This window comes from Epinephelus lanceolatus, chromosome 13, assembly GCF_041903045.1.
Source record: "Epinephelus lanceolatus isolate andai-2023 chromosome 13, ASM4190304v1, whole genome shotgun sequence".
NCBI classification, from domain to species: Eukaryota; Metazoa; Chordata; class Actinopteri; order Perciformes; family Serranidae; genus Epinephelus; species Epinephelus lanceolatus.
The window spans coordinates 15073305-15331137 of NC_135746.1; the positions used below are offsets into that span (position 1 = coordinate 15073305).

The window sequence follows — 257833 nt, forward strand, 5'->3', positions numbered from 1 at the left end:
TACAATTACATAACTGAATTAAAATTTGTTGAATAATTCGGTTAAAAGACTTTGTATAAAAAAATAGTGGAAGCTCCTTGAGGCCTCTTTCACCCAAAATGGTTTAGTCTGCCCTGCACTGCTCTGTACACTGTCATGTGTTTCCCCAAGAATGGGACAGGAAATGAAATGAAATTAGGGACAGGGCAGGACAGGAAAAAGAAAGGAAAGGAAAGGAAAGGAAAGGGAGGGACATGACAGGACAGGAAAAGGAAAGTTAAGGGAGGTACAGGAAAAGGAAAGGACAGGACAAGACAAGACAAGACAAGGAGGGGCAGGACAGGAAAGGAAAGGAAAGGAGGGATATGAAAAGGAAAGGAAAGGAAAGAAAAGGAAAGGAAGGGAAAGGGGGGCAGGAAAGGAAAGGAAAGGAAAGGAAGGGAAAGGGGTCGCAGGACAGGAAAGGAAAGGAGAGGAGGGGCAGAACAGGAAAGGAAAGGAGAAGAGGGGCAGGAAAGGAAAGGGAAGGAGGGATAGGAAAGGAGAGGAAGGGAAAGGAAAGGAGAGGAAGGGAAAGGAGGGACAGGAAGGAAAAGGAAAGGACAGGGCAGGACAGGAAGGAAAAGGAAAGGACAGGGCAGGAAAGGAAAGGAAAGGAAAGGAAAGGAAAGGAAAGGAAAGGAAAGGAGGGGCAGGACAGAAATGGAAAGGAAAGAAAAGAAAAGAAAAGGACGGGATACATGGACCCAAACAGGAAAGACAGGGGGCCCACAGAGACTTCTTCTGCATAGAGCCCAGAATTTGCTGCTACACCCCTGCATCTACTGCTGTCTCACCTAGCACCACCGAGCTAGCTAACATTACAGCTCAGCTGAGGAGGACGCCATTAATGTCTACATCTCATGTTGTCACGAGCACTTGCCTCTTGTCCATGAGTAGATGCACACTTCCTTCTGCACAGTGATATGGTCGGCAGGTGTAGTTTGGTAGAAAGAAAATAGTTCCTACATGAAACTGCTCACAACAAGGTCTGTAGATTATCTTGAGTAGCTGGGTCATGATTTCTGGAAAGAGACATTGCTTTTTTGGCGCTTTGAGCACCACAACCTGAGTGCCATCTAGTTCCATTATGTTCAAGAGAGGACAGACATCTCTACAGCTGATATCTCCAACACTTGGCAACTCACACCAAAACAATCTAGACTGATAAATAGCACTACAGATAAGAGGAAGAATATGTGTTTTTGAGTTTGGGACGGACTGATCCTTTAAATAAACACTGTTTAACATGAAGTCTGGGAAAACAAAGTGTGTAACCGCAGGAACTTTGTTCTTCTCTCCATCCTCCGCACTCAAAGTAAATGTTTTTCATTAAGCAAAGCAGGAGTTTCTAGAAAAACAAGTCTGACAGTGGAGCTGTAAACATTTTGTTGTCCATTGCCTGAGTAATGCAAAGTTCTGCACCACTCAGGAGGTCATTAGCATACTGTCAGGAACACTGTACGTCGTTTTCAGGTGTGAAATGTGCCTCAGTCAATGCGAAGACACTTAGGTCTGTTTGTCATGGCCCATTGAGGGGTTTATGAGCAATGTATAACTTTTTAAAAATTCATTAGCCACTGAGGCACTCAACACTAAGAAAAACACTGCAGGGCTATTTAAAGAGACTTTCTGCTCACAAAGGTCAGCAGAGTGACTCACCGTCTTTTGTTACTTAGAATTTAGACGTATGAGTGGACTTCTTGTTATGGACATTATGCCAGATTAATGAGAAAAAGAGCAGCTTTGTGACGAAACCACAACTGAACTCCCACACTAATATATTCAGTCACAAAGGTTACATTTTCTTCAAGTGAAAATTTAGGTTCATAAAATAGTTGCAGTGAGGTTGTTTATTTAATTTAGCAGTGCAGAGTTTGAGGGTAAGTTAGGATGCATGACTTCAGTTTGACACACTGTATTTGTGTTGCCACACAGTCTTAAGAAATCCTTAACAAAGTGCATTCATGTACTTGAACGCAGCCACTGTTTTGTGTACAAGAGCCACCTACTGGAGAGTCAGTGTTATTACATCATGTCATTCAACCACACTTTGTTTCATTACCTCATGCAGACTTTACCTGTTCCCTTTCTTTATTTCTCTGTAGGTTTAATTAAGTCTGATCTGCGGAGACAAAATGCAAACCTGTTGGCCAAAGCAGAAGTAAGTGATAGAGCGAGAAAAAGGGGTGTTGGTGTGTTGGTGTGGTGGGGATATACTATAGGGGGACAGTGATAATAATATTTTTTTTAATAAAGGACATTTTGACGTCTCACAGCAGAAAAAGCTCAAGTGTAAAGAATGAAAATAGTGATGGCTGAATTCCATTTAGCTGCCTCAGTTTAAGGGTCGAAGGATGTCATCAGTAACACGTGTGCTTCTCCTACTGTGACGAGTCAAAATGTCCGCTGTGAAAACGCCCATATGTCACTTCTTTGTGTGTCATAAGTTTGCATGCAGTCAAAGTCACATGTGCGTCTCGTGCTGCTCCAGAAATAACTTACCCTGTGCTCCCTATTGTGGCTATTTTTGTTGTCTTGAGTCGGCGTGCATGTCTGTACTAGTTTAACATAAAAATATTGTTAAATATGGCCCAATACTGCTGCACTGTCTCTGCTGCACGTTGGGCACTTTAAAGTTTTTTGGTGTCTGCATGTCTTAAAACAGAGCATGCATCTGCTTATGTGTAAGAAATGTATTGAATGACAAATGTCTTATGAAATTGTCCTAATCAGAAATGATTTATTGATACCTGAGGGGAAATTGTGATCCGTTACAGCTGCTCCGATGTTAAGAATAGAGAATTATTATAAGTAAGAATAAGAGTATGAACTAGAAGCATGTAAATACAAAGCAATGAAATAAAACAAAGCTAAATTGGTAAGAAGAAACTATCAGGTGCAACTGCAACAGGCTGCATGCACAGTCGGCACATGTGCACTATGATTTAAAATAGTACAATAGTTGATCCTTTATTGTTGTGATTTCCCTCATCATTATGATATATGTCTGTCTATTTCCTCACTGTGTCACTTGCTGACCTTTGGTAGCATTGCTTTGAGTAGTTTGTATGGGAAAGAACCTACAAATGATGTCTGGAAAAACCCCAGAGGACACCAAGAGACAAATTACCTCAACTTAGACGCAGAGCAAAATTAAAGGAATCCTTCACCCTCCAAATGACCTTTGGCATTTCAGTTACTCACCCTGTGTTACGTTAGATTTGTGAAGAAACATATATTTTTCTCATGTCTCAGCAGTGAACGAGGACGCTTGATGAATTAAAGCCATCACGGTCCATGTTTAACAACAGAAAAACTATATCATCTGTTTCCAAACTCTCACACAACTCTTGCAGTATAATCCAAGTCTCATTTATCCAGTTGTATGCTCAGTATATCACAAACAGACAGCCCTTTCCTAGAGGGAACTGAACTAAAAGTGAAATTAATTTATTGTTTCTTCAAACCCAGACTCCATTGACAAAAACAGAAATTTTACCTCGCTGAACACAGGAGCTGCTGGTCTACCGCTGCCTTGGTTAGTAGTTTGTTCATGTTGTTGTTTGACTTAACTGAACCCAAACTAACCTGTTAAAACACCAAAGTCACACAATAACACAAACTAACCAACTGACAGAGGCAGCAGGAGACCAGCAGCTGTCGTTTTCAGCGAAGTAAAATTATTGTTTTTGTCAATGGAGTCTGGCAGAAAGCATATTTAGTTCAGTTTCCCGTCAGAAAGGGCTGTCTCGGAAGCATCCAAGAAAAACAGTTTTCTTGAATTGAACATAACATGGGGTAATTAACTGATATATAGAAGGTAATTTGGGGGATAAAGTATTTATAAAGATGAAAGTCTGAATGTGACACAAAACCAACCAAAGCAATGCTACTCCAAGCAGGTCGCAGGACCACGGACAAATCGTCTTTATTGATGCCTGGGTGAGTCTCCATGCTCTGTGGTGAAGTTACTGATGACACGAAGTCAGCCGTCAAATTCCTCACATCTACTCTTACATGAGATGATGCGTGATACATGATACCCCTTTCATATATAAGCTAGAGCTAGCTAGCAGATGAGTACCTTAGCTTAGCACAAAGACTGGAACCAGGGGGAAACAGCTAGCCTGGTTCTTTTGGACAAAGTAACACAATATATTTTCTTTGTTAAACCTGTACAAATAGCCAGGAATGAAAGGTAAAATATTCCTTAAAGTGTAACACCCAAGATGGACTTTGTTGGAACTTTAAGAATAACTGAAGTGACCTGAATCAACTATAAATCGAAATATAAAAGAGAGAATTCATTCGAGCAAGAATTCAGTTGGGAAATTGTCTGTTAGATCAGATTTTGTCACAGCGACTTCACCCCGGACCGGAGACTCACGCCTCTGTAAACACTGAATGAGAAGTGATCAGTAGCTGTTGTTTTAGGCGGAGGGGAAGATGTCGGGACAAGACTACGGAGCCACGGCACTAATCTCCCAGGCGCAGACTCCTCCTCCACAAGCCTGATCAATAACCCTTTCTGCTTCCACAAAAAAACAAAACAAAAAAAATCTCAAATCTTAGCTCAACACGCAGATGGACAAAGGTAGGAGCACAAAGCAATCAGCACGCACTGCCTGTAATCACCAGCACTGCTGCACATCCTTCACCTGCCTTTCCTGTCTCACACTGTGTTTCTGACCATCACACTGAAAAATATTCACACAATCATGAAACTATGAAGCTTTTTTTTTTCACTAAGCCTGTTTGAGTCTGCTTATTTGAAACTACAGCTTTATTTATGTGCCACTGTCTTATTTATTTGTGTTTAGTTGTAACGTATTCACACCTTTTTCAAGGAAAACCATTTAAAGCACAGGTGTAAACAATAAATGAATGATGGCAGGATTCCATTTAGTTGCTTCAGTTTTAGGGTCCCGGTATAGACGCGTGTCCGAATGACACGCATGCTCATGCTGGAGGTAGACGACTGGAAGTTTATGTGATGTCTCAGTTTGTACATCCTCCATTTCCTCCCTTGCCTCCTCTCCTTGTGTCTTAGTCCCTTCCACCTGAGATGCGAGTGGAGGAGGCAAGGAAGAGAAACAAGGAGAGAGGAGTTGAGGCAACAGGTATTTAACAAAATGAGACATCCATGCTTCAGAGGCGTCATTTTAAAGGGATGACAATGACAGCAGAGCTGTCACGGTTTGTATATTTCAGTTGTGTGTGTCACCCCTCTTTTATACGTCATGGGTGCCAAAAAGACTTCTGCAAAGGATACACCTGTGTATCCTCGCTCATAGCTCCTCTTGCAAGCCTCCTCTCTCCTTGAGATGCATTTAGGAATTGAGATATCCTTGAACATGGCTTACTGAGATCAGTTTCTGGGGTGCTAAGCTTCCCCACAAGCCTCCTCTCTCCCAGTTTTCTTGAGGTGCACATAAGGGATTTAAAGCTCCTCCATGGTGATCTCAGAGTCACAGCAGGAAAGAGGACGCAAGGAAGCATGAGTTAGCATAATGCCTATGACCCAGCATAATGCCTCGGTCATAGGCAGGAGGACGGAGTAGATGTTGAGGCACAAAATAGAGAAATGAGAAGAGCCCCAAAATGTGAAGTTGTTTTTATGCCTTAAACTTCCTGAGGAGGAGACGCTCTGCTGGCTCTGAGTGCAGGATCAGCTGTTAGCTCCATGCATGGAGCTGTTAATTTTATGAGGGTGGCAGTGGTTCAGTTTTGCACTGAAATGCAGGAATAAAAGTCTGTTTTAAGTGAAGACAGCTCACACTGTCACTGTGTTTAAGGACGTTTAATGAAGAGAACACCATCATGCTGTTCCATAACACTTGCAGTCATTAAATCCACATCACTGATGATTATCAAAAATCTATTGAGAAAATAATTTGTAAATGCACTAATTGTTAACCCCACAGTATTGTTGCAATATTGATATTGAGGTATTTGGTCAAAAGTTTTGTGATATTGCCCGGCCCTCATAATTCCTTACTGAAGCTACAGAAGCATTTTAGTATTTTAATAAATCACTTTGATCCTAAGTTTTGTCCCTTTAAAGATTGTACCCTTCAAATAACGACTTTCAGTAACCTGAAGCAACAGAATGTAGACATGTACTCGCTCTAAAGATTATAATAATGACCAAAATAATAAGTACAAGTAAGATAATGTGAAAGAAGATCCACAGAAACATCTGGGCTGTTTTCAGTCGTGTGTTATCTTGAATGTTTGTGTACAAAATGTGTGTAGGAATAATATGTAAAGGCTGTCTATAAAACTTGAGCACGTTAACAGGAGATAATGTACTGTGTTATTGAGCGGAACATTTGATGGGTTTATCGATCAGCCACAACATTAAAACCACTGACAGGTGAAGTGAATAACAGTGATCATGTTGTTGCAATGAAATGTCCTGCTGGGAAACCTTGGGTACTTGCATTCATGTGGATGCCACTTGACACGCACCACCCACCCAAACAACCTTACAGACCAATACCCCTTTTTGACAGGCATGGGCTGGCTTGGCTTGGCTTGGCTTGATTTGGGCCGTCAGCCTAGCCTGGCAGGGATTTGCATTTGCATTACAACAGGGCTACCTACTTGAAGGTGTGTCTAACTGATGATGGCTTGGCGAGACATCACTGCTACCCGCTTGAGGGTGGGTGGCCCTGCTTTTGGACCTACTCCAGAGAAGGTCTATCTCTAGCGTGGCTTGCCGTGTCATGGCCCGTCTTAACTTACAATGGAAATGCAAATCAGCGTGGCATGGCTTGACTCAACATAGCAACAGTACTCCCAATGGCAGTGCCCCCTCAGCAGGACAATGCGCTCCAATCGAGAATCTGTGGGACATGGCAGTACCCCAGAACTCCTGTTTCAACCCCTCAAGTCCGATCCACGGTGCGGCCTCTGACCTGTCAAGGTACGGACACAGGATCGCTGGGAGTGTTATGTGATGTTTGGCACCAGGGCGTTGGTGGCAGACCCTTTGAGTACTTGATGCTTTGGTACGAGCACGTCCCATGGATGCTTGATCAGATTGGGATCTAGGAATTTGGACGCTAGGTCAAGGCTGGCATATTGGCCTGCTGGGGAGGGCTGTTGCCATGAGGGGGTGTACTTGGTCTGTGAGGGTGTTTGGATGGGCGGTGCGGGTCAAGTTGCATCGACATGAATGCTGGGACTCGAAGGCTTGCCAGAAGAACATTTCATTGTAACAAGATGATCACTGTTATTCACTTCACCTATCTGTGGCTTTAATGATATGGCGGATCGTTGTGTATTTGTGTCACTGTTTTTGATCTCCGACTCTTTAAAGATGAAGCCAGACCAATAAAATCTACAGAGACAGAAGACGTCTGTGTTTATAAAACTGTTGAATTAACAAGCTTCTTTTTATTAATAGGGACCTTCTGACTGCCACAATGGGAGCCTGGCTGCACCGTCTGTCATCAGACAAGCCAAGTTTTAGACTAAAAACAAACACACACGCACATAAAAGCCTTGGAAATGATCTCCTTCCTGTTACAGTGTAACATACTGAGACAGAACAACACAATCAGGAAGTCTTTAGACCTGCTTCCCTTCTGAGAAGAGTTAGATGTACAGTGTTGTATTAAAATGCTGAATTAAATCTGATATTTAATGCACAGTTGTGAGCGTATGAGTTCAGAAAAATATTTTTGTTTTGTATTGAAGTGTCAATTGAAGGATCTCGATAAATCCGCAAGACAAATCTGTGAAACGTTTGTGACTCGACTATGTTACTCGTCAGTATTTTAAAGTGTATGCAGTTGATTATGTACAGTTATAGGTACATCCTCCATAATGAAGTGACACTTAACACTTAACCATGTAAATACCATATCCATGTTTTTCTGAGTGATTTTGGTAAAAGATCTTTGTGATTAAAATAATTTATACAGCAGCATTTTAACAGCAGTAAGGGATGAAATGTTCATGACGCACAGTTGTGTAATATTTGTAACACCATTCATGTTTACTTGTTTAACATGAAATAAACTGTTAAAGTTTCTTCATTTGGTGTCATGTTTAATATCATGGTGAAACTACCTGACTGAAAGCTATATATCATTGTTCAGGGACATATTGAGGATTATCATAGTATACTGAGGGTCACATTTAGACACATACACACAGACAGACTCCATTAATCACAGTTTGACATGTGGATCAGAAGTTTAGGTTACATGCAGGTTTCATAGGGGTAGATATAGTTTGACTCGTCTGTTTTTCTTTTCCTTGAAGAAAGAAAATCACCTGGCAGGCAGTGTTTAGTTTGGGCCCCTTGTCACAGGTTTAGATGTCTATAGGGTGTCAGCAGTTCCAGCAAAGGGTTATTCCCCCTCTGAGTCTCAGATGGTTTCATGTCTGAGGCTCAAAGACGTAAAAGTATCATTTATTACATAAAAAGAAAAGATTGTGTATCAGAAGTTTTTCTTTCTTCTCCGATTACTCATCTCATGACCCCTCAGATTTATCTTTTGACCTTTGGAGGGGCCCGACCCCTAGGTTGGCAACCTCAGGACTAAGCTAATTAATTAAACTGAATATCAAGGGTGGATGTGATTACATTTACTGCTGTTGCTCTGCCAGTAGTTTTTTTAGGGGGCCAAGCCCGAGGGGCTGAGGTAACGCGTATGCAAGCAGACGCATTTCCTAGGACCAGCGGTGCTAGGAACCCTATTGTTTTTGTAAAGATTTTTATTTTTATTCTTCCGTAGGTAAAAGTGGTGCTGCAGGCTAAACCGTGCAAGGGAGGGCGGTGCAATTTGGAGGGGTGGTCAAGACCCCTGCACGTACCGCAGACGCAAAAAACTATGTATATCTGCCTGCAGGGGGCGCTATAACCTAGGCCAATGCGTTTTTGCCTATAGCTCCCACACTGTATGTCGCACATTCAAAAATCTTGTATCCCCAGCTTCCCTGAATAGAGCTGAATCTTTGCCATAGGCCTTGCCATAGGCCACGCCCACTTGCGCCTAGGAAGTTTTTTCGCAAAATCGCGAAAACTGGAAAACCTACTTTTTCGAACTTCTCCTTGGGATTTTGTCCAATCTGCGTGAAACTTGACACTTACACTCTTCTACTGGACCTGATATAAAGTTATCAAAAGAATTTTATTCGGTCAAAAAAATGCGCAAATTATTAACAAACAAACTTCTATAGCTAGCTATAAAAATGCAAACAGTTGGATATCTCGGTCAAACTAAATGCTATTAACACCAAATTTGAGATCATTGGTTGGCATAAGACTGTGAGGGTATGAGCCGAATTTGGCGAATTTTGGCAACTAGGGGGCACTACAAATATGGTAAGTTTATATCTCTTGAACGGCTGCACCGATTTCTATGAAACTTTGCACATAGAATCTCCAGATGTGTCTGATGAAAAGTTATCAAAAGAATTTTGGCACTCCAAAAAATGCGCTTGTTACAATCAAACAATCTTTTTTGCTAGCTAAAAAACAAACATTGTTTCATATTTCGCTCAAAATAGATGCTTTCAACATCAAACTTAAGTCACTCGTTCCCGAGGTCATCCAGAGGCTTTGTGCCAAATTTGTTGCAAATCGGTCTATAGGTGGCGCTATAACGGATGCAAAGGCAGTTTTGCCCGTAACTTCCACATTTTAAATGACACATTCATAAATATGCGCTCGCCCAGAGCCCATCGTCCTTTGGGGACAACTTCCATGGGCTCTGCAGGACGCGGGGACCGAGTCGCACGGGGGGGCTTGGCCCCCGTTCATAACTGCTTGCAGTTCTAGTTGTGTACTTGTATTTCATTTTAAGAATCGGTATGGGATAAGATTGACATTACCATGGCATAGTCTAAAAAAAAGTTGTAAATTTATTATGTTGATCTGTTCTGTACGACTTCCATTGCATCCATTGTCTGTCCGTCCTGGAAGAGGGATCCCTCCTAAGTTGCTCTTTCTGAGGTTTCTACCATTTTTTTTTTATTTTTTTTTTGTTTTAGTGAGGGACCAAGGATCCAGATTTCTCCTTAGTCATTGGTTCAAGGTCCACACATTTTAATATATTCAGCGTCACACTTGCATCTGGCCATGTCATTGAGCTAGTTCACTGTCTGTTATTCACTCACTCTACAGCAGGAAACCTCAAAATAAAAGCGCTGTGCCGGAAATGCGCTGTAGTTTAAAATAAAGTGTGTTTTTTTACAAACTTGGAACATTATTGAGTCAGCTGTGGTCCATTCAAAATAGACCTGCAACCCACTTTTGGACCATGACCCACTAGTTGGGAACCAGTGCTCTAACTGAGACAGGCCTTTATTTGTCAAAATGTGTAGCCACACTGGGCTATTAAAGGGGACCAGGCCTTTAATTGAAGTTTTACAGTATTTAGATTAGAAAAAAACATCAGCAAGCATCAAGTAATATTTGTTTTTTAATAGGGTGGAAGGATTTTTCAGTCAAAGGTGAAACAAAGATAATTTAGGATAAAGTGTGATTTGCAGTGTCCACCACATTGACTCGAGCACGAGTAACTCATTCACATATATTGACTTAACTTTCCTGGGACATGGAAATAACATACTGGAATTCTTCATTTAGGTGGTGTTCCCCTTTAATTCATCACTGGTTTGATGCACCACCCCTGTAAGCAGCTAAGTGACCCAAATCAAACATACCTAAGACCTCTCGTGACCCACAGGTGCATTCTGGACGAAGCTAACAGGCTAAATGCTAATGCTGTTGATGGTGGATCCTCCAGGTCATGTCTGTGGTCACTTCCGAACTTTTACCTTCAGTAAAGGTGTGTGAGGACTTTCTGCTGCTGTTTGTGACGACGGAGACTCACTCAGCTTTAAACGGGACACAGTGGACTGGTTATACTGGGACACTCAGAGTGGACTGGTTAGCCTACACAGGTTAGCCTAGCTTACCTCGAGAAGTTGAACTTGGAGCAGTGTTGAGACTTTATGGTGCATGAAGGCCGTTCAGACAGGTGAGTACAACAACACACTGACTGTAACAGATGTAACTTGTGGATGCTGTCTGCCTTGGTGATGTTTCACTTTGCTGCTGTACGAAGTGACAGGTTATTCTGTTTTTGTTGCTTAGTAACGCTTGTTGCACCCGCAGTGGTGTCAGGTCTCAGTTATTGTCCGCCATTTTGTTTAATTGTCTGGGTTTCTTTGTTTCTGGTGAAGAAGGCGGTTATTTATTTATCCGACATAGACAACAGACATATATTGGACATAAGGTGTGGTGTAATCTGTACGTTGACGTGTTGATGAACTTTATTTTGTAGCCTAAATGTGTGTATTATCATCATCATCATCATCATCATCACCACCATTAAGCCTATACATAGTACATACTCAGAGTGCACTTTGACTGACCTATATTTTGTTTTCCTTTTTTTTAAAAGGCATTTTTACAAAAGCGTCTTTACTTTTAATTAAGTAAAATAATCCAATACTTGTCTGATCCCTGTTTAAAGCCGTAAAACCTTAATCAGCTGCAACACTATGTCTTTGCACAATTATTTATTGTAATGAAGTATTTTTACATAACTGTACACTGTTAAAAAAGAGGGGGATCTGACCAGTAAGTCATTACAACTTCTGTCTTTTTGCTTTAACTTAACAAAATTAGTTATGGAATTTCACCTTAATGGTATGAGCTGTCATTATTTCAATTCAGGTTTATGAGCCAATTCAATGAAATGTAAATTTCAATGTGCCAAATCATTTAATTGTGTGAGTTGTAATTATGGCTATGTTTTTGGTTGTTTTTTAAGGTGTAGGCTTTTGGTGTTATTTTTATTTAAGTAAAGAGTGGCCCCTCCTCTTTTGCTCTTTTTGGGGGTTGTCCCTTATTTTACCTGTTGTTATTATTTATTTATTTTGATGGAAGTGTTTCCTTATCAAAATCAAGAGTCTACAGGCCTAAAAGAAAACAAAATTTGCATCCTATCTGTGAGCCTACAGTGACACTATATCTTAAAATATTCAAATTTATCATCCTCATGCAATTTTTCAATAATATATAAATAAATCCCCCATTCTTGGGAATTGGGATGAATCATGTTCTACAAAAAAAACAAAAACAAAAAAAAACAACAACCTTAAAATTAAAACTTATCAACACACTAATTTCATTTCTAGAGTGTAACATTACTTGTCAAGGATTTATATGTATGAAATAAATAAGATATATAGAATATTTTGAAATACTTTCATCTTTTTTAAATATCTAAAGTTGCCCTGTGCCAGAAATCACCCTGGTACCAGTCAAGAATTCACAACTTCATACTATTAAAGCATCCACAAAAGCCTTCAAAATCTAACAATAACAGTATGTACCGATAACACTGGTGTAAAAATGTACTGACATATTCATCTTTGTTTTAAAATATATTTTTTGTGAAAACGTAAGCCCTTTCAAAATGTGTCAAGGTTTTTTTGTCAACTCCTACGGTTTACAGAAAGGTGGGGATGCTGCTAAAGTACTGCTAAGTGTTCATATTTTTGATAAATTCATTAAATAATATTGCTGTTGGGTGTGTCTCAACCAAAACAGGTCAACTGTGTAGCCCTTCCAAATCAAAACTAAATTAGGATTTTGGTTAAAAAAAATGAGTATTTTGATTAGCATTAAGAAAACCTTTGGCAGCTTTGAATAATAAAATGGCTACTCAGTACAACTGCAGTGAAATTGATGAATATATAACTTTTTGTCAACTCCACAAGACGTCAACTGGGAGGTTGGCTCATTGCAGGGTTTATAGTCAAGACTTTGATCTTTTAAAACACATTTTCCCAGCCTTATTGAAAAAACAAAACCAAAGGAAAGGTTTTGTCTTCAGATCTCAGGAGTGAGTGGAATACAGGATTGTGTGTACCCCTCCTGTCCACATGGTAGCAGCATTGTTACATACAAATAGCAGTGACTCTTCTAATGAACATGAAGGCCCATAAGGATTCAACTGAGGGGCACGAGAGAGAGAGGGAAAAAAAACATAATCAAAGTCCACTGTGGATATAATTTCTCTCCTCAGCGCCATACTCTTTTTTCCCTTTTGTCATTCAATCAGCTTTGAAATCAAGTCCAGCAGAGACCTGCTGATCTAAAGTGCCGGCCTGAATAAATGACAACATTAAACTTCTCACTGGCATAGATGGAGATAAAGTTGCCTTTGAGCAGCTCTGTTATGAGATCATCCTGACTTCAGGCCAGCACTCAGAGAGCAGCTCCCATTTGACTGATTCTCTGATGATCTCATTGTTCTCTAGTTAGCTAATGACTGATCCTTGGCATAAATTGGTTGTTAAAGTTTCTGTCATGACTTCTCCTTGGTGCTACAGGTTCATTCGCACATAGATCTGAGGAAATACAATCCATTAATGCAGAATCCAGCTGTGAGAATGGCATAAAAACACCTCTCTCTGCACTCTTATCGAACTCACTGCGTTGTAATAAATGTGTTTTACATCAGCTGCCAGTTATCCACCACAAATCAGGTGCTGCTTTTATTGTTTTAACACATACGTTCTGAAGTAGGGGGAGTAAAAATGCAAAGAAACAGAAGATTTATGTTTGTTTGTGTGGTGAAGGCACAAGGCTGACATCATCCCCACGCAGCACTGCCCCTTTTAGTCATTTGTTGTGTCAACACTATTTATACAAAATGCCACACTGTAGTTTCCTTCTTTTTATGACCTTTATTAATGTGGAATATATGAACTGGAGACAGGAAGGTCACAGAGGGATGAGGACGAGCAGGGTGTGACCTCAGGCTCACTGGGGAAACTCCTGCCCACCCACATGTAGAGATGGGTGTTTGAATAAGGCCCCTTGTATGCATATGACATTTCAGAGCTGCTTGGAAGAACTTACTGTACATGAAACAGTTAGGTCACCCAGTTCCTGAGGGCTTTTGCTTGTTTGTTGTCATTTCTTCAGTTCCTTGTTTTTTACTGTACTGAAACTCAACAAGTATGTCTCTTGATGCAGTCAAGAAGTCTGATGTGAAGGAGGATGAAGAAGGATTAAACTGGTTTTCTCTTTCTAACATTTGTTAAATAGATTGTGTTGACTTCTGGTCACGTGGAGATGTGTCATAGAGAGGCAGCAGGTCACCCAATGCTGATTGACAGACAAAATCACATCATGTGTGACACTGGTCGGAGTAGGCGGCATGGATAAAATTTTATTTAACAGTTTATTTAACCAATGACACTGAGCTCGTTTACATGCACACTAATAAACCAATCATTATCTGATTTCTGGAGTTACCTGATTATTCAAGTGGTCATGTAAACAGCATAATCCGATAGGCTTTATCGGATAAAAGCCATTATCTGATTATGAGAAATCAGATAAACACACCTAGCTTTTTCCCAAATAGTCAGATTATTCGGTGCATGTATACCCTTTAATCTGGTTTCTTTCGGATTTTGCTATTTTATACTCCCACTCTACTACATTTTAGAGGGAAATATTGTACTTTCTACTCCACTACATTAATCTGACAGCTTTTGTTTCCTTTCAGATAAAGATTTAACACAAAATAATATATTTTTATATTCTCAGTGTTTAAATTGTCACTTTTATTTCATCTTACTTATATGTTATGCACTTTGTGTGAAAGTTTATATACAATACACTTGTATATTGCACTTTGCAGTACTTTTACTCCGAATCTACCCAAAGTATGTAAAATTGGCTCCACATTAAACTACATATTAGAATGCTCTCACATGTATTTGTTAATGATAAAAACAAACAGTACTGTAAGAATATAAGCTGTCAGCGTGATGAGTGCTTTATTTTGCAAATATATGACTTGCGTACTTTTCGAGGTTTTTCAAGGATATGAGTACCTACTGTAACAGGAAGTTTGAGTTTTATGTCATGTACTTGAGGAGAAATCCAACTGAAGGACTGAATCATGTAAACCAGGTTTTTCTGATTATCAGATTATTGAAGTGCACGTAAACACATCAAATCGGATTATTACCATTACCTAAATAATTCCCAGTTATCTGATTATTGTGCGCATGTAACCATGCTCATTGATTTACTCACCAGACACCTTTCTAGTACCAGGTTGGACCCCTTTTGCCTTCAGAACTGTCTCAACTCTTGGTGTCATATATTCAACCATGTGCTGGAAACATTCCTCAGAGATTTTGGTCCATATTGACATGATAGCATCACACAGTTGCTGCAGATTGCTGGCTTGACATCCATGATGCGAATCTCCCGTTCCACCACATCCCAAAGGTGCTCTATTGGATTGAGATCTGGTGACTGTGGAGGCCATTGGAGTACAGTGAACTCATTGTCATGTTCAAGAAACCAGTTTGAGATGATTTGAGCTTTGTGACATGGTGCGTTTTCCTGCTTTTTCCAATCTTCTATTGTCCAGTTTTGGTGAGCCTGTGTGAATTGTAGCCTCAGTTTCCTGTTGTTAGCTGACAGGAGTGGCACCTGGTGTGGTCTTCTGCTGCTGTAGCCCATCTGCTTCAAGGTTGGACGTGTTGTTGGTTCAGAGATGGTCTTCTGCAGACCTTGGTTGTAACCAGTGGTTATTTGAGTTACTGTTGCCTTTCTATCATCTTGAACCAGTCTGGCCATTCTCCTCTGACCTCTGGCACCAACAAGGCATTTTCACCCAAAGAACTGACGCTCACTGGATATTTCCTCTTTTGGGACCATCCTCTGTAAACTCTAGAGATGGTTGTGTGTGAAAATCCCAGTAGATCAGCAGTTTCTGAAATACTCAGACCAGCCCGTCTGGCACCAACAACCATGCCACGTTCAAAGTCATATTTTCACCTTTCTTCTCCATTCTGATGCTCGATTTGAACATCAGGTTGTCTTGACCATGTCTACATGTCTAAATGCATTGAGTTGCTGCCACGTGATTGGCTGATAAGCTATTTGCGTCAATGAACAGCTGAACAGTACCTAATAAAGTGGCTGGAGAGTGTACTAACTTAACCCAGAGCAAACAACACTAGAAGTAAAAACCTCTCTGCCTCATCTCGTCTAATCAAAACCAAACACAGTCAGAACAGCATCCCAGTGCCTTGTGTGTCTAAACAGAAAAATACTCAATGTGTGCAGTCACTAATCAACAGTTGAAATCTATACTGGGCCCAGATTAGATAATCAAGGAACGCCTCACAAGTGTCTCAGTTTAAAGTCACAAAAAGCCTCAATATACAGATGAGACACAGTGGCGAGCTATTCAAAGTTAATCCCAACTGACATCCCAATGACAATTTGGCTGAGTATTTATGCAGGTCCCCTGAGTTGTGTTTCCTGGATTGAAGGGTTGAACTGGGATGCAGCTCCAAACAGGATCCATTGGAAACCAGGAAGTGGGATTAGCATCTTGGAAACAATCCTATTTCGGGGACTTCACATCTGCTTGGCATGCATCGAAGCACATGAAAATAGGTATACACATGGGAGGGTGCCCGAAGCGGCTATAACATCTAGACATTCAACTGTGACACTATTAAAGATAAAATTATGAAATTAAAGAGTTAATATACATAAATACCTGAAAGGTAATTCATCACACTGATGCAACAATCCAATATTGCAATAAAGAAGTTACACGTTGATTTAAAACATCGTCCAAAATGGCTCAATACAACTATTGAGCCATATAGCTATTGGGCCTAAAATAAAATGTTAGACATTTGGGAAATAAGCTTATCGGCTTTACTAATGACAATAAGTGAGAAGACTGATACTGCTCTGATGTTTCTGTGTCAACCCACTTTTTACTGCAAGTGAAATTTTGAATTTGCGTTGGTAGAATTGTTGTCTGGGCTGGCCTTCGCTCAAATCTGAAGAAATTTTGGAAATCGGTCATACTATAATCTTCAGGCACATGGAAATACTGTTTTTTTTAATGTATTTATAATGCGTTTGGTTATGTGTGACTGTTTGTGCATGTGTATCTGTCTGTCTGTCACTAATCTCGCAAACTACTGGACCAATCAACCAAATTGTTGGGGGCACATTTATGACTCTAAAAACCTCTTGTTGTAGTGATTCACAATTGTCGAAAAAACATTTTTTATTGGTTGTTTCATGCCGTCATTGGTTGCTGACAGAGATGGTGACTCGAGTCATTCTGACTTGGACTCGAGTCGACTCGAGTCGCTGTTTTGATGACTTGTGACTTGACAAAAAATAAAAGACTTGAGACTTGACTCGGACTTGGAAGTTAAAGACTCGGGACTTGACTTGAGACACGATGACTTGAATGACTTGAGTGTTATTCACATCATGTTTTCAGTTTGAATATAAAATTAATAAATTAATTAAAAAAATAATGTCGATTACCTGGTAGGAGCGCAGGCTGAGGGGGGGTTTGGTGGAACTTGTTTTTTAATTTATTTGCTAACATTAACCCCCGAAAATGTGAGCGAACATTCTGACCGGTTCATCACAAGACCTGCTGTACGTTTTATGAACAAGCAACAAATGCTTAAATGAGCTAAATGGGTGATTTTGGCCGCTGCCTTGGTTAGTGTGTGTGTGTGTGTGTGTGTGCAGGCACGCATGGGGGTCGTCCCTGCAAAGTAAACTTTGCAGCCGTGAAGTCAATGTTTACTGACAGTTACTTATATCTAGTCTTTTCACTTTATTAAGATCAGATTATGCAGGTAAAATTACAATAATAAGGTGACTTGACTTGGACATGACTTGACCTATTACAGGACTTGACTTGACTTGACTTGACTTGACGTAACCTGTGACTTGACTTGCCCAAGAAAAAAATGACATGGGACTTACTTGAGACTTGAAGGTTAAGACTTGGGACTTACTTGAGACTTGCACATGTGGGGCTTGGTCCCATCTCTGGTTGCTGACTTCTCACTTTCTTTAACCAGTCGGTAGGGACCGCAAGTTTCTGGAAATCAGCTCAGCTAATAAAAACAAGCCTGAAGGCCAATACACACTGATGGCAAACGCAGCGCGTCAAAAAATACGCACCTATTATATTTGTGAACCACCAGCGGTTGCTAGATGCTCCTGGACGTGCTGCCCCACAGCATTTAATGCCATTGCCCTATTTCCAGCCTCGTCACCCCTGGAATTAAATGCATTTTCCCCGCAGTCGCTCTCTGCATGTACAATCCAGCTCCTATGGCAGCTCAACTCCTCACGATGGATGTATAAAGAGAACCCTGTAGATGTTGCTGTCTTGTGTGTGACAAAGACTGGATGACGAGAGCCTCGGTGTTGAGGTCGAGAAATATCCTGAGCTAAACGACCTACAGTTCCGACATTAGAAAGACAATGGCCTGGCGTGTCATAGCTTTGGAGATTAACTCTGTGGGTGAGAAATCAAGTTTTATTAGGGGCTCTCCACACATGATTTTAAGCCAACACAGAGGTTGAAGAGGCACAGATCGTAGTAATGAGTGTGGTCGTCTGTTAACGAGCTGCAGTGGACGCGTCTGGTGTGTGCTGGGTTCGTCACTTGAAGCACACATGACGTGGGGGTGCCGTTGTGTTTACAGCTTTACTGTGTGTTGCAGGCCACATTCATTTGTCGTTGCTCAAAATTGACATCCTACCCAAGCTGTAACCTCTGGGTCTGAAACATGAAGCTAACCAACCAACTCAGTAGAATATTATGTTAGTTGTTGCCAGATCTCACAACGGTGTGTTGCTGAGACGGAGATAGTGTCAGAATGTTTGGAACATATGTGGCTTGCAAAAAAAAAAAAAATCGGTCCAGTATTTACTGAAGTGACTTTGGGGAGAAAGAATCAGTCATAATCTTTACTCACGTTCACCTGTTGTAGTGAACAGACTCAGGACCTGCCACCAGTCTCCTAAAGGGGCGGAGCAGTGGCAAAACCAAGTGACACAGATACAGGAAATGACTCTAAAGTGCACCATTTCCTTTCTAAACCGCCTTTGATTGAACAGTCTGCCCGACAACTCTGTGTAGCATCTCTACTTGTTGCCCGGCAATCTCAAAGACTCTGAGTCAAAAACACAAATTGTTCTGTTTATGTACAGATTGAACAAACTTGACAATTAGTGAGATCTAGAGGTGCTGGTTAGCGTATTTTTTGTACTGTAGACAGAGCCAGCCTAACTGTTTCCCGCTCCAGTCATCATGCTACGCTAAGCGAAATGCCTCACAGCGTGTGAGTGGTATCAATCTTGTCATCAAACTATTCCTTTAAAGGATGGCTAACTCTGTTTAAATGGTCTGGCATTTCACAGCATCATCTAACTGCATATATCATCACGTCGCCCTCTCTTTGACATGAGTAGGTACAGCCATGCAGGAATGGCAGTGTGGTAGATTACCAGCATTACCACAGGATGGGTGATGGTGTACCTCACTGTCGTGGCACGCAGCCCGTGAGCACAAACACTAAATGCTCTGCTGTGAGGATCCGTGGCATGATGGTTTATTCTGCAGTGCTGCTGCATGATGGTAAAGTACGTCACTGCCCTGAGGGTGGCTGATCCTATCTGCCTGCTGGCGCTTCACAGATATTATCAACTATCCACAGCATGATCCATCCTGCACCCACAAACCCAAAACCTAACGCTAAAATTACAAACACTATATTTAGGTTGTTTAGAGAGGTGGCAGGAAAACGGCATCAGTTGTTTACTCTTTATGTCAGATGGGGTTTTGGGACTAGATTGCAGGCCTTCTCGCAACTAGTCGGAATTTAACTATCAGTTTGCCCGAAGCACCGCGAGGAGCGCAGTTAGCCATCAGACTCATAAGGCATGAGCTGGAGGGAGAAACGTGGAGGGGGGAGGCTGAGGGGAACGCAGCAGTACCTCCTGTTTGTGTTGCCTGTTCAAACAGCAACAGAGATTGATGGTGCTGGCCACGTACACCAACACACAGTAGTAAAGCGGGAACGGTGGTGAGCTGCTGTGAAATAGATAAAACCTTATAGCACTTTATAGAGATGAGAAAAGCAGAAACAGGAGGTCTGGCTGACAAGGAGGATGTCGAAACAACTGCAAAGAACAAATACTTGAAAGAGAAGCAACACAAGTAAGTGCAGTAAAGACTGTGTCATGCACAGATGGCCACTCGGTATATTTTGGAAGGGCTGCTGAACGAGCACCTCGTCCATGCACATTGTGGAGGAATCTAACTCACTCACAGATGGACTGCAGAGAAGGGAGGTGCTGTGATGAAGTCAAACTGTGAACTGATTCTTGATATTCGGAGGTGGCTCGGCGCCAGAGGAGCTGTGCTTGGTACCAGCGTTTTCTTCTTCCTCACAGAGAAGATAAAGCCTTCTCTCTCTTATGTGTGTGCGTTCATGTGTGTGTGTTTGTGTGTGTGTCTGTGTGTGGCCTCCTCCAGCCGTTAGATAATGAATGTTTGAAATACCAAACGCAGAAAAGTTATGTTTGGTTGTCTATTGTGAACAGCCAGAAATACACACAGATTTTGTCTGTTGGGTGTTCTTGGTGAAATGATTGGAGCGTGCAGAAGATTCAAGGTAGGGCAGAAAATGGAAGGAATGGGAATCAAGATCAGGTTCAAATTAAGAACCAGTCATTGCAAAACTATGACACCAAACCATGCAACACCAACAGGGCTTAAACATGAGGCCAAGTGCCAAAAACTGCAGTTCATCGAATGGCCACTTGACGCTGGCTCCAAAACCCAGTCAGTCCCCATAGTTATAATGCCCGACTTTTCAGCAGAGATAAACATGCGTACAGCCTGGTACCAAAAATGGTTTTCATCTCTTAAGCTAATGTCACATTGATGATAACTGTACAGGGGGTGGATTTTTATATAACTCATCCATTTAAATCTTAGTAAAGGTTCAGTGTGTGCAGTCTAGGGGGATTTGTTTATGTCTTGCATTGAGGACTGCAGATTGCAACCAGCTGATATTTCTCCAGGTTAGGATTACTTCAGCTTTCATTGTTGTTTCATTAGAGGTTTTTACCATGAGCCAAATTATCTACAAATGGGCTCTTCCTCTCAAAAAACAAATGGACCAGGTGATTAATACTGGTAGAAAAAAAACCCCACTGAATAAAGCAGTCTCTTCCTCTCCAGAACAAATGGACAAGGTGGTTTAAAGTGGTAAAAACACAGAATAAATCAGTGTCACATAAAAAAAAAAAAAATCAGTGTTTTTCAGACACTCTAGTTTCAGAGGGGCTGCTAACTACAGTGGCCGATGCGAAACACAAATGGCTGTATCTAGTGCCAGTGTTTGGTTTGTTCATTCTGGGCTACTGTAGAAACATGGTGATCTCCATAGATGAGGACCTGCTCCCTATGTGGATATAAATCGCTTACTCTAAGGTACCGAAAACACGATTCTTATTTTCAAGTGATGATACACTACAGAAAAGACACTTATTATATTCCATGTCTGCCAATATATTCCCCCTAAATCCTACACACTGGACCTTCTAATGCTTAAAGTTATGCTTTATCAGGGGTGTGTCTGCATTGAGTGACTGGCCGTCTGCGAGCCGTCACCACAGTCTATGAGTCAGACCAATCCTCACTCCAACACAGCTGCACCCTCTTGGCCAAATTTGGTCACCTTTGGCTCCAAAAAAAACAAGATGGCGACCTAAATACCAAACTTAAGGCTTTAAATTGGCTATCCAAAAACCAATGGATGAGATCACAGTAGCTACTTACATTATTTTATATGGTCTATGCAACAAACTCATGTGTCTACATTGCTGTAAATGAGCTACATGAGGAGTCATAGTGGAGAGGAGGAAAGGGTTCAGGGTTTGAATTCATTTAATGAAGAAAGATGACAGCGGTGTAGCTGTAAATTGTTCAGTTCAAGTAAAGCCAAGTTCAGACTAAAGAATCACTAAGAATAGAAAAACCACGTGTTGCTGTGGCCTTCTCTGACAACAGCCCTCCATCCCCGGCCACGTCATTTACATCCCTGAAGCTGTTGACACACATGCTGGTCTCTGTCCTCACGGTGTGTCAGTCAGTATGTTCACATGCACGCAGTAGTGGAGCTAAGCTCATAGCTAGGCTGATAAGTCAAGTTGGACTTCTCATCTTGTCTGAGCATACATGCAGAAGACAAAATCAAACTTATCAAATAAAGTGTGTATTGAACTAGTTCCGGTTCTTGTTCAGAAACTTTTTAAAATAAATCCGTGTTTCGCATTTTCCTACTATCCATAAACTTCAAAATGTTTAGCTCCTTTAGCTGTCGGAGCGTGAATGTAGTTTCCTTGTCTGTCCAGAAGTGCGTCTTCTGCTTCTCTGTCACCATGGTGTTTGTTTGTTTTCCGGGAGTTACTGCACTTCTGCTATGTCATCTCCTTCTTCCGGGTGAAAGCCTGCAAAAGAAAAAGTGGTGCATGTGCAGAACGCAGAGTCCGACTCCACTCACACTAAGTGGATACGTGCAGCAATAGTTTGATTTTCAATCGAATTGTCGAGGTGTGTTAGTCGAGTTGCAGATAGTCCAATTTCAGTCGAACTAAGCTGTTTACATGTATTTAAAAGTCCGGTTTCAGTCGGACTAAGCCAATAATTCAATTTTCTCAAGCTGCATGTAAACATACTAGTGCCAAACAGTGTGTTGTTGTTGCTGCTCTCTCTATGTACACGTGTCACACACATAGTCTGACTGACTGATCGACACAGGTTATTTAAAGGTAGGATCTGGAGGATTTTCAAACAAAACAAAATATAGACATATACAAATGAAATCCTGCTTAATCATCACCTATGGGCTTCTACTCATGTGTGGTGGTGACTCTGTTTGCAGAGCTCCTGCCCTTTAACTGTATTTTGATGTTTTTGTGAGCTCAGACTGCTTCTGGGCGGAGATTTCCCCAGCCAATGAGAGAGCGCAGGTGCCGTGCCCGAGCGTGTCCGAGCGTGCACCAGCGCGAGCCTTGCCTGAACCTCTTCTGTGAAGCCTTCTTCCGTACCTCCGGGCTCCGTACACCCGGGAGAGTTGAGCCTGATAGGAGGGGCCGAATTTGAATGTGTGTTTACAAACAGCAACTGGAAATCCTCCAGACCCTACCTTTAAATTATTGTGGTGTATTTATTATGAATATGGTCCATCTGAATCTCTGGTCATTTTGTTTGTTTTTGCTGTTTAACACTACTAAAATTCCAACTGTAGCAAGTATCTCACTATCATTCATATTTTCAAAAGCTACGAGTTATATTCAGCTACAAAATAAGCCTAAAAAGCTTGAAATCCGAATGGAAGTACAGATTGTTGTTGCTATACAGATGATACACCGACTCGTCTAGTTGCATTGGTGTAAAGCGGTAGGTTTTGCAGAATGGCGCGTTGCAAGTAGTTCCAAGGTTCAACTCATCTTGTGGCAAATCTTTGGTCTGATCTGGAAACTCCACCAATATGCTGCAACATATCTCTTATCAAGAAGGGCTGAAGTTCCAGGAATGCAATGTATTTAACACTCTATGCACGAGTGCCACTGCTTTCCAACCGAGCAGCACATCCGTTACTGAGAGTAAATATCCTATGTTGTAATAATATTGACACCATGCAGGCAGGTTTAGCAGATTTTGTCTTTGACAAAGAAAAGATTAAACTTGTGGAGCTTTTGCACACCTGCATGCCTTTTTTCTGCTCCGTGTCTACGCTGTGTTCAGACTCAGAGATTATAAAACAGATAATAAAATTTTTTTTCAACGCAGAAAAATAATCAGGAATCAATCAGGGAATCAAAGAATCGGACCGATAAGCAGAATCAATGATGGCATTGGTATAATAATAATAAACAATTATCAAGTCTCATCCCTAAAGAAATCCTCCAGTAGTGAACAGGAAGAAGTCATATCTGTTGTGCTGGTTGTTATGTTACAGCTCAGTCTCATAAAGATGATTTAGATTTCATGCAGACTGCCGTCGTCAAAACTGCTTTGACATTTATTAAATCTGTTTCTTTTTTTTTCCAGCAACATTCAAACAATCTCATTAAACATCCCTCCTCTTTAATTATCTAAGATTTTAAATAACTTGATGTCATGGTGTGTTTCCTGTGGTTCACCATGATTACAGCCCCAACACTTTGGGTGCCACACTAACATTTGCCTTCAATTCTGTCACACAAGAAGGGCGCAACGTGTGTTGTGGCTGTGTTGATTAGCTACTGCAGTTGGGGACTAATTTCTTCCAGTGTTTTCCCGAGGCGTATGTGTTGTTTTCATTTTATTGTTCATGGGGAAAAGTAGCTCAGCTGGTAAAAAATGGAAAAATCACTTCATTTTTCCTCCACTGCAGAGCTACTGTTTTGGCTTTCAGAGCTCACTCCTCCGCCTACGCAGCTGTTCAGAGACTGGATCTCCATTAAATGGTTTATGTTTATGGGCATGTGGAGGTAAAGGTGCCATCAAATCCTGTCAGTCACACATTGTAATGGTCAGCACTACTGCAGGAACATTTTTCTACTGTACAGAAACTTAATGACAGACGACGTATTCATGCAATTATTTGCAGGAAAAAACTTCACTGCTTGAAAGATGGACTTTCAATAAACTGGACTGTCTGTGCAGTAGAAAGACACAAATACTTTTGAACTTGGTGCTACATGACCAGAGAAAAGGATTGGGGCATTTGCCTTTGCTCAAGAGGCCACACCAGACCAATAAACGCTCACACTGGTGGGTGACATAATGCAGGGTTGGCCATTTTGACACAGGAAACAGTATGGTGGCTGGCTGGTAACAAATGATCTCGAATAACAGTTAAACAGTGAGTTAAAATGTAGGGATGCACGATACATATCGGGTCGATAAATTATTGACTGATAACGGGAAATTTTTATAATTGTGTGGTACTCTGATTTTTAAAATTATAGTCAATAAATACCACCGATAATACGAGGCCAGACTGCTTTTATTAACTTAGCAAGGGCAGCATCTACACACCCTACACAGTGGGTGGCGGTACAGTGACCTTTAAACTTGGATTGCTAATAAACACAGAGAAGAAGAAGAACAACTGCGGCTCCCTGTCTAGAGGGCAAAACATGTCACATTGTGGATGTCTTTTACAGTTCCAAAGAAAGACAACAGGATTGCGCTGAGGGTCTGATCTCCGACTGCCTGACATAGGTTAGACACAACGCTGAAGGACCTCCGTCTCCAAAGTGTTAGCAAGAGCTAATTAGCAGCGGCGGGTTACCTCCAACACTAAGCTTTTAAAAGACTCGACTCTGTTGTTAAACTTATTAATAACCACTAGCAATGTGATGCTACAGTTAGCGATTATTTGTATCGTTACCTGGCAACCTGGTCTGACGCACATCTATCTCTCTGGCTGTGTATGTGCGAGATACTTGTTTGAGTTGAGTGTTAATGTGTGAAGTGGATCAATAGCTCATCACTATTCTATTTGGTAGTTGTAGGTTAGTCTATCATGTGATGGTGGGTGTGTTCATAAAAATGCAGTGATATAAACTTCATACACCAGATGTAATGCAGACCTGCCGATGTTCATATGAGTCAGCTGTCATTGTTTGCTTCTGTTAGCACAGACTCTACTCTGCAGTGTAGTTTATACTTTACTTATACACCAGAGAATTATACAGTAACACCGGGCTTCATCATTTCCTCTTTCTCACCATTAAAGGCTCTCTTAGTCTTCCTAAGCTTGAAAAGTTTTTGTCACATACAGCAAACATCTCCTCACAATCCGCTAGCTACATGTGCTCTGAATATGCTGTGAAGAAGTTGGGTCTCTGTAGGCAGCCCAGGCTCTGCAAATGGCAACAAAAACATTTTGGTCCAGGCTGCACCAACCAGCCAGCGCGAGACCAGCGAAAGCAAGCACACACACATGAACGCTAGGGATGGGAATCGAGAACCGGTTCCTGTTAAAAACCGGTTCCAACTGGTCCAATTCATCGACATCATTAGCCTTTATGCTTAACGATTCCCTTATCGATTCTTTTCATTACGCCGAATCTATGCTTGTCAGTCAGCAACCCGTTCAACAACAAAGAAGACGTAATGGCGGAGAGACAGAAGCGGTCAAAGCCGTAGCTTCACTTCACACTGTTGTTAGCCTCCCTGGAGCTGCTAGCTCACTGTGGAGCTTCGGCGCATCTCCGCTCCAGGTGGACAGCGGGCGGGGCGCTGTTGTTGTTAGCCTCCCTGGAGCTGCTAGCCTACTGTGGAGCTTCGGCGTATCCCCGTTCCTGTTGTCGGATTTCATGGGAACACCAAGGATGGTAAGATGAGGGCAGTTGAGTTGATTTGCATGCTATTTGTTGTTATAATATGCTGGGCTAGCTGCGTTAGCTACCTCACCTGAGTTAACTTAGCTGCACTAGCTGCGTGGTGTTGACACACTCAGGCTGTGAGCCGGGATTTATCTCTATATCACCACCTAGGAGTAACATTAATGACAACTTATTGTGGCTGTTGTGACACAGATAACTGTATGCCAATGCTGGCTTATGACTGTGAAAGCTGCCATTAGTTTTTTGTGTGGTTAACAGTTAGATGGCGTCAAAACATTTCTATGCGGCAGGAGGTGTGTCGTTAGGAGGCTCCGAGGGAGAGGGACATGAGCTCAGAGGGGAGGGATCATGGAGCACAGAAGGAGTGGGGGGGGGGGGTGCTTTTTTTCCAAATCTTTCTCATCATCTTTCTAAACTAGGCCATGGCTTTAAGGTTCATAATAAAACGTTCTGAAAGCAGATGTATTGGGTTACAAACAGCAGGAGGTAATATCATTAATTCACAGGAGGAATCGATAAGGGAATCGATAAAGAATTGGATCGATAAGCAGAATCGATAATGGCATTGATATCGATAAAATCCTATCAATTCCCATCCCTAATGAACGTGGTGCCCATGTCTCACGGTCTTGCGTAAATCCACACACGTGAACGCGGTGCCCAGAGAGGCAGTTAGAGCTACAATGAGGCTAAAAGGCGAGCTAGCGCCGTTGTGTTTGATAACATTGTTGAACGTAAACAGAAGTGAAGTGTTTTTGTTGCCATTTGCGGAGCCTGGGCTGCCTACAGAGACCGGACTTTTTCACAGCATATTCAGAGGACATGTAGCTAGTGGATCGTGAGGAGAAGTTTGCTGTATGTGACAAAAACTTTTCAAGCTTAGGAAGACTTAGAGAGCCTTTAACTGTACATTTAATACTGATTACTTTCGCATCCTTGTATTTATTATGTTCATCTGTAGTGTAGGCTTATATAGGGGCAGGGGCGTTGAGGGTAGGCTATGTCCTTTCTGCAGCGGCCACAGGTTGGATTGGCCTTTTGTTGCATGTCATTGCCTGTCTCTGTCCTCCCTGACAGTTGACAGTTGTCCTGTCCAATAAAGGCAAAATGCCAAAACAAAATGTTTTGTAGCATGTATGACATTGTCAAGCCTACAATGTAGGTTGAGAGGCCGTTTACACGTTGCCGGCTATTTTCATAAACGGACATTTCACCGTCTCCGTTTTCAAAAAGATCTTCGTTTACACTTACCCGTGTATATATACACAAGAGCATGCCAAACCTGTAGGTGGCTCAAGCGAGAAGCTCAAGCCTTCCATGTATCCATTGTCACCATAGCAACATAGGTCGCACTTTTTACACAGGCGCAAGTTCCGGCGCATACTGTGACGTCGGCTGCCTATAACTCCGTTTATCTCCGTTTATCTCAGTTTACATGCAAACGCACAACCGGAGTTTTCCAAAATCTCCACTCTGGCCGGAGTTTTTAGAAAGACTCGTTTTCAGAGGAGAAATCTCCGTTTGCGTGTAAACGAAGGGCACAAACGAAGGAAGATGTCTCCGTTTATCAAAATCACCGTGTACGTGTAAACGGCCTCTTAGATGATATGGTGATATGTTAAAATATTCCAACTGGCCGCCATCAGCCCAACAACCCCATGTTGTGTCAGCAGTGAGATGTGTTCAAGCAGCATGTTTACTACACTTCTAACTTCTAACATCTTTTTCCTTAACAAACAAACACTTAAAACCTCACACCTTCTGAATCCAAGTTTTTCTCGTTTGCTTAATTGCTTTGTTAACTCATCGTAAAACACACTTCATTCAGACTTAATAGAAAGAAAATAAAACTCACCAAAACCATTGGTTAGTCTTTCCACTGTTTCAACAATCACTTCTCTGGATTGGTCAAAATAAAACCATTAATTTGCAGTTATGTGTGCAAATATGTTGTTTTTCCTCACTGTGTCTCTGCAGTTGCTAGTCCTGTAATGTTATCCCCACCTCTTGCAGTGACCATCTGTCTTAACTCAGCTGTCTGTTCCACCAGTAGAGACTGACCTCTGGTGGCTCGTGCTGTGCACTACAATACATCCTCAATGCAGCACCTCTGTATTAGTTTAATAGAAAGGAGCATCTGTATTTTCGACGGTATTGAAAATCATACCTTCAGGATTTCTTAATACCTTGATTTACCAAAATACCTTGATACTGCACAAGCTTAGAGGGAAGTTGAGTTCATTTACAGGTACTACCCACGTTGTTATGATACAAAACTGGTTGAAAATCGGCAGAGCATCCCTTTAACTTATCTTGACTTACCTTTTTTAAATGTGTCTTCTGAGAGCAGGAGAGGCCTGGGCCATCGTTTTCGGAGGAGGCTTCTCTGGCCGCGTCAGGTTTCAAAGCTGGCAGGCGGATCAGAGCGCAGAAGGTTTGTGAGCCTTGGCACTAACACACAGCACCAGGCTTTGAGGGCCCAGATTAACCTGCACAGTAGTTAAATAAACACACACATCCATGCGTGGCCGCATGAATGGATGTTTCATCACCGCTTGCTACGTTTCCGTGATCATACCGGTCTCACACCCTGCTGCACTCCATGATGCAATTAGAAATAACACTGAAAACACTAAAACATATGTGGAGTATATGTTGACTGGCAGAGAGGTATAGGTATGGGTATAGTGGGCACCACAGTGAAAACGCCCTAAATGACCTCCTTCACTTTTGGAGCTTTTTCCTTGACTTTTTTTCCCCCTCAGGGTTTGGTTTAGATGTTTGTCAGTTGTTAGCTGCCTCCCGTGTTCCCTGATCAAGCCTCACATTGTGCACTTTGGTCCCAGTAAAATTACCTCAAGGCCAAATTGGCTTGACCCCAGTGTGAGTCTGTGGCAGAGTGGGGGCTGACTCTCAGACAACTGCAGGACGGGAGCTTAGTGGGGTGTGAGGTAAACCCCCATGGCGACAGGTCGTGTTAAAACAGCAGAGGCGGGAGGGGGTTGCAAGGCTTGTGTTTGTACACAGGGAACCCCGGGCTGCTCAGTAAAAAGAGCTTTATTATTTAGGCCTCTGCCAAGCAGAGATCAGGGTGGAAAATACACAGGATCCCCGGCGCCAAGTCCCTTGCTCTCGGAAAATCCGCCCCAGAAGCGTCCAAGCGAAGGGCCTGGATTTAATCACCCATTGCGGCATTTGTCCTCAATCTGAAGAAAGAAAGCTACAATCAATCTACATCAATGTGACTCTCAATCCCTCCACCAGCAATCATATTAAAAAGACACGTTTTCTATTATGTGACTAACCCTCCATTTTAATTCTGGACACGCTTTCAGGAATGACTGATGTCTGTTAATAGAAACTGTCAAACTATCACTTGTTCTGGCAAAAAACTTACACCTCCTTAACTTCATGCCTCTGATAATATACACATCCATGCACTGCGTCATATAATGACATAATATTTACTGTACTGTATGTAAAATATTGTCTTGCGCAAGAAAAAGAAAATCAATCTTCATCTTAATTTTGACATTTTAAGAAATGGGAAACACAGCAGCAGAGGTTTCACCTTGTTTAAAACTGCAGCCTGAATCCAGTGAACCAGAAGGCCGAGTTATGTTGAAAATGGCCTGTGTGGATCGAAGCTCTCAGTCACTGTGGATCTGTCACTGTTACCATTTGCTTTTGGACAAATCCAATAGGAGAGCATTAACTCAGGGCCAAAGTGCTCATTAGTACACAGAGATCTTGGACATTTTGTTTTATAAAGTTCAATAGAGCTGCGGCTGTACAGTAATAAAAGGGTCAGTAGATGGATGAATGGCATGAGGCCATATCTGGTGGGTTTATGGGTTTGCTTAGTGATGGAAACTTCAACAGCATCAGACTGACAGTGCCTTCAGTTTTTCATCTGACCAACCCTATCTCTCTCCCAACTTGTCAAATACCGACAGATACCGAGGCACAGAGGCACCCTTTAGCGATCGCTAGTGGCATTTGTTGACATTACGAGCAGTTGCCATAGTATAAAGAGCCAGAAAGTCTGCATCGGGCAAACAAACTCCGGACTTTTACTCAGGAGACCGCTGTTTGTTTCCTGTGTGCATTATGTGCGAATAACTTTTGTGACATGGCGTTACATTACGTTAGCATAAAACCTAGCCTAGGGCTGGGCGATACAACGATGATGTACGATATATCAATGTATTTTCAAGCAAGATATAAATTTAGACAACACTGTTTATACTGATACAGGGTCAAGTTGCGTTACATAACGCATACAAGTGTGCTTCTCTCTTTCTCACACTCGCTGCATAGCTCAGCCCCACTTATTCACTCACAAGTTTTCTAGCGACACAAAGAGAGACACAGAGCTGCTCCTCTGTTTAATCTGTCTGTTAGTCTACAGTGCAACATCGGTCTATATGTTGCATGTGCTACGCTAAATCAGTCTGTGAGATGAATAGCATTACTGCAACACACATGCAGTCCAGTGCTGCGCTGCTAGTTTGTGTGTGCGGTGGATCATAGCGCATCACCATTCTTCTTGGTAGTTGTAGTCTATTGTGTGAGAATGTGTTGATCTGACAGGCACTTTGACAATTTGTACCACTCGTCTTATCCAAAAAGACCTCAGAAGTCAAATAATACTCCTGAAAAAGTTCAGAAAATAATGTGAAATGTGGAGCTGACACAGGTTTGGACATTTTCACAACCAATGACCTCTACCTGGGTTGACAACTACTCCATCAGAGTTCGACTTCCATGCTTTATGACATCATCATTTAGGTATTACCATTTTTTGGCCGAAAAACGTGGGGACAAATTCGAGGCCTGACTGAGGAAATCTTCATACTCTGTACTGTCAAGCTGTTTCTGTTGTTTTCTAGCATCCTCTCTCACACCCTGCCCACAGGCAAAGTCCTCTCTGCTTCAAATCATCCACCTTCAGTCCTCTGCCCAGAAAAGACAAGGTTGCCTGCCTCCCTGACTACAAGCCAGAGACGATGACCTCAGTCCTAATGAAGACCAGCAAGTGCCTGGTTTTGTCCTTCACCAAATGTGTCACACACCCATCATAACTTGTTTCCTTTCACTTTTCCTGCATGAGAGTCGAAAAGGACTTGAACACCCCTCTCATACCTGAAACAGCTGCTTACACCTGGACACTTTGCTAGGATGGTGGTTATTGCTCTGAGTTCACTTCCAAATTCTCAGTTAAATGCTTGGATGGCAGAACTGTGTCTAGGACCGGTCTCATATAATTCAAAACACAGTTCATTCTTTGCTTCCAGAGAGACAGTATTTGAGAACTGGATTTTCATCATGTGTGACACGTGTGACCTGGATGATGCAAGTGACGGAGACAGACTCTCAGTAGTTGTCTTCTTCTATCTGTATTTATCTTTTATCTGTTATGCCGTGCCATGCTTGTGAACATGAGAACACCTTGAAGGAACTTTGAAAAAATGTTGTTGGCAAAAATGTCCACTTGGACTCTACAATACCTGATTAGATTTTGGCAGTTGAAAGTGACTGTGACCTTGCGTCCATCTCATTCTCGAGAACCCAATATCTCAAGAACGACTTTGTTAAACAGTTGAGTGGTTTACTTGGATCTGGTGTACTTGGTCACGGCCTTGGTGACCTTGGACACACCGTGCTTGGCCAGCTCACCGCGGAGCAGGTGATGCACAGCGGTCTGGATCCTCTTAGAAGTGATGGTGGAGTGCTTGTTGTAGTGAGCCAAGGTGCTCAATGTGCTCGAAGATGTCACTCAGGAAGGAGTTCATGATGCCCATGGCCTTGGATGAGATGCCGATGTTGGGCTGGACCTGCTTTAGCACCTTGTAAACGTAGATAGAGTAACTCTCCTTCCTGGAGCTTTTCCTCTTCTTGCCTCCTTTGCCGGCAGCCTTGGTCACGCCTTTCTTGGAGCCCTTCTCAGGAGTGGGTTTTGATGAGTCAGCTATATTATCTCCTCTTCAATAGACTTAAAAAAGGTCAAGAGGTCTTGAGGGAATTTCTTCAAATTTGGAGTCCAGTTGGACTCAGTGATGAACTGATTAGATTCTGGTGTTCAAAGTTCAAAGATCAAGGTCACTGTGACCTTGCATCCGTCTCATTATTGCAAACGTATATCTCAAGAAGGTCTCAGAGGAATTTCCTCAAAATTGGCACAAACGTCCACTTGCACTCTGGGATGAGCTGATCAAAATTTACCAGTCAAAAGCCAAGTTCACTATGACCTCATAAAACATGTTTTTGGCCATAACCCCAGAATTTGTATGCTAATTATTATGAAATTTCACACAAATGTCTAGTAGGATAAGATGATGAAGTGATGACATTTTGTATCCGAAGAGTCAAAGGCCAATGTCACTGTGACATCATAATGTTCTTCAGAAACACTTTCCCGGCCATTACAGAAGGGAAGACATTGGGTCATATACTGAATTGGTGACACTAATCTTGGATGTCGATCTTGAAACTGTGGTGATTGTATAGATTTTTTGTGCTGCCGAGTTGAAGACGTGTATGAAGCATCCACGTTCTAGAATATGCAGCTTCTTTACAGCAACATTTGAAGCATTGTGAGGAGTCGTGGCCACATAGGAGTATGGACAGACATGGATGTAAACTGTAACTGCAACTTGTCTGGTTTGCAGGGGCATACCAGGCAGTAATTATAGTTTTCTTTTTTTGCCGTGATATTGAAAGAGCTACCAAGTATAATTTTTGATACTAATATTACAAAGAAGTTAAAAATTCTGGTACCGTGACAACCCTAAAACGAAGCTATATGAACGCCGTAAAGCTGGAACAATGGTGGGAGAGAGACTCTCAACTACAATTCCAAAAACAGTTTGTTAGCCTTTCGGAAGTAATATCAATTGACAGTCTACAGGCTTGTATCATCGGTTGGAGCAGGAAACACTCTGAGCTACAGTTTATCAACCTCCGGCACAACTGTAGTATGGAGTAGAGGGCTCTTGGTGCGGATTGTCAGTAACAAAGCAAAAGATATAGCAAACACAGTTACAGCCCAACGGGTTGCTGACAGACTTTATAAGATGATGGACATAGCTACTGTGATGCCACCAATTGGTTTGTTGACTTTTGTTGTGAAGACTCTTGTTGTGAATCTTGTGTTTCAGCTTTCACCATCTTGAATCTTTGGAGCCAGAAGTGACCATATTTGGACGAGAGGGAGGAGCAAGGAGTGGATCTGACTTATAGACTGTGTTTATGCCTAAGTAAAAAGTTGGCATTTTAACATGGGGTCTGTTGGGATTAAAACACTCCTGGAGACAGCCTCAAGTGGCCATGCCAGAAACAGCGGCACCAGCTTGGCTTTATTTTTAACCCTGGTAGTTGCTGCTGGTTACAAATGGTAGTCCGACGAACAGGAAAATGGCTTAAGTGTTACCTGGACAGGCCAAGAAAGATGAAAGAGTATGCAGCCCCTGGAGGACGAAAAAAAAAGGCCCAGCCAGCAAAGAGGCCCATGGCAGCATAGGCTGTTCTAGCTGTGTGCATAATTTTCAAAAGGAAACAAAATCAAAGTTGTAATGAACCAGAAAATAGTTTCTAACAATATCCAGTTAACTGTTTCAGAGATGATGCTCATTTATAGAGACCAACATTACCTTTTTGTGTATTACTTTGCTTGTGTTCTTTCATAGCTCGTTATAGAAATCTTCGCCCTTTCCTCCACATTAGCCTCAGAAAACATGACTTCAAGCCATAACCAGATCCCATTTTTTTCTTTTTATACTCAGTATAACTACATCATGATAAACTGTTCCAAAGCCCTGCTGGACACCACCGCCCACCAACATGTGTTCAAAGAGAATCACTTCTTAGGCAAATACTCCTGGGATCAATCACCTGCCATAAAAAGGGAAAATGTAGCCATATCACCTCCAACGTCCTCTTTGATCCACCAAACAGGTTCTGAGATCACAAGAAAACCGAATTCTTCAACTGACAATCATCTGGATGAAGATGTTAGAAACTGAAGGCAAAGCGACTCATATCCAAAACACACCCTGTTTGTGATTCACCAAACAAACACAGCTGCTGTTGGCCGATAGCATCCAGGCATCGATCCAGTCTTAACAGTGTTGCAAAGTACAGTAAGTTCACCACTTAAACACACACTAATAGGTTTCCTTCTCTAAACTTTCTCTGTATTGTTTTAAGGCCCAATAATTAGATTGATCAGCGTATTTATTGCCAGTGTTTTCACATGCAGTTGGAGTTCAAGTTACAGAACACAAATAAGCAAATTGCAGTGTGTGTTCCTCAATTGGTATCATACTTAAAATTAGCCCATTTTTCCTAACATAACTGCCTGCACATGTTATTCTTGCATCAATGCCTTTCGCAGCTGGTGGTGGGGGGTGGGGGGTGGGGGGGGGGGTTTAAGTAACGCTCCAAGTTAGGCTAAATTTTGGCAAGGGACAACAGACATGGCCATTTTCAAAGGGGTCCCTTGACCTCTGATGGGTTGTATGGGTACCCATGGGTCTCAGCCTCACGGACATGCTCACTTTATGCTAGTCACATGCAGTTTTGGGTAAAAACAATGCAGTTTTTAATGCAGTTGCCTGTTGTATTTGAATATTTGTGCATACTGTGGTCCCTAAACAGTCTTTGAATTGCATAAGTTGGGTATAACTGGAGAGCTGAGACTCTAACCCAATTTTTTTCATGTGTGATGATGTTAGCCCCCAAGGTAGCCATTTCATTGAAGTGACTCCATTTATTTTAATTGGACATCACTGTATAAAATGATCTTTAGGGTGCTTTCAGACCTAGAGTTGTCTTGCTTTGGCTTGAATCAAGTACTAATTTGGTTATAAAGTTGGATAATTGCCTAGAGTTGGTTTGTGTTCTCACGGCAGCATTTACAAGTGGACCAGATAAAATGCCTTGCTCGAGAAAGCTGCTCTTGATGGGTCAAACAAAATGTTGAAGAAGAGTACACTTGCAAGATAAATGTGACACTTTCTAATGTGGGAGGGACAACTACGCAGGTTGATTTTAGCGCTGCTCATCGTGGACTATACTGCTGTCATTGTTCATTTTAGTCAAAGCATACAGTTTGAAAACGAGGCGCGGCTCCAACTAGAAAACAATGTTTTGATGCATTGGATGTGCTGAATGTGCATATTAAGGCAGTACAGGAGGAGGCGCACATTAATAATCCTCCAGGACTGTAACTTGCTCATGGTTAACCCAAACATTTGTGACTGGACCGAGACTGCTTCTTCAAGAAGGTCTTGGTCTGGTTGTTTTGGTGTGCCACTGAGTGCGATTGCTGTGTTCACACCTGCCCAAATGAACCACACCTAGGGGGCAAACGAACTTGGATTCAATTGACCCGAACCAAACAGGGCAGGTGTGAAAGCACCCTAAGTGACCTTAAGGATCATCACAGCCTTGTGAAACTTTACAACCACAAACTAGAGACCTCAGGCATTCTGAGGGTGAATTGCTTTCAAAGGAATTGACAATAAGGGAAATTCTCAGCATTTTCCAGAACAGAGGTGCACACAATCCAACTGTTTAACAGCTCAGTGTTGGATGTTAGCTGCTGCTGTGTTAGCTTGTGCTAACCGGGCAGAGAGAGCAGGAGGAGGGCAGCTCATGGAGACGGTCCTTCAGCGCTGCTTCCAACAGCAGCAACAGCTCATCACTGAGGATCACCTCTTAACCCCCATCCATCCCCAAAATAGCCTGCAAAATCCTGAGGGGACTGATGTGTGTGTGTGTGTGTGTATATATATATATATATATATATATATATATATATATATATATATATATATATATATATATATATATATATATATTTGTAATTTAATTTTTTTATTGCATTTTTAACATGAAAATCAAACAAACAGGCAGGAGGTCCAGCTAATATTGACAGACATTAATACAGGAAAGGCAGCTATTCAGTCACAGCAGTGAGCCAGTCATTATAATTGTTCCCTCCTGACATATATCCGCTGAAACTGTCCCATTGTTTATTAACCATATCATTTTCCCTATTTAATCTTCCCAACATCTTTTCACATGCAGTAGTTTCCATCATTTGAACCATCCACATATTCAGAGTAGGAGTTTGGGGCTTCTTCCAACACCTTAGAATCATCCGAGCCCAGGTTATAAGGCTGGTTTTCAATTTTCTAAATACAAATTTATTTAATTTTGGCACTACAGTTTTGTAGTGGAGACACAGTCTTGGTGAACTAGGCAATTCACATTCTAACCATTTACCAATATAATCCAGGGGGGACTGGTATATTGAAAATAAGAGGGTTTCTCAGCTGTTTCCAGAACAGAAGTACTCGCCATCCAATCACCAAGAAATGTAGTTCTTACATACTCTTCCTAGAAATGTCATAAGTTTTTGATGATATACAGCATGGATTTTTCTATGGTGTTACACAGACAGAGTTTGAAAAGGTGCCTGACAAAAAAAAGGATTATTACATATTTATGATAAGAAAAACTTGACAGACAATGCTGAGCTGCATTTTAAATTATTCTTCAGGTCCCCAGCTTCCAGATGATGTATACCACTTCTATATGACATATACTGTTGATCTGCTATTTCCCCATACAGATCCCCTGTCCTCCCTAAAAAAGACAGATATTGGCCTATGGTGGGTCTCAGAGGGTTAAGTGGAGATTTAAGCACCACTAAAATATAATATCTAATATAGCAATCACTGTAAATCACATACTATAATGTATACATATACAAGTGAATGTCAGAATCAGCTGCTAATTTATTCCGAGGTTCTTTTCTTTGTAACAAGTCTGTAAATCAACAAGAACAAAGAAGATATGCTGAAATAAATCTTGAAGGCACCTGCTCTTATGCTCCATGCTGCACAATCTTTGTCCTCTTTAATTTACTCAGCGTCAGAAACCTGCTATTGAGTCATTGTCTGGCCCCCTCAGGCTAAACTTGATCCAGGATCCTCTGGCCGGCTCCCATGTGTTCGTCTCACTATTGGACGAAGCAGGTGGATGAATCACCACACAGAGCTCTGATTTGCTGCATCAGCCGTCCGTCTGTTTGCCTTTTTGCCCTTCTGGCTGTATATCATCTAAACTCTTCATGTTTGGATTTTAGTGGGGTAAAAAAAAAAAAACACCATTCCTCTGGAAATGATCCCCCTGGCAAGAAAAGGTCAACTGTGAATGTGATCACTGAGAATGAAAAGGGAAGTTACATCAGCCCTCCAATAAGCCAGGTTAGTGAATTATGATCAGTCATAGTCTAAGACTTCCACAAAGCCCAATGAATGTGTAGCAACAGCAAGAGCTGGTTTTGGCTTGGTTAAGTCAACTACCGAACCCACCGCCTCAACAGCCTTGGATTTACTCTGAGAATTTATCAGAAACGACATATTCCTAACACACCCAGTGTTTAGCTAGCTAGCTAGCATGCACAGTGGGATGTTTCACTTAACAGCATTATACTCTGGTCAAGTGAATATTTCTCCTTGTGGGTAAGAATACATGTGTGTCTGCATGCATCGTTGCATTTTTAAGTCCACCGCTAAATACAGAATGAGAGCTCACAGGGTCAAACAGGCTCCTGGCAGCTGAAAGGCTGTTGACGTTCCCCCTTTATCCCAGTTTACCCTCTGCCTCAGTGTAAAGGAAGTCACTAAAGTTATTATCATAATCCCACACAGCAATTAGCCCTTTTGTCTTGGGTCTTTTTTGTTTTCCTTTTGAAACATCCGTCATCACACAGAAATGCAAAGTGATGCAACAGATATCCTTCTCAGAGAAATACAGGCTGATGATGCATCACATACAGTCGGCTGTCGGGGGTTTTCCCCCCACTCACTGCTGGAAGCAAAACTAAAGTTAATCACAAGCTAAAATGAAGCTTTAATGATCCATGAGGGGAACTTTGGTTGCTCTATCAGCAAATAGCAAAAGGATATAATAATAGTGAAAACAGTTAATGTGAATGGTCTGCATTTATTTCTCCCAGGACCGAGGGAGTAATGAATGTACAATAAAAAATATTAAAGGGACAGTTCACCTCTCAAATCAAAAATACATATTTTTCCTCTTAACTGTAGTGCTATTAATCAGTCTAGATTGTTTTGGTGTGAGTTGCTGAATACTGGAGATATCAGCCATAGAGATGTCTGCCTTCTCTCCAATATAATGGAACTAAATGGCACTCATGTAGGAACTATTTTCTTCCTGCTGAACTACACCCACCAACTGGAATACTGCACAGAAGAAAGACTACATCTACTGTTAGCTCAACTAGCACCAGTGAGCTAGCTAATATTACAGCTCAGCCAAGGAGGACGGCATTAATGTTTACATCTCTCACTGTCATGAGCACAAGCCTCTTGTTCATGAGTAGATGCACGCTTCCTTCTGCACAGTGATACAGTTAGCAGTTGTAGTTCGGTAGAAAGAAAATAGTCCCCACATTAAACTGCTCACAAGAAGATCTGTGAATTATCTTGAGTAACCAGGTCATGATTTCTGGGAAGAGACATTAATGTTACTTTTTTAATTTATTTTTTATATTTATTTGACACTTTGAGCACCACAAGCTGAGTGCCATCTAGTTCCATTATATTGGAGAGAAGGCAGAAATCTCTGTGGTTGATATCTCCAACACTCGTCAACTCACACCAAAACCATCTAGACTGATAAATGGCACTACAGGTAAAAGGAAAAAATGTGTATTTTTGATTTAAGGCTAAGTTCATGTCATTTATTTTCCAATCGTCTTAAATCGTCAAAAATCTTAAATTTACCAGGGAAAAAAATCTATATAATCTTTATCTATATAATACCGTACATTTGTGAGAGATTAAGACACAAATTTATGACAAATATGCCTTCTGGGCTTTCTTTCAGAAAGTCAGGTGGCATATTGGAGTGACAAAATCCACACAGGCAGGAAGTCACGGTAGATGAATGGGTCAAGCAAAGACGGTCAACATTGGCTTAATATTTTTAGACTTAGTTAACTTATTATTATCAGTTTTTGGGATGTATAAAGCTGCTGAATCTACACTGTGCACATTAACTTTAGCAGAACAGCTGAATATTTGTGTTAACCGTTCAGATAACGTCCCAGACATTAGCATAACCTTTATTTTGGAACTAGGGCCATTACACGCATCTCAGTTGCAATAGAACAGGAATCCACAAACCTACTCAATGAACATTTAGCCCTCAGGGCGACGGTACAGGACTGTGAGGTGCAGGAGGGCCCGTTCAATTTTTGAACCATAACGGGATGTCTTGATTAGACGTTTAACTAATGGTTATTCAACGTGTCAGTGTTTGCTGGGACTCACTGTTTACTGGTAGGGTCTGTGGTGTGATGAGTTTAACACAAACTTGCAAAGAGAAGCAGTGTAGTTCCATTACAAAAAAAGAAAACACAATTTTTATGGGTAATTTTCTTGTAGATTTACGATTCTCATGTCACTGAAATTCTCCCCCAGCTCCATTTTCTTTTCTTTTTTTTTTTTTAACCAGCAATGGCCCTAAGGCGCCATCATTGGGTATAAACAATAACAATAGCATGGTTTAGTTGTCACGCTGGATATTCAGATGTGAAAAATAATGCCATAACCTCTTAAAGCACCCTCAATAGGTTTTCTGAGCCTGAAATATGGACAAATTCAAGTTCATACAGTTCTCTCATTCTTTTGGCACAAGTGTTAAATCCTTCCTGTGACTCTCTTTCCTCCAGTTTGGCCGCCATTCCTCTCTTGAGATGACGTAAAATGCTTTGCTGGTTTAAAACTAATATTGTTGTATGGGATTTGCAAGGAAATTAGGGTTTTGCTTGAAGCCTAGAGGGCCCTTCGGCAAGCTGTTCCCAGTGAAAAGTGATCTGCTGGAGGCTCCAATCGTCTTTATAATGAACTCTAGTTTGTTTTCCACAAAGAGGACATTGCTAGTTTATAAAGCAGAATGTTTCTCTTGAGTAAAATTGCATCATCATCAGAGCAAGATTGATTTTAAGATACAATTTCTTTTCTGAATATATCGGCAGAATAGATGTGAATCACACGGTGCAGATTGTTGTGGTTTGTGATGATACATGGTGTCAGCGTTCGGAGTCACTAGTGGTTATATTGCTCATTTGCTTCTAAAACCACGCATTACAGAGTGGCTGCTACTTGCACTGAGTCCTGGTGTCTGTTTTCGCAACAGCACAAGAAAAACACAGTGCTGCCACGATCTCTCACTCGACTCTCCACATCAATCCCCAGTGTGGACTGCTGATGCCTTTTTCTCCCCATATGACTCTTATTAGTTTGATATGAAAACCCGGCTTCGTCTTTATTCTCATGGTCGAGAGCCATTCTCACTCTGTGTGATTTTCAACTTCCCATCTGTAGTCCTCGCTGCCGCAAATCAGTCCCTGACCAGCAGGCTGCAAAAAGACGTATTTGTTTTGGATGCACAGTAGAGAGCTCATGCGCGACCCTGAAGTTCAAATAAAGCCCATTTGATAGTTACAGTGTGACTCCTGGATTAGATTGCAACATCATTGCAACAGTACGTGGAAATTTTGGAGGTCATTTACAACCAAACCATTTCCCCTTTTCTTCTAGGTCAGAATTATAATTAAAAAATGACATCATATGCATTTGTTTCTCATAGTACCGCCATTAAACTGCAGCGCTTTTGAAGTCTTTGTTGTACTGGGAGCTGCTCAAGGAGCCACCGGGAGGGAGGTTTCCGTATAAGGTGTCCCTACGCTGTCAACACTTGAAGAAATCAAAGCCCCCTCGTCCCTTCCTGTATGAAAACGCCCTCATGTTTTCAATTTCCCAGCGAGCGGTGGACTTTTGACTCTTTTTCACAATACTTTTCACACTAAAAAAAGCCTCCTGCGGCACGTTGGAGCCCACAGAGCTGCTGACATGTGCACCAGCTTAAGCTTTCACAACTAACGTCATCCCGCCATCGCTGCTAATTTTTTAGCGGCAGGGGTGAAAGACCCCTGTGGTGAGCATCTCTGTGGTATGTTATCTGCCGGTAATTAAAGGCTGATGTTTTGTGGGGACAGCAAAAATGTTTTTTCTTTCTTGTATACATAATTATTGTCTAGTTACTAAACAAAGTTGATGCTTGTTAAAGGGGTTATGTCGCTCTGTTTTTGGTTTGTGTGAATGAATGCAGAGTTCAGATCCAAGATTTCCTTTATGATGAAGTGTATTCACTTTTTGGTATCTACTTTGCTGTCACCTACATCCATTTCAAACATTTCTAGAATGACTTTTACCATGATAACAAACATTACCTGTGCAGGAAAATGAGAGTTGAGCGGACAGAAGACAACGCCACAGTGTGGTGTTTTAAACAGAAAGGCCCAATGCAGACAAGAGGATTGAGTTGCAATAGTCTGTGTGTATATTCCACCCTGAGTCCTCACTAACTACCAGCTAGTCTCAAACCAGTGATTTACTAAATTGCACCATGAGAATGAGTTGCTAAGAAACATCTGTTGTATCTCTTAATCAAATGCAATTAACAGGAAGTCACCGTTGCTAAAACAAAACCTCAGTGACGAGGCAGAATACAAACTTTAAGTGCCGTAAGTGTAGGTATGATCTGTGTAAATATATATAGGAAATAAAACCATTGAAAATAAGATTGTCTGCCACAGCAGTCCTGCTGTAGGGGTTGACTTTAGTTTCACCATCGATGAGCAGTTCACTTGCTCAGACCTTAAACATCTATAGGCAGATGCTGCGTCAGCCCGTTACAGCGATATGTCAGCAGTGTTGCCATATTGGAGAAAGCAAGACTTGCCTGTAAACAAATGTATGCAAACAGGAGAGTAAACTGGTTTTTCTGGATAAAAAGTATTATAACGTTTATATTTCTCAACCGATTGCAATGAGTTGTTTTTATATTCAAGGGTTTATGACAAATGTGTAATAGCAAAAAAGTTTATGATCTCAATATGTAAGGTAGATGCTTTAAAGAGGAGTTAAGTAAGCATGGAGCCCATATTGTAACTAACTGCACTCCCTGAAGAAATATTATCATATTTTTGGAAAAATGAACCAGGGATTCCAGAGAGAAGCAGACAGAGGAGTCACGGTGTAAAAGTGAACCACCACATCACTGCTGATCGCCACAGAAGACAATGAATATAAAGGGAAACTTTGCTGATATTGAACCAGCTGTGTGGCATCACAGTGTGTGCAGATGAACAGTGTTTGGCTTCCCTTCGTGTCGCCACCCGCCTGACCTCTGCTGGACCTCTGCAAGTGGATGGGCGTTGAGCTCCAGTGCAGTCAGTTCATAAATATAAATGTTACAATGTTTTATCCGCAAAAAATGCAGCTTCCCTGTTTACCTGTATTTACTTTTTGGCAAGTCTTACAACCTCCAATATGGCGACGCTGCTGAGGTATGATCCAGCAGCCAATGAGGCATCTCTGTTTCTATGGCTCAGACATCAGGGGGCGCCAAGAATATACAGGAAGTGAAACATAGCACGCTAATTTGCTAGGAAAGGCTGCTGTAGCTGACAGCGAGAAGATTTATAAATAACCCCATGTTGTTAAAGTATTATTTAACACAATACAGCAACATGTTGGTTGAATATTTTCTGATGTATTTATTCAAATCCACATTTCATGTAATTCTTGAATTTATGATTGCAGATGCTTGTGGAACAGAAACTTATGCTTGTTATCGATGAGTTAGGCAGTAAACTGATTTGATTGGCTGTTTTGTATTTTTATTTGTCTGATGTGGACACATTTTGTGTCCTTTGTAAAGTGAAGTCACTTTTAACTTTAAAAGCTCAGCACAAGAACTATGTAGTGATGTTTGATGAGTTGTCACCGCTTTTCCCTGTGAACACTGAAATTTATTTTGAAAAGACACTGTGATTGTAATGAGTGGAAATTGACATGCTCTCCCTGAGCGTCCAAAACTGAGGCTGGAGGGAGACATTGGAGGGGTATCTAGAGCATTGTACTTTGACGTGAAGGGCCAACTGACCAAGCTGCCATATTTGATGAGCTGGGAGTGAGAACGTGTTAGACCCCTTGTCAACCTAAGCTTTTTTTTCAGCTGAAAACACCAGGTGCTTCTCTGTAAATGCCCAGCTGGGAGCGTTTGAGAGGGCTTTGGAGGCGAAGCATATTTTCAGCTGAGATGGTTGCATCCAGTTGCTATTATTATTAGCTTAAGTATGTTTTCATTGCATAATTAGCCTAGCGGCTAGCTGACATTTTTCCTCTTCTCATAGCTTAACAACCTGTGACATTATTATTTTTCTTGCTCAACGTTGGTTTAAATTACTGCATCTCCTTACAGAAGAGCTTAATTGAATTTCAGTCTGCATGCACGGTTTTTCAGCCAAACGTCGTATTTTCTCTGAAAAATCCAAAATATTTCCACACTGTTGATTTATTCCTGAGAAAATACCATTATCCTCATCTTCTTTCTCTTCGCTGCTTGCCATCTGCCTGCCGCTGTTTGACAGTGACAAAAACTTTCAAAATAAAAGCCTATGCTAAAGATGATGATAGGGATAGATGTTTTCGTTTTGCATCGATGTATTGATCCAGATCGATGGATCGTTACACCCCTAGTTGCTATTATACAAAATATCCACGGCGGTAAACATGTCCGCACAAGGTAGAGTAGTTGCTTTGGGTGAGGGGAAGGCTGAAGCTGAAAAAGAGGAAACATAATATATATAAGGTATATTAACAGATTTCTCCTCCATTATAGTTGGTGTTCAGCTATCGTACATGTAAGATGTGACGGTTTGTCTCTTTTCCACTGTGATTTGACAGCCAAAGTGACGTGATGAGTGTGGCGTTTTTACCCAAAGTTGAATATTTCTCAACTCTTGGTGCTCAGTAAAAAACAGCCAAAGCATTACACATATACATCGGCCTCAGAAAAAAATGCTTTAGTAGACGTTGCCCCTTAAAATGGTAGCATGGTTAATTTGTACGCACACACGCACACACTCAAAAAGAGCCAACAAAACGTCTTCATCCTGTGGGTTGACCTCACACACACTCAACTTATTAGCTGTGAGTTGCTCCCTCCTTAGCATGCGTGGTGTGATCTACCCACATCTACTGCACACATTAATATGTAATCTGTACAGCGCCCCAGCTTCACAAGGACCACATGGCTGCGTGACTCTTTGTGCCGTGTGATACGTGTTAAGGCTGAAGCTGACCATTTGAAGTTGCCCGTATATCTGTACCAGATGGGGCCGAGCCAGGCGATGCAGACTTCATGGCTGTCGACCTCACTTGATTTGCAAGTGAGACATTTCAGAAAGGGAATGATGGATGTGTTTTCCCCCCGCTGATGCTTTATTTGACACACACACAAAAAAAAGACTGAATACAGAGTGTGTCAGGCAGAATCTCTCGGGTGGATATGATGCTTCATTTGACTTTTGGAAGATACTACAGAGAATATTTTTCTGTTTGTACGCTGACATCGTCACCTCTGACATTCATTAAGATCTGATTAAAGCCAGTTCAAAGAGAGCAGAGAGCGATGAATGGGGAGAAGTCAGCGTGAGGAGAAAGGTGATGCTGAAAGGTGACTCCGTGTGTGTGGTCTCCCCGTATCAGATGCCCTATAGGGAGACATGCGCGCACCATGTTGATATTCAAAAGCCTTGGATGTTTGTTTAAAGTGAGTAATTGATACTTGCCACTGGAAGAATTTCCCCCAATTTGGCACAGAGTGTGAGAACAAGGGGAGTCCAGTTTGCCATGTCTGCCTGCTGTCGGCATGTGTTATGCTACGGGAAATACGCTGGCCCTGGTCCTCCTGCTTCTTTGGAGTTCACTGCTATGGCAGCACCCAGACCACACATACTGCCACTTTTATGGTTTTCGGCTGAGGATTCCTCCTGTCGCTGCCAAATTGCCTATTATTGAAACTTTCAATAAACAAGCAAAGAAATGTAATGCTTTTGTTTGGTTTGGAACTGCGGTCGAAACACTTTAAAACCAGTTTTTAGGACAACGAAGAATGAACTACTGGAGGAGAGCGCAGACATTTCAAATTGAAAATATGAGCTCTTACTGGAAGGCCCTGGAAGATTAGTAGCATTCCCATGAAACGCTCCCTAACTAAATTACTTTGTGAATTCATCTTGTGAATTACCCGCTGCTGCTGCTGCTCTCCAGAGACAAAAGTGTCTTCCCAGGCTACTGAGAATTTGTTGATCACTGCTCCATTTAAAGGAGCGCTAAAGTGGCCACGGCTTCTTTGATCTCAGCCTCTTTGACACCTTAAAACACGAGGTGAAAAAGTGCACTAAAGAGGCTTAGCCACGGCAGGATTCCACCTCCGCTGTTATCTTTGCCAGCACGGCGCTGCCTCAGAAAAGGGAGGATCTTTGCACTTTGTTTTGATTGCCGCTACTTACACCGCCAGCATCTCCTCTCATGCGCAAAATGGTGCTTGAATATCATTTTGATCATTTCATTCTTCTCCTTTCAACTGCCCTCATTCTTGTGTCAGTACAAAGTGTGGGCCCTAATCCTTTAATGAATGTCTTCTTCTGGGGCTTCACATGGCAGCACATTCCAACCTCAGGACAGTGAACAGCTGGATGACTGCATCGCAGGGCATTTTATTTCATCCCGCATTGTCAGATGTTCATGTTTGCAAAGCGCAATCTATCTTCATTCATATCAGAGATGACAGCTGAATTGGGATGAATGGAGACGCAAACTGAAGCTTCACAGACAAGCAAAATCAAAACAGTAACTAGACGGACATCAGTTTAGCACCTAACTCATTTCTGATCATAAAACCTACACTGGAAACTTCCTTTTAGTGTTTTTGTGGTTCTGGATGAGTTAAAAGATGTTTGACAGTTTCATTTGAGAGTGGACAGGCCTTCATGTGAAGATTTGGTTCAATGGATGCAGGCGGAGATGGAAAAAACTACCATATTTTACTCAAGTTGAATAATTGCTTCCCCAGATATATGGACACGAGTCAGGGTAAAAGTAGCTGCCTGAAACTGTGCTCCAGGAAATATAAATTTTTCATGTAACAAGTTCTTTTTTCAAATCAGAACCCCTCTAGCCAGCAGGTTCAGCTGTTATCAGGTCATTAAATGGGCTTTATCAGCCAAACAACACAGGACTTTCCCCCAGGAGGGCGGGGATCCTATTCTGTATGAATGTTGACTTATTTTAACTAGAGACAGTTGTTCTATTTGACATACCATGATATCTTTTCCTAACCCTAACCACGTAGTGTTTGCACCTAAAGCCCGTTTTACGTTGCCTGTTCAAGGCAGGAATGTCGCACTGTTATTCCGCCTCACCCTTCTGTAAAAAGGTATGGTTCCGGAATTATGTTATATGTTACACTAAAGGCCGACGTTGTTGTGTTGTACCTCATCCTGCCATGCCTCTTTTGCTTCTGAAACGCTAGTTTGCTGTCTAAAGTCACACACTGGGGCGGCATTATGCTGGCATTGTTTGGTGGGGGAGAATTACTGCCTCAAGCAAGGGAGTTCAAATATCTCGGGGTCTTGTTCACAAGTGAGGATAGAATGGAGCATGAGATGGATTGGTGGTTTGGTGCGGCTTCTGCAGTGATGTAGGCGCTGCGCTGGTCTGTTGTGGTGAAGAGGGAGCTGAGCCACAAGACAAAGCTTTCGATTTGCTGGTCCATCTACGTGCCAGCCCTCACCTATGGTCACAAGCTCTGGGTAGTGACCGAAATAATGAGGTCATGTATACAGGTGGCCAAAATGAGTTTCCTTAGAAGGGTATCTGGACTAAGCCTTAGAGATAGGGTGAGGAACTTGAACATCCAGAGGGAGCTCGGAGTAGAGCCGCTGCTCTTCCGTGTCGAAAGGGGTCAGTTGAGGTGGTTCAGGCATCTGATCAGGATCTTCCTGGGTGCCTCCCACTGGATGTGTTCCAGGCACGTCCCACTGGTAGGCCCCGGGGCAGACCCAGAACAGGCTGGAGGGATTACATATCTCACACCTTGGGGTCCCCCAGGAGGAACTGGAAAGCATTGCTGGTGAGAGGGATATCTGGGGTGCTTTGCTCGGCCTGCTGCCCCCGCGACCTGGCCCCGGATAAGCTGGAGCCCTATCACAGGATCTCTGTGTAAATAAGGGTTTCAACCTAAAGAAAGTGAGAGTGAAACCTAACAAAACTGTGACTGTTTGACAATGTTGAATATGAAACTGCCATTTAATGGGTTGATAACAGCCTTTGAACCCTAATAGTAGGTGTGGCAGACCCCATCCAATCCATACTGTATCTATAACAGCCATTTAATGGGCTGATATATAACATCCAAATCAGATGCACTAGCTGGCACTTAAGCAGCCACAAATCATTTTGGGGTCAAAATGTCAGGTTTTTTTTTTTTTAACATTTCAATGGATTTTTTTAATTGAAAAATTGTCCTTGAAAACAATTTGATGTATAGTTGTCAGCTCAAAGTTTGGGAATGTTTCATTTTTACTTCCATCAATAAAGCTTCAGTATCAATATCAGAATGTAAAGTCAATTAAATGCTTCATAACAGATGCCTTCGTCAGATCTCACTGTGCTCGAAAAATAGAAGAATATAGTCAAATATAAGAAAAGATAAATGAAAGTACATCATGTGAAATTCAGTGCAGTACACTACCTGAAATTCATGCTCTAAGGATTTCTCCGTATTTCCTCTCAAAACATGAAGCAGTGACTGACTGAGAGAAACTGTCCCGACTCCTGATGCGATCTTCTCCCCACCGTGGCATCTAACCAAGACTTTTATGTTCTCTCCATACACACAGGTGCAAAAACAAACACTGGTTGCCATAACCATCAGGGAGGTTGTATTTTCCACATTCTTCTCATTCTTCTCAACGCTGCAACCCTGAAATTAGTGGTCGTTTAAACTGCGAAAACCAGTTTAAACGACTACCTTTTTTTTTTTTTAAGCTCCCTTTTCCAACTGTCTCTGTCTTTATCACTCATCCATACAATATGTGTCCGTGACCTACAAATGCTGCACTCACTCTGCAGAGTCGGACACAAAACTGCAATTAATTACATCATCCTCATGGGCTAAAGAGGCCAGATAATTGTCCCCTCACTGCAAAATTTCAGACCAATAATAGCTCCCAAGGTAGTGTTCGTGATGCCAAATAACACAATCACAGACTTTCGCAGTCCAGAGGGGCGTGCAGTTTGTGTTTGTTCACTTTCATTCGTAGATAAGACGGTGGGAAATTCATGGAGCATGGACAAGGTTAGAAATAGAGCAGATTGCTTATGGCAGTCATCCCCAGTGTTTAATAACACCTCATCAGAGAGACAAGAGCCTCAGTGCATCAACATGCTGAAGACTGAAGGCTCAGGAAATCACTGAGCAGACATGTCTGCAACAGATAATGTAACAAGTTGTCAAACAGTAAAAAACATCTGTCATGAAAGACTTAAGGGTTTAGTATGCTTTAACTGAAGGTGTTATCTGACATCTAAAGCAGTGCGTATACTCACTCAGATTTGCAACACTCTGTCTTTTGCATGTGTGTGTAGTCTTGAATTGCACAAATGGTGGTGATAATGGCTGATACTTTGGGCAGTTTCCTCTTCAAGGTGTTCATGTTGTTGCGTCTAGATGAAAAGTGGGATCTATTTCTGTTTTGGAATATTATAAAAATAACGTTAGCATGTTGTATTTTGTTTGGAAAACGTATTTAGTATAAGATAGTTGTTTTGTCGATGAACCTTGTGAGCTGTAATGGAGCCAAATTTTATAGCGTTATCTTTGTCCTTGGCTTCATGTGAGTAGAGGAAAAGTATGCTAGCCACTAGGCTAATTTATACAATGTAAAATGCCATAGGCTTGTGCTAAAAACATTAGCATGTTGTATTTGTGGGGAAAATGTGTCCAGCAAAACACAAGTGCTTTGTCTATGAATGCTGCAAGTTATAGTGAAGCTGATTTGTGTACTTGCGTTTGTAATTGTCTCTGTGAAACCATGTAATGTGTGTTTTGAATCGCCAAAACTTTACAGCACTTCCGCCACTGACTAGTGTTTTGGAGGTGTAGCTACATATTTTTAATCAGGGGAATAAAATCCCTGTCTTTGCATTTCATTTTGATCACAGTCTGTTTTTATAAAACCGCTTGTGATATCTCAAAGTGGCTTTGACTGTTAATGTGTTGCCCATTTTGTAGAAAATACTGAGATATATATCGTGTATCGCCAGTCAGCCTGTAAAAACCAAGGTATGATTTTTTGTCTATATCACCCAGCCCTAGTCTGATGTCCAAATGTGTGGCAAAGAGGCTTCCAGAGCTGTTTGCTGACCCCACAAGCTCTTTGTTTGCAGCATGCTGATGCCTTTAAAGAATAATTTACAGTCTCTGGTTCATACGTCGTCAGACATTTCACTGTAAGCATGCTGAGGCCTTTAGATTAACAGAAACACTATTTATTCTCATGAGTTATGACTTTATTAGGTGATATTCTTACATCATGGGTTAGAATTGTTACACCCCTTTACTCTCTGTTTTTGGTTGCTAGAAACTGCCATATGAGACGCAGCTGGCTTTATTGTTGGCTCGTTTTAAGTGGCTCACTGGTGTGGTGTCGTGTCTTTATTTTAGGTTCTCAGATTAGGTTCTCCTCATCTGCAGCCTGTTGCACCAGCTGTTTGTGAATTCAAACTCAGCCTGTTTATAATGTCAAGTAATACAGAGTTGTGATTTATGCGTTGCTGAAATCAAAGCGGTTGCACCACAGAGATAAGTTACAACATCACTCTAAGTGAAGACTAAATGGTTACACATGCCTCTGGGTAAATCATAAACTGACACAGAGTTACACTCATTGATGGTAAAACAGCAGCTTTACTGCCACACAGCATCATGTTTTCATTAATTGCGTGTCATTTTGCAACACAGTAATCCAGTAGACACTGAATTTACTGGTATGATATTTCAGTATTGATCCAGTTCACTACAATGTGCTACTATGTCGACTTAACGCCCTAACTTAGGAGAGAACTTACCCATAGGTGGTTTAGAGTAGTGCATGTTAATTTATGTGCATCTCTTGAGTGTGGCTTAAAGGGATAGCTCTGATCTTATGAAGTGGGGTTGTATAAGGTATTCATCCATAGACAGTGTATTACATACAGTACAGTCAGTTGGCATACTCCAGCCTGGAGTAGCAGGCTGGAGTCTGACTCAGAAGCTGAGCTGTGAACTGCTGTGGACGAAGGGCAGCAGCAAAATTTACTGTATCCTATATTTAGAATATTGTCACTGCTTTAGCTTGCTGTTAGACAGAGACTTCTGATGGGGAGGCTGTCATATCGCTCTCTTCAAAGCCAGGCAGGAGTTGCTGGTCTACTGCTGCCTCTATCAGTTATTTATTTATTTAATTGTGTGAACTTGGCGTTCAGAAGGCTTAGTTTGGATTTACCAAAGTCACATAATAACACAGACAAACTAAGTGATCAAGGCAGCAGCTGACCAGCAGCTCCCATTTTTTGTGAGCCAAAATTACTGTCTTTGTCAATGGAGTCTAACTGAAGCGATTAAAGGGAAATTTCGGTTTATCGTTAGGATAAATGTCAGAGAACATATAGAAAACAACATGTAAACGTGTTGTCTACCTTACTGGTGTGGTGCCGTTTGTTTACCATTTAGTTCTGCTTTCCAAAGCGTGGCCGAAATATATCTCGCAAGCTCTAGATAAAGCCCAGCTGGATACTACTCCAGGTGGAGGTGTCTCGTTAACAGGTCTGACACTACTATGCGCCCCGGCTGTATCTAGGCTAACGGCTAACATGCTAACTATTATTTTTATGTCACTAGTCACTTGAAACAAATTTAGGACAATAGGAGATGGGTTGAAATAAACCGAAATTTCCCTTTAAGGGCTTCCCCGTCAGAATGGTCTGTCTGACAGAAACGTAAGCAATCAAAATATTGTGAATACAGTGTATGCTTAAACTGATATTGATTTTTTTTTTTTTTTTTTTTTAGGTGGCCGAAATACGTTTTTCTGCTGCCCTCGTCCACAGCAGTACGTCGCTTAGCTTTTGTGGTGGCTCTCCAGCCTGCTTCTCCAAACAGGGGGCGTGACGACTGACCTCTACTGTAGGTAATATACTGACTATGGATAAGTAACCCATATAACCCCACTTCAAAAAATCCGAACTATGCCTTTTACTATGCCCAAATTCTAAATCTATGCATGATGCAAAAGAATGTCCATTGGTTTTGTCCGTAGCATGTACGCTACTTTTTGCTAGAAATAAGATAAGTTAAAACTCTATTAATCCCAGGAGAGAATTTAAGCATTATAGCAGCTCCAAGGTGATGATGATTATTTATCAGTGTCTAAAATCTCAATTTACCACAAAGAGTAAACCAGAGGTAATCATGGGAAGCAGTGAATGATTAAATGAGGGAGTCTTTTCATACAGGCTATATGTCATTAATAAGCAGATATTACGTCATCTAATGTTTTAAAGTATCTGTTATAATTTACGGTTATCTTGATATTATGGGGCAGATTCAGCTGCACCTTCCTGTACATCTTGATCTAAAAGAGAGGAGGACACTAACATCTCTTTACCCAACATTAACCTCTGGACATCAGAAATCCATGTTGGCTTCATCCTCTGCATTCCTTTTCTCTGATACCTCCCAGATGACTGCTTGCACCTGTGAGACACCCACCAGTTCACCAGTAACAGGCTCTGGGAGTGATTGTCATGCTACCAGTGTTTTATAATACCTACTGACAGATGTTAAGAACACTACCGTGATATTTACTGTCATGCTGGACTTGTTTAAAGGAACAGTGTGTAAGATTTAGGGTGCTTTCAGACCTAGAGTTGTCTTGCTTTGGTCTGAATCAGGATCTAATTTTGTTACGAAGTTGTATAACTGCCTAGAGTTGGTTAGTGTTCTCATGGCAGCATTTCCAAGCGGACAAGATAAAATGCCTTGTGCGAGAAAGCTGCTCTTGATTGGTCCGAATTTCCATGCGGGGAAAATCCAGGAAGTAAACAAAACGTTGAAGAAGAGTACTCTTGCAAAATAAATGTGACACTTTCTAATGTCACAATGGAGGGACAACTACGCAGGTTGATTTTAGCGCTGCTCATCGTGGACTATATTGCTGTCATTGTTCATTTTAGTCAAACCATACAGTTTGAAAACGAGGCGCGGCTCCAACTAGAAAACAATGTTTTGATGCATTGGATGTGCTGAATGTGCATATTAAGGCAGTACAGGAGGAGGTGCACATTAATAATCCTCCAGGACTGTAACATGCTCATGTTTAACCCAAACAGTGTGTCATGTGACTGCACTTGGTTCAGATCCAGGTCGGAACACCTTCTCACCACAAACGAACCGCACCAGAGTTTGTTTGTAACCAGACTGAGACCACCTCTTCAAGAAGGTCTTGGTCTGGTTGTTGTGGTGTGCATCGGAGTGCGATTGCTGTGTTTACACCTGCCCAAACGAACCGCACCAGAGTTCGTTTGTAACCGGACTGAGACCACTTCTTCAAGAAGGTCTCGGTCTGGTTGTTTTGGTGCACACCTGAGTGTGATTGCTGTGTTCACACCTGCCCCAGTTAACCGCACTTAAGGAGCAAATGAACTTGAGTTCGATTGGACCAAACCAAACAGGACAGGTGTGAAAGCACCCTTAAAAAACAAACTTATTATATTTAATTCCTGCCAGTATATCCCCATAAATCCTACACACTGGACCATGAAGCGCAGCTCGTGCTTACTGATTCTTGGAAGAGCTAATATCTAAGTTTTGGCTTCTCAAACAAGTTGGAGTGAGATTTCTTTAAATGCTGTCACGTATGTCATGATATAAATACAGTCATACCTGCTCAAATTATGCCTTTACAATATGTTCAACCTGCACTATAGGCTCTATAAAAATGCAAATATTGGCCAGGGGAGCAGTGAAGAGGCTTTAATGTGAGCCATTCATTCTCAGATGCACAGTGAATCTACAATGGCTAGACACTAAACTCCTACAGCTTCTGTTAAATTCGGCGGTTTGAGTGCGCTCTATCAGAATACTGTATGGCTTCAGACATACCACAGCATGTATCTGCAGTAAAACCATAATGGAGAGAACAGAAGTACACGCTCCGTCTCTTCCGTTATCAATCTGTCATCCACCTCTCATTGTCCTCCAGCCCAACCGTGTCTTTACCAGTTAGCCATGCAGTCATTTTTTCCCCCTGTGAATTATCGCTTTACATTTACTGTGTGGTATCGCAGAGGCTCTTGAGAGCAAGGAAGGCATTGCGATCTCATGGAAACTCGCTGCTGAAGCCAACGAGGAAGAGAGGGTTAGAGAGAGGGAGACAATTTTACGGCTGGTCAGGGAAGATTGCATGTAGTAAGACATTTTAAGAACCATGTCTCCTAATCTCATACCCCCAGTCTACAATGGCCAGCCATTCCCAGAGCGCTGTATATCCTCTTTGGATTAGCTCATGAGCTGTAAAGATGTGAAATGCAGACTTGTAGCTGCAGCAGAGTTGCGAGGCCAGAGTATTATAATCTCTTTTTTGGTCTGATTGTATCAGCAGTGGTGGTGAATGCAAACACTGCTCTGCTCTGATGCTGTGAAATGAAAAAGTTCTTTGGGCTGACATCCACGATAAGATATGATTCAACACAACTCTGCTCTTATTGATGTCATGTTACTGAAAATATATCTCCCCTGCTCCTTCAGCCAAGCCCGGATCATCACTTGGGCCAATGTTTTCTTTGCTTTCAGGCTCGCAGCCAACATAATGTAGTCTGATGCCAGTGGGTTGCTAGGCAGGCATCTTAATGACCTCCTATAATGGTATTCACTCTTGAGAAAAGACAGACGGAGCATCAAAGCAAAAAAAGGCCCCTCTCTCTTGTATCTTCTCCATGTGGAATAAAGTTGAACCCGTGTGTTTTTCGGTGCGTTCGCGGTTATGGCCATAACCCTGTAGCTTCCTGGATTGAAATTGTATCTTTGCAGAGCTAGCCACAATAATGACCTCTCCCAGTGAGCTTTTTTCTGAGATCTCTATACTCCCGCAGGGACGCCAACATTTAACTGGCAAATTAACAATGGGAAGATCAACTTTCCTTGTAATTAATTTCTGTGGCATTTTTATGGGCACTTACTTTGGGGTATTGGGTCACAGTTAGTAAAACTTAAAGGTAAGTGTTATAGTCTCACAGGGGTCTTTAGCGAGGGGAAAAAACAGATATAATCTTTGGAAATGGAAAGTTTTTAAATCGTTGCACAGCTTCTTGGTTTTGTTTGTTTTTTCATGAGCTTTTCCCTCAAAAGAGCTTTTCTATATCCACACTCCGAGCCCATATTTACTTTTGCATTTTAGGTATTTATCTGGTCATTCTATCTACCGCAGCTTGCAATGAGCAGTATGAGCTTAAGATTGCAGATTGTAAAGTATTACAGGCAATAAATGGCATGCAGTGCAATGCTCAAGGTCACAGCGCCCATAATAGATGTAAAATATGTTACGTGGCTCTAAGAATGAGTATTGGATAATGCAAGAGAAAGCAGAAGACTGGAAAACAGAAAATGTGGGATTTGACCTTAGTTGGTATTTGTGGGTAATGTTAGGACAGAGTGATACAAGCCTCTGTCAGCTATTAAAAACTTATAATTGACGGCTCAAATGGCATTATCTCACTTATACCATGGCCACTTACCAAAGAAATGAAAAGTAAGAATATTCATTCATATTTTTATCCTTTTTGCAATCAAATGTCAAGTTTTTCACAAGCCATGGCTCAGTTTCCATGGTGACACCTGGGGGTTTAACTCATATCTGGAACAGTCATTACCGCCCCGTAAGGCTCTTAGGCAATGGACACGTAATTCACTTCTCCGGTAAACAGGATAAATCTACAGCCCCGTTTCCACCAATCATGGTACCTTTGGAACCAAAAGTAACCCTTCAGACATGGTACCTTGACCCTAGCATTCCCGCTGCAAACAGTACCCTAAAATGTGGGCGGAGTTGTTGTCACTCACTGCTCCATCCAGCACTCGCTGTATTTCCTCATCACCGGTGACACAGACAGAAGTCTGCACCTCGTTTATTGTCCACAGAATGAGGCTGCACGCCGACATTTTCAGAACAAAATACAACAGGCTGCAGTGAGAGTCTCTCTCCATGGGATATTTAACAATAGCTGGTTTGTGCATTTAGTCCTTCCAAGGCAAGCTCAGGGGTTTAGTGTTGCCTTAGCCCAAAGGAACGACACTGCACACCATTTCTTTTTTTTTTTCCTACAAGTACTGGTCGACATTGATATACTGTATATAAATGTTTCATTACTAAAAGTGTATGTCATAAAAACTGATAGTGATAGTCAAAGTTCTGATGGATTCACGTTGTCACCTCATGCACTGAGTAACATTACAAGTAAACGTTCCACCTTAAAAGTCGCCGGCAGTTGGCCCAGTAATACGTTATTTTTTTCTCAGACTCCAGCTGCTGTATGAACCAGCAAAACATCCTTTCATTTTATAGTTACAGTTTACTAATAAAACTCTCCACAGTATGAACAGTGGTTACATGAGCTTCAAAACCAGCCACAACTCAGCCCTGAGCAGAGTGACCGTCCTCTATTGATCAATCAACAGACTGCAATATTCACAGTTCCACCTTTTAGTACCAGATCTGCGTGCTAGGTAGTATACAGGAGGTATTTCTAGTCCGCTTAGCTCATTAAACCCCTTTGGCTCAGCTATTGAGAACAACTGTTAGCCAGAAAGCTAATGTTATGCTAGCAAGAGTCAAAGTCAGTTTCGTTGCGTACAGTTGACAAACGGTAAATATAACGTGACAGTATGTTGAATAACAACACTAGCAAGCCACCCAGCCATGTCATTGTCCAAAAATCATTATCAAGATTTTCATGAACAAACAATGTGCAAAGTGTATCGTTACTGTCAGACACAATCTGAAGTAGCGAGTTGAGTAGCATATGGGATGTAAGATGATTGCTGAAGTTCAGAGAGGCAGTGTAGTACCTGCAGTGTATGTTATAGTCTCCATCCTGTGGTGTTGAGAGGATGAAATACTGAAGACCATACTCAGTGTTGGAAATTTATGGTAAACAGAAGCTTTGACTGCGTCTCTTACCCATATTAGATACAGGCTGATACTGTTATGTAGCCAGCACATTCATTTAAAACGGCGAACAGACAATTTTACCGGAACTACTTAGAAGGTGACCATTATCAGTTTTTAATGGACATCCTGCAGCCAATCAGAATTGAGTGTTCACCCAGCCCATGGTATAATTAGGCTTGTAATAGATACAGTAATTCAGTACATCCAACATAAGATGTCAGAGCAAGCAAGTCCAATTGATGACATAAAAACCCCATGAATAAGTCCAATATCAGTTTTTCCTACGCGGTACCTGTGTGTGTCAAAACTTTGAATTTCACCATGTAAAACCGATTTTGTTTCAGGGCCTTTATTAAATTTATAGCCTTCACTTGCAATGTGACAGAGGAAAATTTATGACTCAAACTGTTCAGGTTGGACCGACAAAACACCCATAGCAAATCTGCTGTTTGGGCAATGCTCCTGCTATTCATGAAAAGAGGCATCTACTGTACAGCCCTGAATGCTTTAGCAGACTGAGCTCTACACTGTATCTGTGGATACTTCACATTTCAATCATTTATTAATGACTGCATGACTCAGTGAGGTGGAATTTGTTTTTGATGCAGCGTGGTGGGTAGCTCAATCAGACATAGATGGATATCAACACCACATCACGTTACAGGTATGGCTTACACAATAGACACTATTTACCACGTGACAGAATTCATATACAGTATTTTCAAGATTAACACAAGAGTTTTAAATGCAGCACATCTGTCAGGGTTAGGTTATTTATTATGACTAAAACAACTTAAAGTTAGGCAGGTCAGTCTTAAAGGAAAAAACTTAGTGCTCTCTTGTTTGTACTCTAATTGGGGTTTCTAATTGCCGCTTTTGGCTGCAAGTCAAACCATGCTGCGTTGATTTGCATTTCCATTTCCATTACCAGGTTAAATGCACCGTGTTGTGCTGAGTTGCACCAGACATTGCCAGGGCCTGGCCCAGGCAATCCCATTTTCTCCAAGCCATTTGCAGCGAAGTCAGATGGGCTTCGTCATCATTATTCAGCATCAACATTCAGCAAGGATTCAGCAACTTGTTGAAATACCCTCTGCAGCTATAACCAGACATATCATATACTTCATCTGTTTCAACTGCGTCTCAAAAAAAGTGCAGAGAAAAGAGAATGTCAAGCGTTTGCTTTGTTGGTAAACAGTACAACGTTTTTTTGGTGGGCGGGGCTAAACAAAACAATTCTCCACAGACATTAGCTAGTGCTAGCTAGCAAGTTATTTTGGCTTGTTTTAGACAATAGAGGAAGATGATGCAAATGGTGCATTCAGAAATACTCATTCTGAGTGTGGGAGCGCAGTCTGGCACAAACTGGATTGTTCGTAAATTCGTAACGCTGTCAGAATGTACCGTTCGGTTATCCAGAGCACCGCACTCTCGGAGCAGCAGAGCGCCAAGCAGAGTGAATGTGTGATTAACTTAACAGTTTGTTAATTCATATAGAAATATAATGCTCTGTTCCTCCAACAACAGGGTTCTCATTTTAGTGTAGAACGTCAGACTGAATTTACGAACGCACCATGTCAGGTCACATGTCAGGTTATATGAAAAAGTAAACACTGACCAAGGGGACCAGACTGGCCGACCTGTATGCTCTCACTCAGTGGATGGATGATGTCACAGGAAGCTTTGTGGTTGGTTACTATGCCAATCTCACAAAGGAGGACGACACTTGAACGGTTTCCTCCAATTTGTTTTGCTATTAAAGCTATTAAACGTTAGCTAATGTGCTAAAAAGTTAGCGTTCAGAGAAATCTAAAATTTGCCTTAATACCTCCCCAACTTCTGATGAGGTGGACATGATAACCCTTAATACACATAACGTTATTCATCCCTACAACAGGAAATACTTTTTCCCTAACCTGATATGCTGCACATGTGAGCATTTTTAATCATCAGCTCTGTCCAGTCCTTTCATCTTATCTCATTTAATCTTAGTTGTTTCTGTTGATAGGTAGTGGCGGCTGGCTTTGAGCCATGACTCCTTCTATTCTGGCTCCCAATAATGCAACAAGACGACACTGTAAGACTCATATGTAACCTACAGCCCTGTGGTGGAGAGTCGTGTGTTGCCCCCAGCTAACATAATTGTGACGTTGGCCCTAAAAGGATCTATAGCTATCTAGGAATAAAAAATGTAAGCTGGGGGAAACAGCTGTTCTGGCTGCATCCAGAATTCAGCCTCCTTCCAGCACCTCTTAAAATGTTGGCTTTACATTTATGTTTGATACAGATTAAACAAACAAGATATAAGGTGCTCATTAGTGAGCTTTTTGAGATTTTGGTTGGCAAGTTTGTTTTTGCCTTTGGAGAGAGCCAGGCTAACTGTTCCCTCCGTCTTCCAAACTTCATGCTAAGCTAAGCAAGTCAGCTCTCAGCAGGCTGAAGTTAACACACAGACATGAGCAGGACGGCAATAAAGCATTTCTCAAAATGTGGAATTATTCCTTTAAGAGTAAAATTATAGTTTGCTGCATTATGGTCCAGTCTCTATTTATTATGCATGTGCATATAAAGCTTTACATAACCACTTGGAGTGGTTCTCCCATATTTTCAGATGTTGATTTATGAGACTAATCCCAATTTTTTTCACAATAATATTTTTTAAAGAGCACTCTACGTTTTTCAGTAATGGCTATGAGTTTAAGATTAACATCTAATCTGATTTCAGCCAAAGAATCCTAACACAGGTCTGTTATAAATCTGTTCTCCAACCACATCTGTAGATATACTTGATCATAATAGAGAGGCTTCAATGGATCTACCATCTGAGGCTAACCAACAACATACCTGAACAACCTCCAAATTTCCCTGGTGTCTATTTTTAACTCTAGGTCTTGCTGGATGTGCTTTTGCAAAAAGTCATTTTTGGAACATATGGTACAATTTAGAATTGGGATCATAAGACCCGTTTCGAAATGGGAGTGCAAACAGGAAATCTTGTCTGTAGTTAGAATAAAATACTTTTAGTTTCTGTTTACTCTCCGAGCAAAACTCCTTTTTGTTCATCAAAGGTGCAGATGGGGGGAAGAATTAAGATACTGAGTGAGGGGCTCAAATTGTGATGAAAATAAGACGAAAATGGGTAATTTCTCAGAGGGTTATTCTTAGTTCCTCAAAGCGGTGCATTAATCATGTGTCCTGTCACATAATCCTGTACAGTTGACTTTTATATACAGTAATAGATCTTTTCTGAAGATGAAAGCTGGACATGAAATTGAATTCCTTTCCTTTTTCTTTGTTGTAAATTCTTGGCATTAAGGGGTGATTAAATTGGCAATTGCATGGTTGAGTTCATGTAACCTCCTTTAAATGAAAGCATCCAAAACGCTGACAGTCCAAGAAAGCTAATTGAGAAGCTGAAATGAGAAGGAGTGCCGAAATGAACGTTTTATTTTTCTGCCCACTTTAAAAAAGAGGGGGGAGAAGAAAAAAAAAAACATTTCCACCTTCATTCTTGTAAATCAGAGCCAGATGAGGGGCCACGCACCCCTGATCCCCCAAGGCAAGACAACTGTGCTCATGGTGAGCAGCTACATGCTAATGAGAGCGGTGACACTGCGAGACAACCTCCGGGGGCCATTATTCTGGGCAGAGATAAACCTGCACATTCACTGCCTCTCTCAACTTTGCCAGATTATGTTCCCTACCAAGTTTTTTCCCAGCAGCTCTGGCGCTGCGCTCCGTAATTGTCAATGTTTCAGTCTGAAGCTGCAATCTTTATGTGGGATCCACTCCCAGTCGCATTTGAATACCCGTGATTGATCAGTGCTGAGGGGCCGTGATTATGTAAGACTGTGGTTTTATTTTCTTTGATACTTTAGCTCGTATTAGGGAGATGACACATTTTTGACTCGAACCTATCAGTAAAACCACAACGTGTTTGCATTTGATTGCCTCCAAGCACAGCACTCTCTGTGTGAGGCCTAACATTTGGAGGAGAAGTCGTGCCCTGGGATTAATTTATCAAATACATGTGATAAATGTTGTTTGATAGCAACAGTAAGCAAACTATCAGTGAACCAGCAGACGCCTGAATGTCACTGCCACCCAGCATGTATGGGACACCTACCACTGCTGGGAAATTCATCATAGATATTGTTTACTTTCTGACTCATGCTGTACAGTGTGTGGGGAGGGGGTCCTGCCTCTACATCTGTAGATTAAAGAGCTGCAGTAAACTGATTTTCTTTAACCCTTAAGGCCCGGTATACACTGTGTGATCTTGGGTTGTCCCAGACGAAAGATGACCATCGTGAAAGAAACTTGGTGATATCTTTGGTCGTGACTCTAAAATGGTGGTCCTACATAGCACAGTAAGAGATGTTCAAGGATGGCTGTTGTAATTGTCTTGCGATCAAAGACAGCCTGGGAGAAATTGTCAGACAATTGGCAGTGTCAGAAATTTGGGTTGACCATCTCACAGTGTGACTGCTGTTATGAGCTACATCTACTAACCAGATGATAGAAATGCAGCATGAAATAACCCACTGGTGCTAAACCCAAACAAACAGACGTATAGCAGCTCGCCATGGAGGCAAAACATGCTAAAAGAAATGTGTGGGATTCCAGTAAAGAGGAAAACGCCTTGCCTGTTTGATATCTCCTCCAGCTCGTACCATGATTGCGTAAAAAAGGACAGAGCATGGAAGAAAATAGCGGTGGAGTTGCAGCTGCTAGGTGAGCAACCTGGCAGCTAGCAAATCCAGATGCAACGTAGTATATAGTGTCCACAAAACTTTAGGTTATTTAATAATAATGTGACCCTCTATGTTGTGCTTCACAGTTGGAGAAGCAATGACCCATGTAGCATACGTGCGCATTCAGTATGAGACGCTATTGCATCGTGCGTTGTAGCCTGCGATTCAGTAGGCGCTGTCATCGTACAGTCTGCATACATCAAACTTGATTTCGTATCCAAGTTCGTTAGATCCATGTCGCACAGTGTAGCCTGCGCTAAACTAATAAGATTGCTAAAATCTTACAGCCTGTAGGAACCTTAAGAGACCCACAGGACTGCCGGTGATCTTGGCTGATGTTACTGGGTTTAAGGGCCTTGACGCATTAAAGTGACGGTGGGCTGTCGTTTAGTGTTGAGCAACACATTCTCACTTAGACCTTGTCACATATTGATGCTTGGTCATGGACTTTCCACATCAACGTTTGACGATTAAGGTACCCTGGGTGCATTTGTTGTTGACGTTCTGGTACGTAGTGTCACCTTTAGCCTGTAAGATGCATTGTCTGTTTTCAAAATACACCTCTGTTTTCACAGGTAGTGTACAGGTTGCTACACCGCAAATTGACATTTTTTTTATTCAACAACAAATGCACATGGTTAGGTTTAGAAAGAAGTAACAGGGTTTGGTTTGACATTCAAACGGGAGGCATACACCACCCTCCCAGGTGAAAGATTGTTGGACCCATCCACCACCTCTCCCACCTGTCCTACTAAGACTTTTCTCCCCCTTAACTTACTTTGTTGTCCAGTCGCATTTCCCCCTGACACTGCCGGGCACCTTTACACAATAACGGCGACTGGCTGCATATCATTGCTGACATGAAAGGACGCTTCTTTCGTCAGTGTCTGACGCCAGAGGTGATTGCCCAAGCACCATTATTCAGTGACTTTGGAATGAGACTGGGTTGGTGTTGAGCTGTCTGAAGCATCCCTGAGTTTCGCCGTAGTTTTTGCTGTGTGTCCGTCACTGTTGGCACTAGTCAGACTTTGCTGGCTTTTTTTTTAGCTGATTGAGCATGTTGAATTGGCATAGGATCTGGCAGAGCCTGTGGGTGAGAGAAATCACTGTGATTGGCAGTTCAGCTCAGTACATGAGAAGAGAAACAGATGTGAGGAAAGCAAACAAACAGCTGAAGTCAAGAGAGAGTGAGATCAAAACAAAGTTTTTTTAGGCATTGAGCTCTTTAGCAGAAACAGTTAGTAATTGTTTGTGTTAGTGTTTGCTGCCGCATGGTAAATGCCATTTGTTCTTTCAACATCGCGTTGTGTTGTTAATGTGCTTACTACTTGCTAACTAGCATCTTGAATTAGTCCTGTCAGTCTTCCAGGTTCCTTTTATGAATTACGAATACCGCCTGCTGCTATGGAGATTTGTTTCCTGTCAAGCAGGGGCAGAGCGTACATGCTAATTGGCTGTTTGCTGTAGTCTTTGCAGTGTGCTCATGTGCAACTTTTTGGTGGAGACACAGGCTTAGTGAGGCAACACAACAGTTAGCCTTGGTTGTCACAGTTTGGTGTTTCTGGGCCTTAAGAGTCGGAAGCTAAAGTAAAGAGACTGATTTCAACTGAAAGTAGAAGACCTAAAGAATCCATTGGTACCAACCATGTCATGCTAGCTTGTTGGGAGGGGGGGGGGGGTACCATTGTATTGAAAATTACTGAAAATACTGGGGTCTTTTAATAGTCTTTGAAGTACATAAATTTGATACTTTTGGAAAGCTGAGAGTCCTGTGGATTCAGTGAGCCCAAGTTTATGCGTGAATATATTAGCCCTCATTGCAGCCATGTCATTGTAGTGAGACAGTTCTTGAATGGACACCACTGTATAAAAGACTTGTTATGACTACAGCTTCATGTAACTTTACAACCAAAAACTAGAGACCTCAGGCATTCGGAGGATGGATGGCTTTTATAGGTATATTGACATTGTCTGAGTAATTTCCAGAACAGAAGTGTTCGCTATCCAATTGCCAAAATATGCGGTACTTACAGAAATCTCCAAATGTCAAAGGTTTACGATACCAAATCACAGCATGGATTTTTCCTTGATGTTCCTTAATATCTTGGTTTCTTAATTTGGTATTTTGAAAAGATTTTGACCATTTTTAAATAAATTCTTGAGTGGTTAAAAATGCTCAAAACTGTGTATCAAATTATTTCAACCCAAAAAATGCTACGACAAGACGCCTATGCAAAACACAATGTTTGTTAGAGATATATGACAATAAAAACCTTGACACACAGTGCTGAGCTGCATCTCAAAGGTTCCCTGCTTTGACATAAGATGCTGTCTCTGCCTAAAGATCCCCCGCCCCCCCGCCCCCCCCCCCCCCCCCCCCCTGCCCCCCCCCCCCCCCCCCCAGCCCACCCCAGGTTTATCATTCATGCAGTAACAGAGTGATTTAAGATCTCCAGCCAGACGGACAGAATCAATTTCAGAATGAGGTACCAGTTTCTTTGACTGTACGGTAAGTTTGTAATCTTCTTGGTGTTTGATGGTTGACCTGCTGGCTCAATTGTTCACTCAAAAATGCTGGTGAATCAGCACAGTGTGTGTGTCAGGAGGTATGGGTGAACCCCACATTAAAACATTATGTCATTAAAAGTAAAAAATGATAACAGATGTTCCCCCCCTCGAGAGCGGGCACTGAAGACTGTAGATCTCACAGTAATTCAGGCTGGTGAAAACGGTTCAAACACAGACCTCGATCTAAAGTCACAACACTTATTCTGAGGAATAACAGACTTCAGTGGCAAGATGTGAACATCTTATCGTCAAGCATTTCTTGGCAACGGACACATGATTTTAGGGTAAGCTAAAAGGGGTAGGGAGATTCTTCCATGGAAATTCCCTGATACATTTCACTGTAAACTCATTTTTAAGCGTCTCTGGACAGTTTTATTTCCTGAATAGAGGGAGGACTGCTCTTAGATCTCCAGCTTTTGTTTAGTAGCACTGATTTCTTATCAGATTGTAATGGATGGAGTGAAATCTGAACCAGAAGGAGAAATGATGGCCGTCGTGGGACTCTAAAATAGTCCGACTCTGGTGTCTGCCTGCATTTACAGCACTGATGAAAGAACCCGGCCTGTATGACCGATCTGACGTAATCAAGGGAGACAAGGTGTAATTGTCAAGGCTGAAAAGAAAATCCTGCTGAAGCATGAGTAACGTTACTGTGATGTCGCCGGAAAATGAAAAGTAGAGGTGTCTTTAAAATGCATTCATGGAAACGTTTCCTGGTGGCAGTTGTAATTATCCAAACAATCAAAACACCTAAAAGAGGAAGCTTTGGGCAAAGTTAATTGCAGGTGTACAGTAAACCATATATAATAGTGGAAAGTAAATTAACAAAAACAGAGGCCATGTGAAAGTGTGCTGGATAATGGCGGGTTATACAATGGGTTACAGAGATTGCAGAGGATTAAGTTTTATCCTAAACAACCATAAACTTCTGCTATTACTGACTTCTCAAAATGCATAGTGCGCTGGAGGTTTAAGAAATATATGTCCTTGGGATTCACACTGTAATTTAATCTGTAATTAACACAAAATCTCAGGTCTTTAAAGTTTCTATTTTTGCCTGCTGAGGAAAATATTTTTTAAGTGCAACATGTACCAAGCGTTCAACCAATCGTCGTAGATATCTCATTCTTCTTTACGTTACCACGTTGACAACAAAGTGCCAGTGGTCACAGTGGAGTCTTTGCAACTTAAATTCATTGTAAGCAAACTCACTGTGCTGTTTGACTTACTGTGACAAAGTGTTGCTTATCCTTAGCAGTGTATGTGATGGCGTATATTTTCTCTTCTACGCCTCACGTACAATCTAAAATTAGCAGTGCTGACACCATAAATATACTGTAGAGGAGCAGAGTGAGAGCAGAGAGGCTGCTGGCGTGCAAACTGAACGTATTCTGGAAAACTTATGAGCCAGTTTCATTCTGGAAATTAGAATAAACCTACTAAATGCTAATGTCCCAGCAGTCCTCTAATACTGTGCCTGCATGGCTTGGCAACATATACTGCTGCACTTATGAGTGAGGAGTTTGAATATTTTTTCTGATTTTTAAGTAATTATTTAAAAAAAAAAACAGATTTTTTTTGTTGTTTTTCACTCATATGCAATATACAACATTGTGGGTGGCTTCTTAACAATTTAAATAATAAAAACAAGCATAGGAAAAATCAAGTAGTACCTAAATAACTCCACTATTAGATAACCTACTAAAATTTAATGGGGTTGAAGAATGAGAATCATTATAAAACTGAATATGTCTTTCCTTTCTCTCAGTACTGACCCAATTATTAGTGTACCCTGCAGTCTGCATGCCTGAAAGGCAAACAAATTGCCAGATTGAATATTGGCATTGTATGTTTCTACAAACCACGGATATTTGCCTTTGCCCTCAGATATGTTGTATGTTTCATATGTAGCAGGTATGTTAAAACTTTCCAGTTCTTTATGTCTAAATTTTACTTTTTTTTGACAATGCTGTTGTAATATGTGGTTAGGTTAAGGGGATGTGGTTAGGGTTATGAGAATGTGTTTTGGCTTAAAATGTCCAGTTTGGTGGCTACAGACACTGGCTGGATACAACATGAACTGCCCAACAAACACCTGCTTTTGTCTCTACAAGCACAGCTGTACAGCTGCGAATTGTCATTAAAAAATACCCACGTAATTTGCTTCAAGTACAGCTGGACATGTCAGGAACTTTCACTAAAAAAAACCCACCCACTTCTGTTGCCACAAGCACATCTGGACATGTCATAAACCGTAGCTAAAAACACACCTGTTTTTGTCGCTACAAACTGCTGGACCCAAACTATCTCTAAAAAACACCTTTTTTGTCACTTCATGCACAGCTGTACATGTCTTGAACTGTCCCTAAAAAATGCTTGCTTTTGTCTCTACAAACACCCACTTTTGTTGCTACAAACAGTCTCACATATCCCGAATGGGGACATATCCCACTTTAATCGCTACAGGCACAGCTGGACATGTCCCAAACTATAGCTTAAAAAACACTGTCTTTTGTTGCTACAAACTACTGGACATATCCTGAATGGTCGCTAAAAAATACCTGCTTTTATTGCTACAAGCACAGCTAAAAACATCCCTAGCTGTCACTTTAAAAAACATCCACTGTTGTCGCTACAAACAGCTGGACATATCCCAAAATGTTGCTAAAAAAATATCCACTTTTGTGACTACAAGCACAGTTGGACATGTCCTGAACTGTCAAAAAAACATCCTGTTTTGTCGCTACAAAAAGCTGGACATATCCTACACTGTCACTAAAAAAACCCCACTTTTGTTGCCTCAAGTATAGCTGGACATGCCCCAAACAGTCGCTAAAAAACACTTGCTTTTGTCTCTACAAATGGCCGCTTTTGTTGCTAGAAAACACCTGCATTTGTCGCAACAAACTGCTGGACATATCCCAAACAATGGCTGAAAAATACCTGCTTTTTTCACTAAAAGCATGGCTAGAAATGCCCCTAACTGTCACTTTAGAAACACCCACTTTTATTGCAACAAATGCCTGCTTTTGTTGCTACAAACACCTACGTTTGTTGCTACGAACAGCAGGACATATCCCGAACTGTTGCTAAAAAAAATGCCCTCTTTTGTCGCTACAAGCACTGCTGGACAAGTCCTGAAGTGATGCTTAAAAAACACCCCTTTTTGTTGCTACAAACACCTGCTTTCGTCACTATAAACACATCTGGATAATCCCAAATGGTTGCTAAAATATACCTGCCTTTATCGCTACAAGCACAGCTAGAAATGTCCTTATCTTTCACTATAAAAACACCTGCTTTTGTCAATACAAACACCCACTTTTGTTGCTACACACATCTGGTCATATCCCACTCTGTCCCTAAAAAATACCTGCTTTTGTCACTACATACACAGCTGGACATGTCCCGACCTGTCATTAAAAAACACCTGCTTTTGTTTATCTCAAACAGTGGTCTGCTGCTATCTGCTGCTTGGCAGCCATCTTGTCTAGATGTCACACCATTACACCAAACATTAACCTATTATCTATTTGGAGGTACCTGCTGATTTGGTGCCTATCACTTAAACGTGGATGGAAGTTCTGTGGCATGTAGTGTGGAGTCGTACAAAATCAGCTGTTTTAAACCACGGTCTTTGTTGCAGCAACAAATATCTCAGTGATTTCCTGTCTCTGATGGGCACACTGGCCCCACAACTGTCTTCACATGAAGGAACAGAGAGGAAAAATACAAACATGTCCTGCTGCTGGACAAATGTCAGTTTGGCTCCTGTTGTACGACAGATCATTTAGAGCTTGGTGATACTGTGAGAAGGGAGAGTTTCTCATCAGTATGCTTCGCAGGTTTACAGTGTTAGTTTGGCAAATCTTTGCTCACTGGATCCTGTTTAAATATGCCAAGGAGTAAGTGAAAACATAATGCCGTAAAAAATAAAATTACTGACTTGAGAAATTAATTAAAATAGCTGAATTACTCAATAAAGCTTCTCAAGTGGAAATGTTATTTGTTATTCCATCTTTGGAAATTTTAATAGTAAAAGGATTGTTTTTTTAACGCAGGGTGGGTTTCTGCTTCCCATTACACTGATTATGTTTGTGGTGCTGAAAAGATAAAACTGCATTTAAATGTTAATCCGTGTAATAAAAGAAACATGTTAGTCACTGGGCTGGAGAAGTGGACCGTTGGACGGCCTGCAGCTTGACTACGAGGATGTTTGTTATTTGCCTTCCTGCAAACATAACTGAGCACAGCTGATCGGCTCCGTTTACAGCCACAGTGAAACCACTATTTCATTTGGAAGGGAACACAAAGGGAAATGGCACTGGGGTCTGCAGATGGAGGGGTGAGCAGCAGTGACAGAGGAAGAAGACATCTTACTTTGTATCTTTACAGATCCGATTTGGCCATCTGGACAGATTAGATTATCTGAGCGTTTGAGAACAGAGGAACTGAACAAGTAACAGTTTGTTTAGAGGCATTTATTTCACTGGAAACACCTTCATAAGTCAAGAGGACACTTCCAGTTGAGCTCCCTGTGAGGCCGTTTCCATCAGGACATCAGCGACTGTATTTCAGAGTGCAGCCTGCCAAGTCCACATCTCATTGTGGTGTGTTGGAGCATGTAGTGGGAATGTGAGAGGGGACTGCCCATATTAGTTTTTGTTTACAGTGATGACAGGATGTGGCTTGATAACTATGCAATGTTTGTTTAAATATTATAGTGAGTTATAGATTATAAATCCTACACGAGTGAGTCAAGGGATCGCACGCACGCTGGCCATTTTATCTGATTTTGCTACCGCGTGACATAGAAAAACCTCCAGTAGGCCCACTGTTCTGTTGTCAAGGTTTAAATCCAGACTGTCCTCCAAAATACGATCACAAAGGTCGTTTTTTCATGTGGAAATTACAAGTCATATTCACATGTTTTGTTAAGCAGCAACTGCTGGAGGCTACAGTAATTATAACGGCCACAAAGAATAGAGTCAGGTGATGTAGTTTGAAGGACGACAAAGTCTGCGTATGGTGGATGGGGCTAACAAACAGGACTTTCATCCGGGAGATGGGTGTTTGTTGAAACCAAAAGTCAACGTTGAGTTGCTTTAACAGTGTAACATAGTATGTCAATAAACATCTTGTGATCTGCATGACTTATGCCACATGATGTTATGTTAGTAACAAACATACTTATTTTAACCCAAACTATGATCTTTTTTCTAAGAGTGCTTTCAGACCTAGAGTTGTCTTGCTTTGGTCTGAATCAGGGACTAATTTTGTTCCAAAGTTGTGTAATTGCCTAGAGTTGGTTTGTGTTCTCACAGCAGCATTTACAAGCAGACCAGATCAAATGCCTTGTGTGAGAAAGCTGCTCTTGATTGGTCCGAATTTCCATGTGGGAAGAATCCAGGAAGTAAACAAAACATTGAAGAAGAGTACACTTGCAAGATAAATGTGACACTTTCTAATGTCACAATGGAGGGACAACTACGCAGGTTGATTTTAGCGCTGCTCATCGTGGACTATATTGCTGTCATTGTTCATTTTAGTCAAACCATACAGTTTGAAAACGAGGCGCGGCTCCAACTAGAAAACAATGTTTTGATGCATTGGATGTGCTGAATGTGCATATTAAGGCAGTACAGGAGGAGGTGCACATTAATAATCCTCCAGGACTGTAACATGCTCATGTTTAACTCAAACAATGTGTCATGTGACTGCAGTTGGTTCAGATCCAGGTCGGAACACTTTCTCACCACAAACGAACCGCACCAAAGTTCATTTGTAATTGAACTGAGACCACCTCTTCAAGAAGGTCTCAGTCCGGTTGTTTTGGTGCACACCTGGGTGTGATTGCTGTGTTCACACCTGCCCAAACGAACCGCACTTAGGGGGCAAACGAACTTGAGTTTGAATGAGCCGAACCAAACAGGGCAGGTGTGAAAGCACCCTAAATCTTAGTTTAAAACTGCGACTGTTAACGATCATATACAAGCTATTCCGTCATCCAGCTGTAGGTGTACTAATTTAGGAAACTAAATGAACTAAGTTGGAGTGCTTACACTCCAAGTGTTACAACATTTCAAAAAACAAAACATTTCAGAAAAACTTACTTAAAAAAACAAAACGTTTCCCAAAACACCACAGCATTTCTTAGTAAGAGGAAATGACATGAAACATTTTTAAATGTTGTAGTGTTTTCTGAAATGTTGTTTTGACCCTCAAGGCCACCATAAATTCCTACGACTGTATGTTTATAAGCTCTTCTATACAAACTGTGGAGGTCGGTCAAAGCAGCACATTAATGTTAGTTTTCCCAAAGCCTGTGTCATAGTTAGTTTCAGACTAGCGTTTTGAGACGTGTATGTTACCAACACAAGTAGCTTCTGACATGTAGAATAGAGTTTTTATTGTAGTGAAGTGCTCTGCAGTAGTTTGGGACGTGGGCCCTATAAATGAAACTGAACCTTTATGTATAAACGCCCAAACACTAATACTGCCTATATACGTACATACACACACATAAGAACAAACCTCCATGGAGGCTTTTGGGCCTGCTGTACATTACAGCACACACACACACACACACACACACACACACATTGTGTGAGACAGCCTGTCGCCTATGGAGCGCTGCCAGCCGAAGGAGTCATGAGGTCTCGTGCAGATTAATGGGGAGGCACAAACCAAACATGTTTCTCATTGACTTTGTGGACGAACAGCCTGTCTTTGCTTCTGCTGGTTACTCAGCAACACAGAGGCTGAAATATCTAGTTACTAATAGAAGAGTAATTACAGCGCTATTAGAGATGTACAAATTTGACTTTTTCCACTTTAGTTGAGTAATTTTGGCGTTAGGCTGTGTATGCTAATGGACAAAAGTCCAGCAGAGCAGTCTGCTGAATCCACGAGCTGAACATTCAAACAGTTCAGTTATTGTTAAATACTTTCCCTCACTTGGGAAACTCCAGTGCACATTTGAGCTTGTTGCTTTTGTCAAAGTGTACCAGACCAAAGATACTCTCTGACTGCATTTTGATGGCTCATCACTGGTAGCCTGATTCCTGAACAACCTTTTATTGTTCAACAGTCCTTGTTTAAAGGCCAAATCCTTGATTTGTGTAACAGCTTGTGTGGCATCTACAGTCCAACTACAAGGCAAGTTTATTTATATGGCACCAGTCAGACACAAGGCAATTCAAAGCACTTTACGAGGGCGCAGAAGTACACTAAGCGTAAGACATTCAAGGTCCAGTGTGTAGGATTTAAGGGGATATATCGGCAGAAATGGAATATAAATATGTTTTGTTGTGTTTTTGTTAATTTAAAATGAGCCATTTATATCTACATAGAGAATGGGGCTTTGTCCATGGGATCTGGAATGAACAAACCAAACTCTGGCTCTGGATAGGGCTATTTGTGGTTTCATATTTTCGTGTTGTCCACCATAGTTAGCAGCCGCTCTGGGACAAGCCAAACAGTGTCAGAAAAACACTGAAATTTAATGTGAAACTGCTTCGAGAGACCTCTGCAGATAGTTCAGCTCCCAGCTCCCAGTAAAAATCTCCTAAACAATGAACACTAAAGGAATTGTAACTGGGAGTTCACTCTAGGCACATGGGAGGAGTTTCATCTGGCTGCAGTCTGCAATCCTTGCTGCTAGATGCCACTAAACCCTGCTCACTGCTCCTTGAAGAACACATTTGAAATGGCATTTGGACAATAAATGTGTCATGTGGAGGCGGAGGAATCTTGGTGTCTTAAGTGGCACATTGCGGTTTTTCCCAGTGGTGTTTGTGGCACCAAGCCTGGGTGTTCTTTTCCAACACATGAAGGCGTTTCCCAGCGACATTTGTGGCAGCGAACCTGGGTGTATTTTACTATACCTGAATGTTTTTAGTGGCACATCGCAGCATTTCCCAGCAGCATTTGTTGCACAGAATCTGGGCGCTTTTTATCAACACATGGCGGTGTTTCCCAGCGGTGTTTGTCTTACTGAACCTCGATGTTCTTAACCAACACATGGAGGTGTTTCCCAGCGAGTGAACCTGAATTTTTTTTTTTTTTTTTTTTTTTACAGAGCCTTGGTATATTTTAGTGAACCTGAGTATTTTTAGTGGCACTTTAAAACCCTGTGTGGGTGCTAACACTTGCAAAGTCGTAGGGGTCACATGTGAGCTCTTCGTTAGAGTCGTACACCCACACAGGGTTTTAAAGCCTGCAACTCAGTACCAGTCATTTAGAACTGGAGAAGCTTCTTGGATGAGAGACGAAACGTCCTCAAGAAACGCAAGCAAGTCCAGTTGCCTACAATATAGTATTTACGATCTTTACCACAGCATTGTTAATAAACAGAAAGTTTTAAAGTATACGCTACAAATTAATGTACAAATGTAACGTATCCGTGGTTTCCAGAAACATACGATGCAAACATTTATCTGGAGATTGGGTTTTGTAAGTAAGGACTCTGGCAGCAACATTCTGGTCGAGCTGCAGCTGTACCATTGATTTTTTTCTTTTTACCGAGACCTGCGATGACACAGTTTCAAATTTACAGCCCATAGATGTATGCACAAGGTCCAGATTTAAATATAGACCATGACAATTGGGCTGGAAAAGGCACTTTACACACATTTCAACTGCAGCTGGAGAATATTATGCTTATTATATTAAGTTTTATGACAAACGTGTAGGTGGTATAAACCTCTGCTGTAGACACTCGTTTAAAGATTTTTTAAGGAAATACCTGGTTTTCATTTGTTCAGAATATATTCCAAACTCCACAGTATATGAAACACCTGCAGAGTTTCTTTTCTATAGACCAACATTAGGTGCAATCCATTTTAATGACATGTAACTACACACAGGGCGGCACTGCAGTGTACCTGTGTTTGGCCTGTTGGTATTTCCAGTGTTTTTCTAAGGCAAGCTCGCATGCTGAAAGTGAGGTCAAAAAGCCTTTATTTTCAGCGTTTCTTACATCTGCCGAGGCCTCTTGCAGCTCATTGACTTTACGCTTTGTGTTCCTTAGCCTTTGTCCAAGTGGCATAAATCTCTTCTTCTTTGCGGAGAGACTGCAGCACAGCTATTTTCTCCAGTTTGATCCCCAGTAACTGTGAGAACATGCAGTATGCCCAGACAGGCAGAAAGATAATAAACTTAGCAAAACCACTTAAGTCCTCATTTTGGAGCTTGTGCAGGGAACGGCGCCCCGCTGACACGGTCTCCATTACCTGTTTGAGCGGAGGCAGCTGTAATAGAGGCTGTTAAGGATCTGACTCCCCTCATCAATCTGGTTTGTTCTTCTGGGATGAGGATTGGGGAGTAAGCCGGTGTTAAAGTTACCTAGAGGGTAATCTGACGAGAATTACCGCTCAGGTGTCCACATGATTTAGGATTCTCTTTTTCTCACGACCCTTATGTGTGCACGTGCGAGCACAGAAACACAGCTGAACACACAAGCAGGATGCTTTAAATGCTGCACAGCCAGCCTGCTTTATCCTCTATGCTCATGTTTCTCTGAGGGTTTATAAAGTAGTTGGTAACTTGACGTGAATGGAGAAGGTGTTTACAACTAAAGAGAGACAAAATAAACGAGTTAAAGGAAACTTAAACCCATCTGCCAGCAGTGTTACACAGATTCCTTAAACAAAAGAGTCCTTTTTATGGTTTTATTGTCAGGATGTCGTGCAGTTTGACTCTCTGTGTCATCCTGTGTGTCACATGAATGTGGGAACAGACATTTTTTATAGAGTTATTATTTAAATTCACACAACCCTGACTACCAGAAATTACATTTATATACCACTAAACTCACAAAATGCAGCAGTCTACAGCCCACATGTGGTTAGGTTCAGGCCACAAAAACATTTTGCATAAGGTGAGGAAAAGATGATGTTTTCTTTTATACATATTGAAAAAGTAAATGCATCTTGTTTCATGCTCCCAGTCAGTCTAGACGTTTTGTAAACCAAGATCACAATCTTTCTCTGACCTTAACCAAGAGCTCGGTGCCCAATCATAAAAACATTACAAGCAGCCATTATATTGCTTCATAATATTGCAGAGAAAACAAATTAATATTTTGTTAATCAACATTTTGCAGATATGATCATCGAAACGTAGTCAAAACATATTTGCTTCTGCAAATTAGTACTGTAAAGCCTAACTGTGATTTCGGAGAAAGGGTTGGGCCACTAGTGACGGTTAAAGGATAACGAAAGAGAAATGTCATAAATTCAGTGAACTATCTCAGTAATTTTGTGTCAGTAAAACAGCAGATAGCTGTCTAAAGTTTGCTCTAAAGTGAGCCATCATAACCCCAAAGAAAAGTAAATTCAGTTTGTGTGACAGATTCATGCCTCTAAAGGCACAGGACTCCTGAAAAACAGAGTTTTTCATTCAGGTGTGTGTGATGTGCGGTCTTGTCGGCTCACACTGGGTGGTCTCATTCATCACTTTTTCAATAAGCTAGCAAAACTGTAACCTGAAGAGTTGTTTATTAAGCTGATCTTTGCCTTAACCCCGAGATTAAATCAACAAGAGACCTCACACCTAATTGTAACTTCAAATAGAGATGTTTGTTGTTGTTGTTTTTGTGAGTGATTTGCAAAATTATTTGCTCCTTGTACCGCTAGCATGGCTGCAACCGCGACTAATGACTTCCCCTGCAGATTTTCAAATTACTTTTACCCACAAATTGACCATCATAACATTCATTCATTTTCCATAACCGCTTATCCTGTTGGAGGTCATGGGGTGCTGGAGCCTATCCCAGCTGATATTAGGTGAGAGGCGGGGTATGCCAGACTATCACAGGGCTGACACATAGAAACAGACAACCATTCACACTCACATTCAACTTAGAGTCGGCAATTAACCTGCATGTCTTTGGACTGTGGGAGGAAGCTGGAGTACCCACGCTGACACGAGGGAGAACATGCAAACTTCGCACAGAATGGCTCCCGAACCCCCCACCCTGGGTTTGAACCAGGAACCCTCTTGCCATGAGGCGACAATGCTAACCACTGCACCATTGTGCACTATCATAACATTATATCAGAAAATATGTACAACTAGATAGTGTTAAAATACATTAATGTAAAGATGAACTACGCCTAAACTATGTCCAACAGCGACGATCTACTCAGGGGGTAGATGTATTCTTGCATCAATAGATGCCCAAATAGGCATACAAGGCAGACTATCAATGTTCATGTGCATAGTATATTCTGTATTCATTCATACCTGCAACGCATCAGATAAACTGGTAGTGTGCATTATTCAGTCTAGTTTGCTTAATTATCTGAGCTTTAGAAATAAAATGAGCCTATACTTTAACTCTAGTCAAGTTGCTCATTTTCATTAAACCAAAATCAGGAGTTTTGTTTCGCATTCTTACAAAGGTGCATGCTGGTTATCATATTAATTATGAATGTGCACTCAGAGCTGGCAGAAGCACAAAACCACACCGATCCAAATGAAATACCACGTTTTTCAGGAGTCTCTTAAAGGCAGATGCCAAAAAGGTAAACAGTAGAAAAACACCATTCATGTTACAAAGTTAATCCACCAGAAATGTGCGCTTACACGTATTTGATTGGATAGCAGTGCTTTATCAGATGATGTCGTGTTGCGGCAAAAGCTGAGCAGGCCTCAAGTCTTTAGATGGACAACTCTGTTTTTTTTGTTTGTTTGTTTGTTTTGGCAAAGCCCCCTGCGTTGATACAGACTGAGACGCTGACTCGGTTCAAATTAAAGTTTTTTACAAAGGGCTTAAAGATATACTACGCAGGATTTTCCTAAAAAAACAATGTATAGACTCAGACAGATGTAATCCTTCTCAGTCATAACTTATGACCCACTACAAGTGTGTGGCGGTGTATTTATCTGCAGACACCCTGCCGTCTACCCTTTTTTTCAACACACATTAATTAACATTTCTGTAAATGTGCCAGTGTTAGCCAGCTGGCTAATTTTCAACTGCAGTCCTTTGGCAAGATGTTTTGAAAATTCTTATTTTGCTGTGTTTGGGATGTTCCTGGGCAAAGGGGCAGCTGAGGTCGGGACTGTATAAAAAGGTAGTGACCAGGTGCCAGACCACAGGCAGGAACCATCCAAGAAGAAGCTACGAAAATCACGCACGCAGCAGGAAAAAAAAAAAAAAGAGCAAATATAGCGAGCTGAAATGTCAAGAGGACAAAGCTGAGGTTGGGTTTTATTTTAACTTCTGCTGGTGGTACTGTTTAGAAACAGCAGCTGACAGTTCCTGCGTAGTACACACTTAAGTTGGTGTGAATGCATCCTAAGCTTAAATTGAACAAGACTTTGATTTGTAAAATTCAAAATGTGTCTATCTTTCAAAAAAGATACTCAGTCTGACTGTAGACTCCACAGTTTTGTATTTCTGGCATCTCTCGCCTCTGAAGCTCGACACCAGCAGTGCTTTATGTAATCCAAATTTGTGAACTTGGCCGGTTTCTTCCCAAAGTAATAAATTTTACATAATGTCGTATCCTGATTTAAAGGGTGTGCAAATTATAATCTCACACTGTCTCTGTCTCTCTGGCTTTCTCACACGGTCTCTATTTTCCCTCCCTCTCTTCACACGCGCGCACACACCATCCCTCTATTATTGGAATACTGTCACGGAAACACACACTCTGCTGTAATATAATGCTGTAGTTTGATCCAGACCTCCCATTCATTTGTTTAGCTATAAAGGTCTATGAAGTTGATACGTGTTTACATATTTGTTCACCCCTTCACTCTTTTCCAGTAACTATGGCCGCTGGCTTGACTTGTATATATATGTGAGTGTGTGTGTGTGTGTGTGTGTGTGTGTGTGTGTGTGTGCACTCTCCCCATTGCTGAATTACACAACTCTTTCCACCCTGGGGCCTGAGAACTGGTCTGATGTGACCTGATGATTTTATTGCAGCAACAGTCCTTTTGAGGACTCTCTCTCTAACACACACACACACACACACACACACACACACGCGTGCTCACTTTCCCTCTGTGTGTCTGTCTCTCACTTCCCCCTCTCAATTTTTTCTCTCCCTCCACATCTGTTAATCTGCTCAGGGAATAGCAGCAGACACAGTTTTCCAAACCTCTGTGCATTTACGTGTCATGCAATTCATCATTGGTAAGACTTGGACGAGCACACGTTCTGAGAAAGTCAGACTCCAGCCCCGAAACGGACCCTGAGCTCCAATCAGATTACGGCTCGCTCATCCAGTAGCCGGGAGCTGGAAATAGGTTTATTGCAGGTTTGGGGTTGAGGTGGTCAGCTTTGCCTCAGAAGGAGCAAACACTGTTCTTATCTGCATCTTCAAACCATTCTTGAGTGTCCGTCTGCGACAAATGAAAGTCCAGGCTCAGCACAAAGATGTAATGCAATTAAAGGACAGAGGCATGAGGAGATGAAATTATGTGCTGAGGTTCTTTTTGGATCCATTTAGGTGATGCAACTTCTGAATGATTCAACGGTGCCACCTTGGTAGAACCAAATACTGAATACTCAGTTTTAATGAGGATGTCATCACTGCAGCGTTCGTCTCTCACTCTGAGTGTTGTGCTGAACAATGTGGATAGCCGCTACGTAAGCCAAAATGACTCCTTGCACGAATACAGCGACCCAGGCCAAGCTGGTGCCTCTGTAAGGGAAGGAAGGCCTTGCCATTGTGAACCCCCTCATCCTGCTTCCATTACACCGACATGGGAAAAGATACTCTGGAAGAACCAGCTATATTATTTACTCTTACTGGGAGTGAACCCCAGTTTTGGTTGCATATACTGACTTGAAGAAGTAAACAGTGAAATGTAGTTGCACACCAGTTATGTGAAACTCTGAGAGGGCCTCGCTGGGTTTTATTACCGAGCGTTTCTAAAGGGACAAATGGTGGACTTAAAAGTCACTAAGTGGCATGACTTCTGCTGGCTTCTGCCGAAAGTTCAAAGTCAATCATGCATGGAGGACGGCTGCTCTTTACCGGTAATGTGTGTTTGTTAGTACAGGGCTGTCTGCAAAGCCATTAGAGCCACGACCCCTGTTTGTAGACCTCGTCATGCCCTCTGGTCTTTGTGTTTCCATCATGGTTCATCTCTGATTGATTGTGACAGGGAACAATAACGGGCACACACAGAAAGGGAATTCTCTCTGGCTACTTGTCAGTCCATATTAGCTCAAACCAGCGCCCTCCCAAATCTGTGTGACTACTTGCCAGTGCAGTGGAGAAGATGACATAAAAATGGACTGTATGCCACCACCCTCCATTATTAAAGGCTTTATAAGGCTTTATTGATTATTAAAAAGAACAGTAATGTTGTATAGACCAGTGGCTCCCAACTGGTCCAGCCACGGGCTCATGAGTTCAAGGTCCACACAGTTTAATACATTCAGCATCATACATGCGTTTGGCCATGTTGTTGATCTAGTTTTCTGTCTCTGTCAAGTCCCTGTCCGTTAATCACTCACTCTACAGCAGGAAACGTTACCTCAAAATAAAAACTCTGTGCCAGAAATTCACTGTACTTAAAAATAAAGTGTCCTTCACAAACTTGACATGTTTGTGAGTCACTTGCGGTCCATTCAGAACGGACCCACAACCCACTTTTGTGACCCACCATTTGGGAACTACTGGTATAGACCCATAATAAGCCATTAATAAGAACAACTTTTGGGTTTGGGTTTGGGGACCAGGCTGTTTCTCTCTTTGTCCAAGGCCACGTTTGGTGTTTTTCAACCTGGACTCTATTTTCTTATATTTTTCAGTCTATGTGACTAATAGAGACAACAATTTTTGAAATTGGTCCAATGTTGAGGAGAATGCCGCAGCCATAGAACAAGCTGCAATGTATGCGTTGGGGTAATGTCAGCTATGTCAATTTACATCCACTTAAAGTGCTTGTTTTTGCCACTGACAGGCTCATATTGTTATTATAAGTGTCTGACAACATTATGGAAAGGATCCCAACAGAGATAGATCTTTTTGTTAAAGAGCAAGGTACTTTTTGTTTAACTAGAAACAGCCACAAAATCACTATCGCCAATCCCACCAGACTCCCTTTAAATAAACAGTAATTTTATTATCTTAAAACACATTTAATCAAAAGTCAACAGAAACAAAATAGAACTTAGAAAAGCCATCTTGGTTCATGTGTCCACTGTTTCAACAACGACCAACTCTGGTTTGATTGAAATAAACCCTTAATTCACCCAGTTAGATGTGAAATATGCGGACTCTATACACACTAAAATTACTGTTTCTTCTGGCTTGGTGAAAGTAATTTTGAGGCTGTTTCTGGTTGAACAAAAAGGATCTTGGTCTTCCACAAAAAGATCTATCTCTGTAGGGATCCTTAAAATAACAATCTGAGCCTGTCAGTGGCAAAAACAAGCACTTTTAGTGGACGTTCATTGATGGTGCACAGTTGCCCATTAATGTTAAATTGGCTGTTCGACCACTGCCAGCTGCAGCACTCTTGCTCAATACCTTGACGAATTTCAAAAACTGTTGTTCCCATTAGTCACTTAGACACAATAACATGGGAAAATAGGGTCCAGGTTGAAAAATACTGAACTCCCCTTTAATAAAAGTGAGAAACATAAAGGTTCATGTGTTCCTTACTTTCAAAATAGGCTAACAAGTTTTCAGTTTTTAACGTTAGTAATTTATGAATAAACATGCAATGGATTTACTTTTATAATAAACCATTAATTCAGCTTAAATATTCCTAAGAAATAAAACATTTATTTTGGTCCAGATGCTCTGCAACTCTTTCCAAAGGCCAAAGAGTCAATCACAGCGGTCGTCCTGACGAATTAAATGGTGTAATGAAAGTGGCACCAAATGTGAAATATGTTTCTCAGATTTATGTGTGATTTATACAAACCATTTTATGAACAATAAGAAATTAAAGAGATGTCTGCACATTAATATGCACTGAAAATAAGAGTAATTGCCTTTTGCCTGGGAAAGCTGTTAAGCAACAATCCCAGAGAAAGAGAAGTTGAATTTATTACCCTGATAGAAAAAAAGGCCTCTGCATGCGCCTGCAGGAAACAGGTGGGACTGGTGAGATTCAAGCAAGAAAAATTATGTTCATGTGGAACCCAAACATTATGAGAAAATTTTAAATGGCATTTCAACATGGCAGACAGGAGGACCAGTAGGTAAATTCATCATTTCCTAATTTGGAGTTAAATGATTTCACAGATCTATTACGTTTGATTATTTAATAAATGTAGTAAATGCAAAGCTGGAGTGATTCTTGAGATTTAAAAAGTGCTCATACAGGTTTTTTTATGTTGTGTTTTTAATAACAATCATGATCAACAGGTAAATCGAACAATGTAACTACCAAAATTATTACCTAAATGTCACCTAAAGGCAAGAGGACACTGACTGGGTGACTGTCATACAGTACAGGGATTCAGAATCGTTCTCCTGGCTCAGAGAAACTGAGGTCTAACTGTACATCCAGCCACTGTCATGTAATGACTTTTTCCCCTCCCTCTTTTTTTCTTTTTTGTTCCATTAGGGCTTCACATTGTAAGAGAGCACCAAAACAAACAGAGACGGAGCGGAGGGAATGAAAGACTGCAGTGTTTTTGGAAATGATACAGTCTTGACTACACATGCGATTTCTTGCCAGCTGGCTGGAGTGATCGGTGACAGGTGAGTTGATAGGAGAGTACGATTTTAAGAGAAGTAAACAGCTGCATTTTATCAACGGTTATTCAGTTAACCGCCAAGAATATGTTTGACTGGTTACACATGTCAGTCCAGAGGTTAATTTTGCTGCTCCTCAGTTAACTGCACTGCGCACCACCCAGGTCTGGTGGGAGTTAGCTGTAGTGGCAATGGTCATTCAGTGATTACCACTAGTAGCGCCATCCCAACCCAACAGTGTTGCTAAGGAAACATTGTACCCCCCTCCTGTTTTTCCCCCAGGTCGCTCCAGTGAGTAAGCGGCTCAGTTTTGAGCTGAAAACCCCATTTAGCATCATTAACTAGCCCTGTTTGCACTGTTAGCAATGTTAGCACAGCCAGTGGTGTTAGCATTGCTAAACATTCTCTATTATTGCTGGTAGGGATGTCAATGGTTAACTGTTAATCAGTTATGCCGGATTTATACCTCTGCGTCGAATCAATGACACACCTAGAAACAATAAATTGTAACGACAATAAAGCCTCCACAAAAATAGCATTTTAAGTCTTGGGATTTATCCTGGTTTCATATGAGCAGAGGTAATCTTTGCTCATTGCTAGGCTAATTTATACAGCTGAATTTTGCAATGTTACCATTGTTAAATGTTGCTGTTATCCCTGGCCTCATATGAGTAGAAAAATGTGCTAAAAAAAATTAGCATGTTGTATTTGTGGGGAAAATGTGTCCAGCAAAAGACAAGTGCTTTGTCTGTGAATGATGTGAGTCATAATAAAATGAAACTGTTTCAATTACGCCACGTTTAACATGTGTTTTAGGTGTGTTTTGAATCAACTACTCTTTACAGCACTTCACAGAAACCCTACCGCCAACTAGTGTTTTGGAGGTGTGACTGCAGAGTGACACAGACACACCACTGCACAACTATAAATGCTAACAACGGCACAGGCCACGTGCGTAGGCTACGTCGTAGGGTCTGCCGCACGAATATAAATTCCCCTTTAATAGGTTAACCGCAAAGAGTATTTTTTGACCAATTATGCATGTCGGTCTGTAGGATAATTTCACTTCTCTTCAGTTTACTGCACTGCGAACCCCAAGGGTTGGGTGGGAGCTAGCTATAGCAGCAACACTTACTCAGCCATTACCATTAGCAGCGCCTTCCCGACCCAACAGCATTGCTATTGGGACATTGTGCCCACCCTCCAGTTTTCCCCCCATGTCCCTCCAGTGAGTAAGCGGCTTAATTATGAGCTAAAAAAACATTTAGCATTGATAACTAGCTCTGTTAGCACCATTAGCAGTGTCAGCATGGCTAGTGGTGCTAGCATGGCTAGACACTACCTGTTATTGTTGATAGAAATGTCAAAAGTTAACCATTGATTGGTTAACCGTTAATTAGTTAGCTGCAAAGAATATTTTTTGACCAATTAGGCACATCAGTCTATAGGTTAATTTCGCTGCTCTTCAGTTTACTACACTGTGCCCCACCAGGGGTTTGGTGGGAACTAGCTATAGCAGCAACGCTTATTCAGCGACTATCATCAGTAGCCCCATCCTGACCCAACAGCGTTACTATGGAAACATTGTGCCCACCCTCCAGTTTGTCCCCAGGTTGCTCCAGTGAGTAAGTGGCTCCCTTTTAGCTGAAAATCCTATTAAGCATTGTGAACTAGCTCTGTTAGCACCGTTAGCATGGTCAGCCCAGCTAGTGGTGCTAACATGGCTAGACATTTCATATTATTGTTACTACCTACCTGTTATTCCTGGTAAGGATGTTTATGGTTAACCACAAAGAATATTTTTTTGACCAGTCACGCATATCGGCCTGTAGGTTAATTTTGCTGCTCTTCAGCTTACTACACTGCGCACCAGGGCTTTGGTGGGAACTAGCTAAAGCAGCAACGATCGATTGACGATTACCACTGGTAGTGCCATCCCAACCAAACAGCATCGCTATTGAAACAGTATTGATTTCTCTGGTGTGTAACCGGCTTAATTTTGACACGAAAAGCCTTTTTAGCATTGTTAACTACTGTTAGCTCTGTTAGCACCGTTAGCAGTCTTAGCACAGCTAGTGGCGCTGACATAAATGACAATGCTAAAGGGCTTTGTGGCTCAAAATGAAGCCGCTTACTGAAGGTTTTGTGGGAAAGCAAAGGTCAGGCACCATGTTTTCACATTTACCAGCAGTTACCACCGAATGCTATAGGTCCCACCCATCTGAGGTGGTGCACAGTGCACAGTGGCTGAAGCTAATGTTAGCTCACCATTGGAGATCGAGGGTGGGCAGTCGGCAATATATTTCTGGATGTTAACACAGCCAGCTGTCTGTCAGCAAAGCCAACATAACAGAAAATAAAAGGCAACACATTTAAAACACAGAACATTAAAATATCACCACCTCTTAGTGGATAGCGATTTGAAATGTGGTGCTAAAGCTCACTTTGTCAGTGGTGTACCAGACTTTAAGGATAGGCCTCTTTTATTTACTTTATTTTACTTAATTTTGTTTTTTGTTTTTCTTTCTTAAAAATTAACCAGTCAGTACCGGTTAATGGGTGTCAGGCTTTCAAAAGCAAAATAACCAATACGGCCATGCCTAATTGCTGGAGAAAAGTGCTCTGATTGAACTTTCTGTGAATAGTCACCTTTTAATACAATAAGACTTCAGTCAAACATACACTGGATCACATACAACAGGTCAAAGTCATTTGTACATGGACAAAAAGCTGCATATTCTTTCTAGATCACAAGGAAATGTAACAGTACCCTTAGTTTAATATAAAAGTGTTTCCACCGATGGAGATACACGTCAATTTTTGTCCCGGTAAGTGAAACAATCACTATATGACAAGTTGCATAACAGACCAAATCTGCTATTAATGTAAAAGAAATCCCATAAAAACCTGTTGCGTAACACTTGTTTTTTTTTTCCAGTATATTCTTTGATGTCCCAGAAATAATTTGAACCTGTTAGAGATGAGAACTTCCAGTGAATGGCAGTGTGCTCATGGCTTGTTTCCATCACAGTTCTTTGCTTCCATACAGGTCCCCTCCTCCTCTTCTTCTTCTTCTTCTTCCATCCATTCTAATAGATGCACCGCAAAAAAAAAAAAAAAAAAAAAAAAAAAAAAGGCCATTGCTGCTGGCTGGCCAAAAAGAAAAGCTTGGCTCAACTTCTTTGTTCATTCACTTTCCATTGCAAATCCAGCAGGCATTCTCTCAGCTCTCCTTTTCCCTGACCACAGCTATGGCTTTGGATACAGCAGCGAGTCTGTCCTTTCTCCTTTTGTGTTTGAAGATAATGTCCACTGTTTGAAGGGAAGGGAACTTAAGGCAAAGGTAAAATCCAGCCTGAAAGAACTCTTCAACCACAATCTATATTTGTGACTATTAATATTATCATCCTAAGGCTAGAGACAGAAAAGCTGCTCTACTGACAATGTAGAGACTATAACTTTGTGGAATATTTGCTTGAACTCTCAAGCAGAAAACACACCACAAAATATGTTCATTCATTGTCCATGAAGCAGCTCCCATTTTGTCACAGATAGATTTGTACAGGGCTCTCTGTAATCTAGCTATGGGAGTGTGTTGTCCACCTTTACAAATCTAGAAGAAATTATTATATGAAATTTGTTTTGGGCTTTTTAAAATGAAAATAACTACCTGTCATCCAGAGTGGGAGAGGGGAAAATGATGACCTCAAGTTTTTAAGAAAATCTGCATCCTCAAAAAAAGGTGTGACCTCCAGAGTGGTGTTCAGATCTAAGCCATGAGGCCACAGGGTCTTTGTTTACAGGGTCTTTATTTGTCACAGCTAAGAGTCCAAAAGTCAACGAACATGGGTTTTTCGTCAGTACCGAGTAAAATCCTGCCGTGCTGCCTCGCCTTTCACGTCCACTCAGCTACACTTGCAAGACTTGACGATCATGTTGGAGAGCTGCTCTACTTTGGGGGTCCGTCCAGAGTAGTAGAGTATAGTGAGGGGCTCCAGGTCTTGGGGGACGCAGCAGGGAGAGGCCGATGCCTCCGGATTCAGAGTGTTGTACAGGCTCAGCAGCTATTGGAAAGCAGACAGGAGAGATTGTATTATAGTCAGTGCCTAATATCATTGTTCAGTTTAGTCAAAGCATACAGTTTGAAAACGAGGCGCGGCTCCAACTAGAAAACAATATTTTGATGCATTGGATGTGCTGAATGTGCATATTAAGGCAGTACAGGAGGAGGTGCACATTAATAATCCTCCAGGACTGTAACATGCTCATGTTTAACCCAAACAGTGTGTCATGTGACTGCAGTTGGTTCAGATCGAGGTCAGAACACGTTCTCACCACAAATGAACCGCACCAGAGTTCATTTGTAACTGGACCAAGACCACCTCTTCAAGAAGGTCTTTGTCCGGTTGTTTTGGTGCACACCTGAGTGTGATTGCTGTGTTCACACCTGCCCAAACGAACCGCACTTGGGAGGTAAATGAACTGGAGTTCTATTGAACCAAACCAAACAGGGCAGGTGTGAAAGCACCCTAGGATTCCACTATTTTTCTGAATATGACAGTACTTTAGATTTGATATGGGTCATGCAGCAGCATATTCTGTTTGGCCTTCTTCCAAATGAAGCATTTTTCTAATTAAGACCTGTGGGATATGCCGATATTATTCGGGTTTTAGGAGCTTTCTTAGCAAATGTAGGCTTTACATCACATTCAGAAAATGTTCCTCAACTGGGGTTTTTAGTGCACTTTGCAACACATGGCCTTTTGGCTGTTTAAGGGTTGGCTCTGTGCGTTGTCGTGGATATGTTGTGCACAAACCAAATAGCCAATAGTTTGCAAGGCTGTGGGGTAGAGATGTATGCTACAAAGAAAAGCCAACATTTCTGGTTGAAAGGAGAAGCACACCTACTTTTAAACATTATGACAGACTTGGATATCAACAGGTTTCTGGATATGCGCAAATATCGCAATGACAACCTTCAAGAAGGTGGTTGAAGGAATGAAAGAGAGAGGCTGTGTTCACATGGATGAATAAGTCTGCCATTGGTGGAAAACTTTGAAAAAATGTGTCTGTGCAAAGAAACAAAAAAAAAAAGGCTCCAGGCATTCCACTTTTCCATATTTTGATAAACAACATGTTAGAGCATGTTAATTGGAGTATGTATGGCTGCATGTAAACAGGAATGTTAGTGGATCATTTGCTTTCATTAGCCATGTAAACAGCTTAATAAGAATATTGTCTTTTTCTGAATGAGGGCAAATCCAGAATATTTTGTGCATGTAAATGTTGTAAGTGTAATACTGAAGCACATCATTGAGAACTCATCATGGAGACTTGGTAATGACCAAAGAGGAGATTAAGCTCTACACAATGCTATCAGCTCATCTAAAAGTGTTTGCTAGACACACAGTGGTGTTCAAACTCAACCATAAATATAAGGGGTTCAGAAACCAGAACAAAAAAAAGTTAACACTCAGCACATTCAACGGTTTCTATTGGGACTATTTCTTCACTGGAAAGTAGTTCCAAAGTTTTGGTCCCGTTAAGACCTCTAGGTGGAGGCAGAGTTCTCAAGGGTGAATATCTCAAAATCTGGGCAAATAAAACTAGAACTATCAGCATCCCTGTTTCCCACTAGAAGTAGATGAGAAATGTTTTTGTGTGATGATTTTCACTGTGGGAAGGTTCTTGCTCTCGGAAACTGTCTTGTTTTCCTGATTGGTGCTTCTTACCGAGCTGTGTGTTGTATCCGAGCTCCTCAGGTAAGGGCAGGGCCCGGAGCAGTAGTTGGCATCGTAACCACTGGGCTCATGGATCCACTTCCAGTCCAAGTCACGCCGGAAATCGATGTGGAGCTTGCGAACACAGCAGCTCTCCTCCGTGTTTCTGTGATGAGAATGCACAACAATAATGTAATTAGTCCCCAGATTAATTATTGTAATAATGCCCCTAATATCTAATATCATCTGGCCACATGTGTGGGATACAAGATACAGTGTGTTGCAGCAAATGTTTGGGATACTGTGATAACTTTTATAAGCTTACGAGAAACAGTAGTTTGTGTCCAGCGCTCTCTTGCGTCGGCGTGGGGACTGAGTGTCCAGGCGGTGTGGTGGGATCATCATGAGGATGAGGTGAGGCAGGTACTGGTCCTTTTTCTTCTTCAGGTGATCCAGATCCCAGCGACTCTGCTCCTCATCTCCATCCACGCCTTAATTATAGAAAGGATGCACTTAAACCAACTATTTAGTGGCTTTTTTCTTGCGTAATTTCCCTCAATCTGAGCATACAATTTGCAAAATTATTGGCTATGAAGCTGTCATCCCTGTCATTCTTTTACAGCATGCAGAAATGAAAACAAATTTTTCCAAAAAAGTAGTAAAAACTGCCTTTATGTCAGACACTTTGTCTGTAAAAGCACAAAAACATATTTTTATTCCAAGTTTATTCTTAGTCTCTGATGCAAAAATAGAATCAGGCAACAATATAAAGACAACTGTCAACACTACGTCTAATTAAGAAGAAATATACAAATAATCTGGGATTATTTAAGAACAAAAAGCGTATTTAATTAAATAATAAAAAAATAAATCTTGTAAAATGTCGGACTAAAGACTCCATAAATATGCAACACAACATCTACTGCGTCTAAACTGATAGGAGGGGTGGTAAAATGGAAAGAAAGACATTTACAGATATATAATAAAAGAGCAACTGACAAAATGCTGCTGAGGCCCACCTTTAAACTTCACCTCCAGCACCTCATTCTCATTGTCAATGATGTCACCGTTGGGGTTGAAGGTGTGGCAGGGACAGTGCACACTGATCTCCAGACCCAAATTAGTTGCTGATGACAAACAATCGAAAAGAAAAGAAGCCCAACTCAACAATCTCCCTCTTTGAAATTCAACACCAATACAAACTCAAACATGGGATGATCATTGGGATTAATGACAGCAATGACCCCAGTCTCACCTCTGTTCAGCAGCCATTCCCGCACTGTCTCAGTCACATCGAAGGAGACCCACTCTGGTGTGCCTTTGGTCAGCACGTTCTTGGCTGCAAGGTAGCGTTGCTTCCTAATGTGTTCGTTTGGCCTCACGATCTGCAAAGCAGTGATAATAAGGGGTCACTCTGAAAAGTTTTTTTTTTTTTTTTTTCCCCCAAATCTTTTTATTGGGATTTTTCAATAGCATGACATACAATTTAATCAAATATTATGGAAGGAGATATGGGAAGGGAAAAAATAAATAAATAAATAAATGAATGAATAAATGAATGTTGTGAAGTTAAAGGGGCAACAGCTTATTCTTCCTCTGCATCTAGAATAAGGTCAGGGGAATTAACAAATTCCAGGAAGGGGTGCCATGTGTCTTGGAATCTTTTGATAGAGCCACTGAGTGAAAACCTAAGTTTTTCAAGTCTCAGGTTGTAAAGAACTTCTTTGACCCAACGGTTATATGATGGAGGACGGGGGAGCTTCCAATCAAGCATAATCAACCGCCGAGCCAGCAATGTCGAGAAAATCAGAGCCCGCTTCGCCGCAGCAGAGAGGTCAATGTCAGGTGGGGAGCCAAAAATGGCTGATACTGGGTTAGGGGGAATAGTTTGACCATAAGCTCCACCTATGGTATTAAAAACACTTTCCCAAAAGGTCATCAATTTAGGACAGGACCAAAACATATGGAAATGATTGGCAGGGGGCTGGTTACATCTATTACAGGTATCACTAATGGTGGGGTAGATCCTGGCCTCTGAAAAGTTTTTGTCAATACTGAAACAGCTTCAACATGTAGACTGGAGCAAACAATAGGACAGGACGTTGGTACAAGAGGAAGCTGTCATTCGTCAAACTCATGATCATTGTTCTGATTATCCAGTAAAATCTTTGATCACTCACATGATAATCATGCTACAAGCTAAGATAATATGATTACTAGAGCAAGCAAACAGATGAAGTGAATACAATTGCAGCATATGCATGTGACATAAGACCTCATGTGATTTAGAAACTAGTTCTCCATGTCTGTGTTTTGTGCAGTGGATTCGCAGTCTGTTTTCTACTATACTAATTTACGGACTTTATGTGTCATCCATCTCATCATCTTTCGAGATTTTGCTCTTCTTAAGGATTTCAGCTTGCTCTTTAGAACAAACACACAAATACAAAAGACGACATTGTAAAAGGCCAACAAATAGTCAGGAAGACAAGCATATAGAGTCATTACAAGACTCATCGGTCATTTTGTTGAGGTAAGGATATCAATGGCACTTCCTGTGAATGAGTCTCCATGCTGTGTAGTGAGATGATTCTCCTGCACCCAAAATGCTATCAAACTTTAATTTTTGATTGCCAACACAGCCACCACTGTTACCCACCAGAAAAGAGACAAAAGAAGAGGTGTGGAGGAAACAAAAACCTACATATGACCCCAAACAAGCTTGGATTGGCAATCAGGCAATTCTGGAAAATGCCAGATGTGCTGGCCTAACATGTGGGCCACAAGGCTATCACCAGCAATGTTGGAAAAAATAACTACAGGAGGAAAAAAGAAAAAAGACTTGCCAGCTGAGGCCCAATTGATGTTGGAACAGGCCATCTGATTAGGGGTTACGTGGTCCCAAAATTGTCAATAGCCGACCTGTGCTGTTACGCAGGTGCAGTGGTTGAGTGGATCGGTCCGTTATGTAAAGGTGGGGGGAACTACGGGGTAGTGGATAGCAAAAGGGCCAGTCCAGATAAAAATGTCCGGTGCCGAATTTTGGTCCCAGTACAACCTTGATCCTAAATCACAATCAAGATGCTGATTTGCTCAGCACGTGATCTCTGTGCTTTGTAAAATATATCAGGCAACTTGTGGTGGAACTTTTACTTGACAAATTACAGAAATGGCAGATTCACACGGGATTAGGATCACAGACAAACTCTGCAACTGTTAGGGAAATTACTAGAGGTCCCCAGGTAAATCTAGTCCCGTGCCAATAGTGCCTCTACAGCCATGCTAGCCACTTTGTGAGGCTGTGTAGACGATGCTTTGAGGTAAATGCTAATGTAAGCCTGCTAACATGCTCGCAGTGATAACGCTAACATGTTGATGTTAAGCAGGTACAATGTTTAGCATGTTAACCATCTTAGTTTAGCATGTTAGCATCAACCAACAGACATTGCTGTCCCCTGAGCTAAAAATGTGGGTTAGTGTGGATAAAGAGGCGATTTTTGTTGTGTCTTTTATATATTATTGATATTTTCATATAGTTTTTGGTGCATTACTAAATATGTGTCTGTCTTTTTTAGTTTTTAATAGCAACTTGCATCCAAAATGTGTCATAACCACCAACTACTGCATTTAAATAAAGTCTCCACTCACTAAATAAAATAATAAAAATAAGCCTTTTGCACCTGTTCACACTCCGCTGTAAGGTTTGTATTCTCCAGGTGTTTCAGGGAGCCTAAAAGCTTCTCTGAAATGCTGTTGCACACCTAGTCCAGAAACTCTCACAACACCCAGAAATCTCCTCGCTGCGTCTATAATTATGTCAATTTTCTCAGATTTCCATTCTACTCCAGCGGTACACTTAATTACCGTTGCCACGAAAGCCAAAAACTTTACCTGATCCGTACAAAAGCAAAATTCCTCATGCTTCCTGACTGATTCTTGTCTCACACTTTACCATATCTACTTCATGCTTATGTCTTATTTTAAGCTCTAACCCTGACTATTTCTGCCTCTCTTTGGATAGTTAGCCTCCAATGCTGCATGATTACCTTTGAAGGGACACTCTGCTTCATTACAGTCTCCTTCACATTTACTCTCCCCACATTTGCCACATGTGGCAAAACACACACAAACAGACTGTGCACTAACTTCACTAACCAGCAGTTCTTACACTGCAGCATTTTGGGGACACAGATCTCGTCCTTACTGGTCCAGGAACACTCTATCCGACAATTACTCCAAATCAATGTGAGTCATAAGAGATTTAGTCTCATACTTTTTATTAATTATTTGTCAAACCTCTTCATTCTAAATTTGTCTGTCACCCCTTTAAACTCTTTAAATCTCTTTGCCACCACTCTGCGTGAAACTCCCTCAACTACACTTTTTATTGGAGCTTTCTTGCTGTGTGGAAAACATGCTACTGGGTACACATCCATCTTAAACCCTCAAACCGAAGTTTTCAGTGCTTTTTCCATCCGAGTCATTGACATGCATTTAATGACTATCAAGCCAGACCGTTTTAAATCAATCAGCAGAACCTCTACCACTTCCTTCTTTGTCCATTTTGCCACACAGTTTTTTCTGACAAAGCTCCACATCCTTGTCCTTCAATCAAACATCAAACCATTCCAGCCATGCATGTTTCTTTCTCCTGTTAACTCTCACACAAGGACCCTAATATTCCACTTATAATCAGAATTATTGCCCAATCAGAGTAAAAATGCTTCATGTAACCACCTCAATTGGAAGAGACTGGTCTTATCGGACGGACCTTTTAAGTGAGTTGACAGGGATGGTGTAAACTTTTGATTAACAGTTCAATAGAAAATATTAACGACTAATAACCATGTTAACGCTTTGTCCCATCGTCTCTCTGTGGTTTAAAAAGATATATTATTTCTGTGCACATTTGTCCCACATTAGGTGACATAGCTGGTGTGTGCGAGGACATGCCGCATATTTGCGTCAGATTAGATCCTTCATGGCGGGTAGAATCACTCCCCATCAAGTCAAAAAAGTTATATTCTGATTAAATGCTTTGGGTCGACTTTATTTAGCGGCCATATAAGTCACGTGAGAATCTATAATCAGAATGTCTTCTGTCTGGTTGAAGAAATATTGTCCATGTAACCACAGCTATTGACTCGATGAATTCACTTTGGTTTTCTTTCTCTTCTCTGAGCTTCTAAATTCAAAATTCTCAGCCTCCATTCCCCTTTTTACTTCCTCCTCATTTCATCCCCTCCCTCAGGTCCGACCATCTGCCCTTCCTCTACTAGAGCCAAAGACCCGAGCACCATAAATAAGTGTTGGTAGAGGTCTATGTTTAAATTCTGAATTGTTGAAAGGACCATGTTACACTCACAGGTGATTTCCCTTATTTTGGCTGATTAGACCTGTTTTCAGGACTGTGAGCAAGTTTAGACAGAGCTTGATTGACATCTCCCTCACTAAATTGTTGCACCTGATTAGGGCGGGACAGGTTACACCTCTATGCTTCTAATTGGTTCATGGAGTCAGGTGACATCACACACTCCACACCTTCAATCAGAGCAGAGGACTATTTAGCCAAAATAATGCAAAACACCTGGGAGGTGTGCAGAGCCTTTTTCTTTTCTTCAGCCTTTTGGGGAAAAGACACCACAGAAAGCTGACAAACTGCCTGACTTAGCATAACAGTTACATGTTAGCATGTTAGGAAACTACTGCCTGATTGTATGTACACTTCCAGAAGACATGGAGCAACTTAAGCATTCAATTGGAGCCATGTTTGTGTCCACCTGATAAATCTAAGTCCACTATTCACTCTTCTTTTCGCTCGGTTTTTCTCTTCTGAGGGAAATTTTTGGCTCGTTAGCTCGAAAGCTGTTTAACTTTATTTACTAGCTAACATTAGCTAACTAGCTGCTAGCTTTGTCTGTACTGTATGTAGTTTTTTTGGCCAGGTAGGTCATAGTTAGTTTATCAAAGCTTGTTTGCCAAAAATAGCCGACCTCTGTTGGTGGAAACACAGTTACCAAGAGCAGTGAAATTCAGTTTTACTGTAAATTTCTATGCTGCAAGACCGAAACAATAACCTAAAAGTTTATGTTGTGTAGAGCTGCAGAGCTGGATGCTAATTCTCTGTGGGTCTGTCACTATAAGCAACCCTTTAACATTACCTCTATTCTTTTTATTCTTCCACATTGTAAAGATATTTATATAATGACATCCTGATGTGTGAAGTTTATAGCTTTTGATTGAAAACAAACTTGTTGGTTGTTCTGTGTGTTTAGTGGGGGAATGTAGAATTTGAAAGTAGCACTAACACCAAGTTACAGGTGTAACCCCTGACCTATCTCTCAAGTCGTCCTTTAGCCTATATCTGGAGTAAAACAGAGCACATTTATGCCTCCCTTGTTTTGGGAAGACAGTATGAACAAGTACGGATGCAAAAGAAGAGAGTTTAATTTTTTCTCTTCGACTGCAATGTATTCCCCCATGTTTGAAACTGGCCATAAAAATGTTTTGCATCGGTACAATGAGAGCACTTGCCCCTGCTGCTCCCCAGTGTAACATTGGACACCAGATATTTGTGCTTACTAGCTAGCTACCAATCAGTCTTCTATGAAATGTGATTTTGGCATGTTTTTAAGCCCAAAATTTGGTAGTTAATGTTGGCAGTTGCCTGTTCTGAGTTTCGTAATATAGTCCATTTTATTTTATCGTGACCAGAGTATCTGTATATGGTTGTAATCTTTTATTTATTTATTTGGGCAATTATACTTTTATTGGATCGCTAGTTCCAAGGACACTCCCACAGAATAACAGGGACCAAATGATTTTGACTTTAACTTAGTGTAGAAGTGTGTTGCATCATTTCATTACGCAGCAGATCAAAGCCTTTTTACAACAGTTTAATAAACTTTGCATACTGTTTTAAGGACTAAATGTTAAAGGTATACTATGCAGGAATTGTGGGTTACCGTTTGTCAACAGTAGTGTGAGTAAAAGTGAGAGCTAGAACCAGATTCACGCCGTTTTGCCTTGCTATATTTGTGTTGTTTTCTGCGCTATGTCTGCAATTGTCTTGGATTCGTGCTGCTTATGGTCTGGCACCTGGTTACTACCTTTTAATACCATCCCAACCTCACCTGCAGGCTGTGCACAGAAACGTCTCCAATACAACAAAATCAGAAGAAAATACAAAAATACAGGTCTTGGCAGATAAATACACTGCCACACACCTCTAGTGGGTCATAGGTGATGATTGAGAGAGTTTACTTCTGTATGTGTCTATACATTTTTCTTTTTAGGAAAATCCTGCACAGTATACCTCAAAGACCTCGACATAACCAAAATGATACTGTATTAGATCTGGGCTGCAGTACTCCTGTCCCGGTTCTACTAACATTTTGCAGGCCTGTTGAGCTTTGGCTGTTACCCATGCCTGTAACCACAATCTGGTTATTGTTGGCTCTCATTGTCAATAAGGGCCAGAAATCATGTGGTTCTGAACAACTAACCAGCTTATGTAAGATACATTCTTCACAGACTAGGACTGAACCCTCTAGTAAGAAAGATTAATTTCAGAAAAGAGACTGTGCCTTGACTGCGAGTTTTGCCTTTGATTTCGGTAGAAGGACAAGAAAACGGTACCTTTACGCACCTGGTAGAGCTCAATCCGCTGTTCATTCCTCTTGGAACTTGAGTTTGGCACCCTCAGAGCTCGAAACTCTGCTCTGAAGAGGTTGGTTGAGTTCCTTTCCATGGCGGAGACATTGAAGCGGAAAACCTTGGAGGTGATGCCTTTTGGGCAGTAGAGCAGATCGTCTGGAACACAGAGAATTAAATAAAGGTTTTGTGAGAGAACAGGCTTGGAAATTCTTATCAAGGTCTAATGCAATGCAGGCAGTTCATGTCCGAACACAGACCTCGAATGCTTCATGACCTCTGGAAAACATAATCGCAGATACTTGCATCATGATATCTTTTATATGAGTGCACCAGTTCTCACAACAGACTTTTGACTCATCGTAGTAGGAAAAGCACAGGTGTTACTAATAACATTTTCTCCTTTGGTAAGAAGTCACAAAGAAATAACTTATCCTTAGGAGCAAGGTGTTGCCACCATAAAATAAGCAACACTCGTGTCTGCAGTCGACATTAGAAGCTGTGAATGTACATTTAAAAAGTTAATAATAGGGCTGCAACTAAAGATTATTTCATAATTGACTGATCTCAATTATGTTATGGACTTGCTTTGTAAATCGACTTGCACTTGTGTAGCACCTTTCTGGTCTTTCGCCCACTCAAAGCACAATTTCACCCATTCACGCACACATTCATACACTGGTAGCTGGGGCTACCATACAAGCTACTGGGCTGATCATTCATATGCAGTCACACTAGAAACTTTGGGTTCAGTATCTTGCCTAAGGATAGCTTGACATGCGGACTGGACGAGCTGGGGATCAAACTTCCAATCTTCCGATTAGTGGACGATCCGTTCTACCTCCTGAGCCACAGTCAAAACAAAGTGACAGAATGTCTATCCTATATTTCCAAAGATATTCCAAGATAATTTCATCGATTGTGTTTTTCAACACACTGTCACTCCCAACTAGTCAAAGACCAGTTGGTCAGTTGTCTTATGTGTCAAACTGTGATGCTATAGATACCCCTACAGCATCAGCTTTTAGTGCTCAGGGACAACATGTTAACTTAGGCTTGTTGCATGCACTGTGTCATTTCAAAATTAACTTATGTTTTCATCAGAAATTTACAGTCTCTGCTTGTTAACCAAAAATAACCATAGAACATGGGTACAAAACCTCTGCCTTAGGTTTACTTCTTTAGGTTTAGGCAACAAAAGAACGTGGTTAGGCTTTAAAAAAAAAAATCATGGTTCGTCTTTAAATAAATGTATTTGCTACAAACGTAATGAAAGTCACATAATATACATTACATAACGTCCCTTGCATATTATGCTACACATACTAGCACAATGCGTTGCTATTAAAATTACTTGACTGACTTTTGGTTTCACACAGGAAAACAGTGGCCTCCCAGGTGAAAGTCCAGAGTTCATTTGACCCATTCACCTCCCCTCCTGCCCGCCCATGTGGATGTTCTCGCTCTTTATACTGCTGCAATTGCTCGGAGCATCAAAAAAAACGTTGCTACCTGATGGATCTCATATGGCTGTTCTAAGGGGTGCCACTGTGTGTCGTTATCTGACTCTCAGGGCTGCTGACCAACTGTTGGTCAGATGAAACCGACCCAGTGTCACTCCCATCTCGTCGATTACCAACACTCTAAAGCTGACGAAAGACAACAAAAGCAGCAAATCCTCACATTTAAGAAGCTGAAACTTGTGAATGTAGGCATTTTTGCTTGAAAAATTACAGTTAATTGGTCATCCAAATATTTGCTGATTATTTTAGTCTTGATCAACCTATTACTTAATTGACCACTAGTTTCAAATCTGTGTCATAACACTCACTGTTTAAGTCTTTATCCATCAAAACAGTTTTGACAAATCTGGCTGAGTGAGGGAGGAGCGGTGTTTCTTTGGATCAAACTTGTATCCACTTGATGCCAGAGTAATTTCACTCGTGCTCCAAAGAGGTACAGTGCTTTGTTGACTGAGTTGGCAGCAAATCTAAAAATGTAAAACTCTAGTTTGCAAAGCAGTATGTACTTTTTCCAGTTTTGACATATCATGTTGCTTCAGAAATAAAGCAATATTTTATTATGAATATTTAATGGCATGGACTTACAGTAAATGTGTTTTTTGATATGCTTGAAACCCATTCACACTTATAATATGGTCTTGGTTTGACTCTTTTATGGCTGGCACGGGGTTTATCAGCCCACAGTGTATGATTAGTGTGGTTGCCTGCCTTATCTAAATTCCTCAGTGTTTCTCTAACACGTTTTGTCTATATTTGGTGGAAATGAAAATGGTGTAATTGAAATGGCAATATTATTGAGCTTAGCATGACTTCATCGCCCTGGTATCTGCGTATCAAAAACCCTGCTATCCTCGGTCCCACTGACAACTTTTTGGACCCAGACCCCTTTCTGACCATGATGACTTCTCCACAACCCAACCTCAGTCATTGACATATGCCAGATTCTGAATGCGTACCATGCTATAAAAGGAAATCTTTCCGATGATTACAGTCCAGCCTCTCAATGTAGTAAATTGCCAGTCTTCCAGCAGCTTTCTGCTTCATTTGCACCTGTCACGGATTTGTGTTGGTTCACGGAGCTGCCTCAGATCCACCAAAGGTCAACAGTTTACCTTCACAAACCATCAAAAAGGGAGCGCGTGTTTGCCCACATTGACTGATGGAAAGTGGGTGATGTCACTGGCAAAGAGTCAAAATTTTATTCCACAAAGCTACACCTCTGGTCCTCTTATAACACAAAGGACGACACACTAAGGTAGCCTTGTCCTCATAATACTGGTCTCACTCAGTCTACTGTTTCTGCGTGATCTTAAAGGAATAGTTCAACATTTTGGGGAATGCACGTAGCTGGGAAGCTACAGCCATTAGCCAGTTAGCTTAGCTTAATGCAAAGACTGGGATCAGGGGGAAATGGCTAGCCTGGCTCTCTCCGAAGGTAACAAAATCAGTCTGTCTGCACCTGATAGGGACAAATGCCTTTTAAACTATCCTTTGCATTTGGCAAAGAAGACTCAGGCTAAATTTACATGCATCTTTCACGAAACAAGGTCATTCCTGAAGTGGCATTATCATCTCTAATCTCAAGTAGAGACCATAACCTAAATGTCAATTTGAAAGCTGAAAAAGCAAACTGCTAATTAGAGAATATCTCTGACAGCATAAGTTGTTGCAGCAGGTTCCCCTAAAACGATATGTTTACGTTCAAGTAACAAAGCTCTGTAGCGGTCGTAGTAATTATGACAGGAGCAAAGCAGGAAGTAGTGTGACTGTATATTGGCAATAATGTTTGTGTAGTGACGAGGTTGGTGAGGATGGATGGGCGAACAAAACCCAACCCAGTCCCCAGAATAAATGTTGGCATTGTGTATTTTTGCAAACCATGGATGTGTGACAGTTGCATGATATGTAGCAAATATGTTGAAACTTTACGTTTCAATCCGAACTGTAACACTTTAGAAACACTGATATGATACATACATATAATTTAGCCGCGGTTTGCAGAAACATACAGTGCCAATATTTTGTTGCTGCAACTGGGCTACAAGACTGGTGATGGCCATTGTTTCTTTAAAAGCATGACCCGGGTCATTCCCTTACTTTGACAAACTGTTATTATGACACCATGACAACCAGGCTTCCCTAGCCTTAATGAAGTAGTCATTCTAACCCAAACCATGATCTTTTCCAAAACCTAACCAAGTTGAGTTTGTGCCTGAACCAAACCCAAACCTTAACAACAGTGTTGTCACGTCATAAAATGGATTTATTTTCAACTGTGATTTGTAGGATTTGGAGACAACTTGTGAAGTCGTGCTGAAGACTTGTTGAAGGGAAATTTGACACGTCTTCTGAAAAGTACTATAAAGGGGCTTTGGATCATTCGCCATCTGTCCATTTCAGACACACCACTTAATTGATTTTGACAGATTATGAAGAAATTTGATTTTGACAGATTGTGAAGAAATTATACACAAAGTGCATCATTTGTGCGGGAGCTGTTGATGAGAGGACTGAAAGCAGCACAAGACAAAATGTGTATATGAAATACACCTATTATTCAATATTGTAAAGTAGGGCTATAATAGGCTAGCTTCCCATCCACACCAATTCAGATATATCTATAGATAGTGTTACAGTGTCAGATTTTCATATTAAAACGTGGCCAAACTTCCAAATAATCCCAGTAAGCAAATATCTCAGGCTTCAGACAGTTCTGAATACTCTGTTTACAAAAGTTTTTTCTACTCTGGTGACAGTATGATGTCATAATGTGCTGGATTCCTTTATATGGTAATCTGCTCAAGGTACGCTAGTGCAAGTGTTTACATGTAGCCTACAGTGCTACATGAAGCTAGACGTCAGGGAAACATGCATACTTGGTTGCTGATGTTGTTCATTTCTTCCAGTTTTTGATCATACTCCATGTCAGGTTGTGTATAGAAGCTTTTATCAGTGATTTTTCACAGTAAAAAGTAGGGATGCACGATAATGGATTTTTTTTTTTTTTTTTCCAATATCCGATATGCTGATATGTAGCTGCTCATTTGACCTATAACCACTACCAATTTTGATATATCCACTTTTATCCCTGCCTAATTTTAGTGATCAGCAAGTCTCCTCTGTAGTGGAATTATCATAATATGTGTGCATTCTCTTATTGTGATGGCCCACCAGCAGATGGAGACATGAAATACAATACTTTTCAGTGTATGTAATATCCATTCATTGTGCAAAGAAAGAAAAAACATGTTGGCCGATATTGGCCATTACCAATGACGTACTGATGTTATTGTGGATCCCTAGCCAGACTAGTTTCACATAGCAATGTGAATTTGAAAATAATAACATCTGAAACAGGCGGCCAAGACAGGCTTATGCCCACAGTCTACATTGTGTTAGCCTGACCACAACGCCATTGACAGGCAACCAAATGAAATGCACTGTTACCTTGAATGCTAAGCTTGCTAGCTAGCTTCTACAATGCTCATTATTTTCTTGCATCCCCAGTAAAAATTGCCGTTACAGTCATTGCCCTGCTGCGCTGACAGTGCAGAAACACACAGAGATACGCAAGACCCAGAAACAATGATTAATCAGAGTAGACTGGGCTTTTTTGGGATGGGGGGGTTCAAAGAGACGGCTGCTAAAATGAACCATTTCACATAGAAGGTGAATACAGGTGTTCCAGGAGAGACAGTGTGAGGAACATTGAGCATTTTTTGAATATTAAAGCATGTATACATGTTTGTTTATTCATTTTCCGTAACTGCTTATCCTGTTGGGGGTCGCAGAGATGCTGGAGCCTATCCCAGCTGACATTGGGCGAGAGGCGGAGTACACCCTGGACAGGTCACCAGACTATCACAGGGCTGACACATAGAGACAGACAACCATTCACACTCACATTCACACCTACGGATAATTCATAGTCACCAATTAACCTGCATGTCTTTGGACTGTGGGAGGAAGCTGGAGTACCCACGCTAACATGGGGAGAACATGAAAACTCGGCACCCAGCCCGGGATCAAACTATGAACCCTCTTGATATGAGGTGACAATGCTAACCACTGCATCACCGTACCGCCATGTATACATGTCCTAGTTGAAACCAAAAATACAAATATGAATGTTAAAATGCGTATAATAGGTCTTTCCTAAGTAAAACTCATACATGCTTTGACTTTTGATCGGAAAGGTTAAACTTTTAAAACCTTAATTACTTCCTGTTAAAGTGCAAACCTGATAAAGATACAGAATATTTAAAAAGTCACATAATATCTGTATTATATCCATAATATACTGTGTTAGTGTGCTGGTCTCTTTGTCATTTAACTGCCAGAGTAGAGTCGGAGATCAGCGCAGTGAATCTATAAAATTCTTCACCTTGCCTGCTCCACCATATGAAAATCCCATTAACTTGTCTGAGAGCACGCTCAGTATATGCATGTGGACGTACAGGGTATTGACAAAATGCATATTTCCAAGTATGAGATCATTTTGGACACACACAAAAAATACTCCGCCATGCCATTACCACAGTTTAGGGATTGAGTAAAAAGTAAGAATTGGAGAATATTATAGGCTTGTCGACATTTTAAGTATCTGAGAAGTCGAGAGGTTGACTGGTGCACGTATATCAGTTCAGCACTGATGCTGTTATACTGACACTCAGCCTTTTTCACTTCAGCTGATCACATCAAAATCAGGCACAAAGACGATACCATTAATAAACTATGATCTTTAACCCAACTGTAAGGAAAAAGTACATGTATGTAAATATGTCTTGCATCATAAAGTCCATCTGTGGCTCTGAAACCACCCCACCAACTCGAGGCACCTACTGCCTGGCGTTTTTGTCAAAACCATTTTTGCGAGATTCAAAACAGAACATTGCTGAGGGAAAATAGGTCTTTTGAGAAACACCTGTTGATTTCAAAGGAACTGTGATGCAATGGTCTTGGCTTTGCTCTAGACCATGAGGCCCTCTCTGGCTCTTACACACGCACAGCATTTATCCTATTCTACTTTCTCAGTAATCCAAACTCAGCCGGACCACATGCTGCATGAATCTCCCTCAAGTGCTGACACATGTCCCTCTCAGCGCAGGTTTTCCACTTCCAGTTCAGGGCTTTTATTTCTATAGAGGAAACAGTTGTGCCAAATAGAGGTTTAGCACAAATTACTTGGAGTGAGAACAATGTGGGCCTGACAGGCCTTCGTTGATAATCTCAACAAATATTTCACGAGCAAAATAAAACCCATTATTAACCGAGCAGTGAAATGAACGTTACCTAGAGGCAATAAAATGACGGCACAGTGGAATCATTCAGGTTTAAGAGGATGGATGCTGGCTCAGTTTCACACTCAATTTAGCAACCTGAGCAGTGCAGTAAGTGATCTCATGCTCATGGGCCACCCGTGTGGGTAATTCACCGGCCAAGACAGGAAGTGGGGGGTCACTCCAAGCTCCATGTCAGTGCGGAGGTGGTTGGTAGTGATGTGCGGGACCCCCACTCCTGCTGCACAGACAGGGGCAGAGAGAGAGGGATGCCTCTAACCAGACTAACGGGGAGGTCCTTCCATCATCTAACTTTTCCTGTCCACCTCTGTTAACTTTTCCTACTCCTTCTCCTAAAGGCATCCCCATCCGCCTCGCCTGGGCAGATGTCCCTCTCATTTGGGCCTGACTGGAAAGGAAGTGGGAACATCTGGGGAGAAGGACAGAATCCATGGAGGAAAAAAAACAAGAGGAGGAAGAGTGGAGTCAGGAGTAGGAGGAGAGCGACTTTCCTGGAACACTGGTGCAGGGTTAAAACAGGTTGGTGAGCACTACAAGCGCACATCAATCTCACCTAAAGAGCTCTGACTTTTTTTGAGAGAATGTTAGTCCACAATATTTTCATTTAAGCTCCCCCCCACCCCCTCCTCGACCTCAAAAATGTGTTTCGCTTGTTGTTTTTCCACTTGAACGTGTCGAATGATGTGTGCTGCTTTCACATTCATCAAATCTGAGTTTAACACGTGTACCTACAGGATGATTAGTGACATCACAACAAGGCTGGACATCCATGTGCTCTAGTATGCAACTCACACAAGTCAGACGTGGAAACTTGAAGCCTCCAGCACACATATACTGAGAATGGACTTTGCTAGAGCTCTGTGTATGGACTGTGTAGATATAGGAACTGTATGTATAACTTTTTTGGATCTTTTAACGGCAGGTACCGCATGTATCCAAGACAAATTACCTTTGGGACAATAAAGTGTATCTCATCTTATCTTATCTTACCCTGAAGTAGCAAACATCTTGTGTCAACTTTTGAAATTAACACTATTCACATGTTTAAAAAAAGTCTGGATATTTCTTTTAATTGTACGTTTTTTAATAGGTATTTGAACTTTTTGGTGTGAAAACCATATTAGTTTTTATATTTCTTAAAAGGTGGCTCTTTAATGAGCAGCAGACCTAAAACTCGGTAACAGTTGCTGACCTACAAGCTATAAATACTGTAGATATTTATCAATGACATAAGAGTAGAGCTGAATTTTGTTGCGTCTGGCTGGCACAAGCTTTAGGCGTCCACTCTTCATTTGGTGCGTAATTACGCACGGAGCCGTTAATTGCTGGCATCAGAACAAGATGTGAAAGCTACCTAAAGAACTGTAATACTTACTGCTCTCTGGCGGCCCGTAGACCATGTTGAATTTGTATATCTCCTTGGCATAGTACTCTGTCTCTGTGTTGTCCTGACCGCAACTTTGCTGCCGATCCCTCCTGAGCTCCTCCAGTAGCTCCTTGGTGCTGTTGTACAGAGCCTGGATTTGATACGGGATCTTACTGGGTCCGAGCGAGTCCGGAGGACTCGTGAGTCGGAGTTTGCTCAAAATCTGACCCCGTATCGCCTCGACCCTCTTCCTCTTCACATGGTCGATATCCACGGTGGCACAAGTGGACAGGGACGAGCTCAGAGTCGCGCAGTTGAGGAGGAGGACAAACAGTAAAGCCTTACCCAAATGCATCTTTCTCTCTGCATTTGCTTCGCTCGGTAGTTGAGAAACGTTGCAGATTCACAGGCGAGGACTGCCAAGGTCAGTGTCAATCAGCCGTCAAGTCACACTGATGAGCCCTGCTGGTGTTTGTGTCAGCCTCCTGTGGGAACTAATGATGGAAAACTCCTCGCTTAATGCCTTTTCTCGTGGCAGTCCCTTTTGTTATGAGCAGGAATCCAAGTGTGTGTTCGCCCATTAGACACAACTCAGCTCAAAAGTCCCGAGCAGCAGAAACTATCCCGCATGTATGACATTTATCCAGCTCTGGAGAAACAAACACACTTTTCTTTTGCATTCTCGTGCTCAGTCCAGTAGGTTGAACTCGTCCCACAGCTTGTCATGTGTCTCCTGTTTTTCTGTCATCTAAATGTGCTGCCTCTGTATTGTCTGTGCGGAGGCAGACCGCAGGCTGTCAGGTTAACGAGGTATATGCGACTTTGAGCGGTCGGTATGGCCTCACGTGTTTTATACCACTAGTTTCTGACGTTTGATGGAGGAGGGACCGCAGACACCCGGGAGAGCCCGGAGCATAACAGCGCTCAGTGCGCTGCAGCGGACACCTACTGAGGCATAATAAACATGGAAAACACTCCGCTGTTTTATTCTCTGACCACTTCGTGTCAGTCTTATGAACAGTTATATGGAGATGGAAAGTTTGGCTGTCACATTCTCGCCATTTTATACTTATGAAGGCATGTGAGGAAGGGCTAAACGTGGTTTTAGAAGTCCTTTTTTTAATCTTTTTAATATCAATAGTGATCTTACAGAGATCTCAGCTCAGTTGGTGTGTCCTCTGGTCGTCTCCCATACTGTAGCCCGGGTTGTGCACCCTCTAGTGGCAAATAGTGGTACTACCAGTCGCCAACCTCATTTGACAGTGTCTGAGATGAAGAAATTCTCCTCTGTTACATTCCTCCCTGACTCACTGAATATTCATGCACTTTTGAAATGACATGATGTTGTTGAGATGTTTTTCCTTTTCTAAAACATAAAAGCTCCAAGTTGGCTTTTGAGTGACCTACCAAAGGCTGATTCAAGACACAACAGTCAGATCTGAGTCTGGGACTTGAAATATTAAGTCAGAAGTTTATACATTATTGCTTTGTTTGATTTTAATCTTAAAAAAGTGCCTTAAACCCGACTTGGACAAAAATGAGTTTCAAGGTCCAGCATGTAGGATTTAGGGGGATATATTTGCAGAAACTGAATAAATGTAATATTTTATTTTGTCTATAATCACCCAAAAATATGAATTATTGTGGGGTTTTTTTACCTTAGAATGAGCTGTTTATATCTACACAGGGAGCAGGTCCTTGTCCACAGAGTTCGCCATGTTGCACCACCATGTTTCTACAGAAAGCCCCTCTGTTACGACAGGGTGTTTTTTTTAAATGTGAAACTGCCTATAATGTTTTTACAGGTTTAAATCAGTGGGTCATTTTATGTTGGTGAGGAAGAGACCTCTGCAGATAATTTGGCTCCTGATAAAAAGTTCCTGAACAATGAACACTAAGGAAATTCTAACCGGGAGTTCACTCTTGGCACATTGGAGGAATTTCGCCTGGTTGCAGTCTGCAATTGTCACTGCTAGATGCCACTAAATCCTATGTACTTTTCCTTTAATAAACATTAAAATGGCATTTGGACAATAAAAGAAGCTAGAACAAGTAAATAGGTATCTCAAAATTACCAAAAAAAGCATTGAAAGACAGTGAAGGACACTGAAGGAATTCTAACCGGGAGAAGTTTCAGCTGGTTGCAATCTGCAGTCCTCAGCACTTGATGCCGCTAAAGCCCCCTAAATTTTACACACTGGACCTTAAAATTGACAAACAAATAAAAAATAATTCTTCCTTACATATTTTGAATAGATCATAATTCACTTAATATTTGAAAAACTTTCAAGGGCAGTGTGGATTTAGTGGCATCTAGTGGTGAGGACTGCTAATTGTAACCAACTGAAACTTCTTCCAGGTGCCCAGTGTGATGCTGTTCATGTCTACATAGGGAGTGGGTCCTCGTCCACGGAGTCCGCCATGTTGCACCGCCATGTTTCTACAGTGTCCCAGAATGGACAACCAAATACTGGCTTTAGATAGGGCCATTTTCATGTCTGCCACCAAAGTTGGAAGCCCCTCTGTGACAAGAGCATCGAAAAACACTGATTTTTTTAATGTGAAACCTTATTCAGTGTTTATACCAGTTAAAATCACTGGGTCTCTTTGTTCTGGAGAGGATGATACCTCTGCGGATAATTTAGCTCATGATAAAACAACCTCCTGAATGTCTAGTTCAGAAATAGGGTGAGCACCTATTGGCAGGTGCTGGGCAAGCGGCCTGTTTGCAAGGTACTAAACGGTGCAGGGGAAACACTGTTTGGTAACGTGAAACTGCTTTATTCAGTGTTTTTACCTGTTTAAATCACCTGGTACGTTTGTTTTAGAGAGGAAGAGACCTCTGTGTATAATTCGGCTCCTGGTAAAAACCTCCTGAACAATGAACATGGAAGGAATTCTAACCAGGAGAAGTTTGCGGCTGTTTGCAATCTATAATCATCACTGCTAGATGCCATTGAATCCCCCTACATCCCCCTAAATCTTACACACTGTTCCTTTAAAACAATTATTTTGTCTCTGTGGTATCAAACATAAGAAAGGCAATCAACTGGGCTTTTAGGCTTCACACATAAAAATTCCACAAAGATCAGTTCTGATAGTGCACAGTTAAGTCCTTTGTGTGCTCGTCTTCTGCTGGAGCCCTCTTACAAAGACCCACACAATACAGGACAAGCTCTCAAATTACAGAAATCCTTTCAGACACTGTCTGGCAACATGATTGCATTACTGTTCAAAAGAACCAGAGTTTCTTCTCTGTGGGTGCAGATTTTCCCATGCCCTCAGCAAACCACTATCCACACAAAATTCATTTTTATGCTCTGATGTCTGAAGGTTTATTTGCAGGCCCCTCAGTTATTTTATCTTTTTGATTTTTTTCCCTTCCACAGTCTGTTTTATCTCTATTCATAGAGCATATCCACATTCTCAGACCTATTTTAGGTCAAAGCTCACTCAACCACTGGAGGCCCCGTACCCAAACATGGGGTCTGGTATTTCACTATGTTGCTTTTGCCTACCAGTTTGCATAGCAAGAATTATTTCGTAGAATGTCCAAACTTGGTAAATATTTGGCTTTGAATCATGTGCCCAGGTGCCAGTGTGCGCTACATACAAGCGTTCTTGATATGTGTTGCTTGTTTGCTGGAGTTGAAGATGTATATGAGGTTTATATTTACATTTTTTGTTAGAACAAAGTCATGTGGTCCTCATCTCACTGTGATACTTGAAAATAAATCTTTCATACATGCTCATGCACCATCTGACACTCTGTCTTTATGAACATCACCATATCTGTGAATGGTGCATGATGTAGAGAGTATTTTAGACCTTTCGATTCTCTTTTGAGCAATTTAGTAATGTCAAGTTCGTCGTAACGTCATTGACGGTTGCATTAAAATAGGCTTGATTCAGCATTTTGTTGCCCCACATACTCTAAATATCAGCTGCAGTAAAGCTCTTTTGTGCAGGCAAACTATAAAAGCTCTACATTGTTTGTCAGTCAACAAGCTCCTCAGTATCTGTTGTCTTTAGTGCTTCTGCCACAGGGACATTGTTGCTTTTCTGTTTAGTCTTCAGAAATTAGGTTTCCCGTAACGTCGCTCCAACCTCTGGCTGAAATGTCTTCATTCATAACTTTGGCTCAGTGATGTTTGAGCGATCCAAACCCAAAGTGGATGTTTGGGCTTTTTGCACGATCCAAGAATGAGCAGGGAATGAGATGTCTTCATAGTCATTGTGAAACTATTTTGGGACAAGCACCCTGGTCCCTGGTATCCCTCAGCCACAGTCTTGCATACCCACTGTGTTGCATCATTGCATTATGGCTTATCTCACAAGTTAAAGGTCCAGTGTGTAGGATTTAGGGCCATCTATTGGCAGAAATGGTATCAAATATTTCTAACTATATTTTTCTTAGTTTAATCTCCTGAAAGTCTTAGAGTGGTTTACACCTATTTATGGAGCAGGTCCTCTTCTATGGAGGCTGCCATGTTGTTTCTACAGTAGCCCAGAGCTGACAAACCAAATGGGTCTAGATAGGGCTATTCATATTGTTCATTTCGGCAGTTGTAGTTCTCCTACCCACTTAGCACATGGGAGAAGTTTCAGTTCTGCCATTAAATCCTACACACACTAGACCTTTAAGGGAAACTGTGACACATTGCAAAGTCATTCATGATTTTTTTTATCTCTTACCAAGTGTGGTAACACTTGGCTTTTGTTTTGTGATTTTTGGTTTTTGGATGGTCTTCTTCTAGTAAATAATTTCCCAGTTTGTCTGACATACTTCAGTGAATATACCTTTTAATTACACGGCTTATTTAAACTAAAGTTTACATTCCACTGCAAAGAGAACATTGGGTTGTTCTGACATCATTCAGGAGGTTCCTTGTTCTGTGTACAGGGCTTTACATTAACCAAGGCCATAACTCTGTAACCATCACATATCCCCCATATAGGTGTCCACCAAATTTTATGATGTCTGCATTGTGTAGATATGTCGAGGCCCAGACCGTGGGTATCTTCAGAGGCGATCTCCATTTATTCCTGACAGCAAGTGGCAAAAACAAAATCCTCCGTCAAACACAACCATACGAACTCGAGCCCCTCTCCCACATAGCGCAACAGCAAGACGGTAGACACCCCTTTATAGGTGGGGTACCCCCAAAGGTGAACATAGGGGTACAGAAACTGAGTATCAAACATTCCACATATTGATTTTGGAGGCCCTAAGCATGTCAAGTAACTTTCAACTGAAACAAATTTTGTGGAATTATAATACTTAATATCACAAATGTACATCTGACTTGTCACACATATTACTGCTGTATAATTGACCCTGTCACATAGACCCATACAGAAGTAATCCCTCTTAATCATCACTTATGGCCCTCTGGAAGTGTGTGGCGTGTATTTTTCTGCAGAGACTCTGCCCTCTGCCTTTATTTTCTTCTTATTTTCTGTGTTTATGGGCGTGTACCCCACAGCGCTCAGGTGACGTTGGGGCTTTATACAAAGATAGTGACCAGGTGCCAGACTGTGAGCAGCAGGCATCCAAGAGACACAGCAGATATATGTGAGGCAAAATGCCAAATGGGAATGAATCTAAGGTCGGCTTTTACTTTAATTTTCGCTCTCGAGCATATTAACAATCAGCAACCAATAATATTTCCTAGTATACCTGTAAGGGAGGCTGTTAAGTTCAGTTAAAGTCTCTTTTCTGTATTGTTTTTATATAGGTTTACATTTAGGCCATCAAAGTTGGGCCATCGCTTGAAAATATTAGCATATATCTCTGATTTATATGTTGCTGCTATTTTTATGTCATCATTTGGCAATTCCAATAATGTTGGCAGTTCTCCATTAAGCCAGCAGGTGATGCTACATAACAAACAATATCTGCTGTCTGTGTCTGTGTGCGGACACAAGAGAGAGCAGTGAGACCCAACATCTTATACATTTTCAGAGGATCATGTTAAATAGAAATGTACACTCAGATAAGGGACACCTGTGAAATCTAATACAGCAGCTCAGCCATAGAGTTTACCTTTACAAAGACAAGGTGTTCAGATTTGATTGACACTGTCAGAGGTGTGAATTCAACTGTTAGTGAGGTTTTTGCTTACACCAGAGTGGAAGTGGATGGCTTGGACTGACAGGTGTACCTAATAAAGTGACCAGGGAGCAAGGGCATAGGTTTAGTTTCAATATTATGGGTGACACATATAAAATAAGGGGTGCAAAGGTCATCAATCAGAACATTTAATTTCCTGCATCCTGGTGAATTTTTATGCACCAATTTGTTTCTTTTCTTTATCAACATACAGTGTAAATGTTTTTAATTTGGAAAAAATAAAGGCCGTCTGCTTTCATGTTTCTGCAAATGCCCATGTTCTAAATATCGAGGGGGATGTGTCCCCTGTGTCCCCCTTGACACAGAAGTTTATGGCAGGGAGTGTATATATAAAGCTAAATGAAAGTGTCCTACGTTCAAAACTCCAGAAAGTTTTGAAATGTCACGTTTAGTTGAGATATTATATCTGCAAAATTAATGAATTAATTAAAAAAATCTGTATTTGAAAATTCCTAATCATCCTCATCATCATAATCAACACTGTTGTACAGTTTTTATCCTTTGGTTCTTCTCCTCTGGTTGTGTCAGACATGTTAAAATAAAACTAGGCAGAATTAAAAATGATCAACTAGCAGTTGTACTTTTGTGTTGAGCGTCTATTTCCATTCGTCTTATCAAGTTTGTGTGGAGAGACTCTGTAATGGGTTATGGGCCTTCATCAGCAGGCCATGCACACACACCATCTAATGGACTGGACTGGTGCACAGAAATTATGTCATCCCCGCACACACACACACACACACACACACACACACACACACACACACACACCATACACACACGTTGTACTATTCCAAACCGTCTGGGGATTCCTAGACATGATCCCAGCCATCACCATCAAAGTTCACTTTTACTCCAAGCGTCCTCCAGTGATTACCTCACTGCTGGGTCAGGTTTTAGTGAGTCATTCTCCGGCAATCTCTCCGTCTCGTACAACACACAGGAAAGGAATGCAGCTACAGACCGGAGGATGAAAACAAAAACACATGCTGGTAGCAGTGCGGAGGAATATGTCTTCTTTTTCGCTGTAATGTAGGTTACATTCCTGCTGACTGTACTTGTCAGAGTGGTTACTGCAACCATAGCGCTTAACCTCCTCTAGCAGCATGGCGATCAGGCGACTGTTGTGTTTACAGAACATAAAACAGTTTAAGATTTTATCGTGGTTCCCGTAGAGTAGACAGTTCACCGTCTGACCAGACACACAAAGTCAGACTGTTAAGACTGGCGAGACAGAGTCAGACAAACCCCAAATACTAAGTAGCATCCCGCCAGATTTCCCTACAACAGCACACTGACAAGCCAGCACAGTAAAGTCTGCTCCGTCTGGGGGTAACAAGTCTGTGAGTCATACTTGGGGAGTCAGTTGGATAGGAATGCCAACAGGAGACCCCTTAAACCCACACCAGCGGAGACAATGATGTGTATATGTCATGGCCATACAACTCAAATGACTCATTTGATTCGTCCACCATCTGTGTTAGTCATCGGCTTTCTTAATACATGTACATAGGAAAGGAATACCACACCGGCTAGACGATGACTTAAGGTGAGATCACGTGGAGTCAGCAAAAGCTTGTCTGTCACTGTGTCGTTGTTGTGCCTTGGGTTTATGTCTTCGTCTTGCTTCAGTCCTCCAGAGAACAAGTACGATGGTAAAATGATTACATGGCAGTATCTGTGTGTTGTGGTTATGTTGGGGCAGTGAGCAAGGATCTGGATGTTGGTCTACTCACAGGTGTGCTCAGGTTGTGTTTCAGGCTGCGATTGTTTTAGACTGGCTAAGACTTTGTTTTCTGTTCACTACAGGGAAGTGAAGCAGAGTGCTCCTTCCTGCCTCAAAGTTATAGTCAAATCTTACACAAGTCTGGCATGACCATTATGTTCCCCTGCCTCTGGACGATTGGCTTTCCCTTCATTTTATGGACTTATCTCAGTGGTTGCTAGTCTCAGTCAAGGCTCCTCTCTTTTCTGACTTTTCTGAACTCCCCACTGAAGTCTGTAGAGTCACTACATGATGGAAACCAACCTTTTCAGACTACAGCTAGACATGTTAGTACTTACTGACCTCTTATGTAAAAAGGAAAAAAGCACTAAAGTAGGACTATTTAACTTTTAAAAGAAGAAATTACTTAAGTAATCTTCAATTCTTTACCCGCTTTACTTAGTCTTGTATGACAAGTAGCAAATTCTAGCAAACTTTAGCTTGATATTGCTCTTTAATAGACAATACTTGGCAAGTTCACTGACTTTGTGACTACCCACTTTTGCCACTGTTGCACTGTGTTTTAGCATTTTGTCACCTCTGGCAACATTGCATACAAGTTACACAGTCTCACTTTAAAGCTGCAGTAGGTAGAAAGCCTGAAAACGGTTGATTTTTGAGTCTCATCTGATTTAGGTTTCATTTGTCTCCGCCCTGAGCCCCTCCTACCAGACGAGCACGCGAGTATTTTATCCTACTTGGTTCTATTTCTCCCTCTCTGGGAGCCTCGGCTCTCCCTCACCACGCAGCAGCCCGCTCCATCCCTCCCTCGCGGCCCCGCACATATACCCCCGAGGCTCGGCTCTCCCTCTCTGCACAGCAGCCCTCCCCATCCCTCCCTCGCGGACCCACACATACTCCCGAGCCTCGGCTCTCCCTCACAGCGCAGCAGCCCGCCTGCACATACCCCCGAGGCTCGGCTCTCCCTCTCCGCGGAGAGCCCTCAGCTCCACTCCCATGGCCGACCCTCGCGCCCTCCAGCCGGGCCCGGCCCCACCTCACCCTTCCCCTCCCTCTGGGGCTCCGGGGAACTGAGTTCTGTCTTCCTTTTTTTGGGTTGTTTAGCCACGTAGGCAGTTGTAGCCACTGCTGGAATAGCTATTTTACCTGGTGCACTGTTCGCCATTGCCGCTTGCTCTCCCCTTCTGCCAGCGGCACGGGAACGCGCATATGCAGTAGAACAGCCAATAGGAACGCAGTGGTCTGAGCTGACCTTTGATTGGTTGATGCACATCAGCACGATACTGATTCTTTAGAGGCTGAACACAGAGCCAGGTGAGGTGCAGAAACCTATTGTTTCTCTCAGACCACTTGATTTACATTATGCTTAGAGGATATTATAAAATTTTTACTCAATTATACCAAAACAGTGTTGCCTACTGGAGCTTTAAGTAATTGTGCCGCAGCACAGAAGAACCTGAACTTAAAGACATCTAACTTTTGTTCCTGTCGAGATTTAAAGGAGCTCTGTACAACTTCCAGAGCATTTATACAATGACAAACAACTATTTGCTATGCAAAGATATAGTGTTGATGGGGTCTTGAGCACAGAGTCATGCTCCCTTTGTGTGTGTTGTAATCTATTTATTTATTTTATTTATTTAACAGGGACAGGGCACAGCTACTTAGCTGCACCAGAGTTAGCAATAAGCTAATTTTCATCTATCGTCCCTGGGCAGGAAAAGGAGAATAATTTCTCTGCTAAAAAACACTTTTATATAAAAAACCCAATTATAAAAAAATAGAACATATTCATCACACAATGGCATCAGCAATAACAAAAGCAAGGCAACACAACATCAAGTCATCGCAACAATAACAACAGCAACAACAATACAACTATAACCTGAAGCTATAACAAGATGTGTTTATCCCGCTGGCTACCTCATTGCCGCCTCTCTGCAGTGTGCTCATACAGCGGTTACTGCTAATATTGGTACAGCATTGTACTGGTTAACACTGTTACCTTTGTCAGCACTGGTGCCATTGTTAACACTGTTAGTGTTGTTAGCACCTTTAGCTTGTAGCCACCGGATCAGCCACCGACACGTTGAGAGCCGTGTGCAGACAACCTCTGAAACATAAATACACTCTTAATATCATATAGAGCTCCTTTAATGCTCTTAGTTTAAGTCTCTCTTCATAAAAGCTTCAGCTGAATCAGGGATACTCAACTCGCTTTGACTAGTGGTAACTTTTGCAAAATGAAAGGAGGTCAGAGACCAGTTAATAAACATTAGTAATTCATATACAGATAATTAGCCTAGAGCTCTGTCCAGGGGTTTCCTCTCTGGTACTTTTTTAAAAATATAAACTAGCTCTATTTTCATGTTTTTTATGTACTCTGGCACTTTTATATGACCTGTGTACCCGCCTCTTTTCCTGTGACAGCTGGGATAAGCTCCAGCACATCCGCAACCCTGTACCAGGATAAGCAGTTACAGAACATGAATGTATGAATAACACCTTATATACATTAAAAGTACAAAGAGCAGTTCCCAGCGCAAATCAAATTTTTATTATAACTTAAAATGGTCGGCAGGCCACTCAGCACCCTAGCCTGCAGGTCGTAAAGTGAGTTTTATTAATAATTTCATTTATTTTACATTTTTGACTAATCAATTTAATTTTTTGTCCACTAGGGGGCAGAGGACCTTCAAACTAGCTGAGAGAGGCCATGGCCAACCTGTTAGCAAACAAGTGCTGGCTCGCATGAGACATGGAGGGACATTGACATCCCACTGGAGTCATGTTTCTGGCGACCTAATGAAATGTAAGTACAATATTTACCTTTATTTTACATCTCTTTTGGTTTCCCTCAACCCTTGAGAGAAATATCTGAGTCTTAGCATGCTAGTTTGACTTTCTTCACCAGCTAGTTGCTAATATTGTCTGTCTGCTCTTTGATGCTGCGTTAATCAGAGGTTGTTTGCAAAAAAACGGGGTCGATGGGAGGAAAATGAAAAAAATTTGCACTGCAGTTAATGTGTTGGATGTAAAACAAAGGCATGTTGTAAAAGCTAAAAAGCTCTGTAGAGCGACAAGATAATTCTGATCACAACCTTAGACCCCTTGACATTAGCCTGTAATAAGTCATTTAATTATTTTAAAAATGAAAATATTGTTTGAGTTTTCAAAGAACGCTACAAATACTTGCATATAGTTGTTTCTTTTTCCTCCTAAAAATCACTTTGTCATTTGTTCCTCTTGGCTCTTTTGGCCGCTGTGGTCTTGGCCGTGGTCTTTGGCAGGCCTCCGTGACGGCTTGCTCCCATAAGACGGCATATTGTGGCGGTCTGATGTCACAGAGGTGAAGACTGTTCACTTTACATCTGGGTCTACGGGGGTGGTGATCTGCTGAGTTAAGGCCTTTTAGAAAGCCGAGGACGAGGTGTCATTGGGCCTCTGCATGAATATGAAATAGCGAACGTCCATGATGTTGATTCACACTCCAGACAAATACTGTCAGAGCTAAGGCTAAACACACTTAGCATTTTTTGATTAGCACTCAGCGTGAGTAGGGCGGAAGAAAGTTGCTGTGCTCAGTGGTGTTTGTTGTGATTACTAATGGCAGGGTTTGTGTGCATGATTGATGGCGAGAGGCTGTCAGCGGTTCCAGTTATGATTCAGCTCAGTTTGGTCATGTTACCAAACTGTGAGGGATTCTTTTTCAGCAACTTTTTCTTTTTTAGTGTTGTTATTATGCTGCGGGGGCAAATATATATACAGCTGTCACTACTATATTTACTGTTGTTCAGCTGATCAGCTGTGTTTCGTAAGGGCAGAGAATAAGGAAGGAGAACTAGAGCCTTTCAGTCCCTCTCTAGCTCATCCTCGCTCTTTGTGTGGAATTTCAGTGAAAACCACATCAGGCCTTTTTCCATTTCCCTCCAACTTTAACCCTCCACACCCCCACCTCTCTATTCCCGTAAGTGCAAGTTGGATAATGAGGAAATTGGCTTTTGGAATCACGGCAGCGTTGGCACGCGTGGCAGAGAAAGTGTCAAAATAACAGAAAACAAAAAGGAGCTTTTACTGGAAAGTGTCCAGTTTCAAAACAAGCATTGGAGAGTAGATACGGAAGGCCAGAGGTTAATGTCTGTTTTCTGGTTTGGACGAGTACAATGATAGTGTGCAACTAAGACACAGACATAATGTAGGTCTGTGCTCACACATAAATTAGTAGCATGCACACAGACACAATAGTAATGTGCATGTATGGACTCACACACATACACATACACACTCACAGCACTGGCCAGGTTAGTGCTGGCCTCCTCATGCAGAGTCTAGACAGGAAGCTGGCCCATGCCAGATTAGGGATTTTCTCCCTCACACCCTCACACCATTACACACACACACACACACACACACACGATTACACTGCTGACAGTCATCTTCTTTCAATATGTCTGTGTGTATTGTGTGCTTGGATGTGTGTCAGAGGGAGAAAGAGAAAGAAAGGGAGGTAAAAACACAGACTTGGTGACAGAGCCCTGTGTGTATGTGTGTTTATGTGCTTGTCTGTCTTTGTTTGAACAAGTCTCACACAAAATAAAAAAAAACAACTCAGCCACAAAGAAACAGATTCCCTGTCAAAAGCTTTTTTTTTTACTTGACTCTATTACTCATTTTTCCTCGACTTTCCACCCATTGAAACGATGAGTCTGAGGCGCAGTGTGAAAAGTTCAACTTGTCCTTCCCAGATACAGGGGCGCACTGCATCCTGTAGTGCTTAGCTAAATTAAACCGAGCCCCTACTGTTCTCATCTGCTCACCTGTAGCCCCTGCCAGGCCCGGCCATGACCTTTGAACCCACACAGATGGGTCTGCATAATAAGACACGGGCACACACGGCTAAGTGCCATCTTGGACATGTTTGATGGGTAGCTATATAAGACCAGGAAAGTCTGAATATTGTATGTATTGGAATGCTAATGCGTTGACCTTTCCAAGCAGGTGAGGGCGTGTGTGAATGTGTGTGTGTTTCTGTATTTCTCTGTGTGGGTTTGCCGGAGCTTTTAAGTGTAAATACAGAAACTAATAGAAGTGTGTGCTTACTATACACAACCTTTGTCTCTGTGTGCGTTGTTGGCCTGAGGCCAATGGCCTCTGTGCCCTGTGTATGGCAGGCTGGGCTCTACTTTTCACTCCAGCTGTATGAATATGCATGGCCTCCTGGCTTGGTAGACATGAAAGTATAGACATGGATTATAAAGAGCTTTCTTCAAAATTCTACATATAGCTGAAACTGTTAGTTTTGGAGATAACATCCACCTGGCTTTCAAAATGTGTTTATATTTGCAGTTGTAGCAGGAAGAAAACATTTTTCATAAAAGTCCACGTCCACTCAAAAATGTGTTTTTGTTCTGTTTATGTCCCCTAAAATATCTGACCTTGACCAGACTGATTTCTGTCTGTGCAAAGATTGTCACTAGAGAAGGGATTACACATTCCTCTACTGAAGGGGGCGACATCTGTGCATTTTCCTAAATTCAAATGTACCCCAGGCAAGCTAGATTAGGTACATCTAGAAACTAATACAAAAGCCAGTAGCTGTCTTACACAGGAAACACATATTGACATGGGAACTGACCTCGACGCAACACCAGGACAGAAATCTGAAACCTCCAACGTAGAGTGGACATCTTGGAGAGCATGAGTTTGCATCAGCCTAGTGAAAGTTTTGACAGCAAACATGGTAGAGTGTGCAGTTTTTGATTGTACAGAGGACCCTGGAGCATCCGCTTACTATCTACCAAAAACCCCATCATAGAAGATATTCTTGTGTGTTTCACAAACACTAACGTGGTGTCATACCCGTTCTTAGCCACTGCCTGTTAGCCTACAAGCTAACAAAAATCATCAGGGGTCCACATTAATGTCATTAATGCCCAGTTGGTCAAGTGTGTCAGTAATCTACTTGCCCAAAGTCAATTTTTACTTGGTCAATACAAATTGTTTTATTTATTGGCAATTATCAAATAACCTGCTCAAAGGCAGAGCAGGTCGTCCACCAATTGGGATTTACTATCTCAACGATGGCTTTTCCATCAGTGTGTGAGTGTGTGTGAATGTCTAACTGGGTAGCAGGTGGCACCTTGTATGGTAGTCTCAGCCTTCTGTGTGTGAATGTGTGAATGTGACTCGTAGTGTAAAAAGCACTTTGAGTGGTCAGATGACTAAAAGGGTACTATACAATTTCAGTCCATAACAGCGAAGACTAAAGTTAATTTGTCTTGAAAAACGACCCAGTTCTATCTGCCTTGCTCTTAAACTTGTGGCAAACTTCGCAAAACACTCACATCCTATAACACCTCCAAACTAAACTCAGTTTTCAGTTTGATTGAAGTGTTCACTTGCAGTTCAGCTCATAAATATCATCTTTACTCGCCGCCATTTTCATCGAGTGCCCAGTCAGTACTGTACATGTGCAAGCTCTCAACAGAGACGAGAGGGAAGCGAGATGGCTCACCCTTTTGTGACTTCCAGAGAAAAACAGTGTGTTAAGAGTTAAGAGTTGATAGATTTACTATCTCAACGTGGTATTTTACTTGCTCTGGGCAATTGGACAATCCCATGTAAATGCGCACTACTCTTTCACTGGTCAACAAAGCATTAGGGGCGCTGGAGAAAGCAGAAAGCGAAACTTACCTTGAGAAAATTTCACAATGAGGGAGTAAGAGTAGATCTGCTTCCAGCCCAGAGTTGTTTAAACTATTATGTGTGAAAACCATGTTAAATAAAATATTAGTATAAATATTACATACTTTAAAACGTGTCTGGGGAGGGACTTTAAGGAATAGTTCAGTTTAAGATAAATTTTATTGTCTTTCCTAGATACATTTTTATGACCTTGTGCTCAGTTTGAATGTATGTTGAACTGCTGTTTTTAAGAGGAGTTTCTGTTTGATCCCATAGGCTTCGATGAATTCAAATGAGCAAATTTACACAGACATGGAAAGTCTCTGTAAGTTGGTCTGACGCTGAATAAGTTGAAAAAAAAAAAAGTAGTAAAATTTCCCCAAACCTGAACCCTTTCAGTCTGTCGATTCAGAAGATCCCTGCTGTGCAAACCTTCACTCCACCTCGGGACATGAAATATTTAATGTTGACACAAAGCAATCCAAATACTTTTTCATTATAGAGAGTTCAAAGGGCTATTTTTAGAAGGTAGTCATCTCCACCCAAGTCCTTCTGCTCGACACCGGCTGAATATATGAGCATATTTACACCTTGTCTTAGAGAATATATGACATATGTGCACTGGCCACTGCTGCATTAACAGTATATTTCATCCCCTTCTTGGTTCCGTCTGTGAAACGGTCCTCTTCATTTCCCACATGAGTGGTTTTCTTATCATCCAGGCCCCCTCTCGCCTGCCCCAGGGGCTGAGTTAAAGTCGATAAAACACCCAAATATTCTGTTAAACATGGGCAGCCTCTGCCATGTGGCCGCTCCCTGCAATGCCTCCTGGGTAATTATGGTAATAACTCAGCCGTCAGAGGCGAGGCCAGAGGCCCCGGGATGACGAGGTCAGACTGGAGAGCCTGAGACGAGAGGAATGGTGGCGGCGGAAGCGGGCCGCTGGGGTCAAGGTGAAGCAGGCGGGACTCTAGCGTTGCTGTCCCATAAACCCTTGCTGTCATATCAGAGGCCGCTGGATGTATGTGGACATTCCCACTAATCTCTCCTCCTCAACAATCAGGATGCTGATGAGGGATGATGACAAGTATTTGAGTAGCTCGGTTATTTGTGCGGCCATGACTGACAGACGCCTGAGCAGGTGGTCTGCAGGAAGGTCAAAATGTGCCTCTGTTTGTGCTGCTGAAAGTAGAGATCGCTAATTGTTGTGAGCCGTTTGGCTGCAATGGCAAATATTGATGTGGTCTTGAAAAGCAGATTGAGCAGTCCACCGTATTATTATGTATTTATTTTTTCTTTATTGAGACGGTCAGAAAATCGAGAAAGGCACAGCACAAAATGTTCTGGCGGAATCTGATCCATTATGGGTACATGTGGTCCCAGAAAGGGAGGTGTACACCATCACTTTCAGAAATTAAAATCGACTTCTTTGTATTCTCTGTATTGTCTGACCGCTTGCACTCTGACGACAATCAGTCGTATGATGAATAACTGAGAAAGAAACAGAACCGCTCGACTTCTGGACATTTTTGCAGAAGATTGATTGGCATCAGTAGTTTCATCTGTTCACGGTAGGCTCTGACTTTTTTTTTTTACATATTGTATTTACACTGATTTGTCTCTGAAGATCGTCTGTACTTTATATACCTTATAGTTTTATACAGACTCTGAACTGTTCACAGTGTGGAAGTGGGTGAGTACAGGGATAATGCAGTGTACTACTGAGTTGGTATTTCTGTGTAACTTTTCAGTATGTGTAATAATCAAATAACTGTAAAACATAACTATAATAGAAAAAGTATAGTTAGTGCACTGATTATCCATTTTAAGGGCATGTTAAAGGGACACTTCACCCCAGAATCAAAAGTAAATGTTTTTCCTCTTACCTGTAGTGCTGTTTATCAGTCTAGATTGTTTTAGTGTGAGTTGCAGAGTGTTGGAGATATCAGCCTCCTTTCAAATATAGTGGAACTAGATGGCACTGAGCTTGTGGTGCTTAGAGCGGCCAAAAAAAAATACACTTGAAAAACTCGACAGCAATGTCTCTTTCCAGAAATCATGACCTGGTTACTCAAGATAATCCACAGACCTTGTTGTGAGCAGTTTCATGTGGGAACTATTCTTTTTTCTCTCAATCTGCACCTGCCAACTGTATTACTACGCAGAGGGAAGTGTGCATCTACTGCTAGCTCACCTAGCACCACTGAGCTCGCTAACGTTACAGCTCAGCAGTTGAGGACACCATTAATGTTTACATCTTACGCTGTCACGATGACGAGCCTTTCATTTAATAGTAGATGCACACTTCCTTCTGAGCAGTGATACAGTTGCCAGGTGTAGTTCAGTAGAAAGAAAATAGTTCCTACATGAAACTGCTCACAATAAGGTCTGTGGATTATCTCGAGTAACAGAGTCATGATTTTGGAAAGAGACATTGCTGTTGAGTTTTTTTATTTTTGGCACTATGAGCACCAAAAGCCGAGTGTTAATGGGATTAGCGCAACAGAAGGTGGACGCCGTATGGTTTGCCCCAGTACAAGCACTGCTTCTGTGTCTTGCACTTCTGTCTGTGTTATGTGTAGGAGCATCAACACAGACCACATTAAAGTTAAACAAAACTTTCAGTTTTACACAACCATCATCGAGCGCATACTCATCTCATCTGTAACAGCTTCATACGGCAGCACAGGTTGTCACACACATGTGAAAAACCGCAAATTATTGGCTACCTCCTCCCATTATTTGAATCATTATATCACAAATGCACAATCAACAGAGCAAAATAAAATCATCTCTGAGCCCTCTCACTCTCCACACCACCTCATCCAGCTGATGTCCTCTAGGATGCACCATACGTAGGTCCCTGGCACCAAATCATCTCATTTAAAAACAGCTTTTCACCCACTGCAATAAGGCCTCTGAACACCTCACTAACCCTGACAGTCGTATTTCACTTTAACTCTCATGTCAATCCTGCATATTGTGGTTTCGTGTGACTAATGTAATGTGATGTTGATTTCTGTCTATGCTGTATTGAGCTTACACACAATACTGTACTGAAAGAAAATTCCACCAATCTGGGCTGTGTGGTCATTAATAGAAGATCGATTGATGATTTCTTGAGCTCCATTATATTTGAGAGAAGGCAGACATCTATACGGCCAATATCTCTAACACTTAGCAGCTCACACCAAAACCATCTAGATTGAAGAACAGCACTACAGGTAAGAGGGAAAATGTGTAGTTTTGATTTTGGGGTGAACTGTCCCTTTAAGTCAGTTTATCTGAACCATCTGAATTATTTTTAAAGGTAGAAGGATCAGAAATAGAAACATAACTACGAAGTAAAAGCACACAGTGACTCACTCACTGTGTTTTGTACGTGTGTGTGTTTCCATGCGTGTACACTTGCATGTGTGGCCCAGTCCTCTCTTGCATGACCTATATTTAGACTCTGAGTTATGCTAGACGAACAATGACAGAAACACAATATTCCCCCATAGTCTGTCCAAATTCTGGTCGGGGGGAGGAGACCACAGGAAAATGTTACCATTCAATCACCATTTTGGCTTCTTCAGCACTTCTTCCTTGAACTTAAATTTTCCCTTCTTGTGCTACTCCTTCATCACCCGAGCCAAGGCTTTGTCTAGGTCACTCCGGTCCCTTTGCATAGAAATATCCTCTCCAAAGTATAAATTTGATAGGAAGTGTAGTGAAGTGACAAGTGTAATAATTTCCAGTGACACACATCTCCATTCAGACCGAAGTTTAATGTAAAAGTGATCAGCGCCAGGGCTATTATCACAGGCATCCAGATGTCAGGGAAAATGAGAACGCTGCATTCAGGGAAAGTGTGAGTAAAAATCTAACACCACATTGCAGTGAATAACCCCATCAGGCACCAGGAAGCTCTCCACTTAAGTTTGGAAGCCTAACCAGTGTTAGTATTGATAGATATGATCTCAACCTCAATTTTGCTCCAGAGATTATAGTTTTTTTATTTCTGTTGTCAAGAATGAGCAAGTGCCAAGCCTTAAAGGGACAGTTCACCCCCAAATCAAACATATATATGAGTCCACTCATCTGTACTGCTGTTTACTTTGTTGTGAGCAGTTTCATGTAGGAACTATTTTCTTTCTACTAAACTACAGAGCAGAGCTTGAGCTTTGTCTACAGGTAACATTGACTCTGGAGAGCAGGGTCCTAGCTGTACAGGGGAAAACAACCACAGGCGAGAGTTCAGGCTTGGTTCCGCCCCTCTGAGGAGGCTGGAGGGCAGCCGTGGTGCATGATGCTGATGCTCATCAAGGGGAGTGAAATTCAAAATACAAAGAATCATAACTGGAGCTCAGACATCGGGAGGGAGCTCGGAGTAGAGCCGCTGCTCCTTCATGTGGAAAGGGGTCAGTTGAGGTGGTTCGGGCATCTGATCAGGATGCCTCCTGGACGCTTCCTGTTAGATGTGTTCTGGGCACGTCCCACTGGTAAAAGGCCCCGGGGCAGATCCAGAAGATGCTGGAAGGATTACATATCTCATCTGGCCTCGGAATGCCTTGGATTCCCCTAGGATGAGGTGGAAAGCGTTGCTGGAGAGAGGGACGTCTGGGTATTTTGCTTTGCCTGTTGCCCCAGCGACCCGACCCCGGATAAGCGGATGAAAATGGATGGATAACTGACCTTTTTTGCAATTCGAGGTGTCCTGTGAACAGTTTTACAGACGTCTGTTTTAAAATGGGGAAAATGCTTTTTGGGCTACAGGGGATTTTTTTGTTGTTGCAATACCGCAAGTGGCCTCTGGGAAAAATCGGAAGTAAGGCTGAGCTGCTCTCCTGGAGGTCTGGTATCACTGCACAGAAGGAAGTGTGCATCTACTCATAAACGAGAGGCTCATGCTCGTGACAGCGTAAGATGTAAACATTAATGGCGTCCTCCTCAGCTGAGCTCTGACGATAGCTAGCTCAGTGGTGCTAGGTGAGCTAGCAGTAGATGCACGCTTCCTTCTGCATGGTGATGCAGTTGGCGGGTTTGGTTTGGTAGAGGGAAAATAGTTCCTTCATGAAACTGCTCACAACAAGGTCTGTGAATTATCTTGAGTAACCAGGTCATGATTTCTGGAAAGAGACATTGCTGTTGAGTTTTTTAAATGTATTTTTTATTTTGAGCACCACAAGCCAAGTGCCATCTAGTTCCATTATATTGGAGAGAAGGCAGACATCTCTACAACAGATATCTCCAGCACTTGGCAACTCAAGACCAAAACAATCTAGATTGATAGGTAAGAAGGACAGTGTGTATTTTTGATTTTGGGGTAAACTGTACCTTTAAATATCCCCTTTCAGTTTATGCCTGCCCGGCTGTATTGAACCCATATTCATGCTTACATAGTTACATACTGTAGTTTATTCACTGCCATCCACCCCGCGGTTCATTGAGACCCCTGACCTGCAAACAACTATAAATATTTATTTGCGTCGGCTTGTCTAAAAATAACTGTATTACAATGGAGTGTCCTGGAAGAGGTCCAGGAGAGTTGTGCAGCGAGCAGTAGTCAGCATTCAGAGTCCGGCCTGCGTGTCCAGAGAGAGATAGGGCAGTGTCAAGAGGCAGACATATTGATAGCTTTTGTGGTCAACAGGAAAAAAAGTCACTTAGCGAGGGATCCTTTGGGTCCAAGGATGTATTTCTGGAACACACAGACGGAAACAAGGAGCAGTTTGGAGTGATGCGCAGTGGCTCTCCAGTGACATCTATAAACACTATCCCCGTCCTTTTACAACATCACGGTGCTGAATGTTAAATGACAGCAGTTATTCCAAGGTTAGAAATATTATAAACTGTGTAACAGTCTAAATGTGGACAAAACAGACTGAAGACATCCCTATATAAATAGTACTGGCTGTTCAACAGTGGCTTAAAATAAGAACAACCCATCTATAGATTAAATGCAGAAGTCATCATGTGAAAGTTTAGACGTCATCTAAAGCTAATCAAGAAAAAAACAGAGGCAGGACAAAAGCTGATGGGCATGTGGGGAATCGATAACAGAAAGTGCATTGATGCAGGCATATACTTGTTGGCTATTGTATTCCATTTGTGCACCAGAATTATCACCACTGACACAATAATAAGTATTATACTTATACTTGTCTGGATCAATATATCGATTCCAATATCAGCGATGCAAAGTGAAGACATTGATTATATATTATCATCTTTAAGATTCACCTTTATTTTGAAACTCACACAGTACATCTGTGACAACATTTACATCCAAGCGCACCTCGTACCTGTCACATTTAAACAGTGCTAGCATCATAGCACCAGGCAGAAAATGGAGAAGCCAAGAGAAAGGCAAAGAGGATATTTGCTGATTTCATTTCATAGTGATCACAGGCCTCGGAATTGAATCAAATCAAAATTCTATCATGGCAGACTTTGTTATATCAGTATAAATCATACTGTTGACCATGGAAGTGCAACAAGTTATCGATTAATGGATAAGTTGTCAGCTATTTAATTAGTCCACAACTATTTTGTTAATAGATTGATCAGTTTGAGTAAATTTTTTAAGAAAAAAAAAGTTAAAATTCTCTGATTCCAGCTTCTTAAATGTGACTATTTCCTGGTTTCTTTACTGTTCTATGACGGTAAACTGACTATCTTTGAGCTGTGGACGTCATATTGAGCATTGAAACACACTGATCGACATTTTTCACCATTTTTGAGAAAATAGTCAACAGATTAACTGACAATATAAAAAATTATTAGTTGGAGCCTTAGTTGAATTGATATAATATTGTATGTTTTTTGTCCACTTAAATCTTTATTAAAACAATTCTGTGACATTGACTTGTCAGTAACAACAGCTTAATAAGATAATAATTGAAAAATAATAAGAGCTAAAAAAGCAAAAACTGCTTGCGCAAATACACATTTTTACAGCCTTAAGGATTAATGTATCTATTGATTATTATTCCAGTCTGGTGTCGTCTTTTTGAGTCTTGTATAGAGTCCCTTTCTAGTTGTGCTTCTTGTTTTCTCAGTATGAGTGTCCGTTTCTCCATTGTAAAGATGTCTTCCACAATTATTGCCATTGGCTCTTCATTGATGGTGTTTCTTTACCCTTCTTTCTAGTGAGAGCTTTCTTGCTTGCTACTAGCAATATTTTGATCAAATGTCTATCACTATAATATGGTATCTTACCAAAGCTTGTGATTTACACAGACCTCATTGATCAAGCTTCACAGTGAAGAAACCCCGATATAGAATTCATTTTTGCCTTTCATATTTAAAATAAACTGAGGAAGTCTAATTTATAATTGATTCTACATCAGAATTGTCATATTCACTGATTTTGTGGGATCCAAAACTTTGTAGCAAGTGACATAAACCTTAAGCTGAGATGGGTTTCAGCTCACATCGACTCAAAGCAAAAGATGGTTTATTAATTCACTGTCCCTTAGAGTTACAGTGATATACCAGTTTCAAGGTATACCGCGATATAAAAGATATATAAAAGATATAAAACATTTGATTATCTACGATACTGGGACAAAAATGCAGCTGGACACTGAATCTCCCCTTTGTTTTAGTTATTTTTATAAGACTTTCTACACACATTTCCATCAACAAAATGGTTTAAAGTTTCAATTCTAGTAATGAAACGATTGTTTAACCAACAGTAACCCTAACATTGTGATACGGTGAAACTGAGACAGTTACCATACCATGAAAATATCATACCGTTGCAGTCCTACTGTCCCTTGATACAAAGTAAACTTGGTAAAAACAAACAATATTTCAGTAGAAAATGATGTCTTTTTAATATGTATCCGATAACTCCACAACAGTTTCTACAACAGGGTCATAAAACTGCTATTGATTTTATGTTAAGTGCATCTCCACAGTAACCACACAAATTGTTATTATATCATATTAAAGTACAAATATAATGAAAATATCAACATATGAATAATATTCATGTGTAAAACATGAATTTGGCTCTTACAGAGTGTGTTGGATTGTGCAGCACCGGTCAGCTTGGACTCGTCCCGGCACTGACTACTAACATATGCATGCAATGCTGGAAACACTGACATGTGATGAGTTGGATGATCACAGAGCAACAGTTCAGACTGAAGTACGCTCAGCTCAGAGACAAACCGATTCAAACTCAGCTCTGTGGCAGATAATTCTACCATCTTCATATTGTCTTCACTCTTTGTGCCAGTGCTGTATGCCAGTCAATATCAAACTGTCTGCCAGTCTGGCTCAGTATGAGACACCAGTCTCACTCCGCAACTTGTGCCTCTCCTCCCCAATCCCTCCTTCACCCCCAGAATGCAATAAATGTCCGGCCATCATTTATTTTAATTCACTCCCCTCTTGCACAGATGAAATGGATTCGTAACCTTGTAGGACAAGGACGTGCATGCCGTCTGCCGTCAGTTGCTGAGTTATTCTCTATTCTTCTAGCATAGAGAGAGGGAGAGGCAGAACGAGAGAGAGCGAGAAAGAGGCCCAATGATGAAGAGAAATAGTCTGGCATGCAAATTGCCGGCTGCCATGTCCAATGAGGAGGCCCGGCGTAGATTGTCACCGTAGAAACTCTGGACAGGGTTAACGAGGCTGAGGGAGAGACGGAGCTTAAAAAGACAGCAGCAGTGGCGGAGCAAGGGAGGGAAAATAGTCTGAAAAAACTCTGTGATTTATTCACCAGATCAAGGCACGATGAGTGGATTATGGCTGGCCTAATGAGAAAGAGTGTTTAGGGGATAGCTAATTGGACGTGACCAAGGAGGAGAATGCTAAGAGCAGGCCATGGGGATTGGGTGGCGTATGTCATTCAGCTGATAGTAGTTTAACTCAGAGCGTGGAAGTAAAACAGTGAAGTGAGAAGTGGGAGATAAGGAGAGTACAGGTGTGTCAGGCTGCAGCTAATGATGATCTCATTATCGATTAATCTGTGGATTTTTTTCCTTGAATAATCGATGAATTGCTGAGTCTATGACAGCAGTGTTGTAGTCAAGACCACCCAAAACGAGACTAAGTCATGACCAAGAACAGAGTGTATTAAGACCGAGACAGACTTTGAGGGGTTGAGACCAGGTCAAGACGAGACTAGTCTCAGACTGTATGACACACTTGCGATAAAATGTGGAACATACAAACCATACACACTCCTCAATTTGATCGGAAATACCACAGAAAACAAGTAAAGATTCCTCTTCATCCACTTTTTTAATTGCCTTAAGTGTACCAGGAGAAATGTCTTGATAAAATAATCAGAGGGCATTGCAGAGGTGAATTATATTGTTGAGAATTTTCCTTTGTTTTCTATGAATAAACAAATACAAGGAGATTAAATAAATCTAACTGTCTTTAACACTCCTTTTTTCTACAGGCAATTTAGGGATATCTCTGCAGTTGTGGTCTTGACCGGTCTTGTAATAAGACCCTGAGTCTGAGATGAGATGAGACCTTCAACCAAGACCAAGACCAATCTCGAGTGCTACATCACGAGTCTATAAAAATGTTAAGTAGTTTGAAAAATCACCCATGGTAACATCTGGAGTTTGCTTGTTCTTTCTGAATGACTTAAAGATAACTAAATTAATGTCATATATATAACAAAGAAAATCAGCAAACCATCGCATCTGAGAAGCTGGAACCCAGGAATGTTCGGCATTTTTGCTTCAAAAGTTACTGAAACAATATTTGATCATCAAAATAGTTGCTGAATAATTTTCTGTCGGTCGACTGATCGATGAAGCTCTTAAAGTGTGTTGCCACTGCCACGATTTCCAGGCAGCCCTGGAGCAGGTCAGACTCGATGCCATGTGGTGTACATTGTATGCTTTTTGAGCAAACATCTGAACAGCATCATTTGCGTGAGTGCATTCAGATAATTCACATCAGACACTGGCTCATGAACTTTAGCAGTGATCACATTTCTGATTTCTGTTTGTTCTGAATTATCTAAATGATCTCATCTGAGACTAATAGAAGAAGGAAGTTCAGGAAATCTTTAAAGAACCGTCCATTCTTTCAGTTAATAAAATACAGCCTCTGCTTCCTCCGGTTGGGTCATGACGAGACATCCAGCAATGTAACTGCAATTCTGGAACGCCCACTAGAGGGTAGTATTTAACTACAGGCAGCATTTAATATGTAGTCATGCTCTCTGCTGTATCCATTGCCTACATGTCTGTCTTTGGGGCTTTGTTAAGTTTTAATTTTTGTCCTCATGAGTCATTTAAAGCATTCACACCTGGATTTAAAGACATTTGTTGAGTGTTAATGATTTGATTAACAGAGGAATCTCATCTTGTATGATTTCATGTGATAGATAAATTGATTAATTTCGTAGTTTTTAGCTTCTAAGCTCAACAAAGGTGGAGCAGACAGTATTTATTGTATTCCTCAAACCACCACCAGCCGAGGGATGTGCATATTTTCCTTTCCTGATTGTGATAATTCTTGTTTTTTTCTGTCAATCATGTTGATACACTACATCACATAATATATTTTTTAAAAACTCTCCTACATAAACTTACCATATCAAAAGTGTTGTGCTCCTAAATTTCAGTAGATCACTGCCATTTCAAATTAACTGCATGATTTTGGAAAGATTTATTTAATTAGAAGAAGCAAATTTCATTTAGATATTTTACAAGGCATGATACAACAATTAGTGTCACCACCTGCTGCTGTTCCCGTTTAATTTTAAGATTTCAGGACATGATGTGGTTTCACTTTTGACACATGTAATTGCCTATATGCCCTTTGTTTCTTTCTCTATTAGTGCAAAACAATACATATTTTATTATTTAATAGGCATTATTTCTCTTTTCTTACACCTAAAATTCCAAAAGACTCTTTTGAATTTTATTTCCACACATGTAGTTTATTAAATCAGCTGCTCACTGCTTTATATTTAAAAGATCTAGTTCCTTTCTGTCGCTGAATGCAGATCCTCTCAGTGATGACATCTCCTTTGTGTCCACTGGAGTCCTTGGAAATGTTTGTGTTGCACCCATTTGATCGCCGCAGTATCTCTCTCATTTCATGAGTGCAGCGGCATGCACATTTGAAATGGGTTAGGACACAAATGGGATTAATGCTTGCAAGACATCTCCTAAAGCGTTTCCACCTGTAATGTTGTTTGCAGATGCACTAAATGAGATGTCTCAGCGGGAGCCAGCATCTCTGTATGCACAGCTAACGGAGGGAGGCCTGCACCAGGCTGCACTGTGACCCTCCTGATGCACCTCCTATATTGTGGTTCCACTTTCGACAGGACATAGCATATAGGGAAAGAGACAACATGGGAAATGTGATTACACGCTTGCCTAATGTAAGGGAATCTCATTTGTTTTGTCGGCCGTTTGATTGTTCCTTTCTGCGCTGGCAAATTCAGGAAAATGCAATGCAGATGTGGACGAGGGCGAGCTATTCACTGTTACCACCCAATCTGACGAAGAGTGTTTTGACTTTGAAAACCTCAAACTCGTGTTTCTGTCCGACACAGGGAGGACAAACAATTTTAAATAAAGCTTCTGTAGATTTAAACAGGCTCTCTGTTGACACAGACATATAAACACACACATTGAAACTGTCAGGGCTCCTTTTTATTTATTCTTTACACAGTACAAAAATACACCGTCATGCTCTAAACATAAGTGTAAAAATAAAATGTGCAAACTGGCCTCAGAGTGCAGACTGTGGTGGTCACAGTGCAGGATTATGACGTAAGGTGTCTATTAAAGGAAAAGACTTCCCTAACCAAGATGAATGAGTGATATCGAGCTCTGGCATGACAAACGAGGGCTGAAGTGTCGCAAGTGTTTTATGACGGTCCCTAGGGTCCTTATCTCCCATAACCCCTGACCCCTCGACCTTTTAAACCACAAGGGTGATTACAAGTGGCCAATGGAATAACTGCGATACTGTTACACACAACCTCTCACTGCGGTGGAGCCAGTTACTACCTCATGGTGAATTATAGGATTTGCTTGATAGGTCCTTTAACCAGGGAGGACATAAAAGTGGAAGACAAAGTAGTGCATCTTATTAAATGCATAAAATACATGCATGATGTACATGAATCATTTTCAAAATGGTCATTCTCCTCAAATTTTCCAACATAAGTAGTGTTGTCACAACACTGTGAATACTTTTGTCACGATTTGGTGATTTATAAATATAATTTAATTTAATTTAATACTGGAGTGTTTAACTTGGATGCAATACCTTGAAAAATATTGATCCTTAAAAGACACTGAATTCATTTGTCTAAAAATTAGCCTTAATTGGTAAAACCATTCTTGAAATAGTTTTTCAAAGGTCTTCAAAATGCCAAGACATGGGAAGTAGGATTGTATGAATCGTGTTTTCTGATGTTGAATTGTAAAAATTATTTATTTATTTTTTATTAATTTACCAAATGCCTCCCACAGTCACGTCACACAGATCAGAATAGCCAAACCAACAACCCTCATATTTTGTTTTGTGTCCGGATGCTCAGAGCAGTGGTTCCCAATCTTTTTTTTTTTTGAGGGACCCATATTTTTACCATTGTAGACTTTGGTGCCCCCCAACACATTACACACACAGTACATATTTTAAAAATTTTATATACTAATTTAGTTATTTATTTTTTAATAAATGAATTTAACACATAATACATTAAAATTATTATACCCCTTAAAATCCCCCCATGACTCTTTGGCGCCCCCCTAAGGGTGTCGCGTCCCCCGGTTGGGAACCACTGCTCTAGACGACATGGGGAAGTGCAAATTCACCAGAAAATTGGCTATTTAACCAAGATTTTGCAGCATGGCTGAAACAGCTACAAGGCAATGCATAAGAGGCTCGGTGTATTTCATGCTTAACCCTTTGAAACCTGGAGCAACATCACTTTTCTTGTGCTGCTTTCAGACGTCTTTCGCAAGTATTTAAACCTTTGAACCATGGTCACATTGGGACTTTTTTTTTTTCTTTTTCCCCAAAAAAAAAAAAAAAAAGGGGGGGGGGGAGGCAATGAGCAATTTGATAAGAAATATTCCACAAATTGCAAAAAAAATAATAGATTTATACAATTATTTTTAATTTTTTTTTTTTTAACTAGTTTTCGTGTTTGTTTGGTTTTTTTTACTAATTTCTTGCTAATGTTTTGGGTCATTTGTTCTTTCGGTGCTCATCCCCCTCCTCCCATGTTTGCGAAAGCAACCGAGCCAATTTGCTCGGGTTTCAAAGGGTTAAAGTTTTTCCAAACTGAAAAAAAAAAAATGGCAGTGGGATCCCACATGCAGAGTGGCAAACAAAAAATCGTGAAAGTCGTGTTTTATGCTACAATAAACAATTGGATAAAATTGTCCCTAACCCTAAGTAACTGACATCAGTTCATGTTTTTATTTTTTTCTTTAATTTTGGTCATTGTTAAAATTGGTCTTAAATTTCATTCAGTCTTAAACCTAAATTGCCTTCAGCTGTGGGAGCCCTGTCGATATTTGATACCATTTTTGATATGGAAATTTTACATAAAGGGCATAAAATTTCAAATTTTTATTAAAAGATAAATATAGCAATACGACAACATGACAACAGTGACTTTTCTGTTTCTGGTTAGCTGCAGATAACAGCAGAGTGACTGTTGTAAACATGAACATTTTGAGAGCGAGAGAAACACAGCTGACACCGGTGTATCGGCACTGCGGTAAATGACTATTGAAACTGTTTGAAATCATTCAGAATCGACATGTATCGATAAATTAATATTTTTGGCAACACAAATAACAAGATATGATTTCTAATATGAGTGGACCTGAGGTGTTTATACATTTGGCAGTAGAGTAGCATGCATCGCGTACTGTCTGTGGCCTTCCTAAGCAGTCAGCAGAGTGATGAGCAGAGGTCTCACTCACTGCTCATCCACCACACCTGTCATGTAACCGACTATGATATCTGTTCCCCACGGGACACATAACTGTGTGACACTGGAATTTTTCACCGCAGGCTCTGACAGCAACAGCAGCACTGACCGTTAAAACCCCAGGGCAGGTAGCAGTTTATCGAACGCCACTGAGGTGAAAGAGCAGCTGAGTGTAGGAGTAGATTTTTCCAGCCTTTTGGTTCAATGTTAGGATGAATCTAGGAGTTCTGCACGGGTGGTAAAAGTGCAGTAAATACAGCGCAGGACATGAATAAGTTGAGTTGACTTTTGCCCTGCTGCAGCTTGTGATTAGTTGTTTGTTTACTGACAGGATGAATTTTGGGTGAGGACAGGTAATTGATGTACACACGTGCTCCAGCGGATGCGAGCGCGACTGGTTACTGGAGATGTACATCATTTTCCGTAACGTCGCAGTCTGAGATTAGTGTGGGGTCCCAGGGGTCCTGCTCGTCACTCCATTTCCTAAATTGACAGCTGGAGAAACTCTATTCCACCGGACGTGATAAACGACATGGGGCGTCGGAGGAGTGCGTCGCAGAAGAGAGAAAGGAGTGATAAATGGGGGAGGTTGGGAGGAATCAGGGCAGATGAAAGTTGTTGGGCACTGAGAAATGACTGACAGCTCATTATGAAAATCCGAGAAGGGAGTCTAACTTGTTCAGCCGAACGGGGTGTCTGTATTTTCTTTTTTACCAGTCTCAGATACACTGAGTACAGACACAGATGTCCACTAATATTGAGGCCTTTAATTGTTTGTGACTTAAGAAAAAATCTAATTTAAGACTAACAAACATTCAAAATGATTCAAGACAATAATAACAAAAAAAGGAAATGCAAATGCACTAAAACAGGCTGCAAATACACACTGATACAAGCTGCAGGGGTTTCTGCAGTGGGCCATTTTCCCCTTTGATGCGCTGCATGTGTGTGTTTTCTGTATCATCAGCTATTTATAAAACCAGCAGCATATTTGTTCCAGTATAATAGAGACACTGTGGCTCTTACAAAGAAGTTTTGACGTAACTTGTTCTCTTAAACAAATGATGATGTGACTATTTTAAAATGAGTCAATGGATATTAAACACTCCTGTTACCGACAGCTCACTGAATTTACTCTTAACTTTAGTAGCAGTAGAGTAGATTGAGGTTCAACAATTATAGTAGTAAATAAAATTAAAAATACATTTTATTTATAGCTGCAAGACACATTAAAAAAGACACAAGCTGCGATGAACACATGCATCATAAAATCAAACAAATCAGTAATTTACAGTAATAATTTAAATAAAAGAATAAGCAAAAATCATAGCTCTAACAACTAGTTTAAAGTCATTATCATAAAGTCATCAGCAGAGCAAATCTTGATGTGTGTGTCACCATTAGATTAGAATACGCCAGGTTGAAAAGGTGTGTTTTCAGACGGGATTTGAGAAAGAATCAATATTGCGAACGTCTTATGGGAGAGAGCTCCAAAGGCGGAGGATAGAATCGCTAAAAGCTGGAGACCCCGTGTTAGTGAAGCAGGCAGATGTTGAAGTGGGTTGGATCGCAGAAAAGGATCTGAGTACAGGCGGGTGTGTGGATATGAAGGAGTTCGGATCAGACCATAGAGCACAGGTCCCTTATTATAATTGTACGTGGCAGGTTTTTGATTTTATTTCTGATAGTCGTAGTTTGGGTTTGTTGCTTCAATGCCAGGAGCAGCTTCACCTTGTTGCCACCTTTTGTCAGATGCTTTTCAGTCCTATTTTTGACCACAGGCACCTTTGCACTGGACATTGGTTACTATTTTGGCATGAACACCATTTTTGTTCTTTTTTTTCGCCGTTCTCTGCAGAATAACCTTTGTCATTTACATTTATAGCGTATACAAAGCTATAAGTCACCCATCAGGACATTAGAAAGCTGAAGGAAACCCTTGAGGCTGCCATTTGGCATTGCTTTATTGGGTATTTTCCCTCAGTAGTCTTACCAGCTTCTTGCAACCTCACTCAATTTAGTTGTTTTAGCCCCCTATGGCCGTGTTGCTGATTTTGAATAAGTGCTCAGGGCACGAGGGGTCAGCTGCAATTTCAGCCGCAGCTAAACTGGTCTATTCTAATGTGAGATCTGAGGTGACTTTGACTTTTGATTAATGACAGTTCTCCAAAGGACATATCACCGGGAAAACTTTCCACAGCATGAAAATCACTTCCAGTAAAAGAAGAAAACATCTATATCTTTATGCATACAGAGTTCAGCACTGACTGACTGCATTCAATGTGAAATAATACCCAGGTGCCGTTACAGGAGGCAAACACTGAAAGTGTTTGTTATTAAAATATTTGTACTTCTTGGGCCCCAAAGGCCCACTATGCCTTTTCTCACTTATGCATATTTCCATTATAGTGACATCAAGCAAACAGAGAAATGCTGCTGCCGCCTCTCTCCTGTTCTCTCTCCTCCTCTCTCTCGAGTGCTTCTCTCACAGGCTGTGAAAACAGCAGCCCCAGGGAGTATTCGTATCCCATGAGCCCTTGGGGCAGAAGGCCCGAGGACATGCTATGGGGATGTATTGGGGGGTGTTGTGGGGGGAGAGGGGAGCTGCACATCTCAATATGAATACTATAGATAAATGTAAAGCAGATAGCAGTTGAATAGAATCGGCCCATTTGGGATTTTAGCTGAGAGATTTGGAGATAATGAGAAAAAGCAGCTAGTATAAATACTGGGAACAGAAACGGATGAGTAAGAGTTTGACTAATGCAGACACATTTCACAATGCTGTTTCATGTCAAGTGGCTTTTTTCCACATAGACATTTCAAGTGTTTATTCTCACACTCGCCGTCCAGGCTGAAAACAGCGTCAAAACAATAGATAACGGTCCTTTTAATTTTAATGATGGATGGCAAACTATACATCGACCACCATTATTTATAATGATAAAACTTTATTTATATAGCACCTGTCATTTTTCTCCTTTCATTATTTGTAACTGAGTAGAGTTGAATAGACAGTTTTACACCTTTTAATTTTAAGCATGTGTCAATTTCACCAGGTGGTGAGAAGTTTTCATCATATTAGAAATGCCCAACCCATTCTCATTCCCAGGTCGTCTAATACCAATGCTTTGTCACACCCCTCAGCATGTGATAAAGATGCACAGGGCGCCCTTTAGTGTCTGTCCTCTTAGTCATCCTTTCCATAATGTTGTCAGACACTTATAATAACAATCTGATCCTGTCAGTGACAAAAACAAGCACTTTTAGTGGATGTAAATATACGGTGTGCACATGTCCAGAGTGCTGACACTGCATTCTTATTTGTGGATGCCGGCCGCAGCGCTCTGTCTTTATACTGGACCAATTTCCGAAATTGTTGTTCCCATTAAGCATTTTAGCTCACACCAATGCAACTAGATGAGATGTTGTATCATCTCTATGCAACAACTCCCTGTACTTCTGTTCTGATTCCCAGCTTTTCAGGTTTATTTTGTTGCTGAATATAATTTGTAGCTTCTTAAAATATGAATGAGGATAGTGATGCAGCAAGCGAACACTCCGTCTATGGTCATTTTGACTTGACCAGCAGACTTCACTACAAGCTGATTGGCTGTAGAAACAGGTGACGTGCTTTACGTTCTAAAACCAGCCGTTGGCGATTTGACCAGCGGAATTGCAGGTGACACCATCAGCCGGTTTGAGACTGGCCAGTTCACACCGCTGCAACTTGTCTCTGCAACGTTCTAAAACACTTTTGTCTTGTTGGGAATCATTGGGCAAACTGGGCTTAATGGGCTGGGCTTAATAGAACAGCGCTGGCCTCTAGTGTGATACACATCAGCAGCACTTTATAAACAATAACATTAACATAACATGGCAATAACAATAATTAACTGTCCCGGTTATATGGCGGCTGATTTCGTCCTCTGCTCAGAGGGTAAGGTGCACATGCTCACGCGAACATTTTAGATTGCTGTTCTTCTTCTTTGAGTTAGCTGCTAACTGCCGTCAATGGCCTTATTAAATCTTCCAGTGGAGGTTCACAAACATAAAATGTCATCAAAACATCCCATCCATGGTGCTGTCCTACCGGCTATCCCAGGTCAGTACTTGACAACCCGGTATATTGCTTAATGTTACAGTAAAACAACATTGACTTTTGGTTTCATGCCGGACACTAACTGTGGTCTCTGCAGTCTTGCTTTGTTTGACCCATCTGCCTGCCCTCGCTCCCACAACTATGTGGACTTTGTGATTTTTTTTATACCACATTTCTCTCAGGGACAAGTATTTCCGTGGATGGGTTTACAGTGGAGTTAGTTGAAAGCCAGTTGCATCTCATAAACATGCTAAAGGGTGCCTTTGGGGTCTATCCTACGCCGAGGGTGGTGACAGAGCGTGGGTATTTGACGACCTGGGAATGAGAATGAGCTGAAATCTGAAAACCTTGTCACTAAAAATCAAAAGATCAGCTGTTAAAGTTGAATGTTGTCCTGCACTAACACTGTACTCTGTGTGTTAGCCATCACATCAATCAGCTGCTTTTTAAAATGATTTATAAAGTCAAAGTTATGATTCCCCGAACGTGATCAAATGGTGTATCGACAAAATAGTTTTTACCAGAATGAGTCCTGTTCCAGTTCAAAGAAAACCACTTAATCTCGGGAAGTCTCATTTAAAATCTGATGCAGCTTTACCAGAAGTAAGACTGTTGGATTGTGGGACAAAGGTCTCTGTGTCTGTACTCTCCTGTATGATCTTATTATCTGTCAGCCAATTTAACAGAGAGACCTTTGGGGAGTGACAATGAGGATGTAGGGGAGGAGGAGGGGACGCCCTCATACACACACAAACACACACACACGCACACCTCTGCTCTAATTCACACTGACCTCTGCGGCCTCTCCACAATGCCGGTTTTCGTATTTGATAGAAAAATCGATAGCCTTGCTGGCAGAGAACAACCTCCATGAAGAATTAAAACAAGGAAAGTGTTGGTAGCGGTCAATCATTTTTCTGTCCACTAACACTGCACATACCGATGCAGCCGTGAATAAATGCTGTTTGCCTTTCAGGAACTTGCTGTCATCGTGAAGCGTGATGAGAGATCAAACTCAAACGTACAGATGATGATGTAGGAAATATTTGGTTAAAGTAGTATTCGAAAAGACCTTTGACATAAGAATAAAAACATTTTGTTTGTGGTATAACGTAGAGACTAATTTAAGTGTTTAACCTCTTACCGTCTATTTAAAGCTGTGAATTATCATGATCAAACCTGTTAATGAGGCTGAAATCAAAGAAAAAAGATACTTGGACTGTCTCTGTTTTCAGAGTCATGTTTTGTGTAATTAAATTTTCAAATTCCTACAGACTACGATTACAGTAATTATTCTCCTGTTATGCAGATGATACTCACCTGTACTCTCTGGCTTTGTTTTTCTACACCTGTGTGTTTGATGTAAACACTGAACATAACAGATGTTTTAATTTTCTCTTTTTCCTAACTGACTCCTTAACTCAGAAGGAACTCTCTCTTCCTAAATGGTGAACTTTACACTTCTAATCTTGACATTGCATTTGATTCAGAGTTGTTCTTTGGTGCACAGTAGTTAAGATTTAAACAACAAAAATAGGCTGAAGTTGCCTAACTAGATGTTTTAATCTTATAACTTTACTCAGCCATTAGTTGCACAATTTTCTTATTTTGTCTTGTTCATTTTAATCTGCATTTTTACCACATTTTAGAAATGTAGTCTGTAAGATATCACCAAAGTGATACTGGCTTTATGAGGTAGATACTGATATATATTTTTGGATTTTCTTTTAAAAAATTATTTATAACTATCAAATATCAGCTGATACACGTTACACTACTGTGTAAAAATCAACTTGTCAGTGTTTGCTGATGAACAGACTATGTAAGGGAGAGACAGTTTTTTAATTACCTCAAATTTTGTTCAACATTTTAGCCCGTTCTTATTTCGAAGAAGTTGAATACCGCCACTTTGTCAGACACCAGATGCCAAAAGCTACCTTTTGCCTTGGTATGATACACGGCCAGGCGGTGTCAGCATGTAAGATGGCCGGATGTAACCTTTTGCGTTGGTATGATATGCCACTGGATGGCTTCAGATTGAAATGTTGGGAACAGAGGTGGATGGGTCCAACAAACCCTGGACTTTCACACGGGAGCATGGTGTTAAACCAAGATGTTTTTTTCTAAACCTAGCCATGTGCTTTTGTTGGCATCCCAGTGTTGGTAGTGCATCCTGGAAAGTCAACAGCAGATCAGATGCAGAAGGATACCCATCGTGTAATGTGTTGACGTTAAGGGCCACTGACAAAATGGCAGTCTGACAATTTTGGGCACTATGACGGTATAAACCAGGGGTGCCCCATTAGATAATGTGAAATTACCTGGGGGCCAGCTGCATCTTGCATCATGAGTAAGGCACTAAAAACAAAAAAAAACATACAAATGAATTGAACATTTTTTTCCAAACAAAAGGAGATAATCAAAAGCGATAAAGTGTGGTATGGTTATTTTTAAAAACTTCTTAAAGGTACAGTGTGTAGGATTTAGGGGGATATATTGGCAGAACTGGAATATAATATAATGATTAGTTTTATTTGGTGTATAATCACCTGAATATAAGAATTGTCCATTTGCGATGAGCCAAGAAGCATCAGAGAAACGCTGATTTGTGACATAAGAATTGCTTTATTCAGTGTTTTTGAGTTTAAATCTGTTTGTTTTGGAGAGGAGACCTCTTCAGATAATTGGGCTCCTGGTAAAAACCTCCTGAACAGTAAACACTAGGGGAATCCTAACCGGGAGTTCAACTTGGCACATGCAGTCCTCACTGCTACGTGCCACTAAATCCTACACATTGCTCCTTTAATTAAATAAACAGAACAGTTACTTTATGTTAACCATTACTGTGATATACAATTACATATACAGTGATAGAAGATTTTGGCCATATCTCCCACTCCTAGTAAACACTGATACAGACATATTTGTAATAAGCTAGTATCAGCCTGGACGATTTATCTATATAGCTCTACTATAACCGAAGCTCTTGAGGATTTCTTTAACATAAAGAAATTGTAAGCTTCCATTACAGTCAATAATTTCATAAGAATCAATTATTTAAAAAATGAAGAAAAATAATCATGTTGTGGACTGTATGCAGCGTCAGACAGCAGTAACTGCAGTAACATGTATTTTTCCAAATGTGGCCGTTGGTCCAAGGTCAAGCAGCGTAGACCGGCCGCTCTCATGCCAGTCTTGAGGCCATTCTGAACAGATGTTGGCACAGCCAGCTGGACATGGCGACCTTGAGTAAATCTCACAGGGGTCTTCTTTGGCAGCATGGGCACCCAACTCTCCCCCTGGCAATGGAGACCCAGTGCAGCAGCGTATAAGCAAGCGATATGTGTGTGTGTGTGTGTGTGTGTGTGTGTGTGTGTGTGTGTGTGTGTGCGTGTGTGTGCGCGCGTCTACAAACCAGCATTGTGTGTCATTCAAGCTTCAGTGAAAAGGTACCAGTGAATCAATCACATGCCCTGTGTAACACCGCACTAAATGAAATTCAATGGACTGATTGAGTGAGTGATGGATGATTCACATACATACAGCCAGAATTAAGTGATGGAGAAACACTCAGAAGGAGGGTGGAGGAGGTGAGGGTTGGTTAGACCTCTGAGGACTGCATGCGGTGTGTGTATGTGTGTGTGTGTGTGTGTGTGTGTGTGTGTGTGTGTGTGTGTGTGTGTGTGTGTGTGCGCACATGTTGCACTGTGAGTGGGTGGAAAAAAACTAGACGTAGAGTGTATAGACTCCGAAGGCTGAGCGCCCTGAGGAGCGGCTGTGTTAGTACCCCACATCTGCCATCCCAGGATGCAGCAGAATGTGTGTGTGTATGTATTTACTTGTGTGTGTTCAAGAGTGTGTGTGGTTACCATCTGGGCAGAACATCAGGGGCACGCCTGGACTGCACGGTGAGCCAGTCCACTTTTAATCTGCCCAGCGCCCTCTCCCCACCAAGGAAGGTCAACGCCTCGGCAAGGACAGCACTGTCACCCCCGTAACACCAACAGTGGGGGTCGGCACTGGCTATCCATAATAGATGGCAGCTGGCTTTAGTGTACGTCTTCACTTTGCCTGGGGCAGCGGTGTTAGCCCATCTTTCATTCCCACTACTCCGCAGAGCTAATGTGCTGTGTTAATGCTTCTGTGAATCAGGAGGAGTGCTCAGTCGTGTGTCTCCCCTGTAGCTACCGAGCGCTCATGTCATTGCCAAAATAGGACAGAAGGTGCTCCAACAAAGGAAACATTCATCTGGAGGTATCACAGCACGACAACAAAATCAACCTTCATACATTAAGAGTTCACAACACGAGTTAGTAAGAGAAATGGGGATGTGATGAACTTTTATGGGACAGCATGCCTTTGGTAAACATGGCCATGCAGATCCAGTTAGTACAACTTTAGATGAGTCTGATGCTGTTATCATTCATCTCTTTTATATTAAAATCAGAAGTGTCTTCTCTGTGAAGACAGCAGTTCAAAAAGTACAGTTCTGGATCGCAACATTTCACACAAAATGCATCAACCCCGATTTCACAGGCTTTTATGTTAAGTGGCTGTTCAGCCCGACTTGCCCATCAAGCATGATTTCCAAGAGCGTGTTTTTTTTTTTTTCAACTTGCCAGAGAGACCAAAACCATTTTAAATGCAAATGACCTAAATAAGATTAGCGAGGTAGGCAGTCCGCTCCCTGTTAATTATCACACGCAGTAGTCAATTAACAACGCTAACGATGGGACACTTAGTGAGCGTTAACCCAATTTACCATGGCTAAGAGCCGGGTGGACACAGTTGCAAGGGGTAACTTCAGGTGGGATCTGGAGGAGGGGGGGGGTAAGTCACATCTTTATTGAGCTGCATCCTCGTTCCAGAAGCACAGAGGTTAGAGACCAGCGCTCAGGAGGAGAGTTTAGCACTTCACTGTGAAATTGACAAGGGATAGAAACTGTTCAGTGATGGCATGTGGTCCTGTTCTCCCACCATAATGTGGAGATGGGCACCATGTGGGCAGAAGGGGGAGCGGGACTCATTGGGGTAATTAGAGATACCCAGGATGTGTTAGCCGAGATGCTGCTCTACAGTTAACAGCATTAGCCATGGCGAGGATGAAGGCGTGCTCTGATTTAACAGTTGTCACTAGACCTTGGCTGTGAGAGGCATGGGTGACTGACAGGTCGAAACCAGGCCCTCATCTGTGTGCACCTGTGATACGTGATCACCTTTGCGTGTGTATGTGTGTGTGTGTGTGTGTGTGTGTGTGTGTGTGTGTGTGTGTGTGTGTGTGTGTGTTTGCAGCGATGTGAGAAAAGTACGGAAAGTGTTGTGAATTTATTTACTGTTGCTTCTGTCATTTTGTTGCTGTAACCTTGTAAACCAGGAAACAGAGTGTTTTGTTGTGCGAGACATTAGGTGACATAAGCTACACTTGCGTGAATTGGTGTCATGCACTCGCTGTAGTGACACAAATAACATCAGTGCTGCAAAACAGTAGCCTGGGAACCAGACGAATCTGCAGGCTCTGTTTTATTTGCTCTGGCAGATGCTTCTGTTCTCCCTCCAGTTCAAACAGATTTCCAGCGGACCAGGCCGAGCTGATCTAGGGCAGTTGGAGAGCTCTCATTTGACTGAGGTTGCTTCAAGTTGAACAATAGTTTTTTTTTTCTTCTACTCAGTGTGCTATGCAGTGTACTTCTGGGGACATTTTGGTCCTCAGATTTTGCTGCGGATTAAGCACTCTTGACTTTAACGCTACTCCTCACACCATAAGGCTCTGAGATAACTTTATCTTCTCTCAAGCAACTTAATAGAACAGTCTGGCTTTTTTTATTATCTAGTTTTGGCAAAAACATGTTGTTGCACATTTCCGATCTGTTGTTAGCGCAGTTAGCTTGTTTCCTATATCAAGTAAATGCCGCTGTCACTCTGAACATCCTGCTGAGCCCGTTCAAACTTAAATAACTTTCTATGAAAGTTACTGAGCTTAAAAACAATTGATAATACTGTTAACGGCTGCGTGCTTGAGATCAGGTCTGAGATTAACAACTTAAAAGATGGGAGAGTTTTCGCTCTCTTCCAAGGTTTGTACTTTTTATGACATACAACATATAGCCAACAGTAAGTAGATTGTTATTAGCAATGGAAATGGTCATTTACCAGAAACTTTAAGCTCCCTGGCGATTTGCCTCCTGCCAGCAGACACCTTATTTAACTTTTTGTAATTAAGTAAAGAATTGTGTCTATTACTCCTCATTTCAGCTTCAGAATTCAGCAATTTCTCATCCATTGCAGTGCTTTCAAAGCCAGCAACAGAAATAAAAATAAACAGTGTGTCAGGGCACCCTGAAGCTCACCTGGTACAAAGGCCTTGTCCTTGCAGCAGTGGCCGGAGATTCAGTTCCGACCCACGGCCATTTGCTGCACGTCATCCCCTCTCTTTTTCTCTACCCCTTTCACACTAATACTGTCCTATCAATTAAAGGCAGAAAGACCTCAAAAAATCTTAAAAAAACAAAACAAAAACAGTGTGTACAACTAAAGTTCAGCTACAGATTACAGTGCTCTATCACACTGTATCTCTCACAGGCAGCTAGGACCATGCAATTTTACGTTGCATTCAGTTAAGACGACTTTTTGTTGAAGCACCGTTTTCAAATTCTGGTGGCAAAAACGGCAACACTCATTCACAGACGTATTGATGCTACACCATCACAGCTTTTTTCTGCACATACTGTGTGTTTATATCTGTCTGTTGCTCAGCGCTACATCACGTTTTGTTGCTCTTGATTGGGTGTAGGTTTATCCAGTTGTGTCCTGAAGTATTTTGATCTACAGCTGTTTCTTACGCCCCTTGGAAATCAAAATTGAACTGAGAGATACAGGCTAACTGGCATTTGTAAATTGGCCCGTCGATGCTAGGCTAATAAACACTTGGACTTTTATTACAGAGCACCAAAGTCAAATCAAAGGCTTTCTGACTAAATGATATTTCACTTTTTATCTTCTTAAGTGAAGTGACCATTTAGTTTTTGAGCATACAGTGTTTGCTTTTAGCCACTGATGACACTGTAAAATGCGTACAGTTGTCATTCAACCACCCACTTAAAAACAGTGGACTAGGAAACTGAGACAGGTGTACATAATGGAAGAAATTACAGCACAATTGCAAATGAAAAAGGACATTTGTACAAAGAATACAGAAGAATACTTCTTCCCTTTTTTTGCTTGTGCTGTTTCCTTTACTCCCTTTAAAGGAACATCGTAGATCATATGTGATCAGTGTATCGTCTCATTACTAAATGAAATTAGCTTTCAAAAAAAGGCAATCTATTTTCTTATTTCACTGTACTTCTTTGAACTTCCATCTAGTTCATGGGTGCTATGAGTTTTAATACAGTCTTGTAAAGTTCAGACTCAGACTGAAGAAATGTGTCTGGTCTTGGGTCAATATCAGATTGATGTGTTTCATCTTAAATCTTATCCAACACCGCCACATTTTCACTTCTTCCAAGACAAAAAGCCTCTACGGTGGAGAAATACTATAACATAAACTGTGATGAAGATTCTCCAGTATATTTGTAATCTATAACGATAAAATATCATCCATGTTACTGCAGGGAAATGATCTATTGCCTTGTTCTTGGTTGCCCAGCCAGTTTGATATTGATTTAGATCTTTTTTGCTCTCTTCCCCGTTTAGTTACTGCATCCTCCACACTGAGTGTCTGCGGAGAAGAGATTTTGGCCTGCGATCGGCATACTTTGGCTTAAATATTAAAAATGACTCGCCATTACTTGTGAGACGGACCAAACTAAGCCTTTAAATACTTCTTCTTCTTCCTCTCTGTCAGATTTCCAACCTCTCTGGTGTCCAATTCCACATTAAAGTGATGAATTGTGTTGGATTTTGGATGACAAATTTCCTTTATTTCATTTTGGCAGTTCTCTAAAGGCTTTTTTCTCTTCTCCTTAACTGTTGACTACTTTAAAAATAGTTGGTTCCATTTTCTGGAAGTCATGATTTGTACCAGTGGGTCTTTTTATCACCTGCAGACCAGCACTGGTGCATCACTGTGGAAATACTGGCTGTCCAGGCGGTGACATTCAGGCACGTCTATCAGACAGACTCTCTCCAAAATGAAACATCTGCCCCGCTAACATAAATCATCATCACACTCTGGCCCTGCCCACCCATTTTCATCTGTGTAACCAGAGCTCCGAGCGTCAGCAGGAAGTGTATTGGTGAGAGCGGCCTATTGATCATTGATCTGGCGCCATCGATCCAAAGCTTGCCTCTTTCCCTCCCACCCTAACTCACCCTCTCTCATGTAATCTGTTCGGTTTCACTGGGACACTCCTGGTCATCTTTTGACTTCAATCTCCCCGTGGAATAAACACATAAGCTCAGATAATGAGAATAAATGGTAGCTCTGACTAGTATTTCTCCACTTTGTGTTTGATTTATCACCTGTAATCAATATTTTTTGACTTCAGGAGCAGGGATCACCTTGTGATGCTGCAGAAAGTGCTCTTTTTTGTCTAGCTGAGTCAGTAAAAATTAAGAGACAACCAATATTCAAACACTGGTATGATAAACCTGCATTTTTATTATCATGTGCAACCATATTGAGCAGTTTTTCCCATAAATAATTACCAGTTTTCTGCGATTTGTACGCTTCTTTTAACGCTTCAAAAAAAAAGAAATCTGCTTTTTTCCCTAAGTAATCTAACAGTGATGTGCTGTTGGTACTATTCTACACAAGACACTAAAACTTTAATATAACTACATTATTTTACCCCATACTACCTTGTGATATTGGCAGAAAATAGCTCAAGATTTATATTACAGAGTTCAATCCTGATCTCTTTATCAGCGGCACAAATGGCCGACAGTAAAAGCCACAACTGTATGATGAGCAGATCAATATACACGTAATTTACAAACTACAGGGCAGGTAATCAATGAGTATAAAAGTGTATGAAATATACATTACAGGAATTCTGCTATAGCGCTGACCACAGACTTTGATAAATAGTCGAGCCATTTATTTTTGTCAGTATTGATTATTCAATCCGGAGAGTTCACCAGAATCGTCCGTCTTCTCTTCTCCTTTTCACTCGATCTTCTCCCGAAAGCTGATTTATGATCCGTCGGGTCAGACGAGCAGCTGTTGGTTAAAACACCTCGGAGATGAATAAAAGTGATTTGAATTAGAGAGCCTTTAATGTGATTTTAAAAAGTGGCTTGCATTGATTGAAATGTGGCTTTATCTGGGTTACATGTTTAATGTTAGCACTCAGAGAGATTGCTTCTGTGTATTATTTGTTTAGATTAGAGTAACATTTTTTTCTAACATGGTATATGAGCCCCTATCTGTAGGGATGCATCAGTTTTTAAATTCTGGGCCAATACCGATGCCAATACCAATGTTGTTGTATATTTTTATTGTATATTGTGTATTTATTCCCCTTTTCAGGCCAGGAAAACAAAGAAATCTTCATTATAAAAAATAACTGAAATGTTTTAAAGTCATTCAACCCTTTATTAAAATGAAAACCCCTTTAATATTAGCTTTCATATTAAAAACACTTTTTAACAGATGCTTCACATGCGTTTTTATATAATACATCACAATTTCCTTTATATCTGTTCTATATTGCTGTGAGAACATCAAAAAATTTCTGCGTCAAACAACTGTATTTAGAAGACTACATTTAAGCACATTATGATAACGTTATAATTTACCTTCGTCCAAGACTTATTTTTACTGAATAGAGCTTGAACACATCATAATGTACCTCAGTGCAGCCTATGTAAGCTGTTATGCATCCTTTAAATGGAACTCGTGAGCTCGTGTTTACGACATGAGAAGCCATGTACACAAAGTCGTGAACTACCATCGGAAATTTTCCACATACGAGATTTTGAATATCACAAGAGGGGGACATTTATATTGACTCTTCTTGTGAACACAGTAAACATGACTTCATTTAAATGCAGCATTAGTTCCGGCCACAGCCTGCTATCAGCTAATGGTAGCTAGCTCTCTCCCTGCAATATCAGCACAGATTTGTTTTTCACAATGTAGTGCTATCAGGGAAAAGATATGGTGTGTCCCCTGATGCATCGATAGTAAGTTTACTGCATCATTTTTCCCCAAAAAATGTCCGTGGAAGATCTCTGTTCATCTCAAACATGTTTTCTATTGTCACCAGGATGCCGGTGTTGTATTGAAGTCTGTTACCCGGTCAAAAAGTATTTACCTCCTGTTAATTAGGGGCATAGCATAGTATCGCGATATTTTTGTGTGGCAATATCGTATCGTGACACAAAAAAATGGTTGAGGTGAGGTGAACAGACTGAAAACTTTATCTTATTAGAGATGTTGACAGAGTTTTCCTTTGGGGTCATAATTTACAGTTGAAAAAGGTAATAAATCACAGTATATCGCAATATATTTTAATGCAATGATATTATATTGTGACTTAAGTATTGTGATAATATCGTATCGTGAATCTTCTGGTGATTCCCACCCCTACTGTTATTGCGTAGTGCCCTCTTGGTGGTAAGGGTTAGGGATACGGTTTGACTCAGGTTTAGAAAGAAGGAAACACTTATCGACAAGGAAACAGTCTTGAACACAACACTGAGATGAAGTTAGCGTTGGGCCCTGCTTTTTTGCCTGCACAAAATTGATACGACCTAATAGAAAAACATCGGCCAGTGCCATTGTTGCAATAGGCCGATGGCAGTCAACAAGGCGAATATTGACGAACATTCAGCCAATAAATCAGTGCATCTGACCATGTTAAAGGAACAGTGTGTAGGATGCAGAGGTGAGGATTGCAGATTGCAACCAGCTAAAACTTTTCCCATGTGCCAAGCGTGAACTTTGGGTCAGGATTTCTTCAGAGATCTCTTCTTCTTTAATTTAACCGGTATAAACAATGAATAAAGCAATTTTTCTTTAAGATATTGGTGTTTATGCAACCCTGCTGGTTGCGGAGAGGCTGCTAACTACGGAGTCTGATGCAAAAAACACAAAAGGCCCCTATTTGGAGCAAGTTTGTCCATCCTGGGCTACTGTAGAAACATTGCAGACACAATAGACAAGGACCTGCTCCCTATGTAGATACAAACAGCTCATTCTAAAGTAACGATGACACAACAATTCATATTTTTAGGTGATTATACACTAAAGAAAACACACTTATATTCCATCTATTTGCCAATATATCCCCCTTAAATCCTACACACTGGACCTTTTAATACTTAAAGTAAAAGAAAAGCCTTTTAAAAACATCACTGTTACGTCTCAGTCATGAAGTCATTCCTCCTTAAATTTTTTCCTTATTTTTACTTTCAGTCTTTTTTAGTTTAGTCCTCTCCCAGTTTAGGATCTGCGGACTCCACACAGCCCGAGCATGGCTATTGCTTGTCATTAGAATAACAAATGCACTGGAGCTCCTGATTTAGTGTGGCGCTCTGGCCCCTGATGTATATTAATACCACAACACTGCACCTCTTACCTAGGGTTCATCATTCATCCGGGTAAAAGAGGTGGAATTGAAAAGCAGTCCTTGTTTTTGCTGGAACCTGGATCACAGTCATTTATTGTGTCATGAGACAGGGCGGCCCCTCCGCACGTCCTTCACCTCCACATGCAGTGCCAGCTCCTATTAGATACTAAAGTGTGTTTGTGTGTTAGTTTGAGAAACACGTGGGTGTTAGCGTGGGATGAAAAACCTGGAAAATATTTGTGAAAAAGGAAGAATAAGAGTGAAATGTTGTTCATCATCTTGAATATTCGTTGTCCTATTTTTGTACGCTCGCAATTCCTTTTTTGTCAAATTGTGTCTGTTGTCCCACATTCAGATTTTTGAGCTCAGTACTAACGTAAAAGGGTGAAGGATTTGCATTTCATTTCATTTCATGCATATTTTTAATCATGTCTCTTCCTGGCTCTGCCCAGCGCTCCCATTTAAGTCTGGTGAGGTTCTCATTGAGTGAGTGGTGCAGCTCTGGGCTCAGTTAAGTGATGACTGCTGGTGACAGATTGTCCTCCACCACATTGCTAGCACTTCTCCCAGACAGACCGTCCGTCCCTCTTTCATCTCTTCCTGAGTGGACGTGAGGGCTCACCCAGCAATACAAGACAAATAACACTTCTGCCAGGCCATCAGTCTTTCCAGCAACAAGGCAGCTTACCTTTCAGTTGACTGTAGTCCGTGTAGTACCAGACTCAGCATCACCTCAGCTTCCTCTATCATTCCCTGACCGTCCCCACTGGACTGCCACGAGTCTGGACAGAATGTGAAAGGCTATCTGATGTGTAAGAAACATCTCTGTACATTGATATGAAGCTAAACGTGCTGTCTGTTTGATGATGATGATGATGTGATGATGTGTTTTATTAGCCTTTTGCATTAAAGCAGCGCAGTGTAAATTTCATCCACAAAAACTGTGACTAAAAATATTTGTTGATGACCTATTTTCGCGATGAAAACAACTAAAATGAACCATTTTTTGTCAAGGAATAAAAATTAAAACATAATAGAAAGGACACATGAATGAACAAATGTGCTAATTACCGTTTTAATGCAAAGTCTTCTTACAAACTGCTGCATCTGCAGAATCACACAATACAGCCCCTGATTAGTAAAACACTTCTCTCTTTTTCTAACCCTTTTTCAAACTTCAAAATATTTTGATTTTGTTTTTTGCGTAGCATTCACTGGTCACGTTTTAGCCTTTGTTCTTATACTTCATTGTTTAATTATCAATATATTAGCCATGTTATGACTGGATTCACTGATATGACACTGAAGGTGACTTTTCATATCCACCCCCGTAAGTTTTCTTCAGGGTATCCAAATTTCGTGAGATATTTACCTTACACGTGATAGTTTGTGATCTGTGCGTGCCCGCAGTGTCTCATCCAGAACATGGTTTGCTTGCTCACATAGCCTGGTTGAGCCGGAGGCATGATGGGATTAACACTATTGCGCATATTAAGTGGGACACATACAGTAACTCCAGAAGTAACCCGGAAACTAGGAGCTTTTTTGCTGTACGTGACATGCAGTGCATAGAGTAAACACTCCCTGTCGAGGCCGTAAAAGGAAAATACAATGCAGGACGTGATGGCTGTTTTGGTGACAGTGCACCAGCACTCTATAATGTGCCGATTTTATGATGAGTTGGATAGTGTTGCAAGACAGTCCAGCATTTTGCTTTATGGAAGGAGTTGGCTGTACTGACAGAACCACTGACATGACATGCAAGAGTGTGGACCTATTAATTGTGCGCCGGGCTCTTAAATGAAGTAACCAAATACAAGACAGTAACCAAAATCTGAACACAAAAAGTCGACTCAACACCTTGGAGATGCATTATAGACACAGGTATGAATGGCGATGTGTCTTGGCTGTCCACTTGTGTTTGTATCACCAAAACACTTTTTTTTTTTTTTTTTAGGGCATTTTGCCTTTAATAGACAGGACAGGTAAGTTTGAAAGGGGGGGGGGGGGGGGGGGGGGGGGGTGACATGCAGCAAAGGGCCACAGGCTGGACTCGAACCTGGGCCACTGCGACAACAGCCATGTACATGGGGCGCCTGCTCTACCACTAAACCACCAACGCCCCACCAAAACACATTTTAAGATCAAGTGTAAACTGACAGTGTCTCAAATTATATACTTCCCTTAGTACACCTCAGTGTAGTACACTATGTACTTTCTGCGTGGTGTACTAATTTCAACAGGGTAGTGTCTCAAATTGCGCACTGCAGTTTTGCACTTTTTTGTTAAGCAAACAGACAGTGGAGCATTATTGCCAACATTTCCTTGCTATCACCGCCCACACATAAACCAAACTTACGCCAACTCCTTCCATAAAGCAGTGCAGATAAAAATGTGCCACCGTAGCTAGGAGCACGTTCGCTAGTGTCAAGTTAGCATTGTTCATGTTACCAAATCATTGCAGACCCAACAAAGATTACTAACGGCTTTAGGGATGGGAATCGAGAACCGGTTCCTGTTAAGAACTGGTTCCCGCTGGTTCAATTCATCGACATCATTAGCCTTTATGCTTAACGATTCCCTTATCGATTCTTTTCATTACGCCGAATCTTTACATCGATGACAAACGTCACACTCGTCAGTCAGCAGTTCGTTCAACAACAAAGAAGACGTAATGGTGGAGAGACAGAAGCGGTCGAAAGCTTGGCTTCACTTCACCAAAAAAGACTCATGACATTCACTCATCACAACAGCATGACGTGCAATTTATGCGGCACCGTAATTACATGCAAGGGCGGAAACACCAACAATGCTACAGTGATTTGTTTTCCACTACAGGGCTCTATTGTGCAAGCATTTTAACGTTACTCACATTTGCGACTAAAAATAGTTTTGTGCGAGCAAGATAAATCATTCAGCGCGCTGTGCGAGTACAGATTTCAACCAGCAGCAGAAATGAAAGGTGAATCCTGCTGGTTGTGGGTTGAACGGGGGTCACAGACACAGACACGGACATGGACAGGAATACGTATACCTGTCAAATACGGCGGCCATAGTGCTCCATAGTGCGCTTACTGGTGACCGAGAAGCCCGGGTCCAGGTCCAATAATTTTTTGGCGTTATGACTGCCCAAAAGTACCTGAACAGCCGAGCCGTGGCGGCACGCAGGTATGTGACGTGTCAGAGGAGAAATGAGCCGTTCACATTTCCACAAACCTCACCGCACTTTAGGGACTGTTCTTCACTTATGAAGGGACTGTTCTTAACTTGTCAGGGGAGGAGGGTGGCTGGTTGATTATTATTTTATTTATTTATTTTATTTTGATCCCCCGTATGTTCATCACTTATTGATGCTGTTTTTGAAGTATGAATAAGTCAATAAATAATTTATTCCATTGAAATATCATTGATGTATTATAGAAAAGTCATTTATCTTTTTATAAATGACAAAAGGCACATCTGCCTAATTTTTGCTGTGGTATTGTGATACTACTCAGAACTGTGATACTTTCACTGGTATCGTACCGTGGGTTCCAATTTTGGTACTGTGACAACACTAACAGATTCTATTTGACGCAGATGAAAACAAATGCTGTACAAATATTCTTTCATTTGCTTCATTTTAGATGATAGCAGTGGACCAATTTCATGTTTTATTTACTTACTTACTTAGCACTTATTTCTTGTTTAGAATAGAAAGTCAATAAAATTTATGTTTGGTTTTTTTTAAAGATATTTTTTGGGCATTTTTTTGCCTTTAATGGACAGGACAGTTAAGTGTGAAAGGGGGAGAGAGAGAGAGGGGATGACATGCAGCAAAGGGCCACAGGTTGGACTCGAACCCGGGCCGCTGCGGCAACAGCCTTGTACATGGGGCGCCTGCTCTACCACTAAGCCACCAACACCCCAACAAAATTTATGTTGTTGACACCAAAAACCTGTAAGGTCTACTTTTTCTACACAGAAAATTCACAGGTGGAATCAATAAGGGAATCGATGAAGAATTGGATCGATAAGTAGAATCGATAATGGTATTAATATCAATAAAATCCTATCAATTCCCATCCCTTGACGGCTTCTATTCGACATCAGTATTAGTACATGTATAACTAACAGGCTCCTTGTTGTCCTCAGCTGCCATGTTAAAGTTGAGAAGATGACGACCATTAAGGCTGAGAAGTGTCCATCACTCCACACTCAACTTTGGACTGTTTTGAGTGCGCCAGTGGTACACTGCATTTCCTTGTTCTATGCAATGTGAACGCACGCAGCTGATTTGTGCACTGAAAATATTTTGTCTTAAGTACAAAAGCATCTGATTCAACACACACTCAGGGTCTCTGTCTCTGAAGATAAAGACAAACCTGGTTGACAGAGCTCTGATTGTAAGTAAATTGATTTTTCGGCCATACACTAAACTTAGTTTCCAAAGGGGTTAATATAGTGTCTGTGACAAAGATACAGAACAAGGAAATGATCATTTTGACAGCATTACATATACTGTTGCTGTATAGATTTATTACACTGACACTGAAACCAAAATAAATAGGTCTCAGTAAGTCTGTTTCCACAGCTGAATGTTAGACTTTTTTAAAATTCAGAATCCATACAAGCGTTAAAATAATAAGCCAAAGTCAACCTTAAAACAATGTGGGGGGAAGTCTGATACCTGATCACAGGCCAGCTGCATGTGAATGTGCAGAGCATGTAAACGCCTCAACCTAATTTATCCCAATTATTTTGTTTTTGTGAATCTAATCACAGTGCCCGTCAGTTTGTGTGTAAAACAGCAAATGAATGAGCTCCACATTTTAAACAATATGACACTATCATTTCAGGGGTTTTTCGCCTGAACTGCAACAAGGAGTAAATGGGTTGTCTGTGTAACGGTGTGTGACTACTCTACCTGCCTATTACTCAGGAGGATGTTGGTGTGAATATGCTCGTATGAAAGAGGAGCTTCGGTTGAGTCTAGACTCGTGATTCGTTAACTTCACAGGCGCTCTCGGGGAATCCTGAGGCCACACTCCCCCAGCCACCGCCCTGGGCAATTATGCTCTTTTGAAATGCAAATAGATGGCATGTACATGTGTTGGTGTGTGTGTGTGTGCGCGAGTGTCGCTGTGTGGGTGGGTGAGTATACATGCAGGTTGGCGTGTGTCTCTCCACACACGTCTGCTGGTGTGCGTGCGTGTCCCCGTAACTTATCTTAAAAGCACCTAAATCCACTGGCACCCCGGTGCAGCAGCAGTCAAATACAATAACATCTGAAAGCCCTGCTACCTTGTGCTCGCTCGGTCCATAGAAGGGACCCTCCAAAACGCAGAGCCGACAAAGAACATACCTTCAATTAGCCAAACGATTAACATTTTAGAGGAAGTCTGTGTTTGGGTCCCTTGGGCTCCCTGCACTCCCCACCAGTCTCCTTTTCATATTCAAATACACGACATAAAAGTTAGCCATATCTAATCCTAAAAATGGGTCTTTTACTATTTTGTAAGGAGATAATGCCTGAAGTTTTTGCAGGCGGTATAATTGCCAGGTTATGGAAGAAGGTGTACCATTATGTTTAACAATCATCATGGGCAATAGGTGCTTCTATGAGTCAGAGCAGACAAAGCTCTTAGAAGCAGCACAAAGCCGTATGATATTGTCTTTTCTAATTTAGTAGGCGATTAGTCAATCACACTAACCTACATTTATTTAAAGAAGCGCCTCTCTGGGGGTAGCCTCAACGCTTGAGTGGGTCTGTGGTCATTATCATGTTGTGCTGCATGTGGTTTGGTCTTCATAAGAGACGCCACTATTGATTTGTTTCATTTCTGTGTCTGGCTGCTGTCACTTAACCATGGCATCTTGGCGCTGGGTACGCAGGGGTTGCCCATCTGCCGGCCTGTATAACGGAGTGCGACAGCGTACAAAATGGTATTATGATGGTAAACTTTGTGTGAACTTACACCACACGCTCCTGTGCCATTAGGACGAGATGAAATTCCTCTCAGACACTTAACCCTGGGTCAGGTGAAGTGAATTTCTCCCAAATATGCCACTCATAGGATGCACAGAGGCGTCTGCATAACCTTTTTTTGTGAATTTAGAATCAGCTTTTTCCAGACTCAAAATTCATGACAGTGTGCTGTCAATTCTTATTAATGCTAGACCTCACATTCAGTGGATTCAAATTCCAACTGCATTTGCATTCATCCACTTGAAGCTGTCTTATATAAGCCACAACAGGTAAAGGATTTATAGGTAAATCATTATTTATAACATTTTCATTGTACAGTGTGAAAATACAAAAGGAGCTTAAATCAAAAAACAACTAACTCACACCGGTAAACTGAGACATTGGCTCAGATGAAGGAAACACCCTCTGAAATGCTGAAATTATGTATTGATTTTCCTCCTGTCTTTCGCCCCGATGCCTCTGGGTAATTGCCTCTTTGCTGCTGCTGTAGCTGAACTGAACCATCGGGGTGTCTCGGTGTCTATGGCCTGTTATGTAGACTCGCATCAGGAAGAAAACACCACTGACTTGTGTTGCATCACGTGTCTCCGCCACCATCAGCCGGGACACTACAGGGCCGCACTGTCAACTTTTTTAGGAGGAAGCATTGGACACTCTATAAGTTCTATACTGTGTCACTGATATGATAATGTTTTGCATAAAAACATGAATTCTCTGTACTCTGTTGGGACTGACCAAAAACTTGGTATTTCACCCGGATAAGTGAACTACATTACTGTCTCAGCCTGTGAGTGCTTGTTCATAGTTTATATAATAACCTGTGTGTACCTTTGTAAAAATACAGAAACTAAATCCTGAATTTTTTTTTTTGTTGTTTGATGAAAATGAGAAGTTGGACTGACAAAGTATGAGCTAGTATTATTTGGAAAAATGGACAGACTAGACGAGACATACAAAGTGAGATTAGTTTATTGGATGCATGTTAAGTACAGTATGAAGGCACACAAAATGTACATTGATATGAATACAGTAGATTTTTGTTGTTTGACATAATTTAGCCCATCTAAATGTCAATATATTGTAGCACTATTTAGTTGTACATGTTTTGCAGTAAAGCGGTATGTCGGTCAAGTTGAGAATTTATCAGCAGTCAGGTAAAAGTCTTTTGAAAGCCCTCCGTAGGTTTGATCTCTGGGTTAATGTAACAATGATGTTAAACAACTTTTTAGGTCACAGATTTTTTGCCTATCCAAAAAATGCCAAGATGGCCCAGTGCGAGCCAATGAGAATGCGCATTGGGCACACAACACTCTTGTGTGACACAGTACGTAAGGAATTGAAAGGAAGTTTTCAGAGTCCCTTACTCTGTCCTCTCGTTTGCATTTGCTACACCAGTGATAAAAATAGACTGACCTGATGTGACGTGATGAACGTGGTAAAATAATCTCTCTTTACATGATAAAAGTACCAGTTTCACACTATAAAAATACACCATTAAAAGTAAAATTCCCGCATTTAAAATACTCCATTCTTACACTCAGTGCAAGCATTCAAGCATCAAGTCACTTTGGACTTTCCTTGTGTTAAACCAGACTGTGACCCCCAACCTTGGAGCTGCAGTAGGCAGTTTTACTTTGGCATCATTGGGCAAATATCTCATAATACATTTTGAGCATATTGTAATTTAAGTGGACTGAGAGAAAACCAGTTCTGCACCTCCTTTTGGCTCTGTTTTCAGTCTTTAGAAAATCTGGCCCCTGGCAGGGAGGGCAGTGACCTGTGACTTTGGCCAGTCACAGGTCACTTCTGAGACAGGGCATTCCTAATGGCTGGTATACAAATGCAGATGCATGTTCATGTCCCTTCGGTGAAAGCCTGATTCAATGGTGAAGAATCCTGTTGAGAAACTTGCTTTTCCACCATTGGCAACAACTGCCTACACTGCGTAGCAAGCCCCAATAAGGAAGACGGACTTACGAAAAAACAGCCTAAAAGAGAGTCTGACAGTAAATTAAACAAATGTGTCAGTATCAGCGAAGCATGTCAGAGCCAGAGAGAAAATGTTGCTAATATTTTAGCCTTCTGCTAACCAGAGCTAAAAGCTCACAGCTGCAGCTTCAAGTGTATGTTTATGTAGCCAACGTTAGCCAGAGCCTTGAATCGCAGTGTGTCCTCTGCCTCACTCGCTGCCACTTCAGACCCATCTTGGTGGGGTGCGGTGCAAGCAGCGACTCCAGAGACAGACCCTCAGTCAGCGGCTGCAGCAACCCAATTCTAGCCAGCACAAGCCCTAGCTCTGGAGGACTAGACAGCCTTGAGTTTCGACTCCCCACCAGATCAGCAAACTTTCTGTTGCTGCCGTCACATAGGTCAGGTCCAGCGCTACCGCTTGCCATCAGCCAGCTGTGAAACCTGGCGCTGTGGGGTTTCTGCTGGCAGAATTCGAGCTGCCACAGCTGCTGACTGAGATCTGTCTCTGGAGCTGCTGCCTGCTCTCCTCCCGGGGAAGCAGTCCACAGTGGCGGGGAGCGAGGCGGAGAGACTGAGGCAAAGAGGGCTGAACAAATGATTTGCGCGCAACTTTACAATAAAATAAGACAAAATTAATCAATGTATGGGAATCTCTGGGTTACTGTATGAAGTGCACATGTGCCTGTGATCATCTGGTGGGAGGGGCTTAGGACAGAGAGGGGAAAGCTGCAGGAGGAGGGTGTATTCTCAAATTCCTTTTTTTTTTTTTTTTGCCTTTTCCAAATTTCTGCCTACCCCAGCTTTAGCTAACTGCTTCCAGTGACTAAACATAACTATAACAAAGTTTAATTTTGGCGGAAAACAAGTGGAATATGTTGTCAGTGAACGTGTTGTTGATACTTTCACTATTTTTTGACTTGCCCGATACATGAACTCACAAAATGTATTTGCAGCCAGCTGTTGTTGTTGTTGTTGAATTACCACAAGTGTTGTGTTCCTCACAGGCTTTTACTAACATGACAAAGACTGGAAGTGAAGCTTTGTAATTATTTACGGAGTCAAAGGGAAACTACCCCACTGCTGCTGTTTGACAGGTGTCAGTTCTGGTGTCACAGAGGGCTTTAATAAGCAGGACCTTTGTCTGAGAGGCTGATACGAGAGGATCTGATACACTTCTACCTTTTAGTGACAGACTCTGATAGAAGCTTTTGACAGCCTGAACATTATATTTTGAACTTGGCAGAATAAATTATTATTTTCATACAGGAGGTCTCATCCCAGCACTGCACTTTAATTCTGTCAGGATGCATGACTGCCCTCTGAAAATGGAAGACAATGAACACTCTGTATGAAATGTCTTTTTTTAGGACAATGAGCCTTGTGGGCTTTAGAGAGAGATGAAGACAAACTGTTGATGACAGTCCCCAATTCCCAAGATCTAGAATAAATGTTTTGCTCTTTCTTGGTCCAGAAAAGAACTCTATCCATCACGTTTTAGGAGCACTCTTTGTTTCCAGGTCCAGCTGTGGTTGGTTTGGATGAAAGGCACAGATTAGGGTTTTTTAAGGTTAAACTGTCTTTTGATGAGATGCGGAGCTGCCTCTTTAAGGTTTATTTCTAAAGTGACACGTGTCTTGGCAGGAGCAGCGAGTGTGACAAACATCAGACACGAAAAACGGGTAAAAATTGATTGAAATTCCTTTGATGTGGCATTGTCTCACTCACTTGAAAAATCGAATGAAGAAAGAGCTGTGGTAAATTGCTCTGTGAATGTGGCTGCTGAAACCAATACTGTTTTCTTTGCTTTGCTAATTATTAATTACCCATCTCCATGCATATGTGTTTATTCCTAATTGTATTTGATGGATGAGTGGCAGCTTTGACACCTCATTAGACCAGATTAATTGAACGACACAATATTTATGTCTCGGCAATGACCAGTTATCCTACCATCTATCATTGAGATGATCTCGCTGATTGAAAACCACTGGTCCGTGTAATCCTAATTATTTGGAATTAGAAAAGAATTTATAGCTTCTTGTGGCGTTTTTCTGTGATGACGGCAAATTGGAAACATTAAATGCATAACGAGGGAGAAAATGAGAGGAAGACACAATCATGGAATTAATGGGGGTGAATGTCGGAGAAGGGGGAAGGGCGCATAAAACAAACGAGGTGCATGCCTTATAGGCCCACAGTTTTTCACTGCACAGCACAGCCGCAGACACACACTGTCATGTTTTCTCCAGATTCTGGCATAACATTTGTCTCTTTCTCGTAATTCTGAAAGGGAATGCCCACAGGATGCCTATTTAGAAGAGGGGTTTCTTTTTTCACATTTTAACTAAACCTGTATATTCTCCAACTCCCCATCCACTCACTTCCAAACATGCTTCTGCAGAACATCGCGATCCATATTCTTGTCTTTTATTAAAAAAGTTGGCTGAGTAGTGGAAAAAAAAAACATTTCCACTGAACTTCATATAACCCTCCTCTAACTTCTGCAAAGCTTTGCCCCTCATGGGAGGAGCACAAACTAAAATCCAGCATTTGAGCTCACAGAGAAGCAACAAGGCCCAGAAGAGTGGAGCTTTTACTATCATACAGTATAGGAAAGCCTCAAGGAACAGACTTCTTTCCCAGGTAGTGAGAACTTCCTCAAGCTTATTTTTTCCAACTTTTCAAGTTTCTAACACCATTAGCCGGCTCCCTCGTGGTCTTGAAAGCGGCAGCGCTGATTGAATTAAGCTGTTTCCTTCTTTGAGACATTTTGACAAGCTTTCTTATACAGAAGTCAGTCTACACAGAGCCACACCAAAATGCTCACACAGCACACACACACACACACACACACACACACACACAATGCCTGTATATGTATGCACACGTGTATAAATACAAACTGAATCTGACAAACTATCTATAGAAATCTGCTGACCAGAATCGCTCAATGGGATATAGAGCAAAGAAGCTGCTCCATAATGCCATTTACACCATAGTATTTTAATCAATTTAACTGGCCTTTTTGGATTTACTTGGCTCAAAACGCTCTTTCTAGTTTTAAAAATAGGACAAATGGTCTTTTGGAATCAACTGGGGAGCAGTTTAATCTCATTGAATGGAGCCAAAGCCAGACGTTTAGCTCCACACAGTATAGAATACAAGATTATACCGGCCTGATATAGCCCTTCCACCACCCGTTTATTTTTATCCTCTATTAAGGCAGCGATATCCTTAAAGGCTGCCAAAATTATCCTGTAAAAATGCTGACTGAGAAATATGAAAGGTTCCAGGCGGTTCTAGTAAGCAATCTGCGCGCATGGTGGAGCAATGTGACTGCTGTGCTTGCTATACCAACAGGGGTGACCCCAGTTGGATGGAGAGGTGAGACTAAATGAAAGTCATCCCTGGATCTTAGGGGAGCCAAGTCTGGAATACCGAGCCTCTCTTCAAAATGAGATTTACTGCCAAACGGAGGCTGCTTTACATAAATGTTTGTTTTTAGTATTATATTCATCAGCACTGTGTAAACAGGCTGCAACTCCTGCAGTTTAAAATCCACCGGACATTTTTTCCCTCCCTCACATAAGCATGATGCTTTCAGATGTGTGTGTGTGTAGAGTCTGTAGCTTTTTAAATTATGCGTTGGAATAATTTGATGATTCCTCAAAATCATGCTCGTATGATTATTGTTTCACAGATACACCAGCAGCTCTCTAAGTATTTTGACAATGCTCTCATCTGTGGAGGTAATTTATACAGAAACAGCGTCTTTTGTCGTGGGACTGGGACGAGCAAAGAGGATAATTTCCTTATCAAACACACTTTAAGTCATTTGAAACAGAAAGTTTTGTACTTAAGTTAGCTGTTCCTCAGAGTGAGGCTGGTAATTGAAGAGTTACTAGTGCCCTCTGGGTGTTCTGAGCGTTGAAGTCGGTATGAGCCCAACTGGCAGCTCCGTGACACGAATTCAATGAACATACAATTTTTTCCTTCTCTCAGACAGTTTTGGTGAGACGTACTTATGCACGAGTTTGTTGTAACTGCTACTGTACACATCAGTTTATCTGCTCATATAAATATCATTATTCCTAAATGCATTTTCTTGGGAGGCATTTTCACATTTTTCAATAGAAGCTAGCATCTGCGTCAAAATATGTTGCATGCTTTCTCTTTAAAGGGACAATTCATCCTAATATGATAGTAAAAAAACAAACATTTTTAGTAGTATAGTGGTAGTGTAGTGCTGTTTATCAATCTAGATTGTTTTGGTTTGAATTGGAGATATCGGCCATAGAGATGTCTGCCTTTTCTCAAATAAAATAGATCTACATGACACTGAGGCTTTCTCTCTACCAAACTAGACCCACCAACCAAATCACCATGCAGAAGGAAGCGTGCATCTACTGCTAACACACCTAGCACTGCTAAGCTAGCTAACGTTACAGCTCACCTGAGGAGGACGCCTTTAATGTTTACATCTCACACTGTCATGAACACGAGCTTCTTGTCCATGAGCAGATGCACCCTTTACCCTGCTCAGGGTTGCAGCAATATACTGGTTTTAAGGTATACTGTGATACAAAAGTTGACTTATCTAAGTTATCTCTATCCTACAAAATACAACCGGACAAAGAATGGCCCCTTCATTTTAGTTATTTTCAAAGGGGAGACTTTTAACACATACTTCCATTAACAAAATGGTTTCAAGTTTCAGTAAAACATTTGTTCAACCAAACACATACCCTTCCATTTCCATTCCTTTAAGTGTCATACTGACCGATGGTAATATAAATTCTGTAATACAGTGATACCATGAAACCGCAATGTTTTCTGAGATAGTTATCATACTGTGAAAAATCTCATGCCGTTGCAACCCTAATCCTCTGTGGTGATACGGTTGGCGAGTGTTGTTTGGTAGAAAGAAAATACAGTAAAACTTCAATTAAATGCCATGTCTCTCTCACGTGTGGCTGCACGTATTGACAACAAACGCTCAGTTAGACTCCAGGTCTTACATTGATGCTGTGAAAGAGTTCATTTTTATAGAAGTTCTTCAATTATAGAACCTCTTAAAGCCCACAGAGCCATCGGCTACCTGCTTGAGCTAAGTGCTAAGCTGATTGCGCATGCAAATACAAATGTTAAAACTCTTGTCAGTATGGAGATGCTACACATCTTAAGCTTGGCTAAATTCCCCACAATTCAATCCTTTAGTTAATTTTACTGAAGCCATGAGCACAGAAGAACAATTCATTCAGATTTACAGGCTTGGTAAACCAGAAGGATGCAAAAAATATGCTGACTCCCTAACTCTGAAGCAGTCATGAAGTCCGATGTGTCCATTCCTTTATTATTTAACCTCTAATCCTTTAGTCCATAAGGGTCAACTGATCAGAAGAATCAAAGCGGTTTTTCCTAAAAAAAAATTTCCAAGTTGTAAATATTTTTTTAACAGGATAAAGGATAAAGAGGTGTTGTGTGCCGTGTGCCGTGTGAAATGAACATTGTAACTCTGTCTGTCTGTCTCTCTGATGCGCTGCCTGTTGGATCTAGATTAAATGAATGATTCATAATTGATAGGTTATACAAATTTTTACAAAAGTAATATTCTTACTGGTTTAAATAAACAATGTGATAGTATTTCCCATCTTTGCTGAGCAACAGTTTTGTCTGAAAGGAATTAAAAGCCTGTCCCATAAAGATGCTTGTCCCAAATATACGCCGGTTGAGCTCAGTGATCGAAGCAAATAATAGCCCGGGCTACTAATTGAAGTTTTACGGCAGTTTGTACTTGAAACCAGCTCACGATTTCTGGGAAGAGACAGTGCTGTTGAGTTTTTCATTTGTATTTTTTGGTGCTTTGAACTGAGTGTCATCTAGTCCCATTATGTTGGAGAGAAGGCAGACATCTCTATGGCTGATATCTCCAACACTTGGTGACTCACGAGAACAATCTAGACTGATAAACAGCACTACAGGTAAGAGGAAAAATATGCATTTGGTTTGGTTTGATTTGGGGGTGAACTGTTCCTTTAATATTAAGAGATCCCAATGTATTATTCTCTTATTATGTTTACTTTAGTCTGTCTGCAGACACTCAAAGCTTCCATGTAAAGTTCCCCACCTCTCTCGGCGCTAGCTGTTTCATCTGCAGGCTCTAAACACAGCAGGCCTGCTTCGTACGCATAAGCGTCATAAAGCTGTAAAAAGCTGACACCACGAGGGCCGTTTTTGCCAGCTGCCTTATTGGAATGAACTTGAGAGGAACGTATTGATCCTGTTTCTGGATGGCAATGACACAACCTGGCTTCGCTTTAGAGGTGACTCCATCCAGACCCCGCTTGTGTTATGCAGGTGACGTAGGCGAGTCGTCGAGGATTCGCCTGGTGTCAAGGAGCTGTTTAAAATTGGAGCATGGCGGCACAATTGATTTTGTTTATATTTAATGTGATTAAACACAGTGGAGACCATTCGCTGTTGCTGGAATCACAATCACGGCTTTCACTAGAGCACAGAGGCAACGCAGGTTAGAGAAATGTCCTCGGGATAATGTATGCCATTTGGCGATTGCATTTAACCAGTGTCTTATCATGATTGAGAACATTTTAATAATGAGTGGTGCAGTGAGAAGAAGTGATACTGGTGGTGCCACGATACACCACAACATCAGTGTATATAAGCTGTGTTTATAAGAACAGATTTTTCTTTCAAATCATGAAGAAAGTAAAATATTGAAGTATTGGAGACTCCTCATCTTAATATAATTATGGTCACTGCCGAGACACCACTGTAATAAATGTGTTGCCACAGCATAAATAGGTCCACTCTCTATACCAGAGCTCCCAGCATACATTTCTGTCCCTCATAGTGTGAGTCCAGCTCTCTCAATCAAGATATCCGAGTCCTGCTACGAGTCCCTGATTAACACCACCACTTGTGTAGTTTTGTTTTAACTGTCCTCAGTTAAATGAGAAATTAAGAGGCAAGAGATAGAGGCTAATAGCATTTATTAACCCAGCGTGAGCGGGCAGCGGGGCGACCACGGTCCTCCAGCAGCACCGTCTAGTCCCTGTGGCTGAGGCGGCGTGGCCCAGAGAGGGGAGTGGAACATAATAAAAACCAACAAATGCACCCAGCTGATTAATGCAGCCCTGTGGCTATAGTAATTATCCCTCTCCACACTCCTCCAGCAGACGAGCCAAACGGGTATGTGGCAGGGAGAGGGGAATGTGCAAGTGATGGATCTGTGGGATTCAGGGTGTGTTTAGTAGCTGCGTGTTAGTCTGTGGATAAAGACATGGTTTTGTAGATGTGGTCGGAGGTGGAGTCGAAGCTTTTACACTTTTATTTTAGAAATTTAACCTCTGCAGTGCTGTGATATCTGTGTGTACATGTATGTTTACTGTCATGGTGAGGGTTCAAATTCTATATGTTTTTAAGTGGATGAAGAATCTAACTTGTATCAGAGCTGCAAATAACTGTTATTTTCGTTGTTGATTAATCTGTTGATTATTTTCTTGATTAATCAGTTTGTTGTTTGGTCTTTAAAATGTCAGAATATGGTGAAAAATGTTGATCATTGTTCCCCAAAGCCCAAGACGACATCCTTAAATGTCTTGTTTTGTCCAGAAACCAAAGATATTCAGTTTACTGTCATAAAGGAGTAAAGAAACCAGAAAATGTTCATATTTAAGAAGCTGGAATCAGAAAATTTTGACTTTTTCCCCTCAGTATTAAATTAGTTGTAGATTAATTCAGTAGTTGACAAGTACTTGATTCATCAGTTAATAACTGCAGCTCTGATTTGTATTTTCAAAATATGTATTTTGTGTCTATATTAGAGTGAGAACTGGTTACAAGATGTTAAAACATCAACAGAAACAAAAGCATCTGAAACCAAACCTACATCAGTGCAAAGTACACCAAAAGAAAAAAAATACACCCACATAAATAAAGCAAACAGATTAATAGCAAAGGTAAAATTTCGTTCGTCTGTCACCTTGACCTCTGACATCCCTCTTATTTGCCAGATTTATTTCTAATGTTTTCATATTGTTGTCGCTGCTTTATAATGAAATGACTTCCAGAAGGTGCAACGCAAACATTATCAGACTCTTCATCTCTTCTTGTTTTAATTTGAACCATGGTTCTGTGTTTTTACTACATGTCATTGTTTCTGATGGAGACGGAGTTGTGCACCTCATATCAATCTAGCTTTCTCAGTATAAATACATTGTAAGTTAAATAACATAAATAAACATATTTCAGATCATTCAAGCTAATAAAACAAAGTCTGTCATTTCAGTTTATGGGCTTTCACAGTATAAGAGATATGAAGTATGAAACGTCTAATTTGAATGTAGCTAGTTTGTTCAGTCACAGTTTTCTCAGATGAAACTGATCTGATCAACTTGCCAGATTCAAAACAAAATTGTACACGATAACTGATCATGTTTAAAAGAAACCAGTACTGACTAAATATCATGTAAGGAAAATTACTTTTTGGCCTGTTCATGTATATTTCATTTATTTGTTATTTGTTAACTATCAGTAATTAGATTAAAGCAGCGTAAGGTCATTAAAACCAGAGAAGTGGCTGCTCTTCAATAATTCTTTGTGAGGAAGTTACTTAGTTCTCTAGTTTTTGGTAAATAAATAAACAGTTAAATGTATTTACTCAGAAACAAATCAGTTAAATCAGTTTCTTGTTGTTCAAAGTTGACACACAGCATTTGCCACAAGTTATATCAGCAGCTAGAGCTACAATGATTAATCAGTTAATGAAGTAGTTGTCAACTATGAAATAAATTGCTGACTAATCTAATAATAGATCAGTTGGTTTTAGTGGATTTTAAAGTAAGAAAGTCAAAATTCTCTGGTTCCAGCTTCTTAATCTGAATATTTTCTGGTTTCTTTACTTCTACATGACCAACGAAATTTAAGGATGTTATATTTGGCTTTGGGGAAGTTTTTTTTTGTTTAGATCATTTTTAATTAATCACAAATAGCATATTTCACCTTGTGTGGTAGTGTGAGGTCAGTCCAACAAAAAATATCCTTTAAGAAACTCCCGCTGAGGTCAACTTGCTCCACTATATTTTTTATTCATTTGTTTATTTATTTATTTTTTGGCATAATTTTACTTTAGACACAACTTGCTGGTACACATTAACTAATAACTGCTGTCAGTATCGCAATGCATAAAGATATCAGGGCGATGACAAGCAAGTAAATAAACATAACAGAACATAGTAACAAAAAATTAAAACAAAAACTGTCAGACCTTCTTTTAATAACATCATACCTCATTTAACACAGTTCTACTTTTATGACAGACAGTCACAGACACAAAGAACTAACACAATATATACACCTGCACCTTCTGATCATTCCTCAACCCTGACCTTCCCCCGTCCACATGGGTCTTTCTCTAAATCCTACAAGATATGTGTATAGTTTCTCACTATAGAGTAAAAATAAAGACAAAATACAAATTCACACCATTGTTCTTGCTAATTTGAGTGTCTCCTTTTGGATGGACTTTGGGAAACACTGTTTAACATTTTTTACCCATTTTCTGACATTTAATAGAGCACTAGTTCCCAAACTGGGGGTCCCAACCCTCACTAGGGTCCCCAAAGCTTTACAGTGGGTCACGAGGCCTTCGTGATTCTAAAGGGTGTTAGAAAACGTGTCTTGATAATATATATAGTAGCCTTTTATCTCAGCATTTCATCCATTTATGTGGAGAAAACTAAATTAAACTGTTATTTTCAAAGTTTAGATGATTATTTAAGATATAAACTTAAAAATAATCTCACTGGATGAGGGCAGAGTGATGACCTGAACATATACTTTATTTAAAGAACCTTCACTTTCTTTTCCTGCAGTAGAAAGTATGCAATTAAACCAATAAACGAGCTGATAAAACAATGGCCAAGTGTCAGGCAGGAGAAAACATGAATATGTTTATTAAAAATATAAACCAAAAATACATAATACGGACAGATAACTGTATAAAAAGTCCTAAAAAATATAAAGAAAACTCAATTTAAAAGAAATAATCTGCTCAAAATTCATCCAAATCGCTTGTTTCACACAAAGTTCCTGCAGTTATTATGTTCAATATTTGGGATAATTGTGCATTTTATCAGTTGTTCTGAATATAATATGAAGCATCCTTAAAATATGTCAGTCAATGAAAAAGGTTGGCAACCACTGATATCGATCAAATGACTAATTGATTAATCAAGAACATAATCGACAGATTAATCAACAGTAAATATAATCGGTAGTCGCAGCCCTGTCTGCAGCACACAGTCAGGACGGAACGCACAGTGAGCTTCTTGCTGAGCCGTCGGGCCGCACATTGTCCAGTGTGTGTGTGGAGAGGTCAGGAGGTCAGACATACAAAACCAGTTTGCTTGTGAATCAGGAATTTAATTACATGCAGCCAGTGTGACGGGGAGGTTGTGTCCCTCAACTCACCACAATATGTAATTACTATTTATTGACAGATAACGATTGGTTCTGTTTTTACTTTTCAGAAACAAGCTGCTGATTGAACACAGACGCTTAAATCTCAGTGTTTGTGATGCGCATTTTGTTCAGGTTTTATGTGCTTTGATTACATTTTGATTTGTGCATATTGTGTTAGGGTAAATTTCTCTCCAAAAATAACCCAGTTCCCTTTTCAATCCATCTGTTCTCTGATAAATTAAGGCCATATCTGAGCATTCAGAGGCACTGGAGACGGGGAATACATCGCTGAGAATGAGAACAAAACTATTATGAAAAACACAAACTGCTGCGTGAAAAATGCACAGCCGTCAGATCCCAGACTTGCCGTGATCTGCTTAAAGACACACACCCTCGGTCGCAGAGCTGAAAATCTGTTTTGCTTAAATACAGACCTAATGATTGGATTACTGTTTCTTCGTTTGGCGATAGCGTGATAGTGGGATTACAGACTGTGCGCTCAATAGATTTCCTGTCAGATGCCATGAAGCCCAGTGTCCCCTCGCTGTGTAAGCTGGCTGGCTGAGAGGGAGGGAGGCAGATGAGCCTTGGACTCACAATATGGCCCACCTCAGAAAACGGGCACCACTAAATTATTATTTATTTAATTAATAGACTTAAATAAACCTCCTGTGATCGAAGAGAATCTCATGGTTAAAGCTTTACTCATATTCTCCTGTTAAAAATGAGTTGAATCAACCAAACACACAGCTTTACTTTTTCTGAAACATCCTAAAGTTGAGATATTTCCGCATGCACTGTAAGTTGGCATTTGTTTTTTTTATTTAATTAACTTATCCAGTATTCAGCCTTAATGTGAAACCATACATGTCATCCAAACATTAGAGTCTTCCTTCTCTTTTCTCTCTCCGCCTCATTAAAAACATAAACATATCTCCTCTATTGATTATGTCTGGATGTCTTAATCAGATCAGTGGGAATATCCTGGTTTTCCTCCGCAAGGAAAGTACATTAAATGCCAAAATATTGATCAAAAATTTAATTGAGAACGCACAGCTCCTTGTATTGAAGCAATCAGCTTTCGCTCCCGTGACTTTGATACGGACTGACATGAAAAGAAAACGCTCAAATTTCTAATTCCTCTTTATTTAAAAGACGGTTGGGGAAACAGAGTCTGTCCCGAGGCTTCTGGCGACACAGCAACGCTGTGATCAATAAGAGTGTGTGATGGGTTTTGTATCGATCAGGAAAATGTGGGTTGATGAAGTGGGTTGGAGGGGAGGGAGGGTCGGTGTGGTGGGGGGGCAGAGATGGGGGGTGGCTTTGGGTTTCCTCTGATGGCTGCCACATTACACAGACGTGGTAAAGATCCACTCAAACTTGTCTGTCGTCGTCATCGTTATTATCATTCCTGCCGAGGTCGTTATCACTCTGGGTTTCTTACATCCTGCCTCCTCGGGGATTGGTGGATCCCCCCCTGTCTTCACAGGGTGATTGGTGATATGTGGTGGGAAGCAGCTGCAGTTACTTTAAAGGAGGGCAGGCTGTGGAAAGGCAGAGGCATGGAGGAGAGGATAAAAGAATAAAGGGAACAGTTTAGCTCTGTAAGCTGGCACTGAGCCTTTTAAAGCATAGTAAACAGACCCGTTTAAAGCGCCCTCAGCTACTTCTGCTGCTTGTCAATTACTGCTTCAGTTCATTCTGCAGCTGGAGCTGTGACTCCAAAGAAACTCCTCATCTCTCTATCTAAATCTACATCCACTGTTTATTTATATCTATCTGAGGGGGTCTACATGTGTTTTGCAGCGCTCCCTTGTGAATGACTGGACACCGACTCGTCCCTCATTAGCTCGTCCCATGTCAGTAATCTTTCATCCCCATTGGCTGCTCTCAGGACAGCCCTCCTGACACCAACCAATGGCAGCAGCTCCATATGCACATAACCACTCCTCCCTGCTCTTAAAGAGCCCCCATGACTTCAATGGAGACTCAATCCCCTCACTGACTTACTCAGCCTGAGTGCGCTCTCACCACTGCTGCTCTCCATCCATCTGTGTCCGTCTTTTATTCTCTCTTTCTCTCTCCATCACCTCCTCTGATCTTTCTCCTCTTCTCCACACTTCCTCTTCCCTCTCTCTTCATCTCTACCTCAGGTTTTTCCTCCTCTTCTTCTCTCTGTATCACCACCACTCTTCCTCTCTCCACACGTACTCCTGAGTCTGAGTGTGCAGCACCTGTGCAGACTGGAGTTTGTCGGGCCGAGGCAGAGCAGGGGTTTTTTTTATTGTGTGAGTGTGTGTGTGTGAGTGTGTGTGTTGAACAGGGGAGGGAGGGGAGACAACACCCAGGAACACCTGACCAACATTTCATCAAGATATGTGGAGACTTAGGAACTGATCTCCTCCTCCAGCTTTTCCCCCAGCTGTTTGTTTATCTGTTTTTTTATTGCAACACCTGGAATGCTTAACGTGGACTGATGGATGTTTCCGAACTGTGCATCCCTGACCCTCTCTGCTACCACAACCAGTAGGTGCATCCATTTACACATCTATTCTTCCTCTCTGTTTATTTCTCATCTCTACTGTTGTTTCCATTTACTTCTTTGTCTCTATCTTTATTAAAAATGAGAGGAAAACATTCTCTCATGCATAAAAAAGTAGTTTCAAAACCAGGGAGTTCCTCACATTATGTCAGCTCCACCTCCTCCCCGTGTACGGGACAGCAGAGCTCAGTAGTGTCAGGCTGCGGTAGCGTAGCCCGCGGGGAGTCCAGGTCGGACGGTTGCCCTACAGCTGTCTAGCTCTGCATCAGGATCCAGGGTTTAACCTCAGCCACAGGGTAGAGCCAGAGGCAGATTAATGCGGACGATATCCAGACGACTATCCTCTGGCAGCAGCCGGTGTCCGCCGGCGTCCCAGGGAAAGAGAACTGTGACTGTACTGTCGCCCAGTGTGTGTGAGAGTGTGTGTTCTTGAGAGGCAGATAAGAGTAACTGCCTGCCTGGTTAAAGCTTTACTCACATTTTCTGTTGTTTTTGCGCTTAATTTTGCTGCTTATGATGAAAGCATAGAAGGGATTTGAGCATCTCTAAAGTGGCAGGTTATGTAAAGCAAACACACTTCATTCTATTTTAATAACATTAAAGTGCCGCCCGCTTTGCATATGCATATTGTCACGGTGAATTTAGTTCCTAAGTGCAGGGATCGAGCTGTTTGTTCTACAGCAAGAAGCTCCAGCTCTTTATTTCATTACCTCACTCCTTGCATGCCTGGAAAGACGCTCCCCTCCTGAGCAGATATGAGTGGACAGGGAGACCCTTTACTGGGATCCTCTTAATGTTAAGCTGTAGATGGGATTGGAAAGGTTTAACCTGCTTAACACTTTTTACAGGACTGTGATTAGGAATATTGGAAACTCTTCACAAGACTCTCGAGGCATGAAAAAGAAACTCCTTCTGTAGAGTTAAAAACTGAAATAACATCAGGCTGTATTTGTTTAGCAGGAGAAAAGATGACACATTTGTGCATGTAAAAGTAGCTGCTGTCATTTAGAGGGATTAGTGACAAGTATTTAATAGTATTTGTAGCTTTTAAACACGTTGCAGTGACCTCATGCTGCATTTAAAATGTTTTTACATTCACTTTATGTTGTATTTTAGTTTGTACTTGCAAACAAAATGGCACTCAGGTAACAGATAAAGAGTAAGATTGACAATATTGATAACGCAAATTGTCGCAACAGTGCAGTGAAATGTGCAGCACACACATTACATGACGTACATCAATTAATTTATGTACAACAGTCAAACTAATCGCACTAATTTCTCAGTGGACACATAGAAATAGTTTACAGAGTGTAATGTTCAGAGAATTGTTTTGATATCTTAGATTTAACTAACAGATCTGAGTTGTATTTCTTTTTTTTTAAAGTATGTTTAAATATATCAGTTTTACAGTATTGTGCTTTAGGTGTTTAACATTTAGCATTGTAATTCCTGTGCAGGTTGCACTGCAGTTTAAAAAGCCTCCACAACCTCCGAGCTCTTCTTTTTCACACTGTCATCAATTTCCAGAGTCTGTAAAACTGCATTTCGTACACATGTGTTCAATTAAACCTGCGTGCTCTACATTATTATATTTTTTCTAACAATTAAAGTTGAATTTAAATGATTAAAAAAAGACAAAGGCAACAATATGACGCTGCTGACCCTGGGCCAGGTCTTTGTGATGCGTATGTGTGTGTGTGTGTGTGTGTGTGCTGCTTGTGGGACTGAATGCTTGTGTGTATCTGTGTGTGTAGATATCTGCAGTAGTGGACACACAGAAAGTATGCATGTGTGTTTTGGCAAGCCAGGAGGTGGTTGCGTTTGTGCATGCATGTACACGTAAATGTATATAAGAATGGTTGCATTCAGTGTGGATGCTTTCAGATTGTTTCCTCTGATAAGTGCAGGATCGTGAGGTCACATTTGACTCTCCAGCATCACCTAAAAACCCCATAATGTTGTGTACAAAGTCACCACTCTGCATATTTGTTCTGCTTATTATATCTGATATCTCCCCGAGTTAGTTTAACCTGCTTCTGTACGTTGATTAAAGTTTATTTAATGAGAGGAAACAATGATAAAGCTTTTATAAAACAGCCTGTTTCTACTTTAAACTGCAGTTTATAGTAGTAAAAACTCTCTTTATCAAACAGCATCGTAACAGCAGCTACAGTATGTGATATAAATGATTGTAAGTATGTTAACGACGCTGTCACACACAGTTTACCACCTGGAAGTAATTGTAGTTGACCGTGTTCTTGTAAATCTGTGCTTCCAGTGTGACATAAAGCTGTGCTTAGTAACGTCTGGCTATTAATAATCCCCTTGAGGACTTTTGGCTTGACGACCAGCCTACTGGCCAGAGGTGAGAGGTCCCACGACTGCTGTGTCCAGCCCTCACGCCACGTCTCTGCTGAGGAGGCTAATATGCTCTCCCACCAGCAGACTAACATTAGCTTATTGCTAGAATTATTTCATAAATACACATGCACACATATCTGTATATATTTTCAGTGATAAAATGGAGTTACTCACAGTTCAGAGATGTTTTATGCCACATTAAAATTAAAAAAAAAATGATGGTACATACATGTAATATCTTAATGTGCTTAAATGTTTCAGTGTTTGGAAATTATGATTTAATCTTTACAAAATATGCACATAAGAGACTGTTTTAGTGTTTCTTTAAATAAATTTTAAGCAAATTTGTGTGTAACCATAATCCAAATAACCCGCAGCTATACAGTAAGTACAAACTGGTCCACAGTCAATTAAAGTGTGTAATCTATTATTAAAATCTGTCTCATCAATTACTTTAACTTTTTCAGTCAGGTGACATGATTTGAAAAACCTAGGGAGAGTTTTTTCATGTTAGACACTCTTTAATAGACACAAAAAAGAATTTTAAACCTTCAATACGAATGAAAATCATCATTTTTTAAAATGTTTATCAAGTCATCGTTAAATTTAAAATCATCAACTTCACCATGACTCTGTGATCAGCCACAGTTTCAGTATGTTTAACAATAGTAGTTTTGACAAGTGCACCATTTACACCTAAAGTTCAAAATGCTGTTTATGTTCAGTTTGCTCAAATAAATCACATCTCTCGTTCCACCTGCTGCTCCCATAGGTGCCCTTCATGAGCAAACCAACAGGAACGCGTTAGCACAAGCCGTCAAATTTATGCACAAACACACACACACACACACACACACACACACACACACACACACAAAGAGTCACTGACACATACACATATACATGTCCGTGCACATACGGATGAGACCAAAGAATCACACACTGACCTGGGATCTAATTTTAGCGGTGTCATATCATGGGAACACCTGACCGTGTCTGTTAGGAGGAACACGTCTTATCATGCATTGCATCTGCGTTTATTAGATGAGTTATGGTTGTAATGTGTTTATAATGTCACGTTAGTTTCGTTAATATCAAAAAAAGAAAAATAGAATTTTTAATAAAGTGTTAACTGGGACTTAATAATTCTACTTCATATAGAAAAAAAACAAAGTTGATATTTAAGATATGTATAAAAAATGTTTATGTCAGTTTTTCGTGACAGTAGATGGCACATTAAAAATTAAATAAAGACAAAATATTTTTAGATAAGCTGGAAAATTTCAGCTTAATTAGAAAATAGCACAATATTTAAACCTTGAGTATATTTCCTGGAGTTGATTATTTACTACTGAAGTGTACTATGTTGCATTGTGTATCTCAAAGTTGAGATTTTTAACTTGAAATCAAAAACTTTCCCCTCAAAAAACATCTGCTACACAAAGAACACACTGAAAGGAGAATTTTTAAACAGAAATTTATGAAATACTTGATATATTACTCACAAATTTAGTTTCTATCGCTGCGTTTGTGTATTCGTCACAAGCATTTTGACTTGAATTTTGGATCTTGGTAACATTCCTGCAGATGTTTGTTACGTGTGAGGGCCAGCGTCTTACACTCTGCCTAATCTCTCCAGTGAGTGGACAAATTTGGCTGCTCCCAGCACACCTTTCTGCACAGCATGCAAACCGCTAACGCTGCATTTTAAAACATGGCCGCTGTTGTATCAAAATGATTAAAAACGCATCTTGTAGTTTGACAGTTGGCTGATGGGAGCAGTGAAATCAATTGAACGTGAGGTCCACTGATGGACGGAGGGAGCAGGTGGTGGGACTGTGGCTGTGTTGTGTCCAAGTTCTCTTTCACCGCCAGCTTGAAGTTTTTGAGGAGAAATGAAAGAAAAATAATCTTAGGTTTTAAAAAAAGAGGAGTGTTAAGCCTGACGTGTTTATTAATGGCAATGGCTGCTGCATACGAGGGTCCAGCCCAGCTCTGTGTGACGGCACCAGAGGAGAAATAACTTCATTACATGTCATGACCCCCTCTTGATATAGATATATCCTTTAGGCAGCCCGTCAAGGACTCTGAATTCATCAGGATGTAGATGGACGCCTTTTGTGTGTGTGTGTGTGCAGCCGCTATTCAATCAAAACGTGAATGTGTCTTTCATGTGCTCGGGCAAAATGCAGGCAGCAGAGAGGACTTCTTAGTTTGTTTTATTGATCAAATGAAATTAACACACAGAAGAAGAAGAAGAAGGAGCGGTGCGTCTAATCATGGAGTGTGGGTCAGCCGGCATGTTTAATTTAATGGGCCTCATCGTAACTTCACGAGGTCTCACATTGTGAACTTAATTCCTCTTCACCACGTTAATTTGCATTGTGTCAATTGACCGGAGCGCTTACTGTATCAGCTTGAGTCTCACTTGAAATTCAGCCCATGCCCTAATACCATTAGGCAAATGCAAAGTTGTGTCATTTACACATTTGGAAAAAAAAAAAAGAGGGAGAGAGAGAGAGAGAAAAGCCAATTTGCGCTGGACAAGACTCGCTTGTGATTATCAGTGGATGTTATTACTGTGGAGGAGCAGACGTTTGAAGGTTATGTTTCTGGGCAGTAATTGAAATGCAAAATAACATTAGGATCGATGGCCATCTCTGTTTATTTATGAAATCAATATCGTAACTGTCCCTCATGAGTCCCCCTCTGATTCCCAATGACGGCTTAAGTCTCCGCTCGTTTATTCTTTCTCCCCCATAACCTCCTTCTTCTGTCTCTTTTTAAAAGGCAGTTAGGGGTGTGTTTGACTTTGCAGGGAGAGCAATTTCCTGGAGGTGGTGGACGTGTATGTAGATGGGGGTTGATACTCCAGGTAAGGAGACATCATCCATGTGGGAAATCTATGCAATCTCTCCTCGTGGCAGTGACATTGAAGAGGCCATATGCTGGAAGTTCTGCGTGTGTGTGTGTGTGTGTGTGTGTGTGTGTGTGTGTGTGTGTGTCAGAGAGACAGAGGAGCAGAAACAAAGTAAATCCACCATGCAGCACAAGCATTGCACTTGAACTCACCAACTTGGTCAGGAGCGGCAACTTAAAAGTCAAATTTTAATTGTACATCAGGACAATATTCACAAAGATCATGGTGTTTCTTTTTCCAACTTCGGGACACAAATCCGTAGCAAATACTCTAAAGTCCACTTACTTATTCTCAGGGCTTTCAGCTGTGTCCCATGGCCTTCTTCCAAGGGCAAAGGTGTAGTTTCAACATTGTGGCGGGCAGATGTGAAAATGGAGGAAATTTTGAGCGTCAAACACTTAGTTTTCTGAAGTCTGGTGAAATTTGTGCACCAATTTGTGTCTTTACTTTTATCAAAATAAAAGTCCTGCTACTTGTGTTTTTACTGGGGGAAAGTGGATGTTCTAAATATTAAGGGGGACGTTGACCCTGTGCGTCCCCCCTGAAATCTACGCCTGTGCTTCTTGAGTTGTGGAACTTAATCGGGCGGCAAAATAAGAGCATTTAGAGTAATTACTGCAGAAAATTGACAAAGTCCTTCACAATAAATGCACCAAAAGCAAACTTTAGCTTTAACTTAATTAGAGCTGAAACAATTAGAAAATTAATTATTATAGAAAATTATTATAAATCAATCATTTCATGAATTTCTTAAGGCAATAATGGCAAACATTCAATGATTCCAGCGTCTCAATTTTGAATATTTGGTGTCTTTTCTTATTCTTTTAAATAATAAATGAAATATTCTAGAGTTTTGGACTGTTGGTTCGACAGAACGAGACATATGAAGACATTTACAAAACTTGCGGTGGAGATCTGTCACTATTTTCGGTCAGAATAATCTGCAGATTAATCAATGAAACTAAACTTCAGCTGTAGCCCTGAACTTTATTTTCCCTGTCTTGCAGCCTGGTGAAACACTGAATGCACACATACTTGTGTGTAGATTTAATGATTTAATGTAAATTTAATTTAACTAGCGTTTTTTATTTTAGTTTATTTTTAAAGTTGTAGTTGCACAAGTCTTTAGATGCAGCTGTTGCAGCTTTTTCACTGCTTTATTTATTTGTTTTATTATATATTATTTTAATTACTGAGACAAGCCTTGCAAAATTTAACTGTACCTGAATATAATGACAATAATCCATCCATTCATAAGATACATAAAGCCTAATAAAATACATAAAACCTATTATATAAATATATACAACAGCCACAAAGAGGCAAGATGTTAGGGTACAAAAAATTAGATCAGGAATAACATTTTCAGAAAAGAGAAATTATCTTGGTCCAAAAAAAAAAAGTAAAAAAAGTGAGTCTTGAGAAATGTTTTGTTTAAATGCAGATTGACTGAGGTAAACTCTTCCACAGTTTAGAAACAAAGACAGGAAATGCATCGTCTCATCCAGCAGACACTGATTAGCAGACCTAACAGAACTTAAGGAGGTATATTAATGCAATAATTCAGACTTGATAGGTATAATTGAAGAGTTATATGTAATATTTATGGCTGAGAAGCTGTGATTTAGGTGCATTACCTGCAGCTGCAAGGTTTGAGCAGACAGCCTAAGATGATGAAGACATGCACAGCTTGCAGATTTTAATAATCGTCCATTTCTATTGTAGCAAATAACCTTAAAATGTGCTTTAAAATGTATTTTGACAAATGTCTTTTCTCTAAAAAAAAAAATGACCCACAGCAGCGTGTAAATGCATTTAAATTTCAGAACGCACACATTTTTTTTTTGATGACCTTCATTTGTGCCAACGCTGTGTCACGCGCATGTTGTTGTTACTACTTAACACTTGGGCGACACACGCTACCCCATTTTCCCGCTCGCATGACCATTCATTTCCCAGACACCCCGGCTGCGGACTAACAGTGTAATCTATGTGTCAGGCAGGAAGGGGCACTCAGTTTAAAGCTGATAGAGTTTGCCCCAAACAAGGACAGCCTATCATAGAAAGATTAATGAACTAATTTCATGCATGGCTCCTTGCCTCTGTCCTTCTGCAGCTTCCATGTTCGGCTGTGTGTTCAGCGCCATGATTTACGCTGTGTTCCTTGCAACAAGCTTAACCCCAAGCTTAACAATAATATTTCCCTTCAGTGGGAAAATACATAGTAAAATATGGAGAGTGGGGTTTTTAACCCTTCGCTTGTCGAGCCAAGGATAGCATGAGGTCATTGTGGAGGATTACTTTGAATATGCATTTTAGATTTTTTTTTTGTTTTTTTGTGTGACTGCTGGTTAAAATTTATAGCGCAGAAATTCGGAGGCTGGAAAACATATTTCATGGTTTAGGGAAGAGGTGGATGGATTCAGGATTTATGTAGGGAAGCAGGGGATCTGCAACACTGCCAGCATGGGGAGGCATGCCAAAACACACACACGCACACACACACACACACACACACACACACACACACACACACAGGCAAACATTTGAGATTTTAAGCTGCTCTGGTGGGACATTTTCACACCCATCACACTTTGGCTCCAAAATAAAAATAATAATAAAAAAAAACAGTGGTCACTGATGTGAGCGTGCTCAGTATGTCAGGCAGCGTCTCGCTCATGTTACACATTACGGACAGCTCTCTGTTTTTTTGCATGGAGTCGCTGTCTTTCTTCCAGTGTGGTGGACAGACTGAAACCCGTGTCTGCTGCCGCTGCTGCTGCTCCAAGGCGTCCATTGTGGGACTGTCTGGGCCTCTAACAACAGCAGAGCAGAGAAGGCAGGTGACCTTCACGTCTGTCTGATGAGTCTTGCTTGTCTGCTTGGTTTGTACCATTTTTCTGCGCGGCGGAGCAAACACCACCCCATTAGATATTAGGTGCAATGCGCGTTTGAGTGTGTGTGTCTGTGTGTGTGTGTGTGTGTGTGTGTGTGTGTTGCCAAGGGAGCGGGGCGGGTTGAGGAGAGTCAGCCTGCGCTTAGAAAACTCTGTCTCTTTATAATAAGAGGAAGAAACCAAATTATGAAACTATGAAGCTATTTCTGTCGGCGCGAATTGGTGGTTCATGCCATTATTTCATTTCGACAGATTTGAAAGGACCCATTAGAAATTTCCATTAAACCTAACAAAAAACATCTCCCCAGCGTTACTGTGTGCTAAGTGGGGAATGAACTACTTTTTACATATGCCACAATGTACTATTCCATAGGGAATCCCCCTATCTGGCTGCAATGATGTATTAACTGTTACCACGCCGCTCTCTCCAATTCCCTCAGATGGGAGAAAATATACCTTCTGATTGACTATAGGTGCATGCTGATCGCTAACAAGATTTAACATGAGCCATGTGAATCTTTTATAAACCGCCATAGCCTCAGAATGAAGACTAACATAATGTATCGCTCCATCTCGCACTATGTTAACAGTCCTGACTGATTAAAAATGCATAAGGAATGTCTGGGACCCGTAAGAGGAGGGTTTATTTTTTCATGCCTCATCTGGAACAGGAAGGAAGCAGAGGATCAATAGATCTGATCTGGGCCCAGGGGTAGAGGCTATCTCCTCCTCCCTCCTCCCTGCACTCGCTACCCCTTAGCAGTTAAAAGAGAGGTTTCATGTTGTCAGGGGCCTGATGACTTCATGGCTTTATTTAAACACTTATGCAAAGAGGCAGCCGAGGGAAAATACATTCCTAGCCACAACACCAAAATTTCGGGGGCGGCCCCCTGGCAGCAGAGAGGCAACAAGTTCAGAGGGATCTGGTCAGCATTAGCTTCCTGTTAGTTTCAGACATTCTTAACATGGTTCTCCACTGTTCTCACCCAGTGTTTGCAACTCGCAAGCACGTAGGGCTCAAGTTGTGTTAGATCAGCACCAACTCTGACGGACAGAGCCAGCAGTTCTAACACAGATCCAGGCCTCATTTCATGCTTTGTTTGAGAGGATGTTATTGAAGCTACTGCAAGTTAAGCAGCATACAGTGCAGAAGCTGTGCTGGCTGGAAGAGAACTTATTGTCCCACAATAGCAGTGGTAGTTGCTGTTATTTATGCCCAGCTTTCGTGGATTTATGAGACATTTTTCAGAAAGTACATAACGTCATTCATAAAACTTTACATGGCCAATAAAGAGCTGTGTCCTCTTTAAAGAGAAACGTATATATTTTTCAACCTGGACCCTATGTTCTCATGTTTTTGTGTCTAACTGATGGATCACAACCCCGTCTCCTGGATATTACATTTGTATGTTACTAAACTGCTTTCTTAATTACATTGTTGTAGCACCGTTATCGCTGTCTAGATTATGTTCAGGTGGCAAAACACTACATTCAGCTACTGTGCAGGCTTCTGAGAGACATGGTCAGGGAGGATGGCGGGCGTACAAAGTGCAGGACCTTGACAGCAGAACTTCATGTTCATGTCCAGACTCCTGTCTTAGGTTTAGGCAACAAGAGCAGTTTGGTTAAGGGTAGGGAAAGATCATAATTTTGGTTAAATGTTGATATAAATGGTGATATGGTGGTTAATGGATACTGTTTCGTAACATTGCCTATTTTGTTGGAAAATAACTAAAATACGAGTGAACGTTTCGGTGATACATCCAATATCAACAGTTTTGCAACTTGCCAGATACATTAATTAGCAACATATCCGCATTATGTTAAGAGAAGACAAAATTTGCTGAGCATTACATTTTCCTCAAACATATTTTCTGCTTTTGATCAGTTGTATTTAAATGTAATTTCTAAGAGAAAGGTCTGTGAATGGAGACAACAATTTCTGAAACTGGTCTAGTGTTGAGAGAGACCGCTGCAGCCACAGCAGCGAAACAGGCTGCCATGTGGTTCTTGAAGGCAATTGTGCAACACAATTCACATCCACTAAAAGTGTTTGTTTTTGCCACCGACAGGCTCAGATTGTTATTAGAAGTGTCTGGCAACATTATGGAAAGGACCCCAACAGAGAAATGAAACACATTCCTTATCTTGCACTTGTGTGATTGTTTTTGTGGCCAAGTATCACTCAAGGAGAAGTCTTGTTCTGAAATTCCACGACAGGTGACTTGTTACAGGAAAAACAACGGTAGAAACATTAGTGAGATTTGGAAAGAGGAGTGCCGGACAGAGTTTGTTCAAGGTTCAAGGTTCAGTTTATTGTCATTCAAAAATGAAAGAAAATACACGAGGGAACTAAATCCGTTACCCAGGTCCAGCAACATACAGAATAAATAAAATTTAGGATGTGTAAAAAGTACAGGAACTGTAGCATAGTGTTATCTGAAAGATTTTCAGTGTCATGGCTGAATATTTACCTGATTTCGACAATCAAAAAGGTCCATGAGATTTCAGAACGAGACTTCTCCTTGAGCGAGACTTGGTCACAATAACAAACACACCAGCAAAAGGTAAGGACATATGTTCTTTTCCCTGTAGGGATTCCTTTCATAACATTGTTAGAAGCTTCTTATAACACTCAGAGCCTGTCAGTGGCAAAAACAAACATTTTTACAGGACGTAAATTGACAGTGCCCAATTGCCCGTTGGGATTATATTTCAGCCTGTTAAGCTGCTGTGGCTGCAGCAGTTTCTCTCAATAGTGGACCATTTTAAAAAATTGTTTACATAAGTCACTTATACACAAAAACATGGGAAAATAGGGTCCAGGTCTAAAAATTCTTAATCACCCTTTAAGCTCTAGAAATAAAATCTGCTATGAAAAACGTTCCCTTTCTAAAATACAACTGAAGAAAGCATGCAGCAGTGCAAGAACTCCTCCGAGAACCTTTTGTTTTTGCTCACATCTGATCATATTTGGTAATTATCTGGCTGAAACAAGTACTTTTTGTCCATAAGTCTGTTGTTTTCCATTAACTCTGTCTTTTCCCAATTTTTCTGATGAAATTTGGGATCAGGGAACCTAATCCCAGGTCAGCGCCTCTTCCTCAGCCTCTCCAACCTCTCGCTTAAGTCCACCGTAACCCGGCACCGTCCTTTGGCAAACTAACCGGGACTATTGATTGAGTCATGTATTACCCATGATCCTCCATATGCTGAGTGTAACACCTCTCTCTGTCCATTAACAGCCTTCTGAAGTTTCATTCATTCATTTACTTCTGGCAGCCGACCAATTGTGGGCATTGTTTGCAAGATGTATGGGGCATCTGTTGACATGGTCGTTAGTTACCATTTTGCCTGAGAGAAATAAGCTGCTGTAGTATATCACTTGGCATTCCAACACATAAATGGTTGTGTCTGTAATATAATCTATCAAACTGAGACGGAGCGGCGCGCTCCATCACAGCTGATGAATCTCTCGCAGAATGATCAGGAGATGATGGAAGAAAGCAGCGCTCAGTGCATCTTGTCAGACTTGTTAGTGGTGATAATTTCACTGATACTGCAGTTTTCTGATGTACATTTGCTTTCATGTAAGAGTCTTTGTGAGTTTTTTTGCTTTAATTGAAAGATACATGACGAGTTAAGAAAATTAGAAAGCAGTTTGGCCTCGCAGAGTCCTGACAGAACTCATTTGATATCTTTAAAGATGTTCTTTTATCAGCCAAGAACAATTTTTCCTCTCAACTCCTGAATTGCTTCCCAGTTTGCATGATATTGTCCCTCACCAAAACTGACCTCAGCTCTCGCTCTGTGTGTGTTTTACCCAGGTTGCTAACCAGAATGCCCGCTGAGGACCGACACTTATCATCCAGCTGTGGTTCTTACGTCAAAACCGAACCCTCCAGTCCATCCTCCTCGCTAGTAGACACCGGCAGCCACCACAGTCCCAGCGGCAACTCCGACGCCAGCGGCGGCTACGTGAACAGCAGCAGCAGACACTCGCACGCCCTGGACTCCCCACCAATGTTCAACCCAGGCATGCTCGGAGGCGGCGCCGCCTGCCTACGCCGCTACGAGGAGTGCTCCGGCGTCGTGGCAGACGACTCGTCGATCAAGTGCGAGTACATGCTCAATGCCATTCCCAAGAGGCTGTGCCTGGTGTGTGGTGACATTGCCTCGGGGTACCACTACGGTGTGGCCTCCTGTGAGGCCTGCAAAGCCTTTTTCAAAAGGACGATACAAGGTATTTCCCACTTCCTCTTTCAGCTCTCACTGGCTCACCTGAGTCTGAACGCTCCCAGTTAAACCTGAGAATAATCTGATTTTCTGTAATTTCCCAGGTGGTTGAATATTCTGCTAAGAATGTGTTAACCCTTTAACCCAGGTGTGCTGTAACACCTGTGTGCTATTTTTTCCATGTCAACTCTAAAGACTTTTTATTAGCTTTACCATGACAGTTGTGATTGCCACAAAAACATATTGACCTGATTGTCATGTGCTCCGCGTGTTCCTCAGTGCTGGTATGCAACCGTCTGCTCTTATGGGACTAATACAAGGTAGTGATTACGAGAGTCTACAGCAGGCATTAGGCCCAGACTGTAAATCTGCATGTGAATCGTACATCTGGCATCGACTCTGCCATGTGTGGGAGCTCGTCCAGAGTAATCACTAGGACAGAGATAATATGCTGCAAAGTAAAATGCATAATTTTGAATTTTATCTGCAGGATATGTTGTCCGTAGACATGGAGCTGGACAGCAGGTTAGCGAGGCCTCGATGAATGTGATCAGTCTAAACTCTTCTGGATTACAGACACAACACAAAACAGTTAAACATCTTCTTAATTCCTGTCTAGACTTTTATTGGTAGTTGGCAAAAACTATAAAAGTGCATTACTGCCAACAACACAGCTGGTTACAGGTGTAATATCTTCCTATAATATAAAACAGAAACTTCACTGAGAGCATTAATGTTTCCTGTAAACCAGGTCAACTGTATTAACCAGACTGCTGCACAGCAGTTTAGTTTATTTATTTATGTGCACACATGTGTAGAAACTTTTCATTTCTTTTTTCCTGTCTTTTGTGATTTTTTTTAATTTGATTTTTGATTTGATTTATTTGTTTTAAACATTTAAAATAAATAAATAAAATGTTAAAAAAAATGTTTGAAAGTAATAAATCAAATCAAAAAATCAAATGAAAAAAAAAAATCACAAAAGACAGGAAAAAAGAAATCAAAGTTAAAATATTGTCCAGGAGAGGTTAGAAGCCAAAAATGGCTTATGAAGGTACCTCCCCTACTAAATAACCACAATCATACATAAAAAAAAAGATAGAAGCAAAGACTGCATAATTGAGTAAGAGATTCAGACTAAGAAGTAATACACAAATGTTAAATAAATAAATATATGATTTACAAAACAAAAAAAGTATTTACAAGCTGAAAAAAATTACAAATAATTCAATGAAGTGTTAAGAGTCTTTGCAAATCAGAGTCCTTTTGAGATGCTTTTTGAAAAACAATAATGTATATGATGATTGCAGAGATGAAAAGAAGGTTGTTCCAAAGAGACGGTCCTCTGTATTTCAATGAATATTGATTAAAGGAAGTCCGACAATATGGAAGATAAAAGTCCTTAGTGTCTTGTCAAATATGAGTGAATGTTGGAGAACTTAAAAAAGTTCTAAGCAAGTCATGTGTGAGATATACATATTTATACATGAATACACAAGTCTTGTATATGTTCACATTAAAAATTGACATGAAGTTAAACAGCTGACAAGTTAAACAAGAAGGCAATGTGAGCACTCCAAAAATATAACAAGGAATATATCCATGAGATCATTGTTGAATTCTTGGATTTTGTGTGCCTGGATTATCTTCCCGTTAATACAGTTTTTTCCCACCAGACAAACTTTTTTGATCTGCGTTGGATTCTCATCCATAAAACTGAATTGTTTTGTACTTTTGCAAAAAATGAAACACATGTCAGAGGTAAAAAGATGATACGAGACCAGCTGTATTGACACACAAAATAAGCAATCACAAAGAAAAGTGGAGACAACAAAAATAAGTCTTCTCATTATAAATGGTTGACAAACAGACAGCATATGATATTTTTTAAACCTACAAATAACTTTGTCATATTTGCTGAAGCTGTCACTATGTCCACAGAGTAGTACATGAGACAGTCATTTGTAAGATTCCACCGCATGTGAACGAAAACAACCAATCAGAGCAGAGGAGTCTGTAAAGCAGCTGTCAATCATGTTTATTGCTCTGTGAACTGGGGTCAAACTGTCAACCTAGGTAGCGCTGATCAAATATGAGTCAAGATTGTGTTACTGCGTTGATTATTTCTCACCTCAAATGTTCTCAGAAAAATGGGGCAAACTTTCTCATTTTACAGCTAAACAGTGCACTAAAATATATGTCTGAAAACATCTGAGGTGAGAAATAGGCAATGCAGTGACAGAATCTTGACTCATGTTTGATCAGCTCTGCCTAGTTTGACAGTTTGACCGCAGGTCATGAGCAGTGATCGACATGATTGACATCTGCGTGAGAGATGCCTCGGCTCTGATTGGTTGTCGTTCGCGTGTGGTGGATTCTTGCAAATGTCATTAGATTTTTTCAGAGACTATCTGTCTCAGGTACTCAACAGTGGATATGGTGACAGTTTCAAAAAGTTATTTTCATACCAACTGTAGCTTTAAAAAATATCGTATGCTGTCTGTTTGTCAACCATTTATAAACATCCCACATTAATACGAAGACTAATTTTTGTTGTCTACACTTTTCTATGTGATTGCTTGTTTTGTACGACAATACAGCTGGTCTCACATCATCTTTTTACCTCTGATATGTATTTCATTTTTTGCAAAAGTACAAAACAATTGAGTCCAGCAAGGCCGTTAGAAGCGGTACAAGGCACAAGAGTAAGCAGAGGGGCATGATTTTCCCCACAGATTGTTTGTCTCATGTCGTACTGTGTGAGCGTAGTGACAGTTTCAATGTGTCAAAGTTACCAACTGTAGTAAATAAGCAGATACACCACACATAGGAGGGATGGATTGCTCCTTCTTTTAATTTTTTCATCATTTGAGATGTTACAAACAACACGTTTCGCTCGTGGCTTCATCCGGTTTACCAACTGTAGCTTTAAAGCCACTCACTGTCGTCTGGCTCATTTAAGTTACCTGGCTGAAGTCAGTGTGTTGAAGGGATTCATTCAACGTGTTACAATATTAAAAGTTTAGAAAGTAAATGAAAAATTCAAACCAGTCAGACTGTAAAGAAACAAAGTTACACTGGCTTAAATCAACCTAACGTTGGCATTCTAGCTTCCTCTGGTCATTTACAGTCTGCATGTGTCTCGGTCTGACCAGCAACACAGTGACGGACTGTAAATAGTGCTCATGCGTGACTTTGTGTTGCCTCGCAAAGATTCCCCCCTCTCTCTTCTTCTTCCTCTCGCTCTCCTTCGTGGAGGACAGCCCCATAATGAACCTAATCTGTCCGTCATTCGTCCTGAGCCGCGGGAGTTTCAGTCAATAACAATCAGTGTTGGGTGACTGTAATTAAGAACCAGGCATTTCATTGGGAGAAAGTGGAGAAAGGAGGGTGGGAGGTGTGGATCTGTTCTTTGCCCCCAGGCCCCTCCAGCCCACACCCAAGAGGGAGGAGACGGGGGCCAATTAGAAGCTCAGGCACGTGTTATCGGGGCAATAACATAGGACGGGGAGAGAGGAGAGAGACGCCGAGGAGTCCTCCAAATAAAAGGCAGAGGGACAAGGGACAGGGGACGTGGTCATTCACTGAAAGGAGAAGCCGCTTTAATGGAATGGTAATCAGGAAGGGGGGTCCCGGCCTCGGTAAAGGAGGAGGACAAGGAGAGGTCCAGCCTGAGTGGAGATGAGTGCGTGGATAATAGCATGGCATAATAATATATCAAAATTTAGAGGGAAAATAAGAGAGGTTAAGGAAGGATATTAGAGTGGCTGAAATGTCCTCTGAGAAATAAAGGTGGACACAAGACCTGATTAACTAAGAGGGTATGCCGACAGTGAGCTTTTAGAGGTAGGCAATTTAAGACTATTGTGGACCCCTAATGCAACCCCCCCCTCACATACACACATCATCATGGACACACACACACACACACACACACACACATACACACACACACACACACATACACTTAGGTTATTTTTTATCCATTCAGCTATAAAATTTTTCCTTTAATAAACCCAAAAATATTAAATGAATGTGAACTTTGACTAAACAGACGAAAATCTTATGTATTTTATTATTTTTTTGATTCATATGTTCAGGAATAAAAATATATAAAAGAAGAAATGGTAAAAAAAAAAAAAAAAAAAGTGGGGAATAAAATATTATATAAAATATATATATAAAAAATAATTCAGCCCCTTTATTCAGGTGATGGAAATCCTTGAAAACACCGTATTAAAATTCAGGTGCTTTCAAGGATTGAAAAGTGCTTGGATTTTGAATTAAGTGCTTCAAATTGAAGGAAATTGTAATCGCACTACTCTCATTTAAATCACTTTCTGACCAAATAGTTTGCTTTTTAGATAAAGAAATGAAATAAATTGAAGAGAAACTAATTTCTTCTGCCATTCACACAAAATAACGCTGACTCCTCTCGAGCATCGCTTGCTGCTCTGCGCATGTGTGACCTGTTATTTTATTTAACGTATGCCCTCTGTTGGAGCAACGAAAACATGTCCGGAGGTTGCCGTTTCAATGAGGATTGGTTTAAAACAAAAAAATACAAGTCATGGTACAAATTTTTGGTTGTTTACAGCTCAAAAACATCTGATTTAAAGTGATGAGAATGTGAAATAATCAGTGTATTGTATAAATAGTACAGTATATAGAGACATGTATTCATTCTTCTATATGTGTCATGCCTTTTTGGCCCGTCCCATGTGGGATTACAAGACACTGTTACCTTATAGCCATCTCCTGGTCTTACATGTGGACAAGGAAAAGAAACAAATCAAAAGAAACGCAAAGAAATTACAACCCAGAACATCACAGATTAACGGCTCAAACATTTCCGGATTATCTCGATAAAGAGCCATCTTTCTTAAAGATGTCTTTATTGAACAGGACAGGTTAATCATGAAGGGGGGAGAGAAATGCAGCAAAGGGCCATGGCTGGAATCAAACCCGCTGCGGCAAAGACATTGCCTTTGTACATGTGACACCAGCTAACTGAGCTACTGTAGAAACCCTGAACACAGACACGCTGTAGTTAGAACATCATCATCATTTTGCAGCGTTATTGACAGGTGCACAGTCGTGTTGCACAACAGCAGTAAAATATGATGCATTGCAGAGCGTTCATGCCATGGTCACTACTTTTTCTGCTGCGTTGTGGAAACATTTCACAACACTATATAGAGGATAAATTTCACACAGAATTCAAACAAATGGTGGACATTAGATAAAGTGCACCATCTTAGTGAACAGGGTGAGATTTACAGTCGGACACAGCCTTGATGTTGATTTACACTACTAGATATTAGAATTAAAAATGAGGCATTAAAACATTTAGTTTTTGCTTTGTGACGTTAACTTATACTGGCATTTCAAAGATAGATTGATTGATATCTCTCCGAAATGAGTTGTGCCCAAATTTCATGATTGTAATTATAATATAAAGGAAGTATTTTACCATGTTTTACAGACAGGAAATAATGCAATACATGTGCCCTTAGTCAAACTGTGATTATGAAATGCCACTGCTTTACAAAGTGAAAATAATTTTAGAAATTAACACACTTTTTCCTTTTAGTGTGCATACTTTTGTGTGAACTTTATTTATATTTTGTCACTTTTTCTGTGTAAAAACAAAACATATTCAACTCCCGTTAAGACTCTGTTGTCATTAAATTGGTGCAGAGTCACTGAGCTTTGCACAATCTGCAAAATATGGCAATTAGTACATACAGTAGTACACAATAAACTCAAATATTTCCCTTTTAAATTTGGGGGGTTTTTTAACTCTGAGCCTATTACTATGTTGTGGTCTACTTGTGACTGATGTTTCATAGTAACAGCTACATTTTAGTCCTCTCTACATGTCTAAATGGCGTATTGTCAGTTCTGACGTCGCACTGTAACAGCCAAATAATTTAGTGTTTTTAATGACAGTTGTCTGTATGGATTTGTGATAATACTAAAGGTCAGTAAACTAAACTGAACAAAGTGTGTAGTGTGGAACTGGAGCACAGCATGTGTCTCTACACATGAGCACTCCACTGTATGTTACCTCTGCTAACGCCTCTCAGTTTAAAAGACTTTACCCACCGTGAAACCAGCCCCAGCCTCTGCCAACATGCTGGCATGGTGCCCCGGGCCCCTCGCTGTGCATGTGACCCTGCTGGCACCATCGATGCCAGGGATCCTGACAAATGTTGGCACCTTCTCCTTGACCAACAGGGGATTGTGTACGTGTGTGTGTGTGTGTGTGTGTGTGTGTTGTGGGGGGCCGCTCTGACAGAACTGCAACAGATAACACCTGGTTTGCTGTTTTTAGGTACCATTAATACATCTCTGGACTTACGGGGAATTGTTTAAACACTCAATCAAGGGATTTGGATACTTGGGAAAGAGGATTTGTCATTGGATTCTTTGGGTCACGTCAACTTTTGAAGTGGCTGCGTAATGAACCCCCCCAAAAGAAAAAAAGAAATGTTAACCGGAACCTGGTGAGAGAAACAGGCAGCGCTTACATGGCAGCAGGTTCAATATGTCTGCATTTCGGGCTTTTTTTGGACCCGAGTGATTAAATTGCATAGGGAATATTTCCATAGTGAGTCAACAACCATCGAGACGGACTTGAATAATACATCGAGCTTTGCTACATGATATGGGAGCCTTAGATTGGCGAGTCTTAACAGCAGCTCTTGGTCTTTACTGGAGAGCATTATGCAGAGCGCTCTGCTGCTGCCGCGCGTCCATCTCTTAGCCCTTGTGTTGTTGAGGGAGGGCAGCTTTCCCATCATCCTTTAGGTGAAGAAGGATGGGCTGGATGGGGTCGTGGTGAGCGTCGCAGAGAGGACGCTCTGCATTAATGAAGCTAATTTATCTGTGAATCAAAATGGGGGTGGGACTCCGGGGCGGGGAGGTGCTTTTTACATGTCCCATCAAAATGCCACTAAACCCTCCTCTCCTTCAGGAGTGTCACACGGGGTCACCTTGGGACAGGTGTGTGTGTGTGTGTGTGCGCGCACGTGTGTGTGTGTGTGTGTGTGTGTGTCTGTGTGTGTGTGTGTGTGTGTGTGTCTTACTCTCTTTGTGTGCCTGGTGTTTACTGTTTCTGAATTGGTCTCATTTTCTGTGCACTAATTCTAAAACCAATTCCTCCTAATTTGCTCATGTTCACCTTTCTGTGCTCACAGAATTAATAACAACATATTTTTTATTTAATCTCCTGCAGGGAATATCGAGTACAGCTGTCCCGCCACCAACGAGTGTGAGATCACCAAAAGGAGACGCAAGTCGTGCCAGGCCTGCCGCTTCATGAAATGTCTTAAAGTGGGCATGTTGAAAGAAGGTGAGTACTGATTTTATCACCTTGTCATTTTTGTTTGTCATGTTTTTCTAATTACTTTTGATTTGATTTCACTTTATTATCAGAAAGTATATGAAATTTGTCTTGCATCCTGGGACGTCAACGGTCTCACATAAATACCAAAATACACAACAACAAAACAACAAATCACACCACAAATTACAAAAGTAGACGCAGTGCAACATTAATTGTTCCCCATTACATTCAGTCTTTGACACGGGAACACTGAGGCTACTTAGATACCATACTCTCATTTAACATGTTGACAGACTTCTGGCTTTAAATCCACTTCAGATATCAGTCAAGAGATGAAGGACTGAAACAGTTACTCATGTAACTGATCAACAAAATGCGCTCGGCAGTCATTTTTGACAGCTGTTTAAATGTTATCACCAAATATTCAATTAAATTCAATTTTATTTATAAAGCCCAATATAACAAATCACAATTTGCCTCAGAGGGCTTTACAGCATACAACATCCCTCTGTCCTTTGGACCCTCACAGTGGATAAGGAAAAGAAAAAACAACAACAAAAAAAAAAACATGTTAGAAACCTCAGGAAGAGCAACTGAGGAGGGATCCCTCTCCCAGGACGGACAGACGTGCAGTAGATGTCATACAGAACAGATCAACATTATAAATTTGCAGTAATCCATATGACCAAATGAGACATAAAGAGAGACAGAGAGAGAAATTGTATTAAAAAAAAGTATAAAAAATGGTCTCTTTTGAGCTTTTTAAATGTATCGTTGCTCTTCTGTTGTATTATTCAAACAAACATTCTTAACAATTAAACCTGGGTATCCTGAAAAAACTGTGACGCATTTTTCACTCTTTGTTACACTTTAGATATAAATTAATCAATATTTGAAATAATTGTTAGCTGCAGCCCCGCTGAGACTTTAAACAGGGGTTATTGGTCTCAAGAGTTCAAGAAAATAATGTTAAAAGGAACAACTTAAAAGGCCCCAAAAACATATTTGAATATTTTTGTTAAAATAATGTTGTCAGGAGGAAATCTTACTTCTGTTCCTCTGATTTCTTTGTTTAATTATGATTTTTAACAATTAAGATGTCCTGTATAGAAGCAAAAAGCCTTATAATCAGCCAAGTTATTAAACTTTTTTTAAACCGATCGATGAACAGCTCATAGAGTATACCAAGGTTTATTTTTTTCTAGTGATGATACATATATTTCTCTCGTTTAGTGTGATATGTGAATCACTGAATCACTGCTCCAGTGTAATACCTAAATAACATGGTGCTTTATTATTCATTATTATAACAATTTCTTAATTTGGGATCAATAAACTACATCTATCTATCTGTCAGTCAAGATTTCATGACCTAATTTAAAACAAGTCAGGGGTTTTTAGCTCGCAAAGTGCTGACAAACAAAGGTGTACGTTTAGGGTTATATTGTGGATTAGAATAAAGAACAACAAAGGGTCCGTCTCCATCCTGAACTCAGAAGTAAATATTAGAAATTTAGCTATTTTTGGAGCACCAGCCAAACCTGTCTTTTATGGCATTAAAGAAAAGGACGTTATTTTCTTTAAGCCTCTTTTGTTGTGTCATAAAATAGGCTACTTCTTGCCTGGAAATGTCTCACCTGACCATCTCGATCTGCCTGGTTGGAGGATATAACGATCATTTCACTAAAAAAATGTGCACGTGTCTGTGTTGCCCCGTGAATGAGACTTACAAGTCTGGTGGGGTCACGTATTCATTTACCCAGTCCTCTGTCCTTCCCTTTTCTGATACATTACTGTAGTTTTACAGTAAAATGACTGTACTGTGAAATTTTACTTAATGGGAAATTAAAGCTGTTTGAATTTTTCACCCCATTGTGATTTGTTAAATACAAAATCAATGGAAATATCTGACCTTTGAATTTTGTGTACCATGCTATATAAAAATAATTAATAAAAACAAATATATATATATATATATATATATATCCAAATTTTGAGCACAGACAGTCACAGAACACAGTGTCTCGTGTGCGTGAATATGATATGGCCGAGCAGTCTTACTGTGGATTAAAAGCAGGGTCAGTGATCAGATATTACAGCCAGCTGTGGCCTCCGGGAGACACCGGTGACATCAGCCACAAGCCTTACTCACCTCTCCTCACACCGCCGAGCCTCTCGACGTGTGGAAAAAGCTGCTGAGTTGAATGTTCCTACCGAGACCGACTGAGAAGTGTAACAGTACTCTTGAAAAGCACAGGCTGTTCCCCCAAGACTTCCCTCTCCCCTGGGCTCTGGGTGTCTCTCTCCCTCACCCTCTCTGTCTGTCTGTCTGCCTGCCTTCCCCCTCTCCTGGCATATTGATCCGCTAAATGCTTTCCGAACATCCCACCTCACTTCCTGCATGTGTTGTTTCTCCTCCAGAGAGAGACCTTTGGGAGTACAGAGGGAAAATCTAGCCGATAGATTTTCTTTTGCTTTTTTTTTGCTAAGGAAAGAGGGGTTTGTGTTTGTTTTTTTGCATCTGTGTGTTTAGCTAGAGGAGTTAGTTATGTTTTATAGAGAGTATTACAATACCTAGAGCTTCATGGTTCACCTTGTTGACAGATAGATTTTTATGCAATTTTTATGACCCCATTTTTAGGAAATTGTTGTCTGTCAACAATTGTTAGATACCGAAACAAAGAAGGTCACTGTACTGAGATGTAGCTTTTTGATAAATTGTTATTTTATTTTTATATCTTGTTTATAACACCGCAGGCAGGATGGCAGTAATGTGGGTTGTATTCAGCTGTTCTGCTGGTGAAATCATAATTCTGAAATCAAAGATACAGTACCTTCCCATTCTCCGTGTTGGATCAGCGCTCTGTAACATTACTGTTAAAAGGCAATATTAATATTTAGAAGTGTACTCTGACTTCTGCATAAATGATTTGATGCACACTTTGTTATTGTGGTAGTAAAACTCTTTAACGCTAGTGAAGGTGCTGAGTGTAAGTAAGGGAGTATTTATTTGTTGAATTCCATTTATTAGACTGGCACTTACGTTTTTTTACTTCAGATGAGGGGTTTTCAAACTGAAGCACGGAGGGAGGTATGTGAGGCAAGGATACTTTGTGAGGTGAAAGGGACAGGTGATTGCAGGTGTTCTGAAAACAACAGGAAGCTAAGCCGGCTGTACGCTGTGAAATTTTAGAAATGTTGTTTAATTCTAACTCCTACTGTACAAGTACATCCCCTGTGATGTAAAGTCATAGCGTATAAGTGCTCATACTGTATGTGTAAAATAGAAAATATAAAGGCCCGTCGGCCCCTGTAGACCAGTCTGACCATTTCCAATAAATATTTGTTTGATGGCTCCAAGGCTGGTAGAAGTTTGCTAGGGGATGTCTGTAACGTTACACCAGTACGTTTCACAGTAATGTGTTATTGTAAAAAGTTTCACTCGTTCATTACGGTCATGATAGGAGGATGAAACTTTAAAGTGGCAGGTATGCTGTCGCCACACCTCGACCAACCTGGCCTCCATAGTTTCTGTCCACACAGCAAATCGAGTCACCATGGCACCTTCAGACGCTCTGTTGGACACTTCATGCAGGCGCAGTTAGAAAAAAGGCCTGACGTTGGGGAATCGACTTGTAGCTGCGCTTTAACTGTTATTATAGATTTTTGTTTTTCATTCATTTTATTTTCAGGTAGTTTCCAGAGTGGGTTGGCTTTTTTTCTGTTTAGTTAATTCTTATAGTCTAAGTATTAATTTAGGGTTGTTTTCTCTGTATAGATTTAAGAAGACCACGGTAGGTATTACAATACAAATGCAACACTCTGTGAAGGCAGTTGACTCACAGTCAGAAAGACATCCCAGTCTTAATAAACATGTGCCAATGTCTCCTTGAGCTTGTTGTTTAGGAGAATTTGACCAAATTGACAAAGACTAAAACATTTCCTGTTTGTTTTTTTTAATTGATTTTTGTAAGTACAGAATATCATTTCAGTTTGTTTTCATTTTTCATTTTATTCTTAAGACAATTTTTTTTTTCGACTAACCAAAGTGTTTTTCCACACATAGTTTCAGTTTTTAGTTTAGCTTCAGTTAGCTTAGCAAGAGCCTGACGACAGTGGACCAAAGTCTCTGACATGCCAGAAATTTATCCGAACGTCCGACAGCCAGTAGGAAGCAGTTGATTGGACTCCAATCAGCCAAGCTCAAATTTTGTCCGACACTTAAACGGGTCATTTGGCTCAAAAATCAAGTCTGAAACAGGCCCAACTACACAGTGTATGTCCAGCTTTAGTCATTGTGATTTGATGTGGCCCAGCTGTTATTTTGTTTGGAGCTACAGCAGTGAGTGTAACACAACTCATTACCACAATTAGCGTCACAATGAATACTCATTCCCAGAGTCCTAACTCAGTCAAATCTTAACACACAGACGTAACACACAAATTTTTGTATTCATTGTTAGTATACTTTACAACAGTGGTTCCCAGCTGGTAGTCACGGTACAAAAGTGGGTCGTGGGCCCATTCTGAATGGACCACAAGTGACTTGCAAGTTTGTAAAAAACACACTTTATTTTCTAGTACAGTGAATTTCCAGCACAGAGCTTTTATTCTGAAGTGCCGTTTTCTGCTGTAGAGTGAGTGACTAACCAACTGCCACTTGACAGATACAGCAAAGTAGCAAACTAGTTCAGTGACATGTCCAAACTCAAACTGTGTGGACCTCAAACTAACAACCAAGGAGAAATCTGGACTCCGTGGTTTCACCAGTTGGGAACCACTGCTTTACAAGGATATCATTATCCCAGATCTCCACTCAAATAATCATCCACAAATTAGCTAACAAAAAAAGCTAAAAAATATGTTCTTTATAATGACCTTACCTGAGAACTGGGAGGGCATGATTGTCTCGATTTTGTCTGAGGCCGTCTGATGTTGTATCCCAGTTTGAAGATAGATTACACCAGGTTAAGCTCTGGAGTTTAGCCCACTGCCATCCGCACTGATTGTGTGATATATGGGTATCCTGTATATCCTAATATCAAAAGAAGCCTCTAATGAATGTGTTTATGGACTCGACGTAGAGACACAACATCATAAATTTCCTAAAATAAACCGTGGTCACACAGTTTTGTGGTGTTCTGCCAGCACCAAACACAACTCATAATAGAAGCCAGCAGCAGTTAACTGCAGTCTGTGCTGGTAACACAAGATTGTATGTCAGGCTCTTGGTTCACTGCCACTAATACAGCTTCACCATGTACTGACGTAGCCGTGTTTGTTCGCCTCAGAATGAGGGGTCATCCATTGTATTGACATTACAACACTATTTATACATGCGCCCACTCTTGATGTCTTCATCCCGGCCCAAATATCTCACACCAAGGCTTTGACTCTCGGCCAGAAAAAACAAAGTTGCTTCAGAAATAAAGCTGAAACTATTAGCGCATGCTTAGAGGAAAAACGGTGGGGTATTGTCTGTGGCGGGCCGAGCTAAGCCGTTGATGTGGACAGTCAGTGTGTGTGTGCGTGGGAGGGGGAATCTGTAGCCTCCACCGCCTGCTGCTCCTGAGACGCGGCATCACAGCCACAGCGACATGTGGCACAGTAGGTGATTCTCTGAAAGTGATGGCATTCAATTAAAAGGAAAAAGGACATTTAATCGTGGCATAGTGCCGTGGTGTGGCCTCTCACAGACGTGGGGGGGCTTTGATCATGGAATCAGTGGGGGACAGCAGCTTGCCCTACTTCGTGTAATGAGATCACCATGTAACAAGTGTCCAAAGCCTAGTCATGGAAAAGGAATAATCACATAGTGTAACAGGAATGTCAAACTAGTCTTAAAGGGTAACTTTAGTATTTTCCAACCTGGACCTTATTTTCCCACGTTTTTGTGACTAAGTGACTAATGGGGAAAACAATCTCTGAAAGTGGTCCAGTAGTGAGCAACAGGGCCGCAGACAGCAGCCACAAAACAGGCTACAATGTAACCACTTGGGGCAATTGTGCACCGTCAGTCCACGTCCACCAGAAGTGCTTGTTTTTGCCGCTGACAGGCTCAGAATGGTATTAAAGGTGTCTGACAACTTTACGGAAAGGATCCCTACAGAGACAGACCTTTTTGTTTAACCAGAAACAGCCCTAAAATCACTGTCGACAAACCCACCAAACTCCATTGAAATAAACAGCAATTTTATTGTCATAAAAGACGCTTCATTCAGTGTTGACAGACACAAAATAAAACTCATAAAATAGTCATAAGTTCTTCTTTCCACTGTTCCAACAATCACCAACTCTAGTTTGGTTGAAATAAACCCTTAACTCACCCAGTTAGATAAAAATATAGATGAAAATATACTAGTTCTATATGCGCTCAAATTTGTGTTTATTTAAATGAAATCTGGTGACGCGGTGTGGGTGATATGGCCCTAAAATAATACCACAATATTTCGAGGTATTTTTGCGATTATGATATTCTTGACGATATGACACATAGGTAAAAAGATACATTTTACTATTGAAGATTATTATTAGATTATGAAGATTGTTTAAGAGCATAGAGTTGCAACAAAATAAGTGATATAGTTTTACAGTTTACTTTCAGATATTCTGTAAAAACTAAACAAAAATGATCTCTCATTTCTTTAGTTTGGAAACAACAACAGTAACTCAGAGTGAGATTCAGATTCTGTATACAATATTAATAGTCCAACAAAATAAAATCTACCACAAGTTACACATTTAAATAGCTCCCAAATACAAAAAATGTCCCCTGGGATCTACATGGATATAAATCAACAGGTGATTTGTTCTCTTTTAGTAAAATCCCAAATGATTGAGTTGTGTTTTTTCCCACCTGGACCTTTATGCTCTGCCATTTCTCCTCTAATCATCACGCTGTAACCTGTGACAGGCTGTTACGATACCACAACTATCACACATTCACATATATGTAGTTTTTGGTTGAACTGTGAGCGTCACGTAGGTTTACATTACCAAAGGTTTATGACGAAATCACTTGACTTGTGTGGTCATGGCGAGAGAGGAGAGGGAGAGATGCTGTGCTGCTGCCAGAGGAGCCGCTGAATGAGTTCCCTCTGATCAGCAAGTCGCTAAAAAGTCCGGGGCTGTTCATAAAACATTCAGGACGCCACAGTTTATTCCACACTACTGAAGCTGCTTTTTGGAACCACCACAGAGTCGGTAATAGTTACGCTTTCAGCCATGTTTGTTGTTGCCGTGGGTAACAGTATGACATCAATATGTAAAGAAGTTGAAATATTGCGAGAATCATGATATGAATTCTTCATATATTAAAAAATATCTTGGTATTATCGTGAACAACATGATATGGCACGAGCGATTTTGGAGCTGTTTCTGGTTCAACGAAAAGGATTTTACTCTTTATCCCTAAGGTCTATTTCTGTAGGGATCCTTTCTATAATGTCTTCAGACACTTATAGTAACAATCTGAGCCTGTCAGTGACAAAAACAAGCACTTTTAGTGGACATAAATTGACGATGCATAACTACAAAGAGTGGTTACATTGCAGCCTGTTTAGCAGCTGCTGGTGTCGTTCAATACTGGACCAAAAATTCAGAAACTGTTGTTCCCATTAGTCACTTAGACACAAAAACATGGGAAAATAAGGGCCAGGTTACTGCATTACATTACATCACCACATGCTGCCATTACAAACCTCTTTTTCTGTTTTAAAATCTTCTACTCTACTGCTATAAGCATAAAAATATTAACCAAAATATGAAAAAGTTATTTCATCATGAATTCTTCGTACCATTTCCCACATTATCCCAAAGTCATACTTTCACTTCCTACAGTGCAGCAGTATCATGAGAGAAGCTTTGCACCGCAGAAGATGTTGAGAGAACTTATGTGATCAGTCGTTCTAAAAGCGTCTAATATTTCCACCAGGACCCTCTAAGCTCCGCTCTAAGCATGCCATCCTGAATTATAAAGTGCCAGCTGCCGCAGTTATAGACCCGCACCATTGGTGGGCAGGGGAAGCCCCTCCTCCCTGCAACACCTGCCGCTAATCAGCCGACTTCAGTTCTAAAGCTCCGTTTGTCGGCTTCAGGTGTGTCCAAACAGCTCGACTGTTCTGAAGTAGCAGCTTTAGGAAGGAGAAGGGGAAGCAAATTGAGTCTGTAGATGTATGCAAGAGGGTTTAACTGTTTTATATTAGATCTGTTTGATAGTCAGGCATGTTATCTGTGCACTTTATGTGAGTTTGGATGTAAGTGACCAGATTTTTTTCTTGTATCTGAGAGGAAAATCAAAGAGACTCTATATATTGTACAGCAGGCTTCTCTTCAGATCCAGCTTTGCTTCTCAGCAGAGCAGCTGGATGAGCTGAGTGGAAGGTAGTGGCAGGCGTCTGTTCGAGGAAGCCAGCTTCGCTCAGTGACCCCTTAAATGTCCAACTGAGGCTGATAAAAGGTCACAGGTCCAATGGAAAAACTCTCACGTAATTACAACTCGCGGAAGGTATGGTGTCAGTCACCGCTGCCAGGAGTCAGTGCCTGCAGCTAATAGCAGCGCTAATAACCCCATAGCATTACTGTATGGTGTTAAATGATGCAAGAATTTTCTGGACTGAATTAGCATGTTTTCGGCTTTGTGGTTTGAGTCACTCCTGGTATTTTCTGCTGCAGGCTTATTTTTAGCTTCTTGTAGTTTTAGTGCTGCAACAATACAAGAAAATACTGCGCAGGTTTTTTATCAAGTAATCGCATCATCATGTTAGCAAATTAGCATGTATAAAAAGTATGTCCTCTTGAAACAGAAGCGTCCAGCCCCTGTAGGCTGACTGAATTCCTCTCATGAATGAACATTTTTTACATTTTCAATAAAGGACACTTAAGCCTGTGCTCCTCTGAAGTCGATGCTGGCCAGTTTTAGCGTTAGCTCAGTGTTTCTGTGGTGTATTCTTTGCTTGTGGGGATTTTCTGACACCGCTGTAATGTGGTGGATAAATACAAGCTGCCAGACTATTTTGGCAACCTACACCGCTGTCTCGCCCTCGCCGACCACAGATAGGGATCAGCAGTCTTTCCTGAGCGAACGTGGCTACCGGGGTAACGTTACAGCCTTATTTTCCTCCAGCCACATACACAAAAGATTAGTAAAGCCATATCCAATATCACAGACTGTCAGGTCCCTTCCCAATCAATAGGCTTAGATCAGAAACCGATCTATACGCTAAGATTACATCATCAAAATAAAGATATAGCAGAAGTCTGTACTGTATGGGTGCCTTTAAAGTCTTAGCCGATACATGTCTGACTGTACCACTCTACGTCTGCAAGGAAGTGAAACTGTAAAGCTAGGATGACCTCTGACTCCTCGCCACTTGATGTTTCCCTGTACCACAAACTTGTCTATCCAACAGCACATGTATGGGGCCTTGTTTGCTTTTTAGGGTGTCAGAGTAGCTGGCAGGCTGCAGCTGAGAGTCAGCGGCCACCCAGAGGCTCCGCGCTGGCCTGTCCTCACTGTCTGGCAGGTGATAGATCAGACACGGAGGCTAACACGTGTTCCTCTGAAGAAGGGGATTTAGCGATGTGCTGACCTCTTTACAACCCTCCGATACACTCACACACACAGCGCACACATTCATGTGCGCACATGCCAAATGTATATCACCCCTGACAAGTGACATGGGATCGGACCTTGAGGTCCGTGTTTCCTGCTGGCACCCTTCTCCCTCTATGTCTCTTTCTCTTTCACCCACACAACAGTTTGTGTGAACGCCACAAAGCGAGCGCCTGCTATGCCAACACACCGGGGATCCTGAATCGACCCGGCCATCTCCAGCCGCGCAGATGTTTTCGATTACAGGCGCATATGTGGTCAGCGCAGCTCTGTAATACTCAGTAATACCCCTTGCGGACACGCCGGCTCAGATTTATGAAAAGTGTAAAACATGATAAAGAGAGCGATGCCAGCGTGCGCGGTTATGGGAGAACAACTCCTGCTTTGTCTTGTCAGCCCATTGGGGGTTAGAGCAGGTGGGACGCCATCCTGATACACCCCTCCTCCCCCCGTGTCCCGTACCCGTTTCCCTCTACCCTCCCTCTCTGTGCAATCAAACAAAAGCTGTTCGATGTCTTTAGCTCTGTGCAGCCTCGCAGGCTCGGCCCTCAGAAGGAGCTGTGGAAGGGCAAGGTCCCTGCGCCTTGTAAAGGGTGAGCGGCTGTGTAGGAGGGGGCGCACGCTGCATCCCTCTGATTTTTCTCAGCTAAAATAGGGAGCTCCTAATCTCCCTTTGGCAGCGTTAGCCAGCCAGCCAATTCTGACACATTCTCTAGAAAGAAGCGCCTCTGACAGGTGAGCAGCTGAAAATAGTTGCATGAGATACACACGCACATGTTCATAGTAACACACAAGCTTGATACACATTATATGAGTCACACGCACAATGAAATCTGTTCCACATAGAGCCTCTTTGAATCCCACTGTGCACTTTGTTTGGGACTCTTTAATTGTTTTTATTCTTAGTTTTATTTTATTCTGGACACTTCTTGTTTTGATATTTTTTACTGCTTACCCATCTCTCCACTTAGTTTCTGTTGATTTTTTCCCTGCATTTTTGTCTAGTTTCATTTACACAGTGTACAGGCCTGTAGCCATTGAGGACACTGAAGTCATTTTTTGAGAGTTTCAACAACAGTTTGGAGTTGCATGCTTTAATTTAAACAAAAATGTACACATGGTGGGTATTTTATAGTGTAATTCCAGTATATTTAGACTCAGGCTGTAATTCTAATACATACTGGGGGGACATATTCCTCCAATATTTAAATTATGCTCAAAATGTCTTCCTTAAAAGTAGTAATAAAAAAATATATTCAAAAAAAACTAACTACTTCAAAAAAACGTGCAATACAACAGGTGACCAAAGCCAAAACCCAAAAAATCCGTAGCAAATGTAATCATAGTCATAAATAAACTCAACAAATTGCCATCATAATAATTAAATAAATAATACTGATCATCACATGCCATTGCCCGGGAACACATGAAGAAATCTATATATTTGGACGATAATATTTGGGTGATTTCTATTAAGACACATGGATTTTTAGGTAGAACCGTAACATGTGACAAGTTTATCTTACTTTAGAAAATCTAGGAAACCAACTGCCTTGAAAAAAGCGAAGTAAATCTAACTGTTAGTCTTAAGTTGTGTTTGTTTTTTATGCATTTTAAGACTAATGGTTTTATTTACTTACCTTTTCAAGGCAATTGGTTTACTCGTTTTTTAAAGTAAGATCAACTTGTCAGATTTTACAGTGTAGCACTGGGCTATAAGACTCACTAGAGTAAGTTATCTTTTTATAAGTAGAATTTTAATGATAAATATTAAAACCATACAGACCCCTAATTGTTTATTACTTTTTACCTTGAGGAAGAAACATGTGAGTAGGCCTTATAATGCTGAAACATAAGAGCATAACCTTTTGTGTAACATTACTTAAATTGTGCAGGATTTTTGGTTTCAAGATGTTTTAAAATGGTCAGTTTAGCTGTAAAGTTTCTCAAAAAAAAAAAAAATGCATCCTGGGTGAATTTCCTCACACGCACCTTTAGGTTTGGGTGGCACAAGACATACACTGACAATGGACCCCCAGAATGTTTAATGGGTGATTACGGCCCTGCTCCAAACTCAGTATAACAACCAAAATTTAAACACACTATTCATTTCTTTGCCACCAGAATTTTGCTCCTGACAGCATGAAGAAGATGCAGATAGATTATGCTTTGTCCTTTTAAAGGATCTTTACAGAAAATGTAACTACAGTTAATAGAATCAATAAAATATGACAAATGCAAGCAATTATATTTTAGTGAATTATTTTAATTGACTCGGTTTTTTGGTGTTTTGTACATGGGAATTATTTCTATTGGCATCTACTTTATTGAAGTGTGTAGGGATTCAAATGGGGAAAAAATTAATCCACATGACACATGCACGCACTCTGCGGCCACAACGTAAAGGAAAACACAGCGGCTTCAGTCGGGAATGTGCTTTAAGGTTGCACAAGTCAATAAAGATATTGAATGTGAAAGGGAAGCCGGGGGTCAGGTGGCCGTAAAGATTGCTCCTATGCAAACATGCCTCCTCATCTTTCCACACACACACACACACACACACACACACACACACACAGAGCAAGGATACTGTCAGCCAGTATCTTTGTGTCTCAGGCCGTCTGTACTGTACTGTATGATCTTACCGAGCTCATAATATTCAGCACCCTCACTTCTACCACCTCCCACTCCCCATAGCCTCACCCCTGCATCCATATTTTGGCTGCCACACTTTATGAAGGGCCAGCAACCGTAAAAAATGGATCTGGATGCTTTTAAGATGATCTGTGCCCCCTCCCTCCCATGTCACAGGCACTCTCACTGCCGAGACACGAGCTCTCCTCTGTACCGGATTGTCTTGAAGCACGGAGGCCGCTGCGGTTTTGGGCCTGAGGTGTGGAATGTGGTGCTGACGATGACACAACCCCTCCGCCCTCTCCTCCCTCCCCCGGCCCTCTACAAGGGGCCTCATCCAGCTGTCTTGTTGTGGTCAGATTCTCAGTACTGTGCCGTATCACATGGGGAGGAGATAATCCCGCACTGGTCGGATCAGGCGCTGGCTGGGACAGGCAGGGCTGTCAGGGAGGGAGATGTACACCCGATGCTGAAAGGCAGAGAAAAAGAGACAGACAGAAGGGAAGAGGGAGAGGAAGAAAAACAGAGATCTTGCAGAAAACTGATACATTCAGCCAAAAACAGCAGCTTGTTCTGTCTTCGTCCCTCCCGTTCTTCAACATTATCTTACCCCTTCTTTCACCCCCTCTCTGTCCGTCTCTCTGCCCTCCTGCCTCTGGTCTCTGCCGTTTGCAGCGCCGCTAAGCTGTAAACTGAAACTGGTTAGCGCTGAGCTCTTAATTCTTGTCAGCGTCTATTAATTATGGGCCAGTTGGATGTTCCAGTTCAAACAGCTCCCGCGGATCTTGGAATTCTAACTCCGGCTGTTTGGTCACTTGTCGCTTGTCGCAGCCACATGACCCTGCAGGGAAACCAGTGTGTGCGTACGTGTGTGTGTGTGTATGCGAGGAACAAAAGCAGCAACAATTTCCTACAGTAGTGAATTCAGGGTACGCACCTGCTTATGAAGTTTTTGCATTACACAAGCGTATTGTTGTGAGAGCCTCCGCTAACTGCGCATCCCTTTATTAGGCCTATGTGTGTCATTTAATAGAGAGGAGCTTTTGAATTGATTTAATATCTGGAGTACATGCGCACACTTTCCTGAAGCACAATTTATAATTTTAAATTTACCTTAACCAAGAGTAATGGTGGAAACAACTACTGAAGCTCCATCTATTGCAAAGCCCAGTTCCTAGCTGCCTAACTGACTAATTAAAACCACATCCACATGTGTTCAAAGAACAAGAAGTCTATTTCCAAGCCTTATTGATTACTTTAAGGCGTACAAATGGAAAGCAGTGTTAGGAGAGGGGCTCTCGATTTAGCTTCAATCTGCCAGGCATAAAATGATCTCACTGTGTTTGCTGGGAAGAATGAGCTCCCTCTGGGCATGGTGGGTAATTAGGTTAGTGGATAGTCGGTGTCAGGAAATTGAAAGACCATCCTAATCGGATTCTTTTGTTTCCAGGGGAATCAAAGGAATTTATACGAGTCACTGGGAAATCTCACACGACTCAATTCCACTTGACCATGTAAAATCTGTTTGCTCTCCCTCAGTGCTCAAACAACTTTTAATACGAGGGTGTAAATCCAGCACATAAGGTGCACCTGATGTAGCCCGCGTCCTCTGAGATGGCTCTCAGCATAATCCCTGATATGTCAGTTTGTATACTAACTAGGTACTTACACTTCTCCATCTGCAACAAGGACTCTTTGAGTTAAAGGGTCAAAAATTATGTTGCAAAAAAAACTCAGTATTTAATCCCGGTATATGCATATATAAATACTACATTATCTGAAAGGCTTCCTGGTATTCCAGTTAGGAATATATTATAGTCTGGAAAACATTTCTGGGAAAAGCTATGTATCAAACTGAAGAAACAGTCTGCAGTTTCATAATGAATTTGAAAATAATAAAAACACTGAAATCTTTTTTATGACTCAGCAAAATACAGAGTTGTTCTGATACCAATGCCTCTGATTCTGCCTAAAATGTTGAATCATATATCAGCGAAAACACGAGTCTATGCATAAATCAGATAGCACAACATTTATTATAGAACTATAAAGTAATTTCACCCCCGAATAAAATATTTACCAGAAATCAGTTCTTCTTCGTCGGTCTAAAGCAGTACACAGCAAGTAGCACTGTGCAGTCCTTGGCAGCTACTGTTTTAGAGCAGCATTTCCAGTAAATAGTGTGACGTTAGCCATTAGCAAAATGTAAGCAATTTCACAAATTCTATGGCGTTCATTCTCTGTATGTATTTGTTCATGTTTTATAAATGAATTAACCTAAGCCATGCCTTAAAACAAGGATAGGATAGCAATCAAGCAATGGTATTTAAGCAATATTTGTAAACGACTGACAAGCAAGTTCGGGTATTGGAATTTGGTATCAGGAAGGAGAAAATGGTATCTGAACATCCCTAGCAAAATATGTGCAAATAGCCTATCATCATAAGAAGTAGCTAGTGTAGTAGTTTCAATTGCGTAAAATTGGCTTAGAAGTGTCTTTGGTTTAGCAGCCATTTATACATTATTCAGTCATTCAATCATTTTTTATGTTTGTGTCATGCCAAATAATTCGGACCATCCCACATGGGATTACAAAGCTCCATTATTGAAAAAGCATCTTCCAGTCATGCATAGACAAATCATGTGGACAAATGAAAAGAGAGGAGACAAAAACTAAAAATAAAACAAATACTTTCCCAAATATACTGTGGACAGGAGGAGTTACTGTATATCTACAGATGTATCTTCACTGTGATGACGGCACATGCGGACGCAGCAGCTTGTGGCTCTATTTTTATTTATTGGTGATGTGATTGAGGTATTTTTCTGGGTTGTCACTTGTTTGTACCTTTTAACTTGCACTGTGTACAGTTGTAGCTTTTAAAAATGCCGCTGCACTGGTACGATGTCAGTAAGGGACGACTTCTTCTTCCTCTTCTTCTTTTTCAGATTATGTCAGTAAAGAGCTTTTTCTCTTTTCCCAAACTTTCTCCAGATAGCTGGCTAATTATATGTTTCTTATGTGAGCAGACATCTTAGTCTTTGTGCAGTCATCCATGTTTACACAATTGATATGTATTCTTATCTTAGTAAACAAGGCATTTTACTGTTCACAATGAAAAAAGGACAGTAGAAAACAAAATGGAACTCAGTTTCTTTTTTACAATACACTGAGAGACAGACACACTTTTTTTTGAGTAAATACCGTCTAGTTTCAACAGTCAAAGGTAAAATACCAGATCCCAGCTGAGCACATGAAGATCTTTAAGACAAATTATATACAACCCTAACTCTCAGTACCAAGTTTTGGTTTAGTCCATATATTATCACTCATCATACATGTATGATATGTTTTTTGCAGGTGTACGTCTGGACCGGGTGAGAGGGGGGAGACAGAAGTACAAACGGAGGTTGGACGCAGAGAACAGCGCCTACCTCGGCCTCAGCATCCCCCCTCCAGCCAAAAAGCCACGTGAGTCTCACAGTTTGTGTATTTCTTTCTGAATGTTGAGAGACTTGGGTTACAGAAATACATCATTTTGCTTTTATACTGAAGCAATAATTTCACAACCTGAGCATTTTGCAGCATTTTTTGAAGATGGCTTTTTACTGTAAAGAGGAAAAAAATCTCTTGTGCTCTGGAGAGATTCATCACCGGGCCAAACTGCAACCTTTTTTTGACTTTGCCCCATATATTATGACATGCTAGACTATATTTTGAATTAACACTTATTTTTTTACTTAAATTTAATATGTACTCATTAATTTGTTGTCATTGCTGTGCCCCAGTGTAATCCAGCCAACATTATTTTTCCCTTTTTTGGTAACACTTTATTTAGAGATTCCATCTAGAGACAGTTTAAACAGTATTTATAGCATTGAACAGCTTGTTAGCCGAAATTCAACAATTCAGCTGTTTCGCTTTGTAGAGTTTGTCTTACAATTCACTACATATTCTCAGAGTTGAACTTAAAGTATTCAATCAATTTATGCAGCACATGTTGAGTGAATAGCTTAAGTTCATCCAAATTATTATGAGAATATGTAGGTATGTTCATGAAGCGTCACAGATACTTTTATATGTGATAATCTGTTAAACATCTGCAGTATAAAGTGAAACATTTAAATTGTTGATAAATACTCAAATACTCTGTACTATCTATATCTATACTATACTATGTAACTATCTCTCATCGTACAAATACAGTGTTACCTTATTTTCCTTTAAAAAAAAAAAAAAAAAAACTGGGTACGCTGTTGCCTAAAATAGTCTCACAACTCACCCCTCTTTCAGTGACGAAGATCGTTTCCCATCTGTTGGTGGTGGAGCCAGAGAAGATCTATGCCATGCCTGACCCCACCATGCCCGACGGAGACATCAAGGCCCTGACCACGCTGTGTGACTTGGCTGACCGTGAGCTGGTGGTCATCATCGGCTGGGCCAAACATATCCCAGGTAGAAAGACCTAACTGCTAATGAATGACTGTGCTATGCTGAATGTGATTTTCAGATTCATTTCTCAATCTGACATTTTAAAAATTTCACACATTTAATTCATACTTTTTACCGTGTGTTGCAGGAAAAAAAGGCAAATTCATAGCAGGCTATATGCTGCTGGTAAAGCAATGAAGGAAATCCACATTTGTACTTTAATTTGCTTTAATGTTACAGTATGCGATTGCTGAAGTAGTTCACTGACTGTTGCACACACATAAACAACCCCCCCCCCCCCACACACACACACACACACACACACAGGATAATTAACATCTGCTACTCATCTGCACCTAAGGGAGAAGCTAGTCCCATATTCTAAAATCTAATCAATAAAGAGCAGCTGAAACCTTTGATTTGACTGGGTGGGGCGGGAGAGCCTGTGTGTGTGTGTGTGGGGGGGGGGGGGGGGGGGGTCCGCCCCTATGTCACTGTATTCCATTTCAATCCCAGACTTAAAGAAAGCAATCCTCTTACTTACTTAAGGAGACTACACAGTAAAATTGATTTATTTAGGGAAATACTGATGGACTTGTTATGCAAATGCTGTGAGATCTTCTTTGCTTTTTATCTCTATCAGCTGAAACACACACTTTGGTCTACACTATGTTTAAAGGGAGCACAGGTTGGACTCAAAGAAGATGCATCTCATTGATCCAGTCAAGTATAGTATGGGCAAAATCACACATTTGGCTAATTCAGTCATTTTGGACACAAAGATGCACTGCAGCAAACAAGTTTCATTATCCGTTAACAGCAAACCATTTTCTCAATTAATCAAATAAATGCCCATCACAATTTCTGAGAGCACAAGTCCTCTTGTTTTGCCCCGCCAAGAGTACAAACCCCAAAGATACTTAATTTACAATGATAAAAACAAATGCTTTGTCTCAAATCAGATACTTCTGTACTTATACTTTGTAATGTAAGCGCATAAGTGCATTCACATTGAGAAGTATGGCTAAATGCAGTACACTATGAGTACGTGGATGTTGCACTTGTAAGGGTGCACAGTGAATAAGTTGAGTGTGGAAAGTTGGACGCTTCCTACCCTCAATGGTCAACATGTTGCCTACGCAATAGAATTGTAAAATGTCAGCCGACACCAACAGTGAACACTGAAGCTTTGTACAAATATACATGTGTATTTTTCACAGCTGCTACACCGTTATCAGACAGAAGCCATCAGTTTGTTTATTGGGTTAATTCTATAGTAATTTGGTGCCGCAAACGTTAACATGAATGCTAATGTTAGCTTGCTAGCTAGCTAACAGCAGCGCATTTTATCACCAGGCATTGACGTTTCATGTGTTCTGCTATAAGATATGATATCTGTGGGCATAAGTTACATTTTGTGTTTATGCATGTAAAATTGTCATCTTCACTGTATCAATCAATCAATCAATTAATTTATCTATAAAGCCCAATATCATAAATCACAATTTGCCTCACAGGGCTTTACAGCATACAACAGAGGATCCTGTAGAGGATTTTAGTGTTGGATTTTGGTTCTGATGCTTGAGAAGTTGTAGATGATCGCAAAATGTAGCATCATTAACTCAGGTGATCAGCTGGTGACAGAGCCAGCCAGTATCAGCCACGGACTTTCGTAGATATATAAATGTGCCATTAAAGCATGTCTATTTCTAATACAATAAATGTCGCCTCACAGCAAGAGGGTTCCTGGTTTGAATGTTGGGGTGGGGGAGCCCTTCTGTTTGCATGTTCTCCCCTGGGCGCTCCAGCTTCCTCCCACAGTCCAAAGACATGCAGGTTAACTGGTGACTCTAAATTGTCCGTATGTGTGAATGTGAGTGTGAATGGTTGTCTGTCTCTATGTGTCTCTTTGGTGACCTGTCCAGGGTGTACCCCGCCTCTCGCCCAGTGTCAGCTGGGATAGGCTCCAGCCCCCTGTGAACCCCGACAGGTAAAGTGGTTAGGGGAAATAAATGAATGAATAAAATAAATACAGAAGAGATCAAGAGAGCAAACAAGCAGATACAGCTAGCATATACTTTAGCGAGTGACAGTCGTTTGTCAAACGTTGGCGATGATGCTCCACCTGGTTGCAGTTTGCAAGCAGAAGAAGAAAAGCTGAGAAAGCTTATGACCATCATTTTTAGTAGGTGTGCAACGGCAGTGTTTGATTTGAGACAACACAACCCCGTCAAAATTTACTCACCACACAAGTACATCATCCACACAATGCACTACATGTAAGCATACTAACGGCAGTATGTTATTTGGGACACATCATTTTGCTACAAATAATTAGGCAGTTGTCAGAATAATGTAAACTTTAATGCAGCGTCACGTAGTAAATTAATCTCTCCGTACCAATTAAGAAGCTAAACATAGCAACTTGATTTGTCTTTTTCTACCTGTGGATTTATTCACTGCTTTCCCAGCTGGCACATTAACCAGCTGCGTAGCTCTCTGCTCTGTCCATTGTTAGCCATAATCACTGATTCGTCATCAGATTTACTTTTTACGCCTTTATGAATACAATTTGGAGTAGTTAAAGGTGTGTGGGAACCTCGGAGAATTGATTTTACAAAGACACAGGGGAGCTGTGTGGTCTGATTAGGAAAACTGGCTTTTGGGGGGACGCTGGGGTCCGATACCAGGGTGCTGTTTCACCACTGGGAAGGGAGTTTTTCCCCTGACCTCCTTTTCATCAAACATCTGGTAAACACAGTTTACTAGCTTTTTTAAAATTGAATTCAGGTGTATTTTTAGTGTGATCCACAATTAAATTCGTCAACTTAATCATAGCTACACGGAACTAATTAAAGAAATTTAGCATCATATTTTCTCTGCTACATTTTCTGTGTCTAACTATTGATCTTGCATGCTGTGTAGTAGATCTAAATCCAGACCTGACAGAGTTATTAAAGGGGCATGTGACACTCTGGGGACATTTTACCCGGGGCCAGCGGGTCAGAGTGTCACCAAGTAACGATTAAGACAAAAGGGGTCCCTACAGTTTAACAGTCCACTCCCACCATTACACTCATAGCCCACTGAGCAAATGGCCTTAACGATGAGGTAATAAGAGTCATTACTGCAGATCGCTCCATTAATGTAAAAGTCCTTCAATGTCCACATGTGGAGACCCACATCTGAGTAGGTTTTCTGTTGCGTCGTCATTTTGAGGCTTAAATATTTGTGGTAAATAGCCAGGCTCAGGGGCAAGTTATGATTTAGTTTAATCAATCAATCAATCAATCAATCAATTTTATTTATAAAGCCCAATATCACAAATCACAATTTGCCTCACAGGGCTTTACAGCATGCGACATCCCTCTGTCCTTATGACCCTCACAGCGGATAAGGAAAAACTCCCCAAAAAAACCCTTTAACAGGGAAAAAAAAAAAACGGTAGAAACCTCAGGAAGAGCAACTGAGAAGGGATCCCTCTTCCAGGACGGACAGACGTGCAATAGATGTCGTACAGAACAGATCAGCATAATAAATTAATAGTAATCCGCATGACACAATGAGACAGAAAGAGAGACAGAGACAGAGACAGAGAGATGCAGGTAATGACAGTAGCTTACAACAACATTATTGAAAGTAATAATATTATAGTTATAGTTCTGGCTACTGTGGTATAATATGTTGAAAGTATGTATTAATATCTGACAGTATACATGTGTGACAATAGTCATATGTGTATAATAACAGTAGAAGTATGACTAATGATGGCAGCAGCAGGAGGCATCTGGCAGGACCACGGCAGCAGCACAACCACACACGTCACGCTGTCCAGGTACCGCTGCGATATGAGTTAATCTGAGAGACAGTGTGCACAAGTTTACTTTAAATACAGAAGCAAATATATGCACCAGATATTAATTAGAAGACGCAGTTTCCCTGTGCCTTTGAAGCCAACATGCTTGAGAGGAAGACTGTAACTCATCACAAGGCAGCCATTGATTGGATGTTACACGCACTGTCATGAAAATGGAAACAGAATTGCAGCACGGTTGTCAGGGGGTCAGAGGTGGCCGCTAATTTGTGCCGCTGTTAACACACGCACACGCCATCTCAGACATGTAAGTGCACACAACATGTGTAGATTTATATTCCAGGCAACAGCATCCAGCGCCCTCTGGTATTTAATGTTCATTCAGTTCAGCATCGCTTTTTTCTTCTTTCCTCTCTTTTCCTCTGCCACTCACTCACTCACACACACACACACAGACTGTCTCTACCATCATATCTCTCACACACACTCTCTGGCTTCCTTGTTCTCTTGTTCCCCTGGCTCCCCCCCCCCCCCCCCCGCTCCTCCTGCTCATATAGGGCCCTCTAGTCTCATTATTACCTCTGTCTTTTTATTAGGCCCATTAGGGCTCTTAGGAGGCCTGTAATGATACTAAATGAATAGAGAGTGAACTGCTGTCTGTTTTAGACCTAGCTCTCAATGACAGCTTCAAGCTTCACTGCCAACCACTCAGCCTCTTCATTGTACTGAATAGGGATTCAATTACTTATCTGATCTGTACCTGTACTGTACTGTTGCATAGCCAGAGCACTCCTCTTTTCTGCAAACAATCACTAACAGCCCACGTTCTGCTGAGGACTGGGTACCTTATAGAGACAGACACATGGTATACTGGTAAATCATATGGTACAGTGGTTCAGTATGATCTGTAACAGCATGTGGTGTTACATGCAGATTTACAGTCCTACTAAATAGAATTAATTACTCAATTTAGACAATATAGACTTGTGTGGTCTTAAATGCAACAAAAACACTTTGGTTAAAAGTGCTGTATATGACGCACAGAACATTAATATAGCAACAAAAGGTTTCAAAATACATCTCTAAGATGCGCTGGGAGGCGCAACATCAGATACCCTCACCCAGGTGACCCATCCAGGGTTGATCAAGCCCCAGATTGCATCCCTACAGCAGCAATGCATGGGCTTGCCCTCTTCATCCAAAGCCACAGAGTGTCTTTCTCTGTGGCTTCAGTAATGGTTCGTATGGCCCTCCTCATTGCAGCTCTGGTTACTCCTAAAATACTATTTGCTATATAAAGATATAATGGAGTAAAGCATCCAGAACAGAGAATAAAGTCATGCTCCCTGTTTGCGTGTTGTATTTCGAGCATGGGTTAGCATTACGTTTTGGTGATGACACTGCGGTAATTGTGTCTAACCGCCATATGAGCACGATGCAGGGTGGCAGTGATTAGCTAGCCAGTGGGATACACGCCGGGACTGACATGCACGCGTCAATTTAACACTGTTAGCTCTGTAAGCACTGTTGCCATTGTTAGCACTGTTTGCGCTGTTATAACTGTAAGCTGTTAGTTCCTAGCCAATGGCTCAGCGACCTGCATGTTGAGAGCCATGTGCAAGCAATCCCGGCTCAGATTCTAAAACATACATATGCTATCGCGCCTCATGCTTCAAATTAATTTTGTCTTTTTCAGTATTTAACCAAGTCCATGATCCTTTTCTCACTGTACCCAAGAGTTACAACTGCCCTAAAAAAGTCTGTGGTGGTGGTGAAAGCTAACAAGGATTTAGAAATTATTTTAATAAATAATTTAGATATATCGAATAGGCCGCTGCTTAACTACAAAACAGAACTAAAACACCAAACAACAGTAGTGTTACTCTGGCTTGATAATCTATGTCAGCTAGAGAGCTAACAAAAGAGCGCTATGTGCTAGTTGGTAAAATTGAAACAGCTAGCTTTAGTTAAAGCAAATTCACTCTGCATTTTTTTTCTTTAACTGAAAATAATCAACTTTGAACCAATATTTTGGTCACTCAGTATGTTATCCACCGTAACTACAGTAGCCTAAATAAGGCAATAGCTACAGCTAACCTAAGCTAATTTGTCTTAAAACTAGCCTAGCCTAGCCTAGCCTAGCAGAGTTTCAGTTCTGCCATCTGCCGCTCTGGTACCCTCGACAAAGAGCCAAATGTGTTTTACCATAGTTTTTACAAATGGACACCACTTTTATGATTTTTTAAGCATAACAACAGTTGCCAGAAGTAAAAAGGTAATGGCTGGCATCTAACCAAAAATCAATCCAAAATCTGTTCAATAAAAATCCATTGACTTCAAGAGAAGGGAACCAGAAGTGCAAAAAATGCTCACCAGGTTATTTCCAGGTTTTAGGACTCAGTCCTGCAGCACTATATAGACTATAACAGTGATTTCATAATTAGCCCTAAAAGGTATAAAATGAATGCATTATAATCTTTCTCTGTGTCAAGCAGTTTAAACTTAAAATGATTTCTCCTGAATTTCTCCTGAATAGATATCTGTCTTTGTAGGGCAGAATAATAGAAAATTATTCCTTTTTTTATCCCCAGTCTCTGTTCATGCCTTTTGTCATCACACGCAGAGAAAACTGCAGAGAAGGAGACATAGACATTACCCACTTTGCTCAATATTGTGTCATGTTTGGTCAAACGGCAGTAAATCAGTAGGGTGAAATATTGATATTTCATCAGGGGGAATCACCCTCCGCAGCGACACTTAACTCAGCCACCTCCAGGCGACACACCTGAAGCTCCGGGGCGACCCCCAGGGAGCCGGGAAGTCACTCCATCGCTTCAGTAAATTGAGTGGAAAGAAAAAAAACACAGACTGGGGAAAAGAAAAGAATGATGAAGGGAAAAAAAGGAGACAGCTGAAGAGGGTGCCGCTTCTTTTCCAAAGTGTGTGAAGAAATGTAGAAAGAAAGAGCTGAGCACATGAAAGAAATGGTGCTCTAGAAGCTGGTGTGCTTTTTGTTGATGAACCAAATTAGAGATTTAATGCATTGAACACTCATAATAAGCGTTATTTTTGTCTGAATCATTGCTCCTTTACTTTCTCTAACTCACTTTGTCCACACGTTACATGTTACAGTCATTGATCCCCCCTCATTATTCTAAATACACCTTATGGGATTAAAGCCATTAATTTTCTTGTCTTTTGGGGATGGAGAGTAAATTCATGAATTCCCGATGCAGCCTACAGTATCTACATTCGGCGATCCCATATTCCCTACATCCCCCCACTAAACGTGTACCGGATGTCCTCCATCAACTGTCTGTTTGTCAGATCTGAGGCTTGGATCGATCCCCCTTTCGCATTTGGTGGACTGATTACAATCTACTAATCAATGACACCCTCAGCACTCTTTTCTCTCTGCCTCATTCTCTCTCTCCCCGTCGTTTCTCTATTTGCTTGATAAGAACCATCGGGAGGACCTCCTTTTAAGTCAGCCTGCCCCATTCCCATCCACACAACCTGAGATTTAAGTAAGCAGAGTGGTGGGTTCAAGGCCCTGGTCAATACCCCCAATCACCTCCCTATTCAGGAGCGAAAGGTATTGTGGCGCTTGAGGTCCTTTCAGATGTCCATCTGTTTGATGTGGTGTGTGTGAATGTTAGAGAAGAGAGTTGATGGGTCGACCTCGAGATCTTGGAAGAATTGTTAGAAGGTTGAACGCGAGAAACAAAAGGATCAAGACGGTGTCCATCAGGTGGAATATGTTTTTGTCTTGTTTCACCTGTGCTGGATTAGATATCTCACATATTATACCCCTATGTAAAAGTAATTATGCAATTTATTTAAAGAAAATTCAGTTTATTGTGTTTATATTGACATACCTATAGTAACCAGCTTTAATTTTTAGAGTGCACACACAAGATGCACATCAATATGAACTTTAAATCAAACACAACCCTTCTTAAAGGAATACCTCACCCCCAAGTGACCATTTGTACGTATATCAGTTACTCACCCTATGTTAGATTTCTTGCATGCTTCTGGTGAATGTTTACAAACTCTTAACCTGCAGTATAATCAAGTCTCATATATCCAGTCGTATGCTCAGTACTTCCCAAACAGACACCCCTTTCCGACAGGGAACTGAACTGAAAGTGAAACTTAACCATGCTTTTTTGAAAGCCAGACTCCATTGATAAAAACAGTAATTTTACCTCACAGAACACAGGAGCTGCTGGTCTATAGCTGCCTTGATCAGCGGTTTGTTTCTGTTGTGTGATTCTGGCAATCCTGAGTCACACAAAGGTAAAATTACTGTTTTCGTGAACGGAGTCTGGCTTTGTTCACTGTGGAGGCATAAAAGAAAACAAAATTTTCTTCACAAATTCAAGGTAACATGGGATGAGTAATTGCTAAATGGTTATTTGGGAGGTGAAGTATTCCTTTAGCTATTTTTTTTTTTGTTTTAAATTACAGCCATTTTTTCAAAAATATTTATATATTAATCAATACTATACATATTGTAATAAAAATATGTATATAATTTACTTTTAATTTAATTTATTAATGTAATTTATTTGTTTTTATTTTTATATATATATATATATATTTTTTTTTTTTACAAAATATAGTATTAAAGTAACTAAATAAATAAAAGTTGAATCTTTTTCAGTTCAAAATAGGAAAACATATCCTCTTTAACATCAACCATTAAAACACTGCATCTTGAATCTCTTTGGTCACTTATCAGTCGGATGGACATAAATGTTTTCTCAACAAATCTACTTCCAATCTAAACACATCCCTGCTTTAACTGGAATTAATTTCCCCAGGATTTTCTGTTTTAAGCTTAAATTACCTTCTAATAAATCCAAACCTCATTGAAGATTCACATGACTAATTGATTAACTTTATATTAAGAAACAACCTGATGAGAAATGAAACCTGCTATACTGAAGAAGAGTTTTGCAAGTTGTTTGATGAATAACTTCATACTGTGACAGATAATGACACAAGCCAGAAATAATCATCTATCAGGACATTTTTTGCTATAAAGAAGAATTAATTTTGTGTTCTGTCTCCTGCACCATGACAAGAATAAGAGGTGGTCAGGTTTAAGAGTGGATTTGTCCCCACTAAGCGGTGTCTCATGTGCTTATGTGGTGGGTTGCAGAAAGGCTGACTGTCAACGGCTGATGGTTGAAGTAGCCCTGGGTCATGTTTCAAAGGCCTCCGTACTTGACAGATTTATATTCTTCCCTTAAGCCACCACATACAGTCATCGGCCTCTGTTTCAAGTTGGACTTCTCTGGAGATTATACAGGGTTGTATACACAGCCCATAAAACATATGGAAGACATGAGTCGGACAATTACAGTGCAGTGAGGTTAATGGGTTGATCTCATGATTTGTCATGTGGTTAAACAGTGTGTGTGCAGCAGTACCTGGAAAGCAAATCTCCAAAAATAACACGTCCTCTTTTTTATTTCTGCAGGATTTTCCACTCTGTCGCTGGCAGACCAGATGAGTCTACTGCAGAGCGCCTGGATGGAGATCCTGGTGCTGAGCATCGTGTTTCGCTCGCTGCCCTGTGAGGACGAGATCGTGTATGCAGAGGACTACGTGGTGGACGAGGAGCAGGCGAGGATCTCAGGCCTGCTGGACCTGCACGTCGCCATCCTGCCGCTGGTCCGACGCTACAAGAAGCTGCGCATGGAGAAGGAGGAGTTCGTCACGCTCAAAGCCATCGCCCTCGCCAACTCGGGTATAGTTAACTTCCTCAATCCTGCTGTTGGGCACTATAAACTGATGCAGTGCAGCCAAACACTGTTCAAACCCACAGACCTTTATTTAAAGTTGTACACCAAATGTTTTAGGCAGAATGTTGGAGAAGTGTTGGAAGACATTGAGAATCCTTTGATTTGATGGAGTCTTGAGCCTATTTCCCACTGGAAAAAAAAAAACATTAATGGGTTACTTCCCAGAAACCCAGGGTTTCTTGTACATTGATTTATTTATTCTTATTTCATTGTTGTGTTGATCAGACAACAAATAAGACAAAAATTAGCTAGCTAGCCACCACACTGTCTATCTTCATCACTCCCTGCCACTGTGCACTCCTTCCCTTCCCTGGGAGGAGAGCAGGCAGCAGCTTGGGAGATGGACCTTTTGGTCGGTGGCTATAGTCGTTGGAATTCAGCCAGCGCAAACCCCCCAGCATCTGGTGTCACAGTAGGCTGGTGGCCAGCAGCAGTGCCAGGATTGACTTGTGTAATGGCAGCAACAGAAAGTTTGCTGATCTTGCAGGGAGTCTGGGCCGTCCGGTCTCCTGGAGCTGGGGTTTGTGCTGGCTGGATTAGAAACTGCTGCTGCTCACTCTCCTCCCTAGTAAGATGTCTGTAGTGACGGGGAGTGAGGCGGTGGACATACTGTGATTTGAGGCTCTTGCTTACGTGAGCTACATAAACTTGAACTTGAAGCTGCAGCCATGAGCCTTTAGCTTTGGTTAGCAGAGGGCTAAACTATTAGCAGCATTTTCTCTCAATCTCAGAAATGCTTTGCCGATATTGACGCGTATTGTTTTTATTTTCAGACTCTTGTTTAGACTCTCTCTGTGATAAGTCTGTCTTACTGTTTTGGGGTTGCTTTGCAGTGTAGGCAGCCAGTGCTGGATTAGCAACCTTCTCTGCAGGACTCACCGCCATTGAATTAGGCTTTTACCAAAGGGACATGCAAACGCATCTGCATTTGTACAACAGCCATTAGGTATGCCCTCTCTCTGAAACGACCTATGATTGGCTAAAGTCTCCCGTCACGGCCTAGATTTTCTAAAGCCTGAAAACAGAGCCAAGAAGAGGTGCAGAAGTCTAGTGTTCTCTCAGACCACTTGAATTACAATATGATACAATAGGATATTGTGGGATTTTTTGCCCAATGAAGCCAAAATTAACCCCCAGCTTTTACTGTAAGTGGAAATTAAAGGATGCATAAGATAGAATTCAGAGTTTACACTCTAAAACAGAATGTGTCAATTAACTCACTTTTGGTTTAGGCACTTTACTTTTAAAATGTATCATTAACTTGTATTTTTATTGTAAATCACAGTCAGTTGGCTGAGTATTCTTTCTTTTGCTCTACATACATAAAGGCATCATGAGCTTGACATGAAGGTGCATCTCTATGTCAAATCTTAAATAAATCTTGATAGTTGGCATGTAATTAAAGCAAACAAAGAAATAAACCAAAAAAATGTCAAGTGATCGTCTGTATCTGGTGAGCCGATCACTTCCACGCTGAAGGCAACCTGATAAGAGGGGACATAAAGGTCAGGAGCACGGTTGTTTAATTCAACGCTGCCTATGTGTGTGAGAGTGTGTGCGCATCTATATTTTAATTTGTGCGCCCATACGTGTGTGTGTGTGTGTGTGTGTGTGTGTGTGACTGTCACATTGCGCTCTCATTCTCTCCATCTCCATAACAGTGGCTGCCAGCGCACCACAGCCGAGGGAGATATATTTAGCATTTCATTAGGAAAACAGGGGCTGTCAATAAAATGCGTTAAGTGGAGTGGAATGAGCGTTGGGGAGCGACGGGCCTCGTTTGTTCCAATGTGAAGATGCTGCGCCCGTATCGACAGTTTGCTTTTCATGAGGCCGGGCCTGTCCCCCACTAATCAATGCCTTTTAGGAGTCTTTTCTCCTGCCTGACTGAAAAATGAAAAATGCTGAGCCCAGAGCTTTAGTCTTCTGATGACAAACTCTCCATGGGAGAAAGAGGGGAGGATAAATGGGAGGGGAGAGCTGGAGGGAAGTGGAGGAGGGGGGGCGTTGATGGAAAGACAGGGATGTAAAGGTAAGGGAGAAGTGTGAGAGAGGAAGGCAGGGGTTGAGAGGGAGGCTCAGGGAGGGCGAAAGGGCAGCTTCGGCTCGTTTGAACACAGTCTCGGAGAGCTTCGGCTCCAGGGGTCCTGTGGGTGTGACAGCTGTGGAAATTCATGGCCATTGATTTTGTAATTAGCGGAGTATCGACGGGATTGACGCCAGGCTGCTGACGGATTACATGGAAATTGTTTCTTCAAAGTTAGTTTTGCATTCCGCCCCTAACCTCCTTCAACACACACACACACCATTTAAAAAAAAAAAAAAAAAAACGCCCTCCCTGTGCATTTACACACACTGACACACATTTGAAAACATATTCTCTCTCTCCCTCTCCCCTCTTCTCTCCGCTTCACACACACACACACATATGCTCGCGCAGCCAAACGAGGATCAGATCAGTATTAACATGAAGGTTTCAAATGAAGAGAGCTGGAACACATGTGCGATCCACATAGCCTAGTTAATTTCCCAAGATAGAAACGCAATTTACACAGAAGGCGACTGGTAAAAGAGACTTAATCAGTCAGTTAGGAACATAATTAGCCTTGTACTTTCCTTTTTTCTGCCTCATTTACATGTTTATACATGGCCTTACTTCACTCCACAACTTTCATGACACATAGCAGAGCTGATCTAATTCACTCACACACTTCAATCAGCAGCCACGTTTGGTTCAGCCTCAGTAATGTAGCGTGTTTACGGTGAGACGAGCGGTTCCTATTCTGTTAGATATACCAAAGATGAATTGTTTCGATTCAATTATAATACTGAATTGAATTCGCATTTTGTCGCGCACAATTGTATCTATCAGTTAATGAATTGTGGATATGATGCATACACAGATTAGACCCGACACTGTGAGTCTGTGCGGTGAAATTGGCTGAAAGCAAACCACTGCTTGTCCATTAAAACGCTCTCTGTCAGCTTGTCCTTTGGAGGACAAGCCTGTTTTTTTTCCCCCTGACTTGTAGACTTATACATAGAGAGCAGTTTTTAATAAGTCTCAACTGGTTTTATTTTAGAGCCTATACATAAGGGGGCCAACTGCTCTTTCTTATGGAAATGAAGGCCATCTGCCGCCATCATTCAGCTGAACGATATCCTAGTAATGCAGCCATCTGAATTCATTAGCAGGGGGGATGTATGTGGTCCATGATACCAAAAGAAATGAATCTTTTTCCTGTCCCACCGTATATTTATATGGACCTACAGTACCTTCTCCCGCTCTCTCCCTAGAGTCCTGGCCACGCATAGGCATTTATTTAAGGAGCGTCATTAACTACTACCAAGAGAAAACCGCTCTCCAAAATTGCATGTTTGCAAAGACAGGCTGCAGAATTTAAAGCCGATGCTGCTGCGAAACGCCAAGGCCCGATCACATTTCTTTTTTTTTAACCCTACTTCTCTCTTTCAAGTGCCCCTTTACCCCTCACAATAGAGTTACAAGTCTTCTTAACTGGACCCAATGCAAGAGAGTAAATGAGCAAATATCAGATTGTTTCAGTTTTTCCCAGTGAAGATGCGTCAGCAAACAGGCTTAGCAACATTTTTCTTGCTTGAAAATCCACTCAACCTGGCTCTATTTTTGCAACGCTTCGCACACCTTTGACCTATTTTAGAGCAACAGCAAACCATTCCTTAGGCTTCGACGCTTGCTACATGGCCCTCAGCTTCAGATACCAATGCACAGAGGTACCCTTTAGTATGAGATGCACCAGGCAGCAGTATTTTTTGACACTCCGAGCAACTGCCACAGTATAAACGGCAGGAAAGGCCACATAGGCTGGGTCTGAGGGGAAGTGGATAGTCAAGCAAACTCTGGACTTTCACCCACTAGACCACTGTTTGTTTACTTTGTCAAACCAAAAGTCAGTCATGTCATTTTAATAACCACATAGTGTGCTAGTATGTGTAGCATACTACGCTAGTATGTCTTATGGCATTGGGGTGGCTGTGACTCAAAGGTAAAGAAGGCCATCCACCAATCAGCAGATCAGCGGTTTGTTCCCCCTCTACCCTGCATAGTAAAGTTCCTTGGGCAAGATACTGAACCCAGATTGTACCCGATGGCTGTTCTATGGTGTGTGAGTGCGTGTGAATGGAGTAACAGGTGGTACCTTGTATGGTAGCCTTGGCCACCTGTGTGTGAACATGTGTGTGAATTGGTGAACGTGACATGTAGTGGAAAAGTGCTTTGAGTGGTCGGGAGACTAGTGCAGTCCCTCTACGTATGTGATGTTACATTACGTTATAAACAAACATCCTTATTTTAAGCCAAAATATGTTTCTTCAAAGCCTAACAACTCAACGTCAGAGACCGACACACAGGCTCCTTTAATGGCATTATGAGATGCACCGGGCAAGTCAGTTTTTAGAGGCAGTGAGCTTTACCCCAAGTCGTCAAATATTGTCGCTTTGTTAGTGGACATCAGTGTCGCACACAGATCCAGAAAGGCATCCTTTGCGGTGGTATGATAAGCACTGGCAACTACAGTAATAAGAAGAGCGGCAAAGTTCATATGGAGATGGCGAGATGGGAGGTGGATGGGTCAAAGAAACTCCGGGCTTTCACCTGGGAGCCTGCTGTTCTCTTCCTGTGTAAATTTTAAGCCAAACCATTGTGTTTTTTCTAAATCATGTGCACTTGTTGCCTAAACCTAAGGACATCAACCTAAAAATGAAGTGTTTTACCAACATAGTAAGCTTATTTTGAAAAGACACAATGCATGTAACAAGCACTGAATCGACACTCTGTCCCTGAGCGTCCAAAACTGACGCTTGAGGGGCACCTAGCACATCATAGTTTGACATAACCAAGCGTCAGTATTTGACGAGTTCGAAGTGAGAATGTGTTGGCAAAAACAATATTAGTTAGCCAGCTAGTTAGCTACCGAGACATCAGTATCAACTACAATGATACGATGGTTATCGTAATTTTTAATCACATTTGTGAGTTTCTTTTGTTGCTTGTGCAGCCATCTTGCTGATTATTTCTCATAACACTCGGTTTGGAGCTTACCTCCTTCGTTTGGAAGGCCATGTACCCCTGACACTTCTCTCTGCTGCACTATCCCAACAAGAATTAGGACACGGGGATAGAGCTCAAGTTACTGTTGCAAATGTCATACTGCAGATCAATAGAAAGTGTTTGCTTTTCATTTAATATGTTTTTCATTTAATATGTAGCCTTACAATATGAATAATAAAAATCTTTCCTTCCTTCCTTCCATCCCTCCCCACCTCCCTTCTTGCTCCAGACTCCATGCACATAGAGAGTATCGAGGCCGTCCAAAGGCTCCAGGATTCTCTCCACGAGGCCCTGCAGGACTTTGAGGGCTCCCAGCATCCCGAGGACCCTCGACGGGCAGGCAAGCTGCTAATGACCCTGCCTCTGCTCCGTCAGACCGCCACCAAGGCCGTTCAGCACTTCTACAGCATCAAAATGCAGGGCAAAGTGCCCATGCACAAACTATTCCTGGAGATGCTGGAGGCCAAGGCTTGACACCTGGGCCAGATGTTTGACAGACAGCTGCATCACCCAATGGGAGGCCCGTAAAAAATAAAGGTGGTGTGCCAACAGACAGTGAAAAGGATGAAGCTTGGACTACTGAGTCATTTTAACACTTTTAAATGGTAATAAACATAAAAGAAAAAAAGGGACTTGAAATGGTTTTAAAAAGGGTGAATATCAACCTGATTGACACGGGATCACGATGATGTATATAAAGATGTTGTGTACAGAAATCAGGCAACCGAGGTCTTGTTATAACCAGAGGCCCATTGCTCTATATCACCTGAAGCTTCTGTGAATTTGTTTCTTATCTTATTTTCATCTCAAAATGGAAGTGTGTTAATATAAATGTCCTAAAGAACCGTACGGCTACGTAGCCACACTATGTGTTTCTTTCTTTCATATTTTCCAATCTCAGTTGTTAAAGCAATAGTCTCTAACTGGTCTACATATAATATGTGTACTGTATATTGTGTGAAATTGCACTGGGCGGGGGGGGGGAGAATTGTTAGACATATTCTTATATTCGTCATCAAAGAAAGCGGCGCCCGCCACGGGTCTGTAAGATTCTCGATTTCCTCGTAATATATTTACCTCGTAGTAGCTTCATTGACTCAGCGGTTTTAGTCAACTTGGTGCTCACAGAAGGACAATGGTTGGCTGGTGATCATAGTTCACAAAGAGTTTGCACTAAGCATCTATGAATAACGTGGCAATAATGGGTGTCATGCTAGCACGCTCTGTCTGGTAGCTTCTAATGTCAGTCAGTCAGTCAGTGGTTTTTGCATGTAGACACTAAACTCCCTCCTCACTCCTCACTTCTCTCTAAATATTGGCAACTAAACAAACTGTGAAAATACACATGATAAGCTACATCCTGTGCTGAGAACTTTAAACTGTGCAGCTTGTTAAAAAAAAGTTTATCTAATTTAATTACAGGTAAAATAACAGCAACATCTATGCAATGTAATGCAATCTAAATCACTCTGTAATGCAGCCTGACAGCCCTGCAATAAGTACGACCTTTGTGAAGTTTATAAGTTTCTGTCACTGAGGTGCTGATCCGACTCTCTGGTCATTATTGAGTCTATAGTTTGTCATGGTGCCGCATTAGATTGCATTATATTGTGTAGGTTTTGCTTTTTCTCATATTCACCTCCCTTTGTTGGGGTTGCCCAAGCTCACAACAAGTGTCACTATATTGGTAGTTTTAGCTCCACAGCTCATCAGTTAGTCCTTTGGTTGCTTTTCGTCAAAGTCATGTGAAACCAAAGTCTGCATGCTAGCCTTACACAGTTTTTACGATGCTGTAATTTGTTCTCAGTGTTGACTGCAAGTTGAATATGGTGGCTCTGAGAGAGAAAAAATTAGATAAAGCTAGATAAAATTAGAGACCATTTTGGGGTAGAATCACTCCGGCTGCAAATGTGGGCCAGGGACGTAAAATCAGGGGGCCAGTCATCCCTTACTTACTTTTTACACCCCCTACTTCAGGTGCCGTTACTCAGACTACCCCTTGTCTGCAAACTTAGCCTTCATTGTGATCCAAACACACACCTGTAAAGTTTCATGACTGCATCTTTCCACGGTTGTTACGATATTGTAGTGACAAAATCTGTCCACAGACAGACATATTAACACCTCAGACCTCATATCACCTGTTTGGTCATTTCCACTACAGTTGGTTTCACAAGATCACGTTTTGCCATGATGACTCACACACGGACTCACAAACTGAAAACAATACCAAGACGTCTTTGTGGCGGGTAAATGTTTTATATTCTGATTTCCAGATAACGAGGGCCTTGTGTCTTCATGAATGGCTCTGGTAATTTTAGGCACAATTTCTCCCATTTTATGACAGTTGCCAAATTTATATGTATCAACGAGGCCAAAACTCGTACAGACAGACAGATCATTTCTCCCTTTTATTATTGTGACCTATCTGAGCTTCAGCGTGGCAAGTTCAAATAAAAATGTCACTTTGTGAGTGAGGGTTTTGAGTCCCTTTGTCTCCTCCATCCTTAAAATCTAAGATGGCAGCCGATTTAGATGTAACACTATGACAGATTACTAAAGGTTTAACCCCAATCAGCACATTGAACATTTCTGCAAACCACAGATTGGTTACATTTGGCTAATATGATTGAGTTTAGACACAAAAACAATATGGTTATGGCTAGGGAAAGATCGTGTTTTGGCCATGTTTGGTGGCAAAAAAGCCAGGATGTTCGGTGGCTCAAATGCTGCTGGGACACACTGTGATATGCTGCTGAAAACAAACACATTTGGTGCCACAAAGACTGGTGGAGATGCTGCGAAGGGTAGCTAAAAGACAACCATCCACCATTCCCTCCACCTCCCGGTCACAAAGTCAGCTCATATACTACATCACATGAAAAATGTTAATATATGTATAAAACATGCCGATGTAATGTATTTGTGGTTTGCAGGAACATAAAATTTTCTTCTACCAATTGGGTTGTGCAACAATATAATGATACTTGTTTCTAAGAGCTTTATGAACAAAATTTACACCCTTGCACCAAGTTTCATGAAAAATCAAGTCAATAGTTTTTCTGTAATCCTGCTGACAAACGGACAAACAAACAAAACAAACCTTCTTGGCAGAGCCTCGGAGGTGTTAATGACAGAATATATCAGACTCAGATTACAGCTCACTGATGTCCACTGATTTTATTGCTCATCTTTAATGAAGGTGCTCATCATTCAGACTGGTGCTGTATGTTCATTTCTGCAAACACTGACAAACTAAGTTAATAAATCTGTGTACTCCAGAAGTGATAGTAGACTTTTATAGGCTAATATTTGTCAGTTATAAACCAGTTGCCAAATTATTCAAAGAAAACAATCAGAATAATGTGATACAGCTGTAAACATGTTATCATAAGATCAAGATAATACAATAATAAGCTGCTTGTAGGCTTTTAGTGAGACACATATTGTCCCTTATAAACACTTTAAAGTGTTTTAAAGTGCCATTAGCTTGTGCCCAAACAAGAAGAAAACACGAAGCCAGGCGACCAGTAACTACAGACATAGGCCACTTCCTACTCTTGAAATGATCCCCACAGGAACAGATGCGATTGATTCACTGTAATGTAATGCATAGATAATTATAACCCAATACAGCAGAGAATACAATTCCCATGATGCTCTTTTCCAAATGTGTAGCCAGCTAATCCGTCCCCAATTTAAATGAGGGATGTGTCACAGCTGTACAGTAGCAAACCAAAGCATAGTGTCTTCAGATAATGACAAACTGATAAAACTGCATTTTGAGCCAGACACTGAACATGGATGTTACTTAGACTGTTATTAATGGTTGTAGCTTCATTCTGCTCATCGTCCAGCTGTGCATCGTTAATTTTGAGCATCCTCTAAGCCTACGATGGTGGTAACAGCTAAACAAGATGAAAACCTTTTGTCGTCTTTGTTCAGTTGATATATGTTTTTATTAAACATCTTTGTCGATATGAGACGCTGTGGAAGGTCTCAGCCTCACTAAGAGATTTAACTACCATTAAAATGTGGTGTTTTCTATTACCGTGGTTTAAAGGAACAGTGTGTAAGATTTAGGGGGATTTAGTGGCATCTAGTGGTAAGGATTGCAAAATGTGACCAGCTGAAACTACTCCCGGTTAGAATTCTTCAGTGGTCATTGTTCAGGACGTTTTTACTGGAAGCTGAATTATCCACAGAGGTTTCTCCCTCTTACAAACAAACACACCCGCTGATTTAAACTTGTAAAAATACTAAATAAAGCAGTTTCACATTGCAAATCAGTGTTTTGCCAATACTGTTTGGCATGTCAGGGATGAGCCGTCAGCCCAGCACCTGCTTATGTGCACTTACCTTTTTTCTCCAGTAACTTAAGATCCAGACGTTTCAGAGGTTTTAACCATGAGCCGAGTTATTGGCAGAGGTCTGTTCCTCTCCAAAGCAAATGAACCAAGTCATTTAAACCGGTAAAAACACTGAATGAAGCAGTTTCACGCTGAAATCAATCCAGTCTGTTCTCACTCCCAACTCGTCAAATACCGCGGCACTGTTGACTGATGTCTTTCTCCCTGATTTTGTGTTTAGATGGGCGGATACAATTTCAGAGTTTAAAAAAACTCCCTACGTTGCAGAACCAATAGTAAGTCCGCAGGGCGGTCCTTCGGTGGCTCGCTGAACTCTTGTGCTCTTAAACATAGTCCGACTGTAGCCTCGCGTCACCAGGCTCTTGGTTTCTATTCACTCTGAATTTTGTCTGGATTCCGGTTCCGGTCTAGAGAGCGGATGCCGAATTCACCAAATTCACCAAAGTAAAAGTGTTCACCAACGTAAAACTTTAAATTCTGGCGCACCATGGATTTGGGGTGATGAGGGGTGTAAGAAAATCGATTAACTTAATGGCTTGGGGCTTTTCTTGTAAATTATGTTCTTTAAATTAAAGTTTCACCGTATTTTTATTAGCTTGGTGCTTTTATTTTGACAGAAAGGCGCATCCATCAAATTCCGGATCCTGTCTCACTCGCCCTGGTTCCGGTTCCTTACCAAAACGGCCACTAATGGCCCCAGACTAGTCCGACTGTGTTAAAAGTTTTAAACAAAGTCGCTGTATAGGCTTCATTTCCACAATCTTGTGGACTGAGCACACGTCTGATAAAACGGAGTTAAATCTCTCGGCATCCATTTTCAAGCTCTCTGTGTGTTTGTTTCCTTGCAGACAAAAAAAGAGGGAGCGCACATTTCCGGGAGGGCGTGTCCTTTTCAAAAATGCAAGAGGCGTTGCTTTGTTGCCGGCTGTTTTCTCCGGTGTGTTAAGCACACTTTAGAAAGGAGTGTCCCCAGACTATCAGGAGGCGGAGATCTCTGATTGTCTGGTGGCGAGACTAGATAAGCACTGTCAAGCAACTACTGTAATATAAAGAGCAACATTGTCTGTATAGGGACAGATGGGTAAAACAAACTCCGGACTTTCACCCAGGAGCCTGCTGTTCTGTTACCCCGTGAATTTTGAGATATTGTTCTAAACCTAGCCATGTACTTTTGTTGACTAAATCTAAGAAAATCAACCTAAAAATGAGGCATTTTACCAACATTCAAGCTTCTTTTGAAAAGAAATAATGCATGTAACACGGAGAGATTGACACACTGTCCGTTAACATCCAAAACAGATGCAGGAGGGCACCTTGCTTGTCATCTTTTGACGTGTATGTCCACTAACAAAGCAGCAGTATTTGGGGCGCCTTCTAGCTCACTAGGTAGAGCATGTGCCCCATATAGACTGAGGCCTGAGCAGTAACCCGGGTTTTATGCAAACCTGTGGCCCTTTGCTGCGCATTTCCCCTGTTTCCTGTCACTCTCCAGCTGTTCTTTGATAAAGGCAAAAAGCCCTAAAAAAATTATTATTATTTTTTTTTTTTTTTTTTTTTTAAACGGTGGTATTTTACAAGTTCAGGATAAGAACATGTTGGAAACATCAGTGTTTTTCTGACACTCTCATCGCGGAGAGGCTCCAAACTGTGGTAGCTTACCAAAAATAGAAAAATGCACATGGCCCTATCAAGAGCCAGTGTTTAGTTTGTCCATTCTGGGCTACTGTAGAAACATGGTAGTACAACATGGTGGATGCCGTGAACGAGGACCTGCTCCCTATGTAGATATAAACAGCTCATTGTAAGGAAACAAAACCACAGTGATTTTTATTTTGAGGTGATTACACACTAAAGAAACATACTTATTGTTATATGCCATTTCTGCCACTATGTCCCCATAAATCCTGGACACACTGGACCTTTAAGGAGATTGTTGAAGAACACGTTCTGGCCCAAACATGCAAACTGACCTTCCTGTCTCTGCACTTGGAAGACTGATGGCAGATAATTGTTTCCCAACTTTCCCTTCTTCCCAAATTAATATAAGAAAATAAAAGAAAAATGCTTAATTTATTTCCAGAGTTCTAAAACGGTTCGACTACATCCAATTAATTCTAATTGTCTCCTAAGCTGAAATTCTCAATAGAAATGGAGCAATTAAATTTCTGCTTTGGCTCTACCTTGGGGACGAGAGACGTTTTATTTCGGTTGACAGCGGGGAGGGTTTGTCTAAATCTTTACAAAGGCGATTTCACGGGTGTCTGTAATAGTTTCATAACAAGAGCGATCACTGGGCTATGCAAGGCGAATGTGGCCACCTCTGTTCCTTGTGTTGTGGAGCTTCAGACTGACATTTAGTTGTGCTTTTTGTTTACACCGTGGACAAACTGTACAGTGCTGTACGCTGCAAATGTATCGTGCATATTCACCATGCTATACTGTAGCTGCTGTGCATTGATAGAGCTCTGAGCGTTTGTTTAATTTAATGAATTTCTCATGATGTATCAGCAACACACATTTAGGGCCCACCTGAGTAGCTGTATGATATAAACCACGGTATTGAGTCATGTGTTATATTTGGTCTGAGGTGGGATATCTTTTTCTTTCCTGTGTCTTTGTGTCTCTCGCTGCTGAAACACACTCTGTGTTATCATCGATTTTGGTTATCAGCACAGCAGGACGTATAGCGAGTGAAGTCGTCTAGACCCTATACCTCAATTCATATTTTGAAAATTACACTGGGTTTGGAAACGGGCCATGGGTCCCTCCTGGGAATCAGTGGCACAGAAATAAAGTGACATCACTGACTGGGTATTAAAAAAAATGTAGATGAACCTGCTGCAATTGGGGAGCACATTCCTCGGAGGAGAAAGCTGCTTATTCGCTGTTCCATTTGCGGACTTATCTTATCTCCATGCACTCTGAGATGACGAGATTTACATAAAACATGGAGGAACCTCCCTGGCCGTTCTGGTCCGCGGTGTATAAAGGACCCTGCTAGGTGTATGTACCGTAGACATGTGATTACCCAAGAGGTTTACTCCCCTCAAAAGCAATATGTTAGCAATTGTGATATATGAATCAAGTTAAAAGGGAGCTTTGGTTCATTTTAATTATAAACTTACCCCATGCTTGGAAAAGGACAGGGTAACTATGCACACACGGTCCTGGGGAGACAGAGGGGGGAATAAAATGTGAACATGTTGGGATGAAGAAGCAAAAAGCCAACCACAGCTGGGTTTCACTGGACAGTATTGTGTGGCATTTTTCTTGTGTTTTGTTTGTTGTGTTCATGCCTAATGTACCCATGTGTAAATATATGCTTTTTTTGGAGTGAGTCAGATCTAACAGTGCACTGAATGTACAGTGACAATAAAATCACATGGTTTATGTAATCACTGCAAATGATTTCTTTAAATATCTTCAAGCCATCAAACACAGACAGAAATCAAACTTCAGAAACATCACGTTTAATGACAAGGTTAAATTAAAGGGTAACTTTGGTATTTTTCAACCTGGACCCTATTTTCCCATGTTTTTGTGTGTAAGTGACTAATGGGAACAACTATCTTTTAATTTGTTCCAGAGGGCAGCTGCTAAACAGGCTGCAATGTAACCACTCAGGGCATTTGTGCACCTTCAATTTACGTCCACTAAAAGTGCTTGTTTTTGCCACTGACAGGCTCAGATTGTTATTCTAAGTGTCTGAGATAATTTTGGAAATGATCCCTACAGAGATAGACCTCTTTGTTAAAGACTAAGATCCTTTTTCTTTAACCAGACACGCCCTGAAAACGCTGTTGCCAAGCCCACCAGACTCCATTGAAATAAACAGTAATTTTAGCGTGTATAGAATCAGGATATTTTCACATCTAATTGGGTAAATTAAGAGTTTATTTCAACCAAACCTAATGTGGTGATTGTTAAAACAGTAAAAGGACAAAACAAGACAGTTTTTAAGAGTTTTATCTTGTTTCTATTGACTTTAAATTAAGTGTGTTTTATGGTGATAAAATGACTGTTTATTTAAATGGAGTCTGGTGGGTTTGGCCATAGTGATTTTGGGGCTGTTTCTCATTAATCAAAAAGGTCTATCTCTGTAGGGATCCTCTCCATAATGTTATCAGACACTTACAGTATAAGAACAATTTGAGCCTGTCAGTAGCAAATACAATAACTTTTAGTGTATGTAAATTATCAGTGCACAATTGCCCATTAATATTACAATGCAGCCTGTTTCACTGCTGTCGGCTGCAGCCCTTTTTCTCAGTACTAGATAGATTTAAAAAATTGTTGTCCCCATTAGTCACTTAGACACAAAAACATAAGTAAAAAGGGTCCAGGTTAAAAAATACCCAAAATACCCTTTAACATATCACCATTTTTTTCAGGATTACAAGTGCCGGATGGCATTTGCACTTTGAGTTTCTCTTACTCTAATGTTCTCTGAATACCCTCCACTCCACCATACCCCTCACTGCTCTTGCATGTTCTGAATGTGACCATTTTGTTTGGTCTGTGTCGCCTACAGCAAGATCTGCCACCAAGTAGGGCACAAGCAACCCCTTAAAAAAATAGTTTTTAAGTTAGTTTTAAATCATTTAACTTCTATATACTGTAAAGGTTTCATAAACATGTCTTTCCCTTTAACAAGTCATTCTCTCCTAAGTAGAGAGTAGGGTGATAGTCCCTTTGTCCACTTGTGTGTAATATAAAATAAGCTTTAAATTATTTGCTGTAATGTGCTGCTGTTTTCAACTATACTCCATATCAATTTTTCTGTTAGTGAACATTCTTTATCTAATAGATGTCAACAGAATAATAGTGAATACTAACATCATGCTGTCATTAGACACGACTACATCCACAGTGCAGCCTCGTCCTGATGTCAGCGTATGAAATGCACAGCCAAACGGTGCCTAACATGACCAATCATGTGCGTGTGCATCTGTCTGTGTGCACTTGAACGTTTAGCAAGACGGTGCCTTGGGGTGTAACGGCATCCTCCTGCCCCGACTGTCAGTTGGTTAGCTGTCTACACAGTGTCCCGTTTGACCTTGCGTTGGCTACAACACTGGCTGAATGCACATCTGACACACTCCCTTCCTTTGTGGTGCAATCCTGTGGAAGTCATTTCATTTACTGGGCTTTCAACTTCAGCCAATATGGGGGGCTGGGGGCTGGAGAGGGGGGGTAAGTCTGTGTTTAATCAGCCTGCCACAAAGCATTCCCTTAAACAAAATCAACTATGATGTCCGGCGAAAAGATCTCTCAACAGAAGATTGAATTAAACAAATAAATGGGCTTGTCGCTGTTTCATTTTTTATTTATTCTCTTGGCACGGCTACGCCCGCCACTCCATATTATTGCTGCAAATAACAACTGTGTATTAACTTGAGGATTGTTCTGCACTGTACGTCAGCATTACCTAATGTAAGTGTGGTGAATCTGTTGATGTCACACATTGACACCTAAAGAAAGATGGTCTTTTCAGAAAACTGGGCTGTCTATGCAGCAGAAAGACACACACACTTTTTAAACTGGCACTACACAACCAGAGAAAACAGAAGAAAAGGGCTGTGGCATTTGATTTTGCACAGGAGGTCGAAAACCCTACAACTACCAGAATGCATTGCTCTGCACTGGGCCAGTAAAATGCTCCCACTGGTGGGTAAAGTAATGTGAGCATGGCTGTTTATTTACAGGAAACAACATGGCTGCCGACTGGTAACAAACAATGTTGAATTACACTTAAACAGTAAGTTAGAATATGTTTCTGGAAACATTTTAGGCAACGCAGTAACAGAGACTTGGTTCATATTTGATATGCACTGCTTAGTTGTACCTTTAGATCTCAGTCTCCATTTTTACAGTACAGGAAACAGTATGTTCACAAATTCTCATATTACAGCCAAACTGTGCACAGAAATATGTTTCTGAAGACAGTTTAAGTTAGAAATTGGTGATACAGTAACAAAATCTTGAGTTATTTTTGATCAGCACTGCCTAGTTTTACCACTTTGGAGTTTGGTCTGGGGCGGGGGTAGCCAACCTGCGGCTCAGGATTCACATGCGGCTCTTTCGCCCCTCTCCGGTGGCTCCATTTACAAAAAATGATATTTTTTAACAATTTAATTTTCTTTTATAATTGTTGTAGCCCTAAAGTGATTCTAACATTTTGCAGTTGCATAAATGTGTAGCCTATATGCTAAAAAAATTAAATGTTCTAACATCTAGTCACCTACACTCCACTTTATTAGGTACACCTGTTCAACTGCTCATTAACACAAATAGCTAATCAGCCAATCACGCAGCAGCAACTCAATACATTTAGGCATGTGGACATGGTCAAGACGACCCGCTGAAGTTCAAGCTGAGCATCAGAATGGGGAAGAAAGGTGATTTAAGTGACTTTGAACGTAGCATGGTTGTTGGTGCCAGATGGGCTGGTCTGAGTATTTCAGACACTGCTCATCTACTTCACCATGGTACCCAGAGAGAGCTGCTTCCCTCCATGTACACCATGAAGTACGCGTCACACCTTCACAGGTTACCCACAAGGCCACCGCCCTTAAAGGGGGGAAATAGGGTTAGCCAGTTACACTGGTTAGTACTTGGGACACAGCCATGATCTGTTTAGACATCAATAACAAAGAAAACAAATGCACATATTAAGATAAAAAACATCAGTCACCATCACATTATGTTTGTTTTTAACTTGGTGGAAGCATTTTTAGTCAAAGGTAAAACAACACAGATATGATGGGTTATAGTGTGATTTGCCGTGCCCGCCCCATTAACCCTGTCATACATAGTCTATTTAAAAGACATATTTCCGTAGCCGCCTATCCTGTTGGGGGTCATGATGGGGGAGCTGGAGCCTATCCATGGAGCTAACATTGGGCGAGAGGCAGGGTACACCCTGGACAGGCCACCAGACTATCACAGGGCTGACACATAGAGACAGACAACCATTCACACCTACGGACAATCTAGAGTCACCAATTAACCTGGATGTCTTTGGACTGTGGGAGGATGCCAGAGTACCCGGAGATAACCCACATTGACACTGGAGAACATGCAAACTCCACCCTGGGTTTGAACCAGGAACCCTCTTGCTGTGAGGCAACAATACTAACCACTGCACCACCATGCTGTCTTTATTTAAAAGACAGTTTCTTGTATACACACAGGGTTTTGACGTTATAGTTGCATTTAAGTTATTACAGTGGACCCTAGTGCGTCATGCCACACACTGCCACCCACTGGCCAGGTGTTGTCAGTGCAACACAAATCTTTCAAAACCAAGATGGCCGACGGAAAGCAAGGAACGTTGTGCAACTCAAGAATATCTTGCCAATCCTTCTGTATTAGGAGACCCCGGTAGTAGGTAAATAAAATCTGGTAACATCGAAGGAGAAAAACAGTTGTTAAATTTTCCAAGTATTAAGTTTATGTTGTGAGGAAACTACAATGAATCATCTGTCCATCAAAATGGACATCATGCATTGATGGCTACATTTCAACTACAATTAATACTGTTACTGTAACTTTAATCAATTGATTTGTTATTAGAAGGTAATGTACAGTTTTTGTAACGGAACCAATATTTTGACAATATTTTTGTAGAAAATGTTCATCGAAAAAATCATATAGTTCAACAGGGGGAGGTTGTGGGGGGTGAGGAGTGAAGATGCAGGAGTTGAATGAGGGAGGAGGGGAGGTAGGTACAGAAGGGAGGAGTAGAAAGAGAGGGGAGAAGCTGAAGAGTTAGGAGCAAGGTTCAATGTTTTTGCATTGCCTTGAACAGGATTAAAACATGTTAAAATACTGAACACACTAGTTTAACAGCATTAAAATATATATTTAGTTATAGTTTCATATGATATATATCAATCTTGAAATTGGTTTATATTTCTTCAGTCGGAAACTTAAAAGCTTGCTGTCAATGTGTGTTTAAAAAACGTAACTTTTTTTTTTCATGCCTAAAGAGGAATGAAACACCTGAGGTTGTATTAGTTCATGCATGCAGCGACCCCAAAGTCTGGTACCAATGTTGTCAGTGACGTAATGACCCTACATTCTTTTGTAGTTTCCTTAAAGGAGCTATATGTAAGAAATCTAAAGCAAATAGTTGTAAAATCCTCCTAATATGTCACAGAGACTAAGGAATAATGTTCATATAACATACTGATCTCACCGACAACAATAGTACAGCCAGAATATTCGCATTTAAAAAATTTTTACAGTCTGCAAATGATGTTTATGTTTTGAATTTGTGTTTTGGCCTGTTGCGCCACACACCGCCGTCTACCAGTTACGCAGTCAGTAGAGTCTCAGCATCAGTTAAGCCTGATTTATTGTCCTGCGTTAAATCAACGACGTACCTATGTCGTAGGGTACGTGGCTACACAGGAGGCTCGCCATAGCCCCTGGCGTAGCCTGATGTGCACCTCCCAAAAAATGTAACTACACGTCGAGGCGACGCAGACCCAGCGCAGACTGAGAGGGCTGTGATTGGTTTGTTTGGTAGCAATGCATTTCCGGTTCCATATTTCCAGATTGCGCCATCCCCGCCATCTTTAAACATCTTCTGTTGCGATGTAGATGTTGCAGTATTAACATACTTTCTTCGACATCCAACAACTCCAACTCCAGCAAGATTCTCTTTCTCTCGGTCGCCATTGTTCACTGTGACCGGAAAAGCTGGAAGCTAAACAAAGAATCAACTAGAGATGACGATAACCATTCAGGAAAGGAACGCAGCCCTCAACCGCTCTGGCGGTGAATTGCACTGCGACGAAATGGAGTGACGGAGAAGTTCGAAGGGTTCACAACAACGTCACAGCAACGACGTAGGTACGTCATTGATTTAATGCAGGACCATAAATCAGGCTTTACAGTTACGACTGAGCTACAGCAGCACAGCAAGCAGCATTAGCAGTGTCCCAGTACATAGCATTAGCAGCCGGCTCCTCCTCAGCTGTATCCCGGCAGCAGCGTTAGCAGCAGAGAAGCCGGACTTGCTCGAATGGTCCATTGGAAAACCGAAGATCAAGGACGCGGCCCTGCCACGGCAGCTGCCCGTGGGCAAACAAATCAGTCTCCAGCGTGCCACTGTCCAGCAACCTCGAATCTGTAGGGGAGGGGGGGCGAACACGACTCGCGGCAGTATTTTGAATTTGAGTGCAGTAACCGTTTTGGCCACATTCTTACATACAGCGCCTTCAAGAAAAATGTGAATGATCTGTAGTTCGAGCAGCAGAGCCAGCAAAAATGGAACAGGAAGATCTGTGTGCAGGTAAGATGGAGGAAACTTTACCACAGTTCATTTTACACATACTAACCACATTTCTATGATGCAAAGCTGGTTGAAAATCAGCAACGTATCACTTTAAGGAGTGTTGGGAAATAATATTGAGAAAGGAAAGTACAAGAAAAAACACCAACAACTGAACTTCTCATCATTGCAGCTCTTTTCCTTGTAGGACTATGAGTAGAAGTAGAAGGAATTAGGGCATGGCCCACTGTCCTCAGAGTGACTTTCCATCCTGTAAACCATGTTTTTATCCTCCTAAGTCGTCACCAGTCGTCAGGTCCGCCTGTGCTTAAGAAGGGCCATTGACACTGTCACACTGCGGTGTGTTAATCAGCCAACCTTGTTGCCTACCTCTTTCAGGAAATCTATGATCGCACTGTAAGTGCAACCTTGTACTGTCACCACTGCGCTCACACTCGTTCCTTTGCCTCATGTGAGGATTACTCAGCAGCTGAGGTGAGAGTCCGCTGAGAATCGGCTGTAAAGTGTCAGTCGTGGTTACCCAGAGTGCTGTTGTCTTAGACAATGTAACTAGGTGAAAGTGAGTGAAGGAGATAGGAAACCATCAATATGCTCCCTGTGTAAATTGAAGAAGGTCATGATTTATGGCTCCCGGCTACAGCGCACATACATGCTGAATCTACTCTTTTTTTCTTCCTCCCTCTGTCGCCTGGCTCAAGGACAGGTAAGGGTGCCTTTCTCCGCAGCTCACCCCCACCACCATGCAGTCTGTGGCACGTTGTGATGGACAGCCCTGAGAATGGCCAGTGTGTTTTTAAAATGAATTGAGCGCCATCTATGGGCAGCCACGGCGACTGAGTGACGGTGTCTCTGGAGTGCAGAGAGTGCAGGAGAGAATCAGATAGGCACTTTACTACCTGTGATTCTCCTCGTCCACCTGCCTCTGTGGGTTTTTCATCACCTCATCAGTCACGTCCGTCTCTCGGTCTCCTTTTACTTGGGGACTCAGACAGAGAGGGGACAGCTGTGGGTTTTCTAAGGCCTCGCAACAGCTGCAAACCCCGCATGGCATTGCATCTGTTCAAGTCTTGCAGCATTATGGCCTGTATCTCAACTAAAGCAAGTTACATTACAGTTCATAGTGGGCTTCTCTCTGGTCTTACCCTATTAACCAGTGAGCAGATGGAAATTATGTGGTGGGGTGTTAGGCCTGAAAATGGACTTGCAAGCATCTTGCTGTCTCAAGCACGCAGCTTAAAATGGGCTAATTTAAATAAGGCCACATGAGAGAAATCAGGTTGTAAATTCATTGGAGGTGGCACAATGAACAGTCTTCTCTGAATCTTAAAGTTTATTATTTATTGGGATGATTTATTATGTCTGGCCGCCTCTGACGCCGTTACTTTGCCTTTGGAGGGAGCCAGACGTAACAAATGGAGCGCTCATTAGCATTTGACCTCCACATTATGCTTTGTTTACCTGCCTCTCCTCACCTCTATATCTCCTCAGACAAAATCAGGGCTTTCACAGGAGGCTGCGAGTGTGACACAGTTTTGTTACTGGGCGGTAAAGGTAAGTACCACATTTGCATTGCAAGATTTCTCAAACAACTTGAGCATGCAGAAACAAGGGAGGGGGAAAAAAAAGATGCTCTGCTCCTCGGGGACGGAGCCACTCCCAGACGCTGTCGTCTTTGCTCTGGAGTCCTGACAGCTGCTTAAATCCCCCGAGATGATCGAAAGAACTATGAACAAAAGTTATAGTAAAGAGTCATGGGCACATCCTGTTGTGTTTGGATAGGATTTTTTTTTTTTTACCACTAATTGCTTATGGCAAGAAATGTCATGAATGCCTTATATAACATGGGTTTTATGTGTGTGAATGAACACTGCTTCTCCTCCCCTATGATGATGATTAGGGACACACTGAAATAACAATATGGCAGATGGCTGATACTGATGTTTTTTGTTGTTATTTATTCCCCCTTTGTGCCAGGAAAACAAAGAAATCTTAATTATAAGAAATAACTAAACTGTTTTAAAGTGATTCAGTCATTATGATACCTTTAAATGAGCACAAATTAAATCATACACATTTATAAAACAACCTTTAATGCCACATTCTTTCATGTGAAAAACCTGTTTTTATAAATGCTTCAAAAGCCTTTAACTGAACATGATACATCATAATTCCTCCTGTAATATCTGTTTTATATTGCTGCGAAATTAACATTACGCTCCTCCTTCAAACAGCTGTGTTTATTCATGTTTTTTGTCAAAAACTAATTTCACATCACACACATCACGTCATGATCATGCTATAATTTACATTCACCCAGTACTCATTTTTTACTGAATACAGCTTGAACACATCATCATGTACAGTAACGTAATGCAGCCTCCATCAGCAGTTAGTTCCAGCCGCTAACAGCTAATGTTAACTAGCTCTCCTCCTGCCTATTTCACTAGTGTTCACAATGAAGCATTATCAGGGAAACATTAGGGTGCGTCCCCTGATGGGTCAATAGTGAATTTACTGCATCTCTTTGTCCTGACGGCGTCCCAGGGAAGACCTCTGTTCATCTCAAACATGTTCGCTATTGTACCTTGGATGATGGGACACCATTAGTCTCGAGCCCTGCTCTTTAGCCTGCGTAGAATTGACACAACACACAGAAAAACATCATCCACTGCCACCGTGAAATGTCATCTTATTTGCAGATAGGCCGATGCTAGTCAACAAGGCAAATATTAGCCAATACTAATTGCGGCCAGTAAATTGGTGCATCCCTAAAAGTGAACACGCAGTCTGCATGCCCTCCAGGATTTTACTGGCTTTTTAAGGATCGCTGCAGCCTAAAATGTCTAATTTTACGGCAGCTTTTTCAGTAACAAAGTTGTGATGCGTTTTGTGATGTTTTTAAACGTCTTTTTTTCTTTCATTTTTCTTGAAATTGCAATAGCGAGGGAAATTTGCAGTTTTTTTAATTTATTTGTAGAATTCATTAAAGATTTAAGGTAACTCGTCCCAGTGAAAATAAAACTGCACTGTTCTGAGTGTTAAAGTAAACATAATGAAAAGGCTGAATAAAGCTTTCATGCCATTTTTAAACATTTTAATCAAGACTTTTTAAACAGGCGTGCACACCTATATCACTAACCTTACCACGAAATATGTATATTTAATCCTACTCACTTCGATTCTTTCAGCACTTGCAACAGATCTGGGTGCAACAGTCTCAGTCATGGTGATTTGTCTTGTCTGTCACACATTACAGCTGTACTGCTGTGTTTTGCAGTAGAAAAGTGTTTGTCAGTCAATGACTTGTTTGTGTTTCATCACAATGTCGCTTACAGTGCAAAACAGTGTACCCCTGCTTTTGGGCACATCATCCCGGAATTACTTTGCATCGTCTTTAGATATAATTTTTATTGGTAAATGTAAAACATTTGTGTCCCATTTTCTCAACCAGAAACAAGAAAGTGAGTTTGGAGATTCTCTGTAAATTTAAATGATTGTTCAAATAGCGTGAAGGTTGCAGTGATTGGACAAATGTGAACAGCATTCACAGGAATTGGTTAGATTTGGAGGGACTGGTTATGGTTGCAGAGCAGAGACTGTATAGAAAAATGGACTAGCTACAGTGATGTTACCCATTGGTTTATGGACTCCCATTTTGCAGTAGCCTGGTTCCAGACCATAGACCCTGCCCACTCAACTGAGTAGGCTTGCATCTCTGGTCTGGCAATGAATTTGCGATTTATCTCGTCCAAACGATGGACGGACCAATGAACGCCGGGGGTGGGGGCGGGCCTAGCGATTAGCCAATCAGCGCCACGCTGATGTCAAGCTGTGCGCCGGTGGGTAACTGGTGAGGATAGCAACAATGGCGACCGCTACAGATCCTACAGACCACATTAACGATGCTATCGAGGTATTTCGCCACTACTCGCATTAATGGAGGACCAAATTAAGGAAGCTGCTAAACTGGATTAACGGTGATGCAGCTGGGAGTGCACGACGACGGAGACATTTTAAACGGGCAATGCTCGCTTGTTTTCGGCACCCCCAAGGCATGGATACTAATGAAGTCAGATTCTGGGTGAGTCGTTGGTCTCTACTGATTGGTTAGGGAAAAATCAAATTCCCTCCCCCTTGTAAATCGCCTTCAATGGAGGCAATGTCACACTGAAGGTTCTGGGAGCTTGAGTCTGACACTCAAATTTTGCAGCCTTGAGTTCAGCATTTCGTCCTTTGCCATCTTGGTTTTTTGGAGCCAGAAGTGACCATATTTGGATTAGAGGGTGGGGCTGTGAGGGAGCAAAGGGTGGATCCCTATACGCAGACAGCTTGTCATTCAAAGCAGACATGCCCTTTATCATGTGTAACTTTAAGCCTTAATTAAACAGGTATAAAAATTCAACCCCTGCACAGTTGTCACAAATGATCAAATTAGCCATAGAGACCAAAACTGTTTTTTTTGTATTAGGCTGTAAACATGGTTATTTCTGCTGTAAAGTTGGGCCTTTAAACACGATGGTTTATCGGGAGCGATTCAGTTCTGGAGCCAGCCTCAAGTGGCCATTAAAGGTACTGCAGTTTTGGCACATCCTCATTTTTCAGCTACAAATGTTGCAGAGCAGTGTAAAAAAAACAACAAAAAAAAACCCACATTCAGCAGTTTTAGGTTTGCATTAGTGGTTCAAAAATAATAAACAAAACTAAACTGCATTAAAAGCATTTTATTCTATGTAAATATTTGTCTTGTACAACGTTCATACATACACTACAACCATGCCAAAAAATGAGAAAACACTTCATATAAATTACATGTAAAATCATATCAAATGAAAAAAAAATGAATTAAATGAAGCTGAAAAAACTTCTCTATAAAAGATAAAGAAAAAATCATTACAATTGCAATTATATGCTCTGTGCAATATTAACATTTCCACGTTTCATGGACGAGCAGGTCATGCATACAGTGTGTGTAAAGAGAATCATAAGCAACAAGTAATGGCAAATTGGCAAACATCCACAAAAATACACCCCCTCATACATGCGCACACCCCCCCACACACACACATGCACACACGCGCGCACACACACACATTATATTACCAGACCGCGGGGTGTGGCAGGTAGCTGTGTGTGCTGTAGTTAATTGCGCAACGAGAAACTGTTCTCTAATTTATTTCTCGCCTGTCCATACAAGAGTGATCATGAAAACCCATTCATTTCACAGAACACAATTTTCATATTTAATGAGCATGACTCCAATACAATTACAGTAATTAGTCAAATCTCACTCACGGCCAATGGAGCTCACCACCATTATTAGTGGATCTTATTAATGATGTTGCACATGTGGTGCTCATAGGGTAATTGAGGGCATGTGTGGGTATGGGAACAGGGGTACTGGGGATTGGAAAGCAGCAGCGGTGTCAGTCTGTTTTCTGTCTATAGCGGGCCTTATATTAAATGGAGGTCTGCTGTATGTTATACATTTAAAATAAACCTTAAAGGTCCAGTGTGTAGGATTTAGGGGCATCCATTGGCAGAGATTATAATATTCATAACCATGTTTTCATCAGTTTATAATCACCTAAAAATAAGAATTGTGGGGTTTTGGTTTTTTAAAATTAAAATTAGACGTTTATATACACAAATGGAGTGGGTTCTCTCCCAAGGAGTACACCATGTTGTATTACAGTAGCCTGGAACGGACAAATCAAATACTGGCTGTAGATAGGGCCATGTGTGTTTTCATGTCGGCCACTTAATTTTCCAACACACCTGGCACACAGGAGAAGCTTCAGTTCTGCAATCTCACTAGATGCCACAAAATCTTACAGACTGGACCTTTAGGACGTACCTTTTTTATTTTAGCATTCCCCTTATCTTAATCAATTTTATTTGAATTTTAAAAAAAATCTTAAAGGGCTGTACACATGCCATGTTTTTTGTGCCCTCAAATCTATTGTTGTCAATGTAAACGCGCTCAAACACCTAAGTGGCACCTATAGAGTTCAACTTTTGGAAGGCAGCACGCGCACCGCACGTCATGTGACGAGGACCAACCAATCACAGCTGACAGATATCTTTCCTATCATTCGTAAATACTAGTAAATAGTTGATCATTTTATTGCAGAGCTACCAGAGCTTTACATCAGCCCCACAGTCAATAGGCCTACACACAAACAGCTCCTGGAAGAAGATCAGCTTTGCCCTCATGATTTCAGGTAAATAAGCTATGATACGATGCTTCTTAAGGTTACCTAGCAAACTTAGACACAACCTGCCACAGTGATTTTGAAAGCTAGCGCAGGAAAGACACACGAGTAGCACCTAGTGCCCCACCTTGTGTTTTCCAGGCGACAAAAGACACAGCATGTGCACAACCCCTTAATCTACCACCTCTACTGTGCTACGATCTGTTATTACCTATATTACCGTTTATTTCATTGTATTGTTCAGCCCCTCCAGGATGCTGCAGTCAGCCAATCCCTGTGAATTTTTCACGACCTTGCCATTTTGTCCAATCACTGCAACTTTACCACAAATTTGAGTATTAAGAACAGGTAAAGCGTCATTTTATGGTAGAGCTGTATGCAGTGTATTGATTCGTTCAGCCCCTCCTCATCCGGCTGTCTCTTTCGTTCTCTGTATATCATGAAACAACTGCTGCAGGAGTGTGAGCTTTCTGCCTGCGACACACACACAGTGACATTGCTAACTGTTAGCATCACAGGGCTAATGTTACCCAACGGTTATTAACAGGTTTAACGTTAGAACTGGGCAGTTTCAGTGTTTGTGTGAGATTGTTGGGGTGAATTAACAGCTCAGTGATGTTAGCCGCTGCTGCTGTGTTAGCTCGTGCTAACCAAGCTGAGAGACCAGGAGGAGCGCAGCTCACGGAGACGATCCTTCAGCACTGCATCGAACAGCAGCTACAGCTGATTGTCTGCGAGCTGTTGCTGCCCTCCCCACCATCACAAATAGATTTTATTTTCGTGGGAAACACTGAATGCTTATCATTATAGAATTCGAATCCAAGACAACGTTTCAACTATTTTTTTTTTGTATTTTTCACTTGCCCCTGCAATTTTATAGCAAAAAACAGCTAAAAATGCCAATTTTTCAAAAAGCTGCTTTGAAATCAGGCGTTTCAGGCCGCAACAATCCCTAAAAAAATCCCACAAAATCCTGCAGGCAATGATTGTTGTATTTCCATTGTATAGTCAAGCACCTTGTGTTTCAATTTTGCACAAAAGGCACTATATAAATAAAATGATAACTTGAATTCTGCATGACTTAAATTCAGTCACTGACACATCAGTTTGTGGCTCCATGAGTTGACCTGAGAGTTTGTATTTTACAAGCTGCTTTAAATAATCACACATATCAGCTCGCAGCATCACGGCTGTGCACCAGGCCCAGGAGGATCGAAACAAAAAAGACAAAAGGGAGATGCTGGGAAAAGAAGCCCATTTACTGTGAGTGATGATACTGCAGTGTCTGACATTTTGGAGGTTTGTAGAGCTTCTCTTTCCAGACTGACCCTTATTAAACCTATAGAGCTGCAACCAGAGTATGCAGCAGCGAGTGACACAGCATCCCCCGATATGGAGGAAGTCATTTTGTACACATATTTCTTTGTGTTGGTGTGTGCAGCTGTGATGAGAAGATCTTCTACATATTGTCTTATTACATTTAAGAATTTGATTTATAGCAAGTTTTTACATTTTAATGTCTCCAGTCTTCTGTTTTATGTGTGAACGCACCGTGGTAAAAGCTACGTCTCCTGTTGTTTCATGTGCTTTGAACCAGTTCGTTGATGTTTATAAGGAAGCAATAATTTTAATCAAAGAAAAGTGACTTAATGGCCTCTTATCCAATTAAGTTCAGTGTCACCGCTCAGTTAATGAGTGTGACGCCGCAACAGAAAAACCTCCATTAACACAACATAATTAGCGGAACATGGTGGAATTAGACAGCAGCAATGACAGTGCTTTGGTCTTTTTATAATTAAACACGGGGAAAAGACAACAATTAAGCCAGATCTTAAAACCCCCCTCTCATTCAAGCCGGAGAGGACGTGTATTGTTTTTGGGAAAGCTCTCGAGACTGAGCTGCTGTTGTGTGAAGTTTGAATTACAGCTCAAAGACAAGAGCTGAAAGTGAGGGAGGTCATGACAACGATGTGGGGGATTCAGCCAGGCCTCACACACAGTTATACTGCAGCGGGTGACATGAGAACTAAATGACTATTGTAAATTTCACAACAGCGTTTATGCCTTTAGTGCTTAGGAGGAAACATGAGAGCTTGAGTCTTAAGATTTTACTTGGAACAAATTTTTAGCACAGATTATTGCTCCATATGGTGTCGTCTTGCTGCCAGACGGAGAGCACACTACATCTATTCTTGTTTAACACAAAAGACAGTGTTCTTATAAAAGATAGCAGGGCTCAACAATAAGGATTGCCCGATTGCCCGGGGCAAATAAAACTCACGGTCGGGCATGTAAACTAACAACTCACTTGCCCAATCGGGCAAGTTGCTAAAAATAGTAAAAGTTAATAACTAATTGATAAAATAAATGTATTTTAAAACGTGCTCTTCTGCTCTGATGCAGCGGTCTCTCTGCCTGAAGTCACAGGCACAGCTGTGTAACAATGTCCTGCCCACAGCCCCCATTGATATTATTTTGCGCAATGGACGCTCCATATAATAACATAACAATATACTATTTATGGTGTTATGCCATCGTAAATAAATAAATAACAACTTCCAACACTTAAATAGGTCATAGCACAAAACAGCAGCATGTCAAGTGACTTTTTACTTTATTATATTCAATAAAATTGTATGTTCCTAAATCTTGAGACACCTCATATGTAAGCTAGACAGACATTTCACCTGCTCATACTGTGCACACATGTACTGTATGTACTTAGTCCTAAAGAACCCTTCTGGTGCCAGTAGATACATAGAAACATCCCAGCAGGCTGTGCTTTGCAAGCATACAAAAAAGTTTCACGCATGTGAAAATTATTTTTCATGCGTGTGCTTCACCTCCGCTGCTACAACTCCATCCTAGGGGAAACACTGCTGTGTGCATTTTGTGCAACAGGTGGATGTGGTAGTCTATTGGTAGAGTAGAGAGAGAGCTAAGTTGCGTTGAAGTAGAGTAGAGCAGGGCAGAGAGATGGAAGCAAAATATATTAAACCTGGTGTTAATACAGCAGAACTGGAGAGAGGGGTGAAAAATAAATAGAGGTGGGCATGGCTCAAATAGGGCGCAAAATTATAGACGGAGAACGATTGACAAATTTTTCACTTTAAGCCCTGACACTGTCATTTTTGTGTAGGAATTAAGTTACAATACATGACATATGTTGTTTTAATTACAGTATGAATGAAGATTATATAACATAAAAATAACTGCAGTCTTTGTTATTTGATAGCCACTTAAATTAAACAATTTTTATAGGGCAAGTAAAAACTGACTTCGGGCAAGTAGATCTCTGACCAACTTGCCTGATCGGGCAAGTGAAAAAAAAACCTTAGCGTTGAACCCTGTGTAGGCTGTTGTTAGTGAGGAGAATAACATCTCATTGGTTTGTGATACAAATATACAAAAATACAAAACTTCCTATCAGCCCCAGCTGTACTTTGTGTTTAGCACTAATTATCATTAAACTGATGTTGAAAATAGTATTTACGTTAAACCCTCTCTGCCTGCTCAGCACCAAACAGTAGACAGACATAGTTGGCGTTTAGCTAGTGAACATAAAGGAGCATTTAGCAGCTAAAGAGAAAGATATCTACCTCAGTGGATGGTGGCAACCAAAAACAGAGCTAAAAGAGAGTGAATGTTGGGTATTTATTTGTTAAGTGGTTAGACTAAATGGCAACCTCCGGGGCTAAAATCCCCATAGACCTCCATGTTAAAATGCCCAACTTTACAGCAGAAATAAACATGTTTACACCCTGGTACAAAAAACTGTTTTGGTGTCTTTGGCTAATATCCCCTTCATGACACTGTACGGGGGTTATATTTTTATAACAACTCACTTATTTACATTTTATTGCATAATTAAGGGCGTGGCCCCCTTAAGTGACAGGCTGTCCTGGTAGTTCTCAGTCAGAGCCACTCCTCAGTCCTCCCCAAGGTCATCAAATATTGACGCCATGTCAACAACACATTCTCCAATCTCGTCACATATCAACGTTTGGTCAAGGACTTTCCACGTCCAGATACGACTTGAAAGGTATCCTGGGTGCGTTGGTTTTTGACATTCTAGGACGCCGTGTCAAGTTCTGCCTGTTACATGCATTGTCTTCTTTCAAGATACTCTTCTGTTTTCACAGGAAATTTAATGTTTACATACAGTCTCTTTCAAAATAAAAGCACTATGTCAGTAAAACACCGCAAATTGATGGTTCTTTTGCCTACAACAACAAACGCACATGGTTGGATTTAGGAAAAAAGAACAGGATTTGGCGTTATAATCTTTCGGGACATGAACATCGCTCTCCCAGATGAAGGTTGGTGTTTGCTGGACCAATACACCACCCCTCCCGTCCGACTTGGACTTTTGTCCTCTTAACTTTCGTCCGTGTCCCGCTGCATTTCCCCCTGATGCCACGAAGCGCCATTAAACTTTCACGGCAACCAGCTGTGTATCATGCAGACGTTAAAGGACGGGTTTTTCATCTGTATTTGACGCCCAGGCGCTGGATTTCAATGACTTCGGAGTGAGACCAGGTTCATGTCATGCATCTGAGAGTGACGCACAGGGCACCCTTTAGCGAATCTATGTGACACACAGCTGAAACACATTGTAACACTGGTGGTTAATGTTGTGAAATGGTTGCAGTTAGGTTAAGGCAACAAAACTACTTGGATAGGTTTAGAAAAAGATTATGTTTTGGATTGAAATAAATATTATGTAATGTAATGTGATATAAAAACATACCTGAGTGACATCAGTGCACAACTAATTGCGTAACATTACTTTTAAACAACACTGAGTTTTGGTTTCATACAGAACATGAAATGTGGACTCCTGGATGAAATTCTGGTTTGGTTTGACCCATCCACCCCCCCTTCCTCCCACCCAGTGCAGACTTTCTCGCTGTTAATATTACACAAGTTGCTCTGAGCATCAAGTGTTGCTGTGAATGGGTCGACATCTGAGTTAACTGAACGCCCAGTGCGTCTCATAAAGACGTTAAAGAGTCCCTTTGGCAGTGACATCACACGCCAAGGGGCATGACAAAGCAGTCGTATTTGACGCCCTGGGAATATGGTTAGTCTTTCACCTTGGGTCACCTCTGGCTCCAAACATCAAGGCTTCAAAACAGGAGTCCACAAACCAATGGGTCACATCGTGATGGCTGTGTCTGTTATTTTTATACAGTCCATTGATTAGGCAACACGAGTGCAGATGAATATTAATGTAGCTAACACATGAGCCATATCAGCTCCATGAGGTGATAACATGTCAGTGTTATGGCAGCTTGCTGTGCTGCCCCCAGGAGGCCAAATAAATCAATTAATACAGGTTTAAATAATACTGTAAAAGAAGTCGACATTGACTTTACCTTCTGAGTGAGTGATCAGTTCACCTCAAACTGTTTCATCTGTCTGTGGAAATTAGCTCTGCTAACGGGGCCTTGTTCAGGACTCAGTATCAGCGCTAACAGTGACGGCTTGTTGGGATGCATCTCAGTCTGAACCAACCGATTATTCTCGCCACAGCATGCTGGAGGGCAGGCCTTATTAGTGATGTGCTAATGTGACATTAATTGCTTTTACTTTTTCACTCCATTAAGAGGCTGCTATCTGTTTCAGGAGCCCGGCCAGATGGTTTATCGGCTCTGCTCTGGCAGCGGTGTTGCTAATGGACTGGAGCGCGGAGCTGTAAAATAACGACAGCAACAGGCGACCGCGGGAAATGCCCATAATTGAGCTGCAAGCGTGGAGGTACAGAGCACACATTGTGAAAAGCAGGACGACTGTTTGATATCGTCTTCCACTCAAATATTGACCCAACAGAAAAATTGGGAAAAGGAGTTCTGGAGGGGAAGAAGTGAAACCTTTGACCTCACATAGATAAAGTCTGTTTGTTTAGAGTATTTTTAATCTTTTGCTGAAGAGCAGTGACAAGACTTGATTCAAAATATTGGCAGCCATTGACTATATGCTGAAAATAAGGCAGCTGCATTGAGCAGTAAAGCCAAGCGCGGGGTCAAATGCTAAATAAGAAGAAATTGGCACTAGAGACACCCAAGGGGAATCCTCCTCCTCTTCCTCCTCCTCCTCTGTGTCCTTATTCTCCTCCTCCTCCTCTGTCCTCACTCTCCCATCCACCACCCCTCCACCTCTCCCCTACCTCAATGCCAAACCTCCATGACCTAGGCCAAGATCAATAGCACAGTTTAAAGAGGATGGACTGTGTAAACAGAGACGATAGATCCTGCCGATGAGGATGCCTTGACCACTGATGGCCTCTGACTGGTGCGGTAGCATTTGATCAAGTCTAACATTGATGGCTGTCAATACATCTGGCAACAAGAGAGGTTTGGGCCCTGTCAGCGGGACATCAGGGCTGTGAAATGTATAGGGGTTGGGTCCAGAGATGAGTGGTCAGTCAGTTGAGGGTGAGCCGGGGCCATTAGGGATCTGGAGCTGCAGGCAGGTATTGGCAAATGGACATCCAATAAGAACATCCTGTGGGTGTCCAGTGTGCAGGTTCACCTTGTTCACTGCAGAGTGGCTGAAGCACACGTGCATCTTCTTATATTCCTCTTAACATTAAGATAAGATAACATTAATCACAACTAGAGCTGCAACAGTTGACTTGATTGACAGGAAATTAATCTTTAATTTATCAGAAAAAAAGCCAAATATTCCTCAGCTCCAGCTTTTCAATCTTTGTGCTTTACTCAATTTTATATAAATTTTAATTAAAAATCTTTAGCTTGTTTAGACCTGGTATTAACATGTGTCTCAGGTAATCCTATCACAAGTGGACAGCACTACATCTAAGTGTAAATGACCACCAAGACGTACTGTGATCAACATATGTGTAGATTTCAGAGGACATCCTGCTCCATACCCAAACTTTTGTTTGGTATGCATTTTTAATTTCTCCTAGCTATTTGGAATGATAATTAAGCCCCAGCGTCCTCAAACAAGATAACAAAGTCCCAATGTCTTCAAAGAGTACTAATTAACAGCGTCTTATCTTGTTACTGTTGCTAAAATTGGTCAAATTTGTTGCCGTATCAAACTACAAACATTAATAATCATAAATAAACCAGAAAATTTGATCAGGTTTTGGACCTTGTCTACTTCTGTGTCGGGATCTCTGCAGACTGACTTGGCAGAGATGGCTGCCATCTTGTTTTAATTAGTGCATTGTGCTCTTACTACCACTAGATGGCACAGAAACGCATCCACGAATAAGGACAACAGGTCTAAGTTAAGCAGAATGAAGTATAAGGTCAAGTAAACCCAAAATGTGATGTCCTTATATGAGGACACAGGGTCACAGGAGGATATTTAGAAAACCGGTGTCAATCCGAGATCGTCAAAATCCAGCACTTGAACAGTGAATTCTGGAATCAGACATTGACGAAAAAAAAGCATCCTTTTATATCAGCATGATGCCCTGCCAGTTGCCATTGATGTTTATTGGGGCCTGGCGGCATTAGGGGGAAACATAGCAGGACAGTAACGAAAGTTAAGGCAGTGGAAGTCTGAGTTGTGCAGGTGGGAGGGATGGTAGATGGATCCAGCAACAAACAACAGTGTACGCTTCCCGTGAGATTGTAAAGCCAAACCCTGTTCCTTTTTCCTAAACCCAACCACGTGCTTTTGTTGCCTAAACCCAACCAAGTGCATGTGTTTGCAAAACGTAACCACGTTGCTCCGACACAGTGCATTTATTTTGAAAGAGACTGTATGTGAACAGCAAATTTCCTGTGAAAACAGTGTATTTTGAAAGAAGACAGTGCATGTAACAGGCAGAACTTGACAAGGCGTCCCAAAACGCCAACAACCAACGACAAAACCAAAAACTGAGAAGATAAGGGTCCTCCTTGGTTCTTCATGTCAAACTAAGGCCAGCACAGCAGCATGTAGCCTGTGCCCACCGTCCATTTCAGTAAAGATGCAGATTGTTGGTTTTAACGGGTGTCAGGGTCAGTATGAGGTAATCAGTAAAGACCTGTCCACCACCTTTTGATAGCAAAAAATTTTCACATTCACTTTTCTTCATGGAAACTGAATGAGCTAATTCCATTTCCCACAATAATGTTATGTATCAGGTTGGAATTCCCCAAATAAAACTAGGATGGCATGCATTTTCAAAAGTGATTTATTATAAATAAAACATTTTACTGCATCTTTGAAGACTTGCATTACCATACCTCAGGCATCAGCTTTTTCACAATATTCCTCTTTGCAGCAGTTTTAATGGACCATGTGTGTGATTGTTTATATAGTTAACAGTTTCTGGGTCCAAACAGCCTCAGACCTTTAGGTGCACTTAGAGGTCCAAAACTGAACTTTCAAATGGAAACATTTTGGAGCTTAATGACGGTGTTTTTTTGTTTGTTTTTTTGGTTAAGAAATGTCACCATTTCTGATATTTTAAATAAATGGCAGCCAAATAACAGTAAATCCACCAGATCTATATTAAAAAACTGTTGAATTAAAGATTAAGAAAAATTTAAATATTTTTATAAGTTGTCCATCACAAGAAAGCTTCTAAAGCTTGTAATTTACTTTTTAGTTTAGACTATAAGAGGAATTTGTGGTTTAACCAACCCAATCACCAGAACAAATGTTGGCATTGCAAACCACAGATAGATATGCACTTTATTATGTAGCAGATACATTGAAACTTTACATTTAAACAGCGCTGTGGTTTATGTGGTTACATTTAGGCACAAACACTTGGTTATGGTGAGGAAAAGATCATGTTGTGGCTTAAAATATCCAGTTTGGAGGCCACTATCCCAGCTGGAAAAGCAGTGATGTCTCTGTGAAAGTGATCTGCAGCTTGGCAGGCATCTGGCCCAGGTAACGTGCCATCCAGCATCCCCTCCACCTCCCAGTGACAAACTGAGCTCATACAGTACGTCACTTTAGAAACATTGATATGATAGCCTGCATATGAAATGTGGAAATGTAACGTATTCATGGTTTGCATCAACATTGTCTGCTGGTGACTGAGCAGGGTTTAAAGTGAAAGAATACTCCACTGATTCAGCACTGCACTCTGTCAACACTGTGTGACTCACGATTTTAAGGAGGAAAAAAAAGTCTAAAAAATTTATGAAGCAAAGCCAGTGATAATCTCTTCTCTTCTCTGTCAGAATATGGCACCTATTTTACTTACAATGCAACTTGAACTCTGACAGTTTGGTCTGTGTAGTTATCGCTGCAGCTGGTTATTCAGATGTGTTATGCCAGTAGCAGCTAGTGTAGCCTCGAGCCGCTAGCCTCAGAGATGAGGAGTGGACTGCAGAGGTCTTATAAGCACACTCCTTTCTAATGCTGCATTTGCGTACTCCTCAGATGGTCCCATTTCCCAACTTGGGAAGTCGTTCTTCCAGCTTCGGTTGGTTCATGAGCTTTAAAGGAGTTATATGTAAGAAATCTAAAGCAAATAGTCGTAAAATCCTCCTAATATGTCACAGAGACTAAGGAATAATGTTCATATAACATACTGATCTCACCGACAACAATAGTACAGCCAGAATATTCGCATTTAAAAAACATTTTTACGGTCCGCAAATCATGTTTATGTTTTGAATTTGTGTTTTGGCCTGTTGCACCACCCACCGCCGTCTACCAGTCACGCAGTCACACAATCAGTAGAGTCTCAGCATCAGTTACAGTTACGACTGAGCTACAGCAGCACGGCAAGCAGCATTAGCAGTGTCCCCGTACATAGCATTAGCAGCTGGCTTCTCCTCAGCTGTATCCTGGCAGCAGCATTAGCAGTGTCCCCGTACATAGCATTAGCAGCTGGCTCCTCCTCCGCTGTATCCCGGCAGCAGCATTAGCAGCAGAGAAGCCGGACTTGCTTGAACGGTCCGCTGGAAAACTGAAGATCAAGGACGCAGCAACGCGGCCCTGTCACGGCAGCCACCTTTGGGCAAACAAATAAGTCTCCAGCGTGCCGCTGTCCAGCAACCTTGAATCTGTAGGGGAGGGGGGGCAGACAGGACTTGCAGCAGTATTTTGAATTTGAGTGCAGTAACCGTTTTGGCCACATTCTTACATACAGCGCCTTTAAGTTGTAATATGGAAACAACATGGACGCTACAAAGAAGATGTGTTGTATTTTATTGCTCAGAACATTTAAACAACACGATGGTAACACTTTGAAGCTTATGCTCCAAAGTGATTTTGTCCCAGATTTGTTGCAGCACCAGGACATCCCCCTAAAACTACCGAAATGTTGCTTCACCCAACCAATGCGTGAACTGTTACTACCTGATACCATGTTACAACTTACATGAAAGCAAAAAATTAACATGCACTCTGTGAATTCCTAAAAAAGTTTATTATCATCAGCCGAACATTTACTTTCATCCATCATGTTTGTGCATATGACATCAACTCGGCAACTTGTTAGCTAAAATTTTTGCGAGTTGTTCCCAGCCGTCTACCGACATCGTTAGACGTTGATATTTGGTTATATTTAGGTTGTGATGTTGAGTGACCAAAATTCAATGTCAGAACATCAATCATCAATTTGATGTAGAACTTGATGACAGATGATGTTGATATTTTGTTGGTTTTTAGTTGTGTTGTCTTCCAAACGTCTCATGTTGACATCATCTGGACATAGAATACCGACATTCAGTCATAAGGTATGGAGAAGAAACCCAGTGTCTGCAAAATGTTATAATGTTAACATCCACACAATGTGAAATTCTAACTTCATTATACATTTAAAATAACTTAATTTTCATTCCAACCAAAATTGACGTAACAGTGCAGTGTCCTGACATCATATTAACGTCTGGTGCTAGCTGGGTTGTTCCAACTTGAGGGGGATCGTCATGTAAATTTTCCCATTTGGAAAACTTATTTTTTCGATTATTCCGACACCACGTGGGGTGGGGTAACTCCACATCCTCAGTTTTGTTTTACATTTTCAAATTTGTAGTCTTCAGACCCAGCTGACACTGACTCAAGTAACATCGCCTCAGGTAATTCAACAAATTGTAAAGAGGCTTTGTGTTTAAAATCAATGGAGTTCCCCTTTTGTTTCACTGAATAACCCCCTGTATATGAAGGAACGGGCTGAATATAATGTAAGCTACATACGTGGGTAAAAAATGCTGACCCAATACATTGATTGAATGGGTGAAGTCATGGTGTAATCCATTCCTGCAGCATAACTATGAGCAAGATTTATATGTTTTGTGAATGTGGAAACCAGCCTATTTTACACTCCTGTATCTATACAAAAGTGTAAAATAGGTAGAGCAGATAGCATCTCGCCATCTGAGTGAATATTTCTTCAGTGAAAACAAAAACATTACTCACCTCCATTTACACAGCATGCATATCCAACCTTATACTTTGTAAATGCAGAATGTGTTAGTCATAATTCTGCTTATCTCACATGTGTGACAGCTCACATTTTAGTATATAAACCAGCCCATTACCACCTCTGTAAGTTATATGCAGCAGCAAAGTGTGTTGAACCTGGAGCCAGCCAGCTGCTCGTATTAATCAAACAGCCCACTTCCCTTTATGACACAAAGCAAATAGTCATAAATGCTCTTATCTGCCTTTCTAATAGTGTGGATGTTACAATCAGATTCATGGTGGCATAAACTATTACATTTCATCTTTATCACATCCAACAATCACTTCTTCCTCATGAGCGTCGTTTATAACCGCCGGACACCTTATTGCGTAATGAAATTCAAAGCAGTCTATCGGCTCCAGGGATCTCTCGCTCTGTTTACTTATATTTACATATATTTATGTGGATTTTCTTCCACAACAGGCATGATGAATGTATGGCTGCGATCCCACTGGGACATGTGGCTCCCTGCAGAACTGATCTGTGGTCAGGCGACTTCCAGCTTCACTGTAAAGTCTGGAGAGGCTGTGTCTGTTGCATTACAGTGGAGCCTCTTCATCATGTCAACATGTTGGACTGACGAATAAATACTCTTTTCATCACAGTAATGTGAGGATGACATTATTAATGCACCAATAGTTTTGCAAAGAAATTGGTTTTAATCACAAACTGAAAAAGAATTATGTGACAATTCTCTTTGATGTTAAAAGAGCAGTGTGTAGGATTTAGTGGTGTATAGCAGTGAGGATTGCAGACTGCAGCCAACTGAAGCTTCTCCTGGTTAGGATTCTTTCAGTGTTCATTGTTCAGGAGGTTTTTACTGTGAGGCGAATTATCCGCAGTTGTTTGGCTTGTCACAGACAGGCTGGTAGCTCAGCACCTGCTAATGTGTGCCCATTTTTTTCTCTAATGAATTAAAGGTCCAGTGTGCAGGATTTAGGGGGATTAATTGGTAGAAATGAAATATAATTTAATACGTATGTTTTCTTTAGTGTTTAATCACCTGAAAATAAGGATCAATGTGTTTTCATTACCTTAGAATGAGCTCCCATTTGTGGAGATTGCCGTGTTGCATCACCATGTTTCTACAGTAGCCCAGAACGGACAAACCAAACACTGGCTCTAGAAAGGACCAGTATCTGTTTATTTTGGAGAGGAGGGGACCTCTGCTGATAATTCAGCTACCAGTAAAAGACTGGATCTGGAAGTTATTAGAGAAAAAGTACATATTAGCATGTGGTGGGCAAGCCACTCGTCCCTGACATGCCAAACTGGGTCAGAGGAACACTGATTTGTAATATATAGCCAATTAGCATGTTTCCTTTAGTGTATAAGCACCTAAAAATAAGAGTTGTTGTGTTTGCGTTACCTTAGGATGAGCCGTTTATATCTATATTGAGCGGGTCCTCGTTCATGGAGATTGCCATGTTGCACCTCCATGTTTCTACAGTAGCCCAGAAAGCACAACCCAAACACTGGCTCTAGATAGATAGAGTTCTGTGATTTCAATGGTTTAAATCACCAGGTACATTTGTTTTGGAGAGGAGGAGACCTCAGTGGATAATTCAGCTCCCTGTAAAAACCTCCTGAATGTCTGGATCTTATTTTATCAAAGAAAACAGGTGAGCACCACCGATTTGTAATGTGAAACTGCTTTATTGCGTGTTATTACTGGTTTAAATGAGTGGGTCTGTTTGTTTTGGAGAGAAAGAGACCTCTGCAGATTATTCGGCTCCCAGTAAAAACCTCCTGAACAAAGAACACTGAAAGAATTCTAACCAGGAGAAGTTTCAACTGGTTGTAATTTGCAGTCCTCAGAGCCAGATGCCACTAAATCCCCCAAATCTTGCACAGTGGACCCTTAACACCTTTAGGTGGTTTTTACCAAGAGTCGAATTATCTGCCAAGGTCTCTTCTTCTCCACAACAAATGAATCCAGCAATTAAAACCCGTAGAAACACTAAATAAAGCAGTTTCATCTTTAAAAAAAATATGTGTATTTTCAGTGCTGCTTGTCACAGGGGGGCTGCTAACTATGGTAGCCAGTGCAAAAGCATGAAAACACGAATGGCCCTATCTAGAGCCGGTGTTTGGTTTGTCCATTCTCAGCTACTGTAGAAACATGGCAGTGCAAAATGGTGGACCCTGTGTGCAAGGACCATTCTCTATGTAGATATGAATGGCTCATTCTAAAAACACAACAGTTCTTATTTTCAGGTGATTAAACACTAAAGAAAACATACTTATTATATCATATTTCATTTCTGCCAATACAGCCCCCTAAATCCTACACACTGGACCTTCAAATTTAACTGCAAAAAAATCAGTCAAAAGATATTTCAGGAATATTTCAGTCAACAAGGAAATTTGAGGTGTAGTCAGATGTCAGTGAACAGTTTATTAATCAGGTATGTTTGCATCCTGTAAAAGACGCTGCAGCATTCTTCACAATCAAACGTGAGAGAAATATTCAGACCTCTGCTCTGTATACTCCCCCTTTAATTTGGAGCACTTTGATTAATCAATTAATATTCCTTTCTCAAGGTCTTTTTATAAACCTCATCATTAATAAAAGCAGACATTCAATTAGCAGCCAAATCTTGATTGCCAATTTTGTCATAACAGTCTCCCTTTCTACGTTTTTTTTTTTCTTTTTAGGTTCGCTATAGTTGGGAGTACGGTGTGGGTAGGAAGAATTAACTAATTTCATTAATCTAATTGTCATCGCTTTCAACCATCCCACTAATAAGTACAAATTAATATGATTAATCAATTTGACGACATAAACTCATTCAATTACAGTTTTTCAAAGGCAAGTGGGTGTGTTGGGGTGATAGGGAGGAGCGGCGAGTGAAGGGAGGTGGGCAGCCGAGCAGCTTGCTCTGTGAGGAACCCAGCCCACAAAATTGAAGTCAAGTCAGGCAATTAGTCATTGTGAATGATAAATAAATGGTGATGAATTGTGGCGGGCAGATAACTGCAGTCTTATTTGATTCACTGAAATTTGGTCCTTTTAATGTATAGAAATAACACGACTATACAGGCCATAGATTATTGTTGTTGTTGTTGTTGTTCTTTATTTATACAGCCCTTTACAACAACCCTTTCGGTGAACCAAAGTGCTTTACAATAGGTGCAAAAAACAATTAAAAATAAATAGAGGCAATAACAACAATAAAAACAATAAAAGCAATGAAAATAATAAAAGCAATAGGAGCAATAAAATACAATAAAATAAAGTAAAACAGAGTAAAAGTAAAAGAGTCACCACACTACTGGGTATTAAAAGCCATCCTAAATAAATATGTCTTCAGTCTAGATTTGAAAAGGCCCAGGTCAGAAATGAGGCGCATTTCAACAGGGAGCTTATTCCAAAGCCTGGGAGCAGCGATGGAAAAGGCTTGATCACCCCAGTGTTTGTATTTTGACCTGGGCACTTCCAGCAAAAGTTGGTTTGACGATCTTAGCGCTCTACCAGGTTCCCGAACAGTTAAAAGCTATTGGCTGTTGAAGTGTTTTAGTGTGTGACTGTGTCTATTTTCTTTTACACAAAACTGATGTGCTTTGATCAGTGTCAGGACCATGGCAGGACAACGGCATGTTGTTTTTAGATTTGATTTAATGAAATGTCTAACCCTGCATGTACAGATAACAACTGAAAAACCTTTAAGTTTTTTATTTGCTTCTCTTAATTGCAGAGCGGCCATTTAAGTAAATTTCTCATGAAGAACTAATATACAATAAACTGTAGGAAAAATCAAACATATACAGTGTTGTTAAGCTGCATTTGACGGTCTCTTTGTCTGTCCTCTTTGATAGGAGTGGAGATCACTGCAGGTAACATGTGCTGCATGTAGTGTATCATATTTTAAGTACCTGGAGCCCAGGTAGAGACATTGTTGAGGGTTAGTAATAGTGATCCAAAAACATACACACACAAAAAAAGAACAACATCAGCTCCATATGGTTCCATATTTTATCCATGAAACAAAAGACGTGTTGCCTTAAATTAGAAGTGGGCGGTATGGATAATATCTTCTATCACGTGATATTATAAATCAACGACAAACAGATATAAGGTAAAATAACAAGTCAGGAATGTCTGTTTCTGATCCAGATACCTGATGAATTAAGATATTTAATCACACTGATGCAAATATCATATAAACATTCATAGAAAAATCATATATAAAGTGTTACTGCTCATTGCAGCATCTCCAACCATGTTCAAATCCAACCAGAGAACAACATTAGGAAAAAGGACACCACAGTATAAGCTGTATGGACAAAGCTCAGTTGCAAAAATTCATATTGCCTCATGCCAGAGCTTCTCAGGTTACATAACACAGGACTTTCCCCCAGGAGACAAGTGTCTGGAACCATGAGAACTTTGAGTTATTTTAAGATACATTGTCACCATGTTTCTTTTCCTTAACCTAACCTTCATATCTTTATGTTATGTATCAAAATTTAAGTTACCTACATAAGTTTACGTTCACAATGTGGGTGCTAATTTGTAAGATATCACAGACCGTTTTATGATGATATATTGACTCCTGGCACTTTGTTTGTCTTTTCTTTTCTTTTCTTTTTTGATAAACAATGCTTTTTATACACTCCTGAACAGTGGTGTAAGTTAGTTACGATGGGCCCCAGTGCATGCTATCATGCACATATTGTCTCGTCACATGATCAGAGACTTGATATTAGATAACATCAACACACATATTTCCCCAACACATTCTCATTCTGACCTCGTCACATATTGATGTTTGGTCATGGACTCTCCACATCCAGATACAATGTCAAAGGCACCCTGGGTGCGCTGGTTGTTGACGTTCTGGGACGCCGTGTCAAGATCTGCCTGTTACATGCATTGTCTTCTTTCAAAATACACTTCGGTTTTAACAGGAAATTTAACGTTTACATGCAGTCTCTTTCAAAATAAACTCACGTCGGTACAACACAGCGAATTGTATTTTTTTTCCTTCAACAAATTGCGCACGTGATTGGGTTTAGGAAAAAAAACAGGGTTTGGCTTTATAATCTTACAACACACAAACACCGCTCTCCCAGATGAAAGTTAGTATTTGTTGGACCCAACCACCACCCCTTGTGCCCACCCTACTCGGACTTTCGCTGCCTTAACTTTCGTTCTTGTGCATCCGCGCATTAAACTATAACAGCAACCAGCTGCGTATCATGCCAACATTAAAGGAGCCCAAGCTCCGGATTTCGACGACTTCAGAGTGAGACTGGGTTGATTAACCAGCAATCATCATTACATTTCTTCAATATAACAAAAAATACCAAAGAAATTAAGAAATCATTAATTTAATTCAACATTTTTAATAGTTGATTTATAGTTATGGAATTAGCGTATAATTTTGTTAGAGATGTTACTGACTGTTTTCCAAAGAAAAGAAAAAACATGATGGAGATGGGTTTACATACATAGCAAATGGCACTGTTTTTAATTTAATGAGAGCTCCTCTGTGAACACAGGAACGTTTTCAAGGTGGCAGTCACTCATGAGGGCCCATCCTCCACTCAGCACATTGTTGGAGGGCCCTCTCTCTCTATGGGGCCCCCGACCTCACGGTATCTGGTGCAACCACACTGCCTGCACTGTCTATATTTACACCCCTGCTCCCGAAAAGGAAAAGGCACATTAAATAATCCAAACTACAAAAAAAGTCCCAGTATTAATCAGTTTATTTTCATTGTAAATTAAAATGGTCGGCGTGCCACCCAGCACCCTGCGGCCACCCGCTGAGTTTCACTGTCTCACATAATACAAACCTACTTTCTTTCACAGCGGACATTTTGACTCTTCGTAGAAGAGATGTTGCTTAAAACATTAACGATGGATCCGCTTTGTTTAAGTGTCCCAGTAAACCATGACTGTGACAGTGTGACAGTGAGCCAGCATGAACAGTACCAGGACCCTGAAACTGAAGCAGCTAAATGGAATTCAGCCATATATTCTCTAATTGTGACATGTCAGGATGTCCTCTGTGAAGGACTAATGATTATGTCCCAAGCAACAATGACTCACATACAGAAAAACAAACACACTTAAATACAGATCTGTGAACCACATGTCTGACATAACATAGCAGCATTTTCAAGGTCATTGACTTCTAGTTGTCCTAATTCATATTAGACTCATAACTAAGATTCAGATAGTGTGAGCCACAGTATATTAATGAGTCCAGATTTTCTTGGAGCAGCTGCTTGGATTTGATTTGTATATTTCAGATCTACTGTGCTGAGAGGAAGATGTGCTGGCGCAGCGGTTTGGGGTGATGCCCTTTAATGCGCTCTATCTTATCAGCCCAGCATCACCCCTATTCAAACTGCCATCTGATTGAGCAGCACGATGTTGTTTGGGTCTTACATTGGGAATAGTTTATAGAGGCACCGTCTCTAATTTGTGAAGTGAGGTATTATAGAGGAGACAATTAGACCGAGGTTCGATTGGCGTGTAGAGGCTTGGATGCTGACAGTCAAGAGAAGGCTTTCAAATGTCATACCAATTAATCTATCCAGCCATCAAACAATATTCTGGAAACAAAGTCAGGGGGGGCGATCAATCCGCATCACTTTTCTCCTCACCGGGTTATGGGAAAATTGATTTGTCAAACAAAGCATTTTGGAAGCAGTGCATGGACTTGTTCGGGATCCATTAGCCTCCATTGAGCATTTTGTTTAACATAGGATTTTCATCACAGAGAAAATGCAGTGTCCTCAATACTGTGAGCTACAACTTTACGATTTCTGATTTCTTTGTTCTTGCTTAGAAAGCTTCAGAAAGTGCTGATCAAGATTGAAAAGGGCTAACTTCTAATGCATTCAAGAAACACTTCAAATGCTATTGTTATTAATACACTACACAAATGAGCAGTGTAACAATCAGTCCCCTCCCGTGCAGGCATTAGTCCCCAGTATCAGTATTATTGTACACTGTGGGGCTATCCTGCCATCCTATACAACGTGGCTGCCCTAAGCTGTATCATGAATTCCCTGTGCAGTGTATTGTTCTAAGACAGAACTGTATCACATTGTGCCCGTCATGCTGTTTTAGAGGGGAGAGAGCTTCCTCTATGGGATTTCTCCCAGCCCCATCCCCTGATAATGTATCTCTCCCTAAAGGCGAGGCCTCCGTGACCTTGTCTTATTCATCGAGGGCGTCTTAAGCGAAAGAACTGAATTCTGAATGGGCCATTTCCCCTCTTTTAACACCCCTTTAATGTCATCAGTGAAATATGAAGTCATTAGGCGATATTAAAACACTGCTGACAAACTAATTAACGGGAGACATTAAACAGGACGGGCTTGATTAATCCGCTTTAACGATTCTTTTTAAGTGGTTCTGGTCAAAATTAATACAGATTTACTGGTGATCTTAAGAAAAAAATACTCTTATGTGTATCAGACCTCAAGGGCAACCTAAAGTCACTGGTCTTTTACCTCCTACTGCTCTCCCTCCCACCCATACCCTCTGTGTAGCTAAACACAGTCTGAACTCACACAGTTGGTCTCTGATAACAAACTACTGCAGATCGTATGGACATAAATGCTGTAGGCCCAAAGATTTTCCAGATTATTTTAATTTATCATTTAATATGGAATATATTGTAATCAGAGTAGTTACAGGTATGATGGTACAGATAAATCATAGTGTTACTTCAGTCAGCAGCCTGACAAATTTCCATGTGATATTTTCAGAGCTTAGAATTTGTTGGGATAAATAACTTTAATTGTTGTTGTCATTGTTATTACTATTATTATTTATTTTGTTGTTGTGTCATATGAGGTGTAGACTGTTACAGATTTTTTTGCCCTCACAGGTTCATTGTTCAGTAGGAATGTCTTTGTGAATGTCTCCCTCTTGTGGTTAAAGCACCGATCCACAGTCAGCTGCTTGGATTCATATATTAGCTGTAGGCAGCTATGAAAAGAATGATCAGAAGGTAACCAACCGTTTGCTGTTACTTGGTACATGTCTACAAACTGTGTGATTGTCCTGCCATAATGAGGTGAAAAGAAGAAATGCATGGTGAACTTGCTTGATGAACCAATATTGTGTATTTACAGTATATAGTATATTTTGAAAGACAAGCCACGGGCCTCGATTGGCCCCTGGGCTGGACTTTGGACGTGCCTGGTTAAGTGCAAATAAATGTTATTATCTTAATACATTCATACAGTAAACTTCTGATCAAAGACCTTAATTTTCTTATGCTTTATTGGACAATAAATC

General features: G+C 41.1%; 3 protein-coding genes and 1 pseudogene across 7 annotated transcripts in view; 2 read left to right on the forward strand and 2 right to left on the reverse strand.

Annotated features, from left to right (window-relative positions):
• The window catches only part of flvcr2b (FLVCR choline and putative heme transporter 2b), a 38514-nt gene extending 30448 nt beyond the window's left edge, over window positions 1-8066 (forward strand). For 2 of the 3 annotated variants that reach the window (XM_033648634.2, XM_033648633.2), the window contains exons 9-11: window positions 2127-2182; window positions 4456-4615; window positions 7433-8066. In XM_033648634.2, coding sequence (XP_033504525.1) covers window positions 2127-2182; window positions 4456-4536 — 137 coding nt within the window. In that variant the 3' untranslated portion in view covers window positions 4537-4615; window positions 7433-8066. The remainder of the gene's footprint in view (window positions 1-2126; window positions 2183-4455; window positions 4616-7432) is intronic. The other variant, XM_078173783.1, reaches the window with a different exon arrangement.
• Window positions 8067-10743: 2677 nt separating this feature from the next.
• LOC117270869 (steroid hormone receptor ERR2-like) lies at window positions 10744-226054 on the forward strand. Of its 3 annotated transcripts, XM_078173784.1 has the most exons (11): window positions 10744-11021; window positions 51353-51470; window positions 80378-80514; window positions 101043-101223; window positions 112611-112741; window positions 179132-179547; window positions 186781-186897; window positions 202500-202610; window positions 203433-203594; window positions 212876-213145; window positions 218519-226054. In XM_078173784.1, coding segments are annotated over exons 5-11 (1323 nt in total). In that variant the 5' UTR covers window positions 10744-11021; window positions 51353-51470; window positions 80378-80514; window positions 101043-101223; window positions 112611-112739; the 3' UTR covers window positions 218764-226054. The 3 variants fall into 3 exon arrangements, with proteins under 3 accessions (XP_078029910.1, XP_033504704.1, XP_033504702.1); XM_033648813.2 differs by lacking the exon at window positions 51353-51470; XM_033648811.2 differs by lacking the exons at window positions 10744-11021; window positions 51353-51470; window positions 80378-80514; window positions 101043-101223; window positions 112611-112741 and adding an exon at window positions 166594-167108.
• Window positions 31896-33796, reverse strand: LOC117271145 (histone H2B-like; annotated as a pseudogene).
• LOC117270870 (transforming growth factor beta-3 proprotein-like) lies at window positions 83135-103063 on the reverse strand. The gene is made up of 7 exons (XM_033648816.2): window positions 102080-103063; window positions 93877-94040; window positions 87484-87613; window positions 87248-87355; window positions 86554-86719; window positions 86241-86394; window positions 83135-84572 (listed from the first exon to the last, which is right to left on the reverse strand). Exons 1-7 carry the CDS (start codon window positions 102423-102425, stop codon window positions 84414-84416), a joined length of 1227 nt encoding a protein of 408 aa, XP_033504707.1. The 5' UTR covers window positions 102426-103063; the 3' UTR covers window positions 83135-84413.
• Window positions 226055-257833: the final 31779 nt, after the last annotated feature.

Bases quoted from the DNA above. Each gene is read 5' to 3' on its own strand.
- LOC117270870 (XM_033648816.2), bottom strand. From the start codon at position 102,425: ATGCATTTGGGTAAGGCTTTACTGTTTGTCCTCCTCCTCAACTGCGCG. The intron at 86,395-86,553 runs GTAAGCTTATAA...TTCTCATCACAG, and splicing joins GACACAAACTACTGTTTCTC to AAACACGGAGGAGAGCTGCT. The intron at 84,573-86,240 runs GTAAGAAGCACC...GCTTTCCAATAG, and splicing joins CGGATACAACACACAGCTCG to CTGCTGAGCCTGTACAACAC.
- LOC117270869 (XM_033648811.2), top strand. From the start codon at position 167,059: ATGGATGTTTCCGAACTGTGCATCCCTGACCCTCTCTGCTACCACAAC. The intron at 179,548-186,780 runs GTATTTCCCACT...AATCTCCTGCAG, and splicing joins TTTCAAAAGGACGATACAAG to GGAATATCGAGTACAGCTGT. The intron at 213,146-218,518 runs GTATAGTTAACT...TTCTTGCTCCAG, and splicing joins CATCGCCCTCGCCAACTCGG to ACTCCATGCACATAGAGAGT.